The sequence below is a fragment of the Lepidochelys kempii genome, chromosome 6, assembly GCF_965140265.1.
Source record: "Lepidochelys kempii isolate rLepKem1 chromosome 6, rLepKem1.hap2, whole genome shotgun sequence".
NCBI classification, from domain to species: domain Eukaryota; kingdom Metazoa; phylum Chordata; order Testudines; family Cheloniidae; genus Lepidochelys; species Lepidochelys kempii.
In genome coordinates, this window is record NC_133261.1 from 46,887,251 (window position 1) to 47,129,614 (window position 242,364).

At 40.5% G+C, this 242,364-nt stretch overlaps 1 protein-coding gene and 1 long non-coding RNA gene across 2 annotated transcripts; one reads left to right on the forward strand and one right to left on the reverse strand.

The window, feature by feature from the left end:
- Positions 1-18,561: 18,561 nt before the first annotated feature.
- Positions 18,562-209,157, reverse strand: LOC140912777 (uncharacterized). The gene is made up of 3 exons (XR_012159377.1): positions 209,078-209,157; positions 71,632-71,703; positions 18,562-18,667 (listed from the first exon to the last, which is right to left on the reverse strand). It is a non-coding gene; the product is annotated as an uncharacterized lncRNA (long non-coding RNA).
- A 12,332-nt stretch (positions 209,158-221,489) lies between these two features.
- On the forward strand, positions 221,490-232,116 carry SVIP (small VCP interacting protein). The gene is made up of 4 exons (XM_073347827.1): positions 221,490-221,704; positions 224,421-224,471; positions 227,558-227,674; positions 228,809-232,116. The coding sequence occupies exons 1-4, from the start codon at positions 221,642-221,644 to the stop codon at positions 228,821-228,823; spliced, it is 246 nt and encodes an 81-aa protein (XP_073203928.1). The 5' UTR covers positions 221,490-221,641; the 3' UTR covers positions 228,824-232,116.
- The last annotated feature ends 10,248 nt before the right edge of the window (positions 232,117-242,364 follow it).

The following is a 242,364-nucleotide window of genomic DNA, read 5'->3' on the forward strand; positions in this document are numbered from 1 at the left end:
TAAATTCAAATTCTTGGAGTAAAGAATATTTTATAAACTCTAGCTAAACAAGGAGTTTGGTGGAATTGTTTGTTTGTTTTTTAACTTGTCAACGTCTCCTGTCATGTTTACATATCAGAAAGTATGACTAACACACTAAGGCAAAAAAGCAAATATGTTTGAAGCTCACAGTCATACTGTATGCCTGTTTGCAATCTCGACTCCACTGTGTAACTTCTCCCTGAAAACAACTAGAAACAACAATAGATAAACTCAGGTATTTTCAATGTCATGATTTCAGTTCATTCTATCTGTCCCTGTTGTTCATGAGTTACCTGAAACTGAAGACAGTTCTGGGGGAAGAAGATTGCAAAACATAATCAACTCCATCTCAATCTACAATATATCAGGTGGCCAGACAATGAATGTTGAAGATCGAATTGCCAAAAGCCATTCATTCTATTTCAGAGATCATGGCTGGCAATTCCATTGAAAACCTGTTTGTTTTTTTCCCCAAAAGTTCACTAAAGGAACTAAAATAATTTAACTGTATCTTCCTGATTATATTTTACATTTCTTCCTTCTCATTTTTTTTTACCTAAAATGATACTTTTTTTAAGTGCAATTTATTTATTACATCCATTGGAATAAATCTGGAATTAACTATGTACCAGATCCTCAAAGATATTAATAGGTGCCTAACTCCCATTGAAATCAAGGAGAATTAGGTGCTTAAATACTATTGAGGATCTAGGCCAATGTAATTTTGACAATGGAATTATAGGAGCTGGAGTAGATACAGTATGAAAGAGGAATTTAAATACAGTGACTTGAGTGCTAAAAGAGAAGATTAATATAAAAAAAATCACTTTGAGCCTATTCCTGCTCCAATTGAAGTCATTGTGATGGCAATGAGAACATGTCATTTTAAAAATGATTTACTGTTTTCTCTCTCTGACAGATTCTCATTACACTTGCAAAAGTTTATTTGAAATTTTTCTGCTTCCCCAAGTCTGATAAATCTCTCACTAAATATGTCCTCCTTCATTTTGAGACACAGAAAACAGAAGAGCCGTCAACTCCTTAGCTGCTAGCTTTTCTTAATTCTATTAGAACTTAGCCCACTTGGTCTTTATCAGCTCTCCTTCTAATTTTACTAATGGAGATGTTTTCCTAAATATTTCTAAGGTCAATAATGATGCCACTTTTAACCTGAGCAGCTGGCCAAATTTCAGGGTCCAATAGGTTTTTCCAGTTGGAAGGAAAATTGAGAGTGGGGCCTGGTAGCTTTTAAGACTCTTATTTACAAAGAACGTGTAAAGTACTGTTTTGCTGGACACAGAAAGAACCAAAATAGTAGGAGACAGTTTCTTTACTTACAGCCCTAAGCCTCTGTAAAACCGTCCAGGCAGTATGTCTCTTCAGCCCAGCTCTTCTCTCCTCCCCTGCAACTTCTCTCTGACTCCCTTCCACCGCCCCCACCACCACCACACACATAAAGACAAATACATAGTGGAGCCCACCACACACACACACATCAAATTCCTGGGCAGGCTTGCATACCCCTTCGTCTTAAGAGGTGGGTGTTCAGCTGTCTCTTTCAGCTACCTTAAATGATGTATGGAGGTCACACCTAACAGTTTAAACTCGGTTTAACCCAACCCACAAGAATATCTTCAGGTTGCCTCTAAAGTATGAGCTATCATCTGTTCACCTGAGTTTCTAAACCTGTCAAGGGGGCTTTCCAGACCATCTTGTGACTACTCTAGTACTGAGAATACAGAGACTGTTGGAAGCTAGATCTCTAGTTCTCTTGCTTTTATATTTTGACACTATTGATTTAGAAGAAGTGAGATGAATACACCCTGGTTGAGGTGGGAAACTAGAGCTAGTAAACTGCAATTTGGATAACTGCCCTGTTTCAGGCCTGGGGCGGGGGGGGGGGGGCGCGGAGGGAGAGACAGTGAGTTATTCATAAACATTATTGCAAACATATGAGATGATGTAACATGTAACAGATGATGTAAATCAGAATAGATTCATTTACTCCACTGGAGCTACATCAATTTACACCAATTAAAGATGTGGATTTTAAACCTAAACATGGTCTGTTTAGAGGCAGATAATCCTGGTTTCCCTAATCTGGGGAAGTGGGGTGGAGGGCAAAGTACCAGGTGCTCAGCTATCACAATGATAACCACAGAATAAGACCTGAATAGAAGAGAATAAATCACCTCAACAGTGCATTAAAACTTTTTTTAAAATATATGAAATAAATAATGGTACCAAGAAATCAAAATTTAATTCTGAAGGAGTTATGTCTCAAACATCAGATTTTAAAAACCCCAGACTTAATCCGTGTTCAGAAATTGAACCTGGACCTACTTCCACATTTTGTAAATGACTCCTATCATTAAAATAAATTGATCCAAAAGCCCTGGAAGTTTGAAGTGTCTGAATTCCTAATCCAGATTTTACTGCCTGATCTCTTCTTTAAAGGGAATGAGAGCTGTAAATAGCCATCTGGAGAAGGTATGATATGGCAGCATGGACTGATATACGCATCTTTATGTTAAGCACAGGAGAACAGGCTCAGCTATTATAAGAACTGACATATATTGTCTTAGGAGCACTGATCATGGACCAGGGCCCAGTTGTGCTAGACTCTGTACAAACACAGAACAAAAAAATGATTCCTGCAAGAGCTTGCAATCTAAGTAAGCTCATATTTCTCTTGACTTCAGTGAAGGAAATCCTTGTAGACTTCTTCCTCTTAGCTCCCTACATTGTGTTTTACAGCAAGAGTTGAAGCGATATGACCCCTAACTATTTGCAAGCATATGCACAAGGCATACTGAAATTCAATTTGCATAACAAGTTCATTTTGCAGCTATTCTCCACAAAAGCAATTTATTAAGAAGAAAGTTTAATCGAAACAGGAACAAATCAGGGGAATAAATGTAAGCATTTCAAATACCACATTATTTCATAAAGGAAATCAGACTCTGGGATCTATTGAAAGGAATAATTGGAAACTGGGTATTATCTTAATATTTACATTCCCGAATATGATGCTGTTTCTACATTTTAATTTACACATTTGTAATTCATTTATTTATCATTTAGTACAACCTTGTTCTATGCTAGGAGATAATATTGTGGAGCCTATGATTACAAATGAACAGTTCAGAGCACCTCCTTAGACACTGTAAATGATCTAGCAAACCAATTTAAACAGACTCACAGAATCCCATGGTTCAAATAGCAGGCCTGCATGATCTGTACATGTAATCACACAAGTTAAGCATGCTGATAGATCATCTTAACTAAATGGCTTGAAATCTTAATCTCAGGTTTCAACTCATAGGATGAGCACCCAACTAAAAGTGAAAAAACTAGTTAGTAGTGAGTTTATTTTTCATTTATAATGATGGAGGCATTTCTTATTGGCACAGCTATACATGTTATTACAGTGTATTGGTATCATATTCTGGAGTACAATCCAGACCAGAGGGGGGTTGTGTAACCACCTGCCCTGAAACCTTGGGTGCCTCACAACGTTTTGCTGTTGTAGCTCCCAACCTCGGCTGCTCACAACCAGCCTACCAACATGTAGGTCACACCCCGAGTGTCTGTCTGCTAGACAGCCCAGAGGCAGTAGTTTTGACCCTAGCAGCCTGTCTACAGCCCCACAGACCCATTCTAGCTTCTACCAGCCTTGGTTACTACTTTCAGGGTGATCCCAACACATGCCCAGTCCTAGATTTTCCCCAAAACCATGTGTTCTGCAGTGTCCAGCCCTCTCCTGGGCAGCTTCTATAGTGAGGTTCACTGCCACTTTATGGAGTCAATATTCAACAGTTTGTTACTTTAACTGGAGTTACCGAACAGTTCAGTTTAAACACAGTACTGGATTGGTTTAAATTAAAAATCAAAGAAGTTTATTACCAAAGGAAGATAGGATTTTAAGTGAACTGAAGTATATGAGATATTTTGAAATGGTTTTCAGCAAATAAAAGTGAAAATATATGTCTAAAAGTCTAAAATTGAATCTAGCAAGTTTTTGTTTGAGGCTTTGTTCAAGATAGCCTTTCTCACCCATAGTCTTCCAGCAAGATGGCAACTGACCCTTACCTCAGGATCTCCCAAATGTGTGGATGTCTTTGTTTTCTAAGGTGAAAAAGAGATAACTTGCAGGTTTGCTGCCCCTTTCTTTTACAGTCTAGTGAACCTTTTAAGTGGATTATTTTGAAGGTCACCCAACAAAGTAAAGTATATCCTAACACTGAGGAAGGGGTAATGAAGTCTGGTGGTGAAGGAGGCTCCTTGCTCTTTCTTCCCCCACTTGGTTTGCTAAAATGCAATTTGTTCTGTTTCCCAACAACTCTTCCCCATGCTCTCTGGAGGATCCTGTTTACTACTTATATGTAAATTGAGGTAAACACACATTCCTTTGTTGAGGACAGATCTGTTTAACAATTTTTCCCTAGGCAGGGTTGTCTGGTTTTCATTATGTGCTAATAACATCATACAAGGAGAATTCATAATTTAACATATAATATTGCTGCATAAATGTCACCATGATATTATTGACAACTGAGTTATTAGTTTTCAGATAATACCTTGCAAGGCATATTTTATACAATGATTATCACCATAGTGTGTAGGGTCTGAATATAGGGGTGCTTTTGTTCACAAAGGGACAGGCAAATAAATTCATATTTATAACATAACTTAAATAAAAGTTTGTCTTGTCTACCACCACAATCATTAAATATTAATGCATTAAATCTCAGAACTTCGGAGTTTTTCTGCTTCTATCTGGAACTTTAAGCTCAAGAGGTCATTGATGAATTAAAGCCAATCATGCACATTTTACTGATATGGGTGGTTCCACTGATGTTACCTGCACAGGGCATTTTGGGGCCTGTTCTATGATTTATTAAAATGGCAGAATACAGAAATGAAAAAAAATCTTCATAAGAAAGTAAGAGATGGAACCTAGAAAATCATCTTATGAACATCACCTGAAATCTAGAGTAAATAATGTGATCATAGTCATATCATACTTTTCTGAGTGAGCTCTTCTATGATTAATCACAAACTCTAGCTTGCAATAATGCTATTTTGTCTCATTGACTACAATACGTCCTGCAACATTTTCAGATCTCAGAGTGAAAGGGATTTCCATTCCTAGCACACCAGAAAGACATTAAAAAAGTATTTAAACCAATCTGCAGTCTTCAGAAAGACAACAGCAGCCAGGATGGGATTGGCAATCTCTTGAACTTTCATTGTGAGATGGATAGAGCTGTAGCTTACACAGAAATGCAACCTACAGTTCAATTGAGACATTGTACGCTGGACAGCATATGGTCATCAGCAGAGGTCTTGAGTGAAAGATACCCAGCTATTAGTTCTGCTAAGATATAGGTTCTTTTTAGTTTTGTAACAAACTTCTTCAGTGGAGAGGAACATAAAAAGGGATTTTTGTCATACTCGAGTCTTATTTTCTTCTAATTCTTCTGAAACAATTTGGGAACCAGTTAGCAGCACGTGTTAGTATTTACAGTGGTTATTAGTCATTTACCAATAGTTACAACACGCCATTACTAGAATGGTATTTGGGGAATGCTGACACTTTATCTATTTATAATAAGAAAATCTCTAAAAACTGCTCTCAAGTGGCGAGCAGAGTTTCATGTAAGTAAGTCTTCAAGCTGGCTTCTCAACTGAATCCCTATTTATCAGAAAATTTCTGATCAGACCCACCAGTTAACTGAAGATAAATGGTATTTGATTGATTGTCTGGAGAAATATGAAATATTTCACTTCTTTCCAGTCGAAGAATAATGTAATTCAACCACAGCATTGTCCATATATCTATACCATCCAAAGTAACTCTGCAAACTTAGCCTGTTTGATATAGTGTGCAAAAGGAAGTTCATGCCAATGTGTGTCACTTTTCTCCTCTGACAAGATACAACCAAGAAAATTGTTTCCAGTATTTGCCTAGTAATATGATGAAGCTGTTGAGTAATTAAGATATGACCTGTGTAAACACTGAGCATGTAAGTTCAAAGTGCTGCCTGCCTCGTGGATTGGACTTTTTTTAAACCAAGAGTCTAGTGTTGCAAGTTCCGATTCACTTGGATAATCATTACTCATAGGAGTAGTTTTATAGATTTTAAAAGGATTTACAGGATCAGGCACTAAGTTTGGCAGAAATGTGTGTTAAACCACTTTCGGTTTAAGTTATAGAAATATGAAACTTCTTAGTGCAGTAGCTCCCCTTAGAATAGGTCTCTAAGTAATGACTTTGGGATCTTTCCTTAATAGGATTATTAGAACCTCACTTAAGGTACATAACTACAGTAGCCTCTTTCTTCCCAAGAGCTCTATGTGATTAGCCTTATTAAAAGAATGAATGTCATCATTATTGCCTCTCAGTTATGTCTTGTAACCCTGAATGGTGTCTTATCTGGACCATTATCTATACTAAAATTACCTGGTGTTCTTAATTATATTTTAAATTGTTTTAGTTAGCAAAATATGTGAACTCAAAAGGCAATTGCTATTGTTCTCTTCACATCAACTTCCAATGCAATTTTAAACATTTTTTTGGCCTAATAGATAGGATGGATTGATGGATAGTGTCATTTTGTTGAATATATATGTTTGATTTTTTTTAGCTTAATTGTAAGCTCTAGCAGCATGACTAGGACTGAAAAAAATAATGAACTACTAGGCAGCTCGTGTAGCACAAGCCTTTCTTTAGAGGAAGCATATTATCAGTTGGATATTAAAAGAAATCAGATGCTTATTTCCTATTCAAATGTACTGTACGGCCCAAGTAGCTTGGCAGTTAAGCAAAAAATGAAAGTTATACAAGCATGAGATTTTGTTATCAAGTTTAATTGTTTCCACAGAGACATAATGTGCTGAAAATGCATTCAGTTATGCTCCAAGAAGAAATTGTTTCCTTTATTGTTTATTAGCCTTCTGCTGCATTATAATTGTAGACTTCAGTTCAATTAACATCATTTACCACATTGTTTGAAAACGTAGGTTGTCTTCAAGGTGTGAATGTGATGTTTAGTTTCTGCATTAAAAGAGCATAAAGGGTTTACAGCAAGGTTCATCAGCTGGAAATAATAGATCAATGAGTTGTATAGGAGAAAATGAAAGCAAAGAATAGAAAAAAGAAAGTTTATTGTATTTCCCTATTTTTGAAAGGTTACCGTGATATTATCTTGGAGTGAATGGGGTCATAATCAACAACCATTAGAGTTATATGGTTAATATGACAGTTAAGCAGTTTCAGGTGAGATCAAAACATTTTCAAGCAAAATATTTCAAAAGGTGAAAGCTTAAATTAGGTTATGAGGTTATCTTAATCCATCTAACCTACTCATAGACTCTAAAGTCTGAAGGGACCATCATGATCATCTAGTCTGACCTCCTTCACATTTCAGTCCATAGAACCTTGCCCATCCACTCATGTTATAGACACATAACCTCCGGTTGATTTACTGAAGTGCTCAAATCATGATTTAAAGACTTAAAGTAACAGATTATCTGCCATGTACACTAGTTTAAATCTGCAAGTTATTGTGCCCCAGGCTGCAGAGGAAGACAAAAAATGCCCAGGGTCTCTTCCAGTCTTACCCGGGAGAAAATTCCTTCCCAGCCCCAAATATGGCAATCAGTTGGACCCTAAGCATCTTGGCAAGACCTACCAGATAGACACCTGGGAAAGAATTCTCTGTAGTAACTCAGAGCTCTCTCGATTTAGTGTTCCATCACCAGCCATTAGAGATATTTGCTGCTACCAATCACAGATCAGCTATACTGCACTGTAGGCAGTCACATCATATCATCCCCTCCATAAATTTAATCAGACTCAGTCTTGAAACTAGTTTGTTTTTTTCCCCCAGTGCTCCCTTTGGAAGTATGTTCCAGAACTTCACTCCTCTGATGGTTAGAAACTTCATCTAATTTCAAGCCTAAACTTGTTGGTGGCCAGTTTATAGCCATTTGTTCTTGTGTCCACATTGGTGCTTACCTTAAATAACTCCTCTCCCTCCCTGGTATTTATCCCTCTGATGTATTTATAGAGAGCAATCATATCTCCCCTCAGCCTTCTTTCGGTTGGGCTAAACAATCCAAGCTCTTGGTGTCTTAGAATCATAGAATCATAGAATATCAGGGTTGGAAGGGACCTCAGGAGGTCATCTAGTCCAACCCCCTGCTCAAAGCAGTACCAATCCCCAATTAAATCATCCCAGCCAGGGCTTTGTCAAGCCTGACCTTAAAAACTTCTAAGGAAGGAGATTCTACCACCTCCCTAGGTAACGCATTCCAGTGTTTCACCACCCTCCAAGTGAAAAAGTTTTTCCTAATATCCAACCTAAACCTCCCCCACTGCAACTTGAGACCATTACTCCTTGTCCTGTCCTCTTCTACCACTGAGAATAGTCTAGAACCATCCTCTCTGGAACCACCTCTCAGGTAGTTGAAAGCAGCTATCAAATCCCCCCTCATTCTTCTCTTCTGCAGGCTAAACAATCCCAGTTCCCTCAGCCTCTCCTCATAAGTCATGTGTTCCAGACCCCTAATCATTTTTGTTGCCCTTCGCTGGACTCTCTCCAATTTATCCACATCCTTCTTGTAGTGTGGGGCCCAAAACTGGACACAGTACTCCAGATGAGGCCTCACCAATGTCGAATAGAGGGGGACGATCACGTCCCTCGATCTGCTCGCTATGCCCCTACTTATACATCCCAAAATGCCATTGGCCTTCTTGGCAACAAGGGCACACTGCTGATTCATATCCAGCTTCTCGTCCACTGTCACCCCTAGGTCCTTTTCCGCAGAACTGCTGCCTAGCCATTCAGTCCCTAGTCTGTAGCTGTGAATTGGGTTCTTCCGTCGTAAGTGCAGGACCCTGCACTTATCCTTATTGAACCTCATCAGATTTCTTTTGGCCCAATCCTCCAATTTATCTAGGTCCCTCTGTATCCTATCCCTGCCCTCCAGCGTATCTACCACTCCTCCTAGTTTAGTATCATCCGCAAATTTGCTGAGAGTGCAATCCACACCATCCTCCAGATCATTTATGAAGATATTGAACAAAACCGGCCCCAGGACCGACCCCTGGGGCACTCCACTTGACACCGGCTGCCAACTAGACATGGAGCCATTGATCCGTTGAGCCTGACAATCTAGCCAACTTTCTACCCACCTTATAGTGCATTCATCCAGCCCATACCTCTTTAACTTCCTGACAAGAATACTGTGGGGGACCGTGTCAAAAGCTTTGCTAAAGTCAAGAAACAATACATCCACTGCTTTCCCTTCATCCACAGAACCAGTAATCTCATCATAGAAGGCGATTAGATTAGTCAGGCATGACCTTCCCTTGGTGAATCCATGCTGACTGTTCCTGATTACTTTCCTCTCATCTAAGTGCTTCAGGATTGATTCTTTGAGGACCTGCTCCATGATTTTTCCGGGGACTGAGGTGAGGCTGACTGGCCTATAGTTCCCAGAATCCTCCTTCTTCCCTTTTTTAAAGATTGGCTCTACATTAGCCTTTTTCCAGTCATCCGGGACTTCCCCTGTTCGCCATGAGTTTTCAAAGATAATGGCCAATGGCTCTGCAGTCACAGCCGCCAGTTCTTTTAGCACTCTCGGATGCAACTCGTCCGGCCCCATGGACTTGTGCACGTCCAGCTTTTCTAAATAGTTCCTAACCACCTCTTTCTCCACAGAGGGCTGGCCATCTACTCCCCATGCTGTGATGCCCAGCACAGAAGTCTGGGAGCTGACCTTGTTAGTGAAGACAGAGGCAAAAAAAGCATTGAGTACATTAGCTTTTTCCACATCCTCTGTCACTAGGTTGCCTCCCTCATTCAGTAAGGGGCCCACACTTTCCTTGGCTTTCTTCTTGTTGCCAACATACCTGAAGACACCCTTCTTGTTACTCTTGACATCTCTTTCTAGCTGCAGCTCCAGGTGCGATTTGGCCCTCCTGATTTCATTCCTACATGCCCAAGCAATATTTTTATACTCTTCCCTGGTCATATGTCCAACATTCTACTTCTTGTAAGCTTCTTTTTTATGTTTAAGATCCGCTAGGATTTCACTGTTAAGCCAAGCTGGACGCCTGCCATATTTACTATTCTTTCGACACATCGGGATGGTTTGTCCCTGTAACCTCAACAGGGATTCCTTGAAATACAGCCAGCTCTCCTGGACTCCTTTCCCCTTCATGTTAGTCACCCAGGGGATCCTACCCATCCGTTCCCTGAGGGAGTCGAAGTCTGCTTTCCTGAAGTCCAGGGTCCGTATCCTGCTGCTTACCTTTCTTCCCTGTGTCAGGATCCTGAACTCAACCAACTCATGGTCACTGCCTCCCAAATTCCCATCCACTTTTGCTTCCCCCACTGATTCTTCCTGGTTTGTGAGCGGCAGGTCAAGAAAAGCTCCCCCCCCAGTTGGCTCCTCTAGCACTTGCACCAGGAAATTGTCCCCTACGTTTTCCAAAAACTTCTTGTCTCATAAGGTAGGTTTTCCATTCCTTGGATCATCCTAGCTGCCCTTCTCTGCACCTGTTCCAGTTTTAATTCATCTTTTTTAAACATGGGAGATAGCATTCCAGATGAGTTCTCACCTGTGCCTTCTATAATAGTACTAACACTCCCCTATCCCTTTTGGCAATACTTCACCTGATGCATCCTAGGACTGCATTAGCTTTTTTCACTGCTGCATCACATTGGCATCTCATAGTCATTCTATGATCAACCAATACACCCAGGTCTTTCTACTCCTCTGTCACTTCCAACTGATAAATCTCCAGTTTATAGCAAAAAAAAAATCTTGTTGTTAGTAAGTGCATGACCTTGCATTATTACATTTCATCCCATTTCAATTACTCTAGTTTTCAAGGTCATCCAGATCTTTTAATATGATATTCAAGTCCTCCTTTGTATTGGCAATAGCTCCCAACTATGTGTCATCTGCAAATTTTATTAGCGCACACCCATTTTTTGTGCCAAGGTCATTAATAAAAATGTTAAATAAGACTGGCCCCAAAACGGATCCCTGAAGAACTAGTAGCCTCCCTCCAGCCTGGCATTTCACCTTTCAGTATGACCCATTGTAGAGGCTCACTTAACCAGTTCCTTATTCATCTTTCAATTCTCATTTTCTCCAAATTTAACTAATAATTTCCCATGTAGAACTGTATCAAATGCCTTACTAAAATCCAGGTAGATTAGATCTACTACATTTCCTTTGTCTAAAAAAATCAGTTATCTTTTCAAAGGAAGAGATCAGGTTAGCCTGGCATGATCTACCTTTCATAAAACCCATGCTGTATTTTATCCCAATTACAATTTACTTCTATGTCCTTAACTATCTTCTATTTCAAAATTTGTTCCAAGTCCTTGCATACAACAGAGGTCAAACTAACAGGCCTGTAGTTTCCTGGATCGTTTTTTTTAACCTTTCTTAAAAATAGGTACTATATATTAGCATTTCTCCAGTCATAGTGTATGACCCCCGAGTTTACAGATTCAATAAAAATCCTTGCTATTGGGCTTGCAATTTCATGTGCTGGTTCCTTTAATATTCTTAGATGGAGATTATCCAGCCCCCGCCTCCTCTCGCCCCCTCAGTTTAGTCCCATTAAACTGTTTGAGTTTGACTTCCACCTCAGGATGTGATAATTTCTACTTCCATATCTTTATTGCCATTAGCTACACTGCTACTACCCCCAAGTTCCTCTTTACCATCATTAAAAATTGAAAAGTATTTATTTAGGTGTTGGGACGTGCCTCGATTATCTTTCATCTCCACCACATCCTCAGTGTTTAGCAGTCCCACTTCTTTCCTTGTTTTCTTTTATTTATATGGCTATACAACCTTTTACTATTGGTTTTAATTTCCTTTGTAACATCCAACTCTGCTTGGCTTTGGCAGTTCTCACTTTATCACTGCACTTTCTGACCTCCAAGAGGTAGCTGTCTTCGCTGATCCATCCTCTTTTCCATTCCTCATAGACTTTCTGCTTTCTCTTAATCATCTGATTGAGATGCTTGCTCATCCAGTTTGGTCTGCACCCCTTCCCTACAAAGTAATCCTTCAGAGAGGAAGGATGTGATCTGTCATTTGTGAGGCATCAGATGTTATCAGTCCCAAACACATCATAACTAGTTTACACAGCTAGCTGGATTCTGTTTTCCTACAGTAGCTCAGTAAAAGAACAAGCTAAAGGGAGACAAAATATGCAGCTAATCAATGACTAAGACAAGTTTGCTTTTATCAATATTAATTATTCTGTCTTTGATTGAGAAATGAAATCAAATGGAAGTCCAAGATAGCCAAAAGGACCTAATTTAAATGTAATTGGGTACCTATACAATTTAAAGCCTTACTGTATTTATCTAAATAACATGAATGGACATCAAAACTTTCCGTAAACTTGTACATACAGATATGTTGACACAAATACAGACGGCAGCATGTTAATAAACCTGCTGCAGAGATAAATGGTTTCAATTAGCTTCCTCATTAGTTTTAACTAAGATTATTTCCTTAGCCATGAGTCATTTATCTCATTTTGCACTTTTCCTATTTACTGGAGCTGCAGGGAGTGATTTCCAAGTGTTTGAATTCTAGTGAATAAAGTAGTTTTGGGAATCCAGGCTTACCCCATTTATTTATCTTGTAGGTTTCCCTTAGTCTCACAAAAGGTCAGAAAGAACACTCAGAAGTCTTTTAGTGAAAATGCAGAAAGTGTATTCTGAACCTGATCCACAGCTGATTCAAGTGGGAGTGGGAGTATTGTCATTGACTCCAATGGGCTTTGCATCAGACCTTCTCTGAGAAGCAGGGAGTAAAACTCTGATTCAGATTCATACCAAAAAGACTACTGCCGAACTGTAGGTTATGCTGTAGAATGGAGTGAATCAGGTCGTGATTTGGAAATTGACATTTGAAACTAGGCATAATTCTGAGAAACCGGGGGAAAGGTCGTGAAACCTGTAGGATTAATGTACCATTACTATGGGAACCACCCACCTAAGAACATGAAAATATTCATGATGAGAACAAAGCCAACCTGCCCAACATGCTGATGTGTTGAAAGGAACTAGGGCCTGGATCCAAAAAAGGACTGAGGTGTTGTGATGCTCAGCACACCAAAGGACTCCTTTCCTGGAGTCAGGCGGCTTAGCCACCTAAACCGTTTCTTGTGAGCATGAATGAGTGTGGCACAGGATAGGAGGAAACTGGGAGGGGTGGGGGTGAGACAGAGAGAGAGAAAGAGAGATGACATGAAGAAATATCTTTTCATATGAAAATCACATTAAAAACTATTTAAAATGTTATAAAATTACAATATATACACAAAAAGATATGAATAAAATAAAGTAATGCATCTTAAGCAAACATTAAACATGGATCACTAAAGTATCACCACCACCAAGTTCACTCAAAATATTGTTAACATACCAAGTCAACTGCAAAACATCCAGGTTACAAGTCAATGTATAAAAGGTGTAAATCAGTCTGCAATCAGGCCACAATCCGGGGGCAGAATAGTGGTAAATATCACATGCCTCTTCCACCTTCACTCTGTTCTGGTAAGATTTCAAAATGGCCAGTTTTGCCTGAACCAACAGAAAATAAGCCAGCAGGAAACTGGCCAAAATGCAAGCATTGTATCTCACTGCCAGAAGAAACAGGGGCTTGGAGAAAACTAGTCCCAAACCACTGAAAAGCTGCTACAAAAAACCAAAAGCGGGACTCAAATTGGGGAAATATAGGAAAAAATGAACCACATCCAAAACCAAACAGAGGAAGTACTTCACAGACATCTCAGGAGTAATATAGTTCATAAAATGATAGATTGATAGGAAGCAATGCAGGTCCTTCCACGGCAAGTCACCAGAGTGCCTATGAAGGGGAGGTTTGTACAGCGTCTGCCGAGCCCGGGACACAGACTCACCCAAGGTCATATCAGGGAGATCAGAGAGTGTAGCATAATGCCACATCTTGACACATATGCCTCAGAGCTGTTTCTTGGCCATGTCTGCAAAAGGAACATTTACCAAGCCCTTCCAGGACAACCATCTCATTGCACAAGGATCTAATCCTCAGAAAGGCAGATAATTAGTGAAAGAATCATGGGATATCCCACCCCCAGGATGACCATTTCCTGCAAAACCTTTCTGCAAATACTCAGCAGCCACTGAGGGCCTTGTATTAACAAAAAAAAAAAACCAACCCACACACCACACCACCACAACAACAAACCCACAGACTGGATACTGGTATGAACTGCAAGAGACACCACCGACATCCAGCTTGATCAACTAGGAACAATCAGGTGGGACAGCTTGGTCAACTTGGCATGGGTAAAGACAGAAAACAGGTTCCTGGAAAAAGAGAGCTTCAACAGGAAAAAGTGGGTTAAAAAAAGAATGGTTCTTCCAAGAACCGTAAACTGGAAAGCACCTGGTCTGGCCTTGCACTTCACAAAATTTGGCAGGCATTAAAAAGACCATAATAGAATGGAGGCAAATCTAGACTCTCTAATCGATCAGGTACCAGCAATATAGGTGAGAGTCCAGCAAGATGGAGGAAAGACAGAATTTCAGGCCAGTGGGGAATTGGAGTACAGCAACCACTGAACAGACTGCAGGCAAGAGGCTGCCACCCTCCAGACTAAATCAATGAGCCCTGGCCCTCCTCATCTAATGGCATGAACAACAAAGCAGGGAGTAACCTGTGGTAACTATTCCCCTCTAAAAATGGTTAATATGCCTCTGAATCTGGTCCAAAAGGCTGTGTGGGGGGCACTGTAAGAGGGGGCTTGGTAAGCCTGATAGCGGCGGGAGTCACAACTGGAGTGGGGTTCTCTGGCTCCACAGGAGCTGGTGACTATAGTGTCATGATCACCTGCTGGACCACCTGCTGAAGCTGTTGTTGCTGCTGGTCCAATAGCTCATGGATCAACTGCTGTTGCTAGCTGGCTATTTGCTGAAGTAGTTGTTGCTGCTGGATGATGATTGTGGGTGTTTTGTTCAGCCATCCATTTTAGCAGCTGCCTCATCTCCATTCAGTGAGAGGGGGGTTGGAGGTAGTTTTTGCTTGAGGGTTTTTTGCCCCCAGATTTTCCTACTTTCTCCGCCAGAACTGTGCAGGGGTCTTGCCGGGCTAGGCAATCCTAGTGGCTGGAGTACTTTGACTTGCACCCCTTTGCTTGGTTAAGGCACCTCAGTCTTAAAGGCAGGAAGTGGGTATAGGAACCTGGGCTCTCACACTCCATTGTGTCCCAGCCCAGGGCCCTGTGTGAGTTAACCCCTGAGTAGGAGACCTCGCAGTAGGGAGTCTATGTCCACTGCCCTAGGCTACTTCCTACTGCTGTTCCTTCACTTTGGGACATGGCCCATATAGTCCAAGTTGCTGTGGTCAGCCTTGTCTCTAGTACTACCTCCTCAGGGACTTAGGCAGCATCCTGTTGTAGTCCCAGTTTCCTCTAAGTGGGGCAGCCGAAAGTTTGGCGGGGCTGGAACTTCACAATGTCTCTGTGCTTTGGTCACCTGGTTATCTCGTAGGCTTCTAAATCTCTTCCACAATCTCCTTTTAGCCAGGGAGATGGTGCTTATTTCCTGGTGGCTGCCTTGGTTGGCAGGCTAGCAACTCTTCCCCTCAGGTAGGGACGCAGCTAGCTCTTTCCTCTTCACCAATCAGCCCTGAACTGAGCCAGGTTCTCTCCTTTTCTCTCCCCTCCAGGCCTGGCATTGGCTGTAGGTATAACTGGGCAGGGCTAGCTGGACCCAAAGCCTCTCTTTTACCCCTTCTATGCCAGCAGATAATTCTTCTGCTTCATCACAGGCATACATGGTAAAATATTAAAAACCAACAGTGTCAGTACATGTTTCCATCTGGAGCCTGCCTTGCACAACCTCCTTCATAGATAGGATCTGTTCCCTTGCACTCCAGGAAAAATAACAGCTACCCCAGCAATGACATTGGAAAGCTTCTCCTTCTCATTCCTGCAGCCAGCTTCCCTGATTATCAGAGTTTGACTGCATATCTTGCAAGAGGACAAAATCAACCCATCTTTGTCTGAGAAAAATCAAAGAGTTGTGCTCTTTTATGACCATCCCAGCATCCATTAATATTTAGAGAGCCAAAATTGAGCAGCCCACAGACACTAGAAGGTGAGAGCCAAGAAGCAGAGAGAAATAAGGAAGAGTGGAAGTACTTTGTCGGGGGAAGGAATGGGGCCATGGGGAGGCTTATATATCTTGAGAAACCCCCACATGCTTCTGCACTTTACTCAACAACTTTTTGAGATGGAAATGTTTTCTATGATCAACTGAGATCTCTCTCAAGACAAGGGCAGCTGCATGAACAAAGTGCTGTAAATTAGGGGAAAAGTCCTCAAGTTCAACTTCCTGCCTCCCTTAAGTGCTGGTCAAAAAGTCACTAATCTCCTTCATGCTGTACCCACCCTTCCTATATGGCTGACTGCTGGGACATCAGGAACCACTGAGGAGTCAGAGAGATTATCGACATTCCCCTCAGACTCTACCAGCTCAGAACACCACTGAGCTGCCGATGTAACATTCTCATCATTCACGAAGGAAAGAGATTCAGTGAGAGCAGCTGGGATATCTGCTAAGAGGGGTAGGCAGTGCAGCCCCAGACAGGGACCTAGCATCATCACTGCAGCATGCAGGATCAGGAACTTGAGGGCTCATCGTACCAGGAGGAGACAGCTCCTCTCTGGGAACTCCAGAGATGGGGCTACCACCCAGTGCAGCACTATCCTTCTCACGGCACATAGCTTGATCCTCAGCTACTGCCAAAGCTCAGGGGCCAAGGTGTTAGCCCTTTTAGAAATAGTCGCACAAATCTCTCTGTCTGTTCTTCACCCCCTGCCTATTTCTAGAACCTGTCTCTGCTTGCTCTGCAAGGAGGTGTTCCTAGGACTCGCTTCCGTCATGGCACAAGTGATGGGGTTATAACAGAGGATTCCTCTGGGAGTGGGAGGTGGCTGCTGCATGGACAATGGCAGACCACATATGGTGAGTGGGGCAGACAGAATCAGCCAGTACAGATGTAGGCTCTGTCTCCTGCTGGTCCCTTGATTTTCCAGCCCCCACCCCACTATCCTGGGGTCCCACTTTCTTACCATAGAACCCAGAGCAGTGCACGGGTAGGACCCCCTCAGATGACCAGGGTCACCACACAGGAAACATTTCCATGTTTTCAGAGGTAGCAAACACTGTATAAGCTACCCCATAGAATCATAGAATCATGGAATATCACGGTTGGAAAGGACCCCAGAAGGTCATCTAGTCCAACCCCCTGCTCGAAGCAGGACCAATTCCCAGTTAAATCATCCCAGCCAGGGCTTTGTCAAGCCTGACCTTAAAAACTTCTAAGGAAGGAGATTCTACCACCTCCCTAGGTAACGCATTCCAGTGTTTCACCACCCTCATAGTGAAAAAGTTTTTCCTAATATCCAATCTAAACCTCCCCCACTGCAACTTGAGACCATTACTCCTCGTTCTGTCATCTGCTACCATTGAGAACAGTCTAGAGCCATCCTCTTTGAAACCCCCTTTCAGGTAGTTGAAAGCAGCTATCAAATCCCCCCTCATTCTTCTCTTCTGCAGACTAAACAATCCCAGCTCCCTCAGCCTCTCCTCATAAGTCATGTGTTCTAGACCCCTAATCATTTTTGTTGCCCTTCGCTGGACTCTCTCCAATTTATCCACATCCTTCTTGTAGTGTGGGGCCCAAAACTGGACACAGTACTCCAGATGAGGCCTCACCAATGTCGAATTGAGGGGAATGATCACGTCCCTCGATCTGCTCGCTATGCCCCTACTTATACATCCCAAAATGCCATTGGCCTTCTTGGCAACAAGGGCACACTGCTGACTCATATCCAGCTTCTCGTCCACTGTCACCCCTAGGTCCTTTTCCGCAGAACTGCTGCCTAGCCATTCGGCCCCTAGTCTGTAGCGGTGCATTGGATTCTTCCATCCTAAGTGCAGGACCCTACACTTATCCTTATTGAACCTCATCAGATTTCTTTTGGCCCAATCCTCCAATTTGTCTAGGTCCTTCTGTATCCTATCCCTCCCCTCCAGCGTATCTACCACTCCTCCCAGTTTAGCATCATCCGCATCTATGTGGTGCTTTAAAACAAGGTGCAAGGGCTGCTTGGGGTAATTTAGAACCACATAAACCTGGCAGCAGAACAACATAACATGCCTCGGAGGCTGCAAGAACCCAGGTAACAGAATCTAAAAGCACAAATTCCATAATGGGAGAGAGCAGACACTAGTGTCTCATTGTGAAAGAAAGGAGGATGTGAAAAAATGTGGGGGGGACCCTATTTTAGTAGCAGGAGTAAATAAGGGAAACACTGGAACCAAAGACTCCCAAACAATTCACAAACTGATCCTGGGCCAGGAAAATCACTATAGATTTGCTCGTTCAAAAGGCAGATTTATAATAGCCCAGCCAAGAACCTTACCTGTGCTCTGCAACACATCCTCCACAGTACAGGAGACATCAGGCACACCCTGAACCTCATGCTTGCAGGTCAAATCTCCAAATCCATCAGAAATAGGCCCTATGAAAAAGCTCCCCGCGCCTGCAAAGTAAAGCAGAGGAAGCAACAAAAAACAGCAAGTAACAAAACTAGACACCACCTAACAGAAACACAGCTAATACACACAGCACATACTGAACACAACTTCATTCTCAAAAGCTCCCACAGTTCAGAGAGAAAAAACAAAAAATATTCTGTTGCCTGGTGGTTTTACCACCCACTTAGGAAATAGGAGAGGAGCCAGGTTCCAGTCCTCCACCAGAATATCCCATGGTTCAGTGATTAGAGCACTCTCCTGAGTGGTGGGAGACCTCTCAATCTTTTCTCCTCCTCAGGCAGTGAGAGGATTTAACTTCGGTCTACTATATCCCCCCATGAGTGTTTTAACCACTGGGCTAAAAGTTATAAGGTAGGCAAGCAGCACCACCTCCTCCTCCTCCTCCTTCTTCTTCTTGATTTTGAATGGGACCCAATCCATTAAATAAGCTCCTAGCACACCTACAGGCCCTGCGTATAAGATAGCAGAGCTCTTCTCCGGACAGCTACAGCTGAATTTAAGCCCTGGACTGGAGCATTACATACCTAGGCCCCAGTTATTGTCGCTGCTCGTGTGTTTTTAAGTTAAGCATTTGATTAAGTACTTCGCCGGACTGGGGCTCTAACTCATACATTTGCTTTTTTAGAGCTTTTATAACACACATTTTACTTCTGACTGTAATCATGGGTTTTCTTTTTTCTATTTTAATTTTTCCATTGCCTTTAAATAAAGTATCCATAGAGATAAGAGTTGCTACCAAATTTTGCTCTTATTTACCTCATAGTGTATATCTGAAATAACTGTACTGAAATCAAAGCAGTCAGTCCAAATTTACAGAAGTGTAACTGACAGGAGAGAGTTTGTCCCATTATTTAAAAACACACCATAAATACAATTAAAGAGTGAGATTACTTACCTAGTTCCCCTTCCCCTGCTCCTTCCTCCCCCTCCCCACCAAAAAACCCTCTCTCCATTTTATTGTATTTTGAGGATATATATATTTGGGTCAGTTTTCCCATACATGTTTATTTTCCATGAGCCTATTTCTCCTTTATTTTTTGTGTTAGCTGAACCCTGTTAAAATGATATACAATCACTGCAGCTGAAGAGCAAGCTTCAACATTTTTCTGGAGAAAAAAAAACAGATCAGATTAGGCTGACTTTCTACTAAATCTGCCTGTGCAAACATCCTGGAATGCCAGCCCATTTAATGGCTTGTAAAGCAAAGAAATTGATTTGTGATAGTCACATTGAATCAAAGCCTTGCCAAGACCTATAGGTTCCAGCTGCTGATTGGGAGGCATCACTAATAGACATGGTTCTAGGATAAGTGCCAACAATGAAGTGGCAAAAAATTAACTAGCGATGCTGTATAATTGTGAACTGGAGCCTGAAACGTTGATGGGCTATAATTAAAAGTAAATATCTATTACTTCTTCCAAAAGCAATGGAAAACATGTGAAAATATTGGGACTAATTCTTCCCTCACTTACAAAGGTTTTAGGCTTTGATCCAGGACCGCTGATGCCAATGGGAGTTATTCCATGGACTTCAGCAGGAAGAAGCATTAGTGGCATTACTACTAATTAAGACCCTGATTCAGGAAAGCATCCTTATTCAGAAAAGCACAGGGCCTGAGGTTGCAACTTCAAATTACATTATTTTATTATTATTAGTTATTGCATTATTATTAGTTATTATTATTATTTATTATTATTTCAGGTTTATCTTGATCTTATATTTCAGTTTTGTGGTCACAAATGACAATATTTAAACATCATCAGTACTTGACTGCACAGAAGTTAGGTGGATAGACATCATTTCAACTAGTCAGTGATGCCAGAGGCAGAGTTGTTGGCACAAAATTGCTGACCAGGCAGAGTAGACTCCTTCAAAAGTGTGGTCTTAGATATTAATTTTCTGAATTTGTATTATTTATTTTACAGGCCATGGAAATAATGGGGTAAATTCAGATAATTATAAAATCCACCTTCCTATGCTATGTTGTATGTACCAGTCTAGTACATTTCATGATTCTACCCAGACTGTTGTTCAAGAATTATTTATAATTCAATAATTTATCTCCATGTCATTGATTATTAGAGCCTCTAAAGGTAACAGGTTTTATTATGAACTGCCACATCTTTATTGGTATTTTTTTAACATTACATAGAACATAAGAATGGCCAGACTGGGCCAGACCAAAGGTCCAGCTAGCCCAGTATCCTCTCTTCCAACAGTGGCCAATGCCAGATGCCCCAGAGGGAATGAACGGAACAGGTCATCATCAAGCGATCGATCCCTGTCGTCCATTCCCAGCTTCTGGCAAACAGAGGTTAGGGACACCATCCCTGCCCATCATGACTAATAGCCATTGATAGATCTGTCCTCTATGAATTTATCTCATTCTTTAAACTTCTGAATTTTGTCCCTTTTTTATTACTTTCTTCTTGTAGTTTTTATTTACCAAGCAAAATATAGAATGCTTTACCAGAATGTACCATACAACACCATGACTGAGTAAACTAGGTTTTTAAATCAAGTAATAACTCATTCTTATGATTAAGATGTAAATGTTAAGATTAACTCATTCTTATGATTAAGATGTAAATGTTTTTGCTGACACAGACTAACACAGCTACCATCTGAAATCTAAGTTCTTTATGGATAGTCAAAGGATTATGAACTTCTGATTTACTAAATTCCTTGATTCTTCAAGGGGGCTAAGCACTCTGGCCTAATCTAGCAAAGTATGTATCCTCATGCGTAGTTTTAAACTCATTGGTAGACCTATTGATTTTAATGGGACTAATTATGGCCTTGATCCTTTTCTATTAAAGTCAATGGGAGTTTTGCCATTGAACTACTGCTGGGACTATTGAAACAATTTTCTCTTTTGTGTAATGCTTTCATTACATTTCTATATATAAAAAATATTTTTCTGGGTCCCTCACAATTAAGAATAGTATGCATAGGTTATAAAAAAGCTGCTTCTCTGTTCTTCTTCCATGGCTTTCTTGATACAAGTCTGATATAAATGTAAGTTTCATTTCTTTCAATCAATATACCTAGGCTTTTTTTATGAAAATAATTAAAAATTACAAGAATTTTCAAAAAATTTCAGCCATTATTTCTGCACTTTTTATTTCTATGTCAATTTCAAACTACACACTGGGCCTGTTCAATTGATTTGCTCATTTTATCAGAGTATAAGTCTGGTGTATCTCCATTGACTTCAGTGGAGTTACGCCAGCATAAAACTGGAATACTCCAGTGGTGATCAGATTCATGTTGTATAAACAATTAGCATTCAAATAGTCATATGCACCCCAAATTCAAAGCAAGAAAATGTTTCAAAACAAAACAACTACTGAAGTACAAATTATAGTGGTCATGTTCTGGTCTCACGTACATCATTGTAAATCCAGAGTAAACCCACTGAGTTAAATGGAGCTATGCCAGATTCATGCTATTGTAACTGGCAGCAGAATCTGCCCCCAGCAGTGGTTATTTAACAAGAAATCTAATAAAATATGTTGCAAAGATTTCTAGCCTAATTTCATCAGGATTGCTTTAAAATTCAATCCCAGAAATAGTTTTACTACCTTCTAAAAGTATTCCACAATCCCACCATTGCCTTTGAAGAATATTTTTGACCAATTCATTTTTTTAAATAATCTTAAAATAGTTTTAGATCTTTCAAACCACTATTAGATTCCATAAATGAACATGTGGTCTTCATGTGTATTGATAATTTTAAAAACTACTTATATATTTCTTCTGGAATTCTGATGCAATTTTTCAAAAATATGTAATCATAAATACTGTAGTCATTATCTCTCAGAAATATATAATATGAGTGCTCAAAATATTAATTGGTATGTTAAAAATATTAGTTGCAAAGCATTTTTGTCTGTTACCACCAAAAAGCCATTTTTTATCACTTGTGAAGGGGATAAATGTCCTGTATATTAATAGCCTAATAAATCCACAAATGATTCTACAACATGCTCTTACAGTAGGGCTCATTTGTAGTGATTCAGTGAACTCTAATATAGTGTATCTCCATTTATAATAAAGTGGAATGAATGCCTGGAATTGTTTCAATTTGTTGTAATGTGCAAATTGCAATTCTTGTTATAGGACTCGTTTCTGCAATGTTCTGCGCACTCTGGCCCTGTGCAAAACTTAAAGCCTGGGGGCAGTTCTATTGATTCTGTATTTTTATTTATAAGTTTCAAGATAAGCACATTCTTTGCCAGATCAGGGCCAGAAAACTCAGAATCCTGCCGGATTGAGCCATAGGAATGTGTCTGTGGGGAAAGGATAGCTTCACAATAGGAGGGTTTCATAGTATAATTTTGCTGTATGGGATAGTTCCTTACTAAGGCTCAGATCCTACAAACATTTATTCACTTGCTTTATTTTATGCACAGGAACACTCCCACTGAAATCTAAGGCTTTGCTCCCATGTGGAAAGTAAAGCACATGAGTAAGTGTTTGCACAACTGGTTCATAAGGGGCAGATTGCATCCCTTCTCACTTCTGTTGAGTAGTATTTTATTCCTCAAGTATTCCCATTCATTTCAGTGGAAATGCTTGTGGCAGAATCCACTACTTAGTGTCAGTAAGAGTCACAGAAAGCGGTCCTGTTATATGCTATGCATTTTCTATTCTTCAGCACAGAAGATTTGTATCCAAGGGTTATTTTTCAGTTATGGAACAGCCTTACAACGCGGTTACAGAGTACATTTGCTTCCTTTTGTGCATTTTCCAGGGTTTCTTTGTTTGCTTCTTTTACAGCATTGGTTTCCATGGATCATTGTTAGTTACATTCAATACAGACCAAAATATCACAGTTATTTTCTTAAATGAAGTCTTGGCAATAAAAAGTAGAGAGAAGATACAAAACACAACAATCTTTAACTGTGTTGTTTCTTCAAGACCAAGCTCTGAATGCACCAGCATTTTTTTTTATTTTAATGAGACTTTATTGCTAATCAGAGTAAAGGATTCATAACACTGGCTATGGCTAAGACAGTGCCACTCATCTTTACCTCATATAACTGCTAATGTACCTCGGTCTTTTCCTGCAGCAGCCCTCCTCCATGCAAGTTCTTTTCAGGAGAGTTGCAGCAATGATGAATGGAATTAATGATGAAACTCACTATTAAGACTGACACCACGAAATGCATTCATTTCTTTTAGACTTTGGTCAACAGTCTGTTAAGACTTGGGATCTAATTATTCCTTTCTATTTTATGTAATTATGCATTTCTATGTAAATTATTCCTTTGCATACTAAGCATGCCTTTGCATGTAATCATGCCTTTGTTTCATTGGTAGTTAATCTGAGTAATAATTAGAAAAGTTATTGGTTCAGTTCCAACCTAATTTTTTTTTTAATTTTATGAGTCTGAAAGAAAAGATAAAATTCTTAGTAATCGTTAGGGGCAAATTCTGCCACTCTTACGCATGTTGATTGTGGTGGGGCTACTCGCAGTCTAAGAGGCTGCTTGACATTAGTAAAGTGAATGTGGCTCTTAAGAAATGTTTGTAACTCCAAACTATCTACAGTACCCCAGCTGTATAATGAGTTATAATGCCACTCAGCTGGTTTAAACAGGTGGGAGACTTTATTCCATCTCTAAGGTGCCAGATAGCTTCAGAATGAAATGGGGCAAGTAAACAGGGTCATCCCTTCTTTCTCCATTGGCCAGCCAGAAAGAGCAAGAGGAGCCAACCATCTTCTTTCTCCCCACACTCTTTCAAACACTTTCCTGGGGGGTTTTGAGTCTCTTGCCTCATTTTAGCTGAACCCACCCTCCCTTTCTATAGTGTAGAAACTGTTCTCAGGTTGCTGTGGCTCTGACTGATCACCTGTTTAGCAGTCAGGAAGAAATTTTTCCCAACAGGGCCAATTTTTTCACCTTCTTCATAGCATCATAGAGACAGTTAGGTTAAGTAGGAATAGGATTTAAAATGTTAATGTTAGGAATTGTATGAATGTTTAGTTTCTCACAACTTGCAGCTGGTGTCCAGTGCAGATAAAATGCCAAAAGGTCCAGGGCCAGCAATAAGAGAACTGGGATTTTGGTGACAAACCTTGGGCCTATGCGAAAAAAGGGACTTTTTTGAAGTCTTTGCAGACTGAGGTCTCTAGTCAGTATTTTCACCACCTTCATGGTGGGGAGTGGGGGAGAAAGAAGTGAGAATTCAGCAGAGTAAGCTGAATCTTTGGATTAGGCAGCAGAGAGTCTACCCTGAGTTGTGGGCTAACAGAAGTCATGTAAACTGTTCACCTCCTGATATGAGGAAATGGGCTAGATACTACCCCTCTCCAGTGTCAAGTTTAATAAAGTCTCAGCCTGTGATTTAAAGTCCATCCCTGTGTCCATTCTCATTCACTTGTATGTTCCGATTCAATATCATGGGTCTCACTAATCCTTTCTCACTAATCATTTCTCACTTTAAAGTTGCCTCATCAGGGGTCAAGTCCAACTCCCATTCAAGTCAATGGAAAGAATTTTATTCATTTCAGTGGAGGAAGACCCAAAGTATACATCTTTCCAGTTCCATTATGTAACTGATGAGTGTTGACTCTGATTAGTTATTAACCTCAGTTTGTATAGCTACATCATTATGTTGCTTCTTAACCTTGTAACTACATCTTTTCTGGATTGGTGGGCACTTTGTCCAACTGTGTTTTATCCTGATGGCTGTTACTCCACTTTATTTATTTTCATACAGATGAAGTCAAAAGAAAGATTCTGTCCGGGGGGCGAGGGGGGAAGGGGCGGGGTTCCAGATAAATCAATAGGCATAATGTATGAGGACAAGTTTTCAGCTATTTTGGGGGGAGCTAATTTGCTTATAAATAACACCAGTTTGAGGGAAATATTACTGCATAATAAAAAACACTTTTTGCTTTACTCCTTCATGTGTAAGAATCGATTGATTATTTATATGGATTCCGAAGAGTTTGAGAATGGTAGTTGGGGATCATAACCATTAACAGAATATTTGGAATGGCCTGGTGTAGATAGTCAAATTAAGTACAATTGAACCTCAGAGTTATGAACACCTCAGGAATGGAGGTTGTTTGTTTTAATATAGCTTTGAAACTCTACTATGCAGAAGGAAAATGCTGCTTTTAACCATCTTAATTTAAAAGAAACAAGCACAGAAACAGTTTCTTTACCTTGTCAAATATCTTTGTAAAACTTTCGCTTTTATTTTAATAATTTATTTTTAATAATTTAACAGTATTAATAATTTTAATAATTTAACAGTAGTGTGTGTCTGTGTGCATGTGCGTTGCTGCTGCCTGATTGTGTACTTCCAGTTCCAAATGAGGTGCGTGGTTGACTGGTCAGTTAGTTCCCTGCATCTATCTCCCATACTGCAGGCTTGTGTGCAGGAGAGAGAAAGAGAGAATAGCCTGTACAGGGCCCTTCTTCCAGTCCTGTGCAGGTGGGTAAGGAGTGGGCAGACAGGAGTGGGCGAAGCCAATACACAGACAAGCAGAGATGAGCAAATATAGGGCTGGCACCATTTATTTCACCCCTGAGGTGAAGAGGAGAAGGGACTGAATTGTGATTCTCTGAGTCACAAGGTGTGACACAGACCTTCTGAGGCAGCACACCTATGTGCTGTCCTTACTCAAGGCTCATGGTAACTGTGCAATCTAGTTTTTTCTTTCAGTCTATCCTCCACAGAGCTATATATCCATTTGGGTTGTGTTCACTTTCCAGATATATTCAGGGATATGAGTTTCACTCAAAGAAATGTTGATGGAAAGTGAATTTCAAAGTCATATACTGCAGAATTTGCAGAAACCAAATTTTAAATTTGCATAGACAAGCATTTGTGCTGGAAAAGTATGTGTGCTCATCCAGTGAGGGAACCAAAACAATACAATGCAACTTATCTAATAGATCACAACTAAGCAACAAAGCTCAAATATCAAAATACCCACAAGCAAGTCATAGACTAAATCTATTTGAAAAGTGGATACAATAAAAAAATGGAAGTTTGAGGATGCTGTAGTCTGCTTGCAGATATTTCGCAGACACGAAAAGAGGCCAAATTAGTAAAATAAATTACTCATTGCAAACTATTGGCTCATTTCTACAGAGGACACAGCACACTAAATATAATCAATGTAACAAAATCACACAATCACTTTGTGGACCATTTTTGCCTTTCTTCCCCAATGCCCCATCCTAACTCACATCCTTCCTCTATCACAATGCTGATCCAAATAGTATAGTTGTTCATAATCAAATTCCAAATTGGGTTGGTATGAAATGCAACAATAGCTGCCTTGTTCCATTCTCCCAAACAGCCCTTAAAACTAAAGAGATGTGACAACCACTACAAGCTAACAGACAAAAATGTGAAAAAGGTGAAAATTTCTGGCAGAATCTGTTAAGAAGACAAAGAGTAAAGATCAAAACAAAGCAAGCCATTTAGGCATATATATTATACAATCAACTAATCTAATGCATAACAACAGACGTATCCCATCTGAGAATGCTGTGAAAAGTCTCTGCTCCTGAGGTATGAGGGAGGGATTATTGAAATCCTTTGATTGGGATTTATGTCCAGTACAGGCAGGGCTGCAGCAACATCCCTGAGTTTTGAAAGAACAAGGTTAACAGTTGTGTTTCAACTTACAAAACCAACAACCTCTATAAATGCCTTAATCTTCCAATTAGAGTTAGTATTTCGCTGTAAGTGGCTTGCTCTCTTCTAAATCTCTATGCACAGTAGTTAATTTTATGAAACAATTGTAACTGACCAAATAACGACTACACATGCACTTCCTGTCTCCTAAAAATACTGCGTATTTCATTAAAATTAAGCTGACTGAACACACCTAATCCATTTGTAATGAAGGAAGCAATCATTACCAGCTGGAACAGCTTATGAGAAACCAACCATCTATATAGAAGAGATGTGTCTGAGCAACAAAATTCAGATCCATATTCTGGGTCAGATCTCAACACCCAATATTTGGGATGTTAGTAGCTTAAGTTATGGTCCTGGCCTACAATAAGGTTCTGCTTTTTCAGTAGCACTTAGAGACCACCAATCAAGATGAGTGCCCCATTGGTCGAAGCACTGTACAAACACACTACAAAACACTTGGTCCTCCACCCCGAAGACATTACAATCTAAATAGTGTTTATTTACTTAGTTTCATCTGCTGCTGATGCTAATTACCCACCCAAATTCATGTTCTTCTGTTTGGAACATCACCATTGGTGTCTATGGAAATCATTATGATTTCCATGGGGAATGAGCAGCAGGGTAGGGAGAAGCCCCCCAAAATATCTTGCTCTTTTCTAATGCAGAAGCCATCCTACCAAGAGGCAAAAGATTCTCTTCAAAGTAAATCAAAACTATATTAGAGTGACACTATGTATTATTTTGTGCTATAAACAGAAGTGAGGCATATAATGGGGGAATATATTTGCAAATATTTAGACAAATAAATTTGGATTTACTGCATTCCCAACTACTTTTGTCTTTGCTTTTCATAAAGCTTGGAGAAATGAAATGTTGTTCATAAAAAAGAAAATGGAAAATTAATTTTGAGGTCAGTAATTATCCTTCCCTACTTCTAGAAGTGATTTCTCTCACTAGCCTTTACTGAAATAGCCCAGACAGGAAGCAAACTAAAAATGTCCCACAGATACCCTAATCCTGCTGCTCTAACTCCTCTACTTTCATCCTCTCCCTGGAAGAATCAAAGGCCCAATAGCCTACCCTTGCGTTCCCACTCTTTATTACATCTACAGTGATCCAATCAGAGGAAAAGAACAATACATGTCACTAAGAACCAATCACACAGGGATAATTATGAATAAAGAGCATAGTTCACGGGCAACCCATAGGTAGAAATTTGTTTGAAAGGTCATAGTAACAAGCCAATTTGAAAAGAATCAAATTTTATTCATGAACAGAATGAAGGAAAAGTGTACTGATCAAGTATTCACTCTGAATGGTTTGCCCAGTATCTCTCTCAATACGCTGTACATTCTTTTCAGGGCTACTGTCAATATTATTTTGTTATATGACAATAAACGAATTTCAATCAATCACAGCCCAGAACATTTGAGCAATAGGCAGTATAGATGACAATTTCAGAAAATCCTGTGACTAAACTGTATGTGCAATTGTCACAATTCCATGCAGAAATCATTAGTTACATATTATGTGGTCATTATACCCACATTTGTTTGTGCACACTACTACAATTCTATTTTGAAAAGTTAAGCCTATGAGATCTGTCCGAAATATTGTCTCCCTTCCTATGCACAAGTTCTCTCTCTTCTTGTCCTTTAAACCTCTCCTTAAAATAAATTTCTCACATGGAGCTTTTCTATTATGATCTCTCCATGGCTCCTCCACCTCCTCCTGTTCAAACTTGCACTCTCAGTGTGTTTGTGGTGGATTTGTGTTGTGTTTTGTGATCTGTATTTTCTGTGTGTTAATTTAAGCTTTACTGTTCTTTGGGGCTGGGACCATCTCTGAGGTCTCGATCCTGCAATTAGACACTCCAGATCACCCTGCCCAGATCCAATTGATGGATCAGTGCTTAAGTCTGTACAGCACAGAGGGACCCAAGCTCAGTCATTCATCCTTCCCATGCTCCCGAAATAAAGTCATTGAGAAGCCTGAGGAAGTAGCAGCACAACACTTGCAAACCTTCTTGGGGGAAGAGAACTATATATATATATATATATATATATATATATATATATATATATAGGTATATATATATAGGTTTATGTTAGAGCTCATTGTGTTGCTTTATCTTTTTATATAACAGGAGTAATGTTAATTGCATTGGAACACATCTAGCAATAAACAGCTTTTGCAGCTATCAGATGTCTCAGCTTTGCTCTAGTATTTAACCAATATCCAAAGCCATTATTGCTTTGCCTGCTTTGTGCCATTCCCTTAGCTATTCAGAGATTGCTTATAAATAGATCTTTGTAACATATTCCCAGACAACACTTAGAGCACAATATTATTCACAATGCACTCTGAGATCCTAATGGCCCTATCTTCTCACAATCCTGACAGTGGAAAGGAAAGATATTTATTTTCACCTTTGTGCATGGTGACTTGAGGGAAGAGGCTATAAATACAAATACCCACACATCAGAATGAAAGTATATGCTAATATATATGGATCACTGGAGATTTTATACAGACCCAAGATATAAAAGCTTGGGAAGTTCAACTATGGTAGAATGCCTCCTGGTGCTTCCCTTTGGGCAGTGTAATACCACCCCACCCCTCCGTACGGTCTGTGTCTTAATGGCACAATCTAGCCCATTGACTTCAGTGGGATGGCTCACAATGTGCTTAGTGTGAATAAACATGGCAGAATCAGTCCTGAACAGATTTTTTTCTGATACACTAGTCTGCCTGCCTTTCTCTTAACTTTGGCTTCCAGGGGTTTCAAATGAGAGCTGATTCTGATCAAAGCCTTCTGATAATGGTAGAAGAACCCCACAGTTTTGTGATCCCCTTTACATGAAAGAGAGAAAATTTAGGCTAATTCTGCACCTGCAGCTATTCACAGACTAGCTTTCAAGAGGCAACTGCATTTCTGAAACTGGTATTGATGCTTTTATTCTTTGATGCACACACCCTCTAGCACACTCACTGAGAGCAATTGTGCTAGGCTTGGAAATGAATAGCAAGCTTTCCTCACTGTTGAAAAAGAATGAGCAAAACCTCTCAGTCTGGCATTATTTTTAATCACTTACAAAGGTAATTATACCATCTTTGTTAATGTAGTAGGGGGAAGGCAGTGTAGCCACACATGGAGAGGCACCAGAGCACCAGATTTTGCACAGACCAAAAAAAAAAAAATTCCTTCTCACACTCATCCTTCTCTTCTTTTATTAATGTGTACATATGTCCAGAGCTGAATCATGCAGATATATTTTGGAACTGAATGTCCTGAAGGAGAGATGCTCCAAGCCTCAGGTCCAAAGCCACATGAATCCACAGTGAGGTAAGGCAAGGGGAATCTAGGGAGTGCACATGCAGCCCTTCCAGCACAGTGAAACCTCTCTATGGTAAAGCCAGCTCTGCAGCAGCTCTCAGCCTACTCGTAAATCACGATCCCAATCAAGCCCACCAGCTGGGATTCACCTGCTTCACCACACATGGCAATAGCTTCTGTCTCTGACAGGACCCAGTTGCTGCTTTGTATAGCCTGCAGCCTCTGGGGGTGCCTCTGAAGTCTTTGCTCTATTTGTACTCTTCTGCTTCTCCACTCCCTAGATTCCCCTTGCCAGACATGACTATCCAAGTATGCTTTCTTCAGATGTGCAAAGGCAGGTGAAAATGAAGGGAAGAAAAAAAAGTTTTTTAAATTTGTGAAATTTTGAATATGGTTCCAGTTTGGTAACAACATTCCCTTCCCTATGCCTAGCTTCTCTAAATACTAGTGCCCTCCTCTGTCATGAATTTTAAAAAATAAAGCACTATGAAGAAACAGACCATCTGGGTAAGAGATGCCACAATGCATTTCTTATGTGACTATCAATCTCCAGTGTCTCGCCCAACAGAGCCCCATTCTATTCAGGGGCTGACACTACTAGAAGATAAATAATACATTATAATAGGACTCAAAATGCACACACATTAATATAAAAAAGTAAGAATACATTCTGAGCACCTTCCATTCAGCTGGATGTTGTGTTTCATGTTTGTTGGCAAGGCAAAAAATGGTTACTTAGGGAAACTGACTATTGTAAATCAAAGGAGAGCAGTTGGCTCTGATAATTGAAAAGAAGTAGAATATTTTTAAAGTACTATCATGTGGAGCCATCACTGTATGAGTACAAATCCTAATCTATTACAAATTAATATTTCATTATTTCTTTAGTTTTATAATTAATTCAAAAGGAAATACATATGGCATTCAAAACAAATAAAACAGCCTTGCAAAATATCTGGAAAATGCTTTGTCTCCAAGCATTATTTATACATCCTGAATGTTTACCTCCGGTATTTAAAAAACAAAACAAAAATAAAACACACCAAGCACAAACGGAAACAGTGGACAGGGGAACTAGCATATGTTCCTAATTATAGAATTTTGCTTTATTCCCAAAACAGCTGACTATTCCATATATTTAATAAATGGAAATTAAGCAAATAGGTTCACCAGTTAATTAGAGCTCACGGGAAATGTTAAAAAATTTTAAAAAGAAACTTCTTTCTACATAGGGAGAAAACAGAGAAGTTGTAATTATGGTAAAACAGTTGACAGATTATAAAATACATTTATTGCATAAGATTACAGTAGAGTTGCAAACAGCACAAACATGTGATGGAGCTAAATTACCCTCCACTATCTTTTACTGACCCCCATGACACTTTTTAACTAGGCTCACATTCTGATACAGACTAACACGGCAGCTACTCTGAAACCTGATATACTTGTGAGTACCTTACTATAAAATAGCGCCATTGAAACCACTGGGACTTTTGTGGTATAAGGCTACCCGACACAGCTAAACATGAATCCTCTCCTTGACATTGGCATCTAAGCCAGATCAGTGTTTGCAGGCTAAAAATGGAGGAAGTGATGGTAGTCATTTTTACACCAGAATCCTACAGTTGAAGCCATCACCCAGAATATGGGAAACCAGGGTTCAAGCCCCCACTGTGAGTTAGAAAAAGACTTGAACAACCCAGGCCTCTCTTCTCCCAGGTTAGTACCCCAACCACTGGAATATGGGATACTCTGGGATAGGTTCCCAATCTCTCCTTTTGAAACTGTTCCACTTAAAATAGTCCCAGTAGAGTGCCCTAACCACTTGGAAATACCATCATTTTAACCCTCTGGTCCCACTACCACCCCCTCCTCTGCTATTTTGTGTAGGACCCAATCTGGTAGGTGGCCTCTGAGCATACCTACTGGATTAGACCCCTGTAATGAGATTTCCCCCCACACACCACCTGTGAAGAGACTAAGATGGCTCAGAAGGGGCTAACTAAACTGGTAGTCTGCATCTGGGGGAGCCTTAGGCTTGACTGACAAACACTAATTGAAGATGGATTGGAGCCCATCTTGGCAGGAGTAAGTGAGGGTTTGTATAAAGCCAGAAAATGTGAACAGGTGAGGACTGGGCTGGGAGATTATCTGACCAAATGAAGTCACCCTAAAAACCTCAAAGAAGAGTCTATTAAAGAAGGAGAATGGATACAAAGTAGGACGGGAGTAGAAGTAGAATCAGATGTTGATGATATCAGCAAAAACCAAACAAACCCACACCCAAAGCCCCAGAAGGAAATAAACCAACATGTTGTTGTTGCAAGATCCCTAACCAAAGAAATAAGATTAGGTGATATTAACCCTGTGAAAGTAGCTGACTGGATTTAAAAAAGCATGGAGGATATTGTAAAAGTCAGAAGGGTGAAAGATGGTCTTTTAGTTGAATGTAAAAACAAAGAGCAAGCTGATAACCTGCTAAAAACTAAAATGCTGGGGAATGCTAAAATATTATGCCAGCTACTAAAGTATTGGATGAAAATGAAGGGGGTAATATATAGAGTGCCATTAGAATGAACCAATGATGAGATAAGCAAAAAAACATAGGAGAAGATAAAGTATTTAGTAAGTACGTGGCTAATTAATAAATGAGAAGAAAGCAAGCCAGTAACAGCTGCAGTGGTTACATTTAAAGAAGGGACTCTACCAGAGAAAAAATGCTAGGGTTTCACATATTCAGAACCAAGCCATATATCCTCCCTCCCCTAAGATGTTATAAGTGCCTAAGATATAGGCATGTAGGAAAGGTTTGAAAGGGAAAAGGACATGTGGTAAATGGCAGTGAGAGCATTCCTAGGAAAATTACATAGAAAGGACACGTTTCAGAGTAGCAGCCGTGTTAGTCTGTATTCGCAAAAAGAAAAGGAGTACTTGTGGCACCTTAGAGACTAACCAATTTATTTGAGCATAAGCTTTCGTGAGCGACAGCTCACTTCATCGGATGCATAGAGTGGAAAGTACAGTGAGCAGATTTTATATATACACACAGACCATGAAAAAATATACATTGTAAGGAGACTGATCACTTAAGATGAGCTATTACAAGCAGGAGAGTGGGATGGGGGGAGAGAAAACCTTTTTGAAGTGATAATCAAGGTGGGCCATTTCCAGCACATTTCCAGGAGTTAACAAGAACGTCTGAGGAACAGTGGGGGGAGGGGGGGAATAAACAAGGGGAAATAGTTTCACTTAGTATAATGACTAAACCACTCCCAGTCTCTATTCAAGCCTAAGTTAATTGTATCCAATTTGCAAATTAATTCCAATTCGGCATTCTCTCCTTGGAGTCTGTTTTCAAAGTTTTTTTGTTGATGGATACTCACTTTGATATCAGGAATCGAGTGACCAGAGAGATTGAAGTGTTCTCCGACTCGCTTATGAATGTTATAATTCTTGACATCTGATTTGTGTCCATTTATTCTTTTACATAGAGACTGTCCAGTTTGCCCAATGTACATGGCAGAGGGGCACTGCTGGCACATGATGGCATATATCACATTGGTGGATGTGCAGGTGAACGAGCCTCTGATAGTGTGGCTGATGTGATTAGGCCCTATGATGGTGTCCCCTGAATAGATATGTGGACACAGTTGGCAACGGGCTTTGTTGCAAGGATAGGTTCCTGGGTTAGTGGTTCTGTTGTGTGGTGTGTGGTTGCTGGTGAGTATTTGCTTCAGGTTGGGGGGCTGTCTGTAGGCAAGGACTGGCCTGTCCCCCAAGATTTGAGAGAGTGATGGGTCGTCCTTCAGGATAGGTTGTAGATCCTTGATAATGCGTTGGAGAGGTTTTAGTTGGGGGCTGAAGGTGATGGCTAGTGGTGTTCTGTTATTTTCTTTGTTAGGCCTGTCCTGTAGTAGGTGACTTCTGCATTCTCTTCTGGCTCTGTCAGTCTGTTTCTTCACTTCAGCAGGTGTATATGTAGTTGTAAGAATGCTTGATAGAGATCTTGTAGGTGTTTGTCTCTGTCTGAGGGATTGGAGGAGAAGGTGTTTTATTTTCAAAAGGGAAAGATTAAACTACATACCAGTAGAGAATGAAGAAGTAAGCCTAGAAAGTAATGCTGTTGAGAACCCTATGCGGAAAAGAAATATTTCTTTAAGGAGTTATAATATCTATAACTCATGCAGGAAATTAGAAAGTTTGGAGCTACAGTAAATAAAGAATGCTAAAAGACCACGTATTAAATGAGGTGACCTAAATAGTCATAATAAATTGTGGGGAAGTAAGACAACTGATGATAATGGTACATGCTTAGAAAAGCTCACTGATGAATCTAATGGTTTTAAACAATGACACCCAATGAGATTTAATGCAGCCAATGTTAGTTTTTCCTGCTTAGACCTAGGAATTATAACAGCAAATATTGCAAGTAAATGAAACTGGGAAATATATAAGGAAGAAGGAATGGGGAATGATCAGTTCCCTGTATTAATAACTTTTCTAGGGCAAAGTAAGGTTGAAAGTTACCCACCTGCAATTTATAAAAAACTGCAAGTTATTTACAAGTAAATGGATTGAATCTGTGAATAATCATTGGATGAGTGATCAGAGAATTTCGATAATAATGTAATAAAAGGATTAATAGCAGTAGCTACTGTACCCATATCTAGGATATTGAAGTAACCCCAAACTAAAAACTAATTTCCCTGAAGGAATAAGAAAAATAAAATGGCAGTTAAAGAAAGGAATGGAGGAATAAAAGGAAAAAGCAAAAAATACAATGCATAATGAAGATCTAATGAGTATGCCAGCAAGCATGGAGTGTTCTGTCCATGTGGATGTGGCTGCAGTAGCCTGGATGGTTGATATGAAGCACTGCTTTGCCCATGTGTCAGCATCCTCCTCTCAACTTCACTAGTGTGGCCCAAAGGAAGGATAGCCGTCAATACATTTGGAACCAGCTACAAGTGATTGTAACAAGTGGCGCTATCATCTCTATTAGGATATCAAAGTTCATGACAGGAGCTGGCTCTTACAGCCTGAAGAGAAAAGAGCCCGTAGGCAGCAAGCAGCTCCCAACTAATATACATACATTTGAAATAACTGCCAAAGATCATGCAAATCTCAGATTGGACTATTCAGTCACATGACACATTGCAAACCATTTACATCATAGGCTGCAATTCCCACCACTCTTGTACACGAAAGGATGCCAACGAGTATAAAGGAAATAAGGCAAAGCACAAAGAATTATTTTTAAAAAAATCAGAGTTCAAGAAAGTACTGTGGGCAGATAAAGATAGATAAAGATATCAGAAATATACAGGCAAATTAGAAGAATGAATGGAATTCAACTGAGTAGTAGCCACATCCCAGGTCTTATGGGAACTGACAACATAGTTAGAAGTTCTGATAATGAGAAAGCAGAAGTTTTGGCAGAAACTTTTTGAGGAGTAATGATGAAAGTCAAAGGGAAGTTTTCCATCAGATTAAAAGAAAATGTATTGAGAGTCATGACCTAATGTAGTTGAGATGAACATGAAGACATTATACTGAATGAATGGGTTTGTATCTGGGAGCTTGAGAAAGCTATTGCTATTGACAAGAAATTCAAGAATACTTCTCCAGATAAAGATAATATATTGAACATAATGTTTAAATATATCTCTGAAAGCAGTCTGAGGTTCTCTAGAATTATGTAACACTATATGGGAAAGAGGAGTGATACTGGCAAGGTGGAAACATGCAGTAGTAATTCCAATATGAAAACCAGGTAAACTATTCATAAACATGGATGCCTGCAGACCAAATGTCCTTTCATTCTGTCTGGGTAAAATTGTGGGGAGAAAGATGAATGAAAGATTGTTTTCCAGATAGGCAACCAATGGCATTATAGGTAAGGTAGAGAGTAATTTTGGAGAAGAAGATGCAGCACTGATCACAATGTTAAATTAAAAAATGAAATACAAAAGAGTATGAGGCAGAGGGGTTTCATGATAGCTGTCTAACTAGATATTGAAAAGACATATGACATGCTATGAATGGAAACCTTATTGTACAAAGTAGATGCACTAGGCATAAGGGGAAGAATGTATGAGTGGATTTGAGAATTTTTGAGTAAAAGGACCATGCAGGTCAGAGTTAGGAAAGTTATGTTGAATATATACTGTGACAAAGTTCCTCCTCTGCCTTGGTGGTTCCTGCACTTATTGGCGCATTTGCTTGCCTCAGAGATTCACGGCAGCCCTCAGTTTGGCCACTTTTGCTAGTGGCTCAAACCTGCCGTTCACTCAGCTAACCTCATCACTGGCCAGCTTGGGGAAAAGGAAGGAGAACAAATCTCCACAGTCTCTGCTGGTCCACTGAGTGGGTCGGGGGACAGGCCAGGGACCTTCCCCTCTGGTGGAACCCACAGTCCAGGTCAACTCCTCCTGTATCCAGTAGGGAGTTGGGGGGAACCCAGGCCCACCCTCTACTCTGGGTTCCAGCCCAGGGCCCTGTGGATCACAGCTGTCTACAGTGTTTCATGTAACACCTGTGTGACAGCTACAACTCCCTGGGCTACTTCCCCATGGTCTCCTTCCAACACCTTCTGTATTCTCACCACAGGACCTTCCTCCTAATGCTAGATAGCGTTTGTACTCCTCAGTCCTCCAGCAGCATGCCCTCTTACTCTCAGCTCCTTGCACACCCCTCACTGACTGAAGTGAGTTCCTTTTTAAACCAGGTGCCCTGATTATCCTGTTTTAATTGATTCTAGCAGCTTCTTAATTGGCTCCAGGTGTTCTAATTAGCCTGTCTGTCTTAATTGGTTCCAGCAAGTTCCTGATTGTTCTGAAACTGTCCCTGTTACCTTACCAAGGCAAAAGGGGCCTGCTTAACCTGGGGCTAATGTATCTGCCTTCTATCACTCTCCTGTAGCCATCTGGCCCAACTCTGTCACAATACAACATTAAAAATGGTACATTACAAGACAATATCAGCACAACCTTATTTAATATTATGATAAATGTTCTTCCTAAACAAGTTCCAGGGTAGATGTCACTCTGTTCACAGAAAATTGTGTGCTCTGTGGGTTTGGAATATGAATATTGAGGTGGCAGAAGAGAGAATCGATGAAGTGTTGCGCGAGACCTCTGATTGGGGAAATTCATGAGGTTTCAAATTCTCCATTGCTAAAATCAAAGGACTGATCTTTACAAAAAGAAAAGTTAAAGGAATGTAAACTGTATCTGTATGGAGAACAAATAGATTTAGTTAAAAGGTTCAAATTCTTAGGGGTTAATATTTGATACTAAATTACTTTGGGAAGATCATCTAAATTAGGCAAAAGATAAATGTACAGGAAGGATTAACCTGCTGAAAACTCTTCCTAGGACTAATTAAGAAAACATTGCTGATGATATACAGAGCCTTAAATGAGAGCAGTTATTGACTATGGCTGCCAAGCTCTTAGGTCAGCCTCAAAATCAGAACTTAAAAAGTAAGATTTAATACAAGCCCAGGCACTACGAATTCCAGATGATACATTTATTACAACACCTCTATGCAAAATCCAGATAGTTTCTAGTGAAATGTCAGTTACACTATGAATGACACTGCAGGACCACACTTTCTGGGCCAAACTTAATGGGAACTTGAGTGATGAAAGTACCAAACAAATACATGAAAATTGTTGGGAATTTGATTGTGTGCTATATTAGGCCTCTGTTAGAACTCCACATGCTATTAGAGTTAAAAATGTGAATGCAGGAGTTGAAATACAAGGAAAAGGTGAACGAAGTCAAAATTTGTAGTCATGGGAAAATTAGCTATGGATGGAAAAATCACAGTCCAAATGCAGATTCAGATTTATTTTACAAACTAAAAGATAAAAAAGAGACAGTAGGTATTAAAAATGAAGTGTATCAGTACATAGATGAAAAGTGGAGTCAGTTTTGTCAACTAGATTCAGATAGGTCCAAAAAAACCTAAAACAAACCACCAGGATGGGTTGGCATGTAGGATTCAGTCTCAAGCCTTATGGTGATCAAAAAAGGTGTCTCAGTATGTAGAAGTGATTTAATAAACAAAATTATATTTCCCAAAGAAGAGTTAGTACTGATTGAGATTATGTAGCATTAGCTTGGATCCTAGTACATAACAGGGAACAAAATGGCAAACAAAGCAGCTAAAAATGCTGTAAGAAGTGGGAGATTGACAGATATACCCTTGAGTAAACAGGAATTCAAAGGCCTAGTGCAGAAAATTTTTAAAGAGGAATTGCAAAAAAATTGGATTAATGAAAAAAAGAGGAAAATGACTTTGAATTGTGCCCTAGAGTTGAGGATGATGATCACCATCTATGGGTATGTAAGGGCTTTGATAAAGAAAGGGAAAAGCTTTTTGAGGAATTCAAATGTCTTAATGTAACAAAAATGACACTATTATTTAGTAATAACATCAGGAGTATTATCAAAAAGGTGTTGTTACATTACTTGAAAGACACAAGGCAGAGAGAGAGACTATAAACTTCTAAGAATTGAGAAATTACAGTTGGTGGCAGCTAGAGACCCTTCAGTCATGTCTGCATCATCATAAAGAAAAGATCAGAAGGGACAGCAGTGTGGAAGTCTGCAGTCACTCTCTGGGCCTAATGAGGAATGAAGAGAAAATCCAAGCCAGAGCCCTGGGTTCTTGACCCTGAGGGAAGGGATTTACCCTGAAAGTGGTGGAGAAAAAAGCCTGCAGAGAGTGGAATAGGAAGAAACCCAGCGAAAGAGCAGCAAGGGTTGAGATGGTGCAGACCTCAGCTGCTGATTGTAAGATCTCTGACCTGGAGCCCGGAAGGGACCTAGGTTCCCCTACCAGCCACTGTGGAAGTGCTACTTGCACTTCTGTGTTTATGTGCTTTGCCCTGTCTCTATTGCTGGTATATTTATTGCTAGATGACATGCATAACCTTTGGATACACCATAATTTCTGCCAGACACTTTCCACTCCCCTCTGTGTTCTTTTATCCTATACCTCTTTTATATACCCAGCACCGTCATTGTTCTTACTAACTTTGTGTCCTGAAATTCAAAGTTCTCATTTTCCCTTTTTATAATTCACTCCATATCCTGACTGCAGACCTAATTAGATTACTCACTCTTTCCAACTGTTCACCCACTGTTACCTCTCAAATCTTGTTATCTATATTGCTCAGAACTAAGTCATGAATTCCAGTTTAAGTTTCCTCTTTTATTTATTGTGCAATGAAACAGTCTCTTGTACCATGGCTAAAAAACTGAGTAGCAATAACAAGTCTTTTTCACAAGCCATTTAAAATTCCTGCTCCCAGCTAAGAGGCCAAGAGCAATTTTCTGTCACGGGCTGTATTTTCTTGTTACAACTTCTTTCACAGAGTCATGGTCAAACCTCAAATCTTTCAGAGTCATTCTTCAGTTCAAATAAGTACCAAAAACTTTAGATGCTGATCTGAACCTCAGCCAAACTCTCTAGGTCACCTGCATCCAAACTCTTCTGGAAATCTTAGAAGAGCAGGATTTACATGAGCTCTCTGTCCCTCAGTTGCAACACTAAATAGCACAATAAGAGTCTTTATACAATTCAGCTTTGGTACCAGCTGAAACCCACAAGTGCAATGGCACTTGATGAAGAAAATAAAAAAAGTTATCCAAAAACTTCAGTATTTCAAGAACTGTTTGGCTTTAGTTAAGTTCTAGAACTGAATGAGAAACGTTTTTCCTTTTATGCTTCGAATTTTTTGCAAGTGGGATGATAAGGATCCTTCTGCTGTCTCTGGAGTAGATCTAGATATTCTTCCCTTTTCACCTTTACTCAGACAAACTTATCGTTGAAGTCAATAGGAGGAGTGCCTGAGTACGAACCAAGGGTATGTCTACATTTCAATTTAAAACCCAGGGCTGCTCTTTGCTGACTGACTCGGGTTCATGAAGCGAGGGTTAAGGGATTAAGGGGCAGTGTAGACTTTCGGGCTCAGTATGCTGCCGGGGGGAGGGTCTCAGAGCTCCAGCCCAAGCCCAAATGTTTACACTGCCATTAAACAGCTGCATGAGCCAAGTCAGCTGACATGGGCCAGTCACTGGTGTCTAATTGCAGTGTAGACATATACGAAGGGTTCGATGATCTTACCTTAACTCACTTTGAATAATACTTTATTGCTGAAAGAATGCCCTGGAAATGTGTGGCTAGATGTAGGTGCCTCATCCAAATCCTCTCTTTGTAACATCTGCTGCTCCACCACTAGGATCCCAGCATTCCCTCACTGACCACCTGGCCCGTCTCTGACCTTTAGACCACTTCTCTCACCCCCTTGCCACAGTGCATCTTCACAAGAAGAAAAGTTGTGCTCGTACTGTGCGTTAGCCAACAGAAGGTAAAATTCTAGTGAAGACTAGGAATTTGTCGTTTCCCCATATCCTGGTAGGTTGAGGTAAAGATTATGGGGTAGCCTAGGACTTACCTCGTATTAAGACTACAAACTGCCTTGTCTTCACTAGGATATTATCACATTAACAAACAGGAGGTAGGAATGCACCTTTTTCTCTAGTGAAGACAAGTCCTTATTGAGGCTCTCATTACTATCTTTCTGTGTCTGCTGTTCTCTTTTCCCCTGGACCTTGTGTTATTGTGGTTGCAGCTCCTGTTCACAGTGCTTCAACTATTGGTATCCTTTGCTGTCTGCTTGCAGTGCTTTCAGATGAGGTCCCATTCTTTCTGTTCCTTATGTCTCATCACCCAGCAATGGTGGCCACTTCGTGAGGGTTGGAAGAGACGCCTCATGAAAGGGCACCATTGGAGGAGACCTTATGTTCCATATGGCCCTGGGACGGGCTGTTATCAGGTCAGGTCTTCAAACATTTCCTTGAGGAGCGGGCACTCCCTTTTCACTGTGCCATCTAACCATTATTAAAAGGAGACAGACTTTTTTGGGGTGAAATATTCAAACATGCCCTAAAATAATATAAAAACTTTAATATAATGCATGTGTGCCACTGAATTAACACACCTCATAATGATAGACCTAAGGCCCTTAGCCAAAATACCTTTCACGTGTAAACTTTAAATCAAAATATAATTTTTTTTCACCTGTGAAATCTTAATCCAAGTAAAATACTGAGAAAGTGCATATCAGCAGGAATTTAATGGGAAAAGCCTACAGGTTTGCCTCCTGTTGTTCACAAGGAAAATAGAGAATTAGGATAAGCCAATGCCTCTTTAAAATGCAACAGAGTAGAAATATTCCTCATAGTGATTCTACTAAGCAAAATAATTTGCCAACCCAAAAGGGCTCACGGTGCTGGAAATAGTAACAGCATCTGGTTTACTCTTCTTAAAGTCTCACTTGTCTGCTGTCTGTTCTTTCCCAGCTGCTTTCCCTCTGTTTAAATCAGGTCTTTCACCTAGCAACTGGAGGCCTGCCAGCAATCCAGAAACTAAAAGGAATATAGTATTGTCTGTTTCCAATCTTGTTACAGTGGCAAGGGCTGCTTCTGGACAGAAAGGAAGAACAAAGTCTGTAAGAAGAGGTGCAATGAAATTTCAACTTCTTGCCTTGGATTAGTTTATACAAAATTGCATTGATGCTGTTTCTGCTCCTGAAAAACTGACAAGTGCCAGTTGGTGTGACTGAAGAATTTGGTCAGTTTCCTTTAAAAAGAAGGACCAGTGAGCTCTAGCTTAAAGTACAGTTCACCAAGAAGGAAGATCATCAGATTTAGAGCTTATTCCAGAGACACTGACAGGAGTTTTCAGCTCTTCAGTGAAGTTACAAGGCAGGTGAGAGGAGACATTTAGAAAAGGGTCTTTTCCTAGTGATGGGCGATTCTTAAACCTTTCTTTGGTTGTCTTTTGATTGTAGAAATAACTTACAGTTTAGATGCTTTTCCTAAAGTAAACCTCTTGCCTCTACAGATTCAGCTGAAATTCTTATAAGAATGGGAGGTTTTTTTTCCCCATCTGCTTTTGTTACTCTTTGGTTTTGGTTATACACGACAAAAGAGAAAAATGTACATGACGAAAAGAGAAAAACCTCTTCAGAACCAAATTTGAAGTTCAGGTCTTTAAATTTTGTGCATACATTTTAAGAATTTGTAAGGCATTCGTGCAAAAGTGGGAGAGATGCTTAGAGAGTTTTTCATAGTATTTCAGCAATTCCATTTTCAGATGAAACCCAGAACTCAAAAACTGGAAGGAATAAGAAGAAAAACAAAAAATAAAGTTTTGGTCTGAGTTTGGGGCAAAGATTGTGGGTATGGGAGGGTTAATATCTAGATGAATGCTTGGATGTGAATAATTCAACATTAACATATGAATATAGCTGGACCTAATTACAGAGTGCAGAACACTTAACACCCCAGGTGCCAGGCTAAACACCAACCTAACCATGTAGAAAATAAAATCTCAACTGTGTACACATCATAATTGAAATAATCAAAGCATTAAGTATAATTACCTCTAAACCCAACAAAAAAGCAAGCAGCTAATGATAGTGTAATGATTTCCAGTCTGAGTTTTGCAAATACAAACACTCATGAAAAAGCCATCTCCAGTGAAAGGCAGTTAAGTGTCCATAGATTTAATGGCAAATTATAAAACTATTTTGGCACAAATTATTTAGCTACCTTAGTTGTTGCATCAGCTAGATGGCATTAATTAAATACAAATATACAATAAAAAGAGCTTCCCAGTAAAAATAATTTTTAAAAATACTCTGCTCCCTAATTTCTAGTTTCTTATTTTGTAGTTCTGTTGAGTTTCTCCATTTTCAAAAAGTGAAGAGATTCATTCAGTTGGCATGATGGTTACTTTAAGAGTAAGAGAGCAACAAACCAGAATACCGAGTTCAATTGAACCGTGTTCAGTTCAGGACCCAGGGGGAGAAGGGTAGCTGGCTCTAATTATTTATATTAGTAAATATTTATATTATGGTAGCATCCAAAGGCCACAATTGCTATCGGGGTCCCATTGTGCTGTACAAACATACAAAAGACAATCCATATCCTGAAGGTCTTAAGCCACCTTTCCACATAATTGATCCTGGAGCCAGCTGGGAGCAGATATTATCCATGACAGGCCTAGAGTAGCCTAAAGGCTATTTTAAAGTATGCTAGAGTGGGTTCCTAGAAAATTCTCCACTGGTTGAGGACTGTTGGAGCACATCTGACTCCAACTCATATTAATACTTTTATTTTACATCCAGGTAACAGTCAGAATATGGAGGCTCAAATTAATGAGCTGCCACAAAGGATGACTTGTTTCTGCCATGAGAGTTTAGCAATTGCTTGTTTCCATGCACAGTTTTTGGAGAGTTCTTGTGATAGATATGAAATTGCAATTACTACAAAATGTGTCTTTGTAGTGCCGCCCAAAAAGGATACCCTGGCTCCTTCCATTCTGGTCAAAGTCAGGGTGAATTTCAATGCAAATGAAGGGAAAATATGGATGCAAAATACCAGGAGGGTTACTTTAAATTCTTCTTTGCTTTCCCAGCCCAGTTCAAGCAGCTGGAGCTCAGAAAAATACATTTAGTTAAAACAACAACAACAAAAAGAGACTTAAGCAACTTACACATATTGTTTAGCAATCTACATTTTACAGGTAAATCAACTGAAGTAGAAAATAGTAAGATATTATTACTGGACCTGATTCTACAGTCCTTTCTTTGACAAAACTTTGATTAAAGGACATTTAAGTTTTAGTGGGGCAGAAGGAATGCAGCATTGGATATACTGGTTCAGTACCTAGCACAATGGGACCCTGATCGCTGGGTACTCCCAGAACACAAATAGTAATTCGTAATACGGACCATACTATATTCAAATTCCAAGTTTAAAAAAAAAGAGAAAATTGAAGCATCCAGGTAAAATATGGAAATAAATCTTGTTCTTGCTCAGCAATCAAAGTCTCTAAACAATCAACTTAAATGCTGTAACTCAGCACTGAAGAGTGTTCATGCATGCACTTACCATTTTAAAGAAAATACATGTTAATGTTAAATGCAACTGTTCTGTAGTGCAAGATACTTAGCCTGTGATGCACACACAGATCCACTGGGGGAAGCCTCACTGTAACCACCTGAATAGAATCTGTATGCCACTCTAACTCCTACCCTACTGTCACTTTTGCAAGTTTTCCAATTCAAGGCCTCCAAGTACTCTGACAGTAGCTTTTTCCTTAGAGTTGCAATACATAGCATTCATTCTCAGTTTACCTGCATGACAATATAAAAAATACATGGTTTAGGCCTGATCCAAAGCCCAGTGAACTCAGTCTCCCACTGAATTCAGTGGGCTTTAGATCAAGCCCTTTATGAATTTGTGCAATGCATGGAAAGCTGTTCGCCTACTGCTGTTCCTCAAATTTTCCCCCCTCTATTCTCTTTATATCCTAGGAGAAAGTTGCTCTGTGCTCCTTCCAATTTTACTTCACAAATAACAGAACACATACTCTCCATTCTAACATTTTCTTTAAACTATTTATTTTATGATGAATTCCAAATCAAATTAAAGTGAACCTACTGTAAAGAAAAGACATACATGTGATATGTGAAATCAACAATATAGCAATTTTCCTCCCTCTTTAGTCTAAAAGAAATCACCTTACTTAGTTCAGATGACTTCAAGGCTTGGGTTGCTTCAGCAGAGCAGCTGTTGAAATTAAATTTATTTAATGTAAATGGATAGAACTAAGCAAGCAACCAGTATGGTGTTTAGCCTTCTTAATGTGTTTCTATATCATACATCACTAATGGAATTCCAGGGGGTTAATTATTTCCTGCTTAAAAGCTTTTATTTATCATATGTTTACTGGGTATTAATGTTTTTAAATTTAAATTATAATAATTAGAGACATTTGCTTAAATGCCCCATGAGTTCTATTACTGTTTTTAATAATGCAACTACTTATCAAGGCCTTTTTTTTACACCAAGCACTATAGAATCAAAATGTTTAATGTCCAGTATTTATCAAGTGCCTTTCTTTGGGGAATTATTAAAGTATAGAATAAGGTATGAAAATAAACTCTCCCAAACCTATAACATGTCAGTTAACTGCTGCAGGATATTGATTTTTCTGCTATTCACCTATTAAATAAAGCACACAGAGATCCCTTGCCAAGCCCAAATCGACAGGTGAAAATAGCCCGGGCAATATATTTGGAGCAGCCAAAGAATGATTGAGTCATATGCCAAAAGGGAATAAAACCATTTCAGAGAAGCCTGAATATATTTTCCACTGGGAAATTATTTTTAAAATGCTAGAAATCTGTTTTGACCTAGTGCTTATCAAAGGCAAACATGTTTGTTCATCATCAGAATCTTTGAGAGTCAGAAATAAGTCATCCCCAGACTAGCGGGATTTAGCAGTGTCCACAGAAGGAAATGAATTCTGGAAGGAGGTGAGGGAGGAGTGCAGTACAAAATAAATGGTGATTGGATTAGAGAGAATTCACATGTGCAGGAGTAGGGACATTCCCCACAGCCACCTTCTCGTCAACTAAGACATTCATACAAGTGAAGACTACTATTTTCCTTTATTTAACTGTAATATTTAGACATGCAACATTCTAGTGAATAAAAGCTAAAAAATGTAATACAACTCCCTGGCTTTTCTTTTCTCTCTTCTCTCTAGTTTTCTTTATATTGTATGTCTTGCTGGATCTTCTCAAATGTCTGTTGTTCCTAGTAGCATTGCTGCCTGAAAGGGGGTATTCTGTTACCCAAACATCTCTCTCTCTCACCTCCTGCTATGAGCATCATACCGCAAAAAATTAAATACAGGGTTCTGAAAAGCTGGTAATGCCTACTTATGCACACAAGCAAAGAGTGAGACAGTAAACTTTCAAAATTAGAATGATGACAATACAGCTTCTAGTATGAAACTTCCACAGAAGTATATAGGGAATTTAGCTTAGAAATCAATGGCAGCATATGACCCTTAGTCCATTTTCCCGCCCCCCCCCCAACAGATTTGGTTGAATCAGGGCCCCAATCATTAAAAGACAACTTCCCCTTATAAGACTATGCTTTAGTGTACATTGATACAAGAAGAAAGCCAAGGAAAGTGTGGGCCCCTTAATGAATGAGGGAGGCAACCTAGTGACAGAGGATGTGGAAAAAGCTAATGTACTCAATGCTTTTTTTGCCTCTGTCTTCACAAACAAGGTTAGCTCCCAGACTGCTGCACTGGGCATCACAACATGGGGAATAGATGGCCAGCCCTCTGTGGAGAAAGAGGTGGTTAGGGACTATTTAGAAAAGCTGGACGTGCACAAGTCCATGGGGCCGGACGAGTTGCATCCGAGAGTGCTAAAGGAACTGGCGGCTGTAATTGCAGAGCCATTGGCCATTATCTTTGAAAACTCGTGGCGAACGGGGGAAGTCCCGGATGACTGGAAAAAGGCTAATGTAGTGCCAATCTTTAAAAAAGGGAAGAAGGAGGATCCTGGGAACTACAGGTCAGTCAGCCTCACTTCAGTCCCCGGAAAAATCATGGAGCAGGTCCTCAAAGAATCAATCCTGAAGCACTTACATGAGAGGAAAGTGATCAGGAACAGTCAGCATGGATTCACAAAGGGAAGGTCATGCCTGACTAATCTAATCGCCTTCTATGATGAGATTACTGGTTCTGTGGATGAAGGGAAAGCCGTGGATGTATTGTTTCTTGACTTTAGCAAAGCTTTTGACACGGTCTCCCACAGTATTCTTGTCAGCAAGTTAAAGAAGTATGGGCTGGATGAATGCACTACAAGGTGGGTAGAAAGTTGGCTAGATTGTCGGGCTCAACGGGTAGTGATCAATGGCTCCATGTCTAGTTGGCAGCCGGTGTCAAGTGGAGTGCTCCAGGGGTCGGTCCTGGGGCCGGTTTTGTTCAATATCTTCATAAATGATCTGGAGGATGGTGTGGATTGCACTCTCAGCAAATTTGCGGATGATACTAAACTGGGAGGAGTGGTAGATACACTGGAGGGCAGGGATAGGATATGGAGGGACCTAGACAGATTGGAGGATTGGGCCAAAAGAAATCTGATGAGGTTCAATAAGGATAAGTGCAAGGTCCTGCACTTAGGACGGAAGAACCCAATGCACAGATACAGACTAGGGACCGAATGGCTAGGCAGCAGTTCTGCGGAAAAGGACCTTGGGGTGACAGTGGACGAGAAGCTGGATATGAGTCAGCAGTGTGCCCTTGTTGCCAAGAAGGCCAATGGCATTTTGGGATGTATAAGTAGGGGCATAGTGAGCAGATCGAGGGACGTGATCGTCCCCCTCTATTCGACATTGGTGAGGCCTCATCTGGAGTACTGTGTCCAGTTTGGGGCCCCACACTACAAGAAGGATAAATTGGAAAGAGTCCAGCAAAGGGCAACAAAAATGATTAGGGGTCTGGAACACATGACTTATGAGGAGAGGCTGAGGGAACTGGGATTGTTTAGTCTGTGGAAGAGAAGAATGAGGGGGGATTTGATAGCTGCTTTCAACTACCTGAGAGGTGATTCCAGAGAGGATGGTTCTAGACTATTCTCGGTGGTGGAAGAGGACAGGACAAGGAGTAATGGTCTCAAGTTGCAGTGGGGGAGGTTTAGGTTGGATATTAGGAAAATCTTTTTCACTAGGAGGGTGGTGAAACACTGGAATGCGTTGCCTAGGGTGGTGGTGGAAGCTCCTTCCTTAGAAGTTTTTAAGGTCAGGCTTGACAAAGCCCTGGATGGGATGATTTAATTGGGGATGGGTCCTGCTTTTGAGCAGGGGGTTGGACTAGATGACCTCCTGAGGTCCCTTCCAACCCTGATATTCTATGATTCTATGATTTTTAAATGTCGTGTCTGATGTTTTGAAGAAGTTTATCTTTGGTGTATTTTCATTGACAAAAGACAGGTCAACATTCATCTAAATTCTGGATGGCTGGGTCCAACACACACTCTACTCATGTAGATTTCTCATGCCTGGAGTACAACAAATCTGAGCAGAGCAGAGGTTTATGAATATCTGTTGGATTATGGTATTATGCACTAAAACGTGTAGGCCACGATTACTGACTTATACTCTGACCTTCATAGTGCTAGTCATTGATTAGGAGAGACCTATAAACAGAATGGACCTCATGCTCTATTGCTATGGTTTTCTGATGAAATTCAAGTACTAGCCTGAATTTGGTGTATACCCTAGAAATCTATTGACATTATGCACATGAACATTAGAGCTAGTTGGAAAACAAGAATTCCATTTTGGGGGGGGGGGGGGAACGACTTTGAGGTTTTGACCTTTTTCCTATCCTCTCCATTGCCCTGTGATGTGGAATGAAACCAAGACTTTCTCACAGAAATTTTCCAAAGAACAGACAGAGAAAATAGCCAGTAGCCCAGATGCTAGGGCACTCACCTAGAATATGGGAGACCCAGATTCAAGTATCAGATCCCAGGTGAGTGCCCGAAGTATGTGGGTGCTTTCTCTTTTTCTGAAATTCCATCCTGGACCTGAGAAATCTTCCTGTAAAAAGTTTAGTAAAACTGATGTTTCTCTGAAAAGTTTTAGTTTCAACAACTAGGCATTTTCTGACAAAACAAACAAACAAAAATCTTTTGTTGCAAAATTGCCAACAGCTCTATTAGCATCTACAATATTAATGACTTGTCCTTATTAATATTCAACATGAACATAACATTAATTAATACCAATATTATATTGTAGAATTATTTAATAGTATAACATATTCTGTATTATACCATGTTTGTATTCATGGTATAATCTTTATATAATCTTAATAATACACAAAAGAATCACTATTATTTGTGTCAAATCCATGACTATCTTTAAAAATAAATACAAATTTATAACAGTGCTACCTTTAAAAACTATAGAGAACCAAATCAGAACCAGCTTCTGACCATATGACAATCAGATGGACTTCAATCTCGTTTCTGATCAAATCCAGATTTTCAGACCGGCCCCTAGCTCTGTAGAAAACACCAGGACGTTGAATTGCACTAAATTTCAGATCCAGATCAAAATATATTAGAGCTCTGGTCCATTGGTCATAAAATCAAATAAAGAAAATATATGCAACTCATTCTAATGAATGTTGAATGTCCAATCATTACTCAGGTGCAACTTCCACTCAATTTAGTGAGAGTTTGAGGAACATTTTATGATTTGTTCTGGGTGCAGAATCAGTTCACAAGGATTTGGATTAAAGCCACAAAAGCCAGGATATTAAGATTAAACTTGTCATCCTTCACTCCAGTAGCATAAGCATTACAGGGCTTTCAGCACAGACTTTGCAATTGGATAAGCAGTGACACTTAGACATAATGGGTGAGTTAAGGACACATGAAAGCATCCCTTGTTAGGAGATTCTTTGCCTTGGTAAGTTTGATATACGAACACTGTTTCTCATATGGAAAGTCCTATAAAAGCTTCAGCAGTGTTTCATAAATCGGATCCAAATCTCAAACACAATAGGACTCAAATTACACCATTTGCTAAATTATATTTGGTAATTTTTTTGTAGTTAGGTGGGAGGTATTGAGCAATGAATCTATTGGCACTTAGTAAAGGATATTGCATTAGTCACAGTAGTTCATCTCAAATCTCAAATTATAAAATCCTGGGGCAGGAAGGCTAATGTTTGCAGCCTTGAAGGACATGAGTGTATATCAACCTATCTAGCTAAATGGTACTTAAGGCATAGAAAGTCATTTGTCATATCATCCGTTGATCCCATACTACATCATGTGAGCTGGTTGTGACATGATAGAAGAAGATAAAGATAAAAGGTAGCCCTTATGCTGTATTTCCCTTTGTAATTCTAATGCTGTTCGTACTTCAGATTTAAAGAGAGGTAGACGCCGGGTGCAATGGCCAAGTGACTGAAAATGTTCCTGTTTTTTCCATTAATCTATAAACACGCCTGCCTCTATACATGTTTCAAAATTCTAGCTCTGAAGGTGCTCAAAGACTTTGATAAACTTGTATAGTAAATGCTGAAGGATGAAGATAAACCAGTGGTATTTTTAAGTATAATTTCCTTCTATGTGAAGACATGCTATCCACCAATATCATTGATTATTACTGGAAAAGGAGAGCACCCATCTTCTTAGCAAAAATACATCTTAATATTGTGCCATAGAGACTGTGCTAATATCTTAAGGTGTTTCAGTTTTGGCTCCCAGAAAATGAGGCACTGTAGCAGTGCGCCGACTCACTGGCACGGCGCTTCCTGCTGGTGATTCGGGAATTAGCTTGATTCCAGCCTCAGAGCGCCTCCTGCTGGCCAGGGTTTCCCTACCAGTACCTGCTTCCTGTAAATCTCCACCACTTGTAGCACTTCAGGCTCCGCATCCCTCCTGGACCCCAGTGCCTCTTACCTTGGGGTGATGCAGCTAAAGCAGGTGGAAAATAAGAATAAAGGTTGGTGCTGGGACAAAGGCAATAATTAACTAATATAAATGGAAGGCAAGTACGTAATGCTGAATATACTGCTTCTGGACAGGTTTATAGTAAGTGGCTGTAGCATCAGCAGTAGGATGTGAATAGATATGGATCTACTACTTCTTGCATCACTTCCGGGGGATCTTGATTCAAGGCAGGGAACCCATATAGTAATTTTTTTTTGAAAAAAAAAAGCAGTGCATCAGCAGTGGAAAGAGCATCTTTAAAGTTAGAAGCTCACTCAAGGTGAATTCATCTCTGTGCAGAAAATCAACACAAAGCCTATGCACCGCTTAGGTCCCTCTTAACTCTTTAGAATAAGATTTAGGGCTGGGCTACATGCAGTTTTTATACAGATTTAACTAGATCAGGATAGATACTGAATCCCACAGTGAGGGCATATTTATACTGGTAAATAAAAAGGTTATATTGGTATAGCTGATTTTTTTTTTAAAAAGTACAATTTATATCAATATACCTGCTCATACTAGGGGTTGCACTGATTTAACTGTATGGTTTTCTAAACGGCTAGAGTTAAAATGATACAAAAATTGTTTTTAGGCTACCTTAAGTAGCACATAAGTGGTGTTTAAGGCCTTATACAAACTCTCTGCATAAGGATCAGTTTCAGACACGGGGAAATTCCAGTGCTTCAAAAAGGTGGAGAATTGATAACCTAACAGTTTTCCCTTCCCACAACTATTTCCCCCTTAATTATCTGTTGCCTGAACTTCCTTATCATATTCCGCATGGCAACAAGGTGCCCTCTAGTTTCCCCTAGGGCTAGCTCATTTCTCTTATACCTGCAAAACGTACTTCTTTGCACCCATCAATATGCCCCTTGAGAGAATAAACTGGAAGGAAGAGAACGAATCTCTGATTATTTCAGCCAGCCAACTACAAAGAGTGGTGTTAAAAATACCTTGAAAAATATAATGAAGAAATCAATAAGGCACCACACTGAGAAGTAAAGCATACCATATGGGCAGGCATCAGAAAAAAACACAGGCTGCTTCCAGGTAAGAAAGCAGCCCTGAGGCACAGGTAACAAAATGAACATGTAGGGGAACCAATCAGCAACAGAAAGCAAAACAAACTGAGAATAAGTTACAAGATGCTTTTCAGGTATGTATGACAAGAAATCAAAGGAGCAAAATGAGTTATTGGCCATCACAGTATGGCAACTTTTAGCTTGGGAAGAAAAGCCAATGAGCAATTTACAACGAAAAAATAATTTTTTTTTAATTTAATTACTTAATTAAAGTCCTTTCCCCTGACAGCTCATGAGATTTGGAACAAAAGCAAATAAAACGCCTCTAGGAAATATTTTATTTATTGCATTTAAATGACTTACCTAATCCATTCTCTCTGGGAGAGAAGTCCCAGTGGTATTTATTGGCAAACAGAATGAAAATTCTGGGGGTGAGGGAGAAATGTATAATATTGCATTATTAAAATTCATGCTGGACTATGTATTCAGTCAAATTACAAATGCCTTCACATGATTAAGCCCTCAGCTCTCTCACATCAGTACTTCCTGACATGTTTGTGTATCTTAAAAAAGTGATCATTTTCTCTTACTTCATGAGAGGTACACTAGCAGACACTTTAAACTAGAAACACTACCAGGTGGGGACAACCCACTGGGTCAGCGTACCCCTTGTGAATGTCACCTTTGATCAGAAACATGTTTTACAAGTGTCAGTGATGCAGTACAGTCTTGTTTACGGAGATCTTTGTGGTGTCCTTTTTTTTCGGAGACAGCATTGTTTTTCTTAATGTAATTAGCCTAGTATATACGTCACTACTTCCTTCTAGTGATTAGGATCAGACCTGCTCAGATCTGAGTGAACCTCTCCTCTCTAGAGAATAAAATCTATAAAGAATAGAAGTCCTAATACTATTAATATAGCAGAGATTCTCCATTAGCTCAGTCATTCGTACCTTGTCTTCCAGAAACACCTAAATGTCACTCTTACTGTCTATGCATCCACAGACTGAGTATAGATAATGACTATAAAGTTTATGCAACTGTTATTTGTATAACTTTTTTTATAATTCATCAAAAGCTGCCACGATGAAAAAGATGAACGCTCATTCAAAACAAAATTGGTGACTGCAAAAACCTTGCAACCCTTAATTAGCCCAATGAAAAAAGCTTTGGTTGCTGCAGAATAGCTCTCTTCTTGAAAAAAGGCAAAATGAAGATGTTGGGAACAAGGGGAATCAGAAACTAGTCCACGTATTTTAGGCACTACAGTTAGTAGTGGATTAAAGCCTGTTTTCACAAACAATGGGGTAAACTTTACAACAATAACCCATTGTCAAGTGCCCAAGTATCCAGATCTCTCTTTTTACAAAAAAGAAAAAAAAGTATAATGAAAGGAAATGTAATAATTTAAAAAGAAAAGGAGTACTTGTGGCACCTTAGAGACTAACCAATTTATTTGAGCATGAGCTTTCGTGAGCTACAGCTCACTTCATCGGATGCATGCCGTGGAAACTGCAGCAGACTTTATTTATACACAGAGAATATAAAAAAATACCTCCTCCCACCCCACTGTCCTGCTGGTAATAGCTTATCTAAAGTGATCATCAGGTGGGCCATTTCCAGCACAAATCCAGGTTTTCTCACCCTCCACCCCCCTACACAAATTCACTCTCCTGCTGGTGATAGCCTATCCAAAGTGACAACTCTTTACACAATGTGCATGATAATAAAGTTGGGCCATTTCCTGCACAAATCCAGGTTCTCTCACCCCCTCACCCCCCTCCCAAAAACCACACACACAAACTCACTATCCTGCTGGTAATAGCTCATCCAAAGTGACCATTCTCCCTACAATGTGCATAATTAAGGTGGGCCATTTCCAGCACAAATCCAGGTTTTCTCACATCCCCCCCACCCCCATACACACACAAACTCACTCTCCTGCTGGTAATAGCTCATCCAAACTGACCACTCTCCAAGTTTAAATCCAAGTTAAACCAGAACATCTGGGGGGGGGGTAGGAAAAAACAAGAGGAAATAGGCTAAGTCATTATGCAAGGTAGCCTATTTATGGTAGTCATTATGCAAGGTATGGTTTTTGGGAGGGGGGTGAGAGAACCTGGATTTGTGCAGGAAATGGCCCAACTTTATTATCATGCACATTGTGTAAAGAGTTGTCACTTTGGATGGGCTATCACCAGCAGGAGAGTGAATTTGTGTGGAGGGGTGGAGGGTGAGAAAACCTGGATTTGTGCTGGAAATGGCCCACCTGATGATCACTTTAGATAAGCTATTACCAGCAGGACAGTGGGGTGGGAGGAGGTATTTTTTCATATTCTCTGTGTATAAATAAAGTCTGCTGCAGTTTCCACGGCATGCATCCGATAAAGTGAGCTGTAGCTCACGAAAGCTCATGCTCAAATAAATTGGTTAGTCTCTAAGGTGCCACAAGTACTCCTTTTCTTTTTGCGAATACAGACTAACACGGCTGTTACTCTGAAACCTGTAATAATTTAAGAACAGTAGAAATGAATCCTTCCCTTCCCCATTGAATTTGCACCTAAATCAGAAAAAGCAATTTACACTTGCATTGTACAGCTGTAAATTACTATTCAAAGGGGTTGTATACACTTGGAATTTTTAAAAGTTTTACTATATTAATGAACATGTTAATGATCATACCTGCAAATTCTAGTGTACACAGGCGCCAAACATTTGTTGCTAACTGCGTTAAACCAAGGCGAGCCTAGAGTTAAAGGCCACTAGCCCATATGTTTCTGTACAGGAACAAACTGTCCACTCTAGAATTTACAATCCTGTTAGTTATCCCATGCTAAGACACAACTAAAAATTCAGGGTAGTTTTACCTAAGGTTCAAGGCAGAAGGAAAATAGGCCCAATATTTGTAAAGCATTTTGATCTTGGCTATAAGTTACAAAAGGGAGGCAATGTTCTCTTCCGGCTAGAGCCATGAACTAGGATTCAGGAGCACTGTGTTCTATTCCCAGCTCTTCCACTGGCCTTCCGGGTGACTTGGGCAAGCCACTTCAACGCCCTGCACATCAGGGATAATGATACTGGTATTTATTGTGAAATGCTTTGAAATTGGGGAGGAGGGGGGCGGAATCTGAAAAGCATGAAGAGTTATGAATTTTTCCTTGGTCTTAAAATAATTCGATTCTTTGTGATTACTTTTGAAACTCTCTCTTTTTTGTTACACTTTTAGCTGTTTATGCATTATTTACAGTTCACTTAACACAATCAAAAAGCAGGTGCACCTCTTAAGTAGCTGAGCAGTTAGGATCAAAGCAATTCTTAGTGAATAGAGTGCAGATATATAATTACCCTGAAAACATTTTATATACAATTATCACTCATGTACATTTAGCTAAAAATAAGCACGTTTAAAAGTTATGCAGTAATCTATAGTTCTTGACATACTTTTGCAGTTTGTTAAATGCGCAGATACATTGTACTGAAGTGATGCAGCCAAAATACATATTCTACAGGGGCCCGGACCTGTTCCCATTCAAGTGAATGGCAAAACAATAAGACTTAGAAGCTTATACCAATAAAATTCAAGTTATAATCAGTCTATAATTTGTGTTCACCTTTTAATACTACATGAATATACAGCATTGTAGGTACAGCCCTAAGGAAAATAACTGTTCATAATTTTTTTAAACTACAAAGTAAACTAGCTTGTTTTGCTGGAATGCATATCTATTTTCTGCAAATAAAGCAAGATAGAAGAAGTGCATTTCCATTTAGATAGAATTCAGGCAACTTCAACTTAATCTTAACAGTTTGAGTCTATTTTCAACTATTCTATATGATAATGTGAATAACATTTTTAGAAGTATATGGAAATAGTTGAAAATAGACTCAAACAGTTAATGGAAGCTCTGCAAACATGTATGCACACAAAGTTACGCAGTTATAACTTCACACAAGCGTGCTTTAAGTGCAAAATTCAGAGCCCTATTTCAACTACCTTAATGTTTGTTTCTGTGTTTGGACCCAGGGTTTTGGTTTGAGCCCTTCTTCATTTTGTATGTTCTCAGGTAAATCACTCTGAACAATGACTATCATAGCTACCATTCAGTCTTCCCAGATGCTATCAATGGTACCAGGGCTGCCAGTAGGGGAGGATGGGCAAACTATTGGAAAAGCAAACCAGGTAGCACATCTATGGAAACAGAGGGAAAGGAGAACAAGTGGATAATCAATGTGTCCAAAGCAGCAGAGGAAAAGGGAACAAAGAAGCATATGCAGAGTGAGAGGAAGACTGAGTAGCGGGGAAGCATATGCATGGGAGTGGAGAAGAAGAGGACCAGGTGACAGAGAAGAACATGCAGGTGAGCAGGGGGAACGAGGGGAAAAAAGCAAACAGAGGGAGGAGAGAAATGTCATGAAGAGAGAGTAGACAATGTGGCTAATATCTTTCAAAAAGGACAAAAAGACCTGCCCCATTAGAGCTGGTTATTATTATATAAATGTTGTCCCAATAGTATTCTTCCATGAAAACAATTGCTGCAGGTGCCACAAGGATGCTTTGTGAGCATGGCTAGAAGGATGGAAATTGGTTCCAGTGACCTTGAATAGCAGAGAACTACTCTTTGTTCCCATATTCATGAGCATCTGATAAACTTACACCATTCTGTATCTCACTTTATTGGCTATAGTATTATAGATGTTTGGCTGTGCTACTATGTGTTAGATAGCATCTTGTTTAAAAATAAAGAAATCAAATATTGTATTAAATTCTACCTCACCATTAGATTTTCTGCTTACCTCTATCCAATGGAAAAAACAACAACAGTGAATAGTCTAGGCTTTGAATAATAATAATTGCTAATTTGTATGAATCAAGTTTAGGATCTATACAAACAGATAGGAAGATACAGTCCCTGCCTGCAAAATAAATGACAGTTTAGTATAAGGCAATAATCACCATGTGTGTAAAATAAAGAGGAGGGTAAGGAACCAAAAGGCAAGAGTGATAAGAATGAGTATTGACATTGACTAGCCTTGTGCATAAGTTTACAGTTCCACAAATCGTTTAAAATTTTTGTAAATATATATATATAATTAAATATGAGGAATTTCACCCCTCCCTTCCAATTGACCACTTAACTACCCATTATCAATTAAATCTATTTCCTGCAGGCATCATATGAGAAGAGGGTCTTGAGGATGGATTTGAAGGAGGATGGGGTAATGCCTTTAGAGACTATTTCAGGAAGAGTATTTCATCGGTACAAGGAAGAAAGCACAAAGAAACTTGTGTGAGATGAAGAGAAGTAGATCGATGAGTGTAATGGAACGGAGGGTTTGAGAAGGTGTTCAATAAAATACAAAAGCAGATTAGTAGGGAGGGATACAGTGGGGAAGAGCCTACAAGGTGAGGACAAGAAGCTTGAACTTGATGCAGTGGCAAAGGGGAAGATAGTGGAGGGCTTCAAAGAGGGGAATAACATGGTCAGACAAATGGGTAGTGGAGATGATCTTAATAGCTGGTCTTTCTATGGACTTGACATTCTCACAATTATCCAGTAATAAGCTAAATGGTTGGCATTCTTCATCTTGTCTTTCTTTCTCTGAAAGAAGTCAAGTATGTCACTTTCAGTAGTGCTATAGTTAGATGCTTCCTCTGATGCCGGACTTATGCCTCTCAGTGTGTGCTGCCATTTGTAATAACAAAATGGCACCACAAAGGACATCAGTTTACTGGAATTTTCACCCAGACTGGAAAGAATCTGGCTGGGCACTACTCAGTGTGAGTATAGCACTCTATGTGTGCCCGAAGGAGACGCTGCCCCTCTGAGCCATGCAGACTCTTGATCTATTCAGTGCTCTGGGATTTTTCTCCATGACAGGCACACACAATCTACCTTCACCCATATTTGGATATATCAACTTTTGGGAGGCAAAATTATATATTATGGCATCAATTTTCTAAAGTGATTAGTGATTTTGGGTATGTTGATTTTTTGGGTGTCAAGCTTGAAACTCCTCAAAGGGGCCTGAGTTTCAGAAAGATTTGAACATTCACCCACTGAAAACCAGGCTCTTTATGCTATTGCGCTTTGGGCCCCAAATCATTAACCACTTTGAAAATGAAGGCTTAAATGCTTCCTGAGTTATCTCCCTATTATGTCATCGGCAATATATTTGTTATTAATATTGTACCAGATTCTGGTTTCTATACTCATACTGAAGAGTCCCCTACCAGATGAGTCAATGTATGATGATGAGTCAAAGCTGGAGTAAAAAGCTATGTAACATGAGCAGGAGTAAAATAAATATGGCCATATTTTGATCATTTGCATTTCTACAGTGCCCATCTCCACAGTATCTTGGTGCCAGTAATGAAAAGTAGGGTACATCATGCTTCTTCAAAAGAAGGAATAATTTCATCTCTCTTACCCATCCATTCAGTTGGATCAATTGGCCTTTATTCCATATTTTTTAACGAGTGCAATTTGCAAACAAATAGAGGCCTGTCCCTTTAAAATTCCTCCTTCTGAATGAAAGATTATCCTTTTGTGTTCTGACTTGAACACTGGGGGCGGGGGGTTGAACAGGAAGCTTCCTTCAAGACAGTTTCCATTTTAAAGGGCCACAATTATTATATTTATAATTAAAATGACAATTTCTCCTTCTTAAAAGAAAGATCTGACTAAAATAACTTCTGAAGTATTGCTTGACATCTGCCTATCTCTAGCTATTTTTTTCCACCAACCTTCCTAGCAAACTAAAGCTTGCTTTCACCAGACAATGTATAATGTCACCTTCTAAAGTAAACCAGAATGTTAATATGTAAAACTGCATGTCACAAGTAGAATAAAGCTGTTAAAATGGCCAGTGTGTATCTGTCTTTATGCTAGCTCTAGTAAACCATAACATATATAATCTTGGTAATTTTATTGTACTGTGTTTTTCAAAGAATTGAATCCTTCCTGACAATGTGTAATTCAGTCATGATCTTGCCATTTCAACAGCCCAGTCTGTATTTGAAGTCTTCCAAGCACAAAAGGATTATAAGTTAAGGTAGAACATACTGCTCCATTTTCATCAGTCAAAATGATGAGAAGAAAATGGTGAGTCATAAATATGGCTCATTGCATTTTTCTTTTCAGTGTGCTTTGAAGTAATCTATTACAGCACTTGCAGCCCTCCCTATGGGAAATTCAGAATATATTTATTCCATCATGCTTGGAGCTAGAAAAATCAAGGTAGCACAACCATAATGCCACTGAGAAAGCAGTGAACTAGTGGGACATGAAATAATAATGTAGGTGTTTGTGCTTTTCATTAGTAGACTTAATGTTGTGTTGTTTTGAACCAAGAATTTAATGTAAAGGTAATGTAAAATTAAATTTCATTTTAAATACATACTTGTAGGCAGAATACAATTAATTAGTACTCATAGAATGTCCATTTACAGCATCTGAAAGACTGCAATTAAATAATGAATTGCAAAGAGCCTTTTAGCAATAGACAATGTTTTCATCACAACTGTGATAAGTGTGATCCCAGAATGACTTAATCTTTTTTGTTTTGATCAGAACTCATGATTCTTGTTAGGTACCTGCCAGCCTGCTTTGAATTGGCTTGTCACTGGGTTTCCCTCCCACAGAGTGCAGTGAACAGAATGACATTCACCTGTACAAAAGGGCTGTGTTCCTGTACTCCTGGAGACCCAGTGAGTACTCAGAATCAACTAGTGCTTGCCTTTGCTCAGTTGCCCTGCCAACATCATTTTTAACCCACTGATGGTTAGTGACAACTGAAGTCAAATTGCCACAATAAAATTGTCCTCATTCTCTATAGTGCATTGAGATACCATGCACATGCCATTTTTAGGTCAACGCTGAGATCAATATTCCTTTCCTAGTTTTCCCTCACTTGTTGTCAGCATTAATGATAAACAATTGCCAAGGTCAACTGTTGTCAATATGTACTGTACTTTCCCTATATTCAGGGATAAGACAGACAAGTTGTGCTAAACAACCAGAACCCACTGTGAGAAAACAAAAGATACAATGGAGCGAACGAAAAGAGAAGGGTTGACCCTGCACTTTCTTAGCTCGGCTACCCTAGGGGGAAGAGGTAAAATAGGGGCCAACCAGAGGCACCCCTTCCCACCCCCAGCACCTATCTGGATCCAGAACTGTGCAGGGGAGATTCCCTCCAATTCTAGGGTCACTAAGACCCAGGTAGTGCATCCCACTCCCCTCAACCTGTGGCCTTGGGGAAAAACTGCTGAGAGCAGCCATCCAGAGACTCCAGCCAGTAGGAGCAAAAGGAGCCAAAGTAGGGACTTCTGGACATTCCAGTGAAGACCTTAGAATGTTCTCTAACTTTCTTTGCCCTGTGCTGGTTGGCTGTTTGTACCAATCCCCCACCTCCTTCATAGTCAGCTTCACTCCACACTGCCCCTCTTTGCCCTCTTCTCCCCTGCCCAGCCCCCCCTCACCTCTTCCCTTCTCTTTTCTTTACATTTAGCTGATGCCTTACTAAGTAACCCCCATCCCGCATAAAACTGTGGAACTAATATTACTTCTGCAACCCTCCCATTATTCACACTGCTTGTATGTCTAGCCCTTCCCCCACCATGTCTGTCTTCTATTTATATTGTAAGCACGTTGGGGCAGGGACCAGCTACAGCTGTATGTGTACTTTTCCAAGAGTGTGTGTGTGTGGGGGGGGTCAGTGATAACGAGACAATTCAGTTAAATGGAAGTGGGCTATTCTAAACAGTAGAATACCAAGGGAGGAAAAATCACTTTTCTAGTGGTAATGAGGCCAATGTAATCAGGGTGGCCCATTTCAAACAGTTGACAAGAAGGTGTGAGTAACAGTAGGGGGAGATTAGTATGGGGAAATGTAGTGACCCATCTACTCCCAGTCTTTATTCAGGCCTAATTTGATGGTGTCCAGTTTGCAAATTAATTCCAGTTCTGCAGTTTCTCGTTGGAGTCTGTTTTTGAAGTTTTTTGGTTGAAGAATTGCCACTTTTAAGTCTGTTATTAGGTGCCCAGGGAGATTGAAGTGTTCTCCGACTGGTTTTTGAATGTTATAATCAAATCTTGATGTTTGATTTGTGTCCATTTATTCTTTTACGTAGAGACTGTCCAGTTTGACCAATGTACATGGCAGAGGAGCATTGCTGGCACATAATGGCATATATCACATTGGTAAATGTGCAGGTGAACGAGCCTCTGATAGTGTGGCTGATGTGATTAGGCCCTATGATGGTGTCCCCTGAATAGATATGTGGACACAGTTGGCAATGGGGTTTGTTGCAGGGATAGGTTCCTGGGTTAGTGTTTTTGTGTGGTGTGTAGTTGCTGGTGAGTATTTGCTTCAGGTTGGGGGCCTGTCTGTATTCGAGGACTGGCCTGTCTCCCAAGGTCTGTGAGAGTGAGGGATCATCCTTCAGGATAGGTTGTAGATCCTTGATGATGCACCAGAGAGGTTTTAGTTGGGGGCTGAAGGTGATGGCTAGTGGCATTCTGTGATTTACATGATGCATTGATGGAATAGTCAGCTTTTAATATTATCTTTTTCTACTAGGTTGTTATATTTCAGTATCAATGGTCAGATTTTGTTTTGCTCTTAAGAACTGTAGGTTTAGAAGGTTTTTAGGGAGGGTTTTGCTTTAATTTTCTTCAGCCTTAATGCCATCTTAATATATTTTTCTAACTGGAATTCTAAAGCAATTAATTTGCTTTTGTTTCCTAGGACAAGTTTAGAAGGATAAATATTTCTATTGTTCACTTGTTCTGATATTTGAAGGTGTGTATAAATCAGGGTTTTTCAAACTATGGGGCGAACCCGCCGCCCAGGGGCATGGAGGAATGTTTGGGGTGGGGGAGTGGCAATACCAGGTGGTTTATACCAACCCTGCATGGCAGGGCCACCTCCAGCCCCTGACTCACCTCAGTGAGTCACCCAGCCTGTGGGTCAGTGGTAAATATTCACCGTAGCCCCACCCATTTCTGCTCCCAGCAGCCTCTGTGCTCAGCACTGGCTCCACCCCCAGAGACCATCACATGAGCCTTCCCCCATCCTGAAAACATGAGTGGGGAGGGGCAGGTATTGGCCCTGCCCTAGCAGTACAGCTTGGCTGCAAGGTAGCAACAGCCTGCGACTGAGGAACCCTTGTCTGTGCCATTGGTAAGTATCTGTGTATTTGAAACTTACAGGTGTAAGTAATTAAATTAAAGCTGTGTTAAGGACTCTGTTCAGTTTATGAGTAGGCTATCAAGCATACTTTTGCACAACCAAAAATTGTAACTCAAAGCAGGGGGCTGGGCTCAGCTTTGAAGTTTGCAAACCACTGATATAAATTCATTTCTAAACAATAGACCCAGTCATGATGTTATAAACAAAGCTAGAATAAAAACATTTTGTGTGACAGTACTACAAGACAATAAAATCCTTATTCCATTTTAAGTAGCACAGAGTCACCTATGTAGTCAAACTATACCCTGTTGTTGCTAGGGATCATGATGAGTTCTGGACATAGCACATTGCTCCCACCAACATGTGGCTTTGTGATCATGAAGATTCATACTACTGAGGTATAGTTTGCATGCTCATATGTGAATCCGAACTGGCATGGTAAGCTACAGAGACCAAAGCTAATTCACTGTGGTGTTGAAGTCAGGGTATTAATTTAGAGTAATTTAAATGACTCATGTAACACACTTCTCTCCTGTAAATTACACCAAGCTGAGGTAGACAGCACTGAAATAGCAACCAAAGTTGCTGTGAATTTTGGCTTTAGTGAGAATGTGGCTGTTGTTACATCAGTCATAAATTGCCATTTAATTGCTAGGCAATGCTTAATTGTGACTAGTACCTGGATATCAGATCAACAGACTGCAAATCCCAGCAGCCAGCTAGAAGCTGTCTCTAGCTCCCTCAGTACCTGCTAGCAGCACTGCCCTGTCCAGGGGGCTAGCTTCTTTCTGCCTTCCAGGCATCCAGTCCTCCCTCCTTGAGTTCCAGGAAGTCACTGACCCTGCTCTACCCTCCAGCTCTTCTTTTATGTTCCTCTCAGCCGCTCTGGAACTGGCTGCCTCCTGTGCGGCCTTTCTAGGGCTCTATTAACTCCTTATAGGCCAGTGTGGGACCAATGCCCCATCACAGTAACCAGTTGAGAAGCCTTTGAAAAACTGCAGTTCACGCACTTTGCAACCTTAATACTTTTCTTTTAAACACAGGGTTTTGTGTGTGTATAATACAATGAATATGTTGCTGAATGTTCAGCCATTTGCCCTACCCATTGTCAAGTATATTTATATGATATGGGACAATCATTTATCAATATAAAAAGAATAGACTGAAATAAGTATCATTTTATTCCGCAGTCTCCATTTACTCTGTATATTTAGGACAAAATTGATACAAGACAGCAGAACACATTGGCTTCATTCATATCCTGTGGAATATAAACTTACATGACTGACTTTGACTGTACTATGCTGTTGATCAGCCTATTCAAAATGGCTACATACATACTATATTAAGCTCCAATTTATTATGTATGTGAATTAATTGTATTAGTGCTGCCCAATGCCTGACTGTGGAGGGAGGAACTAAACCTCCCTGTTATTAAATATATTGCAACAATTCTTTATAAGATAAATCATTTTTTAAAATCCTTTTTGTAATTTGGTAGATTATCAAATCACCAGAACTCTATAAAGGATTTCAATGTATTGGGATTAATTTGTTAAATGAATATTCCCCCCCCTCATTACAATAACAATGCATTAACATTTAAATACCATGTTTCATCTGGGTATCTGAATGTTGTTCTATTTACCCACCTTCTGAGATAGTCACAGTTGTGCTCTGAGCAAGTATCAATTCATTTTAACAAAACCCTAACTGCAGCAATTAGCGTTCTAAAGATAAGTACTTTGCTTTCCCCAAGAGAATCTGAGGCATATTATGTTAATTTGTTTGTCTGTCTCTACATAGGGAAGCTTGCCTTTAATTAAGTAGATAAGACAAGTTTTAATGAAGTCTCTCTAAAACCTTGAAAGTTTGAATATAGTTTTAGCAAGAGAAATCTGAATGCTCAGGCAGTGCTATTTAGGTCAGATTTTGTCGTAACATTTAATTTTAAGTGACCTCTAGTATATATGATGTATTATGTATAGAGTATTGGTGAAATTAATCCTTATTCAGCAGACTAGCACAAGGCTTATGCAGACATATAGTTTTGGACTTAAATGTTTGTTAAGTGACACTTAGGGCTTGGGCTGGCCTTCTGCGAAGGGATGAAATTCATCATATGGTGTAAAGTTACAGGGTGAATAAGTTGGGAGAAGAAGGGTTGTAGAGGTATTTTTATCTGTCTCCTTTTGAAGGGAGGTCCTCCATTGTCCAGAAACTGTCATCAGAAAACATTATAGACATTATAAACATGTTTTCAGCCGCAGGAAATATTCCCTCCCCAACCTCCAACAAAGGACAGGATATACAGGACAGCAGGTAGTAGGAACTGTTATGATATCTGGACCTACAAATTTACCCTAATTGTAAGTTCAACTGTAAAAAGTGAATGGAAGTTTATAGAATGTCACAATATAATCTATAACCTATAACAACAAATGCTGATGGGTAAAGGTGCAAAAGCGAGACAGAATGAATTAGTCCAAACAAAACGCCTACTGATATAAACTCAAAGACTGTGTTAAGATCATGCCTGGTAAACTAGAAGAGTCAGGGATCAGAACTGGGGTATTGGAAATTAAGTCTAAATGGGGAACAAAATAATGAGGGAATCGGCTACTTCCCAGATATAGACTGGAGTACAAGTGCTAGCAATAATAATAGGGCTCAGATTTTCCTAGATGCAATAGCTGATGGATTCCTTCATCAGGTAGTTGCTGAACCGACAAGAGGGGATGCCATTTTAGATTTGGTTTTGAGTAGTGAGGACCTCATAGAAGAAATGGTTGAAGTCATCATGAGCTAATTCAGTTCAAACTGAATGGAAAAATAAACAAAAATAAATCTGTGACTTGGATTTTTGATTTCAAGAGGGCTGACTTTCAAAAATCAAGGAAATTAGTTAGGGAAGTGGATTGGACTGAAGAACTGATGGATCTAAAGGCAGAGGAGACCTGGGATTACTTCAAGTCAAAGCTGCAGAAGCTATTGGAAGCCTGCATCCCAAGAAAGGGGAAAAAATTCATAGGCAGGAGTTGTAGACCAAGCTGGATGAGCAAGCATCTCAGAGAGATGATTAAGAAAAAGCAGAAAGCATACAGGGAGTGGAAGATGGGAAGGATCAGCAAGGAAAGCTACCTTATTGAGGTCAGAACATGTAGGGATAAAGTGAGAAAGGCTAAAAGTCAAGTAGAGTTGGACCTTGCAAAGGGAATTAAAACCAATAGTAAAAGGTTCTATAGCCATAAGAAGAAAACAAAGAAAGAAGAAGAAGTGGGACCGCTAAACACTGAGGATGGAGTGGAGGTTAAGGATAATCTAGGCACGGCCTAATATCTAAACAACTGCTTTCCTCAGTCTTTAATAAGACTAAAGAGGATCTTAGGGATAATGGTAGCATGACAAATGGGAATGAGGATATGGAGGTAGATATGACCATATCTGAGGTAGAAGCGAAACTCAAACAGCTTAATGGGACTAAACTGGGGGGCCCAGATAATCTTCATCCAAGAATATTAAAGGAATTGGCACATGAAATTGCAAGCCCATCAGCAAGAATTTTTAATGAATCTGTAAACTCAGGGGTTGTACTGTATGACTGGAGAATTGCTAACATAGTTCCTATTTTTAAAAAAGCAAAAAAAGTGATCCGGGTAACTACAGGCCTGTTAGTTTGATATCTGTAGTATGCAAGGTCTTGGAAAAAAATTTGAAGGAGGAAGTGGTTAAGGACATTGAGGTCAATGGTAAATGGGACAAAATACAACATGTATTTTACAAAAGGTAGATCATGCCAAACCAACCTGATCTCCTTCTTTGAGAAAGTAACAGATTTTTTAGACAAAGGAAACACAGTGGATCTAATTTACCTGGATTTCAGTAAGGCGTTCGATACGGTGCCACATGGGGAATTATTAGTTAAATTGGAAAAGACAGGGATCAATATGAAAACTGAAAGGTGGATAAGGAATTGGTTAAAGGGGAGACTACAACGGGTCATACTGAAAGGTGAATTGTCAGGCTGGAGGGAGGTTATCAATGGAGTTCCTCAGGGATCGGTTTTGGGACCAATTTTATTTAATCTTTTTATTACTGACCTCGGCACAAAAAGTGGGAGTGTGCTAATAAAGTTTGCAGATGATACAAAGCTGGGAGGTATTGCCTATTTAGAGAAGGACCGGGATATAATACAGGAGGATCTGGATGACCTTGTGAACTGGAGTAATAGTAATAGGATGAAATTTAATAATGAGAAGTGTAAGGTCATGCATTCAGGGATTAATAACAAGAATTTTAGTTATAAGCTGGGGACGCATCAATTAGAAGTAATGGAAGAGGAGAAGGAACTTGGAATACTGGTTAACCGCAGGATGACTATGAGCCACCAATGTGATATGGGGGTGAAAAAAGTTAATGTGGTCTTGGGATGCATCAGGTGAGGTATTTCCAGTAGAGATAAAGAGGTGTTAGTACCGTTATACAAGGCAATGGTGAGACCTCACCTGGAATACTGTGTGCAGTTCTGGTCTCCCATGTTTAAGAAGGATGAATTCAAACTGGAAAAGTACAGAGAAAGGCTACTAGGATGATCTGAGGAATGGAAAAGCTGTCTTATGAAAGGAGACACAAGGGGCTTGGCTTGTTTAGCCTAACCAAAAGAAAGAGAGGAGATATGATTGCTCTCTATAAATATATCAGAGGGATAAATACCAGAGAGGGAGAGGAATTATTTAAGCTCAGTATCAATGTGGACACAACAACAAATGGATATAAACTGGCCATCAGGAAGTTTAGACTTGAAATTAGATGAAGGTTTCTAACCATCAGAGGAGTGAAGTTCTGGAACAGCCTTCCCAGGGAAGCAGTGGGGGCAAAAGACCAATCTGGCTTCAAGATTAAACTCAATAAGTTTATGGAGGAGATAGAATGATGGGATAACATGATTTTGGCAATTAATTGATTTTTAACTATTCATGGCAAATAGGCCCAATGGCCTGCGATGGAATGTTAGATGGAGTGGGATCTGAGTTACTACAGAGAATTCTTTCTTGGGTATCTGGCTGGTGAATCTTGCCCACATGCTCAGGGTTCAGCTGATCGCCGTATTTGGGGTCTGGAAGGAATTTTCCTCCAGGGCAAATTGGAAGAGGCCCTGGGGGTTTTTCACCTTCTTCTGCAGCATGGGGCACGGGTCACTTGCTGGAGGATTCTCTGCACCTTGAAGTCTTTAAACCATGATTTGAGGACTTCAGTAGCTCAGACAGAGGTGAGAGGTTTATTGCAGGAGCGGGTAGGTGACATTCAGTGGCCTGCATTGTGCAGGAGGTCAGACTAGATGATAATAATGGTCCCTTCTGACCTTAATATCTATGAGTCTACTCCAGCCATCAATGCCTTTTGAGGAGATTAAAAAAAAGAAAGACTTGGGGAAATACAGACAGATGGATTCAAATGCTGGCTGACTAAAACATGAGAGAAGAGGAAGAAGCGAGTTTCACCATCATGGCTGCTGTCCCCACCATCTCCTGGGACCACAGATCTTTGTCCTAATTCCAAAAGTTGTCATAATCAGACTGGGCCAGAGAAAAGGACCCAGATGACATCACCACCTCCACCGGCTGCAGCTAAATTCAGACCACCACCTAGATGTGTGACTTTGTCGCCACGGATGCCCTGTCACACTCCTCCCGCCATGTGTCCTGTTCCTTCCTTATTTTATTTCTTCTCTTTCCTAACTCACTCCTTTTTCCTTCTCGCGAATAAGAACCAAGCTCAGCCAGCCAAGATTGCAAATTTTACCCCATTGCTGTAAACCTGTCACCAGAGAAAAGCAGCTAAAAGCAATACTCTACACAGTCAGATGCTGGTTTGCCTGGTCTTGGATTAGTGATAAGACCATGGGCTGTGCCTGTGATTCTCCAAAATGAAGTTACAAGTGAGAGACGTTAAAGACAGAAGCTGCATTTTTTATCCTTGTTATTCTTTTCTCTCCCTTTTGTATGTGTTTCTCTTGTCTTCTAAGAAGTGGAATTGAATTTCATCGACAAGAGCTTCAACCCATCCCAATTAACTTCCTCTTTTTTCCCCAAAAAGGACAATTACTACTACTTTTAATACCATCTAAAAGCCTAACAAAAGGGAGGCTTCATTTTAAAAAACAACTCCAGCCGAAGGAAAAGGAACAAGGGATGTTGTTAAATGAAAGCCCTACTTAATACTTTACATTTCAAATGCGTTATCTATTTTTTCCTCCCCCATCACCTGTATAGTTAATAAAAGAATGCCACTAGCCGTCACCTTCAGCCCCCAACTAAAACCTCTCCAGCGCATCATCAAGGATCTACAACCTATCCTGAAGGACGGCCCATCACTCTCACAGATCTTGGGAGACAGGCCAGTCCTTGCCTACAGACAGCCCCACAACCTGAAGCAAATACTCACCAGCAACCACATACCACACAACAAAAACACTAACCCAGGAACCTATCCTTGCAACAAAGCCCGTTGCCAACTGTGCCCACATATCTATTCAGGGTACACCATCACAGGGCCTTATAACATCAGCGATACTATCAGAGGCTCGTTCACCAGCACATCCACCAATGTGATATATGCCATCATGTGCCAGCAATGCCCCTCTGCCATGTACATTGGCCAAACTGGACAGTCTTTACGTAAAAGAATAAATGGACACAAATCAGACTTAAAAAATTATAACATTCAAAAACCAGTCAGAGAACACTTCAATCTCTTTGGTCACTCGATTACAGACCTAAAAGTAGCAATATTACAACAAAAAAACTTCAGAAACAGACTCCAATGAGAGACTGCTGAATTGGAATTAATTTGCAAACTGGATACCACTAAATTAGGCTTGAATAAAGACTGGTAGTGGATGTGCCATTACACAAAGGAAAACTATTTCCCCACGTTTATTCCCCCTTCCCCCCACTGTTCCTCACACATTCTTGTCAACTGCTGGAAATGGCCCATCTTAATTATCACTACAAAGTTTTTTTTTTCTCTCCTGCTTGTAATAGCTCACCTTAACTGATCACTCTCGTTATAGTGTGCATGGTAACACCCATTGTTTCATGTTCTCTGTGTATATAAAATCATCCTACTGTATTTTCCACTGCATGCATCCAATGAAGTGGGCTATAGCCCACGAAAGCCTATGCTCTAATAAATTTGTTAGTCTCTAAGGTGCCACAAGTACTCCTGTTCTTTTTGCAGATACAGACTAACACGGCTGCTACTCTAAAAGCTATAAAGGATTTTTATTGATGTGTTTGCTATGGTACTAAGCAGGCTGAGATCTCTTTATACCAACCCCTTCACCTTGTTTAAAATGTTAGATAATTACAGGGTCATATTAATACTTTTGACTCTCTATTCCCATTTATTCCATCAAAACTAATAAAGCAGCATGGCAGTGGAGGTGGAATGTGTGTTCTGGTGCTACATATCTCCTTTTCTTCCTTCATGTCCCTCTGCTATCCTTTGCCCTTGTTAGGGTGGGAAGAGTTAGAGAACTGCAGAAGCAGTCAGACCAGAGCATATATTCCACTTCCTCTGGGAAAGTTTTTCCTTCATCTGTCACAGAACACATGGGCCATCAAAGAGAGAGAGGGGGTATCTGTGACACAGCCAAGGATCTGTTGGCCTGTAACAGGACCTACCAGCTAGTTCTCTCTTCTCCCAGGCAATTTAATAGGGAGGAGGGGAGATATGTAGATCTTAATTCCCCTTGTTATACTTATTCCCCTTGGCCCATCCCAGCATCATTATCACACCCTCAACATTATGAAAGTCAATGAAGCATCACTGCCCTTCCATCATGCCCCCTTGTTGGAATGGCCTCCAAACACCAAAATGCCACCTCTCCAAGAGGCTTCCCATGCTTCTCATAAATCCACCGGTCTAGGTGTGACTAGCCTTCTGTGGATCATTATACATGCATGTGTTGGCATATGAGTGGAAGAGGTTCACTGGCTGGAAAGGCTGTCTGGGAAATCGGGATCAGAGCTTCAGGGAGAATTTCCCCCTCTCATTGCCGCTTGAAAACAAAGCAGGGGTCACACAAGTGGGATTGAGGGAGAGGAATTTTCTCTCTTGCTTCAGAGGTAGGAGGCTGGATAGCCCCCAGCACTGGAGCTTATAGTTTTTCTGGATCAGGAGCACTGGCCACACTTTCTGTAGCTGAGCAGATGACCACAGGATAGATTATCTTCACACAGTTTCCTGTTCAGTTTTCTAATGATAGAGCACAAGGAATTCCCATATTTCCTGAAGGCAGTTTGTTTTCAACCTCATTGGATACATTGGGAGTTGATGGCCATATTTACTATAGATAGTCTCTTCTAATTGGCCAGAGTTTGGTGAAATGGAGGCCACCTTTTTATAAGTGCTATTTATAATTTTTAATAAGTGCAAATTGTGTATCTGAGGGGGAAATGAAGATACAATAGTCACTCATAATTTTGCTTAATTACAAACTAATTTCCTCAAAAGTTGCCTATACATAAGATTTCAATGGATTTTAACGACATGGAAAGTTTGACGGATAACTAGCAACTCATTTTTAGCTAAATGGATAAAAAAAGACGTGATATACAAACAAGTTTCTTAAAGGACTCACCTTTAATTTTTTAAGTTAGAAATTAATTACCAGATATAGTTAATCAGAATATTGAGTGTTTTCTCATAGATTACACGCAGTAACTTTGGGGGAAATACACTTTATTAAAATAAAGATGTTAAATCCCTGCTTTAAGTGAAAACTTAAAAGTATAATTTAACTATGGAGGTGCAGCCAGCACCACCATAAGTGCTGTAGTACATTGATCAAAATACTTTAGCCACTGACAGAGGGGGGACGATATGAAATGTGTTTCTTTACATATATGTTTCCTCTAAGTGCTTTTAATACTGTCCCCCCAAAAATTGTATTAAATTGTATAATAAAATACTAATTCATAATAAGTGTCTCCTACATAGGAACAAAAGGACAATGCTTTATCTGTAATTTTAAAACTCTGTAGCATGTGCTACAGATGCACCTACTGCTACCTTGTAATAAATAACAGCAGGCAAGAGACCACAAAGACTGTTCTTAGGTTTCAATTTGTGAATTTCACCCAGAAAAAAATTAATTTGGTTATACCTGTTAAACATCCCCAACCCACCCTTTGAACATTACAGTAGTTGAAAGTAACATGAAAGTAAATAACATAAAGTTATTCAAGTGACTGATATTAAGAAAAAATATAAGTTCAATATACCAGTGAAATCTGCATACTTTTAATAACTTACCTAAATTCCCTTGGAGAAAATGAGACAGTCATCATGAACCTTTGAAGTTTAATCTTCACAGTACTTTTATGTCTGGAACAAAAAAGATAATCTTTAATTTACATTTTAATTTACTATTTTGAATTAGGCAGGACATTTGATTAAGCATGGATGTCCTCTCTTTTATTTTCTGTATTTTTAATTGTACATACCATTCACTGAATTATTATTACAGAAATGAGTCAATTACTTTTGTTTTGAAAATCCAATTAGAAGTTTTAAATTGGCTTAAGAAATAGGACATATAAGAGTGGTTGATTGAAATCTCTCGGTTGCATCGAGAAACTTTGCCCATTTCCTCTATACAAATAACTTAACCTTTATAGCATTAAGGATCAAGAATTTTACTAGGAATGCCTATTTTAGGAATGATAACCAAATGATTGGGAATCACTCCCATTATAGAGTAACACAATGTTGTTCAGTTATTAAAATGGGAACTTGAATACAGGAATCCTCAGTTCTGTTTCTAGGTTCTGCCAATGGCTCACTTTGTAGCCTTGGAAAAAGCCATGTAGGCCAACATTTTCACTTCAGTCAAGGTGGTCTGATTTTGAGAGGTGCTGAGTACCCACAACTTCATTTGATATTAGCACCCAAGTTTTAAAATGTTGGCCTTAAATTCTGCGTGAGGCAGAGAAGCAGGGCCAGATTCTTTCTCCCAATAGTACCCTCTTGCATCATCAGAATGGCCAAAAAAGAAAATAAATAAAAAAGGACGTAAACTGGCCAGATCTCCCATGTTGAGGATTCTTACAGCTTCTGTTTGCCCCAACAAAATGGACATGTGGAGGATGGGAGGGAGCATTACTGCACTTTGGCTATTCTTGGGTAGTAATGGTCCCTAAGAGGCAGATACCAGCTAGTGTACTCTACAGCAGTTCTGAGGTATCTCTATAGCATGCTTGGACTAGCATAGAACCAGCCCTAGAATCAGGGAGCTACCATCTGCAGTTATTATTTATTTTGTAAATGGTGAAACTGAAGCAAGGAGAGGTTGTGATGTTTAGGGTTAAATTCACACGCCTGTTTCTTCCTGCATGAAGGAAGCCTGAATAGCATGCTTTGTGCCAGGTACTATGTACGTGATGGTAGATAGAATCCATCCCAGCATGAAGCTCAGTCCTGAAGCAGTTCTGAATCCTGTCTGCAGCTGCTATTTGAGTCCGGAGGCTGGAATAGGCATCTTCAACCCATGCATGCAGAGGCTTGGACTCACTTGATTTGTGTAACTCTGAACCTAGAATCATGTCTCCACGACTCCCTTGGCCTGCCACCAAATGGTCCTCTCTATCTAACCATCAGAGGAGTGAAGTTCTGGAAAAGCCTTCCAAAGGAAGCAGTGGGGGCAAAAGACATACCTGGCTTCAAGACTAAGCTTGATAAGTTTATGGAGGAGATGATATGATGGGATAGCCTAATTTTGGCAATTAATTGATCTTCGACTACTAGCAGTAGACATGCCCAATGGCCTGTGATGGGATGTTATATGGGGTGGGACCTGACTTACTATAGAGAATTCTTTCCTGGGTGTCTGGCTGGTGAGTCTTGCCCACATCCTCAGGGTTTAGCTGGTCGCCATATTTGGGGTCGGGAAGGAATTTCCCCCCGGGACAGATTGGCAGAGGTCCTGGGGGTTTTTCACCTTCCTCTGCAGCGTGAGGCATGGGTCACTTGCTGGAGGATTCTCTTCACCTTGAAGTCTTTAACCACGATTTGAGGACTTCAGTAGCTCAGACATAAGTTAGGGGTTTGTTACAGGAGTGGGTGGGTGAAATTCTGTGGTCTGCATTGTGCAGGAGGTCAGACTAGATGATCATAATGGTCCCTTCTGACCTTAAAGCTATCCTGGATAGCCCTGTGCAGCAACTCTTCAGCTGCCTAACTCCATGAAGAAGGAGTACAGTAGCTGTGCTTCACTGAGGACTCTCCATGGCCCCTGTGACCCTGAATGAATTCCACCTCTAATGACATCATATTTCCAAAACACTCTGAGACCCTCTAATGAACAGTGCTACACATAGGTGCTATACAATATATATGTAGAGATGGATCCTCAGCTGGCATAAATCACTATAGTTTCAATGGCTCTTGACATTTAAGTCTTGTTATTTATACTTATAATTATAAACATGTTTTCATTATTCTCTGTGGTACAACTGAAAGCCGAATCTAATGCCTAATTCCAGAGGACTTCTATCTTAAATATCATGGAATATCATAAAAGATCTTTACAAAAAGAGCACGATTTTGTCACTTTTATTTATTTTATTGAATTTACTGTAAACTATTTCTTTTACAAATTCAGGCATTAAACCCCAAATGTGGTGACAATGTGGTGAGGTTCCAAAATTTCAGAGATGTGGAAAGGAAAGATGTGGAAGGACTGACTTTTATGTAACACCTTATGCAATTCCATTTACGAGGCACTTGAAAAACTTTAAGAAACTAAAACAATGAGGAATCCTTGTGGCACCTTAGAGACCCAAATAAATTTGTTAGTCTCTAAGGTTCAAGAAGGACTCCTCCTTGTTTTTTGCTGATACAGACTAACATGGCTACCATTCTGAAACCTTTAAGAAACTAGATTGCCAACGAGATATACAGGCATCACTTTTCCCCTTACTGAAACACACTGGCATAAGCAATTTCCACTGGGTGGAAAGCGAGAGCCGTTAAGCAGGGCAATACACAACAATTCAGGAGAAAAAAATGAAGAAAATCACACCCAGCTGGGGATTATTTAAGTAAGCACAATGTAATTATTGAATTGGAATTTAGTCATGACACTGCAACTTTCACCTCTCCTCTTGCAAAAAAGTGCCATGAGATCCTTAATGACCACAAGTGGCCAGGACGTCAATTTCATATCTCAACCAAAAGCAGAAGGTTTCATGTCTGTACATACAGCACCCATTTATTTTATGTGCAACCTGAAATTATTAGATGTATATTTACTTTATTGATTTGTTATTTCCAATCAGAGAGAAAGAAATAGGGTTCAATAAAAATAATTACAGATGCAGAATACATAGACTATTTCTCTGCCTCATAAAAATAACAATAACTCTAGCAATATTCAAATACTAGTCTGTAAATAACATAAAATAAATGCTTAGAAAAAGTCCCCTTGCTCATAACTACAATCATTTGGCTGATATACAGTTACTAATGAAAGTACAGTTTGCTCATATTTTATGTAAATAGCCCTAGAACATTTGAACTGAATGGATTTTCATTAAAAGTCTAACTGGACTTTATTCATGTATAATGAATTTGAACTCAAACTATTTTTAACCCATGAAAAACAGCTCAGACCAACCCACCAGACAGTGTTATTTACATTTATATTATATTGAAACTGAGACAAATATTGAGCCTCTCATCTTTAATCTTTATCAGAGCATAATCTTCATCATTGTGACCGCTAGTGGCTGTAGCATCAAACTTTGCTATGTTCCATGAAAAAGAATCATGTATTAATGTAACAGTAAGGATGAGAAATTGAATACTCAGAAGTGAAGAAATGCAGAGGAAAGCTGAAAGCTCAACCTTAACTCTGCCCCCTTGGGCTTATATCTTGAAATATGTTTTATTTTTGTAACATGTCCTATTTGTAAATGAATACCATGTACAGCATAATGCAAACTGGGATTTCTTATATAAAATAACCTACTGTAAATTACATTAAAGTACAGTCTCCAGATTTGGCTTGATTGGAAGTCTCAGTGAGACTTACAAGCAAGTCAAATTTAAGGAAAATCATTTTAACAGGTCTATGGGTCCCATTGCTGATTCCACTTGAGGTCCCATCCCACCTCCAGTTTCTGAGAATCGAACTCCAGTCCTTTGGGATCTGATGAGGGAGGGAGCTGGGTCAGTCTAGTGGAGATGAAAGGGGCAGATCCAGGTCCAGAGAGACTTCACATCATACCCCTTCTGGCCCCACAGAGTTTAATCAAAAAGGTTAATATAGCCTGACATAGTAATATTGTCTCTTTGGAGGCCCAACCGGTACCAAAGGCCGCAGTTGCAGCAGTGGCTAAAGGGAGCTTTGCCACTGACTTCAACAGGAGCTGAAACCCTCTGCCATGTACATTGGCCAAACCAGACAGTCTCAACGCAAAAGAATAAATGGACACAAATCAGACATCAAGAATTGTAACATTCAAAAACCAGTAGGGGAGCACTTCAATCTCTCTGGACACTCAATAACAGACTTAAAAGCCGTTCCTCAACAAAAAAACCCTTCAAAAACAGACTTCAACGAGAAACTGCAGAGCTGGAATTAATTTGCAAACTTGACACCATCAAATTAGGCCTGAATAAAGACTGGGAGTGGCTGGGTCACTACAGAAAGTAACTTTCCCTCTGTTGATATTCACCCCTTCTTGTCAACTGTTGGGAATGGACCACATCCACCCTGATTGAATTGGCCTCGTTAGCACTGACCCCCCACTTGGTAAGGCAACTCCCATCTTTTCATGTGCTGTATATTTATACCTGCCTACTCTATTTTTCACGCCATGCATCTGATGAAGTGGGTTATAGCCCACGAAAGCTTATGCCCAAATACATTTGTTAGTCTCTAAGGTGCCACAAGGACTCCCTGTTGTTTTTGTGATACAGACTAACACGGTTACCCCTCTGAAACCTGTCTCAAGACAAATTAATATTAGGATCAAATGAGCCCTCCTCCCAGTCCACCCTCCAGTGCTTTCTGGAGAGCAGGTTTATTGACAGCTGGCATAGAACACTTCTCCAGGCAGTGTGCCCTGCTGCCTAATTACTAAGTCTGCATATGCACACCACACATCTGCACTGCGGGGCATTCTCTCTATGGACAACTCTGCATGAGTGGGTGAGTCTTTCAGCCTATGAAAGCAGGAAAATCTGGAAAAACCCACACCTGGTTAATCAATAATCAGAAGGAGCTTCTTGCTTGTCCATTGGAACTGCTTGCTTAACAAGTTTTCTTTAAGGGACATGTCATTCTATTACTAATGTATAAATAAGGGGGGAAAGTTTGAGGTGGTGGGCCTCTTCAGGACTGGACTCTCCCTCTGGATGCATCTTGTGTTCCCCACTAGCAGACGAGCTGCCACTGTGCCACTTGAGAGCCACACTCAGCTTTGGTAATTGTCAAGGGTTGGGGGTGTTTTACTAACCTGTTGCAGACATGTGTATAAGTGCTTGAGACTAAGTAAAGTTTAGCTTTAAGTGAAAGCACTCGTGTTGTCCTGTTTGTGCCAGCCATCTATCAGTCGGATGGCCGTGTCTCCACTGATTTATTTCCTGACACCACCTTGCACAGAGTAAAAGTTACCAAGAGCTTTGGGTTGAAAGAACCCCGGGTAACAATGTGGCCATGGACAGCTCCTAGGATTGGCAGAGTTGGGGGCACACGGAAAAATAACACAAACCAACCTGAAACCTCTTGCTCTGGTGCACCTGGGGATCTGTCCTTTTGCCCTTAGTTTTTAGGATTTCAAGGCATCACGTCAGAATCAGCACATGGACCTTTGAGATTTGTTTTGTTGAAGCTGCACAGCAGTAAAAATGAAACAGAGCAGTTGTCTCCTTATATCTTCCAAGCTACACCATGCTTTCTCCTGCCCTTCCACTAGACTAATTCTGCTATTCCCAAAGGGTTTGACTCAGCCAGGTTTGCTGTCCTTTTCAAAAACTGTTTCCTTTCTGATTAACCAAATGCCAGGCACTCATTCCAACCTTTACATAGCATTCACAGGAAATTTCCCCTATGTTAGAATGCAACTTCCATCTAAGGGAGTTGTAGGCAGAGCCCATGAGTGCCCTTGCCCTTCTTTCCTCTTGTGTTTTATTTCTTTTGTGGATGTATCTTAAGTATATTTTAAAATAACATTGACTATAGTTTATTCTTTATTCAGGATAAATATTTCTCACAGGTATTTGAGTATTAGTCATTCATTTCATTACACTTTACACTCATTACGTTTTAACACAAAGGTATCATTACAATAATATAAATTAATAAATAACCAACAAATCCACCTTCTCTAGAATGCTCCCAAGCCCCCCTCCATATTCCAATGGATGCAGCTCTTGTACGGACAGCTCCTCCATTGACAATGGCAGTGAACTGGTTCTATTACCTTTTAGGCCATGCATGCTCATGAGTGAAGAGGCTGGATTTGTTAGTCTCTAAGATGCCACAAGGACTCTTCATTGTTTTCCCTTATTTTTAATTACTACACAATGGTTTTGAAGGGATGGAGATGATCCATTTAAGGGCTATAAATGTTGAGAAATCCTTTTGAAGCATTTTGACTACAATCGAGTACAATCATCTCCAGATCAAGGAAGTATTTTTATGTAACAAGGATCCCATACCAGGTAAATTCAAGGTGACAAGCTCTTACTACTTACAAAAATAGCTAGAAAAGTGGCAACCTACACTTCAGAAATGCAAAAATGCAATTTAGTTTCCTAGTACTAAAACATAAGCATTGTATGAAGTGAAAAATTGAAATGTAGAGTTGCACACAATTTCATCTATTTAATTACTCTTCTATATGGGCAGAAAGTTACTAAAAACAAAGGATGCTGGGAAAAGAGCAAAAGGCAGATTTTAAGATTTGCAATCTCAAAGTAGCTATGTATTAATGTAAAGTGGAAGCCCCATCTTTAAGCTTTTCACTCACTGAAGAATACTGCCTGGTTTCCTGATCGCCAGTTTGGAATGGAAAAAGTTTATGAAATACAAGATTTTTTCCTGTATGGAAATTCACACACAGCTCTATTACCACCTCTGTAGGCTGGAAGACCCTGTGTACCCTGATCAGCCAAAGCATGTTTTGTTGGGGCCGTGTTTGAATGCAAACTCTGTTTTCAAATATAGTTTTATGCTCAGTGTAGATAGAGCCTAAATGATTTCTGCAAGTTCACACCTGATGTAAGTGACCTAGCCAGGAAAAGAACCCAGAATAGAATTTCAGAGTCATAATCCTTCGTTTAAGGCATATTGCACGTCTCAAATTTGCACCGTTGTGTGTGCTCTTCTGTGTGTTGGGCTTTCTTGTCCAAAAATCTATAGAGCTCACTACATGCTAGTGAGTATGTAGGGTACATTGGAAAGCCAGGGAATCTTTGCAGAATATCTGCACTGCACACGGACCATGTGTTAGGGAACATAGTTCTCTCCCCCTCCCCCACACTGCTCTCATTTAATCCCCCTTTCTCAATTTCCATCATATTTTCTGCTGTCCTTTGTATTCCACACTCTTTGTTGGCTTTAACTAAGCTAAATCTGTGTGTGCAAACATCAGATGCACCTTTTATTGCTTATGTAACCCTTCTGCCAGGTGTTAACAGCAGCAGCCAAGGCTGGGATCAGACAGGTAGGGGTCATCTGAAAATTAGCAAGCACCACTGGCTTGAGCCTCACCCATAATTTCTGAGATTACTGAATACCTCCCCTGGCCATCCTTAATAGACAATACTTCCTCAATTGCAAGTGCTGAGTGTGTGTATGAATTAAGGGAAACTTTTTATTAAAGGAAAAGAACATAATATCAACTTGGAAAAACAGCAATAATATATCTAAATGGAAAATAAGGAAAATATTCCCCCACAGTAACTTTGGTAGTAGACCATTAACTTGGTTCCCTACCCAGTGGTGTGAACATCCAATAGGCAAATTTCCCTTTATCTCATCACTTTCTTCTTCCACACGCACAGTTTGGTGTCAGTGGGTGGCATAGTACCAGAGTCCTGGGATGCACTTGGACAGGTGTCCCCAGCCCCTTGGGAAGAACTGTCTCATCCTGTCTTGAGGCTCCACATACGACCCCAGCTATAGCTATACTTAGTGACTGGGTAGGAAGAGCCTTACACCAGAGTTCACACAGCTCTGAGGTTGTTCTCTGCAGCTTTAAAGAGTCACTTCTGTGTTGCATCCCTCAAAAAGCTGCCCATCTCCCATCTAAGAACCCTCCCAACAACACAGGATCCTCAGTGTATGGGAACCAGTAATGGAGTTCTTGCCACTAAGGATACACACCATTTTTACTAGAGAGAAGCCCTTCCCCCTTTCTCCATTCAGTTCCACAAGCAATCTAATTCTGAGTTTGAATATAGTTAATGGAGACTCCCAAAGTGTCACTGGAGGAATCCTAGGTAGAAAGCTCATGCAAATGAAGCTCTCTCTGTAGCTGTACTTCCCTGTGTTCACCAATAAATGAGGGAGAGAGCGCCTTCCCTTCTGGAACTTCTGTTGTCTGGAGTTCTGGGGAAATAGCCTATGCAGATGATGCAACTCTGTGGCCATTCTTCCCCTTGTTCACAAGCAAAGTGGAGCAGAAAACTCCTTGCCCTTTAGACCTTCAGGCCACAGGACTCTCACTGTAAAAAAAAGATAGAAAGCTTTTTTCCTAGACAGGGTTCTCACATTCTCAAAGCTGAAGAACTAAGTTAATGACTTTTCAAGTAGGCACATAATGAGTAACTTTTTATGCATCACAGTTTAAACTCCATCCTGCTGGCAAAAGCCGGCACAGTTTCACCTGCACCAGCGATGGGGGCTGCCATGCTCTGGGATTGGGGAAAACCTACTTCAGAAGTCCCACCGGAGGACTGTTGATGGCTGGAAATGGGTCCTATTGGCAGAGGATTCATTTGAATCAGCACTTTCCCAGGTGATCCCTGGTCACTTTGGTGATGTGCTTGCCCCCATAGGAAGGGTGATTGTGACTTGCCTGCACCCTTATAACTTCCCCTCCTGGGCAGACTTTCCACAACCAGGAAATCTGTGCTTGGCTCTGTGCTAGCATCTCCTAGCATAGACCCTTGATTGAATCGGGCACTATATTTTTAATCCATAGCTATGTATAATCTTTTTAGCTAGCCAGTTTAGAACTCAATTAAGACTACAAATACAACTATAAAACAGCAATGTCAATACAGTGCATTATTTAGAGCCATTTGTAATTATACTGTATTCAGTTATCGTTCCTATTTGCAACAGATTCAATAACCTTCCAACGGTTTTCTTGCTGATCACCACTTATAGGAGGACATGTATAAAGCAATCAGATAACACATTTCCATAAAATTTCACCCCACAAGAGAACCTATGAAAGTATTAAAACACTAGTTTAATAAAAGTAGCTAATTATAATGAAAGACTAAAATGCCCATTATCTAGCTGAAAGACTAGAAGCACTGTGGGATTCAGTGGTGGCATTACTGCTTTGATCCCTGGTGATCAAAGCAATAATCCATGAGTTTTAAAATTAAAGTGCTTGATTGAAACTTAAAGTTCAAGTGGATCACAAACACCATTGATAAAAGTAAAAAGAAAAGGAGGACTTGTGGCACCTTAGAGATTAACAAATTTATTTGAGCATAAACTTTCGTGAATACAGACTAACACGGCTGCTACTCTGAAACCATTGATAAAAGTAGATCTTTAATCAGACAATCATTTTTCAAAAGATTTCTGTTGTGAATATTTAGCAAATTGTAAAACTATGTTGAGTTGTTTATAAAGCATGTTCAGCTCTAGTAAGATTGCCTGAATGAAATAAAGAACACTTTTTATTTTTTAAAACACACACACACACACACACACACAGAGTCTCTTTTTGACACACACACCCCAAGAATGAGACAAGTGTAATCTTAATTAAATGAAAAAGACATGTAATCAGCAAACATGCCATAAATGTGATGTTTGTTGACCAGAAATTCCAGCTAATGTGAAATGTCTATAATGTGTATCGAACACAATGTAAAATGTGCAGTTTTGGGATTAACGTTTGTGCTTATTTTGTCACTTCACATTTCATCTTTAAATTTGCCTCCTTTCTGGCACAATATTTTAGTCAAGTTCTCCATCTTAAAAATGCCATCTAGGAAGCATACCTTTTCTCTTATGAATTCCTCAGAGACTATTTTCAAACTCTCTCATCCTTCAGTCAAATCTCAGACTTGCCTTCCACACTTATCTTCTGTATAAGGCTGGCTGTGCTCTGTCCAAGTGGGCATACATTCCTTGCCTTTCATCTCTTACCAGTAATCTATCTGTAATTCATGGAATGGAATAACCCTGACAAAACACAGAGAACTCTGAGCTGCATCAAAATAACAAAGAACCCTTCAACAAAGAGAGGCTCAACACCAAATAACTCCTTCTATTTAATATACTCATTTTCAACCTTTCCACTGGCTTCCATGACCAAGCTTTTTTGAATTGCCAACTGGTCCTCAAATTTTTGATGAACAGTGAGCTGACCTAAAGAATGGCAGTCAGCTGGAGAAACTAAGCAGATTTGTTCACTGAGGACCTGATCCACTTCCCAATGAGGTAAATGGAAGTCTTTCTATTAACACCAATTGGAGCTGCATTATGCCATAAAACTACAATCTCTAGGAACCAGTTCACTGTGGCTCTACATTCTGCCTGATGTATTAAGTACAGTAACATGAGATCCAAAAAGGCTTCAGGTTTGTTTATAAAACACCCTATTTTGATTTTCCAAATGCCCTATTTTCATTCTTCCTAACAGTACTTCTCTGTATTAGGATTAAGATATTGCATACCTGATGTGATGCTGGCAGACCAGTTGCTGGCTCTTGCCAAGGCGTTAGGCCTCAGCTGAGTACCAACAAATTCATTGTTAGAAACCAGACTTTTGCATGTGTGTTAGTATGGTTAAGATGGGTCTTGAACTTATAACACTGTGTTTAGCCTTTATGAAATGCTTGAAAGTTGCTGCATGCATTAATCTCACTTATAATATCTATATCACACACTATAAGGTAATATTTAAGTTTTTGCTTTATAACTGTAAAAAGGTTTGCTCTGAAACTGTGAACCCAGTCTGGAGGTTTCAGAGTGGTAGTCGTGTTATTCTGTATCAGCAAAAACAATGAGGAGTCCGTGTGGCACCTTAGAGACTAACAGATTTATTTGGGCATAAGCTTTCATGAGCTAGAACCCACTTCATGCCCAAATAAATGTGTTAGTCTCTAAGGTGCCACACAGACTCCTTGTAGTTTTTCCAGTCTGGAGGGATCATCTTTTAACCATCAAGAAGGCCTATCAAAACTGAATGGGCCATTATGGAACATCACAATACAAAAACTTTCTTAATTGCCCCCTTCACCCCCATGAAGAATCTATGTGCAAAAGAGCTCTTCCATCAGCTTGAATTCTGGAAGAAGGAAATAAAAACAGCTAACAGGAAAAAATTCATCTCTCTTTTGCTATTTGGACTTTCATTCCATCATCAGCTAATTGGCCAAGCAAAGTGAGGTCTTCGGTCATCTTCATTGTATTTGTCTATTTCTCTCCCTGTTTCTGCTTGTCTATAACATGACTTTTGAATGCCAAATCCAATGAATTCCAAAATTTCAGGGAATATACTAGGCATCGGTGGTCAGAACACTGTTGGTTTTGGTTTAAATCATAAAACTGGAAGAGGGCAAATAGGGGACACATGGAGCCTCTTGCATCTGATTAGCAGAGCCAGTAGTTTCAGTGGCCTCTATAACTGTATATAGATCAAAGAATGCATTGATGGTATCTACTAACATAACAATACCCCCATTTCAGTACCCTGAATTATTTATCTCCCAGACAGAAAAGAAATAAGAAGGGGGGACTAGAGGGGAACTGAAGACACACTGAGCCCCTGGCATGTGGGGAAGAATGGGGCACAATGGTATGGGTAAAGGGGGCAATGGGGTCAACACAGAGACTCCAACATGTGGTGGAGGGGGCAAGGGGTATCAAACTGAACACCTGCCATAGTGGGGAAGGGGGAATGGTGGGGAAAGGGGGGACATACACAGGAGTGATGGAACAATTTTTATAATGGGAGTGCTGAGAGCCATTGAACCAAACTGCAAACCTGTATATGATGTAAACTACTTCAAGCCAGAGGGGTGCAGCAGCACCCCTAGTTACAGCATCTATGGGCATACATAGCCTCTGGCAAATGGTGGAGGGGAGAGTTAAGGGGACACAAAGCTCTTAGCATAAGGGAGCAGCAGGGCACACAGAGCTCCTAGCATAAGGTAGTGGGGTGGGGGCATTCAGAGAGTCCTTGAAATAGAGGGTAATGAAAGAGTTACACAGGGACTTTTGGGGTGGAATGGAAGAACACAAGAATCTCTGGTGCAATGTGCTCAGCCTACAGAAGCAATGAAGTGTGTGGCCCTTTAGTGTTAGTTAGTCTAATATATTCAATTAACATTCACCCAATTCTAATCATCAACTAGTTGCAATGATTATGTCAAAGTTGTGTACGTGAAGAATGTAATATTCAGAACAGATGAACAGAAGATTATATATTCTGTGTGGGACCTGAAAATGTCACATTTCTCTTGGTTGGTAGACCTCATTGAGACTTAAAGATCAAGCCATGTTTCAAGAAAATTGGTTCCAAATTTTCTAAATGGGTTCTATAATTATGAACGTTCACATTAGCAAATGCATCTTAAACTAGGAGGCCCTCAAGAGTAGTTTGATTTCCTATCTTCCTCAGCAGAACAGACACACTATAGATAGTCTAAACTTAATCCCTTCCTGAAATTTCACATTATTTATCATTTAAATATCAATAACAGAGCACAAGCTGAGTGGAGCTTAAGTTTTTTCCCCATGTTTGGATGTTCCTACAACCTCTTTATAGAGGAATGTTTCTGTCCCAGTCCTTAGCTTCCTCTGTCTTCTGATGCGGAAGTCCCAATCTCTTTTCAATGTTGGTTGTAGTTAACATAATGCACCTGTTAACATGACTCATTAATAATTACCCCATCTTAGGGTTTAAGCATCTAATATCTGGCAACTCAAAACGAAAGCCCTGTACCCCTATGCAAGGTCTCAGGATGAAATGCTGGTCCAATTGAACTTAATGGGAGTTTTGCCCTTCATTTTCACCACCTGTAAAAATGGACATGCTTTTTAAAAGTATGCTTTTTAAAAATGATCAGAAAAAATGCATGCTTGATTGTCTTGTCTTTAAACAGTAATAGCTTTAAAAGTAATGAAACGAAAGTGGTATACGCAGCTATCTAACTGATAGGATTGTTTCCTGTGCCTTGCATCTTTATATTCCTAGAAAGCCCCTAGTATAGGCACCTATCATTTTGTAAAACAGAACTGGTGCATCATCATTACAGAAAAGATACACACCTTGTGCTTTCTCATAGTCACTTTACTCTTTGTTCTTTCTTGTTTTCCTCCATATGAAATAAAAGCAATCCAGTCAGAAAGTACAATGTTGCACTGTGCATATGAAAAGTATTATAACAGTTTTCTTCATACTTAGCTTTACTATGTCAGTCTCAGTGAGATCTACAAAACAGGCCATGTTTGAAATGTATCCTGCTTTATGGTTTAAGCCCCTAATATCTGGACAATTTAACATAGTACCCCATTGTGCTATGACAATTTACATCAGGTAAGAATCTGTCCCTCTGGCTTTAGCTTTTCTTGAGTTATGTGAATGCAATAATTCTAAAAGTTTCATGTGTTCCAGTAATTCAAAAAGGGCTGAACAAAGTGTGCTTGTATGTTGCTGAAAATTTCACCTTTGGGTTACAGTAAGCATGGAAAATAGTGGCCTAAAATGAATTTGAGAAAGTTTTAAGTAACCAAAAATAGTTTGCAATGGAAGCTACAACTCCAGCTCTATCATGAGAAAGCTCCATTCACAGCCAGCATAGAGAAGACATTTCCTTTAAACTAAAGTATGTAATTAAAATGGCTACACTTTTAATTGATACTTATGTCATAATAATTATGAGGAACAGGATCACGAAAGTTAATAAATATATTTTAATAGCCAGGGGCAATTTCTCATCATGTGCCTGACAGTAGCTAGCAGATGTACCTGGAAATTTCCTTCTACATAAAGAGCTTTACTCTGAAGAGCTGCTGAGTCATTTCACTCAATTAATAGTATTTCACTATTAATTGCTTTTCTTTCTTTCTTTTTGAAAAACCCTAAGGGTGGAAGAACTACTGGCTAATGAATTCTAGGAAAAGCAGGTTGAAGAAATTTCAGGTGTTCAACTGAGGGAAAAAAATAACTTGCATACATTAATACTATGTTGGTAATATTGCCATAATTGCATATACAATGCCTTCAATCTACAATATGATACAGGAGATTATTTTCTCATCAGGAGAAAGCAACAGTTGTAATTTGCATGTTCAATTCAACCCTTATTTCTTTCCTACTATTTGACTCAGTCTTGAAATTAATACATGTATTCCCTAGAGATGAGCTGAACAGATTTAGAAAAAAACTGAATTTTTCAGATTATAGCTTTAATCCTGCAGACAGGACCTTTCAGGTTGACTCTTAGAAGTCTTTAGGGCTCCAAATGGCTGTGAGGTCTACCTGTGAAAATCAAATTGTAGGGACGGGGTCTAAGAGTGCTCAAAGGCTCGCTGGACAGATTATTCTACTATCCAACCTATCTCAGGCTTTGGTGATGGCCACCATTTTGAACTATGTCATTCTTGGTGGTGCTATGTAAATGTAAAATATATAAAGCACACTAATTTTTACAAAGTTATATACTTTTAATTCTAGTAATCACTTCTGGGACGAACATCCAAGAATGGATGTACTATACAATTGCTACTGTATATACCTTGTTGTCATTGCAGTATCTGTACCCAGCTGATTAGTTATGTGCTTGACTACTCTTGAGGACAATTGAGTTTCCAAATGTTGTATATAGTCTACTGTATTGTAAAATTAGTAATGGATTGAAGTTATCAGAGACTGATGATGGAAGTTCTTCCAAGAGTAAAGTATTTACAGAAAAAGGTTAAAGGACACTTTGATAAAATTAGAACAAGTGTAATGTTAAATGGACTTAAATAAAAATACATGTATAAAATCTAGACCGACAGCAATGGGAAACTACTTATGCACATGAAGCTCATTAAATAGAGGATTAAAAGCTATTGTATGTTTGCATAATTGTTATGGGATTGTTTTTTAATTCAGTGTTTACAAATGTATAAATTAAGTAACATTTCTTGGTTTGGTTTAAATTAAAATAGAGATCTCAAACTCAGATGCTATAATGACTGACTTATTTAGATTGCTGTGACATGACAAGACACCAGGCCAGATTAGACTAAACAAACCGGAAAAATTGATCATATCTTTGTTAGATTTTTGACTGAGGGAAAAGTAAAAGTGTTAATAGGAAAAGACAAAAATGGGGAGAAGGAGATTTGCATTTGCAAATATGCTGTGTGCTTAGAAATACTGTAGTACTAAAAGTGAGCAAAGAACAAGATGAAACAATCAAAATAATTAACTGACCCGGTTCAGGTCCGTCTCCCACTTGTTCCCAGACAGGAAAATCCTGCTCCTTGATCATTTCATTTCAACTCTGACTTTATTTATAATGGAAAACAAAAATAAATTGAAACAAAAGATCACTTTAAAAGAAAAACAAATTATAATGTTTCATTCTGTCAATGTCAGAACTTTTCCCCATATTTTCCTCTGATATGAAAATTTTCTGGAAAAGATACAATTTTGGAAAGCATTGCAATTTAGATAGAGTTGCATTTTCCAACTGAAAACTGTTTCATCAGTTTTTCTACCAGCTCTACCCAGAATTCCTAATTCTCATTCCCACTAGACCACATTGCTAAGGTAACATATGACTAGTTGATTTCATATATCACCTACTAGACATAATCAATGCAAGTCAAAAATAAAGAAAAGATTTAATTTGCTTCATAACAAAACACTTGAAAAGAAAATAGTGAGCATGTATCACAGTCAGTTTCTCAAGCTCTAAATGTCATAACTGATTTAAAATATATCCTGCAATGGTAAGGCATCCACGGTGAAACATCTATGTTTTTCAGTTACACTATTTTTATTTAGAAAAATCATTTTTTAGGAACTGAAATGAAAAAAAACTAACGTGTTTAAAGCTTCAAAAAGCATCTGAGTTGACAGCTATTTTTAAATGTTATCATCAGATTTGAACATACCATCATTAGAAATTGACCAAGATGTCAAACACAAAAGACCAGGACTTACAGTGGAAATCAATCTGAATTATGGAACCATTATTCCATTCTATTAAGGCTCTTACACCATTTTATGACTATGTCATTGGACCACTTTCCGGTAGTACTCTTAGCAATGAGTCTAATATCTGTCATCTGTGATTTCTTCTTTTTCCTATCTTCTCCACAGAGAAAACTTTTGTTTAGCATGCTGTTTTACACACACACACACACACACACACACACACACAATTAATGAAGGCAAGGTCAAATAAGTGTGCCTTGCACTTTAGGTGAGAGGCAGTAAGGTCTGTGAAGGTTCTTAGTTGCTCTGGAAGCAAGTTCCACAGTCTTGGAATAGCCCCTAAGAAGACTCAATCTCTTGCACAGATGACCATTACCCTTGCAATACACAGTTCCATTGTGTAGTAAGGGTAGGGCAGGTGTGATATGCTAGAGGTAGGTCCTGTTTCTGAGGAGTTGTCCTGCCACGTCCTGTACTAGTTGAAGGATTGAAAGATGAACTGTATTCTTCTCTCAGAACTTGTCTAAGCTTTGTCCAATTTTGCATTTAGCTTACTATTAATAATATTTATTATTACCAGCATTAGGCAGCTGACACAGTTCCTGCCTTATAGACCTGATAAACACACATCTGAGCAACTTTATTCACATGACTAGCCACTTTGAAGTTGACAGGACTTGTTCTGCGAGCAACGTCTGCTCATGGTAAGTGTCTGAAGGATTGGGAGTTAAAGACAAAAATACACTGGGAGACTCAGAGGACAGTGGCTGTTTAGACCTTGATTTTGCAAACTCTTGAAGTCAATGGGACTACTCACATGAATAAAGTTAAGCATGTAAATAAGTGTTAACAGAATCAGGACTTTGTCTTTTTCTGGCTTGTGTGAAGGGGGAAAAAAAAGCAGACATCTTTGAGTTATCCAAGACATGACAGCAACAGAGACAAATATCCAAATATCCAAGGAAGTGAAATGGGGCCTTGCATGCATAAGGAGAAAGGGGTAGGGCTCTGTAAGGGGTGGAGGGAAGCCAGCAGAAGAGAAAAGGTCTTGGAAGAGGATTATAAAAAATAAAGTCTGAAAGCTCTAACCATACCACAAAAAGCCTACAACTATTTTTAAGATTATTTTATGATGGTTCTAAAGACATTAAAAAAGCATACATTAGGCTCTCATCCTGAATGTGTCCGCTTCTCACATTTTACTGTAGTTTTTAAATGCAATTTGCTCCTCTTGAATATCTTATTTCTAATTTGTTGTCTGCTTAGCATGATCTCACTTTAACCCTCATTTCTTTTTAATTAAACTTTCTAGTTTTCATGACTGAGATCCTTTATCAATTATTTGAAGTCATGTGTATTATCTGTGCCTGAAATAAAGACCAAAATTATATACTAACTTCATAGAATCATAGAATATCAGGGTTGGAAGGGACCCCAGAAGGTCATCTAGTCCAACCCCCATGACTCCTATAAAAGTCCAACTTACCTGACTCCTATAAAAAACTGCTGATGCAACCTGGAAGCATTAAAATATATTTTATTTAGATAGATTCCTGATTAGGTGTCCTATTTTCTAATCTTTTAAAAATATTCTATATCGCTAAGTACATTTACATGAAAAAAGGATCTTTGTTCCTGAAGAGTTTATTGTTCTCCATATTTCTCTTCCCACTTAAGTCCAAATTTACAACTATGGAGGAAAGAAGTCAGGGTACAAAAATGTGTGTGTATTTTTGTGAGCACAATAATACACAGAGTTATTGATTATGAACATCTGGTTGTTATACTAATAAAATAAAAACCAGCAGGATCTTATTAAAGGGGAAAAGTAAAATGCCACATTTATTGTGAATACAGAAAGAATCATAGTAAGCAGTTAGTTATAGCTATAACATTCCATTCTATTTCATATTTATTCACACATTCATTCATACACACACACACACACACACACACACACACAGGTTCTGCAAGGTTGTTATCATAGTTACCAGCCTTAGGGTTGCTCGTGCCAAGCCACTGGCCAGGTGGCTTGGACACGAGAAGGGAGCAGGGCCTTTTTAGATGCACATCTGATGCTTCTGGAAGCTGGTTTGCAGAATCAGACCCCAAAGTTCTCACTTTCTAGAATCCATTTTTTATAGGAATTTATTCGTATGCCAGTCTATAGGAATTGCTTCATCATGCTGTTGCTGAATCAATCAGCAGATGGCACATTCCTGACGGCTCCATGCTGCCAGATGTTATCTTGTTCTTCGGTTCTCCCATCCTTGAGGCTGTTGGGTGGATTCCAGTCTGCCCTCCGGGGGTCCTCTGGTTGTTTCCACTTGACGCCTTCTTCAGCCGATGGACACTGGATTCTTAGGCTGGCACCTCCCTGATCATTCATTTATTATCCACACCAAGCATCCATCCACATACATCCTCTATCTCTATTTTAATTACAATTGTTAAAGCGAGATAAATACAAAAAAGGGCGGGGAGTCTCTGTGTGCTGTTTCTATTATTACAAAGTATCGCTTTGAGTCTCTCTCTGTGTGAGTAGTAGTTGTTACAAAGTATTGCTTTGAGAACAGACTCTGTCTTAGGATGTACTAACACAATTAGCAGCCAAAAGCAAAGAGACCTCCCTTTTAATTAGTAATACCCTGGAATTTAAACTATGGGGAATCAAACTCACTTGTGATCTTAATACGGAACTTCTTTGATATGATCCAACATGGTAACTGCTCACTCAGACAAGGTAAATCCTAAGGGCCAGGTTATGCCTGATCCAAGTGCAGATACAGGAGCAAATGGCACAAGGAACACCTCACACAAGGACCAGGCATTATCATAGTCCTGTGCTCCTTCCCAGTAGCCAAAATGTTCAATGTGTGTATGTGTGTCTACAGGTGGGGCCCTGAAGGTGCTCGCTCCCCATCTTTGTACTGGCCAGCAGGTCAGACTCAGAAAATCACCTGCTGAAACATCATAAAGGATGTACATAGAATATGTGTCTCGTGGCTAGAAAATAACAGCCTACTACTGCTACCACTAATGGTGCTACTCATTTTGCTATAGTAATCTAGGTCTGTGCAGTGGCTAATGATCCCTGTGAGGAATCTCTACGCAATTCTCACCAGTTGCACCTGTGGCTTACCCTGGGCAGTGTCACTGCATCCCAAAATTGGACAGTGCTTTCAAAGCAATTCAACCCCTACACATCTATTTGTACATGCAAGTGGAGCTTCCTTTCTGAAAATACGGCCTTAATGTAATAAGCCACTGGTTTCTTTTTCACTGTTGTTTCAATGCCTCGACAGTGATGTCACAAATACAGGATAAGGATTTCAGACAGTCAATGAACACTTAAAAACAAAGATCTCTTTGTAATGAAAATACTCTTCGTAATTAATAAAGAGCAGAGAAATAAAAACAGAGGAAGGAATAGGGTATGTCAACAGAACTGTGTTTAGATATGATGTTTTTCAAAATTTTCCAGGAGTCATCAGCTTGTTTTTAATTGTATGTCTTATCATCCTAGGCCAGACTTTGAAAGGAACACACTGCAAAGAGCTTTAGAGAGATTATTTTTTCTTGTATTATTCCATTTTCTTTCTCTAGGCCTTCTGGGCTATTTTTCAGTAGATACTGTATGTAATGAGAGTCATTTTTAAGGCACCATGTTGGATGCTACCTTTGTAACATCTTTGCCAACGTGGACCTTCCTTTGCATAAAATTAAGACATGTCATGCTCAGGAAAGGGAAGGATTAGTAGAGTCAATGTCAGGCAAGTGCAGCACAAACTTCCAAGTATATTGTAGCTTTGCCAGTGCACCTCAGCCCTGTCATGAAACCTCCCTGGTATTCTTATTCAAGGTATCTCTTTTGCAGGGACTGTTAATTGTGATGAACTAAGCTAAACAATTTGGCAGTTGACAGTGTGTACATAGCTACTAGGGACTAGAAAGCCAAGAACACCAACCTGATGTGGCTTGGGACATAACTAGAATTTGTACTTGTGTCTCCAGCCTAAAAGTCTACTTCAGTAGTTTCTTTTACCACCTGTATATCTCTACCTATGCATCCTCTCAGTTACAGATAAGCAAACCAATAAATAAATACTTTTTAAAAAGACACTCCCCCCCCCAAAAAAAAAAAAAAACCCTGGTCATTTTTAGAACCAAATCTTAAGTAAATTTAATGAACCTTTGAATTTGGTTTGAGTACTTGGTATTAGATAATGAATTTTTGAGGATGGTTTGAGTACTTGGTATTAGATAATACTACTTCGTTTACACAGAGAGCTTTTAAAGTGTAGATGTCAAGGTGCTTTACAAAGGAAGGAACGTATCATTTCTCCCATTTTACAGATGGAGAAAGTGAGTCATAGAGAGGTGACATGACTTACCTTAGGTAGGTGGGTGGCTGGCAGAGCAAGGAACAACAGAGTTCTAGTATCCAAACTCTCAGTCTAGTGCCCATTGTGCTGGACCATGTTGACCTCAAGGATAAGCTTTAATCCACCTTTGCACACACCTGATATCTTTTTACAGATACAGTAGAACCTCTGAGTTACAAACACCAGAGTTACAAACTAACTAGTCACCCATACACCTCATTTGGAACCAGAGTACACAATCAGGCAGAAGCAGAGATAAAAAAAAAAAAAAAGCAAATACAGTACAGTACTGTGTTAAACATAATCTACTAAAAAAAATAAAGGGAAAGTTGGGGGGAAAAATTGACAAGATAAGTAAACTGTTTCTATGCTTGTTTCATTTAAATTAAGATGGTTAAAAATAGCATTTTCCTTCTGCATAGTGAAATTTTAAAGCTGTATTAAGTCAATGTTCAGTTGTAAACTTTTCAAAGAACAACCATAATGTTTTGTTCAGAGTTATGAACATTTCATAGTTACGAACAACCTCCATTCCAGAGGTGTTCATATCTCTGAGGTTCTAATCTAATTTACATTACAAGATCTGGTCCAATCTCTTCTATGCTCACTCTCATATTCAGTTGTCCCATCTATAACAATCACTACAATTCAAAACAGAATTCCATGGGAATGTGATGGGGTGTTCAACCCACACCAGAAAGGAAGGGGTTAAAAGCAGCCTAAGGAGGCTGCACAGGGAGAAGCCAATCAGAAAGAGGCTGAACAAAGCAGCCAACCAGGGTCCAGCAGGCTTACATAAAAGGAAGATTTAGGGCAGAGCAGGGTCAGTTGCTGCTGGTTGCCCAAGGAGAGAGGACTGTGTTCTTAGCAGGCTTCAGGAAGTTAGCACTTTGGACAAGCAGTTGCTGGCAGGGACCCAGGCAGCAAGAGGGAGCTCCAGGCTGGCTCCTGAGACTTGCAGGGGCTGTGGTGAAGTGACCCATGGAACTGAAGTAACTCTAGCGGAGAAGTTAAGGAGAGGCAACAGGAGGCTGCTATTGAAAGGGTCCCTTGGCCGGGACCTGGAGTAGTAGGCAGGCCCAGGTCTCCCCCTCTTGCTACTGGGAAAGTGGCTGGACTATAGATACTCTCTCCCTCCTCCACACCCTTGAAGGGGAAAAACGCAGATGTGACACAGCCAGATGGCCAAGTCATGAAGAGGATGCTGCAGTTCCTGGACTGAGGCAAGTCTGCAGGTGAGGGTGGTAGGAAAGGCAACTACGGGGGAGGGTGTGCCAATTGAGATAGCTAATCCCCAAGATGGCCAGCAGGAGGCACCACTTTAGTGACTGAACTCTGTCACAGAGATTTGAAACTGCACTTCCAAACACATAAAATTCATAAATATAATTATGAGCCTTTCAGCTGTGTTCTACTGTATATCTTCCAGCTCTATGGTCAGGTAAAATTAATTCAACTCAGATTACTGCTTAGAGGGACAGACGGTGCACAATATTACACTGAGTCCCTAAATGTATTAGCATGTATTTTACAGCTCTCTACCTGAACATGGAACCTTCTTGAAACTGGGATCAGCTCCACCAGTGCAAACACTGGCTTTCCAGTAGTACACTTGGGGCTTGAAATAATACACCAACACCAACAGCTGTCACCAATGGCTACATCCCAAGCACAGACAATGCTTCTTTTGTTCTTGCCACCGTTCTGGGCAAGAACATTGATACTGAGGGCCTCTCTTTGTTTAATTCTGCCTATATAGTTTTTCATCAGGCATTTTTTTTAAAATGTTAATTGGAGAAAAACATTTTCTGCCTGTGAATAAATAATTCTAGCAAGTTCTCCCTCTGTTCTCCTCTGGGAATCCTTCTCATCCTCTAGACTGTCAAATTATTTCTGGCTTTGAAGTGTAGTTTAGCATGAGTGTCACTCTTCCTCTTTATGCATTTGTTCTTTGAAATGCAATGAGGTTTGTGAAAGGCCAAATGGCCTAAACCATTTCTCCCTGCCATGAGCAAAGTACTGCTGGCCAACCACAGAAGCTATGGCTACATTACAGAGCTTACAGCTGCACCAATGCAGCTGTGCCACTGTAGCACGGCTAGTGCAGACAATCTAAGCCGGGGTGGGCAAACCGTGGCTCACAAGGCACATGTGGGTCTTTTACAGTTAAAGTGGAGCTCTCTGAGCCCCCATGCCCCCACCTTACTCCACCGACCAGCCTGGGGAGGCAGGGAACTCGGGACCTCTACCTTGCAGCCACATGGTGGGGTAGGGGCATGGGCCCAGCAGGGAGAGGGGGATCTTGAGGCTTCAGCCCTGTGGGGCATGCCTGCTGGGGCTCAGGACTTCCTGTCCTGCAGGTCTGACCTGAACGTGGAACTCTTGGAATAAGACAATATTGTAGCATTACCAACCACAAACATTCAAAAATCATGAATCACTCCTCACCACAACCCCTGCCCTCAATTTTTGGTTTTAAAAATCACAAGAGTTAAAAATCAAAACAATGTATTTTGGATGCTTTGTTTGCTGTCTGTTTGTTTAACATTTAAGGTATGTGTAGGTCATGTTTTCAAGCTTTATTTCACAACTATGAGGGTAGAAACTGACATTTTTTATTTTTGAGAGCTGACATGCTCATGAATCCAAGACCTGGGACTTGGAGAAAAGCCTGAAATGAGACATGCAATGAAATCATGAAAGTCAGCAGCACTTTGCCCCAGTGCCTTCCCTGGTCAGTATATCCCTTACGCTTCCACTGGTACCTCTGTTCACTCTTCTCTTTGCCTTCTGATTACAAGCATCTTATCTCTCCCCAGCTTTGTAAGTTGCTCTCTCCCTGGTACAGGGCAAGCAGCATGGGTTATTGAGACTGCTTTTCCACATAATAGCACTTCCCCAGTGGATAAAAACTGATCTGAACACTCTCCCAAAACCTAAACTATGACTTTAAAAAAAAAAACAAAAACAGCCCCACACATTCAGAAATGTTCACATTACAGATTTTCCTCACGTGTATCTCCATTTCCTGCTCTGGGCTGAGATTGGAAAAGAGATGCGGAATTGGTATGAGAGACGTTTATTCTCATGGGGTTCCTGGCCTGACTAGAAACAGCCAAATCAATAATCTTTTGAGAAAATGTCTTTCCAATCCAGTTCTTTCAAACCACAGAAGTTCTAAGAACACACAAATGCAGACTTTTGGGTGCTCATTCAATTCAAATTGTTTGAGGTTCACTCAGTTTGGTTTTGTCAGTTGAAAACTGGGATAGTCTAAAAAAAAATAAACAATCTCAAGACCTATCAGTGAATCTTTTTCAAGTCCTGTCTAGTTAAATTTCTGTGATGGCATCAGCTAATTTTCTACTGCTCCCTTTGGAGGAAGTATGTTATGCAGTTTGGAACTTTTAATTATGTAAATATTTTTCTATGACAACACTTGCTCACAATTATCTTGTATCATGCAATTTCACTTTCTCAATTTACCATTAATGTTCATTCCTTTTTCAAAGCCCTGCAAATGAATGCCTATCCTCATTTCACAGAGTTGTAAACTCATTTATTAACTGCAGCTCTCAGACCCACAGTTGATAAGAATGCAGAATGTAAAGGATTAAAGGTCATATTGACTTAAAAAAAATATTTTATTTTGGAACAAAGGGTCTCTCAGATAGTACCAGGACAATATAATAATGGCCTCAACACACCACTCCCCTGAGCAGATAATGCACACAATGTTGTTGCACTCTCAATTAATTAAGGGATAAAACTGTATGCACTATGAAAACAGAAATGAGTGGTATTAAGTTTCAGCCAAAATATTATACTGTACTTGAAAAATGTGTGTATTTATTTTTTAAAAGGGATTATTGCTGGAGAGTGCAAAATATTTTATTTATACCCCTTTATTTTCTGTTTTTAACTTTAACAGGAATTTGTGGCAACAAACAAGCATAACAGGTTTGCTCAAATGCTTTGTATGTGTGCGGAAGTGACTGTGGTGTTTCATGTCCTGATTCTTTTAATAAGAGGCACAAGAACTGCTTTGATTTTTTTCTCCTGTCTCTTCTGTTTGCAAACAGAAATAACGATAATAATAAAAACATGAGTTCAGCCTCAGAGGTGATAGAATAAATATATTTCATTTACAGTCAGCATGTTTGAGAAGATGAAGATGATCCTCAATTTTCTAGGTGCAATTTGCATAGACCACTGGGCAGTTGCACCAAAATTGCTATGTTACTGGAGACTGTCACTCACTTGAGATTTTCTTTTACCCTTTTGTCTATGAGCAGAGCAAGATAATTGATGCAGTTATAAGAAGAAGAAAAAGGCACCACAAAAGAGAAGAGCTCAAAACTGCATTTTAAAACAGTTTGGTTGAAGCATTCATAGAATAATTTAGCTGGCATGGGAAGAGCTTTTGTGTTTGTTTTTTGCATCTCACAATGCCCTTTGAGAGGATGACACTGATAACTTTAACACCAGTGTGCGCTGTTATGTCAATTTTTTGCTTTTGTTTTAGTATTTTAAAGAATTTAGATCTCAAAAGCAAAGTGTTGCAATTACAATTAAAAAAAAACTTTCCTCTTCTGAGAAAGGAGTAGATCGCATCAGAGAAAAGGCTGTGTTTTCATTGGCTAGAGTGGCATTGATTAGCCCTCAGAAGCCTTTTCATGTGTGCATTTTTCGATCTCTCTGTTGCACTACCGCTCTTTGAACTACATCAGTGGTCACCAATTTTCTTCCGTTTTATTTTTTCTTAGTTTTAGTTTTCTTAGGTTCTTCAACCACTACAGATAAGACTTTTACCGTTGGCTTTAATGAGAATAGGATCAGGCTAGTAATGTAACTTCTCCTTGAGAATGCAAGTTAGATGTATTTCAAACTACGGAATCGTCATTTAAAAATAAAGGGCCAGGTATTCAACGGCATTCTGTCTGCTTTGTGCTGCATAGACAATTTTAATCAACTGGAAATCTGTGCAACGGGGCATTTAGAGATTCCCCTGTCTTAGCCAGCTCTATGCCTCCTGCTACCCACTTGGGGCAGGGAGCAGGCAAGGTGGGTTGTGATGACCAGTGGAACAGATTACAGGGTCCCAGCAGCTGAAACAGCTTCTGGACAGTCCAAGGATCAGGCGAGCAGAAAGGTGGCATCCATCTACCTTTCTTTACCTCCTTAAATCTTGTGCCAAGTGCAGACTTGGACCTAAAGAATGCAAAGATTCTATTATTACAGGGTGGAATCCCAAGAATAATTATTTCTACTCAACCTTCTAGTCTTATGATATGAGCTATTTTAAGCAATCCTGGAGGCCTCAACTGCGAATGACACGGTGGCCACCATTAGAAAGTCATTACTTGCTGCAGCACAGTGTCCCAGATGCAACTATTATTATCTGTTTTAAATATAGGGAAATACTGCCTTATATTTTATAAATACTGCCTGATACATCTTAGCTAGATCATGATGTGGCACTTGGGATAAATGATGGCTTTACAGTGGCAATCCTTGAATATGATTTCTGGCAACAGCAAAGGCATTTATGTTGACTTTCTCAACAACAATTTCAAGCATACTCAGGCTACAAGTTTCAAGTAAGGTCAGTGTAATGTTTGTTTTCTGTGTTTTGCTTATTAGTATTCCCATGTGATGGCTAAATAACATTGAGGACAAAAAACAAATTTACCAAAGCAAAAACATTCAGTGTTAAAACGTTTAACTCCTTACATAGTAGTCCCCATTACATCTGTTCATTAACACTAATACTCTACACATTTATAGCATCTTCCATCCAGGCTCTCAATGCATTTTACAAACATTAATGGCTTCAGCCTCATGATTGTGAGGTATTATTATACCTACTATACAAATAGGGAAACTGAAGCATACAAGCCCTTGTGCAATCAGACTCTTAGTCTCTTACACTGGTGTAAATGGGCGGTAACTCCACTAAATGCAGTTGAGCTACTCTGGATTTACACTATGGTATCTGAGAGCAAAAGTAAGCCCAATGTAACAGCACCTTTAAAATCTAGTTTGGTGGTCTTTCAGATATAAAGACAAATGAAAAGTGGAAAAGCATAGGTGTGCACTGTGGAAAATAAACCATGAAAAACAAGACCATTTTCTGAGGTCTTCAGCAAATGTCATTGATACTCACTCACTTAACAAGGCTTAATTATTTATATAAATACCAGAATAAGTCCTTTCCCTCCCTTCCAGTCTCATAGATAAAGAATTCCCAGCTTTTTACCTTTGCCAGAGCAATTATCTTAACATTAAACATCAGGACTGACAGTGCCCTGAAGATAAGTGTGCAAAGAGCACCTTCTATCCACCTTTCCCCCACAGAAAGGGGGGAATAAGCTATCTCTAGAGAAGTATGCTCCCTTCCCTTGGACTCTGAAGAAATATCTCTTGGGGATCCGTATGAGGATACAGGAGGACAGTGGGTGGAGTGGGATCAAGGCCAGGGAGTTGGCATCATTCCTACTATTCTTCTGCCCCCCACCTCCCAAAAGCATTTAACACAGCTCATGGTGGCATTTCAGAAGCCCTTCCTCGATGGTGGGAAATCCCTTTAAGAAACACTCTAAAGGCAGCTACTGGAAGTTTGACACAACAATTCAATTGTAACTATGCTATCAAGGGACCATCAGGGAGTGATACTCAATATGGAAGCATGGGGCCTCCTGCCAATCCCCTGGGATCTGAGAGTGACCTCCATGGTCTGTCACAGAGTGAGGGAAACCCTCCCCACATCAACAGGTGGGGATGTATCTCCAGGAGGAAAATCTCCCTGAGACTTTAGCCCCCTCACTGGAGGTTTTCCCGCAAGACATGGTGACTGAGCTCAAAGTAACTGAACAAAAGCTTGAAATTCAGTTCAGAGTTAAAGCTGATGTTGAGAACTAGAGATGGTTGAAAAATCTAGAAGTAGTTTTGAAAAAAAAATCAACAACTCAAACTTGTTTTCATTTTGCAGTGTTTGAAACGGAACTTTTTTTTTAATTCACAATATTTTTTTATTTCAAAAATAACTGAAATCATCAACCATTTTAATTTACTTAAAACAGTTTGCTTTGATAGATGATTTATTTTACTTTACTGCAAAACTTGATTTTCAAAACACAAAAATGGCCCAAACCATTTTGATAACATTTTCAATATAAAATTAAAAATCAACAATTTTGACATTTAATACAAAATGTATTTCCCAAAATGGCAATTTTTCAATGAAAAGGCTTTGTTTTGTAACTTTTTGATCACCTGTACTTAGAACCTTAAGATTCCCACTTTCATTGTCCGTTAACAGTTAGTTCAAAGGCAAGGACTAAGCATGGGCCTTGACCTTAAATTTTCAGGCATTAGTCAATGGGAATGGGATCCTTAAAATCTATTAATTTGGTAGTGGGGATGTATTTTAACAGAGCTGGAATGGGGTTCCTCTTTGAAAAAGATTGACACTCCACACTGACATCTCCTTCCACTTGCAAACTCTTACCAGCACCAACAAACAAACAAACAAAAAGGAAAGTAGTAAAATCTTGGAGGAGGGGGGAAATCAAAACAAAACAAAAACAAAAATCTTACCTCAAGCAGAGTTTTGACTTGGTAAAGGGGGAGGTGCCAGAGACTCCTCTAAGTTCACTATTGCTACTGATTTTACATGGAAGGCACTCAGATATTACGGTGATGTGCAGCAGTCTAAAACCCTAAAATTAATAATATCCATCCTTCTCTACTATCATCACTGTGGTAGAAATTAGGAGTCCCAGTTTCAGCCCAGGACCGCAATATGCTACGTGATATATAAACACAGAACAAAAAGACTGTCCCTGCCCCAAATAGCTAAAAATCCAAGTATAAGTAGAGACAACACGTGGATACAGCCAGACAAATAAGGGAGTTCAAAAAAATCAAGACCGACAGGGTGTTAACTTTCAACGACAATGCACGTTGTTCTTACGACAAATCCTTGCTATGGTGGTGTTCACTGTTGAACATAATGCATTTCCAACTCGAATGGTTAAACATTATTCTAAGTTTAAAATAGGAGAGAGAAAAATTGATATTTCCTCTTCCTGCTGTCTAAAATCCATCTACAATCAGTTACTGAATGTAATCCTTAGAAAAGTAATCAGACCACTTGTGGGCTCATGTAGGTACATAGAATAGGTAGAACAAGTAGTCTGATTACAGAGTATTTGCCTCCAATCAAAAAAATCATTTTACAAATGTAATGTCTCTCAGCACCATTCTTGAAAACATAGACATTTGTCTTTGTTCCCTCAGGTTAGGGTACAGTTCAAAGGGTGATGCCTGCTAGATTAAAAAAATGGACAAAGCATAATAACAATAATGAGAGCTAAGATGTGTCGGATGTAGAGTAGCATAACACAAAAATCCACATTTAAATAAGAAGAAAGCTTTTGTGTTTTCTGTGAGGCAACCCAATGTTCACATTTGCAGATGGTGTATTCACTGCAGTATATATCTATCTCGATTTTATAGCTAGCTCCTGATTACTAAAAGGAGAAAATAGACTTCATTAAAGATCAGCCTGCATAAAGAGAGACATCTGAGGGTTTGCTAAAATCAACAAGAATTATTGTACATGGTCCACTCCAATACAGCCATTGTCTTCAGGGCCACCCACTCCAAGTATATTTCTGGTGTATAACATAAAGCGTGCATGATAAGAAAGCAACATATCTTTGGAGAGAAGACATTGTTTCCTAAAATGAATGGTCTTTCATGTGACAGTTTCAATTCTGCCAAATTGTTTAGAATGAAAAAATAAAGAGAATAAATAATTTAATGGAAAAGGAGTTATTACTGATAAAAACAAAAGGTTGAAATGCTGTATGTTTCCCTGCTCGGCAATAAAAGGTTACCCTGGTTACACAATATTAGACCGGAGATGCTCAGTGCTTATAACTCCCTCTTAAGTCAAGAATGGCTTCAGCACTTCTGAAAAATCAAACCATTTTTATGTAAGCACCTAACACATGGATTTAGGTGTCTAATGTTAAACACCCTCATTTGAAAAACATGGCTTGCATTTCATCTGAAGATCTAAAGCAGTTTACAAAGACATTGGATAAACTTCCACAATTTTAGATGCCCATTCAGACTTCTTTGGTCTAGAAATCAGGACATCCTTAATGCATGTGCTTTTGAAATTACATTTACTAGAGGGAAATATAAAATCCATCTGGTGGTGTTCTCTTCCTTCGTTTTCCTCTTCTCTTTTTTTTTAACCTCTTAGAACATGTACTTTTTGTGTGTGCTGGTTTTACCTCCCTTTCTTTTGTGAATAAATGCCCCACATCATCACCTCTTTTTCTTTTCTTAAATAAAAAATCCTCTTGCAGACTGCTAGTTTGGTGGAAACTCTTGCCAAACCCCAAAGCTGCAGCCAAAGTCTTAATTAACACAGCTTCCCCCCACTCCCACCCTCCTGCATTTCAACTTCCAAACCATTTAGCAGTCTTCCCTGTCCCATGTCCCTTTAAACCTGAAAACTCTGAGTATCTAGCTGCTTTTAAATCAACCCATGAGTGCATAAGATTTATTTAAGGCAACTAGTTTGCTCAGAAGAGGACTGTAGTGATGAGTTATAGAAAGTTTAGGAGCTAAATTACAAGTCAGGCTCTCAGAAACCAAAGGCTATCACCATCTGACTGACGTTCAGTGTTCTCTGTGAAGGGAGTCTGGAGGTCTCACTCTAGTTGCCAACAGAAAGGTATCCACATCACCAAACCACTGTCACAATGGGCACAATTTGAAATTTTTAAAAAGTATTGCTAATTTGTATTATTGATTAAAACCTAAAGAGAAACCAATGACATAATGGGCATGTAAACTGTGCTGTCTTCTCACCCCCTCGAATGTGGATTCTGTGGGACAGAGGGGAGGGACACCATCTCAAGGCTTTATGGGGAAGGTAGCATTTTATTGTATATACTTCACTTCTTCTGAAAATAAGAGAGGACTTCACTCTCCATAGTTGTCACAATGGCAAGAGTACTAAAGTCACAAAATAATAGAAAGTAATTTTCAGGTGGCACATCCCTGCTATCAGTTATTAAATGAGAATAGGAAATTAAAGATAGATTTGTATAGGGCCCTGAGCAATGTATTATATCATAGTTCAGTAGATTCAGTGTGATTTTCCCAGCATCTCTGTTGAGATGACAACATATTTATTGTTTACAAACGCTGAATATTTCAGTAAGTGTATATCTCAGATTTACACTTTTAGCTCTTAAGACTAGTAAACTTTCTTCAGGTTTCTTCATTATCATTAGAAATCCTACTGATACTACATTGTCTTGCATTCTTGAATTTGCTTTCTACCCCAAGGTTATTTTACCTCGTCCCTGTGGATGTGAGCTTTGAAGAATTATATCCTAGATGACAGTCTAGCAGATGGGGTGCCACTTCTGGATCTGTCATTATTTTATTCAAAGACTCCATTGCCTTTATTATGACAGAGAATTAAAATAAAATCTGAAGCCTGCCATCATAAAAAAATAAATCTTTTCATAGGGGATTTTCTGCCAGAAGAGAAGGCAAGAGAAATGTCCATTGCAGTCTCAGCATATGTTTGTTAAAGAAAAATCTGGATTCCACATGACAGAATGCTTAAGTACTTGTTTAACCGAACAAAATGATGAATAGCAACAATAATCCACTTTAAAAGCAACAGACGGAGCTATGGACTGTTATATTTTTTGGTTCTTCCAAACTCTTCAATTGGTTTCATTAAGCTATGTGCACTTGTAATTGTAAACTTGTCAGGTGTAGCAATGTAGATGCATAAGAACAGAAGAATGGCCATGCTGGGTCAGACCAAAGGTCCATCAAGCCCATTATCCTGTCCTCTGACAGTGGCCAATGGCAGGTGCCCCAAAGGGAATGAACAGACAGGTTATCATCAAGTGATCCATGCCCTGTCACCCAATCCCAGCTTCTGGCAAACAAAGGCTAAGGGCACCATTCCTGCCTATCCTGACTTTTAGCCATTGATGGACCTATCTTCCATGAATCTATCTAGCTCCCTTTTGAACCCCGTTATAGTATTGGCCTTCACAGCACCCTCTGGCAAGGAGTTCCTGAGGTTGACAGTGCGTTGCATGAAAAAATACTTTCTTGTGTTTGTTTTAGGATTCAGGATTACATTTTCAAAATCTACTTTACACATTCTCAGCAGCACAGCCACAAAACTTGTCATTAAATCCTGAAACTATGCATAATGGTAATTATTTAACAAACAAACCTGATGGACAGAATTCTTACATAGTGTGCCCTGAGAATTAAATAATAAAATAATCGAAGTGGTCAAGGTAAAGATCTGGCCAATACGTGGAATGAGCAAGTATACAGCCAATCTGAGTATCCCAGCCTTTGCCACAAGGGGTATCATTGATTTAAGATACTAACGTGGAAGCAAAGACTTTCCCTGGGATTGACAATAGCGCAATACCTTTAAATTCAGCAATATCAACCTTTTTGAACAGAGGCAGAGCACCACCTCCTTCCAGTCATTAGGAATGCACCAGATGGCCTGGAAGAGTCTCTGCAACCACAGTATAACAATACTCTCACCTGGTTTCAGCATGTCAGGGGTGATGTTACAAACTGCTGGTGTCTTCCCAGCCTTCAGTTTATGGACTGTAAACCAGAGCTGCTCTTGGTTGAAGAAGGGTGGCTCTACCAGAACTTCCTGCCCCACTTCAAGCAGAAGAGGGAAAGTAAGTGATGGACAGTTAAGGAATATTTTCAAATGATCTTCTCATTAATACCACTGATCTTGCAGACTATAGCTGATGCTGCCATGTCAATTCTTTATTCTGTATGAGCTGGAGCCACTCTTCCCCGCGGACACTGCAAAGTCAAACAGCGCATGCAGAGATCATGCCTGGTGGCAGCTTATTCTAAACTGGCTGTCTGAGTCGACCACCAGGATTCCTTCTCTTTCTTAAACAATGACTTGATGACATTATGAAGTCAAACCCATCTGCACCGGTTCAGTTTCATCAGCTTTTCCGGTACAGACGTATTATTAGGATGGAAAACCAACTAATTACAAAGTGCTTATACCAAGGAATGCCGCTACACAGTCAGCAATCATGTGGGGGCACAATAGGATCGCCAATGATAAACAAAGACTGATCATCCAGCCAGACCATCATAAGAACCAAGCTGCGGATTGATCTGGGTCATACTTGATCTAAAATGAAGTTATGTCCTTTGGGGATGTGTCAGGATGACCGTGAAGATGAAGAGAATGGGTGACTAGCTTTACACAGCATGGCATTGCTAGGGATGGCTCAACTGCTTTAGAAAAAACAGGACTCCAAAGCTGACTGCAGGATCTAGCTGATGAAGGTTAAATGCTTCTGTGTTTACAATCAGGATAAAAATGGATACTTTAACAATGCATATCTTTCATCTTGAGCCTGAAGCTGCAAAACTTATTCAGGTGCATAGTCGTATGGAAGAGGACTACTGCATAAGACAGGATTACCCACATGAATATGGACTTCAGGATCTGGCCCTGTGTTCTTCCAATATTTTTGTGTTCCCTATCTTTTGCAATATGAGCTTATGAGCAAAATTGCCCTTGATTTCACTGGAAGCACATTCAGTCCTTTGGACGAATTCAGGTGTGCGTAGTCAATTCTCTTGCCGATATTAAATTATAATTCTAAAACAGCTTAATGGGCTACTTTAAGCATATCCCCTTCTATTAACAAAGGACCTACTCCTGCCACTGATCTGCAGTCAGAGATCCCTTTGACTTCTTTGGGAGAGCTAGGCACAGAATGATGGCAGAAATGGGCTGAAAAATGGGTGTGCAACAAAATCAGGCACATAATAATGTATAGAGAAAGAAAACACACGGTCTAAAGATTTCATAGGTGAATAATATACAGGAACAAACACTCCTCCAAACATATAATTTAGGAGCGTTTTCTCCCCTTTTCTGTTCTCACACGCACAAACATCCCAACTCCCCTTAAACTTTTCTCCAGTCCTTCTCCCTCATTTTTCCTTTCCATCGAACACATCCTCCTGCACCTCAATCTTATTATAGACTCAATGCACACACCCCTGAAACCTGAGACAATGGACATGGTGCAAGGGAACTTCATTAGGGTATGCTGGAGAATCCATTTCCCTCCCCTCTGTAGCAGAGCCACTCCATAGCCATGATTGCAGACATGGATTTTCAACAGCACTTGGCAAAATTGAGCCCCAGGAGATAAAAGCAAGTAGATCCTGTTAGGGGTGTTTCCATTAGTCTTCACACTGCTACATGTCAAACAGTCATCCCAAACACCCAAACAGTCATCCCAAATCCTATTGTGCAACCCTACTGTGCAGGTACACAGAGGGAACACTGTGGAACTGGACTCCAGAGCAAAATCACTGTAGAGCTGACAGAGGAGGGGTCTGGATTTACTTCTATGGAACTCTCTTTTCTTTATGATGGATGATGGAAATTTACATTTTTGATACAACGTGAAATATCAATTCCTCTGGCACTTCTGCAAAAGTGCTATACATAAAATTTCCACACACACAGACTTTGTGGAATAAATGGTTTATCATCTATAAGTTCATGAACAGAGGCCATTTAACCAGTGCAGGGAGAATAGTATATGCTGACTCTGGACTTCCACAAAAATAGACTCATACTGTGTGCCAAAACTGTGCTTCTGCTTTTACAGTTATTGTTATTCCTAAAGCCTCATTCTGCTCCCATTTGGAGTTAATTGAAGTTTTGCCACTGAGGCTAATAGGAGCAGGTTCAGAACTAACTAGAAAAAACCTGATGAGTTTGGAAAGGGGGGGAAGTGAACTGGCAGGTTTTCTGAGTCAGATTCCACTCTCTCAATTCACACTTAAAGTGCTCATATTGGAATGTTCCACCTCTTTGGCAGGATTCTCACACCCTTTTTGAATTCAGTCCACCTGAGATGAAAGCAATAAACTCTTTGGCACACATTTGTATTTTTGAAGAGGAGGAGAATGTAACTTTTTTCTAACACAAAATGAAATAGCCTTTAATGTAATTTAATTACATAAAGTACAGTAAGTACATTTCTTGTGGTACATGGCCCATTGACTAATGGTAAAATAGAAGCCTTCATAAGCATTCAGTAACAGCACATTAAATTTGAGGCACATCTCAACTCACAATTCAAACACTCACATAGCACTGGCTTGACACTTGAACAGCTCTTTTTAAAAATGTTCTCACACACTGTCATAGACTTTTCTGCACAGCACAATTTGCTGCAGAAAATCCTCATCTTAATATTGTTAATCTCTTTATAACCTCGCCTTTTCAATGGCGAAGACTCCAGCATCAAGGCCCAGTTCCAGTGGCTCTCAACCTTTGCACTGTACCTCTTTCAAGAGCCTGATTTGTCTTCCATACCCCCAAATTTCACCTCACTTAAAAACTACTTGCTTACAAAATCAGACATAAAAATACAAAAGTGTCACAGCACACTATTACTGAAAAATTGCTTATGTTCTCATTTTTACCATGTAATTATAAAATAAATCAATTGGAATATAAATATTGTAGGTACATTTCAGTGTACAGTACATAGAGCACTATAAATAAGTCACTGTCTATATGAAAGTTGTACACCATTGTAAATCTAGGTAAATACAGATGGGTTGATGTACCCCCTGGAAGACCTCTGCATACCGCAGCGGTACATGTACCCCAGTTGAGAACTACTGAGTTAGACCATCTCCTTCTCAACCACATCCATGACTTTTCCCACACTGCTCCTATGTTTGGTGTACCCTCCTTATTCTGGTCTGTCACCTGCCAAATTCCTGCTCTGTTCATGCAAATCCCTCCTAAGTAATACAAAGACATGTTTGTCTGTAGGATTCAAAGCAGATGGAGAAAATGAAGCCTAAAAGTAACTTGCTCAAGGTCACAGAGGAGGTCAGAGGCAGAGGCAGGAATAGAACCCAAGAGTTAGATCTTCATCTGGACCACTTATGCTTTAAACCACCTTCCTGCTCCCTGATTCTGAAGCCAACAGTGGTCAAAAGTAGGCACTTAAGGGCAACTCCAAATAATGCCAGCAGGAGCAGTCCTATAAAGATCAATCCACCAATCGAGGATCAGCTGGACCACTACAGCTGCACCTGAGAGCCTCTTCTCTATCCTATCCTGCCCTCCAGTCTCAGAACAGGGAGAGCTGGTGACACAGAGTAAGCTATGCTTGCTTTATGCCACACTAGGATTTTGCTACATTAGGGGAATCCTTGTCTGTCCCTTTAAGGAAGTTTCCTGGCTTGCTTTGTGCTGCCTCATCAATGCAAAGCAAGTAAAACAGGGGCAAGGGATCTGGCTTCAGATCTCCAGATTCCCAGTCTAATGCCTTATCCACTAACCCACACTACCTTAAACAATCTATAGACTTATATCTTCCATGATGCTCTTCAAGCAACGAGTCAATAATTATATGAATAATTATACTCTAATAATTCCCTTTTTTGGGCTTGTCTTGGTGTCCTGGCTGTTCTGTGTCCTTCTTGTAAGGAGATCACTATCTAAACCACAGGAACAGTCTCTCTTCTGTGTCTTTACATGGCTAAGAAGCAAATACTAGTAATAACATTGTTGTGAGACAGGAGGTGGTGTTCTGAATTTTTTAAAAAAAGCAACAAGGAATATGTTTGTGTAGCTACCTACATTTGATGTCTGTGTGATTTAAGGTGGTTGTTGAGATTTCCCAACAGAGTTTGGAAAGGATAGTAGTAATTTTCACTGATTGGCCCCACTTCCCCAAAACCCTCTCTCTTCTCCCCAGGAGGACTTCTCATTCTTTAGGCAATTAGATAGTTTTTTTGAGTTTTGCAAAAAGAGTTACCCAGCCAACCATGTTTTGTCTAACCAAAGGCCTTGGCCCATTATAGAGCTAGAACCTTTTCTCTAGAGAAGGTTATGAACCAAAGTTCCAAACTCAAACATCCTCAAACTTTGAATCTCAATCCATATCCAAACATAGGGTCTGATCTAAAGCCCACTCCCATGGCATTTGGATCTATGCCTTGAGCTGTCCTCCCAAGCCCATTGGAATATATGACACACTCAGTATTCACCCAGTATTATAATCCTTTTTTCACATGAACTATCAATACGCAAGTTGTCTCACACACCACAATGGGACTTCATTGTGGTGTGTGAGACACACCAAATGTGTCTAAAACCTACTTTGTTCCCGCCAATCCATGTGTCACTCACCATTGCATCAGGGAGGGCCTTTCATGAGCCAGCACCCCTCCAGGGTTACCAGGGTTCACGTGGAGTAGTTCCCTCAAACTTAAAAAGGTAAATCTACCTTGTTACAACATAAGGGTATATTGCAGATACAGAGACTTCTGAATCATAGAATAGAACCATAGAACACCAGGGTTGGAAGGGACCTCAGGAGGACATCTAGTCCAAAGCAGGACCAATCCCCAACTAAATTATCCCAGCCAGAGCTTTGTCAAGCCTGAACTTAAAAACTTCTAAGGAAGGAGATTCCACCACCTCCCTAGATAGCGCATTCCAGTGTTTCACCACCCTCCTAGTGAAAAAGTTTTTCCTAATATCCAACCTAAATCTCCCCCACTGCAGCTTGAGACCATTACTCCTTGTTCTGTCATCTGCTACCACTGAGAACAATCTAGATCCATCCTCTTTGGAAACCCCTTTCAGGTAGTTGAAAGCAGCTATCAAATCCCCCCTCATTCTTCTCTTCCGCAGATTAAACAATCCCAGTTCCCTCAGCCTCTCCTCATAAGTCATGTGTTCCAGTCCCCTAATCATTTTTGTTGCCCTCCTCTGGACGTTTTCCAATTTTTCCACATCCTTCTTGTAGTGTGGGGCCCGAAACTGGACACAGTACTCCAGATGAAGCCTCACCAATGTCGAATAGAGGGGAACGATCATGTCCCTCAATCTGCTGGCAATGCCCGTACTTATACAACCCAAAATGCCATTGGCCTTCTTGGCAACAAGGGCACACTGTTGACTCATATCCAGCTTCTCGTTCACTGTAACCCCTAGGTCCTTTTCTGCAGAACTGCTGCCTAGCCATTCAGTCCCTAGTCTGTAGCGGTGCATTGGATTCTTCCGTCCTAAGTGCAGGACTCTGCACTTGTCCTTGTTGAACCTCATCAGATTTCTTTAGGCCCAATCCTCTAATTTGTCTAGGGCCCTCTGTATCCTATCCCTACCCTCCAGCGTATCTGCCTCTCCTCCCAGTTTAGTGTCATCTGCAAACTTGCTGAGGGTGCAATCCACACCATCCTCCAGATCACTTATGAAGATATTGAACAAAACCGGCCCAAGGACCGACCCTTGGGACACTCCACTTGATGCCGGCTGCCAACTAGACATGGAGCCATTTATCACTACCCATTGAGCCCGACAATGTAGCCAATTTTCTATCCACCTTATAGTCCATTCATCCAGCCCATACTTCTTTAACTTGCTGGGAAGAATACTGTGGGAGACCGTGTCAAAAGCTTTGCTAAAGTCAAGGAACAACATGTCCACTGCTTTCCCCTCATCCAGAGAGCCAGTTGAAGTGCAACCTCATTCCAAGATGATGCAGCCCTTTCCTTCTCAAAATAAAGATGACAAGAGAAGAAAGCTGGATAGTCCATGTCCAACAGTTGGGGTTGCCAAGCAACCTCCCCGCCCTGCAACCTGGAATATGCTTGAACTAATCAGATCTTTAACTGTGTTAACTCACATAGCAGTTACTAAAGGCAGAAAATAAAAATGTTACCAAGCCGCCTGAGAGAGGGGAACAGAAACAGGGGCTCATTCCAATGAAATTGTAAAACCCCTGAGGTGCTATTGCTGATCTTTATTAATATTTAACATAGACTACAGAAATTAAATTAATACTTAGAAAGATATAAGATTGACAGCCCCAGAGATAAAAATCTTTCACAGAACAAGTGAAACACAGACATAGGAGGGGAAACTGCCATGCACACATCCTGCCCCATCAATGTACCTCACTGTTTAAAGGAGAGGACTACTTGTGGCACCTTAGAGACTAACCAATTTATTTGAGCATAAGCTTTCGTGAGCTACAGCTCACTTCATCGGATGCATACTGACAAAGGAGGTGCTGTTGTCATCATGAATAGGTCGGAATATGAACAAGAGGCTGCTTGGCAGCTCTCCAACACCACTTTCTACAAGCCATTACCCTCTGATCCCACTGAGAGTTACCAAAAGAAACTACAGCATTTGCTCAAGAAACTCCCTGAAAAAGCACAAGATCAAATCCGCACAGACACAGCCCTGGAACCCCGACCTGGGATATTCTATCTACTACCCAAGATCCATAAACCTGGAAATCCTGGGCGCCCCATCATCTCAGGCATTGGCACCCTGACAGCAGGATTGTCTGGCTATGTAGACTCCCTCTTCAGGCCCTACGCTACCAGCACTCCCAGCTGCCTTCGAGACACCACTGACTTCCTGAGGAAACTACAATCCATCGGTGATCTTCCTGATAACACCATCCTGGCCACTATGGATGAGGAAGCCCTCTACACCAACATTCCACACAAAGATGGACTACAAGCCGTCAAGAAAACTATCCCCGATAATGTCACGGCTAACCTGGTGGCTGAACTTTGTGACTTTGTCCTTACCCATAACTATTTTACATTTGGGGACAATGTATACCTTCAGATCAGCGTCACTGCTATGGGTACCCGCATGGCCCCACAGTATGCCAACATTTTTATGGCTTACTTAGAACAAAGCTTCCTCAGCTCTTGTCCCCTAATGCCCCTACTCTACTTGCGCTATATTGATGACATCTTCATCATCTGGACCCATGGAAAAGCCGCCCTTGAGGAATTCCACAATGATTTCAACAATTTCCATCCCACCATCAACCTCAGCCTGGTCCAGTCCACACAAGAGATCCACTTCCTGGACACTACAGTGCTAATAAACAATGGTCACATAAACACCACCCTATACCAGAAACCTACTGACTGCTATTCCTACCTACATGCCTCCAGCTTTCACCCTGACCACACCACACGATCCATCGTCTACAGCCAAGCTCTGCGATACAACCGCATTTGCTCCAACCCCTCAGACAGAGACCAACACCTACAAGATCTCTATCAAGCATTCTTACAACTACAATACCCACCTGCGGAAGTGAAGAAACAGACTGACAGAGCCAGAAGAGTATGCAGAAGTCACCTACTACAGGACAGGCCTAACAAAGAAAATAACAGAACACCACTAGCCATCACCTTCAGCCCCCAACTAAAACCTCTCCAATGCATTATCAAGGATCTACAACCTATCCTGAAGGACGACCCATCACTCTCTCAAATCTTGGGGGACAGGCCAGTCCTTGCCTACAGACTGCCCCCCAACCTGAAGCAAATACTCACCAGCAACCACACACCACACAACAGAACCACTAACCCAGGAACCTATCCTTGCAACAAAGCCTGTTGCCAACTGTGCCCACATATCTATTCAGGGGACACCATCACAGGGCCTAATAACATCAGCCACACTATCAGAGGCTCGTTCACCTGCACATCCACCAATGTGATATGTGCCAGCAATGCCCCTCTGCCATGTACATTGGTCAAACTGGACAGTCTCTACGTAAAAGAATAAATGGACACAAATCAGATGTCAAGAATTGTAACATTCATAAACCAGTCGGAGAACACTTCAATCTCTCTGGTCACGCAATTATAGACATGAAAGTTGCAATTCTTCAACAAAAAAACTTCAAATCCAGACTCCAGCGAGAAACTGTTGAATTGGAATTCATTTGCAAATTGGATACAGTTAACTTAGGCTTGAATAGAGACTGGGAGTGGCTAAGTCATTATGCAAGGTAACATATTTCCCCTTGTTTTTTCCTAACCCCCCCGCCCCCAGACATTCTTGTTAAACCCTGGAATTGTGCTGGAAATGGCCCGCTTTTATTATCATACACATTGTAAGGAGAGTGGTCACTTTGGACATGCTATTACTAGCAGGAGAGTGGGTTTGTGTGTGTGTGTTGGGCGGGGGGGGGTGAGAAAACCTGGATTTGGGCTGGAAATGGCCCAACTTGATTATCATTCACATTGTAAGGAGAGTGATCACTTTAGATAAGCTATTGCCAACAGGAGAGTGGGGTGGGGGGAGGTATTCTTTCATGCTTTGTGTGTATAAAAGATCTTCTACACTTTCCACAGTATGCATCCGATGAGGTGAACTGTAGCTCACGAAAGCTTATGCTCAAATAAATTGGTTAGTCTCTAAGGTGCCACAAGTACTCCTTTTCTTTTGCAAACTTGTTTGGTATCATATTGCTCTACTTGACAAAATGTTCTGCACTTGCAAATTCTAACCTTATCAGCAAATTTAGAGATATTACTGATTACAGAAATCTTCCCTCTCCTTCACATGAATAATAAACAGCGATTTTCCAGGCCCTCTGCTAAAATGTTACCATTATTTTTCTGTGAAAGCTCTAAATCTTTTTCTTTTCTTTTTGTTAAACCAAATGAGCCACATAAAAGTGTCTTTTATTCATCCTTCCCTTTAAATCTGCTCTGATCCACTGCATGCTGGATGGTAGTTTCCTTCCTTTTTTAAAACTGTATCATCCCTCCTTGAAGTAAAGGTTTCAGATGTGCTTAACAGCTCATTAGTGAGTCAGGAACCTCTCAGTATGGGGCAACTTGCTTTTTGCCCCCTCAGGCACTAACCGCTTGCACATACTTCTACTTATATCAGCATAATGTATGTTGCTTGGTGGTACGAATAAGCCACCCCCCCGGCGCGACATAAGTTACACTGACCTAAGCACCGATGTGGACAGTGCTATGTCCGTGGGAGACCTTCCTCTGATGACATAGCTCTTGCCTCTCGCAGAGGTGGCTTTATTATGCTGATAGCAGAACTCTCTCCTATGGGCATAGGACGTCTTCACCAGACACCAAGCATCAGTGCAGCTGCGCTGCTGTAGTGCTTCTAGTGAGACTAGCCCTTCGGCACTAAGCACTATTTATTGCTCACAGTAACGTATGGAAATGAAAGAACAAATATTAGCAGGTGTGACGCAGCAGAGCAGTAATCCAGCAGTTCTGGAGGTCTGAAAAGATGCATTTTGCTTGCAAACATCCTGGTTTTAAAATAAACAAATAGTCCATATGCTCCCATTGCATAAGAAATAGCTCGGAAGGAGGAAAAATACACTGGAAAACATAATACCAATGAAACAGGGGCCTAACATGCTGCTACATACAATTCAATCACTTTTGTGTGAAAACTATGTTGTAGAAAACCACAAGGTGCTTGAGCCAAAACCCAGAGAGCAGATTTGGAAGTTGCAGAACACTAGCGGGGCAGTATCTCAACAGATTCTCTGAAGCTAATTGAGCTATGACAATTTACATCAGCTAATGATCTGCCCCAAGTCCCTACATGTGTGCTTGGAAGTAAGCAACAAGGACTTTTGAGCTCTTGGTATTGCTGGCAAAAATGGGATCCAGAATTCACCAGAAGTTGCAACAGTGATAGGTGTAATGTAGAAAGAGCAGTGGTATAGTTCCCATTGTGTCATTAGACTATATCAGGGTATAAATGTCTTAGCCTTGTCTACATTTATGGCTTCCTCCATTGCTACCATCAGTGGTGAGTTATGGGCAGATGCAGCACTTGTCAGACATGAAACATGACCATCAAAGTGTTGTCCGATGGCCTCCATGTTTTTGAAAGTCCACAGGCATATTATATAACACACCATGGAGCGGTGTTTTATTGCTGACAGCAATTTTATTACCTTGGGAAACAGTCTCTTTTCTGTAGTAAATTATGCTGTATGTAAGGGTGTCCTACATATTCCAAAGACATTTCCAAAGACCACACCCAGGGCCGTCCCTGCTGGAAGTGATGCCACTTCCAGGACTGACTGCGCCGGGGGCATGTAGAGTAGGCTGCGGAAGGCTGCGCCTCCCCAAACAGCCGGGCATGGCCCTGCCCAGACTCCAACCCTCCCACCCCCACCCCGAACCCCACTTCGGCGGCGCCTCTGGGATCCAGGGGGCTGGGACCATGCTGTCCACCTTCCTGGGACTGGGGAGGCTGCAGCAGCGCCACTCTCTTTCCCAGTGATCTGGGCTTGGGGAGGCTGCAGTGGTTCCATCACATGTTCTCCCTCAGGTGGTGGGAGCGGGGCTGGAGGTGGCCTCCCACAGCCAACAGCTCACCCACTGCGCATGCGGTGTCGGCCCGTGGGGGCCCCCAAAGCATGGGGCCCGGAGCGGTCACCCCGATTCGCCGATCCCTGGGGATGGCTCTGACCGCACACCTATTTGTATAACAATTGCACTTATTTTTTTCTCCTCCCTTCACAAACCTCTCAAAAGGTTGCTTTTGAGAGGTTTGCTGCCAGATGCTTTCCTTTTAGTCTTTCACAGGAGTACGGATTTGAGGAATTGTAATAAGGCTACTTAGCTCAATCCTGGAAATTATTCTGTTTGAGGGCATGCAGGACCGTGTTTCATAACTCTCCCTCAGTCCAAGGCATCATATGTCTCTCATTATAGGCTTCTGCACTGTAGAAACAGCATGAGATAGTACCCAGAGTCAAACACCTCAGCAAATAATTGCTCTTTCTGTTTGGTGTCCAAGCTGAAAAATCCAAACCCCAAACTGATTTTTGTTTGTTCATCTTTCTTGCTGCAATGAAAAACTGAAAAAATATTGTTTGGGTTCAATGAAACATTTTGAACATTATTTCAAATGCCCAGTTCTAGTAGTAACACATGGCCTTACCACATCATTTATAATATGGCCTGCAATGGAAGATGTATCTTCTGCCACTTTCCCTGGCAAGGCTCGTGGAGGAATCAGGATTCCGGATTCTATTCCCCAGCTCCCTGGTATACATGGGGAATGTCTGTGCCATGCCATCCCAAAACACAGGCCCCAGTTCAACTATCCAGTTCCAAAAACCTTTGGTGATGGAGTAGTGAGGCACAGCCCTGCCTCCTCTGTGCCCTCTTGGTAGTGATTTGCAACCCCAAGGATGCTCAGAGGTAGAAATCCTGAACTCCTATAAGGGTAGGGAGTGTTAAAGCATCTGGTCTTGGTATGGGAGGTCAGCACCTTCTGAACTCTACCCCTGTGTTTCAGCCAGATAAAATCTGGTCTGCAGTTTCCAAAATGGGAAGAACTAAAAAGACTGAAAAGAAACAGTGACTCATTCAGGAACGGGTGGGGAAGAAGTGCAGAGATCTTTTTCTGAGATAAAAGCTGATGTGAATGAGAACTGAAATCAGTGAAGCTAGCAACCTGCTGCTGCAGTACTTTTTGCAGCTGAGAAAGCCTCTCGGGGCTGCGGGTTTGGTAGGCTTCATTTCTGCAGCAGCAACAGAGGAAATTCTGAATGTGCATTGATATGGTATAACAGTTAATAGGCTGACTAGTGAAACAATACATTGCACATTTTAAGCCAAATGTTACCACTGCAATGAAAACAGCCAGAGACACAATTCTGAACGCCCATAGCAATACAGCATTGCTACAGCCATAAATTAGCAGGATGCTTTAAGAGTTTCTGGGACCATAGATTTCTGTTCCCAGTAGCATTTCTTAGGAGAATCATAAGGGTGGGAGGGAGTTTAAGGAAACAGAAGAATTAACAAATATCAATGAAGAGCAGAAAGTTTTAGTAAGCAGCATTAATTTCAGGCTGCAATTTATAATGCAAATCCTCAATAAATATGCAAATATTTATGTGACTTATTGATCCATACTAAATCATTTAAAATATCAAATAAAATATGTGGGGACATTTTCGTAGGAACACTACAGGCCACTTTTTTCACATTTTCTTCCCTTGTCTTTTCCTCTTCTGTTGAATGAGAGAATCTGTATAATGTTAAGAGAATGGTTTAATTTTATTTTATAATATTTTTAATCATAGCATTGTCATTTATACTGAATTTTGGAAAGGGACATTTTAAAAATTAAAGTCCAGGGCTGTTTCTGTGAATCAAGAAAAAAGCTTGCTATTTTCCAGTTAGTTAGGACGACCACAATTTTCAAACGTGGGCTCCTAAAGTGAGGCACTAAAATCCATATTGAGTCCAAAATCCAAACTATTTTGAATAATTTGACCGCAAAAGCGCCATGCGTAACAGTAGCTACTTGAGTCTTATTTTAAAATGGCCATCATAGTTTATTGTCTCATCAAGTTGATTTTTCTCCACCATTTTGGCCCCAGTCTGACTTGTCATTTGTGGAAAAGTTAACTTGCTTTTGTTTCGAGAAGCTGTTGGCTCTCCATTTGTTTTAAAGAAAAAGCCTTTACTCTCATAGAAGGGATGTAATTTTGTGATTTTTACCTTCTCTCTGACCAGCGCTGTAGATTTCCTTGAGTAGTTGTGCTTTTCTTGGCTGCTGCAGAGAGACCTTTTTTTCCAAACTTTTGTATTTGGTAATCTTATACAATGAGATCAAGAGCTTGGACACCCACATGCTTCTTCCGAATATGCCTTGCTTTGGTCTTCTGTGTTAGTTCCTTTTCAAGCGCTGATCAAAATTGATCCTGCTTAGCTTGTGAGAGCTGATAAGATCACAGCCTGAGGCATTACAATATGACTGCAGGTCATGTATTATTGCTTAGAGTTTTATTATTATGACTGAAATTGACCTTAACTTCTTTATTTTCTCTGCCGCTACACTATATATTGAACCACGCTGTCAGGGTTCCTTCCCCACTCTGAACTCTAGGGTACAGATGCGGGGCGGGGACCCACATGAAAGACCCCCTAAGCTTATTCTTACCAGCTTAGGTTAAAAACTTCCCCAAGGTACAAACTTTGCCTTGTCCTTGAACAGTGTGCTGCCACCACCAAGCGTTTTAAACAAAGAACAGGGAAAGAGACCACTTGGAGCCGTCTTCCCCCAAAATATCCCCCCAACCCTACACCCCCTTTCCTGGGGAAGGCTTGATAAGAATCCTCACCAATTTGTACAGGTGAACACAGAGCCAAACCCTTGGATCTTAAGAACAATGAAAAATCAATCAGGTTCTTAAAAGAAGAATTTTAATTAAAGGAAAAAAAATCCCCTCTGTAAAATCAGGATGGAAAATACTTTACAGGGTAATCAGATTCAAAACACAGAGGATCCCCCTCCGGGCAAAACCTTAAAGTTACAGAAAACAGAAATAAACCTCCCTCTTAAAACAGGGAAAATTCACATAAAACAAGATAAAACTAATCCGCCTTGCCTGGTTTACCTATACTGGTTGCGATCTTGGAGACTTGGATTAGGATGGGTTGGAGAAGATGGATTTCTGTCTGGCCTCTCAGTCCCAAGAGAGAATCACCACGTAAACAACCAGCACAACAAAAGCCTCCCTTCCCCCAAGATTTGAAAGTATCTTGTCCCCTTATTGGCCCTTTGGGTCAGGTGCCAGCCAGGTTAGCTGAGCTTCTTAACCCTTTACAGCTAACAGGATGTTGCCTCTGGCCAGGAGGGATTTTATAGCACTGTATACAGAAAGGTGGTTACCCTTCCCTTTATATTTATGACAGATGCATTTCCCCATAGCCTCTACATTCCTGTCTACTGTAGCTTTTCTTCTAACAGAACCAACTGGTAGAAAAAATACTTTTCCAGCCTACCTGCTTGTACATTGTTTCCCAGAGTGTCCTGACTTTTACAGAGCTAACACTTTTACAGTTTCCAATTTTCCTGTAAAATGCTTTAATGAAAAACACACATTGCTCACTAGAGGTAGGCAAATACTCATTCCCCAACAAAACAAATACATACAAAAATTTACTTGAATAAATTTGAACTGAAAAAATTAACTTCATCCATCATGGTGCTGTGTTAGTGTTGCTGACTGTGAACATTTGAACAAATGAGTTCCATAAAATAACCACAAAAAATTAATTTTCAGTTTGTGCCCTCAAATACCCACAGATATCACGTTTTAAACTCTTGCATGTAAGCATTTGCACTGGGCACATGATGCAACCATGCTTCTGAAGAGCTCTGTAGGAGTGGAATGGTATAGGAAGGAGGTAGCATGGCTGGAAGTGAGAAAGAAAGGAAATAATTAACACCAGCGGGCAGATCCTTACCTGGCATAAATTGTCATAGCTCCATTGCCTTCAATGGAGGCCGGGTGAGGCTAGGCATAGACTTATAGCATCAGCAGTCATCCTCAATGTGCGCTTCTTTTGGAACCAATTTTGACTTGTTGCAGAGCCATGATGGGTCACTCACTTGGGGTTAGATGGAGAATGGGTTCTGTGGTGGCAGCAAATTCATCCATTTCGGAATGACCTAGAAATCTACCACCCCTTCACACCTGTCCAAATAAAAATACCCTGACTGGGTCAACCTCTTGTTGGGTAATCTGCACCACATCCTAGACATAGGCGGCGAGTTATATGGCTCCACCAATATTTGAGCTTATATTTTACTTACATTTTGATGTGAACAATATCTCTGTTCACAATTGTCCACTAAGCATCAACTTGAAGGACATGCTCAACCTTATTTCTTAAGGTAGTGCAACCCTGTGTTGTGAAAACAGGCTAAATAATCAGGAAGCGCAGGCTTCCAACAGTTTGTATACACAATGACGACAATGACGTAGGACTGCGATGCAGACCCGCATCATTTTTGTCGTAATCTAAGCAGATGGTTGAAAGTCTGTGTCATGAATTCACTCTGCACTGTTGCATCTCTTACAAATAAGGCCCTGATCCGGTTTCATTTGAAAGGTGTCCGTATACTGTATGAATGCCTGAGGGAAAAAGCATGGAACTTCAATTTGGCGGTCAGTTTGGGGTCTGATCATGTTTAGCACAATACTTGATTATTTTATACTCTTTAAAGTAAAGTGTATAATTGATTGTATAAGCATACAAAAAATATAACGTATTGAAGCAGGCAAGTGCTGCTTCTGACTTCCCACTTTTAATTGGCCCTTGTAATCTTGTGGCGCCAGGGCGCTGTAGGTTCATTTTATCCTGCAACAAATTCTCGATTCGTAAGACCAATAATAATAATCAACAATGGATAAATTCTTAATAAAGTTACTCAGAGAAAAAGAAGAAAAGGGTAATTCATCATTGTGCCCAACAAGATGGACACTAAGGATCAGCAGCATTAAATCATTGCTCAACAACTACAAGGCCATTATGAACGGCCTGAATGAATTTAGTCACTCTCCAGATGAATTTGGCTCAAACTTCAGTGGATTCTTAAAGCAACTTCAATCTTTTTCAATGTACCTTACACTAACGGTTCTTGTGAAATCTAGGAGTCCTGTAGAAGAAGTTGTCATAAATATAAAGGGAAGGGTAATCACCTTTAAAATCCCTCCTGGCCAGAGGAAAGATCCTTTCACCTGTAAAGGGTTAAGAAGCTAAAGGTAACCTCACTGGCCCCTGACCAAAATGACCAATGAGGAGACAAAATACTTTCAAAAGCTGGGAGTAGGGAGAAAAAACAAAGGGTCTGTGTCTGTCTGTGTGATGCTTTTGCCGGGGACAGAACAGGAATGGAGTCTTAGAATTTAGTAAGTAATCTAGCTAGGTATGCGTTAGATTATGATTTCTTTAAATGGCTGAGAAAATAGCTGTGCTGAATAGAATGACTATCCCTGTCTGTAAAAAGTCAGTAAAACCTGTGAAATGGATAGCTGAACTGGATCCATTCAATACATATCAAGCATGGCAGCTCGCTACCAAAGGTAAAGTTGCTGTTGGCCATGGACAGATTAAAGAACCAGGGCAAGAAGGAAGTACAGAAAATGATGATTCTAAAAAGAAAGATGATGTAAAAAGAAAAGGAGTACTTGTGGCACCTTAGAGACTAACCAATTTATCTGAGCATGAGCTTTCGTGAGCTACAGCTAAGCAATTTCTGAAACAAACAAACAAACAAACAGAAGTTACAATTCTCCTGAAATTGTTCTACACAGTTCCGACTACAACCTGCACTGCTGAGCGATCATTCAGTTGCCTGCACAGTCTGAAAAATTATTTGCGAATGACAATGGACCAAGAATGTCTAAATCACTTGGCATTTCTGCACATTCATAAGAACTCTACCTCTGAATTGGATGTTGCAAGTCTCCTGGATGACTTCAAGAACCGAATGATGAAAAGTGTTTGTTGCCTCCTGAATAGTAAGTACTAAATTGTATTTCTTCTGAAATATACACGCTTTATTCATGTGTTTTATAATATTAGTGTACGTTTTGGAGTTTAAATTTTGTCTGTATGCAAGTTAAATTATCTTGGTGTACACTTTCATGCTATATCTATCATATGCCACATTTATATGCAATTGAGCATCATTGAATGTATTCACATATTAATTTTATTTATTGCTTTCATTCTTTTTATTTATGGGACTATAACTGCCATTCATTATTGTTTATCATATAATTCATTTCATGTTCTGTCTTTGTTGCTGTTTTAAATATTGTTAACACTCCGCGTTGTTTTCCACTTAAATGCTGGTTTAATGATTTAAATGCAGTGTTTGCACAGTCTTTTATCTGAAAACAATTAGAAGTAGGGCTGTCAATTAATCACAGTTAACTCACACAATTACCTCAAAAAAATTAATTGCAATTAATCACACTGCTAAACAATAGAATACCAATTGAAATGTATTAAATATTTTGGATGTTTTTCTACATTTTCAAATATATTTATTTCAATTACAACACAGAATAGAAAGTGTACAGGGCTCACTTTATATTATTTTTATTACAAATATTTGCACTGTAAAAATGATAAAATAAATAGTATTTTTCAATTCACCTCATACTCATACTGTAGTGCAATCTCTTTTATCATGAAAGTGAAAATTACAAATGTAGGGTTTTTTGTTACATAACTGCACTCAAAAACAAAACAGTGTAAAACTTTAGAGCCTACAAGTCCATTTAGTCCTACTTCTTGTTCAGCCAATCACTAAGAGAAATAAGTTTGTTTACATTTACGGGAGATAATGCTGCCCACTTAATTACAATGTCACCTGAAAGTGAGAACAGGTATTCACATGGCACCGTTGTAGCTGGTGTCGCAATATATTTATGTGCAAGATGCACTAAAGATTCATATGCCTCTTCATGGTTTGGCCATCGTTCCAGAGGACAGGCTTCCATGCTGATGAAGCTTGTTTAAAAAAATAATGGGTCAATTAAATTTGTGACTGTACTCCTTGGGGGACAATGGTATGTCTCCTGCTCTGTTTTACCTGCATTCTGCCACATATTTAATATTACAGCAGACTGGGATCATGATCCAGCACATGTTGTTCGTTTTAAGAACACTTTCACTGCAAATTTGACAAAATGCAAAGATGATACCAATGTGAAATTTCTAAAGATAGCTACAGCACTCGACCCAAGATTTAAGAATCTGAAGTACCTTCCAAAATCTGAGAAGGATGAGGTGTGGAGCATGCTTTCAATAGTCTTAAAAGAGCAACACTCTGATGTGGAAACTACAGAACCCAAACCACCAAAAAAGAAAATCAACCTTCTGCTGGTGGCGATCTGACTCATGATGATGAAAATGAACATGCATTGGTTTACATTGTTTTGGATGGTTATCAAGCAGAACTTATCATCAGCATGGATGCATGTCCCCTGGAATGGTGGTTGAAGCATGAAGGGACATATGAATCTTTAGTGCATCTGGCATGTAAATATCTTGCGATACTAGCTACAACAGTGCCATGCAAATACCTGTTCTCACTTTCAGCTGACATTGTAAACAAGAAGCAGGCAGCATTATCTTCTGCAAATGTAAACAAATTTGTTTGTCTGAGCGATTGGCTGAACAAGAAGTAGGACTGATTAGACTTGTAGGCGCTAAAGTTTTACATTGTTTTATTTTTGAATCACGGGTTTTTAGGTACATAATTCTGCATTTGTAAGTTCAGCTTTCATGATAAGGAGATTTGCACTACAGTACTTGTATTAGGTTAATTGAAAAATAATATTTCTTTTGTTTTTTACAGTGCAAATATTTGCAATAAAAAATAAAGTAAGCACTGCACACGTTGTGTTCTGTGTTTTAATTGAAATTAGTATATTTGAAAATGTAGAAAATATCCAAAAATATTTAAATAAATGGTATTCTATTATTGTTTAACAGCACGATTAATTGCGATTAATTTTTTTATTGCGCGATTAATCACGAATAATTTTTTTAATCGCTTGACAGCCCTAATTAGAAGATCACCACAAAAGAAGGGGATACATTTTGTTTTAATTTTAGAAAGTGTTTGCATTTGGGGGTTATTGATCCAAGAGTGCTTGCTTGTTTCCATATTCAAAAGAGCAGTGTCATTATCATGTATAGATAGAAACAATGTACTCAGACACAGTATGTCATACGTAAGGAGTATTAAGAAAGTTGATATTCAAAGTTAAATATTTTTTTCTTACGATAGTGATATTGTCCAATATAGAGAAACTGTTAAATACTTACTGTTTCCAGTCCATTTTTTCTATGGTCTGTGTTGTACAGGAGGTCAGACTAGATGATCACAATGGTCCCTTCTGGCCTTAGAATCTATTAATCTATGAATATTCTCTTATTCTAATTCTTTTCACAAATTTTGAAAGGGTATTAAGATAAAATAGAAATAGGTGCTCTTATTCCAGAATAACTGTGTAAAATACACAATTATTCTCAAATAGAATTGCACTTTAAATTCACACTCTACCTTATTCAGGAATAACTTTCATGTGTAAACAAAACCTGAGGGCAGCAAAATCTGGCTCTAAACCAGAACGTATCTTTGAAAATTCTGAGGAAATTTGACTCGTCCTTCTTTTCTGCTATGTATTTTACAAGGCAATAGTTTCTCTAAGTATTTTTATTTACTAAACTTGTAAACAATCCTGTCTCATAGCTGTCATCACAATTGTAAAGTATGTCAGGTTTTGTTTCCTGTCACCACCATATGTGGCTATTCTACAAAGTGTGGGGAAATCAGAGATGTAAAAAAGTGAATTTTTAAAATCTGCTACTTGACTTCTGTTTTAAAAACAGTGGGTGAAATCCTGTTCCTATTCAAGACCTATTTAAAAGCTACTTTTATGATAACCAGGACCCTGTGAATTCCATAGCTATAGAATTCACTCACTGCCACCAAATTGAGCTTCCATTGGAAGAGGGGGGGGGGGGAAAGATGTTCTAGTTCTTACAATTCTTATTTGTGAAGAAAATGCAAATTGATATACTAATTTCCTTGTGTGTCTGTAAATAATAGCCTGCAACAATAGCTTTGAACTGCTTTATTCATCTCAAAGGAGTGTTGATTGTTTCAGATCTTATCAGAACAAACACTTCCAGTTAATTTGCTCCAATAATTCTCAAAAAAACCCCAAGTTGCTACTGTATTTATTTTATTATTTATTCTTAATCTTAAAAATACAGGTCTTCATTCAATTAAAATAGCTACAGTTATTGCAGAATTTCCACCATAATGCTGCATAATCCCTGGATCTTTCTGCATAAATTAGGACAAGTTTGCAGTGAAGTACACATGGGCCTTGATCATAACAGCCTGATTCTCTAGCTGAGGAAGCATCCGCATTTCTATTATCAATCCTGCTTCTAGAGAAATGACCACAAGCCTTAAATCTACAGTAGCTTCTGCGGGTATTTTTATCCAAATGAATATAGGGCCTGAGCCAATTTACTTGGGTGCAATTTTTCAAATATGAGATAACTATGGTCAGTGGGACCGGGTAGGTACTAAGCAATTTATAAAATCAGGCTTCTTAGACAATAAATATGGATTTAGGCACCCCATCTTGAAAAGCTAGACCATAATCCCAGTCTGGAGTACTATAATCTGGTGGGTTAAAGCAAAATGCTGAGATTCAGGAAACTGGGTTCTTTCCCCAAACACTGTTACTAACATCTAGTGTTGCATTGGGAAACTCAGCTACTTCATCAGTACAAGGAAGCTAAAATGCTTAAACACCAGATGGCTGCATGGCTGAAAAATTGCAAAGAATTAATAATAATTATTATTTGTATTATAAATGTAAGATTTTACTCTGTGTGGGCAGGATGTGACAAGGACTGGAGAACTGAAATATGATCAAAGATGGACAAATAATTTGATGAACAGGGAGGAAAAAAGCTAATAAAAGGAGAACAAAGATTAAGCATTTAGATAACAAAGTTTTCTTTTACTAACAAGCATCATTGAAGAGGGGAAAAGGAGAAGACGGAATAGGAATATTAGAAATCCAAATAACTCTTAGGCTTACTCTTTTTCCATCTCTCTCTTTTTCTGTGGTTCTATTTCAGAAAGCATAAAGGCATTTTAAGAAATGTAATTTATTTATGATGATTTGAAAAGAGAAGGAAAAAGACTATTGTTTTTAACTTTAAATAGAAATTCAGAGATAAATCAACATGAAGAACAAACATAGTGAGAAGAGGGACAGTAGTCACAAAAAGAGGATGATAGGATAAACTACTCAGGACCTCCGGATATAGACTCTTTAAATAGGGCAGATTGTACATCCAGTGTCATTTTGGGAACAATAGGTGTAGAAGACAGATGCTCTTGTGGTTAGAGCCCAGTCCTGGAATCCATATTAATATGTATTTCATATTATATATAAATGTTAGCATGAAGCTTCATAGTTGAATGGTATTATATTTACTCCTGTTCACTCATGCTAAGTTTCCCATAACACTTCATAAAGCTGAAGTCAGAGTTTTGTAACTTGTAAAACCATGCTATAAATATAGCTAATTTAAATGCTTATTTCAGAAGCATACCTTCTGCTTAAGGTGAACATGTTACGAGATAAGAATTCTCCCCCAAAAGGAGGGTATGCACATTTCTTTTTCATAATGTACTGCATTATCTTTAGACAAATTTAGCTACGTTCAGTTATTTGGTTTCTTGAACATTTTTCATAACAAACTGCAAGTGTAATAAATCAATTGACTATACAAGTAAGCAACAATATATTATATACACACACATTTTGCTCACAAGTGGTCTGATCCAAAAGCCCACTGAAATGAATGAGTATCTTTGTATTGACTTCAAGAGGGCATTGGATGAGGCCCCATCTGGGTTTTACAATATCATTAATCTCCAATGTAATTATTAGAACTGATCAAAATTAGCAATTTCTGTCCCATGGGAAATTCTAAGATTTCAACATTTGGTTTTGCCTGAAATTGTGACAAAAAGGCAAAATTTAGGAATTTTCTATTCAATGAAATATTCTGAAAATATTTTATGTTGACCTTATTGAAATGTTGGTTTCCACGCTATTGTTTCAACAGTATTGTTCTGACTTTTATTTTAGAATTTATAATACAACATAAGAGTCAAAACACATTTTGATCTCATTGAAATGAAATGTTTTGATAATTTCCTCATTTTAAATAGATACATTCTCACATAACATTCCTATTTCATCAAATCTGAGGGAAAACTCTTCTGCTGGAAATTTTTTGACCAGCTCTAACTGTTATAGTTGCATTGCCACTGAAGCAATTCATTAAAAATTATGTTGCCCCGTAGCATGACATTCCTAGAACGATAATGGAAACTGAAGCCATTACTAGAAAAGTTTTTTAAAAAGGCAGCAAGAGATTTTGAAGTGTATTGTATTAATGTCTGAATGTTTTACTGTTCAATTTCTGAAATACGTACACATGTCATGCTTTACTCAAGTTCTAGAATTTCTCATATGTCTGAAGGATGAGCATGGTATGTGCATTTATCTTAAATAGTCAATCTTTCTTTCCTTTTTAATCATTTCTAAATAACGTGACATCACAGTGAAGTTTATCACAAAGTTATTTGTTGGAACTGGTTAATATATAAGACTGTTGTAACAAATAAAACCAAAAGAAAGAATAAAAGAGAAAATCAAAGAGGTACATAACCATTGCAAATGAACACAACAGAAGAATTAGAGAGTGGTTGCATACTGAAAAATGACTAAAATGTCACCCTGTCACCTCAGATATAGGTATATCTAAAAACTTTGAGTTGAGGGTGCAACTCCCAGCCTGAAGACACATACCTGTGCTAATGTAGCCGTGGTGGCAGGAAGGGCTAAGTCTCCAACTCCGTGCCATGTACAGATGGGTACATACTTGAGGTGGCTAGTCCCTCTCACAATTCTCAATGCGTCTGCTATATTCTATTTTTAATGGGATGAGCTGGGAATCACACACCCAGCTTGACATGTACACGTACTCATAGTGGGCTGGATTCTAATCTCATTTATTCCAGTATATCTGATCCCGGTGTATCGTAGACTTATCTGGTTGAAGTAATTCCAAAATGTTCTCACATATTTGCTCAAATACAATAACACGAATAATTCACTTTGGCCCCAATTAGGGTGACCATATGTCCCGTTTTAGTCAGGATAGTCCCTTTTTTTAAGCCCTGTCCCAGCCATTCTGACTTTTTTGGCAAAAGTGGAAATTTGTCTCATTTGCTCTTGCCAACTTGATCAGTTGGTAAGAGCAAACAGGACAAATGCCCAGTTTTGTCTAAAAAGTGGGATGTGGAGGAATGTGCTCGGGCAAGTGGAGATGCCAGCCCCAGGCAGCGGAGCAGACAGGGTTTGAGCGAGCAGTGACACCAGCCCTAGCCCCACATGGGGGCCTCGGGCCAGCCCATATGTGGAGAGGAGCTCGGATGAGCAGCTTGGGCAGCTCCACGCAGTGGTGAGAGGGCTAGGGCCAGCCCCACACAGTGTCCTGTTTTCCCTTTGGAAAATATGGTCACCCTAGCCCCAATTGATCAGTGACAGGCTTCAATTTTTGCACATGCTTAAGTAGTTTGCTGGACCAGGGTCTTCACCCCATATCTGCACCCATTTTGTATTCACTTCCCATCCGTGTTCTAGCAAATGAATTTACTGGCTGATTCGTTCACTGAAACAGCAAATTTTAAACTAATATTACAGAAAAATGACAAACCACATTTTGAACAATATTCTCAGTTGAAATCTGGTTCTGACAAGTGCTATGGATCTCAAACCCAGGCCCATAGGGTTGCCGAGCAACCTGGGCTTTGGAGCTGTGCTCCGGCTCAGCTCCAGCCAAAAACCTGCAGCTCCACTGCTCCAGAGCTGCTCTGCGCTCCAGCTCTAGGCTCCACTCCAAAGCCCTGCGAGCAACAGTCTTACCTCTGCATCACCACACTGCAAAGGGAGATGAGGAAACTGCAGCTAATAATCTGCAAACAGGGACTGCACCTGTTGATTCAGTGAGAACAGTGGACTAGCGGCAGAATTCTGATTGGACGTTTCTTACCATACGGCTTCCAGTTCTTGACATACCCCTTGTTTGAACAACTACTTACTAGTCATGATGCTGACCAGACTCCTGAGACCAAGTACCTGACTCCTCAACTGGTTTCTGCTCCTTGTTCCTATTACCATGTCATATTCCTTGTTTTTGGTTTCTCACCCTAACTCCAGTTACTGACTCTGGTTTGACTCCTAACCCTGGTCTACACTACGAGTTTAGGTCGAATTTAGCAGCTTTAGATCGATTTAACCCTGCACCTGTCCACACGCCAAAGCTATTTTTGTCGACTTAAAGGGCTCTTAAAATTGATTTCTGTACTCCTCCCCAATGAGGGGATTAGTGCTGAAATAAACATCGCCAGGTCGAATTTGGGGTAGCGTGGACACAGTTCAACGGTATTGGTTTCTGGGAGCTATCCCAGAGTGCTCCATTGTGACTGCTCTGGACAACACTTTCAACTCAGATGCACTAGCCAGGTACACAGGAAAAGCCCTGGGAACTTTTGAATTTCCTTTCCTGTTTGGCCAGCATGGCAAGCTCATCAGCACAGGTGACCATGCAGTTCCAGAATCACAAAAGAGCTCCAGCATGGACCGAACGGGAGGTACTGGATCTGGATTGCTGTATGGGGAGATGAATCTGTGCTATCAGAACTCCGTTCCGAAAGACAAAATGCCAAAATATTTGCAAAAATCTCCAAGGGCATGATGGACAGAGGCTACAACAGGGACCTGCAGCAGTGCCGCATGAAAGTTAAGGAGCTCAGGCAAGCCTACCAAAAAACCAAAGAGGCAAATGGACGCTCTGGGTCAGAGCCCCAGACATGCCGCTTCTATGATGAGCTGCATGCAATTCTAGGGGGGCCCCTACCACTCCCCCACCACTGTCCCTGGACACCTGCAAGGGGGGAGTCTCATGCAGAAGGGATGAGGATTTTGGGGATGAGCAAGAGGAGGAGGAGAATAGCACACAGCAGGCAAGCGGAGAAACCGTTCTCCCCGACAGCCAGGAACTGTTTATCACCCGGGAGCCAATGCTCTCCCAACCCTCCCAAGGTGGGCTCCCGGACCATGAAGCCGGAGAAGGCATCTCTGGTGAGCGTACTTTTGTAAATATAATACATGGTTTAAAAGCAAACATGTTTAATGATTAATTTGCCCTGAAGACTTGGGATGCATTCGCAGCCAGTACAGCTACTGGAAAAGTCTGTTAAAGTGTCTGGAGATGGAGCGGAAATCCTCCAGGGACATCTCCATGAAGCTTTCCTGGAGGTACTCTCAAAGCCTTTGCAAGGGGTTTCTGGGGAGGGCAGCCTTATTCCATCCTCCATGGCAGGACACTTTACCACTCCAGGCCAGTAGCAGGTAGTCTGGAATCATTGCATAACAAATCATGGCAGCTTATGGTCCTGGTGTTTGCTGGCATTCAAGCAACATCCGTTCTTTATCTCTCTGTGTTATCCTCAGGATGTTAACCTGAAAACCGCAGCCCCTCCTTTTAAATGGCCAACCAAACGGGTGCTTGGTATGGGAAAGGAGGGCGCTGCTGTTTGAAACCATTCCCAAATGTTATGAAGGTTGAAGAAGCCGAAAGACTGTGACTTACCCTGGCTGCCTGCAAGCTGAATTCTGTTGCCCAGCCCTGCGTGTGCAATCTCTCACACCAAACTGGCAGGCCCTCAGTATAAGACGCAAATTGTGACCTTGTACAGAAAGCACATGTGCTTTGTAATGTTAACAGCTTGGTTCACTGTGAAAGCGTCTACCCATTGTTCTCTAAAATGTGTCTTTTAAAATACTACTCTCCCTTTTTTTCCTCCCGCAGCTGCAAATGTTTCAACGCTCCCCCCTATCATCTCCATCCCAGAGGCTAGTGCAGATAAGAAGGCGAAAAAATGCACTCATGATGAAATGTTCTCTGAGCTCATGCAATCCTGCCGCACTGAAAGAGCCCAGCAGAATGCGTGGAGCCAACGTCAGAGTCCAGGAAAGCAGAAAATGAATGCGAGGACAGGAGGGACGAGCAAGATGATAGGTGGTGGGAGCAAGATGAGAGGTGGCGGGAGTCAATTCTGAGGCTACTGAGGGATCAAACTGATGTACTCTGGTGTCTGGTGGAGCTGCAGGAAAGGCAGCAGGAGCACAGACTGCCGCTGCAGCCCCTGTGTAACCGCCTGCCCTCCTCCCCAAGTTCCATAGCCTCCTCACCCAGATGCCCAAGAACGCGGGGGTGGGGAGGGAGGCTCTGGGCACCCAACCACTCCACCCCAGAGGACTGCCCAAGCAACAGAAGGCTGGCATTCAATAAGTTTTGAAGTGCAGTGTGGCCTTGTTCTTCCCTCCTCCCCTCATCCACCACCCCACCTGGTGCTTCCCTCCTCCCCAACCCCTCCCAGGCTACCCCGACAGTTATCCCCCTATTTGTGTGATGAATTAAGAAAGAATGCATGATTTTGAAACAACAATGACTTTATTGCCTCTGCAAACGGTGATCAAAGTGGGGAGGGCAGTTGGCTTACAGGGAAGTAGAGTGAACCAAGTGGGCAGGTTTTCATCAAGGAGAAACAAACAGACTGTAGTCACACTGTAGCCTGGCCAGTCATGAAACTGGTTTTCAAAGCTTTTCTGATGTGCTCTTCTTATCTTCCTGGTGTCTGGCTATGTGTAATCAGTGGCCAGGAGATTTGCCTCCGCCTCCCATTGCACCATAAACGTCTCCCCCTTACTCTCACAGATATTGTGGAGCACACAGCAAGCAGCAATAACAATGGGAAGTAAACTGCACCAGTGTGCTTTTAAACGTCCAAATGCATATTCTACCACCATTCTGCACTTGCTCAGCCTATAGTTGAACAGCCCCTGACTACTGTCCAGGGTGCCTGCGTTAACAAGTAGGCTGGGTCCCCAAGGATAACTATAGGCATTTCAACATCCCCAACAGTTATTTTCTGGTCTGGGAAGCAAGTCCCTTGCTGCAGCTGTTGAAACAGACCAGAGTTCCTGAAGATGCGAGCGTCATGTACCTTTCCCGGCCACCCCACATTGATGTCAGTGAAACGTCCCTTGTGATCCACCAGTGCTTGCAGCATCATTGAAAAGTACCCCTTGCGGTTTATGTACTGGCTGCCAAGATGGTCCAGTCCCAAAATAGGGATATGCATTCCATCTATTGCCCCACTACAGTTAGGGAATCCCATTGCAGCAAAGCCATCCACTATGACCTGTACATTTCCCAGAGTCATTACCCTTGACAGCAGCAGCTCAGTGATTGCATTGGCTTCTTGGATCACAGCAGCCCCCACAGTAGATTTGCCCACTCCAAATTGATTCCCGACTAACCGGTAGCTGTCTGGCATTGCAAGCTTCCAGAGGGCTAACGTCACTTGCTTGTGAACTGTGAGGGCTGCTCTCATCTTGGTATTCTTGAGCTTCAGGGCAGGAGAAAGCAAGTCAAAGTTCCATGAAAGTGCCCTTATGCATGCAAAAGTTTTGCAGCCACTGGGAATCATTCCAGACCTGCAACACTATGCAGTCCCACCAGTCTGTGCGCGTTTCCCGGGCCAAGAATTGGCATTCCATGGCATGAGCCTGCCCCATTGCCACCAGGATGCCCAAATTGCCGGGGCCCATGCTTTGAGAGAAGTCTGTGTTCATGTCCTCCTCTCTCTTGTCACCGCGCTGCCATCACCTCCTTGCCTGCTTTTGCAGGTACTGGTTCTGCACATACTGCAGGATAATGACGAGGTGTTTACAATGCCCATAACTGCCACGGTGATCTGAGTGGGCTCCATGCTTGCCATGGTATGGCATCTGCAGGAGAGCAGAGTTGCAGCAGAAGCAGTGGCTGATGACTGATGCCACGAGAATAGATATTTATAGAGAACAATGAGAGGGCCTGCAAGGTGGATTCATGAGAGCAGGAGAGCAGAGTTGCAGTGGAAGCAGTGGAGGATGACTGTTAGCACAGCGCACATTTCCCGAGGAATAACACATGTACCCGGGAGCCCATGACAGACAACATGGAGAAATTTGCTATTGAGACAATAGCAGCAGAGCAGAGTGGCAGCGGAAGCGGTGTTTGATGATGGTTAGGAGTCCTACTGCACCATCTGCTGCCAGCAGCAGCCAGGACACAACAGCGGCGGTGTCGGTGAGCTGAGCTGAGTGGGCTCCACGCTTGCCGTGGTATGGCGTCTGCACAGAAAAAAGGCGCAAAACAATTGTCTGCTGTTGCTTTCACGGAGGGAGGGGAGACTGACGACATGTACCCAAAACCACCCACGACAATGTTTTTGCCCCATCAGGCATTGGGAGCTTAACCCAGAATTCCAATGGGTGGCGGAGACTGCAGGAACTGTGGGATAGCTGCGCACAGAGCACAGCTCCGTAAGTCGATGCTAGCCACGGTAGTGAGGACGCACTCTGCTGACTTAATATGCTTAGTGTGGACATACGCAATCGACTGTATAAAATCGATTTCTAAAAATCGACTTCTATAATATTGACCTAATTTTGTAGTGTAGACATACCCTTAGTGTAACTTTTGTCTCCAACTCCAGCTTTCACCTTTGCCAGGACTTCTGACCATAACCCCCTCTACTCTGGGTTCTAACCACTAGATCAGACTGCTCAAATTACAGGCCCAGACAGGTTCTAAGAGTTCTGCTCATCCAGCCAGGGAATAGGAATCCACTACACTCTAACTTACACTTTCAATCAAAACCAACCAACACAGCTGAAATATCCAACTTGGTTACTGAATACTTTTAAAACTTTTCAGACCAACAATTAATCACAAAAACTATTTGGCACGTAACTCTGAATAATGAATGCATTTGAGACAATCAGAAACTGTGCACAATTTGTGAGCAGAGAAAGGATACATTTGTTGAATAAGTTATTCATGCTGAACCATTACTGTTCTTTTCATAACTGGTTCATTTACCAGGGATGGAAAATCAGTTTTTCCTACTGTATGCTCTGTAGAGCCAGTTGAGCTATGAAAGAACAAGCTGGCTTCCACTCTGCCTCCAGCATAATTAACATAACGACCACCTCTTACTCCAGAATCCTTATTGTCCTGGCTAATGCCTAAAGCAGATGGATTGGGGATTGCAATTAGAAAATAATGTCATTTTTCTCTTGCAACTTGAATACATTTGATATGGAAGTCACGAAGGGAGAATAAATGGGAAACACTGAAGTGGAGTTTTTTGTTTTTTCAAAGCCTCATTTCTCAGACCAGAGCTACATGCAAAACATTTTCATTCATCATGCTGAAAAATGGCAGACTATTAACATATCTCTGCATACTAGGGATTCATATTCCCAGCTGCAATGTAAAGAACCAGTCGGCCAGATTCTCAGCCCTGATATAGTGTCTTTGTGCCAATCTGGTGGCAAAAGGAGATGAAAACCTGGTTTAATCAGCCTGCTGTGCCTGCCTTAGGCTCAGATGTTCCTCCGTGCATAGCTCCTATTGGGCAAGGGGGTACCAGTGATCCTCAACATAAAACAGTCTTTTGTGATTATAGCCAGCACTGAGCTGCTCTAAACTTCACTGGTGTCTAGGCTGGCCTAGATCTTAGATTCACAAACAGCTCCTCACCCCCGCCCTCCTTCGTCTGTATTCGGTCCATGTCATCTGTGTCCAATAATGTAGCCCAATGTTTTTCTTTTCACCTTGATTTGTGTCTATACTGTAGCTAATCTTTACATCACAGAAGTCATTCTGCAGTTTGCTCACATGGTTTAATTAATTTAAAGCCTCTTTATCCAAAGAGTATAAACAGGAGTATTGTCCATTAAGTTAATATCAGTTAATATCAATACGTGTAAGGCTGCCCTCAAAGCACAACACAGCTCATTCATGATAAAAATGTATATTGCTTTCCAGCACAATTTGCAAATAGTAAGTTAGCAATAAGGCTGTATGGCTTAAGAACTTCTGCTACACCTGCAATGCAAACCCATTTAGGTGTGTTTGAAACTGGGTCCTATCTGATAGTCTGATTATGTTTGCCTGAAAATGAACTGGTTATTTTTAATTTGCAGTGTGCATCAGTGGACCAGTCTTATTATGTACTGTTACTTCCACTAGTTTTAGAGGAATTCTTTTTATGCATTCTTACTCAAATCAAACCCAACCTAGGGTCTCACCTTTTAAAATTTTCTCAAGCAAGGCAAAGCTTGCTTTTAGAGGACTCAGTGCTGGAATTTTCAAAGAGGCCTAAGCAGTTAGGCAACAATAGTCATTTAGACTGTTTGAAGGTCCTGTGGCAATGTTACATCTTTTTGCTACACTTGTTTAAATCCTCAAAAAGAATGTTCTAATATATTCTTTGAATCCTAAGTATAATATTCTTCCTTCAATTATGTTATTGAAATATTGGCATTTTCAGTGTCAACATATTTAGAGCAGAAGTCATGATTGTATTTACTTTTTATGGGAAACTATAATATGAAACTGTTGAAGTTATATAGGATCTAGCACCAAGTGGCCAACTGTATCCCTCAGTCGTGCTCTCTCCTTCCATTTCATTCCTTCTTTGCTTTGGAGTAAACATTCTCTGGACATCTTATCTTTTCCTTTTTTCACTGTAGGTGGGGGCATTGTTTTTGTCCTTTGATTTCTTAACTTTATTTTTTCTCATCTCCTCCTCTTTCTAGGGCTCAGGGTTTTTTTTATTTATTTATTTATTTTTATTTTTTTCCCTTCTGTCCCACTTCTCTCTGAGCAAGAGGGCAGTGTATAGAAAGACCCAGGAATTCTTTATGTCCTCACTGTCTTAGAGGGCTCTTTCTTTTTTCTATCTTCATTCTTAGGGCTCTATTCTTTATTTTTGGTTTCCTTTTACTGTCATGCAGGGCACTGATCTTGAATCTTTATGTGCCTTCCCTACTGTCTGAGGCTTATGTCTTTATCATCTGTTTTTTCCACCAGAGAAGTTGAAATGAACATTCCCAACTTCAATATGTGGAACTTTTCAAACACACCTTAAAAAATGAGGTTAACTTTCTATAGTTGGCTGCCACTACCATAACTACTTTGAGCTGCTTTTAGCTGTTTAACAGAGTCCCCACCTTTAACTGTTAGTATGAAATTCTCTGCAGCTGTCAGTGTAATTTACACAGATTTGCACTTCAGCTTTCATTAGAACCATGCTGCATTTGTTCCTGTTGTCTTTCTACTTGTTGATGACAGGGGGAAAAAAAATCTTTCAACTAAAATGTGTGAAAATAGAATGCTCAGCCAAAAAGAAAGGGTTCTTTTATTTGAATATTTCCACATTTTCTGATGTTTGTTTATTTACCAGATAGAAACTTCTTGATTTTCTTAAGCAGACAGACTGCTAAAGAGGCCTGATCAGCATAAATTCCTTGTAAACAATTCCTGTGTTCTCTCTTCCATTTTTAGTCTACCAACTGTTCTGATTGTCACAAAATGAGACTTCATTTAATAAGAACAAATGGTTTAATATGAGAAAGAAAAATGTAAATTTACACTGAATGAGGAATCAAAGGAAAGGAAATAATATGATTCAGTTTCTTTATTTGAACAGCTGTCACTCTCAAGTTTCTTCACTGCATTATTGCTATAAAATGTGACCTTTATGTACTAACGATAGTGACTTTGAAACTGGTGTATGACATCATTAATCTGCTCTGGTATTGTTGGTTTGCTCTAGCTTGTAAGTTTTGTCTTGCTTAAACATAGTACAAAGACAGTTATTTTCACACCTGTTGCTGTGTGTACATCAGACTGCATTCAGCCTGGCGTCCTTCATTTGCATGAAAGCAATAGCATGTTGTTTATCCCAAGACTTGACAAATAAAGTTGAGGCAGTTTTTTGATAAGAGAAGTTTGGTTGACAAAAGTAATCATTAAAATAATATGTTTAAAACCTTTTGTGAGGCATTTGACTTAGCACCACACAAAATTCTGATTAAAAAATTATTATACAGATTCAGATGTGGCACTTAGATTAAAATTAGCTAATTGATAAATGTTGGAAAGTGTTTGTAAATGGAGAATCATAATCCTATAAGGACATTTCTATTGAACCTTCTAGTGACCCTCACTATGTATGTTTCAGAACCCACCAAAACCCTTCCAGAGCAGCCATGTGTATATGCATTATAGATGCTTAGTCAACACAGTTATTTGGACACCTCAATGTATCTGTACCTTTCCTTCATTTTGCAGCTTGTGCAAAGTCCAAAAGACACAATATCGACAAATTGTAGAGAGTTCAGGAAAGAGCTATAAAAATTATTCAAAGTCTGGAAAATCTGCCTTACAGTGAGACTAAAGCAGCTCAGTTTATTTAGCTTTACAAACAAAGGGTTAAGATGTGACTTGATCACAGTCTGAAAGACTCTACATGGGGAGAAGATTTCTGATAGTAGAGGGTTCTTTTATCTAGCGGAATAAAGCCACAACAAAATCCAATGACTGGACACTGAAGTTAGACAAATTCAGACAAAAATAAGGTACAGTTATTTGGTTTTTTTTTTAAAGTGAGGGTAACTAACTATTAGAATAATTTAATTAGGGACATGGTGGATTCGCCGTAAATGAAGTCTTTAAATTGAGATTGGTTGTCTTGCAAAGAGATGGTGTAGCTCAACAAGAAGTTAGCTTGATGCAGGAATTACTGGATGAGGTTCTGTGGAAGGGGTCAGACTAGATGATAATAATGTTCCATTGGGGCCTTATGACCAATCTAAATTAATAGGTTATCTGTCCTCAGATGACATTAGGACAACTCATTTCACAGTGGACAACTACAAGATAACACAGAACTTACTTTAATTGTAATGCTACCACCAGTAACTTTGAACCATCCATTCCCCTTTCATGTCATCTTCTCAAGTTTGTTGCACTAAACATCACATTCATTTTAACAAAAATCAAGTGAATGAATGCCTGTTCTCAACAAGGAGTCTAGAATTGCAGTTCTTTTACATAAGTCATCTCTTCTACCCCTTACTTATTAATAAAGCAGACAATGAATAACTGCTTCTGCTTTATTGTATTGTATTAGATTATTCATTTTTCATTATAATTTGTAAACTTTAATCCTCCCTTTATGATGCTATTTAAAGCAAACAGCCTCATTTATTTCAAAGAAGGAGAGAATCTTACTGATTTAACACGGGATATTAATGTTAATCTCTCATTGTGTTAGGACACATCTTTCATTAATACCTGTTTCAGTTCTGCTTAAAAACATCAATTTAGATCTGTAAGGTTTTCTAATGAAAGTAAAATACTTCATGCTAATTTCCAGGCGTAAAGCTACTAGACCAAATCACATCCCATGCTGGGTAGGTGGGCCAATAAGGCATAGACAGGCCTATTTCTCCTACTCCCAATTGAGTGCTTGCATGAATAAGGCAGCAGCAGAACAGAATTCCTTCCTGGCTCCCAAGAGAGCTTTGGAACTGTAGGAAAAATCAGACCCCTCAATTGGTGATGGAATGCTGCCTCAGGAAGTAGAGAAAGTCCCTCTTTATACAGCATTCTTTACATTTATTGTATCTAGAATACCTTGTCCAAAACCTTACTAATTTTGCCTTAGGTATATAGATAAGGACACCACTATTTGCATTTAGAACACTGCAAATACCCATTTTAAATTATTTAAGATTTCTAAGGCACTATAAGTCAATTAATAAGTTTTTAAGGGTGACCACAGTCATTTTCAGTCCTTGAGTTATTCTAGAGAAATGTCAACCAATAGTTTAGCTAAACTATCACCATGGGGGATATAACCATTTACAAATCTTTTGAGATGAAAGCACAAAAATAGGGATAAGTGTTTAAGATGGTACAAATAAGTCAGAAGATACAACTGAGCAAAATAAAAAGGATAGGTGAGGTCTATTAGACTCTAAAATATTCTCCCAAGTAATGTGGTGGTGGAAGATAGATAGGAAAACACAATCAAGCATGAAATACTGTAAGTCCTCCACCATTGGCAAGAAGGTGGACAAAATGAGCTAGCAGCTCTCTTCCATCTCTATGAAGAACAAACAAGTTCTAAAATCTTGTATGTGAAGTTAAGCTGGTTGATCTATTCAAAGATATCCAACTCATCATAGGAGTAAAAATAAAGCAAGATGCCAACATTGTCATAACTCAAGCATAACTGTCTCCATCTCAACATTATTTTACTCAACATTATTTACAATTTGTTGCTGTTGTCACCATTTTACTGGTGACTGCACAAATTACATGGCAGAACCCAGGAGCTAGGATTTTACTGGCTGTGGTGAACAAGTGACCATTAACACAGCTTTCATTGTGATGGTATGATGGGATAACATGGTTTTGGTAATTAAATATTCATGGTAAATAGGCCCAATGGCCTGTGATGGGATATTAGATGGGGTGGGATCTGAGTTACCCAGGAAAGAATTTTCTGTAGTATCTGGCTGGTGAATCTTGCCCATATGCTCAGGGTTTAGCTGATCGCGATATTTGGGGTCGGGAAGGAATTTTCCTCCAGGGCAGATTAGAAGAGGCCCTGGAGGTTTTTCGCCTTCCTCTGTAGCATGGGGCACGGGTCACTTGCTGGAGGATTCTCTGCTCCTTGAAGTCTTTAAACAACGATTTGAAAACTTTAATAGCTCAGAAATAGGTGAGAAGTTTTTCGCAGGAGTGGTGGGTGAAATGCTATGGCCTGCGTTGTGTAGGAGGTCAGACTAGATGATCATAATGGTCCATTCTGACCTACATATCTATGAATCTATTAATCATTTTTAATATTGAAAAGGTGATGACTCATTGATTCATGGTAAGTTCAAAAACTCAGTTATACATTTCCAAAAATGAATCTGGTTCCAGCTGGACATGGGAAAACCAATTCATCTAAAGTAAAAATTGTCCTGAACCTAAAAATGAAACTTAAATCTATCCTTTTGAAGGTTCAGAAGAGTCAGTTTTTATGTTTGATTTGGCTGAGGTTTTGGATTGTTTTTTTTTTTAAGAGGTTTAAATTTTCATTTGGGCCTAAATTTAAAAAAACAAACTAAATTTACTAAAGCAATTTCATTCACACAATACTTATGCACAGGATTATCTGGATTTGTGTGATTTCCTGTTGGACCATTAAAATAATTGCACATGACAAACTAAAGGCAAAATCCTGAATCCAAGCTAAAAAGTGTTTTTGGAAATTTTGCCCTCCGTATTCCAAATTTTATCTGAATTGTTTCTGAAACAAAAGGATTTGTGTTGGCTCTTTATATCTATATCAGAAATAGATATGTTCAAACTCTTGAGCACTTACTGAAATTCACATTTTTAAGTTTTGTTTCACCTATGGGATTTAAATGGTCTGAGCAATGTAACAAAAGTCTGTAAGTAGCAGAAATGTACATAGCTGTTTGGCAGGGTCCAGTCTGGAGGTCACTAAACGTGGAATGGAGAAAGTTTACCTGTTTGTCTGCATTTCTGAGTTCAGACCATAAAAAATTGTGAATTATTCATTTTTGAGTTCTTCATTTTGGTACAACACTGCATGAAATATGAACTAGAGATATTAATTAGTCCTCAGCAAGCAGAGATCAAACACATCGTTCTAGGAGATTCAGAAGCATGATAATTTTTCTAAGTTTTTATGTTTCTTGTCCTAGCCTGGTACCTGACAAACCCATGCATTATTTCTCTTCTTTAATGGCCATGGTGTGCTAGGCAGTCTCCAAACAAAAGTCATCACTGCTCCAAGAAGCTCATAATCTAAAGACACAGAGGTAGAGGATAGAGATAAAAGGTTTGACACTGTCATGTTAGATATATAGATATAATTAAAAGAGAGCAGGTACATTAGAACTAAATTACCTATCATGACAGGTGGGTCTTCAAGAGGGAACTGAAGTCACTTCACCAGGAGAGTCAAGGACCTGGTTTCAATGTTGCAAGTTTCAAATTTAATATCCTATAAGATATTATAGTTGAAGTCTAGTGCCAGGGATGATTCCCTTGAAGCAATGCAAACAAACAGCTAAACCTGTGGATTCCTGACAAACACAAGCAAACAATATGCATTTTAATGTGGCTAAATGTATACCTCTAAGAACAAAATGTAGGTCATACTTACACAATTGGGGAGGGTTCAGAGAAGAGCCACAAGAATGATTAAAGCAATAGAAAACATGCCTTATGATAAATAGATTGAGCTCCTTCAGTGTAACATAGAGAAAAGGTAGAGAATTGACTTGATTACAGTTTATAAATAACTACATGAGGAACAAATATTTAATAATGGTCTCTTCAATCTATCAGAGAAATGATCCAATAGCTGGGAGTTGAAGATGGACAAATTCAGACTGGAACTAAGGCTTTTTTTTTTTTAATTGTTAAAGAGCCTAATGAGCCACTGGAATAGTTTACCAAGGTTCATGGTGGATTCTCCATCTCTCACAATTTTTAAATCAAGATTGGATGGTTTTTCTAAAAGATATGGCGTAGGAATTATTTTGGGGGAAGTTCTATGGCCTGTGTTATACAGGAGGTCAGACTAGATGATGACAATGGTCTTTTCTGGCCTTGGAATCTATAAAGTCTTGTTCACACTGCACCGGGGATATTGAAGTCTGGGAGGTCAGACCGTGAACAGTACAAAGATGACTTTGGCAACCTCCATGCACCATGGAGCAGAGTCCAGTTAGAGGGTGCAGTGTGTGTATGCATATGCTAGGGTTATGTGCAGAATTTGTTGATTCACTATGGACCCACTGGACAGAAACCCAGGAAAAGAGAGAAGTGTGGCATACAGGCCAGGACTGGGGCCTTCTCTCAACACTGTGTAGTAAGGGCCATACACAGTCTCACAACCCATTCACATAGAGACAATCTGTTTACTTAGGCTTTTCTCTTTTCATCAAGACTTGGTCCATCACTACTTTAGGGCCAAACATGAAGCTCTCATTGATGTAAATACAATAGGATGTGGCCATTAGCATACAGCTTCTCTGCCTACGTCATCTGTCATTTCATGACGTAGTGTAACGTATGTTATGAACACGGATTCTTTAAATTAAATAGTGTAAGAGCTGGGAAATGTTTCCCTAGTTCAATAGTTCATGCATAGTTCTATGTGTAACTCCAAAATAAGCACATAACATGGTACCCATGAAGAAAAATACTTTAAAAATGTCACATATTCTAGCATGAGAATTTTGGCCAGATATGAGCTTTTTTCCTATTCTTTTTCCTTCTGTGGTAGTCAGAGAATAATGTATACTCAGTTTATATACTTTAGGTTTAATCAGTGTTGTATAGAGGAAATATTTATGTTCTCCATGGTGTGATGATGCTATTCATACAGCAACAAAGCAGCCAGTGCAGTTTTGGGCAACATCATGTCAAAGGTCATACCCAGGTTATCATCTTTTATCACCCGTTGGCCCTGTTCTGTATTATTGCCCTCCAAGTATCTCCCTCCAGTTGGGCTGATCACAAATATTCAAAAATGTATGTTGTAAATGACCAGATTCCCTGACTGGATGATCATGTATACCACCTGCTTCCTTTCCTCACTATAAGTTATTAGTACGTTTGAACCCTTGGACTCTAATCACTATAGCACACATCTCTAATTGTTTGAGCTAAAGTACTAACTGCATTAGCTAGTAGCCTCTGTATGTTATTCTCTAGTGAATCAGCCACTAGAGGGTGATGGAACAATTTGCCAGTATGTTACCCACAAAAGCATTTGACAGGAATATTCAAGTTGTGTACACAAATAATACTCAGTTTCTGCAAACAGTCACACATGTGACTTTAAAATTTTCCTTCTGCAAACAATTTTGCTGGTAAAACTCACTCACATGTTCATGCAAAGCAAACAGAGGGAACCCAAACACTGTAGAAGCTAATTAATTTCAAAATTGAATGATTATTCATGAAAATGTTTTGCATTATTTGACATCTTTATTCTTTTGTTTAAAACACAACAAGCAGCAGCCACCTGGATGAAACACTGGAAAATGACCATTCAGATTATACGCAAAAAAGCTGGAAGACTTGAGTAAAAGACTAGTTTATGAGTGACCTGATCAAGCTCTCAAGCACTTAATGAAAATACATTTCATACACGCCAAAGAGAATTAAGGACTTCAGTTTGACAGAAACCAGGCAAGAAGGTTTCAAGTCAGTAAGAGACCAAGGACAGAAAGATTGAATGCCCCCAAAATGGGGATCCTACACTTTTACTGAATGACTCTAAATGGGAATTTTTACAAGTATTTCCGTGCAGGTACTAAAAAGTAGCTTATTTCATGATGAAAGCCTGAGTGGCAATGCATCCATAGTAACCCTACCACAAGTCTTTGGGGAAAAACATTCAAATGAATATAGAGTATTTTCCTTCACACCTAATTTGGAAATTCAGGACAGTTATTTTATATCCATAATGAAGTCTATTTCTTTACAAGGTCACAGAATTTGATATTTAATTTTATTAGCAGCATTTGTTTTTTGCAGCTCCCAAACCAAAGAGGTAAGATGAGTAGCCCCAACCCTGCAGAGTTCACAAGCTGAAAGAGCGAAAGGAGCATTCCATGCAAGTGATGGAGGTAAGAGTTGACCAGAGTAATAGAATATTTGAAGAGTAGGGTGGGGAGTAAGATCTACCAATGTCAATTTTCCTACAACTTTGCCATGGTCAGTAGGCTTGTATGTGTCTTGGCAGAATGGCTCTCTAGGAGGGATTTGAATATGGAAAGGATATTGACACAGATCATTTCGTTAAGGCCATCCCATATATAGGTGGTGGCATGGAAGAAGATGAGGAGACATGTTTGTGAGAAGCTGACCAACAGGCTGATGAAGTTAGCGTTGTTGATGGAATGAATGGGAGGGGGGATGACATGAAAAGAGACAGGTATGGTGGGTGAGAAAGGCTATGAGCGGTCATGAGGGCAATAAAAAAGAATATGATATGGCAGAGAAGGGAGTCGGTGTAGGGATTCAGAGATGGGAAGGATGAGCTCAGTGGCAGCATTTTATACAGACTGGAGAGTGGTAATGTGACTGTCAGGGAGGCCACAAAGGAGGAAGTTACAACAGACAAGAGGGTGGAGAAAGGGGTTAGAAGGGGATGGGAGGAGGAGGAGGAGCCAGATGTTCTCACACAATACTTTGGAGACATATAGGAGCAAGGGTGTGTGAGAGAAGGAGAGACCAGTATAAGAGAGTGACTGCAGAGGTGGTATCAGGTGGGATGTGCCAACTTTGCACAACTTTCAGGAAAATAAAAAGTCGTCTAGTGAGTGAACCACATGACCAGGAGTCAGAAAGTCTCTGTTCTATTTCCATCTCTGCTAATTATTTATGACCTGAGACATAGAACTTCTCTGTGCTTCAGTTACTCCACTGGTAAAATGAGGAAAATACTGTTACTACAGTGAAAGAGTGAACCTTAACCCTACCTGATCCCATTTCTTTCTATGCCATCACCCTGCCACAGAATACCCAGGAAGCTGGGTTCTAAGAAAAGCTATCGCTATTCAGACTATGTATCAAAGGATTCACATTTAACTTTTGTTTACATAGAATCAGAGAATCATAGAATATCAGGGTTGGAAGGGACCCCAGAAGGTCATCTAGTCCAACCCCCTGCTCGAAGCAGGACCAATTCCCAGTTAAATCATTCCAGCCAGGGCTTTGTCAAGCCTGACCTTAAAAACCTCTAAGGAAGGAGATTCTACCACCTCCCTAGGTAACGCATTCCAGTGTTACACCACCCTCTTAGTGAAAAAGTTTTTCCTAATATCCAATCTAAACCTCCCCCACTGCAACTTGAGACCATTACTCCTCGTTCTGTCATCTGCTACCATTGAGAACAGTCTAGAGCCATCCTCTTTGGAACCCCCTTTCAGGTAGTTGAAAGCAGCTATCAAATCCCCCCTCATTCTTCTCTTCTGCAGGCTAAACAATCCCAGCTCCCTCACCCTCTCCTCATAACTCATGTGTTCCAGTCCCCTAATCATTTTTGTTGCCCAGCCTTGTCAGTATGGGTTATGTATCCCCTGTTTGCCCAGTCCATAGAGGATAACATTGTAATTGGGGTCATAGGAGTATGTAAGATAAATAGACGTTAGACACTTCAGATACATCCCTCCACACTGCAAAAAAAAAAAAAAAATCTACCCTGTGCGATATTTAACTGAACTAACTCAGGGAAGGAGATGTTAATGTATGAATTGAGTAAAGTTATGGATAGTAAATTTGATGCCGTATTAATAAGGAGGTTTCAGCACAAGGGGAAAAATCAATTAGATCTTGTTAAAGATAATTAAAATGAATTTACTTTGGTCAAAGATTTGATTAAATGCAATTTTTCAGAACATTATCCTCCTCTGCAGGCTCTGGAAAAACAACCAGGGTGCCCATTTGCTGAATACTGGATCTGTAGGAGGGGGAAAAAAATCATGTGTTTCTCTGCATGTTTTAGTGATGGAAATTTTAAAGTGATTTAAATCTGAACCTTCCCCATAACCACCTAGAAGGGTCCTTCTAAAAGGTACAAGTGGCAAACTGTGCTTGTTCTTCACTTTAAGAATGACAGAGAGAAGTTTTTAGAACAAATTAAGAGGAGGAAGGGATGTTTTCTTCTGGTCATCCACAATATTTCTATTTCCAGACTCTACTGACGAAACAGGTTCAAAGATTTCATCTATTTTAAAAAAGTGCATTTATTAAAACAGGAGGCATTTCTGTCATCTTTTTTCCTGCTAGGTTATACATCATTGTGGAGTACAGGAAATAAGTCTTCATTGATTTAGATAACAAAATTAATCTCCCTATCAGCCAAAAAATCCACTTCAGCTATATTTGACCAGAATGAAGAGGTTTAAGAGGATTTAGAATTGACTGAAAACTCACATCTTCCTATTTTTTAGGATTAGTGTTATTTTTTGGTTGTTTGTATTGATTAGATAGGTAGCGTAATGGCAGTAATCAAACAAAATACAATGACAGAGTCCCTACTGAACTTCCTCCAACGAAGGGTTGCCCTTTTATATAAATTTTTACCCCATATGCTTTTCTGGGGTCTGTCTTAAGTCAGGGCAGAGCTGAGCACCTCCACCCCAAAAACGCTTCACTGAGGTGACTTAGAATCAAATAAATACGTAGCCAATATTCATAACTTCAAATACAAATCATAACCAGCAAACTACAACCTTCCCATAGATAACCCAATCGGCCTCCTCTGTATAAGAGCTGGTGCAACCATAGGACCCTGGTTGCAACAATGATCTATACAGTCACAGTTAACATAAAAACATGACAGGGGTTACACCACTTTGTCCAGAGACAAACATGGAAGTCTTGCTGGTTCCAGAAGATCTGGTGCATCTTGTTCTTCCTCCTCCGAAGGATCTGGGGGGATGGGGAGAAATCTGAGTGCCTCTCATGGGAAGCAAGGAGTGACTCCCTAGCAGACCTTACCAGCTCTGCAGAGGGTATTGGTCCTAGGATCCTCAATATGGCCAGTAGGAAATTTCAAAAGGGGGATGTAGAGGCCACAGAAAGATTCAAAATGGGTGCCACCAGCTCTGACCTAAACAAGGAGGTTGGTCCCAAGATGGTACAAGTCTTTTGGATGGCAGAGGATACCTAGGATAAGGAAATGAAGGCTCCTCAGGTGGTTCAGAGTCTCCCAATGAGGACAAAGCAGATTCCTGTTCCAGAGTCGGTACTGTCAATGCCGCTGGCGGGAAGCTGAATCTCAAGGAAAAAGTATGAGTATACTTCATGCTATTGACTTTCCAGGTGTTATGACATCTCTGGAAAGGAATGGACCCAATGAAGAGGATTCTGGATCCAGGAGTGTGAAAATGTCCTGTGGAGCATCACAGAACCTATTTCTCTCTGGTATGAGAGGGGTTGTCTGTCCAGACCATTGGCGCTGGAGAGGGTGCTGACAAAGACTGTGCCACAGGTAGGCAGTGAATGGTCCTCATTAGTGCCAGTGGATCCCAAGGTTTGGGAGGTGCCCAGGATGATGGTACTGATGGATTGCATTCCGGTACTGATAGCCCATAAACATGGATCTCTTTCTTGTGACATCTCCGGAACTTATGACACACTAAAATCCTTCTGGGCTGAGGTACTGGGCTTGCACAGAACTGAATTCAACTTCTTCAAAGTGGATTTTGAGGAAGACAGTCATCCGTACAAGAGTGTTTCCTAAGAACTTCCTTTTACTTGTTTTAAACCTGCTGCCCATTTAATTTCATTAATTTTATTTATGGGCAGCAGGTTTAAAACAAATAAAAGGAGGTTCTTCACTCAGCACACAGTCAACCTGTGGAACTCCTTGCCTGAGGAGGTTGTGAAGGTTAGAACTATAACAGGGTTTAAAAGAGAACTGGATAAATTCATGGAGGTTAAGTCCATTAATGGCTACGGAATGGTGTCCCTAGCCTCTGCTTGTCAGAAGGGGGAGATGGATGGCAGGAGAGAGATCACTTGATCGTTACCTGTTAGGTTCACGCCCTCTGGGGCACCTGGTATTGGCCACTGTCGGTAGACAGGATACTGGGCAGGATGGACCTTTGGTCTGACCCAGTATGGCCATTCTTATGTAAAGGAGTGAGCCTCCTGCTGCTAAGTCCAACACCGGCACCAGAGAACCTACTCCCATAGACCGCCTGGTGAGATAATCTTAGGACCGCAAGAAACATTCTTATATGCATGACTGTCTTCCTCAAAATCCTCTTTGAAGAATCCTCAGACCGACATATGACGGTGGCGCAGGGGGGAGAGGGAGGAAGGAGTTTCCCTGGCTTGGGTCCGATTGAGGCTTCATGGCCTTTTCCATGAGGTGTTTTCAAAAGTGGAGTTCCTGCCCTCCTCGAGTACAGCTGAGGAACAAGCAGCAGATACCGCACCTTGCTGCAATGTGAACCTCCTGAGGCAGTACAACAGAGCTGGTGGTCATTGCTGACCAAGAAAATCCCCCTCCCCATGGACAGGGAGTGCAGAGTTTGAAGCCTGGAATCAGAGGCATAGTCCAGTACCCGCACATGGTATATGGTGGTGTGGGGGGGGTAAGTGTTTCCCCCAAAGATTAAGCTAGCACTAAAGTTATGAAAAAAAACCCACAAACTATCAACTGCAGAAGATGCTAAAAAACTATTTACAAAGCTAAATCTTATCTTAAGGGATGAAGCCAAAGCTACAGATAGGTTCTGACTCAGGCCACATAGCAGTGAGAAGGAAGGAACTGGAGAGGCTGTCAGCCCGCCTCACCTTTTATCCCCTCGGTTGGAGGCACAAAGATGACCCTGAGCACATGTGGGCCAGTGGAAGCTACTTTCAAATTCTCTGGCTTTGGGCACCTGGTGCACATGAATAACCCACAGTGGAATGCAATAGGGACCATCACTCAAAGAAGAAATATTGTTATACATCCAGATTTTCAAATACTTATCAGAGAAAGAGCCAATAAACTTCAGTAAATCATCCATTTTAGGGATGCATCACAGCTCTAAACATTTTAGTAACAACAAATAAACAAACAAACAAAAACACATGCCTATATTGATTTAAACAAACAACACCACCTTATTCATGACAAATATAAAACGCAAATGCAGAATTTTCATAAGCTACTGGTCAGCTCAAAACACCACTGTTTCTTTTCAGATTCAACCATTTGGTAGGTTCTGTATTATTACAAGATGGTAATCAAGAAACCAATTCAATCTCTTTACACAATATATTACACAATATCACTTCAGTATATTCAGTCCAAAATTGGTTCAAAAACATGGTATAGAAAGACAATGACTGAACTTGAAACAGTACAGAAAGTAGTCCTGGTTGAACCTTGAATGGTTAGCAAGTGTAGGTTGAAGATCAGAGTCTTTCCTAAATTTATCTGAACCTATTTGGTTTAGCAAATAAGCTTGGCAATCTCATAAGAACAGGTCTTCCAGTGGTCTGTATTCCAATGTGCCTGAAACCACTTGAGAGCATTTCTATTTCCAGTTCCAGGTCATTATCATTTAACACTGATGATGTTTGTGCCATTCCAGACTCAGAGAAAAACAAAATGATCATATTTTGATCCCATTCACACAAATAGAAAGCCAGAGTAAATCTTCCAGTTCCAGTGAAATTATACTTCTAAGTCACATTTACACTGGTATACAGCTAGTGATTCTAAATGTCTCCAGGTTTATATCATTGTAAAAGATCAGAATCTGACCCGCAGCCTCTGCGCCAAGAACCTTTCACTTTAGGAAGTGAAAATCTGTTCACAAAATTTACAAACAACAACAAAAGAAAGTGCCTGAGCTGAAGTATTCAGATTTGGATCCAAGGCTTTGGTTCTAAAATTCCCCATCATTTTGGAGTGTTTGGATTGGTTCAACAAAAGTGCTACTATATTCTCAAATCTTAGGATTTATTTGGCTTCAGTTTTGGCCAATAGTTCATCTTACTTCTTAGTTTATCCAAGACTGGAGATACTGCTGAATAAGGGCTGGTTTAGATGGACAGTGTTGAGCAAACTGGAGCGTAAGGTTGCAGAGCACTATCTGTGTGGATTCTTTTATGGCACACTAAAGGAGTAGGTCAATGTATTCTAGGGAACAATTAGTGTGCAGTAACAGGGTCCACACAGACAATGCACTGTAGCCTTACACCCCAGATTACTGCACACTAAATGTTCGTCTAGACAAGCCCTTAATCATCTGTGAGAAAGTTGCCTATTACTGGAAAGTTGAATTGTGTGTCAAGGAAAGTCAGCTGTATATTTTAAACCTTTCCAAAGAATACACTTACACAGCTGATGAGATGCTCTCTCTACTTTTTGTACTGTTAGATTCACAGTCTTGTTGCTTCGTGTTAAATTTGCCCCTTTTCCATCAAGCATCAGAGGGCTTGTTTCTCAGCTCTCCTACTCCTTGTGTAGGCATAACAGTGCAGAGAGGGTGTACAGTACTACCAAATCAAAATGTTGATTTATCTTGCACTGGTGTAAGTGACTATGCAATGTCCTTTATGCACTGAGTAACTCTCATGAACGAGCACCATCCCTTCATCACGGTTGTCCTTTTAAAATGCTAGACTCCCATTGTAATGCATTCATATGAATAAGATCAGGCATGAGACCATTAATCTTATTGCAGTAGGTGCACGTGCACTTGTGCTGAGTAATTCAGACTATAGTCCCCACATACGTTCCTAATGAAGTCTTTGTAGAGTATGAACAACTAAAGAAAATGAGTAAATAAGACAAAATGAAGCTTCCCAGGATCTCTTATTTCCTATACAATTGGCTGTGGTTCTGTCAAATATTCCTCCAGGCTAATTATGGAGAAATGCCTATTGTACCATGCACGGCGCATTGGATCCTCAGCAATACATAAGCATAACTCCATTGACTTTATGATGGTATGAAATTTATACCCTGCCCTGTCCCCGCAAGATAGAATCTGTGGAAGTTAATATATTAATATAATTGAAAATATGGTCCGATCTGTACACAGTCACATTGCGTTGCCTCCAGCTAGACCACTTCCTAGAACAACCATTCACTTTCTGAACCTGCCTTTAATGGTCTATTTTTTTTCTTTCATACATCAAGTCTATGGCCAGAAAAGACCATTACTGATCATTTAAATCTGACCCCCTACGTACTGCTGGCCAGAGAATTTCACCCAATCATTCCTGCACCAGGCCCAATAGTGTCTGGTTAAACTAAGGCACATCTTATTTAGAAAGACATTACATCTAGTTTTAGTGGTTAGAAGCATTGGAGAAGATGTGTTCCTTAACAGTCTTAATAAAGAATATCACGATTGAGTATTATTATTTCCTTATAAATGATCTTCAGAAATGAAAATCAGTAATAGCTACTGTTAATGGGGCTTGTTAATTCAAGCTTTTACACAGAGCTTTTAAAACCTGTTTTGATTTTGAGTATTTAAACAGTCTCCTGTTTGTTCATATACTTTATGACTATCTCCATTATAATCCACAAATACAAGCGTACATAGAAACCTATAGTTATGCAAAAAATGTCTGAACTGTTACTTTTTAGTCAGTCGTCTAATAATAATAAAAATAGACCTTCTAATAACTGATCTTGTTTGGATTTTTTTCTCTATCAGAGATCTTTTATTATTGTAATTTAATAAAAATTCTGCCAGGGAATTTACTGCTGTATCTCTTGGACATGCCAAAATATATACTGAATTAATTACTCCAGGTATATGGGAATTGTGTCATCTTATGCCAAGACAAAACATTTGGTTATCTTTAGGCAGCTGTCTTCCTCTGTGTTTGGAAAGTGCCTAGCACATTTTGGGTGCTGCTGCAATCTACACAGAGACTGCAGCTATATATATATGCTGTAAAATGGTGTCACTTTCTGTGCCAAACTGCAAAGATACAGAAATGTACTGCAGTCTGCTTCAAAATTTTTGATGGGAATACCTCTGGGTCAAGGTATGTTTCTGCAAATCAAAGCAGATTTTTGACAGTAGTGTATCTTCTTGCCTATAATAGAGTAATGTATCAAATTATTTGTTAAAGGATGCCACCTATCCCAAGCTCACAGAAAAAGTTGCACTGAGTACACAAATGAAAAATGCAACATTGAAGGAACAAGTAAGGAAAGACACTATAGAGGTGACCTTGCGGAACTTTCTGTTGAATTGAATGCTGTGTTACAGAAAACTGAGGGAAGAGAAATCTTCAAAGATCAAAAGGTGGCCTGATTCATTATTTTATGCAACTGAATTGGTTTCATTTATAAGCTATCACGCAAAAGAATAAATGGACACAAATCAGTCATCAAGAATTATAACATTCAAAAACCAGTAGGAGAACACTTCAATCTCCCTGGATACTCAATAAACAGACTTAAAAGTGGTAATTCTTTGAAATGGGTCACCTTGATTACATTGGCAACATTAGCACTACAAAAGTGATTTTCCCTCCCTTGGTATTCACCCCTTCTTGTCAACTGTTGAGAATAGCCCATTTCCACCTTAATTGAATTGGGTCATTAGCACTGACCCCCCACTTGGTAAGGCAACTCCCATCTTTTCATGCGCTGTGTATTTATACCTGCCTCTGTATTTTCCACTCCATGCATCTGATGAAGTGGGTTTTAGCCCACAAAAGCTTATGCCCAAATAAATTTGTTAGTTTCTAAGGTGCCACAAAGACTCCTCATTTTTTAAGTTACCACCTACTTATTGTAAGTACCTTTTAAATTGACATTGTTACAGAGGAGTAATTAGAAAACTTTAGATGGTCAAGATGAGCTTTCTTACAAAATAGAGTGGCAAACAAAAGGATTTTTATAATCTGGAAAAATTGGCATAAAAAAATCTGAGAAAAGAATGTAGATATGGTCACTGTCATCAATATATTCTGTGTTCCAGAGACTTGTGAAGAAAGAATCTGCTGTGATGCTTTGCCAATGAGCTGCAGCCTCCATTATTATTCACTGTTAAAATCTACTGACTTCCAGGAAACTGCTGCCTTGTTAAATTATACATGCATTTTGCATGGCTTAAATCTCACTCGCTAAGTATTTTGTACTTTTATTATTGGAATACATGTAAAAATATCAACCTATTCCAGTTAGATTTGTTTTTAAAAGTATCTGCTCTGGGTGAAGAGAAAAGTTGGTGTAATTGAAGTTCTCTGGCTACTTTGCTTTGAGTCAGTAAAATGTATATTTCTAGCAGTGTTAAAATGTGATTGAAACATTTTCCAGGAAAAAATAATATACTTACACATCCTTGGTGTGGTTCATGCACACTTCAGGAAAGTGTGCATGAACCACACCAGTCCATTTAAAGATGTTCTACCCTATCTATAAACATGAAATTCATCTGAGAATCTTAAAACATTTTATGAATATTTCTTATATAAAAAATGAGACCATGCTGGAAACAGGGACAGAATCCAGGCATCTTGGCGTCAAGGGACCTACTGTAACAAAAACTCAGCATTAACAAATGTAAGAATATACCCTATTAAAAGGACCTCCAGCCAAGTCTTTGATACATTTCACACCCATGGAGCTTCAAGGCTCCTTGTTTGCTTTGTTCCTTGTGTTTGGAATTGAGCGTACTGCTGCTATTAGGAATGTTGTGTGGTTGCAGCTGAATTGTTTAAATAGTCAGTTTACACTAGCAAAAAGCAGCTTATGTCAACTGGGAACATGTGTTTGGAGAAACTGACTGTTACTTTTAAACTAGTACATGTCTATGATTTGGGGCATAAATGGAAAGTAGGGACAGGGAGGAGCTGAACTGGTCTGATTTGTATTTTTGGGGAGGCTGCTATCTTGTGCTCCAGAAGCTAAAGCTTTCAACCAAAAAAGTCAAGCAAAAAGCAGCTCCAAAATTTAAACTGACAGCAAACCAATCTGGTGGTGTCGGTCTGCATCTGCAGACAACCCTAAACAGCTCTGGATGTTGACTCTGAAACCTAATGGTGGCATAAAGATAAAAATGCCAGAAAGAGAGATGATTATGAAGATCTGCACAATCACCGGAGTGGGATCTGATGTAAGTGTCTAGTAGCCAGAGACGGGGCAGAAAACTACTTACATTCCCAAATACACCATTAACTTTTTATAGTGGCATAATAAATAGGAATGAAAATGAAGTGAGTGTAATTTTCATGTATTTCTTGATGTTTGAAAACAAGGATTGTTATGGGAGTCAGCTGTCATGGGAGGGGATGTTATAAACCTGTCACTTTGAAATAGACCCAATTCCCTATTTAACAAAACAATTATTTGAAGTCTCTTTCCTGCCTCATGCATTTCATATATACTGTACATAATGCAGCAATTTGTGGTAGGAAAAAAAATAAGCAATGGCTAAAGTCAGTTGTGTACTGTACAAATGGAACAATAAAAAAGATGTATCAAGAGGAAAAAACTCCTCTCCCATTTATTTTTTGGAAGAAGTCCAAGTCTTTTCGCTATATGCACACATAGCATCTGCCTGCCTGCTCAGCATCTGCTAGCTAACCACATAGTATACATTCTGACTCAGAGCAGTCATTCAATCTCCCCTCCGTAGAGGAATGGTCACCAGTGTTTTGTAAAACAACTGCATGAAGATAAATCAATGTTAGGTATGACATAACTAATACACAGAACAGCCTTTCCTTCTTTTAAGATCTCAAATGAGTTTACATGGAGGCATAATTTCCCAGACAGTATCTTTTCTTTCCAGTCTCTGGTATGGATATTAGAAGACTTTAACTTATTCACATTTGAATTCTATGAGTTTTGCCACAGGAAGCAGGGATAGACTCATATGCCAGGCACTATGCCTGTGTATGTTCTACTGCTTGCATTAAGCATGTAGGGGAAAAAAGCAGAATCTAGTAGATAAATCTGTTTAATGATGGATCCTTTATCCTGCCTCATTGGTCTTTGTCCAGCACCACTGAGTTCAAGGGGAGTTTTGCCTTAGGGCTTGTCTACACTTACCGGCGGGATCGATGCATCAGCGATCAATTTAGTGGGTCTAGTGGAGAGACCTGCTAAAATCGACCACAGATCGCTCTCCTGTCAACTCCTGTACTCCAGCTGAATGAGAAGCTCAAGGGTAATCAACGGGAGAGTATCTCCCATCAGCATAGCGTAGCGTGCATAAGTGCCGACTCCGTGGGTGCTCTGGGGCTGGAGCACCCCCGGGGAAAAATTAGCAGGTGCTCCATACCCACCAGCAGCCAAGCTTCCCCCCTCCTCACCTTCTCCTCCCCACCCTGAGAGTGCTGTCCCCACTCCCCCGCTGCCTAACAGCTGTTTGGTGGCACTTAAGACTTTCCGGGAAGGAGAGGGAGGAGGCAGAGAAGAGGCAGGGCAGGGCAGGGACAGGACTTGGGGGGAGGGGATGGAATGGGGGTGGGAAGGGGGCTGGGCTGGCAAAAGGTGGGGTGGGGACTTTGGGGAAGGGGTGGAGCGAGGGCAGGGCAGGGGTAGACGGGGGTCAAGCACCCACTGGGCAGAGGGGAAGTCCGTGCCTATGGTAGTGTGGACCCCACAGTAAGTAGATCTAAGAATGTTGACTTCAGCTTTATTATTCATGTAGCTGAAGTTGCTTAGCTTAGATCCATCTCCCCCTGTAGTGTAGACAATGCCTTAGAATTGTATCGGAGCTGGATGAACAGCTTGGGTGTCTGAAAATGCTGAGTACATCTCATCTCTGTGCAATGACCACTTTAAAGATCCCATGGCTGTCATTTGATGTTCATCAGCAGAATGGACCTCTGTTCTTAGTCTTATCTCAAAAACACACCAGCCCATGCAGTAACCCAGTTTATCTGTCTCAGATGGATTAATGATCGAGTCAGACCAGTCAGGATTCTAACTTGAGTTCTAGGGAGTCAAAGAAACACCAACCCGACATAGAAACAACTACACCATCCCCAATTTGAAAGTAGCATTAGAACAAAAAGTATTAATTTATATGTATGAGTGCCCCCCCCCGCAAAAAAAAGGATAAGATCCCCATTATGCTACGTGATGTACAAACATAGTAAGAGAGTTGATGCCCTACAGAGCTTACAGTCTAAATAGTTAAGACTGTCAAAGTGTAGAAGAGAGGAATTATTCCCATTTTACAGATGGGAATTTTCAAAAAGCATTACCAATCACCCACTGGGTGATAGATGCTTAGGCACTTTTGAAAATCCCAGTAGGCACCTAAATACACTTTTAAAAACCTGTGCCAGTGCTAGGAAATGAGCTGAGATCTCACGAGTCTCAAGTACTTTCTTTGTCAAAGCCACACTTGTTGCTATAATTCTAAGCATGCATGGGTGTAGAGAACTGGGATCTTGGGGCTAACCCCCGGCCCTCCCTCTCTCCAAATCTAGGGATTGCATTAATAAAGAGAAAGCTGAGTTTGTAACAGTTATCTAGGCCCCAGTATGAGATTATGTACTGTCATAGTTGTGTGCATAACTGTGGTTTCTGCGCACCCTCAAGGGCATATATGGGAATAATATTGGTAATGTTTGGCAGTTTGAGGAAAGTTCTACATACTGATACAAACCTCAAAAATGAAGTTGCGGTGTGCATAGAGATTTTTTGCAAAATATATGGCATAACAGCCATGAACCATTATTGTATATGAGAAGAGAGTCACATTTAAATGTTTCTCAATAGGCTAATGAGACACAAACACAGAAACAAAGAGAATGTTCCCTTAGCTAGTGTTTTGGCCAGGAGCCCTCTAATGGTCCCACTAAGGACGGCTGAGTGGGATAGTTTACTACGATGGCTTTGTTAGCCAGCAGAAGTGATGACTCTTGGGTGCTGAGGATTTGCTAGGTTTGATCCCCTAGGATGTGCTCGAGAAAGTCATTTTTGTATCAACCCCAGTGATGCATTCAATGAAAATTAAGTTTAAAAAAAAAAAGTAATTTGTGCTACTGTGCTGTCTGGGCAGATTGCTGAATAAAAAGCTAGAGTTGCATTAGTGCCCCTTATCTGTATTTGCAAGCTGTTCACAAATAGCTAGCTGAATGATAGAGGAGTTTCATAAATATTCACTACATTTGTATTGAAAAAGTCATAGTAGTTGCTAACCAAATTTATAGTGACTATTTTCTCTGAAAGCATCATTTTCAATAGCAAAAATAAATGTAGGAAAAGCTTTTGGGTAAAGGATACCAGACCTGGTGCCAAACTATCAGCTTTGTTCACAAACCAGCAAACACTCCAATATGCTGATATTCAAATTCTATCAAGTCATGCAAACATTTTAATAAAAACTCATTTTCTTGTTCCTATTTTGCACGCTTAAGCTAATTATGTCTAAAACAGAAAAAGTGCTATCAGTGAAATGCAAATGATAAACTATAAATCTGTCTTTCCTGCTCTCTCTCTCCAGGGGATCGGAAACTCATTGTTGCTGGCTAAAAGCTCAAACACATTACAATTTCTTTGGCTTGTTGGTGCTGTTTGGCTTAGATTGAAATACATAGTTCAGGCAGGAAAGCAAGTGGCAGGGAACTTAGTCAAAGCAATACTTCTCCCATGTTTATTATGAAGCACCTTTAAATGCTATTACTCAGATCACTAGATCCGTCGCTTGAAGTACTTAGTAACATTCAAGTGTCCATGAGAGCGCTTTAGAATACATGTGGGAGATAAGAAGGGGTGCAGTTATAAACTAAACATTTTCCCAAAGAAAGTTACACAAAATTTGTCTGAATTTTGGTTTTCCTACAGACACAGAGCCATATATCAGCTGGTGCAAATCAATGTAGTTCCATTGAGGTCCATAGTGCTATACCATATACAGCCAGCCGAGGATCTGGCCTGTAGTATCCAGAAAATATCCACAGGAGGATCCACAAAAGCTTTGAGTGATCCTGAGTCAGAGTTAACCTTCAAACTTTTAAAAAACTTTTGAATACTTCCTTGTGCTCTGAAATGTATTCTGATACAGATTTTTGTTCTCTTCCCATTTTAGTGGGTCAAATCTTTAAACTGTTGTCTGCTGACAGCTGGACATGTCTATGTGATGGGTGTGATATTCATCAGTATGTTCAGATGGGCACGAACTTCAGAGCTTGCATGTGTGCCTGTTCATTTATTGTGTGCATCTTCTAGACTAATACATACCCTTACCTCAACAGGCAGCTTTGCATATACAGAGATTTGTGTATTATGATAATACATACTCTCATGCATTTCCTAATAAAACAAGTTATTTTTTTATATATTTCCATGATACAAAGTAGGGTGAAAAATTAGAAAAAACTATGTTTGTAAAACCCATGATATTTTCAGTAAGAACTGGTTTAAACTGAAAGCAAAGGGGCTTACTTATTCTGTAGGTATGACCTCCATTCCTTGTTCATAGATGTGTTTTAATACAGTCAAATGCAAAGTTACACATTCTGTTCAAATGGGCCCAGTTTACCAAGTGATCCAGATTGTTCCATATGACTGCCCTGTCCACCAGTCTGTCATTCCTAAGTGCTATCAGCAGTGATTATACATTTACCTTTATGAAGTGGCATAGCTGAGCTTAACACTGTTTGAGTCAAATATGCAGTAAATTTAAATGTGAGGATTCTATATAATGCATCATTAAGTCCTTCTTGGGATTGCTAACATCCATCAGACAAAAGGTGCTTGTAATATTATTGGAAGACAAAAGTGTTGTTCTTAATATGCATAAATGGACTGATTAGGTCAGACAGTCATCTCTTTAGAGTTTGCTTGTCTCATTCTATTGCGGGTGGGGGGGAAGGGATGGTGTTCTTTTTTAAAATTGAGCTACTACAAAAATCCAATGCATGCTCTCTTTTGCTGCTTTATGCTGTCTGCCAAACCAACAAATATAGCACACCAAAAAAAAACATAGCAGCAGCAGCATGTGAAATATGAGTTTTCCCAAAATATCCCAGAGACAGGTGGTTAAATTCACCTTTGATGCAAAGGGCCAGCTCAAGGGCTTCTGCACCATTTACCACTATTCTTAGTGGTTGGGCGAGAAGCTAGACCATCATGCCTGCATACCCCAAAAGAACTGCAGAAAGGGCCTCAGGCTAAGCCTAATCCACAGTGGATTTACTTTTATGCAGATCCAGTGACCCCAAACATGGCATCCAAGTAGCAAAGAATGACAGATGCCAGTCTATGGGGTGAATTAGCAGATGCAAGGGGTATAGCAGTCCCTCAGCCTGGGACTGGATTTGGATGTGGATAGAGTCAATTTACAGCCTGGCTGGCCATTGTTTCAGAGAGAGACAGACAGAGAGAGATCTGTTCCTATAGCACAAAAAGTGCTACAACTAAATATAAATTAAGACAGCATTTTCAAGGGTAAACTTGGCAAATAGGCAATCCAAATTAGATATAGAAGAATTTTAAGCAGGTATATTTAAAGCTAGAGCTTAATTTACTGTATGGAAACATTAATAAATCAACTGGAGTAAGCACTGAGTAAGTTCTTTAGGATTAGTTTCAATAATTATCTTACAGTTGTATAATGCCATCCATCCAGAAAGCACTTTGCTGACACTACATTTTGGGCCAGATCCTCAGCTGGTGTAAATCAGTGTAGATCCATTGAAGTCATTGATTTACACTGACTGAAGAGCTGGTCAATTATCACCGACTCCTCAGTTAAAGCTATTTGGTACTAGATGTTATACAGTGTGAAATACAAATCTGGCTCTAGATTCACGTCACCTGCCCTGATTCTGCTTCCTGTCTGAATTCAGGGATGTTCAGCTGTCGGGTTTAGCTCAAGAGTGCTCTCCTATGAAAAAAGTACAAGGTCTTGATCATATCACTGATGGTTGGCTTAATATCTTTTAATGTCAAAATTGAGAAGAGAGTCTAGAGATACCAAAAAAGCCCTCTCTGAAGGAGAAAATAAAGCTGTGGGGTGAAAGAAGAGTCATCTACTATTCCAACAATGCTACCAGTAGCTACCATAAAGGGGGAGGCTTAAAGTTTTGGTCAATGTGTTTGAGAGTAATTTGTGCTTCTTCCTGTTCTAGAAGATCTATTCTAGGTTTCCCTGAGTAGCTTGATTGTTAGATCAGCAACTCCTTTTCTCTATTTTTTAGTGCTTATCGACATGGGGAGTTATTATGGAATGGCTATTCCTAATTAATTCCAAAGTAGATTGAGATAATTCAGATTCAAACATTTATTCTGAAATAAGTGCATCCACCCACAGTTACTTAAGATGTAAATAGAATAGATATTCCTATCTTAATCCAAATTAATATCTCAGAGTAAACAAGCACTTAGACTGGGATGCTTAGTGCACTTGAACAAATTATGCTCTGAAATATGTAGAAAGGTGGCTCAGTGGCATAAAGTGACTGTGACGGGTTGGATCACAGAAAACCCCCTTGGGACTGCCACCTGATGTGCCTAGATTACCTCGGAGCCGGTTTTCCCTGCCAGCTTGGAACTTCAGTGCCCTGCCTGGCTGTACCAGACATGCTAGCCTGCTACAAACACAGACCCAGGTCTGAACCACATCCCCCAAAAGCTGCAGGCTTAACTGAAAGCAGCTTATGAAGTGTTCCTGTGTCCAGCATTCAGACACCAGCTCCCAATGGGGTCCAAACCCCAATAAATCAGTTTTACTCTGTATAAAGCTTATACAGGGTAAACTCATATATTGTTCGCCCTCTATAACACTGATAGAAAGATACGCACAGCTGTTCCCCGCAAGTATTAACACATACTCTGGGTTAATTAATAAGTAAAAAGTTATTTCATTAAATCCAAAAAGTAGGATTTAAGCGGTTCCAAGTAATAAGTTAATTACCAAACAAAAACAAAAACAAAACAAAACATGCAAGCCTAAGCCTAATACAGTAAGAAAACTGAATACAGATACAAATCTCACCCTCAGAGACGTTTCAATAGGCTTTTTTTACAGACTGGCTGCCTTCCTCGTCTGGGCCCAATCCTTCTCCCCAGTACAGTCCTTGTTCCAGCTCAGGTGGTAGCTAGGGGATTTCTCATGACTGCAGCCCCCTTTGTTTTGTTCCACCCCCTTATATATCTTTTGCACAAAGCGGGAATCCTTTGTCCTCTCTGGGTTCACACCCCTCCTTCTAAATGGAAAAGCACCAGGTTAAAGATGGATTCCAGTTCAGGTGACATGATCACATGTCACTGTAAGACTTCATTACCCACTTTCCAGCACACATGTATACAGGAAGACATACAAGTAAACAGAGCCATCAACAGTCAATTGTCATAGTTGATGGGAGCCATCAAGATTCCAAACCACCATTAATGGCCCACACTTTGCAGAATTACAATAGGACCTCAGAGTTATATTTCATATTTCTAGTTTCAGATACAAGAGTGATACATTTATACAAATAGGATGACCACACTCAGTAGATTATAAGCTTTGTAATGATACCTTAAAGAGACCTTTTTCATGAAGCACATTCCAGTTACTTTATATTCACACTCAACATATTTTCATAAAATCATATAGAGTACAATATCACAGTGACAATGACATGTGACCTAGGTGTATTCAAAAAAGGCATGTGGGAGGTAAAAGGCTCATGAAAAATCCAGGTGGCAGTTAGAGAGAAATCTCAATGGAAATGTAAAAGGGAAATCCTGATCAGAGGGAAGATGGTATGCTATGCAGGGTGTAATGGAGAGTTAACTGCCCCCACTCATTCTTTATTATTTACTACTTTTTTTGTAGTAATTGTTACAGTAGTACCTAATCTAGAGCCCCATTGTGCTAGATGCTATACAAAAGTCTCTGCCCTGAAACACTTGCAATCCATGTATAAGACTATAGGCAAGAGGGAGATCCAAGCGATCAGTGAAGCTCAAGGAAAGAAAATACTAGTTATTAGTAGTATGCAAGGTGTGACACTGTAGAAGAAGAAAGATGACCATGTTTATATTAATGTATTACCACTGACGTACAAATGCTGTTTTGGTGAAATGTGTATTGTTGTATATGAAGTTATGAAACTTGGCTATGTTTGAGATACATAAACATGTTTGTGTTCCTAGGTAATACCCACAAGACCTGTTTACATCAGAACCAGCCAGCCATGAGTCTATGCATCATGAAGGAGAATCAACTCTTCCAGTGGGCCCCTCCCAAAGACGCCTCATAGAGCGTTTGGACAATGGAGGCTCACTGACTCAGCAGGGCACATAGAACATGTGATCCAAGACTCCATGTTTGACCTAGTAACTTTCCATGCACATGGGCAGAGAGTATAAATGGAGTCTGACATCACCTTCTTGCCTCTTTCTTCTCCACAGCTCTGGACTGTGTTTTCTAACCAAGGAAGTTTTGAACATTGAACGGAGGACCCCAAATCTTTTGGGCAAGCAAGCAGATTTAGCATCACTGCTATTTTCCTGATCTACAGACTCTGAAATCAACTGTAATGCGTTGGATTCAATTTTAAGCTTCTAACAACTTATATATAATAAATAAACCTTTAGTTCACTAAAGGATTGGTTGCATCCTGAAGTACATATTGACCTGAGGTGAGCATCTGGTTCTTTGGAACTGGAAATATGTGATTGTGGTTTTAATAATTTATCACAGAAGCCTGGTTTGTGTGGGGTGTGTATGAGGGGCTGGAAGGCCTAAAGGAGACGGTCTGTGGCTTCATAATCAGGGCTTTGGAGCGGAGCACGGAGGACGGAGCTGGAGCGCGGAGCAGCTCCGGAGCAGTGGAGCTGCAGGTTTTTGCCTGGAGCTGGAGCGGAGCCGAAGCACAGCTCCACAGTCCTGTTCATAATAACTAGCATACTATTTTGGAAGCACACTTTTGTTACTGACTTTGTATTTGATCAGAAGATTTCACCAATCTGGGGTGCATGCCCTGTATTCTAGCAGTTTGACCTGAGACTGGCATTCTTATCGGCGTCCCATATCAGGCAGCTTGACATAGAGGCCAAAGCCTAAGTCGTGCGCATACAACTCCTACTGAAGCAAAATAGGCCAGATCTTGATATTTAAGTAGTTTTGCCTGAGAAAGGAATGAGAAAAATCAGAGTCTGGACCTCAGGATTTGACCCAGTTAGAAACAAGGATGCTCAGGAAGCACCTGGCAATTCGTAAGATTGGGCCCCAAATCTGCATTATGGCAGCACTGATTTCCAAATGACAAATGTCTCAAGATGGTTCCAACTCCCAAAGGAGGGTGGCAGTGAAGTGGCAAAGAATAAGCTGGCAGCACAACAGTGTAGTATTGTGATTGAGAACTAAAAGACAGAGGCTATAAGAAATTGTGATATTACTCTTGTAACCTTAGTTGCATGACCAGCTTTAATATGCCCAAAATTGGGAGGAATAAAGCTTTTAAAAAAGTGTTATATAGATATGTACTTAAATTTCATATCTGAATCATTAATAGCCTCCTGCCACTACGTTTCTGAATTTCACAATCTGTTCTGTACCACATCATGAGATTGTCAGCCTTTTAGAGGCAAGAACCAGCTATTTGTTTGACACAGCTGTTGTATTGTCTATCCATGGTATTCTAGAAAGAACAGCCATAATTAACACCATGGATGTGGAACTGGAAGGTAAAACAAATTGTCAAGACTAAAGTCAAGTGCTGCAAACAAACAACAACTGATTCCAAAAGTTGAACCACAAGTCAAGCTGAGATCTGTTAGAGCATTGCTTCAGGATAAATTAGACTAGAATCCTTCACATGTGGGGGAATATGAAAGATTATTTTGAGAACCATTTTTTCCTTAGTGATCTGTTGCCATTGATTGCAACTATTCTAATACACTAGACCTTGAAAATTCCCAGTGTGAAGTTAAATTCAGTTTATGATTGACAAATTTCTGAGAGGTCATATTTCTAATCCCCTTAACTGAAATTCTATCATAACTAATACCTCGAAGAATATTTTACCATACAGCACTTATCTGGTCAATCACGGATCACCAGGGACCCTAGAAATTCATTTGTCACAGAAAAACATGGAATGCGTATTTTTATAGATAATCCTTAGTTTGCATTTTTGTGAAAATAAAATCATACAGTAGAGCCTCATTTATCTAAACCTCCATTTTCCAGCTCTCATATTAACTGAACTGGGGCTTCAACTGTCAGCTGCCTGGGGCTGATCCAGTCTGGCCCAGTCCACTATATATCAATAAAACATACATACTGTGACGGGGCAAGGCCAGATGGCTATGGAAAAGTAGTGGGAGATAGATATATTAGCTCCAGGATAAACAAATCCCTGGTACCAGGATAAGTGAAATGGCAGCTGTTCCAGGTCAATTAAGAACTTTCTAGAAGGCAGGGAGAAGGCTAGGTTGATTGGGACACCTGAAGCCAATCAGGGGCTGGCTGAAACTAGTTAAAAGCCTCCTAGTTAGTCAAGTGGGTGTGCATGTCAGGAGCTGTGGGAGGAAGGTGTGTTCTTGGAGAGGCTGACTAGTACACACCACATCAGGCACAAGGAAGCCAGCCGTGAGGTAAGGGTGAAGTGGAGCTTGAGGAAGTGAGGGCTGCTGTGGGGGAAGCAGCCCAGGGAATTGTGCACGTTATGTTTCTAAAAGATTAGCTACCATAGCTGATGCTATTAGGGTCCCTGGGCTGGTGCCTGGAATAGAGGGTGGGCCTGGGCTCCCCCCCCCCACCTTTGCCCCCTGATCAATCACTGAGACTGGGAGACAACAGGGACTATGCAAGGAAGGATAACTTCTCCTCACCTCCCTCACTGGCTTATGATGAAAATGGCTCAGTAGACTGTGACCCTTGTCTCTAGAGAGAGAAGGGTTACGTGGAGGGTCACAGTGAGCCTCTGAGGCTAGTTAAATCCACCAGGAAATGCCGGACCTACGGAGGCAAGGACAGAGCTTTGTCACAATACATCTATCACACACACACTTTGTGACTAGGGAAACCTAAAGTTCATTTCATTTTAATAATTGAAAAAACAGGATTTTTTTATTGAATAGTTTTTTTTAAAAAATCACAGAAAACTAGGATCCCTGCTGATCACTACAAGCAGCACCACCGGAAGGATGGTCTTGTAGTTAGTGACTTGGGCTGGGAATCAAGAGGTTTGAGTTCTACAGGCTTCCTTTCTCACCCTGGCTAGTCACTTAAAGTGACTGCCTATCTGAAAGGGTTCTATTCTAGTTAGAAGAGACTGAATATTATAACTAAGAGTAGAGAAATATTTTCCCTACTTCCAGTTTGTTCAGCCTGTATTTTTGAGAGCTTTTTGTGTATGGCTGATGATTACAGCAGGAAAAAGAAAAGGAGTACTTGTGGCACCATAGAGAATAACAAATTTATTTGAGCATAGTGAGCTGTAGCTCACGAAAGCTTATGCTCAAATATATTTGTTAGTCTCTATGGTGCTGTCAAGGTTCCTCCCCCACTCTGAACTCTAGGGTACAGATGTGGGGACCTGCATGAAAAAACCTCCTAAGCTTATCTTTACCAGCTTAGGTCAAAACTTCCCCAAGGTACAAAATATTCCCCCCGTTGTCCTTGGACTGGCCGCTACCACCACCAAACTAATACTGGTTACTGGGGAAGAGCTGTTTGGATGTGTCTTTCCCCCCAAAATACTTCCCAAAACCCTGCACCCCACTTCCTGGACAAGGTTTGGTAAAAAGCCTCACCAATTTGCCTAGGTGACTACAGACCCAGACCCTTGGATCTTAAGAACAATGAACAATCCTCCCAACACTTGCACCCCCCCTTTCCTGGGAAATGTTGGATAAAAAGCCTCACCAATTTGCATAGGTGACCACAGACCCAAACCCTTGGATCTGAAAACAATGAAAAAGCATTCAGTTTTTTACAAGAAGACTTTTAATAAAAAAAAGAAGTAAATAGAAATAAAGAAATCCCCCCTGTAAAATCAGGATGGTAGATATCTTACAGAGTAATTAGATTCAAAAACATAGAGAACCCCTCTAGGCAAAACCTTAAGTTACAAAAAAGATACACAGACAGAAATAGTTATTCTATTCAGCACAATTCTTTTCTCAGCCTTTTAAAGAAATCATAATCTAACACATACCTAGCTAGATTACTTACTAAAAGTTCTAAGACTCCATTCCTGTTCTGTCCCTTGCAAGAGCAGCATACAGACAGACACAGACCCTTTGTTTCTCTCCCTCCTCCCAGCTTTTGAAAGTATCTTGTCTCCTCATTGGTCATTTTGGTCAGGTGCCAGCGAGGTTACCTTTAGCTTCTTAACCCTTTACAGGTGAGAGGAGCTTTCCCCTGGCCAGGAGGGATTTCAAAGGGGTTTACCCTTCCCTTTATATTTATGACAGGTGCCACAAGTACTCCTTTTCTTTTTGCGGATACAGACTAATACGGCTGCTACTCTGAAACCTGTCATTACAGCAGGAAAGTTAACTGTGAAACAAACCTTCCCCAATTTTCTACCTTCAAAATCACCATTAGCAGGGCACCATAAGAGAGGTTGGCACTGCCATGTTCTAACTGTTCTCTTGCTATCTAGAAGACATGGAGCCTACTTTTCCATTGCAAAATGCTCCCTTGCATTCTGCCAGCATGTTTTAGACACAAAGCAACCCTAGATAGCCACAAAAGGGTCAATTCAATACAAGGGGGAATCACCCCATTGTGATGAGTGAGCACAGTGGCTCTCACCCCATCACACACCCCAGCCTGCAACTGGCATAAGGTTTCCTGATCCTCTGTTGATTCCTGACTGTTTTATTGGTCTCGGAAGCCATTGGCAGTTGTGCAATTTAGAGCAGATGTGAACTATGTCTAGTACTAGTTTGACATCCAACTAGCCCAGTATTAACTAACAGGCTGAGTGTCCTCCCTCAGTTGTGCCCTGTAGTCCTTAACCACCACAGAGGATTTGAACCATGTCTTCTACAACTGTCAGTCCAGCATTGTAATCCTTTGCATTGCTATAGAACTAGCACTACTTTACAAACAGCAGCAAATTAAGCTTCACAACACCCTGTGAGTAGGATTATCTCCATTTAGAAGTTGGAAAAATGGAGGCTCAGAGGGATCACCCAAGAGAATATAAAGTCTGCTGCATTGCTAGGGACAAAAACCCCACCTCACAGCTGCTGATTTCCAGCTCCCTGCTTTAGGCACAAAGCCATTCTCTGTGTTAAACTACTTGAAGAACGCAGTGAAAGATCTAAACATTTTATAAAAGTACAAAGAATATATTAATGCTTTTAATAAGATATACCTAAATTGTATAGGAGACTCCCTCTACAGATAGTAGTTTTACCTTGAATTGTCTTAATGAACCATTTTGTCTTCTCATGCGAACAGGCATGTGTGTCAGGAAAAAAAAAACCAAAGGAATGTGTACAGGGTCTTAACTATTCTGGTAATCAAAAGACTGCTCCTTCTTATAACATTTTGAATTTACACAGCAAAAAGGCTTTCCAATAAACTTGAAAAAAAGTGTTACCAGGCAGAATTAGGCAGCCTCTGCTCACAGCCCCATGCTTCCACATGGGACTGTCTTCTCTTCCCATGTTATTACTACAACTAGAATGTCTCCCAAAAACAGAAATCCAGCATAAAAAGATGCTTCGTTACCCTGCATAGCAATGAATGCAAAATTTCCCTTGCTTCCTTGGGAAGCCAAAAGGTTTATCTCTATATCAAAACAGAACTGGAATTTTGTGAAACCTGTTTAAAGAGAAGATCTTCTGCTTCAAGATCTTTTGTCTTCGCTAACATTTTTAGGAACAAAATATCTTTAAGAATGGTTCAATTATAAAGATGTCCTGGAAACTGCTGACAGTTTTCTGTTGTGAAGCTTAATTTGCTGCTGTTTGTAAATTAGTGATAGTTCTATAGCAATGCAAAGGATTACATGAATTGTTGTGATGGGTTCAGTCACAGAGACCCCCTTGGGATTGTCACCTGACATGCTGGAATTACCTCTGAGCCCATTTTCCCTGCCAGCCTGGGACTCCACAACCCTGCCTTTTTGAGCCAGGCACACTGCCCTGCTGCAACACAGATCCAGGTCTGGTCTACGCCCCCAAAGCTGCAGACTTTAACCCCAAAACTGCTCAACACATCACCTATCTCCAGCACCCAGACACCCAGCTCACAATGGGCTCCAAACCCCAAATAAATCCGTTTTACTCCATATAAAGCTTATACAGAGTAAACTCAAACTGTCCGCCCTCTATCACAGAGAGATTCACATCTGTTTGCTCCCCCAGGTATTAATCACTTACTCTGGGTTCATTAATAAACAAAAGTGATTTTATTAAGTATAAAAATAGGATTTAAGTGGTTTCAAGTAATAACAGACAGAACAAAGTCAGTCGCTAAGCAAAATAAAGCAAAAACATGCAAGTTTAAGCTTAATACGTTAAGAATCTGTTTACAGGTAAAATTTTACCTTCAGAGATGTTCTAATAACCTTCTTTCACAGACTAGACTCCTTCCTAGTCTAGCCCAATCCTTTCTACTTGTACAGTTCTTGTTAAATCCAGCTTAGGTGGTAACTTGGATTTCTCATGACTGGCAGCCCCCTTTGTCCTACTCCACCCCCTTTTATAGCTTTGGCACAAGGCGGGAATCCTTTGTCTCTTTGGTTCCCCACACCGCCTTCTAAATAGAAAAGCACCAGGTTTAAGATGGATTCCAGTATCATCTGACATGGTCTAATGTCACTGTAAGACCTCATTCTTCATTAACCATATCATGTACACAGGAAGGCTTGTCAGTAGATAAACCCATTCACAACCAATTGTCCTAGTCAATGGAAGCCATCAAGATCCTAAGCCACCATTAATGGCCCACACTTTGCATAATTACAATAGGACCTCAGAATAATACTTCATATTTCTAGTTTCAGATACAAGAATTATACATTCATACAAATAGAATGAATATATTCAGTAGGTTATAAACTTTATGCAAAAGGTCTTTTGTAAGAGATCATTACAAAGCATATTTCAGTTACATCATATTCACATTCATAAAGCATATGGAGTGCATCATCACAGTTGTCTTCACGTATTATTGATCTGAGACAAATATTGTTTCATGAACAAAAATTACATGTTTGTTAATACATAGGCTACAATGATCTTTCATTTACAACTGATGAATCCACTATTATTTATTACTATTTGCAATGTTCATTCACAAGTGCCTTTGTTACAAGGGAAAATAGCTTGTTTTCCCAGAAGGAGTGAAAGGTCAAATCTTTGGTGTCGTAAAGTTATTTTTAATCAGTTCAAACCAGTTACACTCACAAGGATGGAAAAATTATCTATATAAAAAGAAAGCAGCAAATTCACATGGCTATGTAGCAGCCTTGGAAGATGACCCATGTTGAAGGGTCACTTTTAGGTCTTCTTCCAATTTGACTCTTGCTGAAGGGAGGATTTAGGCTTCTTAATTCCCTCAGCATAGCCTCCAGTCTTACTGGGCATCCTCATATGCTACTTCCTCAGCTCTACAAAACTTCTGTAGAAGTGAATCCTTTTTGGCCCATTGGACATGGCCTCATCATTGCAGTCATCTTGCTCTCAACCAGTCCAAAACTGCAACTTGCCATGATCAGAGTATTTTGTTGTTTTTGAGGAAAATCAGACTATTGGACATTAAGAATACATCATAAATTTTGAAACAGAAAACGGTTGTTTCTTCTCCTGAGCTGTTTTCAACAGCCATTACACTGTTACAATAGCAGAGTCACCATCATTACTGTATTGAACACTCCTATCTTATCTATCACAGACATCCCACCACCCGAACACACGCCTTTGAAAAAACTGAAATGCCATTGATGCAAGGCCAGTTACACATGTAGCTTTCAGTTATAGAATCTTCTGCTGTCAACCAGCTACCAGATAGATAAAACTATTCACCCATTCAATGTCACTGCCATCTACATGCAGCATCAATAGGTCATTCATTTCCATTTCATAGGAGGCATGTAAAGCTTTGCTCTTATCTTGAGTCCCAGATTGCTGTTTTTGCAGCTCTTCCAGCATTAGCTGTAGTTGGTCAGTAGTCTCTCCAAGTTAGGCATCTGCATACTCGAGATCCCCTAAAGATGAATCTTTAAATTTCACATCTCCTACTTTGGCCTCAATCAGTTTTGTCATCAGATAGAACTAACAGAACATTAAACATAGGTGAGAGAATGCACCCCTGGCATACTCCCAATTCTCTAGAAAACCAGTGGGCAATACAACCCTTGACCTTCACACAGTTGAATGTGCCAAGGTATAATTCCTGTACTAGGGACAGTAAGTTCTCAGGCACCCCATACTGGCAAAGCAGTATCCATGGTACTAATCAATACACTGAAACAACAGCGGCTGCAAAGTCTATAAATGCAATGTCAACTTCCTTTTATCACTCTATATTATTTTTCAATAATGTTCCATGGAGCTTATATGGAAGGGATTGTAAATTGATCTGTGTGGAACACACACTGGTTGTCTCCCATTTTTGGGTTGAGGCAATATTTCAGTCTGTTCAGTTGTATGATCGTAAACCCCTTCTGTGCAACCAGCAGTGTTATTCCTCTAAATTTGAGCAAGCCAATCGCTCTCCTTTCTTGAGGGGAAAAAAAACAAACCAAGATACAGCCTCTTTACAATTTTCTGGAATGTGACCAGTTTCCTAAACTTTTAAGGCAGCCCTACAAAGCAAGTCAAACTAAATCCAGACCTCTGCTCTTTAGCAATTCTGAAGAAGACTTTGAGATCAGGTGCTTTACCATTTCTTAATGTTTAACTACAATCAGACTTCCTATAATGTCACCAGCCTGTTTTCTGATGGGTCCATTTTTGGATTAAGTTGTTCATAAACACAAGAGACTTTAAAATAAGAGTAAAAAGCCCCACATTTTATATTCTAAAATCTTAACGTTTCCCTATAGCTTCACATTATTGCATCTTTTGGGACTGCCCCAAACTTGACCTCCTTTTGGGGAAGAATAATCAATAGTAGATAGCTCATAATTTGTATTGGTCTCGTAACTCCTCTTTGTTAGAGCCTTAGACACATACCAGGTATCATGGCTACAGGGCTGTGCTTTAGACCCCTTTTAGTTCCTTGAATGCACCCCCTAGGTATCTCATGCTGGGTAGAACCACATGGTCCAGCCACTCAGACTGATTCTCCAGGCTTCCCAACTGTGTTAACACAGGTCCAACTCTTGTTTACTACCTGTAGACTTTTCCCTACAGGAGCTTATGACAACCTAGGTTTTCAGAGATGCAGAAACAGCAACTCCAAAACAAAAGCTATCTATTCATTCCTCAAAAGGTACAAAGCAAGTAAAGCCAAGGGTAAAAATAAAGGGCTACACACACACAGGAGTTGCTTACAATAGCTGTAGGTTCCCCTCAGCACAGCTAAATGCCATCTCCAGCAGGGAGAAACAGACTGCTCTTGCTGCAATCTCTCCCTCTCCCCTTCTTTGTGTGCTTGCCAGCAAGTCAGCTGTTCACAGACATGCCCTGGGCAGCCTCACCCAGCTTCCCAAATCTCCTCCCATTCTGAGCATCTTTAAGGTTTAGAATCCCTTTGATCTCCCTTGATCCCAGTCTTGAGAAGAGCCAAGACCAACCAGATGGGATATCCTCCAATAATCAACTTTTCCCATTGTTTCCTTTAGGCCTTTTATTTATGCCATTGTTTGGTTTTCCTGTTGGTTTCTTAACAGCCTTTTAAAAAAAAAAAAATTAACTCCTGGTTAATATGAAACAGGTAACCTGAGGGGCATACGCTCTTTATAATAGACTACACAACTCCCTCATTCTCCACACCAGGCTATTACTGTTTATTTATGCACCTTAGGTGTGTGGGGTACTTCACAGGCAAATAAAAACAAAGTATTTGTCCTGAGGCTCTCTTCCTCTAAGTTGAGGACAAGAACTGACTTCATGTTCTAAATGATGACCAATGTGGCCCAAAAATTGGTGGTTCCCCTACAGCCTCCCTCTGCTTCTCACTGGCTCCAGAAAGTCAATGCAATTCAGTGAGTAGAACTTCTGACTTGCCTTTTACCAATGTGTCAGGGAGTGGTTACTGTTTTGCCGATATGGGATTAGATAAAAGCCAAAAAGTGGGTTGGGGGTGTCTGTTCTTCAAGTTCCAGTATGCTGGGGAAATCCTGAGATCTCCAGAGGAAATACCATGTCAGAAACTACCATCCTGGATCAGAACAGGTGATGGTCCAGTTTCCTATACTTCCAAGGAAGGTGCAAGAAATCCTGCAATGTACAGTTATGGGATAATCTGCCACCAAGAAAGTGTTCCTCAGTAGTTAGAAGTTGGCTGATTTAAGCAGTAACTTATTTTCAAACTCTCTCATTTGATGGAGAGGCATTTAGGTTCCTATAGTATTCCTGAACCTTTCATATTGCTTCATGGTTCAGAAGGGATTAACAACTAGAAACTATACATCCCATCAGGCTATTGAAAGAGTTCCAATTATATGAGTGTGCACATACCTGCACAGATAAGGATGCATTTTGCATACACAAATTCAGGTTTTCTAACTGTTTTGTATGGGGGTACATCCTGAAATATTGTGGTTACATTTTTACACGGCCCTTTGACAATATGATCCTATTGCATTTGGTCTATCAGTAACAGACTTCAGTCTGGTAGATTCTCTACCCTGCACTCTGATTGATATATTGACTTAGGTTTTTGGCTTTCCTCAGATACACAGCAAATGAAAAACCACTTGTGTATATGTCCATATTTTCTACTTTGAATTTCAGTGTAGAAGACAAGTTTTTAAATAAAATCATGACTGCCTACATATAAACATGTTTCTCATTGCCTCATGTGACAGGAAGCACAAATGAGGTAATGCAGCAAGTTCAGAGATGAAAGACTATACACAGTCGAACTGCATGCATTATGGCAGGTCAGTAGAATGCTAAATAGAAACATGAAAGGTTTTGTTTTTAGCTTGCTTTGTGAAGCTGAGAAGAATAAAAAAAATCTACTAAATTAGCATGTAAGAAATTAGGATTAAAAAGGTCTTCCAACTGCCTGAGATGTATTGAATGCTATTTCACAGTGATATCAGGAACTTAGAGGATTTGGATTTACTATTGCAAAGGAAACATCAGTTCTTCAGTGACACAGCTAGCTTTTTGAAAGTCTTTTAATATCCATTAGAATTATGGAGGAAGATGGATCAGTTCAGCACTTTCACCATCAGCTAAATAAACCCCACGATGATTCTTGTCTTTGTCAAAATCTGTGTAAAGTGCCTTGTGTGTTCCATGTATCTGAAGTGACCAGCTTTCACTTAAGGCGAAAGATTTTATGTGGACCGTATCTGAGCAGAAGTCATGTTTAAGAAGTCAAAGACCAAGAGAATGTACCTGGAATGATGGAGCAAGTTCACCACTTTTTATTGCATAGACTACTGAAAGCTTGTTCCAGCTCCTCCTTTTGCAGTTAAATAGCACAAAACCAAAATCATTTGTCTATAAGTCATCTCTCCTTCATGAAAAACGCAATATTCAGGCAGTCATTCCAAGAAGTCCAGACTGTGCTCTTTTTATACGTCTTCTCACTATTTTGCATTCCTATGAATTATGCTTAGCAGGATTTGACCAGATGCTAAATGGATCCCACATGTCTTTTTTGTATTTTATAAACAGTTTTATGACACATTTATGCCAGCCATATATTACCAGAGGACCCTTTAGATAAATATGGAGTGGTGTTTGTAGAGAGAAGACTATTCTCCTATTAGCACAGGCAATGTACATTGGAAATATCTATTAATCCTAACAGGTGTTAAGTGTTAATCCACTCATTCAATGAGCAGAGAATAGCTCCCAGCATCTTTTATATCACTGTAAGTCCATACTGAAAATTACTAGGAATCCAGTCAAAAACTCTGAAGAGCAGTGATGGGTGAACCTCAAAAAGGTTTAAAGTTCTGTTCAGCTAAAGAAGTTAAATTGCTGCTTATCCAAAGCAGAACTTCTAAAATCTGTACTCTCTGGCGGCAAATCTCACAAGAACAATTTTTGTCACAAGATGGGTCTCTCCCTACTTCCAGGTGGGCTAGAAATACTATGACAGCCTGTCTCACTGTATCTTGGCATTTCTAGTCCAAGCTGTATGAAAGTAAAGTCTGCCAATTAGAGGATGTTTGTAGATCTAGAACACCATGAACAAATAGTTTTCCCCTCTCCCCCACAGAATCTTGCTGCAAGTTCTTCCCAAAGAGCATGTTTCATCAGCAAACTAAACTGGATTACTGAAACATTCCTATGCAGAATGTGATTAGGAATGACCAGAACAAAGTTTCAAAATTTGTTTTTGTTCCCCATTGGAACAAAAAACATACCTGTCAAAGTTTTTCATTTGAAAAACACGGGGCCATTACCTGGGATTTAGAGGACCCAGGTTTGAGTAGCTGCTCTGCCTAATTTGGAGGTAAGCACTTCTCTCCATCTACCTATTGTAGACCTGGGAAGCCTTCCTGACAGAAGTTTGAATGGAATTGAAACATTTATAGTTAGGGGTACTTGTGGCACCTTAGAGACTAACAAATTTATTTGAGCATAAGCTTTCGTGAGCATACATCCGATGAAGTGAGCTGTAGCTCATGAAATCTTATGCTCAAATAAATTTGTTAGTCTCTAAGGTGCCACAAGCACTCCTTTTTCTTTTTGTGAATACAGACTAACATGGCTGCTACTCTGAAACCTGTCATTTATAGTTAGGTAAATCAGCTTTTCCTATCCAAAAAAAATTGTTCAAAAATTCACAACCAGTTCTACAGGGAATATTCAGAAACAAATGCAAGACTAGGTCATTTCTGTTGCAAGAAAAGCATTCTAAGCTCTGATCCTGCAAGGACTGACCACTCTCAATTCTCATTTATTGTAATGAGAGTTGTGTGTGGTAAACACATGACAGAATCAGTCCCCAACTTAATGAAATGCTTATTTCTTCCACAACCCACCTGCTTGACTCTGAACTGTGGCATGCTTGGCTTTGAACTGTGGCAGGAGCTCTATGTTTTATGGCTCAGACAACAGAAAAATTGGAACTCCCCTTTGAAAATCAAGCAAGTAAAGTAACAGGAGAGGTGAGGTAATGGTTCTCTGCTGTGCAGTTACTTGGATTTCTTGCATTCCCCAAAACAATCGCCCACTAGTTATGTTTTAACTAGTGTCATGCCAGAATTACTCCTACTATTTATATAGCACCATTGGTGTGCATGGCATTTTACAAGCAGATACAGAGACTCCTCACAAAGTATACAATTCAAACCTATCACATTGTTGCTATTACATTTGTGTTGAGCCCCAACAATATGCTTATCAATATTAAACTCACAAGTTTATCTTCTAAAACTTGAACTCTCATTTGGTTTCAGAATCTCTTGTTAGAATGCATGTGGTTCCCAGGGTACATAGTCAATTCCTGGCACAGTCAACAGTGCCAGCTGTGTGCCATGCTCACTGCTGTTCACAGCTGCACTACTGCGTACAAGACCTTGTTCCCATGTCTTCACTACGAGCCAGATCGGCAGGGAGCAATTGATCCAGCGGGGATCGATTTATCGCATCTAGTCTACATGCAATAAATCGATCCCTGAGCGCTCTCCCATCGACTCCTGTACTCCAGCACCACGAGAGGTGCAGGCGGAGTCGACGGAGCAGCAGCAGTTGACTCACTGTGGTGAAGACACCACGGTAAGTAGATCTAAGTACGTCGACTTTGGCTATGTTATTTACGTAGCTGAAGTTGCTTAATTTAGATCAATCTGCATTTTCCCCCCACCCCCCAGTGTAGACCAGGGCCAAGGATCCATTCTTAAGCCACAATCCTGAAAAAACACATGAAGTTAAGTCTACATACCTGATTAGTCCCATTGTCAACAATAGGACTACTCACGTCAAAAGTTAAGCACATGTATAAGTGTTTGCAAGATTGGGGTCTTCATTGTCCCCTTGAGGGGAGGAGTCTAGTTTCTCCTACCTCGTTAAGTTCACTTTATCTGAATTCCAACAATATTTCTAACAGTGGTGGGTTTAATTAGGCAGACTCAAACACTAGGAAATAGACCAATAAAATCATGGCTAAGTCACAACTGAAGATGACTAGAGTGACTGATTTTTAAAACAATTTTTGATTGCAGTCATGAATATTAATTAGAATTAGGGCAGAACATACCATGGAGCCAGTTGCTAGCCACAGCTTTGGGAAAATATAGATATGGATTCTGTGGCTGATGTTTTGCTCTAACAAATTGTGTCCAAACACCGAAGCCGGTCATCCATGAACTTTGGGAACATTTAGATCTGAACTCAACCCTTACAGTTCACACATCCTGCTCTAAGTCTTACAGTATTTTAAGATTTTCATAAGATCCCTTGCTGTTCAGCAGCTGCTATAGCCACTGGAATGAAGTCTTGTAGTTTAGGCAAGAGCCTACCATTCCAGATGATTATTTGAAGTTTCATCTACATTTCTGTGTGGGAAGAAATTGATTTGAGATTGCAGTCCAAGCCATATGCAGTATTAATACACATTCACAGATACCACTTCAGGAAATGTCTCATTAAGGTTCGCCTCTCTAATGCAGAATTGGATAGTTTCAGAGAAAACCATATATAATGCCTGCCCTTTGACTGTCAAAAAGGTGGTCATTTAGTTTTGAAACCTGCCAATATTTCAACATCTCTGGAACAGACAAGCTGCCAGATTTCCTTTGGGGAGGAGAGAGACAAAGAACTTTGCATTAGCAGGATGAGTGAGATTGATATGGGAACCAGATCCTGCAATACTTACTCCAGCCTTACACAAGCAGACCTCTCACTGACTAAGGATTCTAGGATTTGCCTCACTGACTTCAGTGGTAGTTTAGATGGAGAAGGATTCCAGGATTTTGCACACAAATTAAACTGTTCTGAATATTTTACAAGATTTCCTTTTCAAAGAGCCATAAGATTTGCATAAGCATAAAATTCATAGTAAACAGTAAATACCTCACCAATAGTTCTCAAGGCACAGAACTGTTTAAACATATCAATGATCACTGCAAATGCATGTTTAGTTCAAGGATAGCACATTTAACCATAGGATATGAAGAACTGCATGAAATCTATGTGCTCTAGTATATTGTGAATGGCTTATTAACTGGAACTGGTCACTAACATGGGTAGTTTGTTTTAAGGGTTCACATATTTCATTATTAAGGACTCACTGGCTGTTCACTATGAATGGATTTGATGGGATCAATGTAGAAAACTTAAGGTAGATGAACTGCCATTAGTTTCCATTCAGAAGTTAGTAGAAATTGTGGACTAGATTCTTAGTTGTACAGACTTACAGCAGCAGGTCTGTTCCCAGATCTCCCTGGCAGCCTTGGGGATCTGTGGAACCCACTCTTCATTGCCAGCCTTAAAGAGGCTTCTGAAAGCCCTAGGTCTTTTTTTGGGGGGGTGTACTACAGAGGCTCCTAAGGCTAGAGCTACAGAGGGATTTAGGTGCTTAATGGCCACTTTAGGCCTCTAACTTGAAAATTTAGATCCTCAAAACTTCCACTCAGCTGTAAATTCCTTAGGCGCCTAAGGCTACATCTACACTATGCGTAGAGGTGGAATTCCCAGCTCACATACTCAACTAGCTCTTAACCTAGTGCACTAAAAATAGTAGTGTAGCCATGGTAGCATGGGCAGTGGTGACACAGGCCGCTGCGACAAGTACAAGCCCTACTGAACCCCATGGATACATAGTCAGGGCAGCTAACTCTTGCCACTACTCATGCTGCTGCAGCTACACTACTATTTTTAAGCATGCTAACTCAGATGAAAGCTAGCATAGATTATGTCTACAAGACAAGCGTCCACCCTTGGAATCTAAAAGAAGTCTGCCAGTGTGTGACCCTTTCTTGGGGCAGCCAGAATGAGTCAGTCACCCTTCTGCCTTAAGGAGAGGAATTTGGTGGTGCTACACTGTGTGACAGTTCCCTAACATGCTACTCTGATAGCTAGCCAAACTTCTTAGCACACTGCCATTCCTAACCTTATCTTGCAAGTTAACCCCTGATGTTCTTCAGTTTCCCAGCTGTCCAGAAGAGTCTCTCTGCAGCATCCAGCAAGTCACCAGATGCCCATAAAGTTAGCTGTCTCCAGAGAGACTGCACACCAGTTTGTTGTTAGTGAGGTGTGCATCCTCACCTGAGCCAGCAGTGATGAATTTATAATATTAAAAAAAAAGTTTGAGATTCTAGTGATACTAAGTAGAGATAACAGAAAAAAGCTTACAAATGAAAGAAAAGAAAAAAACCACCACACTTTCCAGTGACTACAACTTAACAGGATACAATCCTTGTCTAAGGCAGTTCTCACCTACAGCCACTTTAGTGTCACCAATCCCACATGGCTGGGGATCCACTATCAAGGGAATGCAAAGAGCTCTGCCCTCTGTTCCCTCAGTAATTGATAGCAGGAGGCCATTAGTCCCCAAAGGTCATCTTTGCCTCAAGAGTCAGGATGACCCCAGGAGGTTCCGATTGAGGTGTGGCCTCCAGCGTGCTGACGCCATGCTGTTTATGCATCATCCAGAGGGATATTTACCTCAGATTCAGACAAACTGAGCTCACACACTAGAGAATGAGCCACTGAATAGTGACTTCAGGATTTGGCCCATTGCTTTTGGATATGTACATGCGTAAATGGCTTTTATATCGATTTGAAGTCTAATTGTGTCCACTGTTTATTTTAGGAGATCATTTTCTTTTGTAGATCCTCTGGCATCATCAGTTTACATTAGACACACTGGCAAATCAATGTTCTTTTGTCAAAGATACACTTGTTTGTCAATTCTGCCTCCCCTTCCCCCCAACATGGTAGGAACATATTTCCAGCACAGAGACATAACTGACTGCATGATGTATGTACAGAAGGTATGTAAAATTAATGACCAGTGTCACCAGCTTTTATGTAAAGTCATACAACACTCTGCAGAGAAATACTAGGACAGCAATGTGTTAGGAATTACAGAAGTGGGCCCTCAGCCAGTTGCATTGTGGGGCTCTTAGGGGGTCATACAGTGGATATTAGACACTGGCCATATTCACTAGAGTAGGGACTTGAAGCAGACTCTCCCACATCCCAGAGAAGTGCCCTGAAAAAAGAAAACCATTGATTGAGTTTGTCGGCAAAGCCGAGGTACTGCCACTCACAGCAAAAACCCTCATTTATAATTGAAGACCTTGCTTTGACCTATAGTAGTGATTTTCCTCTCAAAAGAACTAATTTGCTTAGGCACATACTAGGGAAAACTCAGGGGGTGGGGGGGAAGCTATTATTCAGGGTACTTCTAGCTCTGCTCAAACTTAAGGTTGCCTAATGCTTCCCATAAGACTATTTTCAGTTGCCCTTAGCTTTTCTAAGCTTCCACTATTGGGGTTGAAGTTTCCTGTGCCAGGTGTGTATCTCATGCAGACTTTTTTTTGAGGGGGGGAGGAGGAATAGTGTCAGCTAAAATGGTTCAGCTGTTTTACAGAATGAAAGCAGGGGAAATAAGTTGTTTTGCCCATATTGAAAATATTCTTACAACTGGTTTTGAGAGAAACTCTAGCATCTCCCGTGCTTTAGAGCAGAAACTTGAAATTCATCAGGGGATGCATTCGGATGCCAGGAGCATGCCTTTTCCTAGCCTCATGAAAATCTGCCCAAATTTGGCCAAGTTGTGAGCCTCTGAAAGGAAAATGTCAGTTCACTCAGACTTTAATTTGGGAGCAAAGTTCTCTTAAGATTCTTCATAGAGCATACTCCAACCTTTCACAGCAACTAGTCATAGTTACCAGATTCTCTCTGTGCCATTCCCACAAAGCGATTGAGTATGCGCCAAACCAGGGATATGGGGTTTAAGCAGGACTCCCCCTTCAATTCATCCTCCTGGATAAGGCCTCTGTGGTGCCAGGCACAGGAATGGAGAACAGGGAGATTGCCCTTCTTGTGCTCTCAATACTCTTGTGGCATGGAAAAGGAACAGCCAGCCTGATAAATGTGGGAAGGGTGGAGGTGTGATGGTTGGAAGGGTTGAATGGGAGCAGAAGGCAATGGAAGCCTGGGTGAATTGGATGGGAGCACAAGCCAGGGCTACGCCAGGGATTGTGCTTGACCCTACTTGCTCAGAGCTAGGTCTGAAGTCAGTCTACCCCTGAGTTTGCACAGGTTCAGATACTGCCATCTTACTCACAATTCCCTCTTGGTACAGGGGTCTACATTCCCTGCCCAATACCCCAAATCCTGCCACCTTCCTCAGCCTCTACATAGAGTAGAATCATACTGATTTTACACTTGTTTCTTCATGCTGAGAACCAGATTGTTTATATGATTGTGAAACCCAAGCATCTATACTCAGATCCATCCTACAACTTCATTAGTTGCCTGGGATCAAGAGTGTCTGAGGTGGCAGGGGGAAGAAAGAGAGACACTATTTAGATTCCCTAGCCTTTTTTCAGCCATGTAGTAGAGAGAGATCAAAGATGAGAAATCTGAGGACGCTTGGTAAAACTTTAATCAGGTATAATAAAGTTATAGCATTTGCACTGGTGCCTGAACTGTTAATTACATCTATATTTGTCAAGTGACCATTTAGACCCTGACCTAAATCAAATTGAGAACTGTGGAGCTACTGGCTGTTTATAAATGTTTTGCTGGATCAGTCCTTTAAAGTAGATCTGAAATAGGAAACCAGAGATTCCCCCCCGGCCCCAAGGCAACACAAATAAAGAGGACTTTTAAATTGGACTTTAACTATCAGAGAACCAGTGGAATTGGGCAGGTGCCCTTACATCTACTGTGGAAGCAGAGTATCCACATGGGTGGCCCAGACCTCTGGAGTGCCTCTCTCCAGGCATCTACTGGTTCTGGGCACTGAACATGTAGCTTTTACTACAAGGGTCAAACATTGTCTGTTCCTCAAAGAATCCTCTTCTATATGTGTTATTCCCACACACTAGAGAATGAGCCATTGAATAGTGACTTCAGGATTTGGCCCATTGCTTTTGGATATGTACATGCGTAAATGGCTTTTATATCTATTTGAAGTCTAATTGTGTCCACTGTTTATTTTAGGAGATCATTTTCTTTTGTAGATCCTGTGTGTACTGTTTTTGGCCAAGCAAGCAAGAAAATTTTCCATTCCTACCATCTACTACATTTCATACTAGACCAGGGCAGTGACAAATTTGTCTATACTTTGATCTGAAAAATACTCAATTGTCAAACAAACCAACTTCTGAAAAATCAATAGTATTTTAGCTGTGAGGTTAGAACAAATCTAGGAAGAACACAAGAATAGATAGATAGAACATAGAGAAAGGATCACAAGGTCAGGGTTTCTTGCTGAGGATAAAGTTTCCAAGGCCAGAAAATTAATCTTTTAATGAAAAAGACAGTTCATTTTGAAAAATGGGTAAAAGTACACACATGCACGCATCTGGCCAGTATAGGCACTAGAAGCCAGGATAGCAACAAGAAAAGAAATCAAGCTAAATTTGAAAAGTTCTTAACTTAATGGTTTCATTAGAAAGTACTATCACTGATCATTTCCAATTCTTTTCAATTTCTCAGCCTGAATTAAACAAGCAGCCATATTAAGGTAATCCAAATGTTTTCAGGTCTCCAAGAAGCAATTACACCAAAAAAAAACAACTAATTGTTTTCAGTTAGTGTTTTTCCATTTAGCATATAACATGATTTTGGAATGTTTTCTAAGGGGGTTAAATCGGGACACCTCATTACCAGAAAGCATCTGATGGAGGGCCTGAGCCAAGCCCCACTGAAGTCAGTGGAAGACTCCCATTGACTTTAATGGGCTTTGGATCAGGCTGGTGACAAACACCAACATTGATTGTGGGACGAACTGAATTATTCTGAGCAAAGAGTTAGATACGTATTTTTAAGAGTACGATATAGCCACTGCCATCAACGCTACAACATCACTATTGCAGTCTGTAGTGATTAGAACCATGACTGTAGAATACTATTGGCAGCAGCCCTGTCTAAGACGGCCTTAGAACTCTGGTTAACTCAATTCCACCAAAACTGGATTTTTAACACTGTTTAGATCCATCATAGGGGAGGCAACAACATTTAACACATTAAAAGCCACATTATTGGCTTCTTGGGCCCAGTCTACACTAGAAATATTTGTAACTATACTCAAAAAGTAGGGAGCACAGAGAAGTTATAACGGTAATACTGTTGTTTCAGTTACACCTAGAGATTCCAATTGGGATCAAGGCCTCCTTGTGCTGGGTGCTGTACAGCGAGACTGTGCCTACCTTGTAGAGTTAACAACTGAACCAAGGAGAAGCACAGAGAAGTGCAATGGCTGGTCTAGGCTTAGTGGCAAAAGCCAGAACAGAACCCAGGTTTCCTAACTCCTACTCCAATGCCTTATCCATTGGACTGCACCATCACCCCACTGCCTTAAAATGGTAGTATAGCAAGTTCTATATCATATTGCCTAACCCCACCATTCTGGGGCATCATGTTATGGCATGCCTCAACTGTGCTAATGTACACAAGAAGAATCTAATGCCAGTTACACGTGTGTATAGAGAATTTTGTTACAGTGAAGCGTTAATCCAGTTTACAATGCCATTGAGTGCTGAATTTGGCCTTGGTCTTTAAATTGCCTCATGATGTGTTCTATTTCAATTTCTTAATATGGACCAAAGTTTTGCAGTTTTCCTGTTGCTGTGTGGTCTAATGAATGTGAGATAGTGTAGAATTAGATATTGATCCTATTCCACAGGCACTGATAGGGCCTGGCACTGATAGCTGCTGCAGAACATGTTGCCAGATGTGCTATATGTAAGAGCCCTCTATCTTTGTCATTTTGATCAGTGACAAATACGAGTGTCAAAGTCAACTTCTCTAATACTATCACTTGCAAAGGTTCAAGCTTTCTTTCCATTATCTTTAGCAAGAAGCTTTTTCAGAGATACTTGGTAGAGTAACTACAGAGCAATTGCTCTTATGTCTGCAATCTCAGCTCTTGATCAAGGGAATAGCAACACTGCTGTGAAGGGCTACCCAAACAAACATTGTTATTTTGATTCAGTTGTGTTTTCACCATTCACAAGATCAATACTGCAGTTATTCCACTTGCAGATGGACTGCAAATTAGCATCCTTATGCACAAAGTTGTGTTGAAAGACTCAGTTGAGCAGTTTTTCCAACAATACCCAGCAATTACAAGTCTCATACATGTTGCACTCATTCCAAGTGGGTAAATTCAACTGACATCGATGGAGACTATTAAGGTATAGTAGTCTACTTGTGGCACAAGATATTACTCCACAATGTGAAAGTGATGCAACTGGGCCCTGATGGAATGCTTTAGGTCCTCAAGGTGCTGTGCATACATTTAGAATCAAGTAACATTGTCCTTATTTTAAAGATGGTGAAGCTAACAAAGAAAGGCAACTTCCCCAAAGCCACAGAAGAGCCATGATTAGAACTCAGAAGTTCTTGGCATCTAGTCCCATACCCAGACCACAACTCTCTATACATATTTAATCGGTCAAAAGTGTACGTAACTGTGAAAAGTCAAGATTTCAGATAAGACTTTTCATATAAAAATCCCCACTTCTGTATTAATTTGTTACAGAACTCAATTGTCTTCTAAGTAGAATGCCAAGCAAGGGATAGTACACAGGCAACTCCCAGGATGGGTCAGCACAGGAGACTTTTAAGGCGCTACTTTGCTCCTGGGAGTTAACTTGCTGCTAGCCTTTTCCAATGGCAAAATTACTACCATCCATGCACTGGCTTATGTATGCTGGTCGGCTCATTGGAGAAGCAGAACCAAGGCTCTTCCCATTTCCACCTGAATGCCCGTACCCAAGGTCTGGCCACTTGAGCGGAAAGGCTTCCTACGCCTCCTTATGCCCCTTGGTGGGCAAGTAGTCCAAGCCACAAATAAGTACTACATTTGTCAATATCACAGATACGTGGCCATGACCATATTACAGCAGCTGTGATAGAATATTGTGACAAGGAATATTGGTGGGCAGTATATGAACACTATTTTCATGAGTTAAGATACAACTTACATAAGAGGATGTGAAATAGCATTATGAATAACTCCCTCCTGAGTGTCTATAGCTTCTCTATCACATGCTTGGTTTAATCAAATTTTAATGTATACACACTTCTCACGAGTAAAGCAGGATTTAAAAAGCCACATGTACTGTGGGCTGTGCTGTGCTTATTTGCTGGTGGCTGAGAACACTGGGCCAAATTTCCTTCCTCTATTATGCACATGCTTACGTGTTTGCAGCATTGAGCACACTATTTTTTCCAGTGCATTTCACTGTGGTTCAAAACATGCAGTAAGTCAGCTAAGGAGTGACCCACATGAGTTGTTTTTCCAATGTCATTTTTGTACAGCTGAAGGTTTGAAAGCTAACTATCATTTTCTCACTCGTTTTGCTAACGTGTTGCGTTAAAATAAGCCAAACATGGTTCATACGGTTTTTAAATTCAAATCCTGAGGCATCTCACTCACATCCACCTGCATGATAATTTATTTATGGTAGAAACCAATAGAAAATAAATCCTTGCAGTATTGAAACTATAGGTTAAGAATTCTTGTAACAATTCCAGAGAATGGTTCAAAGGATTCTATAAAGGACAGAATTATATACAGGTTTCTAGAGAGCAAGTGTACTTATTAAACTCTAAGACAATGGATATCAAATGTAAGAATACCAGCTAATTCTATTGAATCCCATAAGTTTAATCAAATCAGTTATCTGGACTACATTAATAAAAAAGCATTACAGCAAAACACCTCTGACAACTTTTAGTAGACGATAGACTTACAGTTAGTACAGATAAGTTAGACATGGTCAAAAATCCAGACCTAAGTTTCCCTAACTTTGGATTGTTTGAAATGTAGATCCCAATTTGAGTCCTTTAGGAGATAATATACACCATGTGGCATATTTAAGTAAACAAGAGTGCAGGATGATCATGACAATGTAACATTCTCCAACTCTGTGCTTTTTCAGCTTAGAATTTTTTTTTATTATTTTTTACTGTGTAATAACCTTTAAATCACTATACAATTATGGTAAAGAGATGAAATTTGACAGCTCTTGCAACCAAATTCTGCAATTCAGCTTAACTACTCATTAATTCAAAGCTTCTGCATTTGAAAGCTGAATTGTGCTTTGCATTTACATCTTAATGCAAGAGAAAGAAAAGTAGAAGAATCTTAAAAGAAATTACAGCCCATATATGCCTAAAATTCGCTTCCACGGGAAATTTCAGAAAGCAAAGGCTTATGAGGTGCTTCTACTTAATCCTTTGGTACATTCCGGGTATCTGAATGAGATGCCACATTTCTTTAGCACAGCTACCTGCATGATTTACAGTAGTTACTCAATTCCATCTTTCAGATTCCCCTCTGATTTATACGTGAATAGGTGTAAAAAGGGAATATGAATGTGGCATGGGAACATACTTAAGACAAAATACTGTAAGATACTAGACCACAGGACTTGCTAGTTGTTACAGGAAAGCCAGTCTCTCTGTTTCTAGCTCTACCACAGACCGCCTCTGACCTCAGGCAAGTCACTTGACCTGATGTATAGGAGAGTTTCTTATCTATAAAATAGAGAGGATACTTCTTTTGTCCCTGAGTTTACCATCCAAAAGGGCAAAGATGATCATTTACTTTATATGTAAAGTGAGACCCTGTTTTCAGCTGGGGCCTCTGAGAAACACTACTGCACTGTTTAAGGGTTGTCCTGGGGCAGTCATATTTAGTAACCAGAGCTTCTGTGGAAGCACAGAACCTATGGACAATGTCTCTTTACCCACCATCCAATACCAAAGATCCTGGTAGATCTCAGGGCATCTGAAAAAGGGTTGGTGGGCCTGGTCAGGGCTGCCTGGGGGGGCGCGTGGGGCAATTTTGCCCCAGGCCCCCAGACCCCGCAGAATACTATAGTATTGCAACTTTTTTTTTAAATGGAAGGGGCCCCAAAATTGCTTTGCCCCAGGCCCCCTGAATCCTCTGGGTGGAACTGGGCCTGATACTTCCTGTATTTGTCAATAGGGAAAGGCAAATGACATTCCAGGAGAGGGACCTCACCATATTCTGCCAAGGGTATCTCCTCACACTGTCATGTCTTTAGAATACTGATGTTATCATTTACCCAGACTGTACTAATTATTCCTCTGTCCATTTATCTGTACAAGCCTGTTTGTCTTATGTGGTATTCTTTGGGACAGTGCTCATCTTTTTTTTTGTTTTGTTTGTATAACACCTAGCTTAACAGGGTCTGGGTCTATGAGTGGAGGTCCTACATGCTAGGATATATTTTTCCCTCCAGGTCTGTTTGAATTGTTTTTAAAATTAAGAATCTTAAGTATTATACAAGAGTAAAAGCATTATTTTGAATATCGAACTTCAGGCCATTGCACATTTGTACACAAAAATTAGGAACTTCCACCACAATATAAGACTGTAAATGGTGAATTAACTTAATTGTTATATTTTCCTTCACAGAAACCCAATGAATGATGCAAGAGTGGGAGAAGGAAATACAGTATTAACTTGCAAGTCACTTTTTATTCAAGAGAAAAAAGGAATTGAAATTATCTACATGCGATAGGACTTGTCTAATTACAGAGATCTACCTAATCATGCTTTGCATTCTATCCAACCTAAAAGTAGCATATGATTATGGAAATGAGATACAAAGAATGATAAACTAAGCTGTACAATCTATCAGAGAGGTATAATGGAAAGATTAGGATATATAGTAGAGTTCAGCTACCATCAGTCCTACAGAAAGGAACAATGACATACAGGGATTATTTTTTATTGTTATTGACACATCACCTCTGGCTGGCCTTAGTGGAATCAATGTTCTCCTATCTTCCTTTTGGTTTTCTGATTTTGTTATTTGCAGTTGGAAGTACATTACCCAATTTGTATCTGCAATAAATTCAATAACTATTAAAAAAAGTTAGTTTTAGTACCATTGTCCTCTTAATGTTAGAGTACCTCTACTCCTTGTTAAATCATTTGTTCATTATGTTCTGAATCTTCTCTGCACCCATTTCAGGCCACTCCTTACCTGTTTGTGGGTGGTGGGATTAGTATATGCTAATACTATTTCATCACCAGCACGCCCATCTGTACTAGGGGGTCATTTACATTACACTAATATATAAAATCTAATATGGTTCATTAGATACTAGATTGAAAGTGCTCTCAAATCTGCCTTCAAGAGCAAGTTTACCCTGCCTCAGAAGATAGAGGATGTATACCTCCATCTGAACTAAGACACTCCCCCACCCCTCCTTGTGAGTACAATTTACACCTGCAAAACTTGTCTGCATTTTTGTTCCCAGAGCTAGGGATACAAAAGCAAGTCTGGTTGGCTGAAAATAGATCCCATGATGTTAACTGAAATGAGAAATGAACAACAAATTAAGTGAAATCAGTCAGAAATAGATCATAAGGGTAGTAGGGAAAATGTATCCACAATAAGTCAGAAACAAGTGTTTTGTTTTAAATATTCAACATGAATAATGTCACGGCAAACCTGGTGGCTGAACTTTGTGACTTTGTCCTCACCCATAACTATTTCACATTTGGGGACAATGTATACCTTCAAAGCAGTGGCACTGCTATGGGTACCCGCATGGCCCCACAGTATGCCGACATTTTTATGGCTGACTCAGAACAGCTCTCGTCCCCTAATGCCCCTACTCTACTTGCGCTACATTGATGACATCATCATCATCTGGACCCATGGAAAAGAAGCCCTTGAGGAATTCCACCATGATTTCAACAATTTCCATCCCACCATCAACCTCAGCCTGGACCAGTCCACACAAGAGATCCACTTCCTGGACCCTAAGGTGCTAATAAGTGATGGTCACATAAACACCACCCTATACCGGAAACCTACTGACCACTATTCCTACTTACATGCCTCCAGCTTTCATCCAGGCCACACCACACAATCCATTGTCTACAGACAATCTCTACGATACAACCGCATTTGCTCCAACCCCTCAGACAGAGACAAACACCTACAAGATCTCTATCAAGCGTTCTTACAACTACAATACCCACCTGCTGAAGTGAAGAAACAGATTGACAAAGCCAGAAGAGTACCCAGAAGTCAACTACTACAGGACAGGCCCAACAAAGAAAATAACAGAACGCCACTAGCCGTCACCTTCAGCCCCCAACTAAAACCTCTCCAACGCATCATCAAGGATCTACCACCTATCCTGAAGGGCGACCCATCACTCTCACAGATCTTTGGAGAGAGGCCAGTCCTTGCTTACAGACAGCCCCCCCCCCCCCCCCCCCGCAACCTGAAGCAAATACTCACCAGCAACCACACACCACACAACAGAACCACTAACCCAGGAACCTATCCTTGCAACAAAGCCTGTTGCTAACTGTGTCCACATATCTATTCAGGGGACACCATCATAGGGCCTAATCACATCAGCCACACTATCAGAGGCTCGTTCACCTGCACATCTACCCATGTGATATGTGCCATCAATGCCCCTCTGCCATGTTAATTGGTCAAACTGGACACAGTCTCTACGTAAAAGAATAAATGGACACAAATCAGATGTCAAGAATTATAACATTCGAAAATCAGTTGGAGAACACTTCAATCTCTTTGGTCACTCGATTACAGATCTAAAAGCGGCAATTCTTCAACAAAAAAACTTCAAAAACAGACTCCAATGAGAGGCTGCTGAATTGGAATTAATTTGCAAACTGGATACAATTAATTTAGGCTTGAATAGAGACTGGAAGTGGATGGGTCATTACACAAAGTAAAACTATTTCCCCTTGTTTATTCCCCCCACCCCCACCATTCCTCAGATGTTCTTGTCAACTGCTGGAATAGGCCTACCTTGATGATCACTACAAAAGGTTCTCTCTTCCCCACTCTCCTGCTGGTAATAGCTCAACTTAAGTGATCACTCTCGTTACAGCGTGTATGGTAACACCCATTGTTTCATGTTCTCCGTGTATATAAATCTCCCCACTGTATTTTCCACTGAATGCATCCGATGAAGTGAGCTGTAGCTCACGAAAGCTTATGCTCAAATAAATTGGTTAGTCTCTAAGGTGCCACAAGTACTCCTTTTCTTTTCGCGAATACAGACTAACATGGCTGCTACTCTGACACCTGTCATGAATAGATAAGGACTCCCGTATGCCAACATGTTTTTATTGCCCATTTTCCTCTGTTTATTGCAGTTAGTTGAATTTCAATGTCTTTTCATATTAAGAAATATCATCATTCATTTGATTTTTCAGATAAATAAAAACCTGCATTGTATTAGGTTGCAATGGATTTCAATGGCTCCTGGTAACACGTAAGATTTTTATTATATTTATGCTTTTGAGCAACTTTCAGTTTTATACATGATTTACTAATATTACCAAGATTGCTAATGTAATACACAGTAAGGCCTTCGAAAAATATGCATGCAGTTAGTTTCAAGCAAGTGACTTCAGTGAGACTATTCATAGGCTTAAAATTACCCATATACCCAAGGACAAACTTTTTTCCAAGTATTACTATAGCTTTTACTAGAGTGTACACTCTATTCGGAGACACCTCAAATAGGATTTTTGAAAGTTTGAAAAAGGTGCTTCTGTTTAAGAAAAGTTGGCTAGTCATTGAGCAATTTTTAAAGCACACATTAAAATTGTAATCCACATTTATAATCAATCATGAATTGAAGCATGGTGGCATGAGGATGCCCACATCACACAATAAAGTAATACCAATGCAGATCATTTAATTAGTTATAATTATCTTAGTTCAGTTTAAATTTGAGTTTCTTGGCATGTGCTGAGAATTTAAAGTTTTCCCAAATACGAAGTTGGATTCCTATTTCAATTCAATGTCAACAAAAATCCAAAGTTCACTGAAAATGTAGTAAGGTGAAATGGATTTGATCTGTAAAAGATTGATAGTTGAGGAAAAGGGGTGCTTCACCAGTTAACCACCAATAAATTTTACTCCAACTCCCCCTAAAAAAGTCTGATCTACACAGAAATAAAAGATATACTAGGCCAGATCTTGATGATGATCTCAGTGCCAAATCAGGAACATTACTTCTGCTATTTAGTCACATTGGGGTTCTTTGCTAGCTCTTAGAGACCACCACAATTAAAGACACGCAACAAAAACAGTAAATTAACTATGACTAGTTCCCCCACAATAGTCTCTTCTGTATGTCTCTAGGGAGTTTTAACAGATAACATTTTTGAGCGGGTCCTCCTTTGATGGGGACACTGCTATAAGTTAAGATTGTCACAGCTTTGTGGTAACTGCCCCTAAATTCCCCCTCCAGGGGAGCCTAGTCAGATCTAATGCCTCCAGCTATCACCCATCTGAGGGCAGAAACTCATGTCCCACTGCCTTCTGACTGGGGCTTTAAGGCTGAACAACCCCCTACCCATAGACTGATATTCCCCAACAGGCTTTATAAGTTACTTTCAGCTTATGGCACATTTATTCTTAGGGCAAAAGAATGACAGGGAAGTCAATAAAAGGATTTAAATGCTCACTAAACATACCAGGAATCACCCATCTTCCACATGGGGAGTCTGGTATGTCAAGACTCTTTCCAACACTTCCACAAGGCCTGGAAGCACCTGAGGACCAAAGGTCCTATCCCTTACTGAATCAAAAGAAAGGCCCTAGGGGGTCTGTTTAAACAGCCTTCTATACCAGAGCCTTGATTTGTCTCCCAGCTTCCTGAAAACAGTCCCTCTCCTTACTTCCCATGAGGTTGAGCTTTAAAGGCTGGGAATCTACATAGCCAGCCTTGTAATTTTGCATTAATCACCTCTCATGATCCCAGATTCTGCAGGACTACTCCCTGCTTCCCCCACTCCACAGTGAGCCCAGGACACATCACCTGTGTTGATAGGAACAGGGAGTTATACATATTCTACAGTTCATACTGTCCTGACCATCTCAGTACCATAGATTTTGACCATTTCATGCTTTAAAACAGCAAAAACAATATGGTCCCCAAAGACAGTGCAACCACATGGTCAAAAACGGATTTATATTATTCCCAAAAAACAAGAGAGTCCTATCTTCACATATCCTAGATAAATGAAATCTTTGGCCCATATATAATAGTTAGGGTAGCTAAATCCTTTCTGGTTTATCATTAATAGGCTGAACAGTTTATAAAATGAATAAAAGGTGATCTTACCCAAGTCTTAGGAAACCAAAAAGTATTTTAAATAGAGCAACAAAGTGGGTGAGCTAATATCTTCTGTAGGTGAAAGAAGCTTTGGATTAATTCACAACATCACAGCTAAATGCAAGCTGGAACAGATTGTTTAGCTGAACTGTGATACTTTGAGTACCTTTCATAGCTGGGAAGAACTTTGTGTGCCTCAAAAGTTTGCATCTCAGCAAAAGAAGTTGGCCCAATACAAGAGGTTACCTCCCCTGCCCTGTCTAATGTCCTGGGAGTGACATGGCTACAACTACACTGTATATTTTAAGTAAGTCATTCAAGGAGTAGTATTGAGTCCAGCAAATTAATGAATATTAAGATCTTGAATTCACTATTTCTCATTGTTCACCAGTGTTGGCTTATGTCCCCTCTCTAGAAATATAGTGTAAACTATCTGGTGTTTAATAGGAAAAGCTATTAAATTAGAAGAGCAATTCAATACCCATGGGGTGAAAATCACAAGAAAATTTAAGTCCAATTCCTGGGCAGTGCTTTTGCCAACTCTCTCTCATAGATGCTCAAGTCTTGATGATTATATCAAATTACATAAAGTGCTGAACTGGAAACTTGCTTTTTCTTGATGCTGTATTCTGGTTTTTCCACCTTAGCTATCTGCTGCAGCTTTCTTCTAGAGGGGCTGCTGGACAGAGCTGAGCTTGGTATTGAGTCCTACTGTTTAAGTTAAGAGCTGTGAGCAGAATGTTGCTACTGCTTGCTCAATTCAGAGTTCAATGTTCAATATTCTCCTTCTGCCGCTTTACATAGTGAGGAAGGTGCACTTTTTAGGGGTTTAGCTAGATTCAAATATCAGCTGCTGTCGTCCTTTCATTGACTCACTTCCTTCATAGGTTGATTTTAGGAAGATCTTCAGCTTGTGAATGTGAAATCTACTAATGTTTATGCAGCTGGGCACTTAGTTTTTGTGGCTGGCATTCAAAACATTTTAACTCTTATTCCATCCATTTTCTGAGATATCCTTTTAGTTCCACCAGGATTTAGTGGAATTCTGCTTCAAATTAATCTCAAGTGTCAGATAAAGGTCTTTTTGTTCATTTTAAACTGAAATAATTCTGAAAAGAATTCTTTAAACCAATGGTCATTCACTCGTTGTTCTCTTAATATTGGAGAGGGGACACCTGTCTGAGTTTGGTAGAGAAGTTACCTATGCATTGTTAGACGATAAATTCCCCAATCAGTACTTTTATATTTAATGGTTATTATTAGTATATGATCAACGAATGTCCTTGCTATGCTTGTACATAAAACATTTTATGTACTATATGCTTCACAGTGGTATGCTGAAGTTGGTGTATGGATGCTTTTAGATACAAAGTGCTAGCAAGTGAACGCCATGAAAAGTACATATGCCACTTTAGTATTTAAGGAACAAACAAAGGTTTTTCAACTTTAAAAAGAAACATGTTAGAAGTATAAGAGATTCTTGCATTCTTTTACATTCAATTTAGGTCTTATAAAGTGTGAATCTCCTATTTGCAATTTAAACGATCAAAAATTCTAGGAGACAAATCACAATAACTGGTGCTTATATAGGTCACAATTCTAGGCAACTACATTTGTATTTCTTCTCAGTGGTCCAGCAAGGGCATCTGGTCTCAGGCTCCCAGCTCCCCAGCCGCTGCCCTTCTGGATGGAGATCTGCATGTCCAGACTGCACACTTCTTGAGCAACCTGCCTGTGCTGAGGACACCTGCTTGCTTTCTCTTCAGAGATTGTTAACAGGTATACTTGCTACAGATATAAGGTACTAACACTTCCTATGCAAGCCTACTTTATTCTTAAGTTAAAAAGCACTATAAAAGAAAAACAAACAATAAGAACTTACTCCCATGCAAACAGGCTTATCTGACATCACCCCCCAACTCTAACATGGGCTCTTGTAGGAACAGTCCTTCAACACCCCATCCACAGGATTTCCTTTGTGGTCACAAGGTCATCACAACCTCAGCTCAGAATTAGCACCCAGTCTCATGAGAGCCACTCCTTTCACCCCTACCCTAAGTACTGGGGCCCTGTCCATTTGCTGGAAAAAGGCAGCAGTCCTGGGCCTGTTTAAAAAAAAAAATTCAGGGTATTTAGCCAAAAATCCTTTGCCTGTTGGTCCCAGAATCCAGTCTGAACTAGTATATGTACACCTCTCCAGAGGACAGCTTCAAATGGCTGATAATGGAGGAAGTACATTAACATCCCCCTCCTACTGGAGAAGGTATACAGAATGATAATGTACAAAATTGCATTTTAATAGAATGTACCTTAAATGTATTCATCCTTATTCAGTATGGTTAAAAACTTAACGGTAATGAATTATCCTAGTTCCAGAAGGTTTTTTTCCAGTTATTGTCAATCTGCCACAATATGCTGTCTTTTGAAGAGAGAAATATAGAACATTAAAGTAAAATTGAAGGTATAAAACTAATTCAGAGCCTATGTAAACACTTAGGGTTTTATGGCTCAGGGGTGTTTTCTTTGACACACTGGGATCCTGCCACACTGACAGTCAGCAGAGACTTTATAAGAATGATCTTAGTGAGCTTAAATCTTTCTTATATAAAAGGTAACAAGCATGTACATTACTATATTCTGACCATCATGTGTATGAAAGCATCTCAAAATTCAGAGTGGACAAAAACATGTTTGTAATTAGTAAAAACATCAGTAACAATTTTTGCATTGAGGTTTATCTGCCACAAGAAAATTATTAAGAAATAAGTTGCTACAGCTGGCTAAGAATAGTGAATCAGGATTGAAGAGGTCTGCCCCATGTGTACAGATAGGGCCAGATCCTGTAAATCAATGGAGTCTCTCACCCAATCAGAATCTCCTTGTCCAAATAGTCCTCATCTCCTTCCCATCCACTGACTCGTCATGGCTGTGGGTTTTTTTAAAGGCTTATAAGTTGGCCAAATTTGGGCAGTTTCCCCCCCCCCCCCCCCCCAGAACACCCAGAAGCACTTTCCTCACATAAGGGCAACACCTCTGCCCAATTTTGAACCCTTTCTCCAAAGCATAGGGGAAGTAGAGCTTTTCAACAACAGTTTTTTATGTTTTGTTTTTATCATGGGCAAAACAATGTCCTTCCTCTCTCCCCCGCCCCTTCATTCTTAGAAATGGCCAAACTATTTTTGCTAATGCTTCTAAAGACAAAGTTCTGCCTAAGGCAGCTCCTCAGCATGAAGATTTCAGCCCAAATGGTTAGCGTTTTGCAAAGTAACTGGAAACCAGGTCTTACAAGCAGAAGCATAAGTGGTGCAAACAGCTCCACCAAGAAACGAAAAAGTTAAGAATGAAGGTATGGGCTTTTGTTTGGTTGGGTTTTTTTTTTTTAAGTCAGCCACCATGGTAGCTGAGATAAAGGTACATGCTACACCCCTGTGATGGATGGGGATCTGGGTTCTCCCACTTGTATCATACCTTGTGCATTTACTAAGTCTTGAAAGCTTGTCATTTTTAGGTCTATTCTTTATTTCACCACTGCCCCTGTATGGTTCTCTTTTCAGAATCACTGAAGCCATTGTGCTAGCTTCCTCTTAAGACATATACCTAAACTTCTGTTGTATATACATATATACTCTGTCCTGCTGTGCTAAGATGTTAAACACAGCAAGCTGCTTCAGCTCTTGAACAGCTTACAAGCCATTCTTTTTTCAAAACACACAGTTATAAAGGTCCTCAAACTCAAACACACCGAGGAACAAAATTTTTTAAAAGGATTTCTACGGCACTGAAGAAAATTCAGTTATTCTCTTTGAGTTCTGATTGTAGGATTAACTTCGTATCCATAAAAAACGTGCTACTTCTGCTGTGGTCTTAAGGGAATTGTTCACTTTAGAAGGGCTGGGGGGAGGGGGAGGCAGGAAGAGAGAAAAGAGAATATATAAACTTCAAGACTGATTCAGTTGATGTTAATGCAGACCAGGGGGCCAAGGGATCCTCCCTGTCACCACCATTCTCTTCTCTACAGCATTTAGAATTTGGCAGTGGCAGGGATCAGCATAAAGGCTGCTGTGAAACAAACAAACCGTATCAATAATGGCAGGCACCAGTACAGTAAATAAAGCCAATAAGTGACCCTAAAACCTGCTGGATCCTTTGACTATTGATACCGGAGTATATGGTTGACCCCTGGGTATGTCTACACTACACTCGAAGGATGCTTGAGCTAGCACACTAAAATAGCAATGTGGGTGTTATGGCACCAGCAGAGAGTTTGGCTAGTCATCTGTGCTCAGACGGGTCCAAGCTTGGGTGGCTAGGCATATTATTTATGCTTAGGTGTTGTTACATGGGCTTTGGTGGGCCCATGGAACAGAGATGAAATATTGCTATTTAATTCCATGCATATAAACTGCTTGCCACATCATTTAAAAAAAAAAAACTTGACAATAAATTTGAAGACCAGAACCTGCACACACTCATTGTGGTGACAATTATTTGTATATCAGAAAAAAAACCTCCCCTTTATAATTCATCTGACTCATTCTACACAAAGATGAATTTCATCCAAGGGTCTGACATCTTATTTACTCATTGGAAATATCCCATTTTGAAATTTTTTTTGTTTTTTGTTGCGACATGCCACATTGATGTGTTTATTTATTTAGATTAGTATAACCTTAATCAGATTTCCAGAGCAAACATGTTTAGAAATTAAAGATTTTCCATGAGTTTTCTGCTACGTTGGCTTAAAGTCTTTGGCTTCTCACACATCCTACCTGATAAAATACTCAGAGGAAATGGATGCAAAAGGTACACAAATGCAGGCAAAGTGGATTTGTTTAAGGATTCAAAGATGCAGAACATGTTTCCAGTGTTCACTAACCGCTAGTCTTCAAACACACTTGTCACGGTTCCTCCCCCACTCTGAACTCTAGGGTACAGATGTGGGGACCTGCATGAAAAACCTCCTAAGCTTATCTTTACCAGCTTAGGTCAAAACTTCCCCAAGGTACAAAATATTACCCCCGTTATCCTTGGACTGGCCGCTACCACCACCAAACTAATACTGGTTACTGGGGAAGAGCTGTTTGGACGCGTCCTTCCCCCCAAAATACCTCCCAAAACCTTGCACCCCACTTCCTGGACAAGGTTTGGTAAAAAGCCTCACCAATTTGCCTAGGTGACTACAGACCCAGACCCTTGGATCTTAAAAACAATGAACAATCCTCCCAACACTTGCACCCCCCCTTTCCTGGGAAATGTTGGATAAAAAGCCTCACCAATTTGCATAGGTGACCACAGACCCAAACCCTTGGATCTGAGAACAATGAAAAAGCATTCAGTGTTTTACAAGAAGACTTTTAATAAAAAATAGAAGTAAATAGAAATAAAGAAATCCCCCCTGTAAAATCAGGATGGTAGATATCTTACAGGGTAATTAGATTCAAAAACATAGAGAACCCCTCTAGGCAAAACCTTAAGTTACAAAAAAGATACACAGACAGAAATAGTTATTCTATTCAGCACAATTCTTTTCTCAGCCATTTAAAGAAATCATAATCTAACACATACCTAGCTAGATTACTTACTAAAAGTTCTAAGACTCCATTCCTGGTCTATCCCCGGCCAAGACGACTACAGACAGACACAGACCCTTTGTTTCTCTCCCTCCTCCCAGCTTTTGAAAGTATCTTGTCTCCTCATTGGTCATTTTGGTCAGGTGCCAGTGAGGTTACCTTTAGCTTCTTAACCTTTTACAGGTGAGAGGAGCTTTCCCCTGGCCAGGAGGGATTTCAAAGGGGTTTCCCTTCCCTTTATATTTATGACACGCCCCCCAAATCTCAGCTAGGGTGAAACACTGGCTGGGATTTCTTCCTGGAGCTCTAGGAAAACAGAGTTAATAAGACACATGCATCTCTAAATATACTACCAAGTACATAAAGACTAACAATATTTTCCACATCTCAAGGACGATTTTAACCAGTTGATTCTGGGAAACTTTCACGGGAGAGTGCATCAGCCACTTTGTTAGAAGCTCCTGAGATGTGTTGGATGTCGAAATCAAAATCTTGGAGAGCTAAACTCCACCGAAGAAGTTTTTTGTTAGTTTCTTTGACGGTGTGAAGCCACTTTAGTGCAGCATGGTAGGTTTGCAGGTGGAAACGCCGTCCCCAAACATATGGGCGTAGCTTTTCCAGAGCGTAGACAATGGCATAACATTCTTTTTCAGTGACTGACCAGTTGCTTTCCCTCTCAGACAGTTTTTTGCTGAGAAACACTACAGGGTGGAATTCTTGATCAGGTCCTTTCTGCATTAAAACTGCTCCCACACCACGCTCGGATGCATCTGTGGTTACTAGGAACGGTTTGTCAAAGTCTGGGGCCCTTAGTACAGGGTCAGACATGAGTGTCGCTTTAAGCTTGTTAAAGGCCTTCTGACACTTTCCGGTCCACTGAACAGCATTTGGCTGTTTCTTTTTGGTTAGGTCTGTCAGTGGGGCAGCGATTTGGCTGTAGTGCGGTACAAATCGTTTGTAATAACCGGCCAAGCCTAAGAAGGATTGAACCTGTTTCTTTGACTTTGGGACAGGCCACTTTTGGATAGCATCCACTTTGGCCTGTAGGGGGCTGATAGTTCCTTGACCCACCTGGTGTCCAAGGTAAGTCACTCTGTTTAGGCCTATTTGACACTTCTTAGCCTTAACAGTTAGTCCTGCCTCCCTTATGCGCTCAAGGACTTTTTGTAGATGTTCCAGGTGGTCTGCCCAGGAATCCGAAAATATGGCCACATCGTCAAGGTAGGCGACTGCATATTCTCCTAATCCCGCTAGGAGACCATCTACAAGTCTTTGGAAAGTGGCGGGTGCATTTCGCAGCCCGAAAGGGAGTACATTAAATTCATACAGCCCGAGATGTGTGATGAAGGCTGACCTTTCCTTGGCAGATGCATCTAGCGGTACCTGCCAGTACCCCTTGGTTAAGTCCAAGGTAGAGATGAACTGGGCCCGTCCCAGTTTCTCTAATAGTTCATCAGTGCGTGGCATTGGATAGTTGTCTGGGCGAGTTACAGCATTTAGCTTACGGTAGTCCACGCAAAAACGTATTTCCCCATCTGGTTTGGGAACTAGAACCACTGGAGATGCCCATGCACTTTCAGAGGGGCGGATTACACCCATCTGTAACATATCCTGGATCTCCCGTTCTATAGCAGTTTTAGCTTGAGGAGACACCCGGTAAGGGTGGACCCTAATTGGGTGAGCATTACCTGTGTCAATGGAGTGGTATGCCCGTTCAGTCAGTCCTGGGGTGGCTGAGAACGTTGGCGCGTAGCTAGTGCACAGCTCCTGGATCTGCTGTCGCTGCATACGCCCAAGGGTCATGGAGAGGTTCACCTCTTCCACACCACCAGCACATTTCCCTTCGTAATAGACACCTTCAGGCCACTCAGCGTCGTCTCCTCCCTGGGCTGTAAACTGACAAACCTTTAATTCTCTGGAATAAAAGGGCTTGAGAGAATTAATATGATACACCTTAGGCTTTCGGTTGGAGGTGGGGAATGCTATGAGATAATTAACAGCTCCCAGGCGCTCCTGGACCACGAATGGCCCTTCCCACGATGCTTCCATTTTATGGGCCTGGAGCGCCTTTAAGACCATGACCTGGTCTCCTACTTTGAAGGAACGCTCTCTGGCATGTTTATCATACCAGGCTTTTTGCTCTTTTTGAGCATCCTGTAAGTTTTCTCTAGCAAGGGCTAAAGAGGTTCGGAGGGTGTTTTGTAGGTTGGTTACAAAGTCCAGAATGTTAGTTCCTGGAGAAGGTGTAAATCCCTCCCATTGCTGCTTCACCAACTGCAATGGCCCCTTAACCTCACGGCCATATACAAGTTCAAATGGGGAAAACCCTAAACTGGGATGTGGTACAGCTCTGTAGGCAAAGAGCAACTGCTGCAATGCTAGGTCCCAATCATTGGAGTGCTCATTTACGAATTTACGTATCATGGCCCCCAAAGTTCCATTAAACTTCTCCACCATGCCATTTGTTTGATGGTGGTAAGGAGTGGCAACCAAGTGATTTACCCCATGAGCTTCCCAAAGGTTTTTCATAGTTCCTGCCAGGAAATTAGTCCCTGCATCTGTGAGGATGTCGGAGGGCCAACCTACCCTGGCAAAAATGTCTGCTAGTGCCTGGCACACACTTTTAGCCCTGGTGTTGCTTAGAGCTACTGCTTCCGGCCATCGGGTGGCAAAATCCATGAAAGTCAGTATGTACTGCTTTCCTCTGGGTGTCTTTTTCGGAAAAGGACCCAGAATATCCACAGCTACTCGCTGAAATGGAACTTCAATGATGGGGAGTGGCTGGAGAGGAGCTTTGACCTGGTCTTGGGGTTTTCCCACTCTTTGGCACACCTCACAAGACTGGACATAGGTAGAAACATCCTTGCCCATTCCCTCCCAGTGGAATGACCCCCCCAAACGGTCTTTGGTCCTGTTCACCCCAGCATGGCCACTAGGGTGATCATGGGCTAAGCTCAAGAGCTTGGCCCGGTATTTAGTTGGAACTACCAACTGTCTCTGAGGATGCCAGTCTTCCTGGTGTCCCCCAGAAAGAGTTTCCTTGTATAAAAGTCCTCTTTCTACAACAAACCTGGATCGATTAGAAGAGCTGAGAGGCGGTGGGTTGCTCCGTGCCGCCGTCCAAGCTCTCTGGAGGCTTTCATCTGCTTCCTGTTCGGTCTGGAACTGTTCCCTTGATGCTGGAGACATCAGTTCCTCATGGGATTGTGGACCTAGGCTTGGCCCCTCTGGAAGCGATATAGGGGATGGAGCTGTTTCTGTTGACTGTGAACCGCTCTCCGCTGGTGCACTATGTTGGGATTCAGGCTCCGGCTGAGCCTCTTGTGTAGGGTTATCGGCTGCTGCCAGTTCAGGTTCGGTGGGGCCCTCTGGTGTTGAGGTTGCAAGTACTGGATTCAGTGCTGGCACGGGGTCTGGTGTTGGTTGTTTGGCTGGTTCCGGTTCTGGGACTGGTTCCGTCTGGGTCTCTGGGACTGGATCCACTACTGCTGTTGCAGACATTGGCCTGGGGTCCGGGTCCATCACCTCTGACCGGGTCCTGATAGAAGTTTCCGGAACAGAGCTAGGCCTCACGGCTTGTTTAGCCTGGCTGCGGGTGACCGTTCCCACCCTCTTGGCCTGCTTCACGTGATTGGCCAAGTCTTCCCCCAACAGCATGGGGATGGGATAATCATCATAGACTGCAAAAGTCCACATTCCTGACCAGCCCTTGTACTGGACAGGCAACTTGGCTGTAGGCAAATTGAAAGAGTTGGACTTGAAGGGTTGAATCGTCACTTGGATCTCTGGGTTGATTAAATTGGGGTCCACTAAGGAAGCATGGATAGCTGACACTTGTGCTCCGGTGTCCCTCCACGCGGTGACCTTCTTCCCGCCCACACTCACAGTTTCCCTCCGCTCCAAGGGTATCTGGGAGGTATCTGGGCCTGCGGACCTCTGGTGTGATTCCAGTGCAATGAACTGTAATCTGTTGGGGTTCTTGGGGCAGTTGGCCTTTACATGCCCCAGCTCGTTACATTTAAAACATCGTCCAGCTGACGGGTCACCGGGGCGAGGTGGGTTGCTGGAGAACGGGGTGGTGGGACGATAAGGGGTCTGGAGGGTTCTTTGGGAGGTAGGTGGGGCTTTGGGCAGCCCCCGGTAATAGGGTGTGGTCTGGGGTGGTCCCTTCTGGTCTCCGCTCCAACTGCGACCAGTTTTCTTCTTCTCTGCCACCTCCACCCATCTGGCTCCAATCTCTCCTGCCTCGATTACAGTTTTGGGTTTCCCATCTAGGATGTATCTTTCTATTTCCTCAGGAACACCCTCTAAGAATTGTTCCATTTGCATTAGGAAGGGCAAATTTACTGGAGATTCAACACTTGCTCCTGATATCCAGGCATCCCAATGTTTCACAATGTGGTAGGCATGTCGGGTAAATGACATGTCTGGTTTCCACCTTAGGGCTCGGAACCTCCGACGAGACTGCTCGGGTGTTATCCCCATTCTGACTCTCACCTTGGATTTAAACAGTTCATACTTTTTCATATGTTCTTTAGGCATTTCAGCTGCCACCTCAGCTAAGGGTCCACTGAGCTGCGGCCTCAGCTCTACCATGTATTGGTCAGTAGAGATGTTGTACCCAAGGCAGGCCCTTTCGAAGTTTTCTAAGAAGGCCTCAGTATCATCACCTGCCTTGTAGGTGGGGAACTTTCTGGGATGGGAAGTGGTACCTGGAGAAGGATTGCTAGGGTTTGTTGGTATATTCTGCTGGGCCTTTATCCTCTCCATCTCCTCCACATGCTTCCTTGCCTCCATTTCCCTCTTGTGGGCAGCCTCCTGTACCTCCTTCTCCAGCCGCATGAGTTCTATCTGTCTTTCATGTTCCCTTTGTTTTTCCTCAGCCTGAAATTTGGCTAATTCCAGCTGTAGTCGAGCCGAGGATTTGGCCATTCTAACCTCTCTGTTTTTAACTAACTTTACACCCGAGGTTTAGAAATAAACAAAACTTGGCTGTAAAATTTTGCTGTGCTGGAATAGAATACCTATTCTCTGATAGTGATTGTCAGCCTACAGAAAAAGACAATTCCCTTGTCTCTGCTCTGGGCCCAAATTAAAGCAAAAAACCTCCAACTACTTGGAAACCTGCTTATCCAGCCCAAAGAAAAAAAAATTTCTTTTCAAACCTGTGCTCCTTGTAAAACAAAAAAAAATCAAAATCCTAAAAAAAAAAACCCTGCCACTTTTGTCTCCAGGCAAATGGGTAGAACACACACCCCCTATTTACTTTTAGGAAGAAAAGAAAAAAAAAAACCTCTGGGTTGGAAGACTGTGAATTTCCCTGCAGGAGTTAAGTACCCTGCCTCCAGGCAAAGAAAACCTGCAATTCACAAGATAATCCCCTTTTGTCTCTGCTTGGCCACAAAGCAGAGAGAAACCAAGCTGCTTTCAGTTTCAAAGCTGCTTTCTGGACTTCCTAAAAATTCCTTTTTAAAATCTGTATTTCTAGTTCAAAAAATCTCAACTGGATCTCAAAATGATTTCAGGTTAATCCCACCACTGTGACACCATGTCACGGTTCCTCCCCCACTCTGAACTCTAGGGTACAGATGTGGGGACCTGCATGAAAAACCTCCTAAGCTTATCTTTACCAGCTTAGGTCAAAACTTCCCCAAGGTACAAAATATTACCCCCGTTATCCTTGGACTGGCCGCTACCACCACCAAACTAATACTGGTTACTGGGGAAGAGCTGTTTGGACGCGTTCTTCCCCCCAAAATACCTCCCAAAACCTTGCACCCCACTTCCTGGACAAGGTTTGGTAAAAAGCCTCACCAATTTGCCTAGGTGACTACAGACCCAGACCCTTGGATCTTAAAAACAATGAACAATCCTCCCAACACTTGCACCCCCCCTTTCCTGGGAAATGTTGGATAAAAAGCCTCACCAATTTGCATAGGTGACCACAGACCCAAACCCTTGGATCTGAGAACAATGAAAAAGCATTCAGTGTTTTACAAGAAGACTTTTAATAAAAAATAGAAGTAAATAGAAATAAAGAAATCCCCCCTGTAAAATCAGGATGGTAGATATCTTACAGGGTAATTAGATTCAAAAACATAGAGAACCCCTCTAGGCAAAACCTTAAGTTACAAAAAAGATACACAGACAGAAATAGTTATTCTATTCAGCACAATTCTTTTCTCAGCCATTTAAAGAAATCATAATCTAACACATACCTAGCTAGATTACTTACTAAAAGTTCTAAGACTCCATTCCTGGTCTATCCCCGGCCAAGACGACTACAGACAGACACAGACCCTTTGTTTCTCTCCCTCCTCCCAGCTTTTGAAAGTATCTTGTCTCCTCATTGGTCATTTTGGTCAGGTGCCAGCGAGGTTACCTTTAGCTTCTTAACCCTTTACAGGTGAGAGGAGCTTTCCCCTGGCCAGGAGGGATTTCAAAGGGGTTTACCCTTCCCTTTATATTTATGACAACACTGTATATGAATTACATGGTAGGGTATATATATGTATTTCCCATGTAAGTGGCAAAGTACTGTATGGCAGGTCGTGCTGAAGAGCAATCAAGCAATGAAGGACACAAAACCAAAAATGTATCACTATTGGATTCTTCTGACCATGGGATGGTGTTCCAAGAAGGAGGAGTGCTAGGCAGAGACGGGCTCCACCTAATGAAGAGAGGGAAGAGCATCTTCGCAAGGAGGCTGGCTAACCTAGTGAGGAGGGCTTTAAACTAGGTTCACCGGGGGAAGGAGACCAAAGCCCTGAGGTAAGTGGGGAAGTGGGATACCGGGAGGAAGCACGAGCAGGAGCGCATGAGAGGGGAGGTCTCCTGCCTCATACTGAGAAAGAGGGACGATCAGCGAGTTATCTCAAGTGCCTATACACAAATGCAAGAAGCCTGGGAAACAAGCACAGAGAACTGGAAGTCCTGGCACAGTCAAGGAATTATGATGTGATTGGAATAACAGACACTTGGTGGGATAACTCACATGACTGGAGTACTGTCATGGATGGATATAAACTGTTCAGGAAGGACAGGCAGGGCAGAAAAGGTGGGGGAGTTGCATTGTATGTAAGGGAGCAGTAAGACTGCTCAGAGCTCAAGTATGAAACTGCAGAAAAACCTGAGAGAGTTTCTGGATTAAGTTTAGAAGTGTGAGAAACAAGGGCGATGTTGTGGTGGGAGTCTGCTATAGACCACCGAACTAGAGGGATGAGATGGATGAGGCTTTCTTCCGGCAACTCACGGAAGTTACTAGATCGCAGGCCCTGGTTCTCATGGGAGACTTCAAATCACTCTGATATCTGCTGGGTGCAGACAATCCAGGAAGTTTAGGGGCCAATTTCCTGGTGCAAGTGCAAGAGGAACCAACTAGGGGCAGATCTCTTCTTGACCTGCTGCTCACAAACTGGGAATAATTAGTAGGGGAAGCAAAAGTGGATGGGAACTTTGGAGGCAGTGAACATGAGATGGTCGAGTTCAGGATCCTGACACAAGGAAAGAAAGAAGAGCAGCAGAATACGGACCCTGGACTTCAGAAAAGCAGACTTTGACGCCCTCCAGGAATTGATGGGCAGGATCCCCTGGGAGAATAACATGAGGGGGAAAGGAGTCCCGGAGAGCTGGCTGTATTTTAAAGAATCCTTATTGAGGTTAAAAGAATAGTAAATATGGCAGGTGACCAGCTTGGCTTCACAGTGAAATCCTTGCTGATCTTAAACACAAAAAAGAAGCTTACAAGAAGTGGAAGATTGGACAAATGACCAGGGAAGAGTATAAAAATATTGCTCGGGCATGCAGGAGTGAAATCAGGAAGGCCAAATCACACCTGGAGTTGCAGCTAGCAAGAGATGTTAAGAGTAACAAGAAGGGTTTCTTCAGGTATGTTGGCAACAAGAAGAAAGTCAAGGAAAGTGTGGGCCCCTTACTGAATGATGGAGGCAACCTAGTGACAGAGGATGTGGAAAAAGCTAATGTACTCAATGCTTTTTTTGCCTCTGTCTTCACGAACAAGGTCAGCTCCCAGACTACTGCACTGGGCAGCACAGCATGGGGAGGAGGTGGTGACCAGCCCTCTTGGAGAAAGAAGTGGTTCGATACTATTTAGAAAAGCTGAAGGAGCACAAGTCCATGGGGCCGGATGTGCTGCATCCGAGAGTGCTAAAGGAGTTGGTGAATGTGATTGCAGAGCCATTGGCCATTATCTTTGAAAACTCCTGGCCATCGGGGGAAGTCCAAGACGACTGGAAAAAGGCTAATGTAGTGCCCATATTTAAAAAGAGGAACGAGGAGGATCCTGGGAACTACAGGCCAATCAGTGTCACCTCAGTCCCTGGAAAAATCATGGTCCTCAAGGAATCAATTCTGAAGCACTTAGATGAGAGGAAAGTGATCAGGAACAGTCAGCATGGATTCACCAAGGGCAAGTCATGCCTGACTAATCTAATTGCCTTCTATGACGAGATAACTGGCTCTGTGGATGAGGGGAAAGCAGTGGACATGTTGTTCCTTGACTTTAGCAAAGCTTTTGACACAGTGTCCCACAGTACTCTTGCCAGCAAGTTAAAGAAGTATGGGCTGGATGAATGGACTATAAGGTGGACAGAAAGTTGGCTAGATTGTCAGGCTCAACGGGTAGTGATCAATGGTTCCATGTCTAGTTGGCAGCCGGTATCAAGTGGAGTGCCCCAAGGATCAGTCCTCGGGACGGTTTTGTTCAATATCTTCATAAATGATCTGGAGGATGGTGTGGATTGCACCCTCAGCAAGTTTGCAGATGACACTAAACTGGGAGGAGAGGTAGATACGCTGGAGGGTAGGGATAGGATACAGAGGGCCCTAGGCAAATTAGAGGATTGGGCCAAAAGAAATCTGATGAGGTTCAACAAGGACAAGTTCAGAGTCCTGCAATTAGGGCAGAAGAATCCCATGCACCGCGACAGACTAGGGACCGAATGGCTAGGCAGCAGTTCTGCAGAAAAGGACCTAGGGGTTACAGTGGACAAAAAGCTGAATATGAATCAACAGTGTGCCCTTGTTGCCAAGAAGGCCAATGGCATTTTGGGATGTATAAGTAGGGGCATTGCCAGCAGATCGAGGAACGTGATCATTCACCTCTATTCAACATTGGTGAGGCCTCATCTAGAGTACTGTGTCCAGTTTTGGGCCCCACACTACAAGAAGGATGTGGAAAAATTGGAAAACGTCCAGCGGAGGGGAAGAAAAATGATTACAGGACTGGAACACATGACTTATGAGGAGAGGCTGAGGGAACTAAGATTGTTTAGTCTGCGGAAGAGAACAATGAGGGGGGATTTGATAGCTGCTTTCAACTACCTGAAAGGGGGTTCCAAAGAGGATGGATCTAGACTGTTCTCAGTGGTAGCAGATGACAGAACAAGGAGTAATGGTCTCAAGTTGCAGTAGGGGAGGTTTAGGTTGGATATTAGGAAAACCTTTTCACTAGGAGGGTGGTGAAACACTGGAATGGGTTACCTAGTGAGGTGGTGGAATCTCCTTCCTTAGAAGTTTTTAAGATCAGGCTTGACAAAGCCCTGGCTGGGATGATTTAGTTGAGGATTGGTCCTGCTTTGAGCAGGGGGTTGGACTAGATGACCTCCTGAGGTCCCTTCCAACCCTGATATTCTGTGATTCTACGATCACCCTCAAGATGCAGAATTCTGAAGAGGTCAAAACACATCAGTAAGACAGACACCACTAAAGCAACACCATTCCTCCATGAATAAGGACACTATGGAACTCCGATTACTTCAGTTGGACCTCTCAAATAACTGCTTACTCGTGTGGGACAGGACGTGACTCCCTACTTCAAAGAAAATAAAGCCATGTTAGAACAAGATGGTCCCTGTCCTAAAGAGGGTACAGTATAAGTATACTGCAAGAGACAGATGGATACAAACAGGAAATACATTTCCTAGGTGTATGTGATCTTAAAAGATGATCCATGCTCACAAGTTCAGAGAATAGTTACCCCCCCATCCTCAAATTGTGTCTGCCAACGTGTGGTGACAAAATGTGTGCATTGCTTGTAAAAAAATCACCATTCAGTGGATGCTTTTACAAGCTATGCTGAGATTCAGGCTGTATAGCAGAGAGCAAACATGAGCTCAGATAAGAAACAAGAACAATTAGAGACAAGAGGGTATTATATTCAAGAACAAAGTATTGCATGTGCGCTCTGGTGGCAGTCCCTGTACACTGTCTAACCTATTTATTTTGGACGGATAAAAATCTCTACACATGTGTTGCCATAGTTAAGTACTGTTAGCTTTACCTGGAAAAAATCCAAAACATCCACACCAAGAATAAAAATCTCTGCTGGAGATTTAGATAGAGATGCTGGACCATCAACTGAAACAGCAGATTCCATCTACTTAAATGCACACTTGGGTAAAACCTATTAGAGCACAGAAGCTCTGTCAATATCAAGGACAGTAACATTGTGTGGCTGCCAGAATAGAACAGATTAGGAAGATGTGAATGAGCACTATATATTGGAAACTGCTAGCCAGTTTGTAGTCCTTAAGTTGAGTCAATGCCAGAAAACATCTTTTAGTCTCGGATGGACAACCTTGCTCCTGCAATACAGATTCTAAAGCTATTCTCAGTTGCCTAAGCTAGAAACAGTACTACAGGCTGAGAGATGGTACTACAGAGGAAGAGTTACCAATCTTAGCATAAAGTTTTATAAAATCAAATTTAGCCTTATTTTTAAAAAGGATCAATTCATCGATGTCAGTGAAGGTTACACTTTCTGAAACGGATTCATGCCACAGAAGTGAATTATGCTACTTATGCAAAGGGCAAATCTGGTCTTCAAGTTACAGTCCTTCATGTTTTCATCAGCAAAGTTGAAGAAATGTGCCTCTCCTGTGAATTTCTAACCAAATTTCTGAACCAAATTTAATCTGAATCTAATTTCTGAACCAAACTAGCACATATTTAAAATCTGAACATCTTTGCCTATACACTTGTATATATTTTTGTAAATTTGTACTTGTTGGGACCAGATTTGAGACAGTACAGTACACATGAACCCAATGTGGTCGGCTCTTTTACATGTCGACTCACTTATTTGGTGCCTAAATGGGAGAGGAGCGCTCCTCCCAAAATCTGGCCCTTTGTACATATTTGGCCCCATGCAATTGTTTTGCTCCTTAAGAATTTTGTAGTAAACAGACTGACTGTCAGAGTTACAGAGCTGAACCTGACCCAAATATAAATAAAGACTATTCATTTTTAGAAAGTGTTCACATGTTTTTTGTACACAAGTGAACACATTGTGAAAGTAGCAAAGAAAGAAAAATACATATTTGTATTTTATGTATTTTAGTGGGCACTAGCAACACTATAATTAAGGTTAAGACTAGCTTATTTAACAGATGAATTTTCTACGTGCTTTAAAAGCAACACATGGCCATGACTCTCCTGAAAATAACTATGCCTCATGGGGGTCAGGGTAAAGAGATCCACATTTGAGGTTGTTTGAGCAAGGGCTTCCAAGTATTTTTAACTCCTGAAAGTACTCAGCCATCAATTTGTGGTCATAGTCTATATAACTGTGCCCATTGTCCCCACATTCCATCTTTTTGTTTAACTCACTTGTTGTGCCTTACATAACATTAGACCCTGATGCTGTAAAGACTTAAGGACTGTCAAGGTTCCTTCCCCACTCTGAACTCTAGGGTACAGATGTGGGGACCTGCATGAAACCCCTCTAAGCTTATTTTTACCAGCTTAGGTTAAAACTTCCCCAAGGTACAAACTATTTTACCTTTTGTCCTTGGACTTTATTGCTGCCACCACCAAGCGTCTAATAGATATATACCAGGGGAAGAGCCCGCTTGGAAACGTCTTTCCCCCACAAAATCCTCCCCAAATCCTACACCCCCTTTCCTGGGGAAGGCTTGATAAAAATCCTCACCAACTGCATAGGTGAGCACAGACCCAAACCCTTGGAACAATGAAGAAGCAATCAGGTTCTTAAAAGAAGAATTTTAATTGAAGAAAAAGTAAAAATCACCTCTGTAAAATCAGGATGGTAAATAACTTACAGGGTAATCAGATTCAAAACATAGATAATCCCTCTAGGCTAAACTTAAGTTACAAAAGACACAAAAACAGAAATATACCATTCCATTCAGCACAGCTTATTTTATCAGTTACAGAGGAGCATTTCCCTGTATTGCAGGTGGCATTTAGAGAGCAGAACACACTTTTACAACCAGAAATTGAACTCCCCTTTAATTTACTACTCAACAGGCAGGGTTGTAGGTGACCGTACTGAATGAGAAGACAAACTGGCACAAATGTAAAGATTACCAGACTTAGAAACTTGCTGAACTAACCAAACTGATACACAATTCAAATCAACATGATGTCAGGCCTGTTCTCCCTGGAATCAATAGAAATTTTGCTATTAATTTTATGGGATCAGGCCCATTTAGAAGATTCTTCCTTTAAGCATGAATTACAATTTTTGATTTAAGAAAGATCAGAGAAAGCAGCAACACCTATTGTATTTCCTTTTTTTCTTTTTTTTAAATGAAGTTTAATAAAAGAAAGTCAAGGACTACAATTCTGCACTGGTAGGGGAAGATGATCTAGATGGCCTAATAAGTCTTCTCCATCTCTAACTTTAGGATTCTACATCTAGTGTTTGGTTTCAGAGGGGTAGCCATATTAGTCTGTATCAGCAAAAACAACGTGCCCACAAAAACAAAGTGCCCCCACCCCATTTTTGCAGTCTTTCCAGCACCCTTGGTGGAAGGAGGTGTCTCTGGCAGCTAGCCTGGGACGCGGATTGGGGCCAGCTTGCTCTGTGCTCAGTTCTGGCCCAGGCTCCTGCCACCTCGTCCTATCTGCCCATCAGGGACTTGTGAGGCAGGCTGGGGTTCCTGATTACCCTGGAGGAGGCAATGCCTCCTCCAATAACCCCTATAGGCCTGAAAAAGACAGTGCAGCACCATCTGGCAAAGAACTCTGAAAAGGCAGCGGGGGGCAAATCAAGGTCTGGAGGCAATTGCCACCCATAACAAATGGTGTCCCATGCAGAATGACTTCACAAAACAAAAGAAGCAGTCAGTCAGCAAGTTCTTTCTCAGGGGGCTACTATTTATAAGAGTGAAGTAACAGTAGGCAGTTATAGGCTAATCTGATCCCAAGGCAAGTTTCTTCCTAATACTTTGGGGATTGTCCTATAGCCTAAAGACATATTTCCCTTGTTCTCATGTTACCTAGAGACATTTCCTGAGATATTTCCTTCCCTGTCTCCCAGGAGATATTCTTATAGACCTTTCCATAGCCTCTATGTAAGGCTATGGGACAAGGACAAGGAGCAGGACAAGTTGAATCTCAGCTTTTCTTCACAGCACTCCCCGTACCTTATCACAGTTGAGCAGAAAAAGGATGACAGGTCTTAGAAGTCTAACCATTAGACTTTGTTGCTATTCAGAGCCATGTGGTCCATAACAGCCCATTTCAAAAAGCTAAAGAAAAACAGTGAGACTAATCATTTTACACTTTTAGATAGAAAAGTCTGTGTGTATACAGCACCATCTCCTGGAATTGTAGAGCACTATTTCATGCTAAATACCAGTCAAATTCATATAGAATTAAATATCACACCCACATAAATACCATCAAGACTGTGTTCCAAATGAAGTGATAATGAATTGTCACCTATTCTGAAGGGTTGCCAACAAAATTTCAGTGCTGGAATGTCAAGATTTATAATCCTTGTTAGAGCAGACACTCAAAACCCACTACGCTCCATTAATTATCTTAATAAAAAAAACCTGTCACCTCGTAATATTTTTAAAGATCTATGCGGTTACAGATTTCATTGGAAAGAAATTGTTCAAGCACATTGTGCAGAAAGGTTAAAGAGTGACAATTTAATGCAATTACTCCCTTTCAATATTGCTGCAAAAAACAAACAAAAAAACCACCACAACTTCTCATTATGAGCCACTAGGCAGTAACCTTATTGACCTCATCATCAATATGTATTCAGCATTCAATTACCAAAAAACAGTTTCTTGTGTAAGTGAGAAAAGCACATTCAAATTAAACAATCATTGTATTATTGACAGAGGGTGAAATACACCCTAATTCAGGTAGCCAGCACAAGGCCCTTTGTGCCATTTATGGATTACATACCATGAACACTGCTCCACAGGTACAGAACATAAGAACAGCCATACTGGGTCAGACCCGTGGTCCATCTAGCCAATGTATCCTGTCTTCTGACAGTGGCCAATGCCAGGTGCTTCAGAGGGAATGAACAGAACAGGCAATTAGCCAGTGATCCATCCCATGTCACCCACTCCCAGTTCCTGACAAACAGAGGCTAGGGACACTTCAGAGCATGGTTTTTCATCTCTGCCAATCCTGGCTAATAGCCATTGATGGACCTATCCTCCATGAACTTACCTAGAGGTTTTCTTTTCTTTTTTTTAAAAAAAACCTATTGGTCTTGGCTTTCACAACATCTTCTGGCAAAAAGTTCCAAAGGTTGACCATGTGGTATGAAGAAATACTTCCGTATGTTGGTTTAAAACCTACTGCCTTCTACTTTCATTAGTTGACCCCTCGTGCATGATATGAGTAGTAAGGAACATTTCCTCATTTATTTTTACCCCACACCAGTCATGATTTTATAGACCTCTATCATATACCACCCCCCAGTTGGCTTTTTCAAGCTGAAAAAGCCCGAGTTTTATTAATCTCCCCTCATATGGGAGCTGTTCCATATACCTAATCATTTTTGTTGCTCTTTTCTGTACCTTTTCCAACATATCTTTTTTGAGATGGAGCAACCACATCTGCATGCAATATTCAAGAGGTGAACATGCCATGGATTTATATAGATGCAACCGGATATTTTCTGTTTTATCTGTCCCTTTCCTAATGATTCGCAACATTGTTAGCTTTTGACTATCACTGCACATTCAGCAGACGTTTTCAGAGAACTATCCACAATGACTCCAAGATCCCTTTCTTCAGTGGTAACAGCTAAATTTAGACCCCAGCCTTTTATATGTATAGTTGGGATTATGTTTTCCCATGTGCATTACTTTGCATTTATCAAATTTGAATTTCATCTGCCATTTTGTGGCCCAGTCACCCAGTTTGGCTGTGAGATCTCTTTGTAACTCTTCACAGTCTGCTTGGGACTTCACTATCTTAAGTAGTTTTTTATGATTTGCTAATTTTGCCACCTCACTGTTTACCTCTTTTTCCAGATCATTTATGAATACGTTGAACAGTACTGCGTCCCAGTATAGATCCCCGGGGGGACACCATTACTTACCTCTCTTCATTCTGAGAATGGACCATTTATTCCTACCCTTTGTTTCCTACCTTTTAACCACTTACTGATCCATAAGTGGACCTTCCCTCTTAGCCCATGATAGCTTACTTTGCTTAAGAGCCTTTGGTAAGGAAACCCCGCAAATGCTACTGAAATTGTCCCTGGACTGGTCCCACATAGATAGTATCAGCCACTTTGGAGGACCTGTGGAATAGCCACATACTCACAGGAATCTTGTTGACCCACTACCACACCCCATACAACTGGCATGGAAGAGCAGCTGCTACTACTGCAGTCTATAAGCTGGAGTAGCAACCACATGTGGTCTATGCAGTCCCATACCCTGGCTCTGGGTTGGAAGATGAATTTTGACTCCTCACATTCCACTTATGGAGCACCCGTATACTCAGTCTTTATGTTGATTAAGTGAATTTCACCCAGAGAGGTAGGTTAATGAAATTGTCAGGAATGGCTACTGAATACTCAGAGCTCCCACTGACATCAGTTGGGGTTGTGAATGTTCTTGACATCTTAAAACCAAATCCCAAGATGTTTCAAGTTGGGAACCCAAATATTAAGGCACCCCAAAAAATCAGTAGTCACATTTAAAAGTTTTTGTTTAAGTATCTCCCCACAGGGTGAGCACCTGTCCCAAATGGGGACAGACAGTCCCAAAACGCAGAGTTCAAGTCCTGGTCCGAATGACTCCAGGACAGCATTTGTCCCAGATTCCCTGCAGTCCCAGCCTGTCCGAAGCAGTGCCAGCATCTTTGGAGGTGGGGGAACAGAGATGAGCCTAAGAGCTCCTCAGAGATGAGCGCCCCCCAATAGGGTTACAACTTTTGAAATGCAAAAAAGGCACCCCATACACACAAGGCAAGCCTGCCGCAACCACAACCACAAGGCAACTCAACAGCCATTTATCTATCCGTGTTTTCTCTAGATAGTAGAAGACTGACCACACTGACTGTCTCCTCACTCTTGTGCAGCTCAAAACCTCTAACACACGTGGTGCACTTGCGTGTTGGTGGGCAGACAACTACTGTATTTTCAACAATTTTGATCTATTATTGCTTAAACTGCAGAAGGGGAAACACTGCAGCATCTTTAGCTAGACACAGAACTTTTAACATTAGATATCCAAGTGTATTGTGATAATAATGCAACTCTTTAGACCCACATAAAAACCTGGCAGATTATTTTTCTGGGAACTGGCTAATCCATAAGAAACCAGCCAAATACTGGCCAGGTGGTAAACCCTAAGGCCTGCTCTTGCTCCTCCTCTTCCCCCACACTCAGGTCCCATCCCCTGGCGAGGCCAGATGTTGGACCAAGGCTTTGGTAACAGCTGATGTGGGGAACCCCGGCCCCTCTACCTGCCCTGTGCAATGTGTCCCAGGGAGGTGGGGACATGGGCCTGGAGCTGCTCTTGGGCACCTTTCCCAGGTCAGGTGGAAGGTCCAGGGCTCCCCACAGCAGTCCGGGCTCCCTGGGTATCTCTTAACACAGCCCATTTCGAGCTTTCAGGGTTCGAGGCCTCAGGAGGGAAGAGGAGGAGCAGGGAGTGGGTTGGGATTCCTGCACGTGTTCCACTTTGTCTTTTGAAAAGGTGGTCACCCTATTCTCCAGTAAAAACCACAACCCAGTATCTGACCTCAGCATCTCTTTGGTTGCTATCCAGTGAAAGCCAGATGGCCTGGTTTCAAGAGTATCATATCCTCTCCTTCACCATTAGCTGGCATTCTTCCTCCAGCCCAGACACCAGGGTTGCCAACTTTCTACTCCCACAAAACCAAAAACCCTAACCCCACCCCTTCTGAGGCCCCACCCCCTCTTACTGCATTCCCCCTCCCTCTCCGAGGACTTACCTACCTCACAAGATTTCTGTGAAGTTTAATTCAAGTCTAGGGTTGGGGAGGATCCTTTCCTATTATGTCTTCCTCCTCCCCTACAGTCCCCGCATTTGAAGCGGTTCAAGGACTGCTCTTTTCTAATAGCACTGCAGGTACCAGTTATTCAAAGAGTATGGCATCATGGTCTCCTTCCCCTTCTATCAGAGAAAGAAGAAATGCAGCACCCTAATTGAGATGGTGGCTACAGGAAAAGATGGATAGGAATGCGGCAGAACCATAACCTTCTCAGCCCCTCTCCATTAGGGAGAGGGAGCATGTTGTACACATTATCTGCATGATGGGAACCTCCAGGTGAGATTGTGCTAATGCAGCTCCCAAGAGATGGTTTGGCATGAGGGCAGTACTACAAGATCAAACAAGATCAAACTAGCTAGGGATGTAAAAGGAAACAAGAAAATATTCTACAAATGCATTAGAAGCAAGAGGAAGACCAAGGACAGAGTAGGCCCATTACTCAATGGTGGTGGGGGGACACAATAACAGAAAATGGGAAATGGCAGAGATGCTTAATGACCTTTGTTTTGGTTTTCACCAAGCAGGTTGGTGACAATTGGATGTCTAACATCGTTAATGCCAGTGAAAATCAGGTAGGATAAGAGTCTAAAATAGGGAAAGAGCAATCAAAAATTACTTATACAAGTTAGATGTCTTCAAATCAACAGGGTTGGATGAAATGCATCCTAGAATACTCAAGGAGCTGACTGAGGAGATTTGAGCCATTAGCAATTATCTTTGAAAAGTCATGGAAGATGGGAGACATTCCAGTCTTCTGGAATAGGGCAAATATAGTGCCCATCTATAAAAAGGGAAATAAGGACAACCCAGGGAATTACAGACTAGTCAGCTTAACTTCTGTACCCGGGAAGATAATGGAGCAAATAATTAAGCAAACAATTTACCAACATCTAGAAGATAATAAGGTGATAAATAACAGTTAACATGGATTTGTCAAGAACAAATCTTGTCAAACCAACCTGATAGCTTTCTTTGACAGGGTAACAAGCCTTGTGGATAGGGGGAAGCAGTAGATGTGGTATATCTTGACTTTAGTAAGACTTTTGATACTGTTTTGCATGACCTTCTCATAAACAAACTAGGCAAATACAACCTAGATAGAGCTACTATAAGGTGGGTGCATAACTGGTTGGAAAACCGTTCCCAAAGAGTTCACAGTGGTTCACAGTCATGCTGGAAGGGCATAATGGGTGGGTCCTCCAGGAATTGGTTTTGGGTCCGGTTCTGTTCAATATCTTCATCAATTATTTAGATAATGGCATAGACAGTACACTTATAAAGTTTGCAGATGATACCAAATTGGAAGGGGTTGCAAATGCTTTGGAGGATAGGATTAAAATTCAAAATGATCTGGACAAACTAGAGAAATGGTCTGAACTAAATAGAATGAAATGTCAGTAAGGACAAATGCCAAGTATTCCAAATATTAGGAAGGAACAATCAGTTGTACACATACAAAATGGGAAGTGACAGTCTAGGAAGTAGTACTGCAAAAAGGGATCTGGGGGGTCATAGTGGATCACAAGCTAAATATGAGTCAGTGTAACACTGTTGCCCCCCACCCCTCCAAGAAAAAGCAGTAAACATCATTCTGAGATGTATTAGGAGTATTTTAAGCAAGACACGAGAAGTAATTCTTCCGCTCTACTCCACGCTGATTAGGCCTCAACTGGAGTATTGTGTCCAGTTCTGGGCACCACATTTCAGGAAAGATGTGGACAAACTGGAGAAAGTCCAGAGAAGAGCAACAAAAATGATTCGAGGTCTAGAAAACACGACCTATAAGGGTAGATTGAAAAAAATTGGGTTGATTTAGTCTGGAGAAGAGAAGACTGAGAGGGGACATGATAACAGTCTTCAGGTACATAAAAAAGGTTGTTACAAGGAGGAGGGAGAAAAATTGTTCCCTATAATGTTGGTTCGTGGTTGTCTTTATCTAGTTTAAATGTTTCCAGAGATGGTGGATCCACGACTTTCAAACTCACATAGGACAAGAAGCAATGGGCTTAAATTGCAGCAAAGGTGGTTTAGGTTGGACATTAGGAAAAACTTCCTGTCAGAGTGGTTAAGCTCTGGAATAAATTGCCTAAGGAGGTTGTAGAATCTCCATCATTGGGGATTTTTAAGAGCAGGTTGGACAAACACCTGTCAGGAATGGTCTAGATAATACTTAGTCCTGTCTTGAGTGCAGGGGAGTGGACTAGATGACCTCTCGAGGTCCCTTCCAGTTCTATCAACCAAGGACAAGACACAATCTGGCCCTTAACGTTTGAAGTTCTATGTGAGTTTGAAAGTCGTGGATTCACCATCTCTGGAAATATTTAAACTAGATAAAGACAACCACCAACCAACATTATAGGGAACAATCCTCTCCTAGCCAGAGGAATGAAAAAGTCAACTCAATAGCTTTTACACTCTCTGATCTTCATGCTTCTAACGATTCCCCGTCCCCCAGAGAATTCTAGCCACTTATCCATAAGAAATAACTGGGATCATCATTTTATTATTTCCTCATCCACCTTTGCATGAGCCCTTTCATGAAAAAGAGGATCCCACACTGATCTGCAGATAACAGCAACAGATATTCCTGGAAGTATTTCACAAATATTTGTATGGGTGTGGGGAGGATTCCTTCTTTTATGACAGGTTTCAGAGTAGCAGCTGTGTTAGTCTGTATTCGCAAAAAGAAAAGGAGGACTTGTGGCACCTTAGAGACTAACCAATTTATTTGAGCATAAGCTTTCATGAGCTACAGCTCACTTCATTGGATGCATAAAGTGGAAAGTAAAGTGAGGAGATTTTATATATACACACAGACCATGAAAAAATATACATTGTAAAGAGAGTGATCACTTAAGATGAGCTATTACCAGCAGGAGAGTGGGGTGGGGGGGAGAGAAAACCTTTTGAAGTGATAATCAAGGTGGGCCATTTCCAGGAGTTAACAAGAACGTCTGAGGAACGTTTCCTGTTTTCTCTCCCTCCACCCCACTCTCCTGCTGGTAATAGCTCATCTTAAATGATCACTCTCCTTACAATGTATATTTCTTCTTTTATGAGTTTACTTATTGCATTGTGCTGCCTCCTCTTCAGGAATGACCTCCATTACACATAAACAGCAATTGTTGTCACTCATTATGAGTTTCTTTTTGTAAGAAGTTACTCATGGGAGTAGACAACATTTCAGAAATGCCTACAGAATTTGGCAGGAGAAATCCTAAGTAATTCAGCATATAGGACTACCCTTTCTAGTGGCTTTTAAGCTAAGTATCCCCCTTAAACCTAGACAACCTAAAAGTCTAAATTTTGCTTGCACCAGTCAGCTCTACAGTTATGGTTCTTATCAAGTCCTGCTACCCGCAGACTACTCTCCTATTATCATATGCAACATTCTCTCAGCTGCAGCTATATTCCCCACAGAGGAGTACTGAGTCTAGTCTCCTGTGACAATGACAAGACTGACTACTGAGGGGCCATTGTCTAACTGATGAATCATGAGGTTGTGAGCCAGGAATTTGAGAATTCTAAACTGAGATCCAACAAAGAGTCACTTTATACTTGGACTCTAAGCCAGAGGTTAAGACAGACTAGTATTATCTTAGTTGGGTTTAAGGTTTTTTCAAACTGACAATGAGACAGGGCTAAATGGCGACTCCTCATTCACTGTAATAGAAGAGCACAGTTAAACCTTCTCAACCACAGCTCCAAGAGGTCAGAGCCAGGCCTTCCTTGCTTCACCCTTTGAAGGGGTGCAGCATGCCCTCACCAAATTATCCCACCTTTGCCAGACAGTAAGGAGAACACAACCATTCTACCTTTCCCCATATCCTCAAGTCCAACTCTGCTCCCAGTTCAGGTAGTGGGCATTTTGGAAGGTACAGAAGCACGCACCAGGCCTGTTTCATTAAATGCCCTCATATATATGACATACAGGTACTGTTTTTTTCAACCAAAAAGGTCTATACAGGTTATAGAAATTTACTCACCCACTGGTGGGTGGGCATGGCTCTCCTCCTCCTGCCAACAACCACTACAGTTGTCTGCTTCTCAGTACTCTGATCAGATCACATTCAGTCTCATCATTTTCAGAATAGGAAAGTCCCTAATGACTTCACACCAGGTCCACAGACCCCAACTCCACATCCAGTGTTCTTTATACCCCTTATCTCAGGGCTTCCAGTAGTACTTACCCCCTTTCTATTAGGGGGTTTCACACCATCTTCATAAGTGGCAAGTAGGGGACCCCAGGCTCTTCCTATACTCCAGGTTCTAGTCCAGAATCCTGGCCAAGAGCAGTTAAGATCTGCTTCCTCAAACCCACTGTTATTTTTCTAGCTTGATGCTAGGTCTTTTGCCCCAGGCCCTTTCCAGGCTTTACAGACATCTTTCTAGAGCTAATAGCAGCCTAGGGAAGTGTTGCTTTTCTCCTTGAAAAATCTTATTCCTGCCCTTTTACCAAGGCTCAGCACAGCCCACCCCTATAGCTTCTCTCAGTCACTTTTCTAGACTGTGTCTATCTAGCATTCCCATCTCAGGAAACATTAGTAAAGCTCAGCTATCTTCCTTCGGTCCTAAAGCCTTTCCTTTATATTCACTACACAGCTCCACTCCAGCTGGATCTTATCTTCAATTGAGCCTGACACACCCTTTTGTTGCCACCAGGTGCCTTAACTGAGGTCTCCAGCTCACTTAAATCACTTTCTGTGACATTGTAGGACTAGATATACCCATCACACAGTGTTTATTAAATCTTCACAATTAAGATTTTGTTAGAATCTTTGTATGTTGGCAATAGCAACATGGGAGCTGGCTTTCAAAAGAACATTCAAGCCCTGGCATGACTAGCATATTACCATGTACTTTTAAAATAGCTCTTCCCAGTTACACTAAACCTGTACTTCTAGTTTTGGAGTTAATGCAAATCCAGTTTAAGGGCTATCCATATGTAACAGACAGTGTCCAGGATATTTTATTATCAAAACAGAGTGTATGTAGCCAAGTGCAGAGATCACTAAAGTGAGTAATTAATGAATGTTAGTTGTTGCTCAGCACCAATAGATACCTGTATAATTGAAGGAATTAAAAAGGCTCTGTTTTAAAGAGCTGCTAATAGTTTTAGCAATTTGCAGGTAGAATCCAAGTTTCAGTCTAGGATCTACCAGAATCTAGAAATAAATTAGGACAGTGGGTGATCCATGAAAATACTTAGGCTTTGTCTGCACTAGCGCTTTTGTCACCAAAACTTTAGTCGGTCAGGGGTGTGAAAAAACACACCCCGATTGACATAAGATTCACCTACAAAAGTGCTGGTGTAGACAGGGCTACATCAGCTGGAGAGCATCTTCTACTGACGTAGCTACTACCACTTGTTGAGGGTGTTTTAATTATGCTAGTAGGAGAACTCTCACCTGCTGGCATAGAGCAGCTATACAGGAGACCTTACAGCAACGCAGCTGTAGCGGTACAGCTGTGCTGCTTTAAAGTCCATCGTGCAGACCTTAGTCCCTAAGTCCTATTTTGGGGCATCACTGCAATTCACAAAATCCACAACATTCCTGATCAGCTCCACCTAATCCTGTAGGCACCTTTGTTGTAGCCTCTGACCATGGACATTGCAGTCTTAGGCCTGGTCTACATGGGGGTAGGGCGGGGGATCGATCGAAGATATGCAACTTCAGCTACGAGAATAGCTGAAGTTGACGTATCTTAGATCGAATTAGAATCACTTACTTCGCGTCCTCGCAGCGCGGGATCGACGGCTGCCGCTCCCCTGTCGACTCTGCTTCCGCCTCTCGCCCTGGTGGAGTTCCGGAGTCGACAGCAGAGCGATCGGGGATCAATTTATCACATCTACACTAGTCGCAATAAATCGATCCCTGATAGATCGATCACTACCCACCAAGACGTGGCCTTACTCTGAGCACCCAGAGGCCTATCTACCATGTAAGGCTAGAGCAATTCACAAACCTGGGAAGGCAGCTGTTTGACTACCTAAATCCTGTGCAGAGGTCCAGTAGGTGTGCTTAGAGGCCATCCCTGGCTGTTCTGAGGAGTTAGGGGGCCTCTGAGCACACCTATCAGAGTGGGACCCACACACAACTTGGATAGCAAAATTCCCCCAGTTCACGGATCACAAGCAAAGATAGGTTTTTTCCTGCTGAAAGAATGACAGAGTTTAGCCTCTTAGCGGGTCTGCAGCTCCCATTTTCTGCCTTAGGAGGTTCCCCTTAGCATGTTGCCTTTTGTGGATCATGGTCTAAAGGTGCCTATCTCTCCCCATTCATTGTATAGGAGCCTAGGTGCCTAACTCAGGCTTTGTAGATCGCAGCGTCATTTTCTAGGGCCCGAAAGTTAAGCAGCAGGATGCTGAGTCTCAACACCTAAATCCTTTCCTGGATCTAGGCCTTTGTTCCTAACAAAATTATTCTTTTTTTTTTTTCTTCAAACCAAGTTTTAATTTCCACTGGGTTTATTTGCCATGTCACCAAATGACTAGGCAGCATGCAATGAATGAAAGAGCATTGAATTGAAATATCCTCTTACTCTTTTGAAGTGGTGACTAAAGACCTATACGAATCCTTAAGCCTGTCAGTGTTGATTGGCTATTATTTAAATAGAGACATTCTCTCAAAAACAGTTTGCTCTAAGGCCTCAAATTCTGATTTTAAAAAAGAACTGAAAGCAATCTTTTACATGCATAGTGACGGTAATTTAATAAAGCAGTAAGTGCACCCAATCATTTTTCTATCTAAGCAATTGTTATTATCTAGAATCAAGAAGCTATGACTAGAAGAGACCTTTCAGTTCATAAAGCCAATCTCATGTAGCTAGCGCAGGTTATTCCCTTACACTATTATCTTGAGAGTGTTAGCCAATCTCTTTTGGAACACTTTCATTGATAGGAACTCAGTTACTTCCATGGGCAGCTGTTCTAGTCTCCATGGGGGTTTTGATTATTTGTATTATTTTACGGTGTTTATTTTTTAATATTAATACAAATAACGAGAAAAAATATTAAAAACAAAGTCACTAAACAAGGCCAAATCACACTTCCACTTGTTATTAATAGGTGAATTTTTCCATCTTCAGTATTTCCCAATTTTCGTTAAACCAAGATGCTATTGGAGGGTTTTCTTTTCTTCCAATGAACTGCAGTAAAACACCTATCAGCAATTAATAAGTGATCACTATTCTGTAACCCTTATTCATATTGGATTCAACTTTCAGGCTTTTCACTTACTTTATTTGGAGTTGGATCAAGTTGAAAGTTGGATCCAATGAGACTTGGATCCATAAGTTGTACTCACACGAGTTGTCCCATTTACTTCAGTCAGACAATCTGCTTGACTAAGAACTACATGTGTACAATGGGAGCAAGTTTGGGCCCTGTATATCTCTGTGATGGATGAAGAAAATTAGTCACTCTTAAATCAGGATGTTTTGGAGGGATGCCATACATGCTATGAACTCTTTGAGACAAATCTTTAGCTGGTGTAAATAGGCATAATGCCATGGATTTATGCTGATTTCCACTAGCTAAAGATCTGATCTTTTATTCTCATAATTGGAATGGACCCCATTAATGGATTCCTATAGTCTATGAAGAATGTTTTCTATCAGTATGATTGGATAGATAGATACTTATAGCTAGCTTTAAATACTGTATCCCAGGAGCCTAGTGGTATAATCTTTGAGCATGAATGATCCAAAGCAATTCTTCCATTGACTTCAGTGGGCTTTAGATCAGGTCCTTTGTTACTGGGGACGGAAGAATTCACTTTCCCTAATTTCAAACCCATTCTAACATTATGGGTTTGAAAGTTCAACTCAAAAACAAATGTTAGCATGTTCTCATGCTGTTTGAAAGAAAGAGCAGAGAAAGAAAAAAAATCCAGTGGGAGGGGAAAAAAATGATCAAACACGCAGATATTGTGACAACCACTAATCCCTATCTGATCAGATGCATACACTGCTAGTTGACGGACCTTTTAAATAGAAACTTGATTTTTATCTCTACTAACTTTACTAAATTCAAATTCATCCACATGAACTTTCACATGTGAGATGTATAAATGGACAACATTTCCTTAAAGATTTTGGAGTATATTGGACAATGCATTTTTTCCCATTGGCTTCATGGTTGAGAACCACCTAGAGACAGTATAGAATAAATGAAGAGGAATAGCCATGTGAAGAGGGGAATAGGCAGGATTAACCGCATGTAGAGTTGAGAGTCCAGCTGGATAGAAATAGAGTCTATCACTGCATGGTTTACAAAATTAATTGTAATCCCTGCAGTTTCCCAGGTCTGGCAAACCTGCCCCCAAACAGTGTATCTATTTACAAGAGCAATATTCTAGGGGAAAATATTTTGTTTAATTGAGTTAGTAAACATGATTTGAAATACATTTAGCATCTATTGTAGGCTCAGTTTAGCACCTTAATTCAGTAAGAAATAGATTTAAATTAAACTGATACAAACCAGATTTACATCTATTTAAGAGTGTCTACATAGCGGTTAACTAAATCAATTTTTAAAACAATGTTAGTTAAAAATGAAATCACTACATACGAAAGCTTCACTAAAAGTTAGATTTTAAAATGATTTAGTCAAACCAGTATAAAACCCTGTGTGAACATTCTAATTTTGGTTTAAGAGGGGCTTAGTTTGGTTTAGTTGAAATCCATTCGGAATCAGTTTAAGATAAATAGGCCCCTCTTACGCAGGAAAACGGAGGGTCCGCACAGAGATTTGCACTGCTTTGACTACAATCACTTTACAAAAACAATTTATTTGAGCATAAGCTTTCGTGAGCTACAGCTCACTTCATCGGATGCATACCGTGGAAACTGCAGAAGACATTATGTACACAGAGACCATGAAACAATACCTCCTCCCACCCCACTCTCCTGCTGGTAATAGCTTATCTAAAGTGATCACTCTCTTTACAATGTGTATGATAATCAAGTTGGGCCATTTCCAGCGCAAATCCAGGTTTTCTCACCCTCCGCCCCACAAACTCACTCTCCTGCTGGTAATAGCCCATCTGAAACCTTACAAAAACAATGCAAGTTGTACTGCAACTTTCTCACGTCGACACCGGGCCGCCTCACGGAGTACGGTTTGTGCTTAGTACGTTTGTGAGGACGCCCGGCTGACAAGCCCCTGCCAGCTCCAGCCTGTTCAGTAACTGGCAGAGGCTTTGAGCCCCTCGGTAACAGGACAACGGTGGAACTCTGGCGCCCTCCTCCCCGCGAGCCTGCAGCCAGCTTCCCTGCGGCCTCCGCCTCTGCCCCACCCACCCCGCGGCGGCGGCAGCAGCTCCGGAGCTGCAGGTGGCGCCGTGCGCCCCGATCCCAGAACTGGGCGGGCCCTGCCGGGCTCCGCGCTCTGACTGTGCCGGGCGGGAGCGTCGCGGCTGGTCCCCGGAGCTCCGGCTGCCTGAGCCGAGAGGGCGAGCGCCAGGCGGCCCGGGGCCCGGCATGGGGCTCTGCCTACCCTGCTTGGGGGGCGCCGCCGAGGACGTGGTGGAGACGCCCGACCCGGTGAGTGCGGTGCGTACGGCCCCCGCGGGAGCCCAGCTCCTCTCCCCGACACGCCCTGGCTGGGCCGCGGGCACCGCGCTCCCCGGCCCCGCCAGACTCAAGCTGGGCAGGGACCTCCCACTCCGGAGCAGGCCCCCAGCAGGTGCATCCTCCTTTCAGCTCCTCCTCCGGGTTTTTGGGTTTTTTTTTTTTTTTTCTGGGCTAGCGGTTTGTTTTTGTATTTTTGTCGGTTTTTGAAATTACCCCAGAGAGAGGCGACTTTCCACGGTGTGGTTTTCCCATAATTGCAGGATTAAAATAATGCAGCAGAGCAGAGGCGGGGTAGTTGCTGCTGCCCTTGTCCAGCCTAAGGACTGAACATCTGTGTGCTGCGGTCGGTCAGCCACCTGGGGTGCAGTGAGCCGTGAGGATTGGCGCCTCCCAAAGGCGCACCCATAACATACTCCAGTGACATACACGCAGTAAGAGATCCCGTTAAGAGACTGCGATTTTAATATTTATTTTGGGGACAGAGGGAATTAAGCCCTCGATGTATAATTAAGGGTTAAATATACCCTTTAATTAAAAAAAAATACATTATTTCATGGATCTGCAGAAGCAGGTCCCTAGCGCTCTAGGTTTGTTTTTGTTAAGTACATTTTGCTTTAAAGGGACACTGTCAACTTGAAAAATAATAAGTTTGTAAGAAAATGTTGGACTTAATTTAGGTCTTTCTTGTAACTGAAAGAAGTTGATGGGCAATTAGATATTTTTCTCTCATTCCATCTTGTCTGCTTTGGGCATTTGACAGCACTTGGTATAACAGTTTCACTCTTCCCCCTGTACAGACCGGATCTTGCAAGTATTTGCACATGTGGGTAGTGTCATATGAATGTTTGCTAGTCAGTTTCTTCCTTGATTGGCAGGGAGTCAGCAAAAAGGGAGATTATAAACATCAACAGAAAAGTCTTAAGAATTAAAACACAAAATCCAAACTTACTTTTAAAAATTAGTTTGTCAAATTGCGTATCATTTTAAAACATTGAAAATCCTGTTATTTATTTTATACTGTCTTTCTACCAGCCGGTATTGCAGGGTCAGTATCTCACCACACATTATGTAACCAGAGAACAAAAACCATAGGGTACGATCCCTTCTTCTTAGCATGTGTGGAACATGCCTCTGGAGGCACGTGACTAGGATTCATCACCGAATTTGGTCCGCTTGTTGGATTATTAGCTTCCCCAGGCTGCATACTGATAGGGAGAGTCATGTGAATGTTGATCCATGCCCCCCATAAGCCTGAAACCTCTATCATGAACTAAAATTAACATAATTTGGAGTTTGTCAGTCTCAGTCACAGGTGTCCTCCACTTGAAGTATCTGCAGGAGCACAAAGATAGAGATCTGAAGGGACCATCTCTTATGAGTGAGAGAGTAATTCTGTTTTATGCCCATTTAATCCTTGGTCTCTCTGTTACACTCCTGTTTGTTATAGGCACCCTCCTACTAGAAACTTTACTAAGATGGTGAACTCATTTCACATACGCCATCACTACCATTTATTACTGATATGGGTACCAATCTTCTTAGCATAGTTCCCTGCATCCTTGTGGAAACCCACTGACTTCAGAATTAGTGGGACTCTTCATGGGTTTAGGGCCTATGCTAGCTGACCTGATTGTTGGATCAAGATCCTGGTTGGGATTTAACTGGTAAGGAAATAAATCTTCTTTTCTAACTCTGGAAAACTGTGGAGCCTGGTTTTAGTGAACTTGTATTCAGTGAAAATCCATTTATAGTGATAGCTATTCTAGTTACAGTTGTTTTGTAAACGTCACTATCAGAGGTTCCATGATGTTTGTTCTTAAAATATTTATGCTTGTGATAACTCTTGAGACATGCCTCATTTTCATGAGGCCCTCGGGGAAACGGCAATCATACCAAGATCTCATTTTTCTTTTCTCCTCAAATGATAAGAACATCTTATGCACTGTGTCCATTTCTCTGCCATATAAAATACCTTCTTATTGTAGGTTTCATCCTAGAATGATTTTTTGTTTGTTTGTTTGGTTTTTTTGCGGTAAAGATGCAAGTCACCTGAAATATGCCCTTCTAATGGATATATCTGCATAACACTATTGTTACTCAAATACTGGAATACATTGTAGCAGCAATAACACTCTACCATCTTAACAGGTTTCAGAGTAGCTGTAGCTCACAAAAGCTTATGCTCAAATAAATTTGTTCGTCTCTAAGGTGCCACAGGTGCTCCTTTTCTACCATCTTAGTAACCAAAAGCATACTGTCCTTATAAAAAGAAAAGGAGTGCTTGTGGCACCTTAGAGACTAACAAATTTATTTGAGCATAAGCTTTTGTGAGCTACAGCTCACTTCGTCGGATGTAGCTCATGAAAGCTTATGCTCAAATAGATTTGTTTGTCTACAAGTACTCCTTTTCTTTTTGCGGATACAGACTAACACGGCTGCTACTCTGAAACCTGTCCTTATGTAGTTACTTTAATAATTAAAACAGAGAGAAGAAGCAGCTGCCGTTTGACTTAAGTTCAGAATTTGATTAAATAACTTCCATTGTTCATATGAATGACAAGGAACGGACATGGAGTAGTCTATGCATTATATCATTTAATCTTTTTTAAAACTGCTATATTTTCATTGTTAAACAATTTATTCTGCTTTCTCTATTACAATGGAACTTTTTTCAAATTTTCTGTAGGAAAGTAAAAGACGACAACTTGCAGAAGCTGCAGAAAAGAGGCAGATGGAGGTAACATTACATTTATTCAGAAACTTGTTATGTAGCCACTGGTTTTAAAATGGAAAATACCAGAGGTCTCTTTGCCGAAATGCAGCTGAACAGCATACGTGGACTATCGGCAAGTGGAATTTATCATTGCACTTGGCTGTCATGTTAGTAATTTGATGGGTATTTATATAATGATGTCATGGAACATTGGCGGGGATTTTGAAAGGAGCTTAAGAAAGTTAGGCACCTGACTCCCATTGAAATTCAAACAGTTATTAGGACCGTTGAAAATCTTTGCCATTATAAAATGTGAATGCAAAGCTGGAAAGTTCTTTTAAACCAAAGAAGAAATTGATTTTTGTCAGTGATATTTTTGTTTTACTTTAACCACAAACACCAAAGAGATATTTCAGTTGCATTTTTCAAAGATATTTAATTGTTTTGGCAGCATTTGCAAGTGTTGTTTTGAGACTTGCTACTTCTAAAAGCTCAACATAGCTGAATTTCTTGGCTGTTCGCTTCATTAACATGGGGGAAATGTGGGTCTCTTTCCTCATCCCAGTCAATTAAGCAGTGGCATTGACAGACTCTGGACCTGAAAAGTTGGGGACTTGGGTGTTGAAGCTGGGAGGTCTTAAATTTAGAAAAGTGGAGGTAGTATGTGCCTTAGGGCAGAAGTAATAATAGGAAGGAGGAAACACATACAGAAGCCTAAAGCAAAGGAACTGTAGCCTTATTTGCACCTTACCTTAAAAAATAAACCTTTTTTAAACACTGCATAATCTAAATTCTCTATAGTGTCTTGTTGAATTTCAAATATGAAGTATGAAGATAATGAATGTGTGTATTGTATGAACATTGTTGGTTGTTCTCTGTATAGTTTGTTGGCCTTTTGCTGATACGGGCTTGTTCGGTTTGCTACTGTTTAAAGATCATGATTCATATTTGAGTCATGGATAAAAGCACTTTCTAAATTATTATAGCAGCATTTAAAGGCCTTTTTATTAAAATTTTTTTGGTTTGCTTTGGCCTACATTTTAATTTAAAAAAAAAAGATTTAGTACATCTACAGTGTTTTGAATCTCAAAGTACTTTCTAAATATATATATCCTTGCAACAACCCTGAGTGGTAGGTAGATAAATACCATATAGGAAGAGATATAGTAGATCAGGAGTGGCCAACCTGAGCCTGAGAAGGAGCCAGAATTTACCAATGTACATTTCCAAAGAGCCACATTAATGAATGCATCAGCAGCGCCTCCTGCCCACCGGAAGTCCTGCTGATCAGTGCCTACCCCTCCCTCACCGCACCTCCGTATCAGTTGTTTCGTGGTGTGCAGGAGGCTCAGAGCGGGAGTGGGAGGAACGATGGCATGGCAGGCTCAGGGGAGGGGGCGGGAAGGGATGGAGTGGGGGCAGGGCCTGTGGCAGAGCCAGGGGTTGAGCAGTGGGCACCTCCTGGCGTACTGGAAAGTTGGGGCCTGTAGCTCCAGCCCCGGAGTCGGTGACTATACAAGGAGCCGCATATTAACTTCTGAAGAGCCGCATGTGGCTCTGGAGCCACAGGTTGGCCACCACTATAGTAGATGGTGGAAACAAACACAAACTAAAGCTCCTATTCTACAAATATGTATCTTGACATACGAGTAGTCTATTGATTTGTGAGTATGAGTGAGTTTAAATGACTAGAGACTAAGTGCGTACATCAGTGAGTTGGTGTCCAAATTGGAATTAGAACCAAGGCTTCCAGCCGTGTGTTCAGACCATGCTGCAGCTAGTGTCATTCTGTTTCTGTGCAAATAATATGCTAATCTAAAATAGTGTTCAGATCACCCTACTTCATCTTTACTTCATATTTTATATTGCATTGACAGCTTAATGCCTCTCTTCACATTCTTACTCCATCTACAGTCTTACTTTGTCACAACTCTGCTTTGTAGCTCACGAAAGCTTATGCTCAAATAAATTGGTTAGTCTCTAAAGTGCCACAAGTACTCCTTTTCTTTTTGCGGATACAGACTAACACGGCTGTTACTCTGAAATTTGCTTTGACTGTTAGCACAAATCCAAGGTGGTGGTGACTGATAACAATCTGTTCCTCTTTCCTCTCAGCATAGATTTAACCTTATTTTTTCTGTTGCTCACATGTAGTGTTATAGCTCTAAATTATAAGCTAGAAGTGCATTAAAAATTCTGTTAAGTTCAGATCTCAAAATAAGTAAGAGGAAAAAGAAGCTATTGTGTACAGCCTTGGTATTCATGTTTTAGAACCGTATATCGCTCTAATTTAGGTACTTATACGGCCCTATCACCACAGTATCTTAGTGCCTCAATCTTTTAATGTATATATCCTCACAACACCCCTCTGACATAGGGGAAAGTACTATTTTACAAATGGACAATTGAGGCACAAATAGTGACTTGCCCAGGGTCACAGAGAATATTTGTGATAGAGGAATTGAACCTTGGTTTCACACATCCTAAGCGGGGCCCCTAAGTAGTGTGCAAATAAGGACTGTAGATGTGGGAACTACATCTGTCATCTCCCCTCATGCACTTATTGTAAATTGTAATGAGACCTCTTGGCTAATATCTCTGTTAGCCATAGGATGCCCTGTACTTGCAGAAATCTATGTGGTAAGAGAAGGTGGGGCAGTAATGCCCTATAAAATAACAGTTTGGGTTCTTGGATGCAGCTGACTGCCTGAACCATCCTTTCTAAGTTAAAATTCAATTGGTGAGGGCAAGAATATGGAGCTCATACCAATTGGAAAAACTATAGGATCAAAGTGCATGGGAGTTCTTGAAGGGGAGGGGGAAACGTTTATTTTTACAATTTGAATACAAACCACGTGCATTTACTCATTAAATTATGCCCATCTGGATATACAAATAAAAATGAAAGAATACCCCATTGCCATCACTGACAAATACTGTGCAATGTTAAAAAGCACCTTAAAAAGTTATGCTGCTGTGTTACATACTAGTATTAATTAGTGTTTCAATATTGCTTCCAAATAGAAACCCACAAAATATAGTTGTCAAGGTTTTATTTCTTTGAAAAGAAATTGGACTGCAGTATTTTATCCAATCTTATTTCCCTAAAGGCCACCTCTCGTGGTGTTAAGAACCCATATTCTGTGGAGCAAAAGAAAAAGAAACAGGAGGAAATGGAGAAACAAATTGCATCTTCAAGCTCTGGAGGAGGAGGAGGCGGGCTTAGAGTAAGTTTTAAGATTCACTTTGTTAAATCCTTTTTAAAATGTTTGGTTTTAGATTTAACTAGCTTTATTAGTAAGTTCAGTTTTGTCTATATACATCTATTAAAGAACTATATAAAACAAAGTAAGCACAAATAGAAAGCAAAAGTAAACTTAACATGTCCCATGTTTCATTCCAGATCCTTCTTATCCACTTGCATTCTCAGCAGTTATTGACAGTATCACCCTGCTCCCAGTCACAAAAGCCAATCATCTGAGTCCTATTTAATTTCTTCTTCCTTGACCCTCATATCTAGGTTGTATACAAATTTTATCAGGGCTTCAATTCCTGTCAAGTTTCTAAGATGCAACCTTTCCTTTTTATTCCCACAGCAAAATCTTGTTCAGACTCTTTATCTCACATTGACTGTTGCAGCTGCCTCTTCTTAAGATTTCTCCAGTACCCATTTGACCCTTCCCTCGAATCCATTCAAAATGCAGTTTCTAAGATCATTCATCATCCTTCGTATTGTCTTACTATATACTCCTACCCCCTTTGAATTCTTCCACTAGGTCTCCCTTTTGTACCACAAAGCGCAAGCTACTTTTCCTAACCTTCAAGGCTTTTCACAGCTCTGTCCTTCCCCACTTATCCACTCCTGTCTCTTACTGCATTGCTCCCATCCTCTCTGCTCCACCATTAATGCTAATATTGACTTCCCATTTATCAGCTTCTCCCACAGTCATATTCACACCTTATTCCAGGCTGCTCCCTGCACATGGAACACCCTTACTTACCGTACTTGTAAGATGGCAACCTTCAAAAATCATGTTTTTTCCTCTGTGTTTATAAGAAATTAGCCAATTAATAATAAACAGGCAAGGGGGCAGTTATGTATATTTGGTGTGCATCTGTTTTTTTTCTCTCTACACTTTATATATGCTTATTTCCCTCTCCCTTGCCTTTTTAACAAGTTACTGCTTTCCTTTTAGATGACAGGGACTGGGATAGTATCTTTTTGGGACAGGGATAGTATCTAGAAAGTTGTGCATCCTCTTGTTGCACATCAAAAGTATTGGTGGATTTGAATGAAATACGTGGATTGTAATGAATCACTGAGTTTACTGCATACATACAACTTTGTTTTATTTTTCTAGTGGCAGGTTGGATAAATAAGTATGGCATTTGAAAAGAAGAGGGTCAAATACTGCCAATAACTTGCCAGTTTCTGCAGCTGAGTGGCACTTATTCATTGTGTGGCTTTTGCTGTTTGTATATGAAGATTCAACAGTACTTTGCCATTGCAGTACGACAGAGGATAGCGGTGTACGCTAAGAATATTTTTCAACCAAGAATCTCAGAATGGAAAACAAAGGTGGCCAAAACTTATCATTCTTTTTAAACGTCTCATGCTTCAACTTTTGGGTGGGGTGGACAGCGGGAGATGCAGTTATTTGGGAACGAACTTAGTATTTAATGGTGATAGAGTGAATGTATCTTATTTCTGTTCTTGAAACTAACTTATGCACAGCTTGGGTAACTTTTAGTGTGTGGGAGTTTTTCTTTTTGTTTTAGCGTTTATTTAAAGTTTTGTGATGAACTTTGTCTGTCTCTTTGTTAAAAAAAAAAGTTATCTTCTTTAGATGCTTATAGTTAAATACATGTGCTGCTGTCCACCTCTTCTGTACTACTTATTGGTTAGTCATCTGTGAATTTAGTGCCTTTAAAAGGCTTTTGGAAAAGCTTGGCTTCTGCAAATTGAAATTTTGTGAAATGTGCTATAAAAAAATCACTTTGAATTATAAATCACTTTACATGCTTTTACTGAGGTAAATATTTTATGTGATCTTATGCCTGTTCGCTTTTCATTGATTCACCGATTATGGATTTCTTTTGAGTACATAATTATATTAGCTATTAGCTAAACAGTGTTGGCTACGTTGTTCTTTTTTGCACCACAAGGGGGTGGTGGTGTACTTCTGGAAATATTAAAAAATAGAAAAGGAAAAGACCTATTAAGTCATCTCTTGGATAGTTTATTTCCTAAAAGCTTCTATACTACCTGGGTGGCTTAACTATATATAGTACAATAATATTTTCCAAGTGCTAGAAACACTTTTACTGCTCTTTTGTATCAAGGAATGTCTGTAATCCTTTTCCCAAATGTGAAACTGCTTTTGATTATTTACAGCTAACTAAACTGGTGTATTATGAACTGATTCCAAAACTAGAAGTGACTTCAGAACACTACTGAGTAGATGAGAGAATTTAGAAATGATTCTGTTGCAGTAAAAATACAACTTTTATTTTCCCTGGAGGGCACTGTTTGGCCTATTTGTGTCCTAGTGACTCCATTTTTGACCCAGGTTAGACCGTGGAAGTGTTACTTGGATTAAATACACTATCAAGTCCACTTTCTTGAAAGAACTAGCTTCCTGGCTTCTGCCTTCATCATAGCAAAGGAATTCTTAACAAGAGTATACTACTGTTAGTTTACTGACAAAAGCAGTGGCCTTCATAGAAGATAGTGATACCTCACATTTACTTTGAGTGTGGGCATTTGCCCTATTCAGTGTTATATTCCTGTTTTACTGAATTAAACTACAATGGAAGACTGTTATAAAATACAGTGTGCGTAATGTACAATGAAACTTTCTGTCCAGGATTTCTAGTAGAGTGTCACATCCTACAGTGTGACTATGCCAAGACAATTTGTCATTAAAGTGTCACTTCAATGGTTGTGCAGTTTTGCAGGGGTTTTTTTGCAGGGGGGGGGGAGGGGTGGCGGAGTTTGTTGATCAGGAATTTGTGTTATTTGGAGTTAACCTCTGCATTCATGCACTTACACTGCATTGTGGCTCAACCGTCAGCCAGGAGACAAATATAAATAAGTGTTGTGCTCTTAAGTGTGACACGATTTTGCCTGCCAGCTTTTAACTGCTCAGTAACTCAACTTTGATCTATTTAAATAACTACCATATTTAAGTTTTAACAGTCCAGTCTTGCAAGAGTCAGAGTTCTTTCAGATATATTGACTTTAAAAACATTCAAAAGTATTTGGCATTTTAGAGGATTAGGTTCATAGTTGTGGTTTGTTTTTCGTATCTTAGGATAGAGAAGAAAGTCTAAAATCTATTGAGCTAGATGAACTGCTCAAAAAAGTGATATGGAAATCTGTTTACCCACTTGCATCAGTGGTTTCAGAAAGTACAGGAGATCTTGTCAATGGAAAAACAAAACATGGATTACAACACTGAGTGCACTTCAAGTAGAGTAATCCCAGAATAATTTTTTTAGCCCCCACATTCCACAAACTCCTGCCTTTCTGGTTTGCATCAGCATAAAAAGTTAATGGAGTGCTTTGTACTTGTTTTTAGTGAAGAATAATAGAGACTCTACAACTGTATCTCAATTTACTGTATTTAGAAAATAAATGAACAAAGTACTGCCCTATCTGAAAAGAATGTAAAATTAAAGGATGATACATTTGTTGATTGCAAAATGCATGATTTAATCTGTATCCTGTCTTCTGTACAGACCCTAGGAAGAACAAAAAGAGTTCTAAACAATGCCTCACTGAAGTCTGGTAATTTTGCCATTGAGTTCAAGGGATCCAGAATTTATCTCCTTAATTTTTAATCATTCACATGCTCTCTGAAATGGTATCCTTATGCCAAAGTATATGCTGCTTATGGAAGCTGACAGTTCTACACTTGAGTGTGGAACACTTTAGGTCTTTATTATGGTAACTGTGAATTTTTTCCCTTCAGTGATAAATGTACTTTTTTCTATCCTTCTCCCCATCCATTTATAAAGTTAAAAAAATCTTCCATGTATAAATTTAAGCCCTGATGCTGCAATTTGATCTATGCAGGTAGACCTTTGTACCTGTATAGAGTTCTACTGGCTTCAGTCATACTCTGGATCTAGGGGTCCATTGGTGCAAATCCACTTGCAGCATGAAGGCCTTAAAGGTTCAGCATCATGTTTAGGAGTATTTGCATGCTTCAGTGTATGTATCTTTTAAGTATGTGCATATATTTTTGTATATGCCATGTAACCAAGAATTGATGTATGTTTTCCTACACACACTTTTAGTCTATTAATAGTTGATTCTCCCCATTCTTGCACTAAATGGAACTGGGTCAAGAAATAAGTAGTTTTTGAAGAACCCAGGACACTATTTGCATGGGGTTATCACCCTAATAAGACAACACTATATGTCTGAAATCCAACTAAAACAGATCCTGTTGAAATGAAAGGGATTTTTGCAAAACAAAATCATAATTAAAGGTGTTACAAACAGATTTTATGGAGGATTACAGATGTTTGCAGTTGGAAAGACCGCAGGATGAGGGTCTTAAAGGGGAATGATATTCCTCCATTTGCTGTCATTTTTTTTTCCTAGATCTGCCATTTTTAGTGACTATACTGGTTTCAGAGTAACAGCCGTGTTAGTCTGTATTTGCAAAAAGAAAAAGGAGTACATGTGGCACTTTAGAGACTAAATAAATTGGTTAGTCTCTAAGGTGCCACAAGTACTCCTTTTTCTTTTTAGTGAATATACTGTAAGTCTGAAGTGGTGGTAGAGACTGATATCAAAGGAAAATTGGACCAGCCCATATCTATAGCCACTGTACTAATGTAAAAATAAGATAAGTAGTCTTAAACTAGATTTTAACATAATGGTTATTTTTGCAGAAAGCTTTTAGAATTTGTCTAATGCAGAAAAGTTTTAATAGATCCTTAATAGCATCTGCTGCAGTTAGTGTTCCTTTAGAATGCACAATTTGTATTAATCCAGAAACCATTGAAACTATAATTTAAAACATGTATATTTATCACAATCCACTGGTACATGTAAACATAAGCCACAAAGTTAGCAATATTGTATTTGTATTTTTTAAAAGGCTAGAAAGGAGGAAATATAACTACTGCTTCACTCTGTCATGCTGTACAATGTTCTGCCACTCTCTAGCCTGAAACACTCTGCCTCTGAAGTCTCAATTTTTTTCCAAATTTAAGGCCTTCACCCTATATGCCCAGTCAAATTCCAAATAGTTTAAGTAGTGGGGCCATACCACTGTTAGTTTCCTGGAGTAAGGAGAGGCAGGTCCTTCCCCAAAAACAATTGATCCCCCCCCCCCCCCCAATCTAGGGCCATGAAAAGCACTAGGCCAGCCATACTCTGCTTTTGTGATTAACAGGACTCTGACGGGGGCAAAACATGTCTATCAAACTGTAAACTCTGTTTTGTATTGCAGGCTGAACACACTTCTAGCCTTCTCCAAGGCAAGTATATTGAATTGCATTCTAGCTAGCTTCTCTGAGCTGAGCCTTCAGTCAGGTGTCAAGGCCCTTTCCTGAGCCTGGTAGCTATCAAGATGGCATTTTAGGGCCATCAACTTCAATAATCTCTCAACTGCTGTCCTCAGGCACTGGAACAATATATATATTTTTTTTCCTAACAAGGGGCCTACAAAGGCAAAGAAGAAAGTTTTCCAGCTAAACAGATGGCATGGCTTCTCTGAACAGGGGCAGTAACCATCACCACATACAAGGCAGACTAGCTGGAAAGGAAAAGGTAGGAGGGACTCTACCAAACCTCTGACTCAGAAGGGGTGAGATCAGGTTTCAGGACTTCTGTTTTGCAAAGATTTGTAATGGATTATTCTTTAAATATAAGTAACTGTGGTCAAGAATTCCTTTGCTAACTCTGTACTTTAGGCCCTATGGGGACAACATAGCAGGGAAGTAATCTAGGAGCTCAAAGAGCCAGCCTGTATCCTAAGTAGGACTAAGAAAGCATCTATAAAGTGATAGAGAGGATGGGCCCTGGGAGGTCCAAAGCACTGGTTTCAGGGTCTAAGATGATGGGACTGCAGGGTCCCACATCTCAAAGAAGGGCAGCACCCATGAAGTCTGATCCTAGAACTGTGCTTTGTGGGGACTGAGAATAAGGAACCAACTTTCGCTTCTTTACAGCCTCAGATTTGTTTAGGTTATCTCTACATTGAAATGGACTTTCCACCAAAAGCCACAAGCTTGAAGACTGCTATAAAACGCATTGTTGTGTCAGGGTCAGTGTGCAACCAACCTTAACCCAGAAGATCACGAAGCTTATTTGTTCCCCCACACCCTCCAAAAAAAAAAAATTCTAATTTAAAGGGACATCCAAGACGACTTAAGAAAATTTTAATAAGAAAAATCTGTCAAAATCTGCAGTTCTGATGGTCTTTTGGCAAATGTTACAGCCACAAAGGAAGAAATCTTCAGTGAAAGATCCAAGAGAAAGCTGGTCCTAAGAGGCTCAATAAAAGTCTCCATAAGCCTTGTGGAAACTAAAAGTTTCCATACCATGGATTTACAAGTTATGATTTTACATACACAGACATTATATATGTCTATGAAACCTTTAAAATACCGTTCTCTACAGGATGACATGACTGCCATCCAAACTGCAATGCAAGCCTGAGCCTCCTTGAACAGAAACACAAAAGGTAGACCTTGGAGTCAAGTATCCCAATAAAATACCAAATCAACTAGACTAGTAACAGGGGACAAAAGACAAGTCAATCTTATTAGGTTCCCCAAATTCTTAAATTACTTCCACTGAGACTGTCAGAGCAAAACCCTTTGAATAATGCAGTCCCATGCAACTGGATCCTTTTCTGATGGATATGAATATTCCTTCTTTGTCAGCGACCCAGCAGAGAATTCTCCATGAAGATGAGTCCATATCCTGACATTATTTCTCTGAAGTCCTGAACCCAAATCACTTTCGCCATCTCTAATGCAGAGTGAGCATTACTATCAGAAAATTCACATAAAAAAGAAAATAATGACAAATTTGTAGACAAATATTTTAAAATACTTTATCCAAATAAAAGCCAATACCAGGATAAAAACTGGGTTCACATCTGCACAGGCCTGCAGAAAGAAAAGAACTGAGGCACTTGAAGGGTTTTTACTTCCCTTCCTCAATTGGTTGGGAACATGACCATCTTGTATGGAAGAGCTGCAGAGGCAAAACCAAGAATATATTTTGTTTTTAAAATGACTACTTTTAATATCACTTCATTTTAACAAATACAGTGGATATATTGCATAAGATTAATGAAAATCTAGTAATAGGAGACCTCAGCTATTCCCAGTTGAAGTTTTTCTGAGGAAATAGGGCCAAACTTTAAAAAAAATTTATATTTAACAAATTAGCTGAGTGAGAATTAGCAAGATGCTGCCATAGAAACTAGTACACTTGTAGCTAAAATGATGTTATTGAGGAGGATGAATTACAGTCCTTCTTTCCAATGGCCAGTTACATGCCAATATATTTGTAGATGAGATGATAAATTTCTTGCCTGATCATTTTTTTTGTTAACAGCTTCTCTCTGAATTCGTTACTTATGGGCTAATGCCCCCCCACACCTGTGGAATTTGGAGGCAGTCCAGTGTTGTTAGTGGAGCCTCCAGGGCTAAGCTCTGCCCTTCAGTTTAGGTCACCAAAGAGAGTAGAAACTCTCCAGCAACCAATTATTAGCATTAAGACAACTAGACAAAACACATAAGGTTAATTTAAAGACAATATTTGTCCGTCTGCCTTTAGAGAACATTTTCAATTTGGCTAATTTGGAGAGAGACTGTTAAACAGAAAGAAAATCAGGTAATAAGTTTTATTCTGTTGCACAGCTTCTTAGAATATCAGGGTTGGAAGGGACCTCAGGAGGTCATCTAGTCCAACCCCCTGCTCAAAGCAGGGCCGATTCCCAATTAAATCATCCCAGCCAGGGCTTTTTCTTTCCTCATTCGTTACTCATGGGAAGTAGCAAGCAGTGAATCCCCAAAGGAAGGAAAGGATAAGCAGAGTTTTATTATAGTAGAATAGGCAGGACTGGACATTCCCCTCAGATAAAACAAGAGCTTTGTAAACCTAATGATTTCTCCATGAATAAAGATTTTAGTTTCTTCCAGATCTTCCTTTTCACTCCCTCTCCCCCTTGACCCTGTTAGAATGTAAGAGTACTTGTCTACCTAATTCCCCAACAGTTCTTAGTCTTTAGGGCTCTTATCTTCCTAATTTCCATTAGATTTAGCTTCTTGGGCTAAGGTTAAGAAGTTTCATCCTTAAATGTATAGGATTTCTCCAGTTGCGACTAGCAACACACACAATGAAGTCATAATAGTCACACTACAAGCTTGGTCTTGGATTGGCTCCATTTTTGTTAGTGTTGATTCAGAAGCGGAGTTAAAGGCTTGGCATCCATAATCTAACTGGTCTCAATACCCTGACAGCATCTGGGGTACAGATAAGAACACATTGTTCCCAGCAATACTTTTAAGCAGATTCCTCCCATCTTTGCATTTAGTCTTGATATCTCTCTGATCCTCCCAAGTTAGTTTGTGATTCAACATCATTCAAAATTTTACATTCTTAGGAGTTCTGTATGTCTCTACACAGAAAAAAAAATACATTCCATTCTTCCCCAATCTGCCTTTTGTGAAGATCATTCCCTTTGTATTAACAAGTGAGATCTTAAATCCCCAAGTGCCTCATTGCTTCTCTCCACAGCTATCTAGTCTTCTACGATTGACCCATATAGCACAGTCCCCAAATAGAGTAATACCTACTCCTGCCCATATACTCTGGAGGCAATCATTCATTAGAATGTTAAACAAGGTTGGGTAGCTAACACTCCCTCTGTACCATTAGTAAGGTTATAAATATTCAACAAAGCCGTCCCCACTTTGACTTGTGTGGTTCTATCACTTAAGTCTCATTCACCAGAACATTCTTCCTCTTATTCTAGTTGTGGCTTCATATAGCCTTCATTCTATAGCATGTCCAAGACGACAGCTATCAAACTCTGTTCCTCATGGATTTTGTATGTATGATTAGAAACAGAAAATATGATCAACTGTGCATCTTCCTTTCCTGGTGCCACTTTGTGCACTTTATATTTTTGTAAGTATGCTACTAATCTTTATCACTCTTTTCATAAATTTTGCCCACAAGTGATGTAGGCAATAGATCTATATGCATCAGGTCTTATGTGTAATTTGCCAGGTTTCCTATCATATTAACCACTGCTTGATTCCATTCTGCTGCTCGTATTCCTTTTCCCTATATTTTTAATTGAAATTTAATCTCAAACTCCCTTTCAGCAGGTGCCTAAGCATTGCATTACATATGTTCTCTTTACCTCGGGCTATATTTTTAGTCTATAGCTTTTGAGTTCCTGTATGCGGAAGTTTTTAATTCAGTATTTCATCCTTATATTCTACCCAGCCATGTAAGAGCTCACAACTTTCTTCAAACATTCATTTTTGTTCACTAAACTATTTATATCACTGCTAATTTTGGAATTCTTTTGCCAGAATATTTGCTTTCCTAATTTAGGAACTTTCAACTTTATCATTTTCTATAAGACCAGGTATAAAATGTGTTTATAAATAAATATATCTCTCTGAAACCTTGGAATCAGTTCATTTTCCCACAGTACTTTCTCAAAGTCTCTGTCTTTTTAATTTTGTGCCACTGCTTTACATCCTTTTAGTTCATTAGGTCTTTGACATTCATTGTCCTTTTTTTACTTGTTTGTATGCCTTACTCCTATATTTAATCGCTGCTTTACAACCTTCATTCCACCAGGGAACTGGATTTTTGAGTTGGTGGCAATTAAACGTCTTACATATAGCTACGTTGGTGGCTGCTATATCTTTTATTATATCATGAATTTCCTCTACATTACATTTATACAATTGGTACTTAGATATTCAGCACATTTATTCTTAAAAAGAGTCCCCAGTTTGTTTTAAGGCTCCAGGTAGGAATTCCTTCAGTATTTTAAACATTATCTAGGCCTTGATATGCAATTAGCATAGGGAAGTGATCGCATCCCATTCCACCTTCTTTGTAGATTTCCCAGCTGCATTTACTAGTTATATTGCTTGTTGCAATTCCCGGATCTAAACATGAAAAAGTTCCATCCACTGAATTAAACTGAGTACGTTCTCCAGTAATACCAGGTTGTGCATGTCAATAACCTGATCTAAGCATTTGCCATTATAATTAGTTTTCCTGCATCCCCCTAATCACTATGACTATTAAGGTCTCCACAAATATATGGGCTTTTAATGGTGTTAAATTGCAATTCTAGATTAACATGTTTACAACCAATGTAAACTAGACAGATTGATATAAACATGGTATTCTTCAGAGGAATCTCAACATTGTATTCTAAACTTAAATTTTGTTCATGTCAATGTAACAAGACCTTCCTTTATAAATACAGGCCCGCCTCCTCATTATTTCTGTCACATCTTATTACATCATATCCCAAGAATCTAAACATCATTTCTCACTAACTGTGTTTCTTGTATACATCATGTCAGGTTTGTTTTTCATTTTAAAGAAGTGTTCTTTAACTCCTGACCATGTGTTAAGTTGTGTGCATTCCAGTAAAAAACTGTTAGAACCCTGTTTAAACTACATTATTACGTTCATTTAAATTGCATAAATGTGGTCTATCGAGAGATTGCCTAGATTCAGTGGCAAAGCATTTGCTTTTGTTATAATTTATTCTTGGTCTTTTTCCCTGTCTGTAAAATGCAGTTAATCGCTTTTCATAAATGCTACAACTTTCTTTGCCTGCAAGTAGTACATCGTCATCTATTACAGTTCATGGCAGGAGAGATAAAGCTCTTTTCCCTCACCAGCATTTTCCTCTTCCACATTCAGCTGTGAATATCTTTTGCCAGCTTCTGCATGGGATAGCTAATGGATAGTTTTAATTTTCTGTACCTCTTTAGCATGTACAACTGCTGCACACCCTTTGTATGCTGCACTGTGCTTATCCCCACAGTTGCTGTATTTTAGGTCTGTTTTCCATACAGTTCTCATACAAGCAGTGTCCACATTTACCACACCTTGTTTTGCCCTTACAGACAGCTGTCACATGCCCAAACCTTTGACATTTATAACATTTAAAAGCAGCCAGGATATATGGTTTAACATAGGATATCAACTTTTCTGGGTTAACTATCAGGAAGCATTGCACCTTTACATGTTCCTCAGATGGCTATGGATGGTTTGTGTTCTCCCTTCTCCTGCTAATCAGTTGTTTAAACAAACACCTGGTCCTCACCTACACCCATTGAAATTTCATCCTTAGTCATGCCTAGTGAAACTCCGTTACCCCTCTTACTTCTGTCATAAATTTAGGTAGCTGCCAAATTAATTTCCCTAAAATTGTAGTTTTAAGAAGTTTCTCAGCCTATTCCTTAGGTATACAATCTATGAATAAATCTTCACCTTGCATTCTTTTAGCTCTTAATAGATCTCCAACACTTCACCTAATTCTTTCTACTATGGTCAGGGGATTAACATCTATCTTTAGATCTTTAGCTAGTGTTTTCGTTAGGGAGCATACAACATCTTATATTCTTCAATCCTGTTTTCCTTATCCCTTGCTTCTTCTCCCTCATTTTCCCAACATAACTTCCAGCCGTTCCCTGTCAGCTAGTATTCCCAGCTTTGTTCAAGCAGCCAGCCCAAGCTCCCCTGAGTTCCAAGCCCCAGCTCTCAGTCTCTCCCAGCCTACAGCCAGTCATGCACAATGCCTGACCCAGCTCAGCCCCTTCCTGCTCTTGCTTCATGGTTTATAATCCTATTCTAGTGCCTCCTCAGATGGACTTCATTTGCCATTAGGCTTTATCAATCCCTGGTTCCCTTCCATGTGCAGCATACAAGGTTAATTGGCCCGTTCTGGCCCTCATTAACTCAATCAGGGCCTGTCTGGGATGGATACCCCATCTTAACTACCTTCATGTCATTATGTCTTCATTTTTTTTTGTTGTTTTTCCCCAGTATAGGAACTTTTAGCATTATGTTTTGTGTATTTATTAGACTAATTAGGACAAAGGTGACAAGCATTAACTAAACAAATCTATATAAAAGATTAGCAACACTCATACCAGGCAAAAAACTAGGCTAAGGCTTTGGCACAAATATTAGCCTACCCAAACTCATCCACTATCCAGAAGTGGAAACTCAAATTAAATTAGAAGACATCTTACTCTTACCATTCAAGAGTTCTTCACCTTTGTATTTCAATATCATAATTCAGCATTTGTATCATGCATACCATGCTAAGTTATTCATTATCTTTTTTCATTTTAATGGGAAGTTATGGGGAACAAGTCATCTTCTCCAAACATGGGTTTTCAGGGAACTTTTGCTTAAAGTTCTAGAACCATAGTTGTAAATTATTAAAAGACCTTTTCAGTAATTTTACCTGTTGCATTTTTGATGGGTATTTTATTTTAGGGCCTTGATTAATTGTTCCCCAAGAGATTGTTGTGCTAGCTTCAACAGTGAGGGTTGAGGCCTCTATGCAAGCTCAGTTAGTACTTTCTCTAATGTCCCCCCCACACTACCCCTCACCTGCAAGTTTACATGAACAAGGTATCCATTTAAGGTGGGTGATGGCTATTCATGAGTGTAACACCACTTCCGTGTAGCCATCAAGTTGGACTCCATTTCTTGGAACAAATCACATTAAAGATTTGACCAGGAGAAGCCAAAACATCTCACTCCAAGGATACTCTAGACAATGAGCCACTTTTTTATGGTAAAGGAGGCTTTCCTTACTAAAGGAATGGAAAGCCTTTAAATCTGAAAGACTATAGCTGAGACTTTGGACTTGCTGTGCACTGTATCATCACTCCTATGGTCTATGGCATCTTTTGGAAAGAAGTCTCCTTCTTAAGGGATGACTGTCTTTGACGGTTGAAGCTACTGCTTCACCAAACTTAGGCTCCCCAAATGTAGGAAATTTCTTTGTTTTAAATAAAGATTTAGTTTAACATTTGGCTTAATCAGATGTCCTCACTTGGATCTTATGCTGTCCTCAAAGGCAGCATCAGCAGGAAGACTTGTATCTAACAACATATTTCTTTTAAGCTACTGAAAAAGTCCTGTATGCTGGCATGTGTGTGGAGCAAGGCATACTTCTTCCCCAGGCTATTTACAGCAAGAAGGTAGTACACTATTCATCCTGGCATGGGGACCATACTAGAGAAGAGGGATAATGGCGCACACATACCTCAGCTGTGCAAGTAGCATGCTAGATAACCCTAGAAATCTGAAAGGCTGCCTGCCTTTCCCCTGGCCTGGTTACTATGGAGGCAAGCTTCTTCCACTCAGGGCTTTACTCAGAATCATTGTGAACATGGGAAATGATTTCTCACTTACCTCCTTGCAATCCCATGATGATGCAGCTTCAGGGGAGAATGGAGTCCTCAGGCGCTTCTGTTCTGGACAGAATGTGCCCAAGGTGCTCCTAAGGCTTTAAAGGAGAGCCACTGTATGGAGGAGGGGAGCGGGAGACTCTTTCCTGTCTTTTAGGAATCTGAGCCTCTTTTCCTGACAAAGTACAGGTCCATTTCCACCAGGCTGCAGCCTGACAGAGCTGCCCAGGAGGTACAGGCTTCTCTACATGCCCAGACATGCTGCAGGGTCTAGGAGCATGACAGAGCACCGTGTAGGAGAAAAGTCCCAGCAAACGCTTCCTCCCCAAATCACTAACTTGCAAAGTACACACTTGCTTTTGGGAGTCTCTGGGATTTGCAGGATTTATCTGTGAGAATTCCCTGATTCACAGTGGGAGGACAGGGAGCTTTGTAGGAGCCCTGGTTCTTGATCCCGGAAGCCGAGCACCCATTTCAGTATCTAGGGCTGGAGGACTGTGGATCCCTTCAGGGACCCTCTCCAGCCTCTGGACTGCTACAGCACTCACCTCCTGAGCTGGCCAGATAGAACCCTCTTCATCCTCTCTCCAAACAGGGAGAAGTTTCTGACTAGGCTTTTCTGCACTGGAGTTATGACTCTTCAAGACAGGGTGGGGACTCTATATGACAGTCTGAATTTGAGCTCCATACCCTACTGGTGCAAGGCTCAGCTGGCTGGCCTCAGGCAGGGCATAATTAACCTTCTGTAAAGCCTGTAAGCACTGTCTCACATAGGGAACACTGCTTAGATTTAAGCTAAGTGTCTCATGCCCAAGTGGAGGCAGAGGAGTCCCACAGGGAGGCACTGCAGCAGCAGATCCAGGTAGCTGAAGTCACCATGCTGCTATTTATCCAATCCAGATGAGGAAGAGGAATATTAGAGGTTGCAACTGCATGAAAATGAATAAAAATAAAGGTTTAAAATTCTGGGTTGAACGCTTGTCTCTCTCAACAGCAGTTGGTCCAGTAAGAGATATTACTGCACACACCTTGTCTCTAAAAAAAAAAGTAAGGACTAGAACCTGAACTGCCAGTTTGTTCCACTGCCAGAGTCAGAAAATCTGGTAGCCTAAACTGAAGGACTTAGTCCAGGAGCCTCCAGCAATAACACTGCACAGCTGCTGAATTCCACAGGGTTGGGGGCATTCGTTCATGAGTAATGGATTCAGACCCAAGTTGTGCCACAGAGCAGGCAAATGCTCAAGCCACAAAGGGACTTTGTTTGGAGAAACTGTTGGACAACTGAAAATGGATGCAAACCACTGGTCAGCCAATCAGATGAAGAACAGGGTGCAGCCCCTTCCTGTACTTGGAGATAGAGTGCTTCTCTCTGTACCCTGTAATGTATCATGACCCTCTCCTTGTACCCCCATCTGAAGGGCACGCTGGATCTTGACTCCCTCCTTCTCCTGCCCCATTATGTAGA

Excerpts from the sequence above, each read along its gene's own strand:
- SVIP (XM_073347827.1), top strand. The coding sequence starts at position 221,642 with ATGGGGCTCTGCCTACCCTGCTTGGGGGGCGCCGCCGAGGACGTGGTG. Across the intron at positions 221,705-224,420 it reads TGGTGGAGACGCCCGACCCG|GAAAGTAAAAGACGACAACT; the intron begins GTGAGTGCGGTG and ends AATTTTCTGTAG. Across the intron at positions 224,472-227,557 it reads CAGAAAAGAGGCAGATGGAG|GCCACCTCTCGTGGTGTTAA; the intron begins GTAACATTACAT and ends ATTTCCCTAAAG.